Consider the following 275048-nt stretch of genomic DNA (forward strand, 5'->3'; position numbering starts at 1 on the left):
GAAGTGTGTGTCAGAATACTTGTGCTGCACATATTTGCTCACACTTGCAACCTCAGCTTTCAAGGGCATGAGGCAGGAGGATTGCCAAGGGTTTGAGCTAACCTGGGCTACATAATGAGTTTTAGGGTAGTCATGGCTACAATGAGACTGTCTTTTTTTTTTTTAAGGCAGTGTGTTTGTTTCTTGGGACCACCCACTTAAGAAAGCAACTTCAGAACTGTGTTCACAGTTAGGCTGTAGCTACTCTCCCATGCCTAGCTCTCCAGTGTCCAACTCAAGGAGAAACACATATGATCTGTGCCACGGCTTGAGCAAAGCAGACTGCTTGCAATTCAAAAGCCTTTGGAGGCAAAGAACCCAGCAAACTTTGGCTACAAAAGCCATTTGGAAGAATGCACCCTCTACTTGGGGGTTAAAGAAACCTCATTGTTACAGGTCTCCCTGACCTCCATGGATATACATATAGGCAAAATGCCTATAAATATAAAAAGGTTTTAAAAATTGTTATTTTTCTGTCTATGGGTGTTTTGCTTACATGAATGTCTGTGTACCATGTGCATGCCTGGGGGCTAGAAGGGGGTGTCAGATCCCCTGGGAGTGGAGATATGGCTAACTAGCTGCTCTTGCAGAGGATCCAGGTTCAGTTGCCAGCATCTACAGGGTAGTTCACATCGCTGTAGCTCCCTTCCCTTTGAGAGAGTAGAAGGGGAGATGGTTCATTGGTCAAGAGCACTTGTTTCTCTTGAAGGGGACCTGGCTGCCTTCCTTCCCAGCAGTCACATCAGATGGCTCCCAACTGCCTGTAAGTCCAGTTCCAGGGAACCTGGTGACCTCTTCTGACTCTGGGAACCTGCACTCATGCACATGTGCACACACATGCTGTAAATAAATAAGGAATAAAGGTGGATGGCACCTGACACTAAGGTTACCTTTGGCCTCTACATTCAAACCCATGCATACCCCCTCACATGCGCACTCAGATATATACAAACATGCACGCACATACGGATACATATACACACAGAAGAATCTATTGTGATGTAGAGTATTTCATTCTCAGTTTCTTTTTGCAGTTGGGTGTGGTGGCACATGCCTATAATCCCAGTACTCAGGAGGAAGAGGCAACTGGTCAAGACTAGCAATGGCTACATAGTAAGTAAGAGCTTGTCTCAGAACAATGTTTTCTCATTTCCTATTATTGATAATTCTGAACGTTAGATTTTTTTCTCTTAAAGGATCAAAAGGTATCAAAGTATATGATTTTGGCCAGGCATAGTGGTACATGCCTTAAATCCCAGAATTTGGGAAGCAGAGGTAGGTGAATTTCTGTGAGTTCAAAGCCAACCTAATCTATGTAGCAAATTTCAGGACAGCTGGAACTACATAAAGAGACCTTGTCTTAGAAAAAATAAAATAAAGGACTGATTGTAAATGAAAAAAATAGGGGTGAGAAATCAGATTTGGCTATTTCCCCATTGTGTGTGTGAATTTCTTTTCTTTCTTTCTTTTCTTTCTTTCTTTCTTTCTTTCTTTCTTTCTTTCTTTCTTTCTTTCTTTCTTTCTTTCTTTCATTCATTCATTCTTTTTTTGAGACAGGGTCTCCCTGACTATCCTGGAACTTACCAGGTAGACCAGACTGGCCTTGAACTCACAGAGGTCCACCTGCCTCTGTCTCCTGAGTGCACCATGCCTGGCATGTGTATGAATACTAAATATACAAAGATATAAAGCATTGCTGGGCAATGATGGCACACGCCTTTAATCCCAGCACTCAGGAGGCAGAGACAGGCAGATCTCTGTGAGTTCAAGGCCAGCCTGATCTGCAGAGGGAGTTCCAGGACAGGCTCCAAAGCCATAGAGAAAACCTGTCTCAAAACAAACAAACAAACAAACAAACAAACAAAAAGATATAAAAGCATTAATGCAAGTCAGAATATTATGGTCAACACATTTTGGCGGTTCAGCTTTATAACAATTATGGATAAACTTGCTAAATTCTTGGCAATAGTGTTTGGAATTCAAAAATACAAATTTCTGGATGGAAAGTGTTGGCACTCACCTTTAATCCCAGCACTTGGGAGGGTGAAATAGGCAGATCTCTATGAGTTTGAGGCCAGCCTGGTCTACAAAGTGTCTTTCAGGACAGCCAGGGCTGTTACACAGAGAAACCTTTTCTCAAAAAACCAAACCAAACCAAACCAAACCAAACCAAAACCCTACCAAACAAACACAACAACACAACAACAAAAAGCCCCAAATTTCTTTCTGAGGGTAACTAAATGGTTTTCCTATAATTTTTATCATATAGTGGATTACAATCACTGTACTTTTCTGAGTTGTCCTCCATGCAAGTGTGCACACGCATTTCGTGAGTGAGTGTGTGTGTGCATGTGCTTGTATGCATCTGGGAACGAAATATAGGACCTCACATATGCTAGACAAGTCCTTTATCCCTGTGCTACACCTGTAGCCTGCAAGTCTGTGTTTTAATGTCTGTTTTCTTGTTCCTGTGGCAACCTTAATCAGTCCTCTCATTTTGGACATGGACCTTGTAGGATCAGACACCATACTGCAGCCTATGGATAGGAGACAAACCAGAGAGCTATGTGAAGTAATTACATTACCATGCAGAGCACATTTACTTGTAGGATTTGCCTGCAGTACCATCCTATGTAGGGGGCATTCGCACCCCTACTTTTCAGAGGAAAAGCTAATAAGTAAAAGCCAAAAGACAAACCTAGACCTGGTTCTTCCAAAGCCAGGGCTCTCCCATCCTGTGCACTTCTTATCAAAGGCAGGGCAGGTGATCAGGGGACTTGACCTTGGTCTCAAGAAAACTCAGGTCACTCCATTTAGCTTTGAGATGAGACCATCCAGAGATGGCTTCGAGGGGTGCCAGGCCTGGTCTTAGGAGGGCTGAGGGAAAGTGTGGCTTTGAGTGTATGTCCAGCAGTCAGGATGACAGCCAGTTGGTAGAGGAAGTAAGGGTAGAGGACAGGTCACTGAGTCATGTCGCAGCTGTGTGGAAGGGTGAGATGGGACATCTGAAGGCAGAGTGGAGTGGACCACCTGGCCTTGTCATCGTTCAGTTAGAGAAAGGTCCTGACAACCACCATGATTAAGCCAATTAAGAGTGTAAGAACCTTCATTTTGACCAGTGACCAAGAGAGGGTTCATGCTTCAGTCTCTTGGTGCTGAAGATCAGGATTCAGTGATTTCAAAGGCAAAAAACAATGATTTCAATGTCAGATGAGGGTCAGAGTAACCTGGCAACACTTGCAGTTACTTCAGACACACAACAATTAATTTGACTTATACCTTTGGTTATTTTAGTTTAAGTTTGTATAAATATGAATTATTTTGGTGAATACATCTGCACTGAGGTCAGGGTCATGGAAACCCCAAGTATGTTGCCAAGGCAGCTGTAATTGCTGGGGGTAGGGGGCTGAGAACTGTCTAAGCAGCCACAGATGGAGTCAGAACAAGACGGTGTTGCCTCAGTCACTTCAGTCTTGGTTGGCCAGGACTATACATCATTTTCTTACACATATTTGCTTTTATTTCAGATGTTTTCAAGTCATCCAACATTCACTGAGCATCTGCTATATACAAGGTATATCTCCTGATCCTTGGGGGGGGGTGCATGGGGACAGAGGTGAATGAATTACAGCATGTTCACTGTCTTTGAAGGACACTAATGTAGCAAGGTGGTAGACATGAGGATGGCAGAGTACTCTCAATTGCTGTCACAGTCCCAATAAGGACTTAGCACAAGGGCCCTGACTCTGCTCAGGGGATGGAAATCTCCCTGTATCAGGGGATGCCTGAAGTGAGCAGGGATGACCCAGTTACATTTTGTGGTCTTTGGGCCAGTTATTCCAGGTAGAAGTACTGAGTTTCTTTCTTTCTTTCTTTCTTTCTTTTCTTTTTTTTTTTTTTTGGCTTGGTCAGTTTATTATCTATGTTTGCATAACTGCAACGATAGAACTTGAAAGAAACCACCCAAGGAAGCAAGGATTTATTTCTCATTGTTTCAGAGGGTTCGAACTCATCATGGTGGAGTAGCTCTTTTCATGGTGGTGGAAGCTGTTTACATCATAGCAGACCAGGCAGTAGAGAGTAAGGCAGGGGGTAGGCAGGGTTAGCATTCCTAAACCCATCCCCACTGACCCATTTCCCCTCGTTAGGTTCTACCTCCCAGAGTTTCCAGAAGCTCCTTCAAAACAGCAGCCCTAGCTAGGAGTCACTGTAAGGGACATTGCATCTGCAAACCATGTGGGCTCCTGAAAGGAGTGTCCAGCTGCCTGGGTTTTGTTGCTAGCTCCTGGTCTTCCCACCAAGAACTCAGAACTGGCCTGTTTGCTTGGTTTGTGGGCCCAGAAGATACTGGTGGGCAGTGTTCTCCCTCCTGTAAGGACAAGCTGATCCTACTGCCCCTACTGCCTTGGCCAGCAGCTGGCTGTAGCAAGGCAGGCCAGGGTAGGGGATTGCTGCCATCTGGTGGTCTGTCTCTGGCCAACACTTGGTCTTTCTTGGAGCTCTCTCAGTGACCTTTACCCTTCTGGTAAATCTATACAACACCCAGATTGACTGGGAGAAACACGATCATTTATTCTGCTAGAAGGAATCCTCCCCTCTTTTGCGTATGGGCTCATCCTCAGCCAAGAAACCATAGAGAGCCCCTCTGAAGCACAGGGGAGAAGCTCTTGGTCCCTGGTCCTAAAGGGATTATGTCTGTGAGCAGCTGAGGCCAGATCTCCTTTCTGAGCACCCCCACTGCCTGTTTCCCTCAGCAGAAAGGATAAGGGGGGCCCTCTCTGACACTTGATTTGGATCTCTGGACGGAGGTGACTAATCCTAACAGAATCAGCATGTGTTCTCATCGCTCTGGCCCCAGCCTGATATTGTTACCAGATGAGAACATGTCTTATTGAGTTTCACTCTTATGGCTGTGGAGACAGAGCCCTTTGAGTAATGGGCAGCCACACTGTGTCCTGAGTAACTCTGGACCCTCCTCCCTTGTCCTGGCCAGGCTGGGGTCAGAGCCTGTTCTTTATTACCACCCTGCCCCCAACTGCATGTAACTACTAGACTAGACCCCAGGTCCCCTGCCGAGTATACAGCCCTGCTAAACCCTGGCAGCAGCCGGGACCCTGCACTCCCACTGGGCCCTTTGGGCTTAATGCGCTCTACTCTTCTCCCTCTGGAGATGAATATCTGCAGCAAACCCTCCAACAAGACAGCCCCTGAGAAGAGTGTGTGGACAGCGCCTTCCCAGGACAGTGGAGCTTCCCCAGAACTGCAGGGCCAGCGGTCTCGCAGGAATGGATGGAGCTGGCCCCCTCACCCGCTCCAGATTGTGGCCTGGCTGCTCTACCTCTTCTTTGCAGTGATTGGCTTTGGGGTCCTTGTTCCCCTCCTGCCTCACCCCTGGGTGCCTGCTGGCTATGCTGTATCCTTGGATTAAATGGAACTGGAAAAGTTGGGGAAAGGGATAGATAGTCAGAGACCTGAAGCTGGGCGCAGGGTCCTAGGGAGCACATGGTGATGTAGAGCAGGGTTGACTCAGTTGATTTTCTGCTGGGCTTGGACTTCTCACTTGACCCTTCCTCTGATAAAAGTGAGTGGACAGCCCCAAAGTTCCTCCGAGCACTTAAGTACCAGAGAAGATCTGGCAAAGACCCCTGAAGCTTCTTCAGACTCATGCCTGAGCTAAAGAAAGGGCAAATCAGTGGCTGGGTATATAGCTCAGTTGGTAGAGTACTTGCCCAGCATGTGCAAGGTCCTGGGTTCAGTCCTCATTTGAAACAGAAAGTTAGGGACCAATTATTCCACTTGTGAAGGAATTTGTCATGGTACAGTTTTCCCATAGTAAGTTTCTTGGTACATTTAAAATGTGACTTTATTTATAGGCATTATTTTGCTATGTCCATGAATATTTGCATGCTTATTGACTTTAGGATGAGGATACTTATGCCAAAAAGGAGGCACAGAAATGCCTAGAAAGCAGAGACAAATACTAACTTGGTCGAGCCTAGCCTGGTCACAACCCCCAGGGACAGAAGACATGGCTACAAGGCTGGTGTAGGGCACAGTGGGCCTCTGTGTCTCCTGTTCAGAGAGTTCCTGTTCCTGTCCACGGGCCTCAGTCTCCTGAAGAGGATAAGCTGAAGGGAACATGTCAGCAGGGCTGTGCTGATCAGAGCAGCTTCGCAAGCTCTCTGGTCCACAGGAAGGGTTCTGTTTGCTTCCAAGGGCTGGGTTGAGAATGAGGCCTTATTAGGAACTATGTGAACATAAAGGACTTTAACTGTTAGTGTAAGTGTGCTTTCTTGGGAGACTCCAGAGCCCTGGGCTGGTGAATGACAAAGGCAGTCGAGTAGAGGGTTTCTGGAGAAGATTGTCACCCTCAGACATTAGCTGAGTCATTGGGGGCTTCCTGGTTTATAGGAGCCCAAGGCCAGATCCTCAGCTGGGTGAATGAATAGGAAATGATGTTCCTTAAGATGCATGGGCCTTCATGTGATTAGGTGGAATACTTCCTGGGACAGTCTCATGTCTGAAATAGCTCCACCCCTGATTCAGGGTTACCCAGGTACCCAGCATGCACCTGGCTTGTAGCAGTAAACAAAAGTAGCATTTATTGAGCACTCCCATACGCCACACACTTGACAGGGGTGTTCTCCTGTGGTCCTTATGATAATCCTGTAAGGAAGGCATTCTCCCCACTAATAAAGTATATTAGTTATGTTTCTTTTGCTGTGATGAAATACCACGAACAAAAGCAAGTGATAGACGAATTTATTTTAGCTGTGGTTCCAGAGGGTTAGGTGATGTTTTAATGGTGGGAAAGGCGTGGCAGTAGGCAGGCATGAGGCATGAGCAGGAACCTAGCTGATCACATCTCAGCTGCACACAGGAAGCAGAGTGAGCAGAAAGTAGAACAAGGCTATGATTCTTCATATCCTGCCGCCAATGATGCACTTCTCCAACAAGGTTGCACCTCATAAAGGTTCAATAACCTCCCAACAGCACCACTAGTTGGTGACCAAGTTTAAATACACGAACATATGAGGGCATTTCTCATGTAAGACCATATGAAGCAAGAGACTCAGACAGGAAGTGCCTTCCGAGGTCACACAGCTGGTACCCAGTGAGGCCAGACGGGCAGCTCAGGCTGAGGAAATGGAATGATTTGAAGGTTTGATCTACTTTATATTTTCTCTTTATCCTCTTTGAGCCACATGAAAGCTCCCAGAGCCACCTAGTCTGGCAGCCTGACCAAGGTTATATGGTGCCATCAAAGTCCCTTCTATTAAAGCAAGTTCTCAGGGCCTCAGAGGAATGAAGCAGGCACCAAGTCCCCACTGTGGGCCCAGACTTTAGGTGCGTAGTGGCCCGGGGGAGGAGGCTGGTAGGTTGAACATAGTGGTTGCCCTCCATGTAAACGTGGGAAGGGTCAGGGGGCAGACTGGGAGCAGAAAAATGCCATCATCTCCAGCAGCCTGGCATATACCTAGCAGCCCACACCTGCTTGCAGCCCCTTCTCCCAGCCTGATTCACATGCTTGGCTCCCTTTCCTGCACTGCTGATAGCAGTCAGGCATCAGGACTGTTGAGTTTACCTCTTTCCCCAGCTTCCTACGGCTTCTTCCTACTGCTCCCTGCCTCTCTACCTAGGTGTGTGGTTAATTTCCTAGTAAGTCTCCGAGGTGCATTCCTGTTCCTCACTACCGCAGCTCTTGCACATACACACACTGTCTCTGCCCCTCTCCCTCCCTCCCTCCCTCCTTCCCTCCCTCCCTCCCTCCCTCCCTCCCTCCCTCCTGTTCTTTCCCCCACTTCCCTTCCTGAAGCCAGAGTAACACACACACACACACACACACACACACACACACACACACGCTGATAATGTTTCGCCAGCTCAAAATCTAGCAGCTTCTTCTTGCTTTAAGAAATGAAGCTTGGCTGGGCAGTGGTGGCCCACACCTTTTATCCCAGTACTCAGGAGGTAGAGGCAGGTGGGTCTCTGTGAGTTCAAGGCCAGCCTGGTCTACAGAGTGAGTTCTAGGATGGCTTCCAGAGAAGCCCTGTTTTGAAAAAAAAAAAAAAAAAGAAATGAAGCCTGGGGACTGGAGAGATGGCTCAGAGGTTAAGAGCACACGGTGCCTTCTTATGGCATGCATGCATACATGCAGGCAAAAAACTGTATACATAATAAATAAATACAACTTAAAAAAAGATTTAAAAACGAGGCTCAAGATTCTCCTTAGACCTCATGGCTTTCTGCATGTGAAGTCTGCCTGTCTGTCCAGCTTCCCTTTATTTTCCCTGTTTTGACAACAATGATCTCTTCCCAGAAGCTCTTGCCTCACCAACCAGCTGAGTCAGAGGCCAAGAGCTAACAGCCCAGTGGGTCAGTCTGGTTGTCAAATTGTGTAAAATTGTAGGATGATGAACACCAAACATGCACAGGTTTTCTACATGTTTTGAAAATCATTTCTTTTAACATTTAAACATTGAGAGATCTCACATGGAGACCTAGATACTTTTTTCGAGATAGGTTTTCTCTGTGTAGCCCTGGCTGTCCTAGAACTTGCTCTGTAGACCAGGCTGGCCTCAAACTCACAGAGATCCACTGCCTCTGCCTCCCGAGTGCTGGGATTAAAGGTGTGCCACTCTGCCTGACAAGCCTAGATTATTTGAGTCCCCTTTGAAAGCTCAGAATTTGGCAGCATGGGTCCTCGTCCTTTATGGCAGTCATGAGCTGGGACAACACTTCAGCCACCTCTCTGACTGACACCTTGCATGGCTCTTTCTTTCTCTGCCTTGCTTTCCACACATTCTTGTCCACATCTCAACTTGGATGAAACTTCTTCAGAGGAGTCTCCCAGATCCTGTCAGACTAGATCAAGTCAGTTACAAACGGATGGAACTGATGTACCATTTGATTAGTATCTGTGCTTCCCATCATGCAGCAGGCTTCTTAGGGCTCAGGACCAAGTCTCCATATTCCTTCATGTCTGGTGCAAAGGGGAGAACTGTGTAAACAGTTGAGTGAATGAAATGGTAGAGAAGACTGGGAGAAGGCAGGAAACTAAATGTTTGCCCACAGTGAGTGTCTAGAGTTGGGAGAAACCAGAGTGAGGTGTGTTTTGGCTCTGGGCTAAGGCATGAACCTCAGCTAGAGAGACATTAGAGCCAGTGTGAGCCTTGATGCAGGGGAGAGCTTAGGTGTAGGCTCTTTGAAAGCACACTCCTGGAACACAGGAAGGGTACCCTCTGGAGGAGAAGAGAAAGAGGTGAAGAGCTGACCCACAGCATTGGTCATAACAATGGAGAGCTCAGTGTTGAGCACAGATTTGGCTCTTTCGTCTGTGGTACAGCGCATTCTGGAAGCCTAGCTCCTAGTGGTCAGGTCCTGAGGGGTGGAGGGACAGTATCTGCCTGGCTAGTAGGAGGACAAAGAGTGCTCATGGGATAGAGGGAAGAAAAGAAATGTCTGCCTGGATAGAACCTATTGGTGAACTTGTATATAGAGAGTTTGCACCCAGTCCACAGCACACTCGTTTCCTGTATTTGGCTCAGGTAAGTCCTGGGAAAGCTTCATTTTATTTCCAGGAGTTAGCTACACTGTCCTGGCTACTCCTGAACATGAGGCTATCGCAGACACTCAGCTTAGGGTGCCAAATACCTGGACTTGAGGGGAGGCAGCAAGTAGATTAGTCCTGCCTGCAAGTGGCTCTCCATTTGACCCTAGCTAGTGAAAGGGGGCAGCTGCTTCTGTCTCAGAGTTACCTCCTGTGAAAGCAAAGAAAACAAGCTCAGAGTTTCAACTTAGATCTCGGGACCTTAAAGGGATGATGTCTTTTAGTCTTTTTCACCTTCTGAAATCTGAGACCAGAAACTGGCCTGAGATGGTGAGGCCTTGGTCCTGTGGCTAGACCCCCTTGGTGATAGTAGTAAGTTGTCCTGGCCTTTGGGCTCCATTATCATATGACCCTATTCAGTCCAGGGCCTAGCGGTCTGATAAAGAAATCTGGTGATTGACAGGAGAACATAGCACAGGCGGAGTCTCTGTACAAAGGAAATCTGCATGGACGGGGAAGTCCTATGTCTAAGTAAGTGGGTGGGGCTCCTGGTTTGCACAGTACTGACTCTTTAACCTGCTGGGCTAGTGCATGGGTGCCATCTTTGCCGGCCACCTTGTGGTACACCTGACTGCTGTCTCCATCGATCCAGCAGATGCCAATGTGCGGGACAAGAGCTATTCTGGTCCCCTGCCTATCTTCAACCGCAGCAAGCATGCACACGTCATTGAAGACCTGCACTGCAACCTGTGCGATGTAGATGTGTGAGTGCATGAGTGAACGTGTGGGCCATGAATGTGCCTGGAGCATCACAGTTACATTCAGGGTAAAGAGGTCATGCCAGGCTTCATGGTCATACGTACGCCTCTGAACACTTGTCCTTTCCATAGTCCAGTTGTGGTGGAGGGTGGGTGTGATGGCACATACCTTTAATCGTGTAAAGATCTCTCTGCGTTCAGGCCAGCCTGGTCTACATAGTGAGTTCCAGGCCAGCCAGGGCTGTACAGTAAGACCCTGTCTCAAAAACAAAACTAAAGAGTCTTGGTAGAGCTGGGCATGGTGGTGCATCGAGTGATCCCAACAACTGGGAGGCTGAAGAAGGAAGATTTCGGTGAGCTTGACAGTATCCAGAGCTACAAAGTAAGACACAGATTCAAACAAACACACAACAAACAAACAAGACAAAAAGTCTTGGCAGAGTGACCTGAGAGTATTAGAAAAAAGGATGAGGAATAGCATTTCCTATAGCAAAACAGGAGGCTTTTGGTGGCACCAAAGTCATTTCTAAGTGGTTGCTAATGACATCTTTAGTCTCTTAAAAGCACCTGGATAGGCCAGGCGGTGGTGGCACACTCCTTTAATCCCAGCACTCAGGAGGCAGAGGCAAGTGGATCTCTGTGAGTTCGAGACCAGCCTTGTCTACAAGAGCTAGTTCCAGGACAGCCTCCAAAGCCACAGAGAAACCCTGTCTTGAAAACCTGAAGGGGGAAAAAAAGGCACCTGGATAGGGACAGGAGGGGGTTAAGCCTGAAGTGTTCTGGGCTAAGTACTGTGTCCTTTAACAAAAGAGCCAGAATCTACTGCTCAGAAAGCTGGGAGGTGTCCTGAAGCTACAAGGCTACTGAGTAGCAGAGTCAAGGTTACTTTAGCTGTGTACCCCCATCTCTCACCCCCTACCCCAGCACATTTACTCAGTTACCCATGAGGAGTCTGACGCCAAAGAGGCCAAGTGGCTTGCTCCATGTCCTACTTCTATTGACAGACGTGGAACACTCATTCTCCTTTGGCAAATCCCAGTACCTCCTCCCTACATTACTGGAGTTTTGAAATCTCCAGACTCAGGTATGGGCTGAGGGGTGGAGTGTAGCTCAAGGGCAGCTCTGCACTTAGAATCTGCAGGCTGTCTACAGGAACTGGAAGGCCTGTCGTCATTCCCTAAGGAGCAGCTAGCAAATGTTCTGAGTGGCTCTGGCGGTTGCTCTGAGTGATGGAGGAAGATCATGCTGCTCACATCTATCTCATCTGGGTCTTCTGTGATGCCCCCTGGGGAGACTCCACTTGTGTCCTAATGTGGCCTTCTCTCACAAGTCCCTTGCCCATGAGATCCCTTAATGCCCCTAGATGACAGTGAACACCTCTCCTTTTGGCTCCTTTACAGTTAGCCCACACAGGCCTTCTGGAAGAGTGCCAGAAAAATTCCCATAGGATGGCAAGGAAAGTGACCCCAAAATGGAGCCGTTAGAAATGCAGTTAACGCACCCGCTGGGCAGCTATGCACTCTGCCTCGGGTCCACACCTGCATCTGTGTGTGGTCTGGCACAGAGGTCCTTGCTTGGAAAGGACGCCTCCTTTCCTTCTCATGTGAACTTTACGTAGGTATGTAGTTCAAGAGTAGGGCCCCACAAAGCACCCCACTTCCTTCTACTGTGGTTCTCAGAACCTTCTCCAGGGGTCCCACCCTGTGTTTCCGCCAGAGGGCGCGTGTGCTCCTCATTGCAGCGATCCGGGAGGGGCGGAGGTGCTTGTGGGTAATTAGGGAGACTCACCTGCCAAGGTAGGGTGGGCTGGCCGACCTCTAGGTGCTTCCCCGACCCTCCTCAGGAGTGCGCGGTCGAAACACTGCAGCGCCTGTAACAAATGTGTATGCGGCTTCGACCATCATTGCAAGTGGCTCAACAACTGCGTGGGCGAGAGGAACTACCGGTGAGTCAGCTGGGGTCTGGGGCTCTATTGAAGACCGCTGGTAACACAGTGCATAGTGGTGGGTAGGGATGTGCACATGCCAAGAAGGTGATACTCGGGATGGACGAGGGTGGGTTTGGAGACTTCCACCCTATTGGTCCAGATGAAAACGGGGAGCCTGATCAGTGGCTGTCCGTCTTCAGGCTCTGTGACTTTGACTTCTGAGGAGTTGGGGCTTTGGGGTCAGAAGCCTGGCTTCTGAGCTTCTGGCCCTTACTAAGCTGGGTTCCTGAGTGCTGACAGCTGCCCGTGGCTGGGCCAGGCTCTTTTTACACAGTGTGGCATCTGCATTGTTGGGTGTTCTGCTCCTGGTGCTGGTAGCCACTTATGTCTTCGTGGAGTTCTTTGTCAACCCCATGCGGCTTCGTACTAACCAACATTTTGAAGGTCAGTGTGGGTTCTAGACACAGACATGTTTTAGTCAATGCACGAGACCCCTGGCTAAATACAGACTGCGTATGCCTTGCAGTCTTGAAGAATCACACAGATGTGTGGTTTGTGTTCTTGCCTGCTGCCCCTGTGGAGACCCAGGCTCCTGCCATCCTGGCCCTGGCTGCCCTGCTCATCTTCCTGGGCCTGCTTTCTACAGCCCTGCTTGGCCACCTGTTCTGCTTCCACATGTATTTAAGTAAGTGCCTCCTCCAAGCTGCCATTGATGGGATCGTCTCCACCGCAGGGAGGTGTCTTTTTGGGCTGTAGAGCCTTGCAGTGATGGACCTTACTAGTGTTGGTTCCTTGTGGTAGGCCTGGTTAGGGATTTGAACCTAGTGCTGGGTGCCCTCCCTTCTAAGTTCCAGGGTCACCTCTACACTACTGACCCCTCTCTTCCCACACCCACCAGTATGGCACAAACTTACCACCTATGAGTACATCGTACAGCACCGCCCAGCTCAGGAAGCAAAGGAGACCCACAAGGAGCTTGAGTCATGCCCCCGCAAGATGCAGCCCATTAAGGTATAGAGGTGGCCCAGAGACCCGGGCATGAATGTGTGTGTGGGGGTGAGGGGGGGGAGTGGGGCTGTGCATCAAGAACCGTTGAGGATCCCAGCACTCAGGAGGTAGAGGTAGGCGGATTTCTGAGTTCGAGACCAGCCTCGTCTACAAGAGCCTCCAAAACCAGAGAGACCCTACCTCGAAAAACCAAACCTCCCACCCCCCAAAAAAAGAACCATTGGAGGAGACCATGCAAGGGAAGCAAGCCTAGAATAGTAGCTGGAGTGGGCCCTGGGGAAGCAGGACCCGGCCTGTGCTGGGCCAGTGGGCACCAACATCGCCAAAAGCTATGCAGTTTCTGCAGGCCCATGTACCTTTCTGTTCAGGCACCAGGCGTGTAGTAGAGGAACCCAAACACCAGTTATCAACTGGGTAGTTAGGTTGTAATCCTCAGTTATCTGTAATCTTGACTTCTTACATCTTCCAGTTTAGTTTTAGAACAGGGTCAACTGTAACAGTCCATGGGTCCATTGAGGTTCAGAAAGGTTAAACAGAAGCCTGATCTGGGAAGAGTTAAGGTCCTACACACAGAGAACAAAGCAAGAGGCCTGCAACCTAGGCTCTGGCCTGGCCAGCCCAGCTGCTGACCAGCCTATCTCCATTCCCATGCCCCCTGGCTTCCTGAGGTCAGCAGCTGGGGATGGAGGTGGTCCAGTCCTGAAAGCCCCTAGGGACTGTAAAGGCAGGGGGCCCAGGCAGGCTATGCTGGGAAGGCTGAGCCCTGGATCCCAAATCCTCATGGCAACTGGATACAAACACAGGCTGGTGGGCGGGTTGGAAAAGGACCCTGCCTCTCCTTTTCTGATCTCCAGGGCTTTAACCCTGCCTACGGGGCAGGCTGAGGAGTGTTAGCAACTGGTAGAGAATCCTGGGCTCTGAGCTGCATACAGATAGGGATAGCCATCCTAGATTCTCAGGAGAGGAAATAGGCAAGATTTGCTCTGGGATGCCCAGACTCCAGGGTCCTGTACTTTTTGGACCCAGCTGTGATAACAACAAAGATGTTTGATTCTGCTTGTTTACAGCTAACTTGAGGGAAAGCCTACTCTATAGGAGCTGGGTGCTGGTCCTCTTCACAGAAAGAGAAAGCTATGGCAGAGAGGCTCTAAAGTACTGCTCAGGAATGTGCAAATGTTTGAAGGTTTCTGAGGGTCAGTTCTGAGGAGAGGAGGGAGGGTCTGAGTGGGCACCTCCTGGTGATATCTTCAGACTTTGTTTTAGCTGCTTAGGGCTTGACTTCTACGGTAGCTTGGAGACTAGGGGATCCAAGGTAGCCTTTGTCCCCCTCTGCTGGGTGCTGTGGGGTGCTGAGTTCCTACTAAAGGAGGGAAAAAGACCTTCAGGCTCCAGTGCCTGGGACTAGCTTCTGACTCCTGTGCTGTTCTGCTTGGCCAGGTCTCCCCTATTCTCCCCAAAGGGTCATCTTGGGCAGAGTTTGAACATGGGCTTATCTGTGGCCTGAGTCTTTACACCTGTGTGGTTAGCCAGTGGCTGGCTGAGCTTTATCCTAGTCCCTAAAACGCTCAGGGACCTGGCAGGCAGCCTCCCCACCCCCACCCAGCAGGAATTTGGGAGGGGCCCCTCTCTAGAGCCGTTGCCCCCAAAACATAGGCTTGTTTTAGAGACGGCTTTCTGTTAGTGTCGTCCCTGCCTTAGTCAGGACGCCTCTGTCACCATGGAAACGACTGCCTAGTAGGCGACAGCTGTCTGCGTGCTCCCTCCAGCTCATGGGCCCCGCCCTTTGCCCTCTGCCCCACGCCCTTCCTGAGCTGCCTTTTCCCGGGCTTTCATTTCTTCACCTGCAATTCTGTCTGGCAAAGCTGGAGGCATCTGGGACACAGTGGTGCCGGCCCAGCCACTCCCAGCCCTTTTGCTTCAGGGTTGGCTACTTCACTGCCGTCGAGTTCTCTTTGTGTGGAGCAAGATTCAGGGCTTTAGTACTGTTTCATCACCTGCACCCTTTCCTTTTGGGGAATAGAGACAACTATGATTGCACCCACATCCTCCTTCCCAGCAGCCAGAATTCCGGCTGGCGCTCTGAGAGTGAGGGTGCACTTTGTATGCTGCCAGTGTGACTGGTGCTCTCAGTCTGGAGCACACGAGCTGCTGCTCTGTGAACAGCTTTGTGGTCCCCTGGTCGCTGAACAAGTTAGTTCGGTGGCTGGAGCCCTAAGAGGAGCCAGGAGCAGGTGAGGGCCATTGTTGAGTGTCTTGTCCCTAAGAACCTCTTGGCTATGCTTCCCCAGTCTGGGCACACTGTACCTAAGTGCCTGCAGTCTTCCTCAGGTAGAATGGCTGGAGTCTGACTAGATGAAGTGAGTCCCTATGATGAGGTAAGGTCTAGAAATGAGTGTTTGAAGCCTTGCCTTGCAGAAGGGCTTTCCCAGCTCATCTGAGAACTAGGAAGACAGCCTTAGACCCCTTAGGACATGAGACCAGCAAGCTAGAGAGGCCAGTGACAAGGTGTGTCCAGGGCTTAGGAGGCTGTGGATCCAGACATAGTCTCCCAGCCTTCCTGACCCCTTCTCTCCCGAGGAGATGGAGTTTTACATGAGGACATTCAGCCATGTGCGTCCAGAGCCCTCCGGCCAGGCCAGGCCTGCAGCATTAAATGTCAAGTAAGCACCACCTGGCTGTCTCCATGGGCGGTGGGAGAAAGGGAGGTAGGTCAGGGCAAAGCGTGGGTCTAGGTCCAGCTCAGCAAAGTCGTGGATGGATCAGTGTCTCTGTCCTGCTAGGAAGGGAACCTCTAGCAGGGAGGGACTCCGGGGGCAGCATCTAGAGCTTGCTCTCTGGCTTTTACCTCAGTCCTTCCCAGTTTCTTGCCACCCAAGGCCAAGTGGAACCACCACTGCCCTCCTCCTCAGACACACTGGCTCTGCCTCCACGGATCCAACCCCAGGTAGGAGGGACTGGGTTTGGACCTCTGCCCAAGAAGAGGGAGATGGAAAAGAAGCCTCTACTCTTAGTACTACCTCTGCTGCTTTTGACAAAGTGGGGTCTAGGAAAGTGGCCCACATTCCCTGTCTTTGCAGAAAAAGAGGAAGCGGCGTGTGTATAGATTGTCCAGGTCTGGGATCTTGGGCCGGGAGCCCCCGCTGCCCAGGTTGCAGGGTGAGCACCCCTCTCTGCTTGGGTCCTATGGCGTTAGTTTGAGGGAGGGAAAGGTTTTAAGGTCGTATCTGCAGCCCTTGTCTCAACCAAAGATCCTCTTACTGTGCAGGGACTGGGACCCCTTGCCGCCATTCCAGCTCTTCATCGGATTCCATCAGTGCCAGCCCTGTGCATGCGCCTGGCCCTGCAGGCGCCTACTACTCAGCATCAGCCGAGTACATGGAAGAGATTCCAGTAGCCCAGACACGCCTGGGCAGTGCTGCGCTGGGCGCCCCAGGAACCAGGGGCCGAGAGTCTGGGCTGGCGCTACAGGCACGCTCTCCGGCCGTTTTTGTGAGCCCAAGCAGCGGCGAGCCCGGGAAACCTGCTGGTGGTGAAAATGGCCTACCTTAGTGCTTGCGGCCTGACTCTATGCAAGACCCCATCTTCGCCGCACCTAGTGCACTTTAGGGGCCTCAAGGCCGGCGGGATCGGCCTCCCTTGCCCAAGACTCAGCAATATCCGCTCCACCAGCCCTGATGCTCCAATAAACTTTTTTTATGCTTTTGCGGGCTTAGTGCTTATTTTCATAATGGAAAGAGCCGTGGGTCTTCCTGAAGCCGGATCGTGATTGTTACTAGTTGGCCTTGGGCAGAGAGTAGGGTGGGTTAGGAAAGGTCGTGGAAGGCTCCCTAGAGGATTTTTAAGTGTTGGAGATTAAAAATGGGGTCTTGTTCACAGTCAAGCACGACTACTCTCCTCTGTTCCTCCTCCCAGTTCCTTTGTAGCCCAGGCTAGCCTCCGCATTTGAACCCACTGCTTCAGTCTCGTGAATACCCAGATTACTGGCGCGTGCCACTATGCCCAGCAAGGTTATTTAGTTTAGTGTTTACTGTTGAAGACTAAAGGGGGATACAGGCTCGGGAGGGAACAATGGGAGAGGAGAGGTGGCAATGGAAGGAGACAGTCGTTCTCGAGGTCTGGGAATTGCTTCCTGACAGTGGTCACCATCAAAGTATCCAGCGTTCGGGGCTAGGCACTTGTGATCCACTGGTTGTCTCGGTCTTCTCCCAAAGCTCCAGAATCTGGACCCTACTCAGAACCTGGGAGTAGTTTGCAAACGCCACAGTTAGCAGTAACTGTGGTCTTTGAGCTAGCTGTAGCCCCTTGTCAATGAGGGACGGGATCCCGTTCTTTTCTTCAATTCAGCTTCTAAGCAGTCTCAGGTCGACTGTTTCAGGAGTCCCTTAAGGGTTGGGGACCCTGCTTGAACTTTGGGGGGCCTAGGACATTCTAGGACATCCAGGACTGCAGAGGGCAGCTCTGGCTGCTTGAGGACTGCGGCTGAAGGGGAGGGGCAGGATAAGGTTGTCGCCGCAACTCCAAGGGCCCAGTGCCTACTGAGCACTCAGGGCGGGGTCTGGTGGGAGGAGCTAGCGTGACCTTGGTCACTCTCCCGCCGAGACTGCCTAGGGGGTGGGACTTACGGTCTCTATGGTGACCGAGAAACAAGGGATAATACCGCGGAGCCGCCCCGGCTGCAGTCCCGTCCGGGAGCCAGTAGGGAGCGGAGCTGTGGAGCCTCCTGGTCTCCAGCATCTGTCGATTAGTTCCAGCGTCCTGTCTATCCGAAGGCACGCTCAGGAGCAGCCACGAGATAGAAGCCGGTAGGAGAACTGAACGTCGACCGCCCTAGTTAATATCCTCCACAAGGAGGGGTGGGTGGGAGCAGCCTGTACCAACACTTGGATGGTACTGAGCTGAGGACACCAGCTGAGCACCCCGGCCCTGGCCCCAAGCGTTCCATACACACCCCTGCCCCCACCTCCTTGCTAGGCTGATTGATGACTGCAGCTGTCCCAGCAGGAGCTGACGGGCAGACTCAGTTCAGAGGCATGATCACTCCATCCAAGGCCTACAGACCCCAGAGCAGCTGTCTGTGATTTTGTTCCACCTGAACAGCCCCCTTATCCATCTACCCTTAGATAGAAATGAACCATAGGCTCAGGACCCTCCCGTTTCCTTGAGACATGCACCGTGTAGCACTCAAATACCCCTGGACATGTTTACCTTTGGTGAACAAATGCAGAGCTTTGGCTTCCCGATTGGGGTTTGCACCTTGGGAGAGGCAAAGGGAAGTAAGTGCAGTACCACCTGGGTCAGTCCCACGGAGGTCCCTGAAATGTGGGATCTTTGGGTTTTCCAGTCCTAAGAACTGCAACTTATGGACGAGTAGGTGCGGTCACCAGGAAAGGGGCTTTCAGTGGCTACTTATGGAAGAAGAGGAGGCTGTGTGTGTGTGGGGGGGGGCTGTCGTGGTCATTGGTGATTTTTTTCTGAGAGACAGAGGTAAAGATGGTGGCTGAGAATGAGGGTGTGGTCAGGATGCTGCAGTGGGTGTGGTGATGGTGGTATGTCCTAACATGATGCAGGCGTATGGAAATGCCGGTGCTGGTTAGACTCTGAGGGGCTTGGAGGTAGTCTGTGTCAACAGCTCTAGGTATACGGATGGAACAGGAGAGCTGAGGGTGTGGTGTGAGTGGGAGTTGGTGGGTGTTGAACGTTTTGCATGGGGGTATGGAAATGTTATTGCATAGGTTGGACATCGTGGGTAGTGTTCAAAGCAGGGCTGTGGCAGAAGCTGTGGCCCATAGATGAAGGGATGCTCTAGGGCAGGGCGGGGGCCTTTGTAAGGGCTGTGGGTGCAGAGTGAAGTTAGTGCGTGTGCTTGGGGTCTTCAGGATGTGAATGAAGAGGATGCAAAATGGGAGCTGCAGAGGGACTTTCAGAGTGGGGCTGAGGGTGTGGTCAGAGGGCTGCTGCAGAGAGCTGAGTAAGGGTGTGGTCAGGGGCTGTGGTAGGGGGCTATGAATATGCACTTTAGTGCAGGGCTGAGGGGGTGCTGAGGAGGGGTGCAAAGCAGGGCTCTCCGTGTCTGCCCCGGGATGGAAGTGGAAAGAGTCACATTCTGGGCGTTGTGTGTGGATGGAGGAGGCCTCAGTGCAGGGCTGTGGGTATGGTTGGGGTGATGGCGAGCCAGGGCTCGGTGCATATGAGCTGCGGGAATTCAGGGTGTGGTAAGAAGACCTTAGCAGAGGGCTCAACTGTAGATGTGTGCTTCAGGGAAGGACTGAGGCACTAAGATCATGGTCCCACTAGCAGCATGGAGGAGTTTAGGGGCTACTCTACGAGCCTCCACCTAGGTTCCTTCCAATTTCCCACTCCTAAGCTCCACAGACTGGGAGCTACAGCTTCAATCAGTGGCAAGGGGCCAGGAAGCCACGGTTGTGCCCTAGGCTTAGGGAGTGCTGGCATGCCCCACCCGTGGGCCCCTGATCCCCAGCCCAGCCCAGCCCAGCCCAGCAGCACTGGGAGCTTCTCCCTGAAGCCGCCCTGACACCATCCTACCCTTAGCAACACTCTCCAAGCAGCACCACCCTCCCTTAGCAACTGTCTCCAGGCTTCACAAACTGTGGCCAGGCCAGACCCAAGTTCCTGCTCCCCTCATGTTTTTGTTTAACAGCAAATAGTAACAAGGCCAGGGCTGGGCCAGCTGCACCCCTGCCTAGGGCATGCACCCCTGCCTAGGGCATGCACCCCTGCCCTTGCTCCTGCTCTTTGTCAGGCGTAGGCTGGGCCTCTCTAGGTCTTCAAGACCCTTAGAGAGTCACTGTCCTCACTAAATACCTGCCCATACACCAGCCTTGCCTGGCTCTGGCCCAGCTTGACATGGAGCTCACAGGGAGGAAGGGCTTTTCTGCTCCTCCTCCCACCCAAGCAGGCTCTGTGCCAGGGACAGACAAAGCCGTGCCCTGGCTGCTACCTTCTGTCTTCCTGGACAGCGCCACTCTGTTCTCAGTGCTGTGTGGGCATCATGATTTCATCTTCTGAGTCCTGTTGAGAACCAGGACTGGCACTGAGTGTGTCAGAACCTTTCTGCCCATGGCTCTTTCTCAGCTCTGGGGCACAAGAAAACACAAGGTGCCAACCCCACTCCCCAGACAGCCGGGCCTGAGTGAGGGACTGTACCAGAAGTGTGGCCAACTCAGACCTTACAGATGGCAGTAGGGATGTTCTGGGTCTAGAGGAGGGAGGAGCGATTTGGATGGGAGGTGACTACGGTGCGTCCCCACAGGGTGGCATGGCAGCAAGCACTGACATAGCTGGGCTGGAGGAGAGCTTCCGAAAGTTCGCCATCCATGGCGACCCCAAGGCCAGTGGACAGGAGATGAATGGCAAGAACTGGGCCAAGCTGTGTAAGGACTGTAAGGTGGCAGACGGAAAGGCTGTAACGGGTACAGATGTTGACATCGTCTTCTCCAAAGTCAAGTGAGTGCCAGGCAAACCCTGTTTCTCATGTTCCCAGAAAGTGGGAGTTGGGGCTGGAATCAGGGAGGACATCACCAAGGGGTCCCTATGGTGCATGTGGCGTGTGGCAGGGCGAAGTCAGCTAGAGTAATCAACTACGAGGAGTTCAAGAAGGCCCTGGAAGAGCTGGCAACCAAGCGGTTCAAGGGGAAGAGCAAAGAAGAGGCCTTTGATGCCATCTGTCAGCTGGTAGCAGGCAAGGAACCAGCTAACCTGGGTGTCACTGTAAGTGCCTTGCTCACCCTGCTGCTGAGAGGGATGTGGGGAATCTCAGCTGGCGTGGGGGTGGGTAGGATGGGCCAGGTTCCCTCTCAGGTGACCTGTGGGAACTCTGTCCAAACAGAAAGCAAAAACGGGAGGTGCTGTGGAGCGGCTGACTGACACCAGTAAGTACACAGGTTCCCACAAAGAGCGCTTCGATGAGAGTGGCAAGGGCAAGGGCATCGCTGGCCGGCAGGACATCCTGGACGACAGTGGCTACGTGAGTGCCTACAAGAATGCTGGCACCTATGATGCCAAGGTCAAGAAGTGAGACTGGGGAGGCCGGCCCCCAGTGAGGCTGTCCCACTGGAGGCTCGGGCCTGGGTCAAGGGTCACATGGAGCAAGAAAGCCTGGTTCCCCCCTGCTGGATCTGCCACCAAGAGCTTCCTGCCCAGTCCCAGGGGCCATCCCATCAGGCCTCTGACCCAGACCTCTGTGTTCCTTCCTTCTTGTCTCCCTGACTTCTGTCTGGGAGTCAGTGCCTGTACCCTCACTGCCCCAGCCTGGTCCCAGGCATGGCTAACTCTTGCCTGCTTGCCTCATATTTAAGCTGCTGCTCTGGCCAAGTGCCTAATTCTTACCCAGACCTCAATAAAGATACCTTTTGTACCAATGTGGACTGACTGGGTATACGGTGACGGGGCCATGCCATTCATAATGCAGCTCCCCTTCAGGATCATCAGTCTCCTGTAAATACTCCCTGCTGGCCTCTGCCTTCCCACTTGCAGCCCTGCCCAGCAGAGCAGATGAGATTCCCTCCCACTAGTGGAGAGCATGGCCAGACTGTGCAGGATGGCTGTAGGGAGATGCAGAGCATGTTACTGGGCCCTGACCCGAGAGTGACGACATCGGTGAGGACCTCAGTCTGCCAGCAGCATTTGCACAGTGGAGGGGAGGGTGGGACAGCACACATGGTCTGAACAGGCCTCGGCAGACTGAGCGCCCAGGCCTCAGTGCTATGGCTGCCAGCAGGGGGCTATTAGGGTTAGACATTTTGGGCTGTAGCCCAGAATCTCAGAATATTCAGAGCTAGAAGGAACCCCGGAGAATAAACAGTTGATTCCCTAATTTTATGGCTGAGGAAACTGAGGCCCAGGGAAGAAAAAGACTTCCTCAGATGAGTCCTGGACTATAAACATGTCATCTTCATGCAGGCCCCAACACTGGTTCTTAAAACTGGGGCCTCATGGCCAGTGATGAGCCTGGAAATGAGTGAGCGACTGGCTGATTCCCTTCCATTGTTCCCCTTTCTGATGGGGAAGGTGGGACCATCTGTTCCCTTCAGACCATCAGTCCTCTGAGTCCCTGGTGTCTCATTGCCAACTCTCCTTCCTTGCTGTGGTAACAAGGAGACTGGTGGACTTTGGGCCTCTGAGGTGTTGTAGAGAGCTGCAGAGGCTCATGTTCACCAGGGACTTCTTTTCTGACCCGAGCACAAGTGAGGAAATGTAACTGTGTTCCCTCACCCTGCAGGCGGGCCTGGGATATGCTGCTAAGCCTGGGCTTAAGTCACACAGCGATGAGAGTTGCAGACAAACGGTGTGGGATGGACAAGGACAAAGTCGGCTGGAAAGCAGAGGGCACAGGCCGGCACCCACCTCCCAGTTGTCAGCAGCTCGTTTCTCCCTGGGCTGTCCCTGTCCTCTCCAGCTACTTGGGTAGGGTCAGCCTCCCTTTCCCCAGCAGTAAAGGAGTGGTCCCTTCATGTAGCTGGGGTATCTGAATTGCAAGCTTTGCCTCAGTGAGCATTATGTGAGACCTAAATCCTTCCAGCTGCCATTTACTGAAAGGTGAGCTCACCTGTGTCCATACTGGGCCTCACACTCAGCTAGAGCTGCAGGGGAGGGGAGCAGTAGCCTGTTCATTCCTGTCATTGTTGGGATGGGAGAGGAAGAGAGAGAGAGAGAGAGAGAGAGAGAGAGAGAGAGAGAGAGAGAGAGAGAGAGAGAGAGAGAGAGAAACTGCTTGACCCCAAACTCTCCCTGGTAGGAGTAAAATCCCTTGTTTTCCTTGAAAAGCCACAGAGAGAAGCAGCAGCTCAAGGTCCACTTAGTGCCAGGGAGACTCTCTGTAGCAAGGTTAGGCTGGCAAGGACGCCCCATTAAACCCCAGTCTACAGGGGGGAAGTCTAGGCCCCTGTCTCTGGACAGAGACCTCCCTCCCTGAGAACTGGCTGCACGTCAGACTTGCTCTCTCCTCTTCTCCAGTAGTGCAGGTCTGGGGTGACAAGGTGACAGCCTCTCTACTTGTTTTCCTTTGTCTCAGAGGTTTTCTGCCCTCCAAGTTAGCCCTGCATGGTGACAACTATGGCCTTTCCCTTGACATTATAATACCTATTCTTGCTCCCAGGACTACATGACACATTAGGAAAAGTCAGAATCTGAGATAACTTACACAGCACTACCCAGCAGCCCAAAGAATTGCTGGCCTGAGGCAGGACCAATCCCTTTCTGTGACAAAGGGAAATGGCAATGAAGGTGGCTTAGTCTTCGAGACTCTGCTCCTCTTTACAGGTGCTCTGAGCAGAGGCTGGGCTGTCACCATTAGATGCTCACAGTAGAGGCAGGGAGGGGGAGGGGTACAAAGAAGTGTGATATTTGCACATGATGGCCTGCATAGGAGGTTGGTTTTGCACCCTAAGTTGTATTTCTAAAATGTGATAACTCAGACATTCCCCTTTCTATGCATGGCTTAAGCTCTATGGAGAGTTCTTCGTGGGACATGGAGACAGAGAAAGTGACTCTTCTGGGAGCATGCAGAACAAAAAATCTCTTGGCTCCTCTTGAAAAGCCAGATAAACCCAGATGTCTATGGATTTATTTATAATTCAGAAGCAAGGGGGCTTCACAGCCTCAGCGCGGCAGTAGAATTCCTTCTGTGCATGGCATCTGAGTAGGGACATGGATCAGGGTCTTATCCCCTGCCTCCCTTCCTGCCATGGATTTACAGGTGTGAGAACTTTTGCTTTCTGGCAACATTAGCTGCTCTGGAGAAGCCTGACATAGAAACAGACCCGTGGAGGTTTAAGATACCTGATCAATCAGGATCAAAGAATGTACACTCCTCACGTGTGAAATGGACACTGAGACACCAGGCACGCTCACAAGCCGTTGCCCCTGCTGCCCAGCTTCTTTGTGCTTGGGCCTGTTCTATTCCACTGTAACCCTGTCTTTACCGAGGAAGCCTTTTTAGTGCAAGCCCCCACTCTTCACCCCTTAGTGGGATTCTGTAAGGAGCCATGCAGCTAAGCTCTGCCCTCCCCAGCCCTGGAGAGACGCCACTCCCTCTGTGACAGCTACTGCTTTCCTGTTGTACGCCCTTGGTCCTATGCTTTGCCTATTAATCTGCTTATTCTCAGGCCTAGGCTGACTGTCTTCTGGGGAACATTTTCCTAACATCGCATTCTCCAGGCTAGGACGGATATCCTATTACACACTCTTAGGATACCACATCCCACCTCCGTCTCTGCCCCACAAGTCCTGATACCTCAGGGATTATCAGAGGCTGCATTCCTAGTCTAGAAGGCTCTGCATTCTCTCCCTCAAACCATCCTAATATGCAAGACCCTCCCACACCTTCCAAACCCTCATGAGACCAACATCTGAGGTCCATCATATGACTCTTACCGGGCTGTGGGCTCCTCCAGAGTGGACATCTTTGCACTATGGCAGGAGGAGACTCCAAATGTTTCAGAGTCTACAAATTCATCTAACACAAAAGACACTGATAGATGTCCTTTTGTAAGTTTCTGCCACAGCCTCAAATGACACTGAAAAGTGTCCACTATTTTTTCCTTCCTGACATTTTCAATCAAATGTTTCTGTGTGAAATAGTGCCTAGAACCAAGTGCCAACAATTTGTGTGGGCAGAAGGAAAGAATGACCAAAGGGAGGAAAATAAAAGAGGGACAATATAATCATAAAAGTTTTTTTTTCTTAATCTTTGGGGTAAACACCACAACCCAACACTGTGACAATGGCACCAAGAGCCCTCCATGGGTTAAAGGTGAAGGTTTCAGTGCTAGCTCCACAAACTAGCCTCGGGGGCAGCTTCTGAGACAGTCTGTATGAGATACTGACCCGTGTCCTGTGCCATTGGTGAGGAGGAAGACAGCGTGCTTTTCCCAAAGGGTGACGATCTCCCCAGAGGATGACTTTTCTCGGGAGGCAGGAGCGATTTCCCGGAATAAGCCTTTTGCTCTTTATTCAGCTGCTGCAGCAGATACTCATTAGTTACCACCAGGGATCTGAGGCCCAGGGGAAAAGGCAGTCATGAAATCACAAAAGCAAAGTGGTGCCATTCAGGTCTGAAAAGGCTACTAATGACAAATATACAACGAAGTAGCATCTTTCAGTAGAATTGTCCAACTTATGAGTGGGTTGTTTAAAGCAGACCTGCAGTTCCTTTCTTCCAGTTTGTCTGATTGTGTTCCAGACTGATGGGAGCAATAATCTATTTACATTTTATGGAGTGGATCTTTCGTTCTTTCCAAAGCACTTTCGTGGTGAGGTAAGTAGAAGCACTTGGGCACTGGATCCTGGTCAGGTCTTGCAATTCCCACTCTCAAAGCACTGCTCTTTAACTAGCTGATGGTCCAAGCCACCACTGCACTCCTGAACTCTGAACTACCCTGCAACACTAAAGGCCATCTACACTGCAGCACAAAACATGACTTATACAGCCGCGTGTGGTGGCGCACACCTTTAATCCCAGCTCAGAAGGCAGAGGCAGATGGATCTCTGTGAGTTTGAGGCCAGCTTGATATACACAGTAAGTTCCAGGACAGCCAGGGCCGTGTAGAGAGACCCTGTCTCAAAAACAAATAAAGTACACACATAGTATTAGTTTCAGCACTATTTTGTTTGTTTTGAGGGGTTGGAGGTGAGAACTGACCCAAGTACCTCACACTTGCTGGACACCCCCCAGCTCATACTGTACTATCTTAGGCTGTCAAATACTGTTTATGTAAACTGGTATTAATAGAGGACTAATTTAAAAAAGTATAACCACACAGTGAGTACTAGACAGCTATAAAAAGGATTGAGAACTAACTCAGACCATTGTGAATTGATTTTTTAAAGGTGAAAACATTGGGCCAGTGAGATGGCTTGGTGGATAAAGGTGCTTGGAATCCTGCTTGACAACCTGAGTTTGATCCCTGGGACCTTCATGGTAGAAGAAAAGAAACAACTCTACACACTGACCTCCACACATAGTATAGCACATCAATTCTTCCTCTCTTACCCAATAAATAAGTAAATAGAAGTTTAAAGCAGGCCTGGAGAGGCAGCTCACAGAGCACTGGCTGCTTTGCCACAGGATTGCCATTCAGTTCCCAGCACCCACATGGTGCTTCACAGCCCTCCTAACTACAGTTCCAGGGGATCCTGGAACCCTCTTTTGGCTTCCATGGGTATATGGTGCACAGATATGCATGCAAGCAAAGCCCCCATATATACAGAACATGCCATTTTTAAATTAAAAAATGAATAAAAAAGTAACACCTGTATTCCTTTTTACAGAAGATGACAGATAGCAGCACCAGTAGCGCCCACTGTAGAAGGCTAGTGACAGGAAAGGGAATGGCTAGGCTAGATATTTCCAAATTTACTCATCTATGGATTTGACTTTAGGATGATATGTTTTATAAAACATACAAACAAGATAAACCAAAAACTTTTCCTAAGAATCAAAGTAAAAATGAAACAATAAGCTGAGTGGTCTAGGAATTTTGAGTGTTCATCCTTTAAGAGAGATACTCTTATGTGCACAGTGTGGGCACCAGACCAGCAGTCACAGCGCAGCAGGGAAACATCAGAAACACACATTTTGAAGCTCCCAGGCTACAGTGCTAATCAGAATTCTGGGCTGGGGCCCAGGAATATGCATTTCAACAAATCCTTCCTGTAATTCCAATGTAGAACCTTGACTTTATGACTTCTCTTTACTCTGTAAAGCTTGAAATAATTATAGTTTTTGTTGTTGCTTGTTTTTTTTTAATAGAGTCTCAGGTAGTACAGGTTAGCCTTAAACTCATCATGTATTTGATGCTGGCCTTGAAGTGCTAACCTTCCTACTACCACAAGCTCTGCGTTTATAGTCACATACAACCACACCCAGGTAAAAAGTTGTGGGGTGGTTTGCTGTTATTGTTGTTTGTTTTAAGCTCTCCAGAAAGGGCCTGGATCTGACCCTCTGGTTTTAATGCTACTCTATTGAAAATCAGTGGTGGGGTCTGGGTTTGAAGGTGAGGATTTGGTATCTGTATTTAAACTTAGTGAAAGTCCTAGCAGAGGTAGACTGGTAAATCAGCATTTCAAGAGCTTCCCTGGAACTTCCAGCTGCCTTAAGTCCCTCCCCCAGTGTGTCCCCAGTCTGCTTTGGGAGGTGCTCTGTGAAGAGGCCCATGCTATGCTACTGTGGATTCTTTCTCTATTACTCTCTACTGAGTGCTCTTGGTGAGTCTTCTGTGCCCAATAGCAAACAGGTACTTTCCAGAGGAGCCAGATGGCTGATCTGAGGGGTATGTAATGACCAAAACAATTGGCTGACCCTAGAGTCCCATTATAGTCACTGAAAAACTCATTGCTGAGTGGTTGCCACCCACCAATGCCAGCAAAGGGTTGTCCCTGGTGTATAAAAGCAGTACTAAAAGTTGTCCTTTGATCCCTGAGCTAACATGTCCTAGTACGGGAGATTTACATACACTAATTTACACAGGTGTAGAGTCTAGTTTCCAAGAAAAGCAGAGAAGATAAAGAGACATGAACACATGCTTGGAAGCCAGCCAGCCAGACTGCTCCTACCTCTGACTCTCATGGAGAAGAGCAACTGTCTCCTCCAGCCTTCTTAGTTGAGTCAGCTCCTGGTTCAGGCAAGCCACCTGTATGGTCAGCTGTTGGTTTTTGCGCAGAAGATCATCTACAAAGGGTACAACAGACAGAAGTGAGCAGGACTCCAGGTTCACCTACGAGTAGAGATTAAGTGCTTCGGAACATCTCCACTGGCTCCACCCTCCCAAGTACTTAACCTCCACATGCCAGTCACCATTCCCTCCCATAGAGACAGGAGTTATTTGACAAGAATATGGCATTTGGGTGACAGATCTGAATTACAATTCAGCCATGTACAATTGCACATATCAGACCAACTTTCAAGTTTCATTAGCGCTAAAGACCAAGGCTCACAGTACCACCATGAGGGTCCAGTGACACATTTGCCTTCTCTGCTGTCCTCAGTAAACAAATATTCAGTCTCCTGAACTCTGCATTTTGGTTTGGAAACTCGTGCCCTTCTCTCCCTACCTAGTTTGTGAAAACATCTAGAACTGTGTCAATCATAAAATTATCAATTGTAATATCTTACACCTGCCTCTTCAAATAGTCTATCACTGCTTGCAGTCATGAGGTAGGTAAAAAAAACACAGGAACTCTGGTTCTGTAAGAGCCAGTTTTCTAGAATAACACTTTGTAAATGCTAACATGCTTACCAACCACCTGGGATCTTGTTAAAAATAGATTCTGATTCAATAGGTCTGTGGAGAGGTCTAATACTCCCTTGTCTAATAAGTTCCCTGGTGATGCTTCCATGGATCACATTTTGAGTGGTGAGGTCTGGAAGGTGGAGAACAGGACAGCTATAGCTGCACTAACCCCAGTAAGCCATCATACAGAACCAGCCCATATGACCGAATAAAAAGATTATTTGCAAAGTGGGTAGGGGAGGTTGATACCCATTTATTTCATCTGGGTTTGGGATGCAGATTGTGCTGAGTTAGCTCAATGCTTCCATGTCAGGTTTCTCACAGCAATCTCAGCGCCTATATTTATCAAAGTTGAGCTAGAGGTTTGAAGTTGAGGGTTGATTTTGTGTCTTTGAAACAGGGTTTCTCTGTGTAACCCTGGCTGTACTGGAGCTCCCTTTGTAGACCACGTTGACCTTGAACTCAGAGATCCACCTGCCCCTGCCTTAGAGTACTGGCAGATTAAAGGCATGAGCCACCTCAGCCTAACTGCAAACTTAAAAAAAAGGTAGCATTTGCAGCTGTGGGAGGCAGAGGCAGGCAGATCTCTGAGTTCAAGATCAGCCTGCTCTACAGAGCAAGTTCCAGGACAGCCAGGGCTACAGAGAGAAACCAAGTCTCAAACAAACAAACAAACAAACAAACAAACAAACAAACAAATGTAGCATTTGCAAAGATGGAGTAAAAAGGGAGCTTGGACACATGAGCACACGACCGGTATAATTAATCAAACCACATTTCTCAAGAGAGATTTAGCAATGTGTAAGAAAACCCTCAAAAGATGCCTATGCCTTTGACTTCTCCTAGGAAAATAGTCTGAATTATATACAAGTCTTTGTGTGCATTTTTTACAGCAGCTTTTGATAGTGGCATTATTTATAACAACATATGTATAAGGATTCATAGCTCCATCACCAGGGAAGAAAGGTGGTCTCAGAGAAACGATTTCATTCTATGCTTTCTTCCACCGTAAGTCTTTCTTAGTATTCAGAATCTCTTTAGAATTACCAAATTTCTTTCCATATTATATTTACAAGGTCACTATTATAAGCAAACACAGATTTATGGTTATTAAGTATTAAAAACAACAACATAGAGTTTAACAGAAAAATGAGGGTTACTCATGCAACATTGTGGGAGTTGCCTGTGCCATTAAATTAGGATATAGTAATAGGTTTTTGGATGCCTGTGGTACAGAGGGCAAAATGACTACACAAGCATGTCAGGGAACTTTCTGGAGTTACAGAAATGTCTTATATTTTAATAAGAGTCAAACTTAAGATGAATATATTATCTTTTTAAAAAATCACTACAAAGCAAGTTCCAGGACAGCCAAGATTGTTACATAGAGAAACCCTGTCTCAAAAACAAAAATGAGGGTATAGTTTAAAATTTTGAGTTGAATGTCTATCATATGGAGGTAAACTAGAAGAAGCAATTCAGAAATACTGAAGGTAGTCATTCTTGGGTCATGGAGTTGTATTTCCATATATATATATATATATATTTTCTCCTGCTGTAATGACAAAAAGCAGTGTCATTTAAAAGACATCATTCATATATGTTTTACATGGATACAGAGCTTCATGTGGTAATTCAAAGACGCTTACATTGCAATTCTCTGAAGCAAAAGCTACGGACCTAGTCTGGGTTGGATTCCTAGCACCACAAAAATAAATAAAATAAAAAACTCTCTGAGATAAGATCACAATTTCCATTAATTCCCAAGGGAAAATAATGGCCAAGGAAATTCAAAGGCAGCCATAAGAGCATTGGTTGATGAAGCTCATTAAACAGGTCATTTACCAACAGTTACTTTGGGCAATCCTAACTTACCTTGTGTATGATATGGGTGTCCACTCATAACTGCGGTGGCAGCACCTCCCTCCAACTGCTTAATTTTTTCTGACAAGGTAAGGTTTTCCTCCAGCACTTTGACCAGTTTTTGCTTCAAATTTTCCTTTGACCAGAAAACAACACATCAACATGTTAGGAATCAGAATTCCTGAGTAGTGCATTTTCTTCCTTGATAAACTGAATGGAGGGGTGCAGTTAATTCATGGGTAAACAGAGTCCAAGGGCAGCATTCAAACTGGTCATGTGTAATCTCAATATTTCTTGTGGGTAATCCACAACTCTTGCTGAACACTGGCAGATTTGCAAGGGGCTGGCATTCTGAGTCATCAGTTTGAAGTTTCTCAGGCTGAACGTGGTGTCTGAAAATCCACTGAAGCAAAGGAAAGAGAAACTTGGGAATATGAGTTCCTTTCATTCTCTGAGTATCTGGCTGCTGGTCCCAGGCTCTCTGCTCCATCAGGAGGGAGAAAATTGGCATTGCCTTCCATCATTAGGACCACACCATGGTCTTCAGCAGTGTGATTCTATACACTAGAGTTTTGTCTGCTTCCCTCCTTACCCTTTCAAGTATTTCTTTAAGACTTTTAGATTTGGGCTAGGATGAAGGAATTATCCCCGAAGAACCTGCATGCTGTTTCCATCCTAACAAGTTTTGTACTCCTAATTTGTTCTACTTGACTTTTTCATATTTTGGTTCTGGAGTGTCTAAATGTCCACAGTAGTGATGCTCCTTGGGGCCCTAGGCTATTCTAGTCTTGATGTGACGTCTTTTCTAGTAAAGGAAGAGGAGGAGAGAAAGATGAGGGAGCAGCCATACCACGTCATTGGGAACCAGCTGCCCTGCTTCCTTTAGCTCACTCTCCCTCCAGCCGAAGGCTTTCCCTGCCTTGTCGTCAAGCTGAGAGCGATACCACTGCTGAGGAGGTGCAGGCACAACCAAAGACAGAAGCAAATCTCTGGCAGGACCTGCCAAAAATTCAGGTTGGGCACATGGGCCAATCTTAAAAACTAAAGCACAGAATTCTAAGTCACTAGCTGCCAGCTCTGTATCTAACCACTGCCTTTGGCATGAATTTTAAGTGGCTGTAAGAGGTATTATACCCCGAATCCTTTGTAGAGGATAAGTCACAACCCTTCCTGGATGCACTAGTCCAGAATTACTGCTCCAGGGGATGACTTCCTATGAAGTGGCAACAGTGGGTCAACATAGGAAGGAAAACTGATTCTTTATCCTCTATGTCCCTTTAGAATTAAAAAATTACTATATTAATTATATATAATAATGGGTTTATCGTGACAGTTTCACATATGTACATAATTTTATTATATTCAGATATAGTACCCTTTCTTGTCCTCTTCCCATGTAAGTGTTTAAATAAAAATTTTGTGTGGGGGTTGGAGAAATGGCTCAGTAGTTAAGAGTATTTGTTGCTCTTGCAAAGGACCAGAGTTCAGTTTTCAGCACCCATGTCAGCTGGTTTACAACCGCTTGTAACTCCAGATCAGGGAATCTGACACTCTCTTCTGGCCTCTGTGGGCACCTATATATACATGTATACACTAGCATACACATAACAAAACTAAAATCTCTAAGCAAAGCTTTTTTAATGGTGGAATGGGGGCTAGTACAAGCTAGACAGGTGTTCTCCTACTGGGCTACACCCTCAGCCCTTAGAAATTAAACTTTTTTTTTTTAGCCCAAACTACTTTCAAGGTTCTTGTTTCTACTTAAAGCTTTACTAAGAAGTAAAAGTTCCTTGAATTCTTTCTTCATTGAACAACAAATAAGCACCTGGAGCCAACATTTGTAAAACTGTTTGCCCTATGTTTCTAAAAATTAATTCCTAAAAAGAGCCCAAGGCACTTACTCATTTGAATTTTTTAAAACATTTAAACAGTCTTTACAAAATTCTGATGATCAAACCTAATTTATTTTATATTCATTACTGTCACTTCCAAAGGATCATAAAATAATTTTGTAGTTATTAATATAACTGCTCTCTATTACTAACATATATCTGATCATGCAATATATTACCAAAGACCACACATGAACACAAATACCACAGGAAGAAGAAAACAACTGCTACAAAACATTTGGAAGAACAACTGATTTAAAAAAAATAGGAAAGACAAATGTAACAAAAATGTAACTGTGGTGTTTCTGGTAAGTGATACACACGTTTCCTTGCTGGTTAAGGGAACTAGATGGCTAGTAAAAAACCACAGAGCAGAAGCAAAATCCTGCCCTCCTAACTGCACAGAGAGCTATGCACTTACCAAGAAACTTCTTGTTGAGGAGGAGGGAGCCAGAGCCGGTCCAGTGCTTATCCACCAGCTCCAGGAGCTGTCTGAGGACAGTGGCCACGTGGGGGGTTCTGGCAGAGATCGGGGGACTATGGTTTCCTGGTAAACCATGCAAACTGTCCAAGTCACTAGAGAGAGGCTCAAGAAAAAAAACAAAACAAAACAAAAACAAAAAGCCAGTACCATTTGTGTCATTTTTACAAAGTAAGGGAAATAAGGATCCAGACATTTAAAGCAGTAATACTTTTTTAAAGTAAAAAAGCTTCCATCTCTTGGTTTAGATATGATTCTTATATCACTGTGTCCGAGGCAAGCATATGAGATACTCAAGGCAATTTCATGTTTCTTTTTTCTTTGTCTTTGATTGTGCTGAGAATTAAACCCAGGACCCCATACATGCAGGGCAAGTGCACTACCACTGAGCCTCATCTCTAAGCCCTCAAAGAAAATTTCAAAAGTAGTAGATCCTCTGTCATGATTTTTCTATAGAGGTTTTCAGAATTTATTAGCAATAAAAATGTGTTATTTAGGCTGGGCGGTGGTGGTGCACGCTTTTAGTCCCAGCACTCGGGAGGCAGAGGCAGGTGGATCTCTGTGAGTTCAAGGCCAGCCTGGCCCTCAAAGAGAGTTCCAGAACAGGCTCCAAACCTACAGAGAAACCCTGTCTCCAAAAACAAACAAACAAACAAAAAAGTGTTATTTAGTACTTACATGTGCTTCAGTGTATTATGTAATACAATAAGAAGATGAAACTGCAGAACTTTTTTTTGTTTGTTTGTTTTTCGAGACAGGATTTCTCTGTGGCTTTGGAGGCTATCCTGGAACTCACTCTGTAGACCAGGCTGGCCTCGAACTCACAGAGATCCACCTGCCTCTGCCTCCTGAGTGCTGGGATTAAAGGTGTGCGCCACCAACGCCCGGCACTGCAGAATGTTTTTAAGAAGTACCATACTTGATAACATAAAATTGAGAGTAATTTAATAAGAAATTAAAATTCATAATAAGCTTCTATTCTAAATAAACATAAATACCCTCTAATGTTTTAAGAATTATAAGTCAAATGTCATTGTTAGGTCAAGTACTAATGATATTTTTTTATTCAAAGAAATCACAGGTAAAAATAGTAACATTCACAGTTGGTTTTATTCATTCTAACCTGACATGCATATTGCTATGTATTTTATATATGTCTATATCCTAGTCTTTCCTATAGAGTCTTGTGGACTCCAAGAAAACTAATACATGCTAGAGATGCTTGCTTAGCACATGCAAAGCCCTGGGTTCTATCCCCAGCATCACACATACACACACACTCACACACACAGGAGTGCACACACACAGATACTCACATACAGACAGGTGTACACACACAGACACACAGAGTATGGCATAAATTAAAGACAGCCAAATCATTTCTCAATTTTTGCTTGGATCTTTTGATGTAAAAAGCTAAGGATGGTTATTAGATAATGAAACACAATAGTCAAAACTGACATGAGTTGAGTCTCGTGTATGACCTATGATTGGAAGGGAATAGTATCACAACTAGGATAAACATGTTCTCAGAGAATATGTGCCTAGCCCTGATCAGTATAGCACAAGGGCTGTGGATGTATGATGGACACAAGACTGGATCATTTGAGAAGTTAACCTGATTTGGGGTTAAAGCATAGAAAAGTCTAGACATATCAAAAGGCTACACTTTATGGAAATTTATTAAAAATAAAATTTACTGTTACTTGTTTTCTCTAATTTTTTCTTTTCTTTGTTGGTTGAGACAGAGTCTCATGGGGTGTAGGCTGGCCTTGAACTGCTGATCCTCCTACCTCTGCCTCCCAAGTGCTGGTGGTAGACTCCACCCTGCCCACTTTAATTTTAGAATTTTGAGAATTATAGATTTCAGAAACCAAACAGCACACACACATACACACAATTTACAACTAAGGACCTAGCATGTGTGAGGCCCTGGGTTCTATGTAAAGCACCCACTAAAAGCAAAAAAAGGCTATCTGCCTTTATGGTTATATTAAGCCAGCACTTTGAAAGCTTTCCATATTAAGAAAAACAATGTCTAACAGGAAGAAATAGTAACATTCAAGACAGTCCAAAAATGTTGCAATTTTAACAATATGACATTAAATAGAAGTGAAAATTTTTCTATAGACTGTTTAGTAATAAAGCATCCCAATATCCTAAGTGTTCCTGGAACTTCACCCTAAATATATTATCACAGTGTTTTTGTCTGATAAAATGGGCATTTGTGGCTAGGAATGTAAAACAAGCCAGAAACTAAAGAAAAAATTACAAGACTGCCCCTTTAGTGAACAAAACATATGACTGTCTCGAGAGCTCTCCCGTTTCCTCCCTTCACTTGTGTGTATGAGAGTGCCTAGGGCCTCACACATACTAGGCACATGGTACGCCAGCTCTCACCTCCAGAGTTCTGAAAACACAGTAGGAAGGAGTCAAAGGGTCAAGAAACAGACAATTTCTGTGAATCATCCTAATGTGCAAAAAGATCCCAATGACTAAAAACTTAAAATGACTAGGAATAGTTTTTGATCAAATACTCTGTTTCCTTACAAGGCAGTAAATGACTGACATATGATTCACATGACAAGGGATCACAGACTCTCAGAGTTGTAGTTCCTCAAACTAAACTGAATCTTATTGGTGGCAGTAAGATTCGCAGATTCTGTGAGCCACTTTCAGCTAAAGATCCCACAGGAAATCTAATTCATTTTCTTGTGCATACTTGGGGAAAAATTAGACTCATTTGAGTTTCTGTACAGAAAACAAAAATGATGATTTTGCTGGGTGTCAATGATGCACAACTTTAATCCCAGAACTAAGGATGCTGAGGCAGGCATATCTCTGGGTTCAAGGTCAGTCTGTTCTATAAAGTGAGTTCCAGATGAGCCAGGACTACATAGTAGATCCTGTCTCAAAAAGAAAAGAAGATCTTATAAAAACTCTCTATCTCAAGCAAGTTAGTTACTTGTGACAACATCTCTGCTCTGTCCCGTTGGCAAGCTCTTGCAGGATACTATTAAAGTGTTTCCTCCCATGTACCATGTTTATTCTCTCCAAGTAAATCGGAAAAAATAGAAAGGCGGGATAACTTTTCCTAAAGGCAAAAGAACCACAGACGATAGCCTGGTCATATTGACTACAGGTCTTTGAGAATTCCCTAAGACTTCTAGCAATATTGGTGGAACCACCCACAACCCCAAGAGCTGCATTCTGTTCTTGAGCCTTTGTGTTTCTTGTACACACACAAACAAGTCAATACTTGCGCCTCGCTGCCTGTAGCTTCTTGGAAACCACACTTCAGATTCAGGTTGGCAAGAACATTGTCTTTCCGCTTGAATCCTCCGCTTAATGACCGCTTAGTTGGAATCTCTCTGTTTTCTTGAGTCCCAGGAGGCAACAGCAGTGTCCGCAGAGAGTTTCCCAGGACACGGTTGCTTGGGAAGGAACCATGTGCTGGTGCAGAATCACTAAGGCCGCTGGGTAACTGTTGCTCTACATTGGTCCGCAGAGCAGGGTCACTGTTGAAATGGGTTGTGGCATATAAATCTGTGGAGAAAACAGCCTGGAAAATGAACCTGCCTTGCAACTCTCTTACACCTCACATCTGTTGTATCTAGGGCTATAATAACTAATCAGTAACATACATTGTTAACTCCCTTTTTGTCTCCCTCTACCTCCTTCCATTCTGATCAAATGCAACTGTTTACACGCTCCCAGCCTATAGCAGAGCAGGGGTTAGAGAACAACACACATCTGTTCTGGCCTTTCTCATTTGAATTCATGACTAGATTATTTGGACCCTTATTACTGCCCAGCTGTCCTTATATATTACTAGCCAACTCATTTTATTTCCCGAGAGAATTATTTTATATCTCTTTTGTCTTCAAACTTTGAATATCATCTCCTCCCTCCTTTATCTCATCAAGAAAACAGAAAATCAAAGAAAATGTCCATGCCATCTCACCACTGACTTTTTAAAATCATTTTTCAGTTGTCTGTAACTGTCGGTGCTTCATTTCCGGCCAGCGTCTTTACCAGTGGACTAAATCTCACCTCTTGACAAGGAGCTTTTCCTTGTAGCTGCTCTATTTTCTGAAAAATCATTAATTATCCCTCTGCTGATGATTTTTATCAGTCTTATAGGATTCCATCTCCTCTTCCATTTCTTTGCTCCCTCTTATTGCAAAACTGCTTGAGGGGTTGTATATACTTAGTACTCTATTGCTTAATTTTCAGGGTGGTTTTTTTAAAAACTCATCTCAATGGAGCTTTTATTTTAATGTATCCCCTGGAGCTATTCACTAATTCCTTTGTATTTCCAAATAACTGCCAGTCCCAGCTCCTTCCCTACAGCTTCCAACACAGAAAGAACTATTACTTCCTCCTCCTCAACACACATTCTTCACTAGGACCCAGTCTAACAATCCAGGTTTCTCCCTTTCTTTCACGCTTCATGGTAGCTTGTCTTCATCTATCCAACCTTACATTTTCACAAGACTCAGGATCTGTCCCTTAGACCTCTTTCCTATCTATGTTTATTCATCTGTCCCCATGTAATTCTAAAATTTGTATTTCCAACTACATTTCCTCCTGAAATCCACACTATTATGTCAAATTATTAGGATGCCATCTCTGGGAAGTTCTAATAGCACTTCAAATTTAAAACATATTAAAATCAGCCGGGAGGTAGTGGTGCATGCCTTTAATCCCAGCACTCAGGAGGCAGAGGCAGGAAGATCTCTGTGAGTTCGAGACCACCCTGGTCTACAAGAGCTAGTTCCAGGACAGCCTCCAAAGCCACAGAGAAACCCTGTCTTGGAAAGCCAAAAAAATGTATAAAACCAGACTCAAAACTTTATTTATTTATTTTTTATTTTTTGAGACAAGGTTTCTCTGTGTGAAAGTCCAGACTATCTGGGAACTCACTTTGTACATCAGGTTGGCCTTGAACAAAAAGAGATTAAAGTTGTGTGCCACCACCACCCTGCCAGACTCAATATTTATCTTAAAACTCATTTCTCCTATTCTATTCTTTTTTAGCACAGTAAATAATTCCATTCTCCCAGTAGGCTAGTTCTGAAACCTCGGAGTCACCAACTCTCTTTCTCCTATGCCTTATTCCCAGTCCATCAGTAAATCCAAAGGTAATTTTCCTATAATATAGTCAGAATCTGTCATCTGTCTACTGTCTACCTCCACTGCTCTCTCTAGTTGAAGCTTCCAACTTCTATCTGGATTTTTACCTCTTAAATAGCTTTTCCTGTTTCCATCCTTGCCTCATTTCATTCTCAGTGCAGCATCCAGGTAATTCTTGTTCTGTCTTGCTGTCTCTTTCGCTCCTCCCAGATCTCTTACATGTGTAGGTACATGCTCATATGTGAACATATATGTTTAGAGGTCAGTCATCTGCAGTGAGATGGGGTTTCTCACTGAAGGTAGAGCTCACCAAATTGGCAGGCATATCTGGCCAGAAACCCCTCCAGCTCCTGCTGCCTCTGCTTTTCCAGCACTGGAATTAGAGGTGCATATCACCCCACCCAGCTTTTTAACAGAGCATCCAAACTCAGTGTTAGTACTTTATTAACTTAACCAGCTCCCTATCCCTTCAAGAGTAATTCTTAAATGAGAATCCTTTGCTACTGATCTTCCAACCTCACATCTCACCCAGAATAAATGTTTGGACATCACTCTGACCTCATCTAGACACTTCATTTCCCTTACTCTGCTAAAGCCATACTAGGTTCCTTGTTCCTTAAATATGGCCTTAGGAACTCTGCACTTACGATTTCCATTATTTAGAAAGTTCTCCCCCAAGTTATCTAAAAATCTTATACTTTATTCACTTTAGTCTCATGTTTATGATGCTTTATCATAAGAGTTTGTCCTGACCGTTCAATCTGAAACATTACTTCTTCCTTATTACCTTTTATGTACTGATTATTTTCCATCATAGCACTTATAAACTGACATATTTATATGGTAACTTATTATCTATCTTACCTTGTTAGAATAAAAGTAGAGACAAAGGCTGGGCAGTGGTGGTGCACACCTTTAAACCCAGAACTTGGGAAGCAGAGGCAGGTGGATCTCTGTGAGTTTGAGGCCAGTCTGGTCTACAGAATGAGTTCCAGAATAACCAGGACTGTTAAACAGAGAAACCATATCTCAAAAAAAGCAGAGTAATTCTTACTTTATCCAGAACTAGAATAGTATCTGGCACATGGTAGGTATTCAATGAGTTTTATTGAATAAATTAATAGCTGAAGACAGTCTCTATAGCTTATCTTGAAACTATCTTCTTCTGAGAATAAACTTTCCTATTCCCATACTTGCACTTTTCCATTCCCAACTCAGCACCCACGAGTTATTTTTTTTGTCATCCCCCATCATACATGTGCATGCATGCGCGCGTGCGTGTGTGTGTGTGTGTGTGTGTGTGTGTGTGTGTGTGTGTGTGTGTGTGTGTGTGGAGGCCAGAGGCTGATGATGGGCAACAGTGAGAACTAGATGCAGCTGGGAATAGGTCTTGAGATGTCACTTAACTAAAATAACATGTAGTTGTGAAACTCATATTTTCAACATTTTTTTCCTTTAAGTTATCCATCATGATGCACTCATACCCTCCAGATTTCTGGAATTTCCATGAACCACCAATGACACTAATACTCAACTGAAGAAATACAAATGACAATTCCAAAACTGTTAGCTATTACCTGAACTAAGTTTCAAAAGCCTTCCTGTGCTGGAGTCGGGGTTTGACAGAGAAGTTAGCAAGTCTCCACAGGAATGGGATAAGGTGGCCTTTGTGTCATTTGAAGGCTTTATGCTATATTCTCGGTAGTTCTTGATCTTTTGAGGCCTTTTGACAAGACTTCCGTGCAGGGAAAGAGTTTGAGAATAATGATTATCATAATAGTCCAGACCGACATCTGAAGGTAATTGATAGGGAAGGATTTGGTTAGAATCACCCACATCCAGGTGTTTACCCAATGAGACATCATGGGTACATGGATACATGTCAGGTTTCAGTATCAAGTCTTTTTCTGGAGAAGAAGCTGAAGACTTGGAGTCTAAAAAAGACACTCGGTATCCATCTCTACTCATCTTCTCTGGAGATCGGACTGTGGGCTGATGAGGCGAGTAGTGTCTGAATTCTAATCCTCACAAAGAAAACAAAACAAAACATGATGAGAATTCATCTTGGCCCAGCTGTGTGCCTCTGTTCACTAGGAAAGGGTGTTAGAAAGAGGTGGCTTCTAATTCTAACGAATGATAGCAAAATGATGAAAGGACTTCCACAGGGACAGTGACAACAAGAGTCATTGGGAACTGATACTTAAGTTAGTTAAATAGCAGGGAATGCAAAATGTATAAAAATTCCTGGCTTAGGTGCTATCCCAATTCTAAAGAATTTTTTTCAGACAGCTATATCTGCTACTCAATAAGTCTCATAGTTTAGCAAGTAGAACAATCGATAAAGGAGTAGGCTCTGAGCTCCTTGGTACTTTCAGAGTTTCTGATGCTTAAAAGACTACTTTAAGAATAGAATACATTTTTTCTTAATTAGTCACATTAACTCTTCTAACCCTGATGTTCTTAAGGACCTACAGACCAGCAATGCTTTGCCCATTGTCAACATAGTAAAGGTCATACAACAATATAATTATTTAGGTAACAAAAAGAACTTAGTCATATAGAATTGGCTTTTTAAGTAATGACAAATTAGATAATTCTGATTATCTTCCTGGGATGGTATAAATCCAACAAAGAGCTAAGAAGATAGTGAGGAATTTCTAGGGCCAAATTAGGAATCAATCAAACAAACAAACTAAAAACAAAAGTATCAAACAAACAAATTTTAAAGGTATATTAGCACAGAAAATCACTTTTACCCAAAGTCATTTTAGGGTAAAAAGGGACAAAAGCATACATTCTTCCCAAGGTAAGACACATGACAACTGCATCTCCATAGCTCACACACACTATAAGAAGAAAATGTGAACAGGATACAGTGCTAAGGGTAAAATAAGATGAAGATAAGCCATCTCTGATAATGACTTGTGCTGGGATGAAAGCACTCCCAGACTGATAGTATGCTGAAGTACTTGGCAGAAGCAAATGAAAATTTGTTCTGGCAAAGACAGACATATATAAGACTAATAATTATTTGTCCAAATAATCATTCAAATATAAGAATGAGCAAAATACCCCAAATTAAAAAACCCAAAACTAAAATTTAACATGAATGAAAACCAGTAGGAAAAAAAAACCATATAGACCTACAAAGATCTCAGATACTGTAAATGATGTGTACTATATAGCCATTAAGCACCTATGTTTATTCTGTCTAAAAAAATCTAAATAATTCTCCATGTCACTGAGAAAAAAATCTAAACAAGCCTACATTTTTCTTTGAAAAAGTGACCTAGACCAAATTAAACATATAGAAAAGAATGTGGAATTAAGAAATCAGCACATAGAGCTGGGTGATGGTGATGACACACACTTTTAATACCAGCACTCAGAGGCAGAGGCAGGCGGATCTCTGTGAGTTCGAGACCAGACCAGCCTGGTCTACAGAGTGAGTGCCAGGACAGACTCCAAAGCTACAGAGAAACCCTGCCTCAAAAGCCAAACAAAAAAAAGTTGTGAAACTACCCAATGGGGCTGGAGAGGGGGAACACTCTGATATACATTTGTTTAATTAAGAGTTCCAGAAGGGCCGGGTGTTGGTGGCGCACGCCTTTTATCCCAGCACTTGGGAGGCAGAGGCAGGCGGATCTCTGTGAGTTCGAGACCAGCCTGGACTACCAAGCGAGTTCCAGGACAGCCTCCAAAGCCACAGAGAAACCCTGTCTCGAAAAAACAAAAACAAAAAAACAAAAAACAAGAGTTCCAGAAGAATTCAAGATAAAGAATACTGCATAAACCATAGCTATAATTTTTAGAACTAATGAACTACAGTTCATGGATTTGAGAAGCATAATAAACACCAAACAGGGCAAATAACAATAAGTATGGACACCACAATAAAACTGCATAAAACCAAAGACAATTAAGCTGGGCAGTGGTGTCGCATGTCTTTAGTTCCAGCACTCGGAAGGCAGAGGCAGGTGGATCGCTGTGAGTTTGAGGCCAACCTGATCTACAAAGCTACACAGAGAAACCCTGTCTGGAAAAAACAAAAACAAGAACAAAATAAAAACAAAAACCCAAAGACAATTAGAAAGTGTTAGAAAACAGCCCCAGGGAAGAAAAAGTACTAGATCTCCAGCTACAAGAGATGGCAGAGTGGAATCACTGCCATCTTCTGAAGGCAGCATCTGCCAGTTCAGAACCTTACACTCTCAAAAATCCCCTTCAGGAACAATGGTTTAATGGAACCATTAAGCAAGCAAACAAAACAGAGCCCATCACCAATAGGCCCACATTGAGAATGTATTATGTGATGGAGGTATTATGCGCTGGAGGGAATGATGTCCCATGGGATAGTATGCTTGGGCTAAAAAAAGAAATGAAAACAAAGATAAATTGTATAAAAAATATCCTGTGGGGTTATAAAGTACAAAGAATAAAAACCCGTAGGAACTCTACTTGGGAATGTAACTCAGGGGTGGACCACTTAATTAGCATACATGAAGTTTTAAGTTCAATTCATGAGAGCAGAAAGTAAGTTCTGCAGGAATAATACCTTTTGGGGATTAGGGCCTAAAAGGAAAAAGGTCCTTTAAGGTCTTTAAATTACCTAAGAGAAAACTTAAAAGAAGGGAAAAAATTAAGATACTGACAATTTTTAAATTGTGTAAGTAAAAAACACACTGTCATTTGGGGAACAATACTAAAAATACTCAAACAGTATAACTTAAAATCACAGAAAGATCAGTACTCATCCCAAGTATACACATGGACTTTGGACTCCCGTCCAACAATGTGAGATGCACTCTCACCCTGAACTCTTGGGGGAGGGTCTAGGCCCTACCCTGGATGAAATGACCGACTATGGACACCCCCATGGAGGGCCTCACCCTCCCTGGGGAGATGAGGGGATAATGGGGAGGTATTGGGGGAGGGCACGGGAGGAGGGGAGGGAAAGGGAGAAGGACCTGGAACTGACTTGTGAAGCAACCTTGTTTCTAATCTAAATTTAAACTTATAAAAAAAAAAGAATAACAAAGAAGAAAGATGTGTTAATGTAAACTGCAAAAAAAAATCACAGAAAGAGAGAGACAGAGACAGACAGACAGAGAGAGAGAGAGAGAGAGCTCAAATCTAAAGGAAGGCAAGAAAAGTAAGACAAAGAAAGTGTAGAAGGAAACATTTGTGCTTGGAGCCGAAAAGCCTCATGTCAGTGAGCCCCAGTCCCTGGTGAAACAGGTTAGCCAACCAGATACACAGAACTGCAGCATCAGCATCTCCAACATCTCAGCTCATCCAGATTCCTCTAAATACCCAGTGAGCAAAATATTTACCATCTTCCTTGTGGGTGTCACTTGTCTCCCTCCTTGCTGTTTCCTGAATCTAAAAAAAAAGAAATATTTAGGAAGAAAGGCATTTGTGAGTGTCAGACTTGAGCTCACTGGACTGGGAGTTGCTACTTCCTGTTACCAAGGTCACTCATCCCTGGAGGAGGGAACTAGATCTTCCAGCAGGGATCCAAGGTTGAGCCCATTTTAAAGGAGTTATAACTCAAGGAGGTTCCAGAGTTGCTTTAGAGACTGAAGGAGACTCCTTGAAAAAACAAACTATCCCGCCTGGAGGTGGTGGAACATGCCTTTAATTCCAGCACTCCGGAGGCAGAGGCAGGCGGATCTCTTAAACCACCTTGGTCTACAAGAGTGAGTTCCAGGACAGCCTCCAAAGCCACAGAGAAACCCTGTCTCAAAATAAAAACAAAAACAAAAACAAAAAAAACCCCTAACCTTGGTGAAGGCACACTGAACTACTGTATTCTGTCTGCACACAAATGAGATAAGGCCCTTTTGTTTTCTGTGTGGGGCTGAGGGAGTGGGGGGGGGGCATGTTTAAGCTAGTGATCAGAGGTTGATGTCTTCCTCTTACTCTGCACCTTAGATTTTGAGGCAGGCTTCTCATTCAACTTGAGCTCATCTATTAGTCTGGCTAGCCAGGGAGCTTCTGGGATCCACCTGCCCATTGTCTCCCACCAGCACTGGGGTTCCAAACACAACTCTTAGTAGTTTTTACATAGGGATCCAAACCCAGAGCCACATGCTAGTGTAGCAAACACTTCCCAACTGAGGTGGTGCTCATCTCCCCAGCCACATCGGTTTTTTTTCAAATTTTTCTTTTCTATTTAAAGGGCTATTTTTTATTTTTATTAGTATTATTAATTTTTTTTTTGGTGTTTCAAGACAGGGTTTCTCTGTGTAGCCTTGGCTGTCCTGAAACTCACTGTGTAGACCTGCCTCTGCCTCCCAAGTGCTGGGACTAAAGGCTTGTGCCATCACTGCCTGGCTTAAAGGGCTTTTCTATCTATTTCATTTTCTAATAAAGCTGAGTACCAACTACAGGAACTAACAGGAACTTTTATTTGTTTATCTTTTTCTCCTGAGACAGGGTCTTGCCGTATAACTCTGACTGACCTGGAGCTTCCTGTTTAATCAGGATATCCTCAAACTTGCTACAATCCTGTTTCTGCCTCCTAAGTGCTGGAATAACAGGTGTGTGCCCATCATGCCAAGGAACTACTGGTATTTTAAGAAACTATGAATTAATCTGAGGCATACCTAGGCAAGAACTGAAGCAAAAAGAAAACCATCTAACATGTATTAAAATTTTTTTTAAATGTTTGTTGTCTTGGCTAGGGATATATCTCAGTGGCCCAGAGCTAGCCTAGCAACATGCCCAAGGCCTTGGGTTCTATTCCAGCACACACAGGTACCTACACACACAATTTAGGTAGCCAGAAAAGAATTGGCACTTCTTTATGATAAACATAAGGATTATAGTAAGTTATCCAATTTTCTCAGCCTCTCTTTCCTCATTTCAGGAATTAATCTAGAGACGGTTTTTTTATTTTGTTTTTTGCTTAAACTGAGAAGTGTGTTATTTAAGTGTAAATTAGAGTAGACAATGTCTGTTTTTTTAATCAATAGCAAGATTTAAAAAAAAAGTAACAGAGATAGTTTCCTAGCACCCAAGTAGGAACTCCAAAAACAAAGAAACAAATGCTAACCTCAATTTAAAATTAGAAGGCTTTATCACACACACACACACACACACACACACACACACACACACACACTCTGAAGAAAAACCCTCACTGCCTCTTCACTAGAACAGTCCTGATCACCCGCATCTCCCATTAATCCTCCCTCGGATTGTTTTCTACAGTTCTGTTGATTGCAAGATTATCAAAGAAAAAGCACAGGGAGAAGCTGTCAGTTCTGTTTGAGGTCATATTAGCTCACACACGATAACTTTAATAAAATGATTACATGACTTCTATCATTTTTTCTCTGAAAACTTAATTTTATTTTTTCTAAAATTTGTGTATCTCTAATTTGTCTTTGCCTGTCATTCTTGCTCCTTCCACATTACGTCTTTTCTCTGTTACCCAGAAGAGGCAGCTTTTGAGAAAGCCACCTTGATACGTAAAACTAATTAAAAGGTAGAGGTAGAAAATGTGAGCGGTCAGAAAACAAGAGATGGAGGCGCTTGGTAAAGAGAAAGAATTTGTAAGCAGCTCTGAACTGTTGACAGATGCATCCCTGTTTGAAGACCAATACCTATCATACTGTGCTCATGGTGCAATATGAATAAACACAGCACTGCATTATTGGTATTACTCATTGGCTAATTAATAGATCAGCAGGAGAGTGAACATATTACCTGTGTCCCCAGTGGAAAAACATCTAATTTCTGAGCTGATGTGCCATTGCTCTGGGATGCAGAAGAACTGGTTAGAGAGTCCTTTATTTCCCGGTTGGGGAAGGGAATAAAAAGTCCTTTGTTTGAGTCTAAATTAAAAGGAAAGGAGTACAATGAAGTTCTGACAGATTTCAAAGGCAGCGTGTCTTATAGAAAGATACTGGAGGGGAAGTCACAAGATTGGGTATTAATTCATGGCATCACCACTTAGAAACCATGTGAACTTGGGCAAATCGCTTCAGCGCCATGAATTCTCTCACTTTGTTAATTCAACAGTGATAATGAAACTTACTAGCTGTCTTCAGCATTGAAAGGAGGCAAAAACAAGATTATGGATGTGAAATGGTCTCATAAATTTTGAAGTTCTCTATAGACATTTGGAAAGCAACAGTATTTTGAACACTTCCCATGTGAGTAAATAATGTCATCTGACAATTCAGCAATCTCCTTCCACAGCGGATGTCGAGAATAGACTCTTGACTCTAATCGGCACACTGCACTAATTTATCGTTGCAAGCCTGGCTCTTTCTGCCTTGATTTTTTTCATTTGTAAGAAGAGAATACTAAATTCTCAGGTGTCCCAGTATTTCTTACAAACAATTAGAGAAATACCTTTAAAAATGAAAAAAAAACGGGAATATAAAGATCCTAATGGTAGGGTTTTTGGAAGTTCCAGTTTGAACTAGGTGGCACACAACTGTATGTTTATTACAGGACATGAAAGGTTGAAGCAAGAGGGTCCCAAGCATGGTCTTTACAAGTTCTAGGGAAGCCTCCATCTTCTGTAGGTACTTTCTGAAAATACGTATTTTTTTGCATTGGTTTAGGGAAATTCTTTTTAGCAGGATTGTGCAAGAATCAAGATAGTTTCAAAATCTTGGGCCTTCTTCAAGCAATGTGTTCTTCTGCAAGTTTTCTGGCAGCAGAAAACTACCAAGAGCCAGTGCAAATGAAACACAGAATGGCAAAGACAGCCTCCTGAGCAACAGTTCCAAGTTCATTTGGGGCTTTGAGATGCATCCTATTTCTGAGTTGGTTGCTGGGTTTGAAATGCTGTCTGTAAATACACGAAAGCTCTCTGAATTTGGTAAAACTACCTTTCTGAAAATAACATGAAACTCTCAAGCTTTGTGTTCTCTGGTAGCTTTCCCTGTGGCGCTGGGACAAGACAAGGTGAAACAGACTGGCGGTTGCAATCTGATTACTGAAGTAAACATGTTTGGGTTCAGGCTCCTCTTATCCTCACCCTGCACAAGACAACTTTTTCTTTGCTGCATTTAACATTGACTTTCAGACTCACAGGTTCTTTTTCTTTCCATCAACCTAATTTTTGGTTTAAGCAAATCTTGCAATGTCTGAGCTCTTTGCCAAGTGTCAGCATAACTCCTGGGTTTCAGTGATCCAAAGTCAAAATATCTCAGCTCTAGTTGCTGTCACTCTCAACTGGCCTCTCTCTTGAAAGATAGGATATCGTGTAGCCTCCAACTTATTATGTAGCTGAGGATGACCTTGAACTTCTTACCCTCATATTTCCACCTCCCAGGTTTTGAGATTGCAGGTGTACCCCCATGACACCTGATTTAATCAGATATCTTTTTATGTCCAGTCCTAAATTTCCTGAAAAGAGTTCCCTGTAAAAGCACAAACATACATAAGCAGTATTTTCTAAGTCAAACTTACTGTCTTCATTTATAAGATCTGGGTATTGGTATTTCTTTTCAACTAACTCTTCAAAACACAAACTTGTTCTTGGATTCTCACACTGAAATCTCAGTTATCAAATTCTACAGAATCACTCTTTTTGGAGCAAGTAAAAGTTTTATTTTAATTGAGATGTAATTACTGTATCATTGCTTTCATCCTTCTACAGAATACCACTCAGTGATTTTTAGTATATTCACAAAGTTGAGCGATTATCACCATGATTTCATTTCAGAACGTTTCATCACCCTACGAAGAAGTCCTATATTTGGTCAATTCTCCCTTTCCTTTTATCCCCTGAAAACTATCAATTCTCTTTCAGTTTGCATAAGCTTACCTGTTCTAGGTATTTCAAATAAATGGAATCATACAATATAGCCTTCTGCATATGGCCTTTATTTAGCATGAGGGTTTCAAGATACAGTCTGTAGTATGTGTCAGCAATCTATTCCTTCCATGACTGAATACTATTCCTTATATGGATATATCATAGTTTGCTTCATCATTCACCAATCAATAGGTTTTTGGCCATTGTGGATAACACTTCTTTTATTACTGTACAAATGTCTGCATAGACACATGTTTTTATTTTTCTCAGAAAATAGAATAAGAGTGGAGTTTCTGGTAACTCTATGTTTAAGTTCTTGAGGAATTGTTAAACTATTCCCAAAGATGTTGTACAATTTCATTTTCTTTTAGCAATGTATGAAGGGTCATTTTTTTCCACATTCTTGCTTTCACTTATTATCTGTCCTTTTGAGTCTTGTAATCCTAATGTGTATGAAATGGTTATGTTTGCATTTCCCTGATGGTTAGTAAAGGACGATTTAGGGAACTGGCTCTTTTTCCCACAAAGTGGGTCCTAGGGATGAAACTTGGGTCATCATGTGTCTTCCTTATCTGCTGAGCCACCTTGCCTGTCCTGCTATGTAATCCTTGAACAAAAACTTTGGTTATTTGTTTTGACATAATTATGGTTAATTTTACACATGCCACATCAGGGAAAATTAGGAAAAGGTAACATAACAATGTGCACTCTTAGATAATTTTTATCTTATACTTTATTTTTCTTCTTATAGAAAATATGTTGAGTACTTAATCCCCAAAACAAGTACAGTTGTGCCATTATCGTCCATTATTACACCCCCATACCAAGGTAACAGGACCATATTGTCTTTATAATGTTGATATAGGGACAAAGAACTAGTAGTTGACTACTTCAGCTGCTAGCAATCTCAGCTGAGGAGGGATGCTCTAATTCACGTTTGGTCAAAGCCTTTCCATAGGAGGATGAAATAAAAATGTATTGCCTAGATACACAACAGGGAGGGACTTGCTGCCCAGCTATGGAAAGGCACTTCAGCTGGTCTGTATCTGATATATCAGATAGAGAACCACTTACCTACTGATGTCACACCATTCTTTTTTTTTTTTTCAAGACAGGGTTTCTCTGTGGCTTTGGAGGCTATCCTGGAACTCACTCTGTAGACCAGGCTGGTCTGGAACTCACAGAATTCCACCTGCCTCTGCCTCCCGAATGCTGGGATTAAAGGAGTGGGCTACCACTGCCCAGCAATGTCACACCATTCTTATGGCAATCCCCTCTCAGTGACCCAGTTAGGCAAGGGAGAGACATTCTTACCTGCTCTGCGTCTGATTTTGGTTAGTTCACCCCTCTTTATGCAATCTGGTAGTCCCCTGCCCATCAAGAAGGTCATCATATTGAATTTAGTGCATACACCTGATTGTCATAGCACATTACAGTCCAAAATTCCTAGACTTAAGTAATTGGTAGAAACATTTTTTTTTCGAGACAGGGTTTCTCTGTATTGTTTTGGAGGCTGTTGGTCCAGCCCAGCCTCGAACTCACAGAGATCTGCCTGCCTCTGCCTCCCGAGTGCTGGGACTAAAGGTGTGCGCCACCACTGCCCGGCTTGGTAGAAACATTTTTGAAGAGCAAGTCTTACTCTAGAACAGGAGTTCTGTCTCCTTCGACTTCTTTTGTCTCCTTCTTCTCATTGTGAAACTGTAATACACATCTTATCCAATTTCAAATAAAAAATTAAAAGCAGAAATAACTTGAGGGGGGCTAGAGAGATGGTTCAGGGATTAATAGCACTTGCTGCTCTTGTAGAGAACCGGGGTTCAGTTTCTAGCACCTATAACGAAGGTACATAACCATCTGTACTATAGTTTCAGGGGACTGGATGCCCTCTTTTGGCCTATGTGGATACTGCACATGTGATACACATACATGCAGACTAAACTGTCATACACACAAAATTAAAATAAATAGTTGGGCTGTGGTGGTGCACTCCTTTAATTCCAGCACTCAGGAGACAGAGGCAGGTAAATCTCTGTAAGTTTGAGGCCAACCTGGTCTACAGAGCAAGTTCCAGGATGGCCAAGGCTACACAGAGAAACTCTGTCTTGAAAAACCAAAAAGTAAATAAATCTTTTCAAAAAGAAATTACTTGTGTGCCACTAGTCCCTAAAATAAATGAAACTGAGTCATTTTATTTGATTTACTAAGCCCTAATAAAAATTTAATTTCCAACTTAAAAATATGCAATCACATTCACATTAAATGACAATTATTAAAGAAAATTAGTATTTTTCCACCATAATAGACTGTCATGAATTGTAGCTTCAGTATTCTTGTATTTTTACCTCTTTAATATTTCTTGAATATCTTATTCATAAACTGAATTCTTTTTTAATTTAACTTCTGTAACAAAACATCACAGGCAAGAAACCTCAGTGTTTGTCTCCAGGTTTTCCCATTATTATCGCTCTATCCAAATGGGTGCTTATTTGACTGAGCCTAGCTTGAGTTATCTCTCTAGACACACATCTACTCATGCCTCTTCTTTAAAACAAGTTGCTACCCATTTTCACATGAGTATAAGAATGAGTACAGTTATTAGTAAAGAGTCTCTTAGCAACTTGATCTTTGTGCCAGCCACAAGTTGAGTCAGTGTCCTAATCTGTCATACCTATATTTGCTGACCAGTCATACTTGGATTTGCTGGGAACACATTTCCTCATTTTTCAGATGTGGGTTTACAGCTTCTGTTCTCTCTACTTTGACAACTTTTTCTTCTCAACTATGCCCCACTCAGGCATCTCCTTTCTAGAAACCATTTCTCAGTCGTATTTGAGAGCGCCTGCTTCCTTCCCTCTTCTCTGTCACAGTGGTGTTCTTGTCTAAACCTGACTTATGACCTGATTAGCTGTGATACTGGAAGTATATGAAGATTTGACACTATGTGTCATTTCCTGGCTAGCCTAACACAGGTTCTGCCCAGCAAACACACAGAGCTAAGTTGCTCTCCTTTGAACTGTAGCATAGATTGCTAGTTACCCCTGCATTTATTATTCCACTATTTTTTTTGAATCAGGGCTTCTTTGTGTAACCTTGACTCTCTTGGAACTTCTGCTCTGTAGACCAAGGTAACCTTGAGCTCACAGAGATCCGCCTACCTCTGCCTCCCAAGTGCAGGAATCAATGGCATCCACCATCACACCTGGCTATTCCACTCTTAAAATTCTGTGACCTCACAACAGCCTTGAAAGGCTCTTTCTATATGAAAAAGAAATGAACTTTTGTCTTGTTTAAGCCAGTATTTTGGGAAGTCTCTGTTATCCCTGATGACTTTTATCCAGCTAAAACACCATCATGGCTAAATTGAGATGATGATACTCAACAGTTGAAATGGGATAGCTTTTCATGAGTTATAAAGAAGACCTTGGAGCTGATGAGAAGGCACTTGATGCCAAGCCTGGCCACTTGAGTTCATTCCTGGAACCCACATGGTTGCGGGACAGAGGCAACACCTGCAAGTCGTCCTCTGATCCCCAACACTCACATTGTAGCATGAGTGCCCAGAGAGAGAGAACAAATAAATAAGTAAATAAATAAATATGTAATAACAAAGAAGGCTTTTGTTTTGTTTTGTTTTGGTTTTTGAAGGGTTCTCTGTGGCTTTGGAGGCTGTCCTGGAACTCATTCTTGTTGACCAGGCTTGTCTTGAACTCACAGAGATCTGCCTGTCTCTGCCTCCCGAGTGCTGGGATTAAAGGCATGCACCATCACCAGGCAGGAAGACCTTGTTCTTGATGTGTCTGTTAGGTATAGGGATTAACCACTGAGGTAAATTTCTTAAAAATCATCCCTTACCCAGTGTGTGTGTGTGTGTGTGTGTGTGTGTGTGTGTGTGTGTGTGTAGGCCAGTGACACTACACTTGTTTTTTTATATGAGTAACTGGGCCACATGCCTGTCTAGCAAGTATTTTATCTATTTACTAAGCCATCTCTCCTGCCCATGGGGTGAATTTTTGTGACCATTTTTTCTTTGTTCTTTTAAAGCAAGATATACCCTTTAAATCAGTATATTTTAAGTGTGATTTTATTTAAAGGGAAAAAGAATTGGCTAAAAAAATGAGAAGAGTCCCTTTCAAATCCAAATCCATGTGTTCTATATACATATACTCACAGGAAAATTCTGTGTTTTAAGATAGGGTCTCATTATGTAGCTCTGGCTGCTCTAGAAATCATTATGCAGAACAGGTTAGCCTCAAACTTACACAGAGCCTCCATTTCTGCTTTCCGAGTAAAAGGGATTTATGGCATGTGCCACCCATCTGGTGTAAATTCTCTTTAAGAAGGTATTCATTGTTCTCTATAATCTTATCATATTCTACCCAATCACATTTTGGTGAACACTGTTCATGACAGTAGAGTGTGCCATTCCTCTTTCAGACACTTTGACTGTTGTCCATGCAACTCTTGTTGTATAATCTCAATGTTTTACTTGGTAATTTCTGAAGCAACTGAAGACATGTTTATATGAAAATCTGTACAAGGAGGGCTGGGCATGTTTGCACACACCTTTAATCTCAGCACGTAGGAGGCAGAGGCAGGTAGATCTATATGAGTTAGAGGTGAGGGACAGCCTGGTCTACACAAGGAGCTCTAGGACAGCCAGGGGCACATAGACCTATCTCAAACTGGGTGTGGTGGCACATGCCTTTAGTCCCAGCACTATGGAGGTAGAGGCAAATGGATTTCTGAGTTCAAGCCAATCTGGTCTACAGTGTGTGTTTCAGGATGACAAGGAAACCCTGTCTTCAAAAAAAACAACAAAAAGATCCTGTCTCAAAACAAAATCTGTACAAGGGTATTTATGTATTTTTCATTATAATTTCAAATTTTAGAGGCAATAAAGATGTCCTTCAGAAGCTGAGTTTACAAAGTAAACTACAGGAGAATAGACTACTTATTGGCATTAGGAAGAAATGAGCTAACAACCCACAAAATGTCACAGAAGAACTGGGCATGTGGTACCCTCCCCGCAAACAGGGTCTCACTATGTAGCTTTGGCTGGTCTGGAACTCACTCTGTAGACTAGGGTGGCCTGGAATTCACAAAGATGCTCCTGCCTCTCCTGCCCAAGTACTGGGATTAAAGGCATGCACCTCTATACATTGCTTGTGACACACACTTTAATCCCAGGAATCGAGATGCTGAGGCAGGTAGATCTCTATGAATTCAAGGCCAACCTGTTCTACATAGAGAGTTTCAGTTCAGCCAGGAATACATAGTGAGACCAGCCAGTTTAGCTGAACTGATGAGCTCCAGACTCAGCAAGACACCCTGACTACAGGGGGAAAACGATGAAAGGAAGTTCAGTTATTAAAGCACTTGTCATGCAAGCACAAGGAGCAGAGTTTGGATCCCTAGCACTTATTGGGTGGGCACAGCAGCCTGCCTGTGATCCTAATCCGCAAGCTTGGCAGCAGAATTGGCAAGTTATGGGTTCAAGTAAGAGACCCTATTTGATTAATATACAAAATGGAAAGTGATCAAAGAGTACACCTGACTTCAACCTCTGGCCTCTACACACACTTATGTATATGCTTCTGCCCAAATATGTGACCTACACACATGCACCATTCATGTATAGCATTCACACATGCCCAAGCAAAATGGAAAAAAAATTGGTGAGTTGGAAAATTATTGAGAAAGACCCATTAATCTCTGGTCTCCACATACATGTACATGCACTCACATACATGTACACCCAAATATATTAAATAGGCATTTGATTTTAAAAATAAAAATCTTTTTGTTGATTAATTTTAAAGGTTTTGAAAAAGACTTTGAGCTGGGTCATAAAGAAAAAGTAGCATTTGATGAAAGATTTTCGGAGGAATGGCATTTAGTTTGCAGAGGAGAGACACAGGAAGGACTGAATGGGGGAGGAGGAGATGGTCTGGTTTCCTTAGAGCATTGTACTCTGTAGGGGACAAGTAGGAGATAAGCTTCAGGGTAGGCTGAAGAAATAAGTTGAGGCCCAAGTTAGGGGAACTTTGTATACCAGGTTAATGAATTCAAAATTAATGTAATGGTTGTGTGGGAGGCATCAAATCTTTAGTCAGAATTGTATAATTATCTCAGCTGTGTTTTTGTTTGTTTTGGTTTTTCGAGACAGGGTTTCTCTGTCCTGGAACTGGCTTGATAGACCAGGCTGGCCTTGAAGTCACTGAGATCCACCTGCCTCTGCCTCCAAAATGCTGGGATTAAAGGCATGTGCCACCACTACCCAGCTCTCTCAGCTGTGTTTTAAAAGAATTAATCTGCCATCAAAGTATAAAATGAATGGGGGAAAAAGCCACAAGAAGAAGTTCAATGATTTATAGACCACACTTGGAATTCAAATTCTGTCACTTATTATATAACTAGGACAGGTTATTTAATCTGTCTGGGTTTCAGTTTCTTCACCTGTAAAGCCAACTTCAAGGTTGTAAGGATGAGACCAAAGACAGTACCTGGGCCAGAGTTTTCACTCAGTGAGTATTAACAGACCCGTTAACCAGAGACTATTAAGAAATGGAAAAGCCGGGCAGTGTTGGTGCATACTTTTAATCCCAGCATTCGAGGCAGAAGCAAGCAGATCTCCAAATTCAAGGCCAGTATGGTCTAAAAAGTTCCAGGACAGCCATGGCTGCATAGTGAGATCATCTTAAGAAAAGGAAGAAACAGAGAGAGAGAGGGAGAGGGAGAGGGAGAGGGAGAGGGAGAGGGAGAGGGAGAGGGAGAGGGAGAGGGAGAGGGAGAGGGAGAGGGAGAGGGAGGAGGGGCGAGGAAGAAAGGAAGGAAAAGAGAGAAAGAAAGAAAGGGAAAGGAGGACTCAGAATCACAATGAAGGATATGAACGTGGAGGAGCAGCAGCATCAAACCCTAGTGCTGGTTTGTTTTTGTCAACCTGACACAAGCTAGAGTCATCTGGGAAGAGGGAACCTCAACCGAGAAACTGACTCCATTAGACTGGCCTGTGAGCCAGTGTATAGGACATTGTCCCGACTGATGACTGACGTGAGAGGGTCCAGCTGTTGTGGCATTGTTACCCTGGGAAGAAGGTCCTAGGTTGTATAAAAAAGCAAGCTAAACAAACCATAGGAAGCAAGCCAGTAAGCAGTGTTCCTCCACGGTCTCTGGGCAGTACCTGCCTTTAGGTTTCTGCCCTGCTTGACTGCCTGAGTTCCTCCTGCCTTGGCTTCCTTCAATGATGGACTGTGTTTGGGAACTTTAGGCAGTAAATGCTTTCCTTTCCAAGCTGCGTTTGGTAGTGATGTTTATCATAGCAATAGAAAGAAAACTAGGACAATACCCATGTGATTCTGAGCCAGGATAATAGCAGAGTTGGGATGACTCCCATGAAACACAGGAGATCTTTAGGCCTTGTCTGCTCTGGGGAACCTTCAGCTTGAGAGGCTGGGACATTAGCCTGAGACGATCCTAGTTAGTCAACAGAAGTGAGGGGCTGGTGAGGCCCTGGTACAGCTGTCAAAACAGACTAATATTTTTAATAAATGAGAAAGTAGAAAACAAATAATAAATATATTTACTTTATAAATTAAAATGTGGCAGGGATGGTGGTGGTGATGGTGGTGCACACCTTTATTCCTATCACTTGGGAGGCAGAATCAGGCAGATCTCTGAGTTAGAGACAGCCTCATCTACAGAGTAAGTTCTAGGACAGCCAAGGCTACAGAGAAACCCTGTCTTGAAAAACAAACAAACAAACAAAAACCCAAAAAGTGAAAAGTGTCGTTATATCAATAGAGACAGAGGGAAGAGAAAGAACAGGGAGGCTAAAGATACAGTCTGAGTGTGCTTATTTTGAGGGCGTGAGAAGGGTGTCAAGAATCCAAGACAGTGTAAGTTCTCTGCCTACTCAAAAGCATGGTTTTGAATGACTGAGCAGGTGGGAGCGGCTCTGTAGGAAAGTCTGAGGCATGGCCATTAGCATGGCATAACCGCATTAGTCATATTGCATTACCAACAGAGCTTACTGGCCTTCCTCCCCAGGGATCTAGCACAAACACAATTTGCAGTGGAAAGGAAAGCTCTTTAATGTCTCAAAGCAGCAAAATAAATTTTACATTAAAAATTAGGCAGCAGATGGTGGCTCAAAGAACCTTTGGAAACCGGTTGTCTAGTGCAGCAGTTTATTCTCAGTAAAGACGGTAAACTTAGAGATATTTTAATGCTTGGAGTGAATTCTTACACACACTAATGATATAGAATACTAAACAAGTCTAATTCTAATTTAGCCCATAGAATGGGGAAGTCAAATCTTGTTTCAAAGTACTTTTCTCATCTGAAAATGGATACACAAATGTGGGTACCTAGAAGAAAAACCTAGCCAAAGTGGTAATGACTCTCTTTTGTGGTGTGATTCTGAGGAAGCAGAATGTTGTTCTGCATACATTTCAGCATTTGCCAAAATTATCTAAAAATTGTACCTATTTAAATATAAAAAACACTTTTTAAAGCAAAACAAAGCAACCCATAGTCCTATCATTTATATGCACTGAGCTATCAAGGCAAAAAAGAAAAAGGAAACTATTACTTTATTATGATTTATCATGAAAATTCTGAGAAAATGAATCAATAAATATTCAAATAGATAGATTAAAAAGTCTATGAAGTAATATGTGTTAGCAACTGAAAACCTTTACTATCTGAACTATGAAGCTAATCTCCCGTTATTGGAGTTCTTTTCTGGAAAGTGATGCTCATTTGATGTCTCCCGTTATTGGAGTTCTTTTCTGGAAAGTGATGCTCATCTGATGTAGATGGAATGAGAATGGCAGACTAATGCACAAGCACGCATCGGATACAATTTCTCTGATGCAAAGCTTTCACCCAGTCTGAGGCATGGCATTAATGTGGAATAACCACTTTAATTGTACTAGGATACCAATAATGGTGCTTCCAAAACCCTTTGAAAATGGGCTGTCTACTAAGAGACTGTTCTCAGTAGAGATTGTAGACTTTAACTCATTGTATATTTTATCTCATGGAATGGATCCTTGTCTGTGCTAATGAAACAGTATGATATTAATGGAGTCTAATTCAGCTCATGCAAGAAGAGGCAGTCAAATTATACATTGCAAACACAAGAGATTCTGCAGCTGGGAAGTGCTTGGTTGGGAAGCGTAGGAGACTCAGCGAGTTAGCAGCAGTGGATACAGGTGAGTCACAGTCTCTGACTAAGGAAATAAGTCACCTTAACAATCAATGCCCAGGAGCCTGTGGGGATGGGTAATGTAATTTTAGGGTGCACAGATGATGTAAGGTGGTGTAAATGAAACTGTATACAGCTTGTGCTTTGAAAGGTGCTGGGCTCTTAACCACTGAGCCATCTCTCTAGCCTACAGACATGAACTTATAGGTACTGTGAACACAAAAGAGTTGGCTATATTCAGATTTACTGGGCAATAGATAAAGAGCTATTCTGGGACATGAATAAGCTGATCCTATGTAACATCTCTGAAGTTGACTAGAGGAGGAGATTGTATCCTTTTGTTGCTATGCAACTGTTTAACAATGACACTTCAAACCACAACTTTGTATATGGTATGACAATCAGTTGTTTTCCAAGAATATTTATTTTTAGTAAACACAGTCTCAGTGAACCTGAGTTTTCAAGGAGTCCCTTAAAGGGGGATTAGCATTCCATGAGCCAGTAAGATACCTTCTCTGGAAAGTAATTATTATGGTTAAAAAAATAAATTCAACTTAGTTTTTATAAAGAACTATAACATTTATTTTTAAGCCTTTTATAATAACTGAAGCCATTAAGGTGAGCAAACTAAATTTCAAAACCACTTGTTATAATTTTTAAACCAGTGCTGTGGCGCTCAGCACTCAGCCTCTTTGGTATTAAATGGTACCTTTTTTCACAAGCTGAAAAATCTTTCACTTTGTTGACAATGTTTTGTAAGCTAACTTTATTTTCAGGTGTTTTTTTTTTCCTCTGCACAAACTGTTTGTGGTTTGTATCACAGAAGTAACAATAGATCTGCATTTTATATCTGGTCTGTTTCCTTATTTCTTTTGCTTGGTTTTAACTCAATGTAGATTTTCTTCAAATATATAATGGCAATGTTCAGATAGCTCACACTACCACATCTTTCCTTATTCTCACTGCATGCATTTAATCACTGTATCGATATTTGATTTGTTCTTATGGGCATTCCAAATAGAAAAGCATGGACTTGTAATGACCAAAAAGACATGTTATATTGAGGATATATGCATATGTATTTCACCACCAGAGATGATACTAAACACTGATTATTTAAAAAAAGAAAGGTGCTGGGCTACATCTATGTATCACAGGGTCCTTCTGGCAGTGGGAAAGAGAAAAAACCAGCCAGTAAATATTGGAATTGTTTTAAATCTGTGTCTTCACAATTACTTTCTCTTCATTCTATGGCAGATTGGCAATGACAGCAAAGACAACTGATGTTTTGGTTATTTTATGGCCACAGAAACAATGCTGACCTGTTTCGGTCCTGGTGTCAACTTCAGGATTGACTTTTGATGCAGAGCCCTCATCTGTCATACAGTTTTTCATTGTCTTCTCCCTGGAGCTGTCACAGAGAAGGATTTATTTAAAACTCAGAAGAAAGCTTCTGAGATCATCAGTCTATGTTGCTAGAAAACATTAGTTCTTGATTCTCCCCCAAATGCTCTAGGATGTATTAATATAATATGCTTTACAGATCTCATTAAAAGTCATGACTTTTAAAAGTAAGAATATTTATACTGAAAACTATGATTAAAAAAAAAAGAATACTAATGTTTAAGTGGGAAATCCAGAAAATTCAGCATTTTCTGTTTTTCTTTTTTAGCTGAATGTAAGTCTAAGAATTGAGAGACTATGAATTTTAAAATTAAAATAAGTAGAGTTAGGTCACAGAAAGAGCAGTTTCTACTAGCATGAATTATAGTAAGGCTACTGTAGCTGTTAGGTGGAAAACAGATAAAAGAGGAAAGTGTTTGTACTTGAGGTAGTTACTTGGGAAGTACAGGAAATTGCAGCCTGAGTGCAGGCTCTTGATAGTCATCATCTTATTCAACATAAAAGCCCCTCTACAGTGCTGAAGAGGTGGCTCCTCGGCAGTTAAGAGCACTGGCTGCTCTTCCAGAGGACCCAGATTCAGTTCCTGACACCCTCACACAGACATGCATGCAGGTAAAACATCAATGTACACAAAATAAAAATAAGTCATTAAAATAAAATTTAAAGCTAGGTGTTGGAGGAGCATGCCTTTAATCCCAGCACTTGGGAGGCAGAGGCAGGTGGATCTCTGTGAGTTTGAGGCCAGCCTGGTCTACAGAGTGAGTTCCAGGACAGCCTCCAAAACAATACAGAGAAACCCTGCCTCGAAAAACCAAAAAAAAAAAAATTAAAAAGCTCCTCTACTAACTATTATCCCCCTTCTATAGGTAGGTAAACTAGGACTTGGAGAGCCTTTAAGAACTACCTAATACTGGAGCCCTTATAAGACATTGTAATACTGGATATATAAGACCATTTTGGCCTCTGGTTTAGCAATCATTTAAAGGCCAAATTCAACAGATTAAAGAGAAACCCTGTCTCAAACAAACAAACAAACAAACAAACGATAGCTAAAATCATTTGGAAAAGAAGATGTCAGACCAACAGGTATTGGTTTCACTTATTCATTACTACTACTACTACTACTACTATTATTATTATTATTATTATTATGTGCATGCATAGGCTGGCCTGTGTGGAGGTTAAAAGATGACTTTGTGGAGATGCTTCTCTCCTCCCATCTTTATAGAAGTTCCAGAGAACAAACTCGAGTCACCAGACTTTCATAGTGAGCACCTTTAGACCTGGCGAGCCATCTGATCAGCCCTAGTTTTCATCATTAAACAATTATTCTTTTCAGCAACTTCTATGCAGGCCCTAAAGACAGCACAACAAACAAAGTCCTATTCTCATGAGTTTATATCCTAGTGAGGGAAAAGAAAATAATAGGTAAACTATAGTTGCTGTGGAAATAGCTCAGTGGTAGAGGACTTGCCTAAGATGCCAAAGGACCTGGATTCAATCCTCAATACCACAAAAGAAAACTAAAGGTAAATAGATAAATAATAGACTTATTATGATGAAGACTAGAAAAAGAATGTGGAGATATGTTCATGATGTCTTGTTAAACACCATATATATATAGGAAGCAAACTACTATTAAGTTCGATGTGTATACATACACATATTACACACACAAATCACACGTGTACATTTAACATACACATATATCTAATAATAGTAGGGTGGGTTTTTTTTCTGTGTGTGTGCCTGTGTGTTCATGTGGATGTGTACTTGTGCAGGCCAGAAACTGCTATCAGGTATCTTCCTTGATTGCTCTTCATTTAATTATTCAGACTTAGTCTTCCCTGGAACCTGGAGCACATCTATTTGGCTGGGCTGACTGGCCAATGAGCCCCCAGATTCTTTTGTCTTTGCCTCTCCAGCACGGGGGCTATAGACATGTGCCGCTATGTCTGTTTTTTCCTTTTATTGTTTTTGTTGTTGTAAATGTGGATTCTGGGACTCCAAACTAGTACCCTCATGTTTGTGCATCAGACACCTTTTCTGAAGTGAATCACCTCCCCAGTCCCAAAGAAATATCACTAGTATTTATTTCTGGTGGTGAGTAACACATTAGACCCAATGAATAGATTAATAAGTACAAACGTATATTTAGCATATACGGAAAAGTAATACATATTTAACTGTCAACAGCAAAATATAGAGTAATTTTAACTTTTTTGAATTACATTGTGAGGAATTTCTATCTAATTAAAAAAACTAATGAAGCTTAAAAATGTCAAATCACATTTATTCATTTCCGAGTGCGATGTGCGTGTTCATGCGTGTGCCGCAGAATCTATATTGAAGTCAGAAGACAACTCGCAGGAGTCAGTTCTTCCTTTCTACCGTGTGAGTCCCAGGCACTGAACTCAGGTTGTCAGGCTTGGTCGCAAGTGCCTCTACCCACTAAGCTATATCACCAGCCCTAATAAGGCTAACGTTTAAAAGCAAGAGTTTAGTGTAGAAGATATGGCTTCCTTTTGTAGGATTATATAACAAGAAATGGAGAACTCTACTACTCAGATACTTGAGAGTCTCAAAGTCTCTTTACTTTTTGTTTTGTAGAACGTTTGTTTTGTTAGAAATTTGCCAAAGCAACAAAACTACTGTGGTAATGAAATTCTAGTTCAATGAGAAAAGACGGTACACTAATGATAATTCTGTCGAGAGGGTAGGTAAGAATTTATGGAATAAGAAATCTTATAGCGTCCCTGTCGATACGTTGTGATAATACTGGAGAATTTACAATTACAACCAAAGGCAACTCTACAGTTCAAGAACAAAGAGGGCTTGATTCTCTTCCCTGTGGACCTGCTTGTGAATAGACAATTTTAATCCAGATCTGAGAATTCTACAGGGAAATAAGGAAAGTAAATTGGAAATTCCCTTCAATAATACTAAAGAAAATTAGAGATTTTTTCTTACCTCTTTTCCACCTCTAAAAGAAAATTTTCGCTGTTGCCCAACTGACTGAAGTGCAGCTTGGCAGCTTTCCTCTCACTGTCTCGCACAGTTCGGTCATCTGGAGGCAAAAACCGGGGTCTGAGCATTTTTCTTTTTACAGTCAATGGTAGTAGGTCAGAAACCCATATTAACAGAGGAAAAACTGAAGGCCAGACTTATCTTCATGCATTAGAGACAGGTCACAACACAATTCTATTATGTTGTCACTAGAGCAAGCAGTAACTCAGATGTCATAGCAACAATTGCCACTCAGGTCAACTACTCCAGGAAAGCAAAGCTTGGATAGCAAACAATCTCATATTAAGGCTCAACCTTACCTTTTTCTGAAACAATTTTTAACTTAGTTTCCCAACAATAGCTTTTACAAACCGTTTGAAATTACATTTTCTATTATTAGGAAATATACTAAGACATGAAATTATGAGGAATAGCTCATTCTAAGGAATATTTTTGTTACTTGTCAACTAGTTCCTAATAAATTACGTTGAATGTCTATTACTATTATGGTTGATAAAACTGGGCACCTGGAAAAATAAGTCTAGACTTAGAAATTTTATGTTGAGGAGGAAGTAGTGGAGAAACCATCAGCTGAAGAAAACTAAAGCTGGAAGCAGCTGATAAAATCACAGATGGTCATTCAATAAACAATAAAAGTACTTGTCATACATCCTGCCAACACAAAGAGTTACATAAATATTGACTGATAAACAAATGTCTCCTGCCTGTGCACACTTTGGTTCAACATCCAAAAGGTTGAGGCAGCTTACTTTAGTAAAATTCTGGGAGAAATGGAAGAGGAAGAAGGGTCTCACCTAGTTTTTCCAGAGTTTGCAGAGTGTACACAGCAAAAAGCCTATAATCTGTATCTTTCCTTACAACAGGATTGAGTCTCAGATCTAGTTCTTTGAGGAAGGGCAAGGGCTGTAGTCGGGACACCTCCACTAGTGAAGGAATGTTGTTATAATATAAGTTCAGATCTTGGAGTGAACATAAATACTGGATGCCCTGAAAGAAAAAGATACATGAGGCAACTGCACATTGCTGATCCTTATAGATACTGATAAAATCTGTCTCTGGGTCTCACTATATAGACCACGCTGGCCTCAAATTCAAAGAGATCCTCCTGCTTTTACCTCCTAAGTGACAGAATTAAAGGCATGTGCCACTATACTGGACACCATTTTGTTTTTTTACAGAGTCTATCACTGAACCTGGAACTCACTGACTGGCTGGTCAACAATCTCTTCGGATCATCCTCTTTGCTTCCCCAGAGCTTGACCTTTTATGGGGGCTGGGATCTAGACTAAAAACCTCATGCATGCCTGGCATGCACTTTACCAACCTTTCTTCCTATTTCTTGTATTGCCTCTGCTCCGCTGACCTGGACACTTTTTGTTTTTGTTTATATTAATACCACCATTTCCTGATATCCTTAGAGAAAAATACACAGTGACAACACAGGCAAGTGTTTTCCATGTGTACTGTGCACCATCAGCACCTGCATTTCCTGGGTGTGTTCTAAGCCCACCCAGTATTCCTCTCAGAATGGAGACTAAGAATCTGTGTGTTTGTGAGTCAGAATCTTAATTTTTTTTTGAGACAGGGTTTCTCTGTATTGTTTTGGACCCTGTCCTGGAACTCGTTCGGTAGACCAGGCTGGCCTCGAACTCAGAGATCTGCCTGCCTCTGCCTCCTGATAATTTTTTTACATGCATTGAAATATGTACTATTGCCCTTGGCAATGCAAGTTTCATAAAGTTTTCCCTGAGAACAAAATAAATTTTACCTAATATTTCATAAGAACAAATTTAAGCATAAAGGTGAAAGAATTTTATAGAAAGTAATAAAATGGAGGCTGGAGAAATGGCTCAGTGGTTAAGGGCACTGGCTGCTCTTCCAGAGGACCTGTTCAATTCCTACAACTGTAACTCCAGTTCCAAGGGATCCAATATCCTCATACAGGCAAACCAATGTACATGAAATAAAAATAAATCATAAAAAGAAAGTAACAAACTGTAATTGGGTAACATTTAAAAAGAAGATCCTATACTTCCCAGGCTGACATTTTCTATCTCTTATTTCTTTTCATGTGACTATAAATTGACTTGACCTGGCTCAGCTTGGAGTATGGAACACACCTTGAGGCTAGTGATCAAGTTCCTTGATAAATCTAAGGATCGGAGATTTTTGAAATTTCTGAAGGCATCACCAATAGAATGAATTTTTCCAGCATAAGATCCTTGCAATGAAAGAGACTCCACCAGTTCTGAAAAGACATCATCAGAAGACATATTACAATCTATCTGGATAAACAGCAGTCAGTGAAAGCAGGCTCTCTGCTTTCTCCCATATGAATCTGTGAGAGGTCTACCATCCATGGCCCAGAAGAACAGACCGTTTGCCTTGTGTGCCTAGTGGGACACGATACCTTCCCATTTGGAAAAATAACAATTGGCTCTAGGTGAAACTTTAAAAAAAATCAGAGATACGGTCAAAGACCTGTGTAAGAAACCACAGTGTAGCTGGGCGTTGGTGGCTCACGCCTTTAATCCCAGCACTCGGGAGGCAGAGGCAGTCGGATCTCTGTGAGTCGGACCCTGTTTCAAAAAGCCAAAAAAAAAAAAAAAAGAAAAAAAAAAAGAAAAAGAAAAGAAAAAGAAAAAGAAAGAAAGAAAGAAAAAGAAGCCACAGCGTAACAAACAGCCTTTGGGTTCCCTAATTACCTGGAAGATGTACTGCAAGTCCCTAAAAGCTTTAAAACAAAATTTACTAGTTTATTTGGATTTTTGATGGTTTTTGGCCTGCTTAGTAGGTCACAGGATGTCCTCAAACTTTCAGTAGTCTTCCTGTACCAGCTTTCTGAATGCTGGGATTACAGGCACAGGTCAACCACACTTGCAAAACAAAATTTGAAAAGAACTTTGCACCGATAGGATTCAGCTTTTTTTTTTTTTGAGACAAGCTTTGGAGCCTATCCTGGAACTTGCTCTGTAGACCAGGCTGGCCTTGAACTCACAAAGATCTGCCTGCTTCTACCTCAGGGATTAAAGGCATGTACCATCACTGCCTGGCTAGAATTCAACTTTAAAAAAAATAATTCCTAGAATTTTGCCAGGATACATATTATATGGAGCAAGCTGTCAATTTCAGAGAAGTTTTAAGATAAAAGCAAACAAGCAAGATGAAACTGTCACAGGTTCCTCAGAAGAAACTAGAATCAGGCCTCCTATATAACACTCATTGACACAAAGAATGAGGTACAATATCCATGACAATGTACTTGTTACTTAACTTCCTGGTATGCCAATTTCTTACTTGTAAAATGAAGGAAATGCTTAACTCATAAGATGTAGTAATCAAGTTAATGTATACCTAAACTTAAGAAAAGTACCCATGGGAGCTGGGGACACAGTTCAGTGACACCGCATTTGCCAAGCACCCTGTCCCCAAAATGCATGTGGCTAATGAGTGATATCAAAGTATCAATTAATGTTTTATATAACAACCAAGAAGAATTAGGTGTTTTTTCGGAGTCTTACACAGAAAATCTTCAAGACATGGAGGGGGTTATTAGAGAGATTGCTTGCTCAGCAGTTAAGAGCACTGCTGCTCTTCCGGAGGGCCGGGTTCAGTTTCCAGCACCCACTTGGTGGCTCACATTTATCAGTAATGGAGCCAATGCCCTCTTCTGATCAGCAGGCACCAGGCATTACATGGTACATTTACAAACATGCAGGCAAGTTGGGTGTGGTGGTACATGCCTTTAATCTCAGCACTCTGGAGGCAGAGTAGGTGGATCTCTGAGTTCGAGGCCAGCATGGTCTACAGAGCAAGTTCCAGGACTGCCAGGGCTACACAGAGAAACCCTGTCTTGAAAAAATCAAAACAAAGCAAAAACATGCAGGCAAAACAATTATACACATAAAATAAATCCGGAAACAATATGAGGGGTATAATTGTGTGTGCATGTATGTGTGTGATTAAGTAAAGTCAACTTGACTTTTAAGTGCATTGAAATAGGCTGGATGTTGGTGGCACACGCCTTTAGTTCTAGCACTCAGGAGGCAGAGGCAGGTGGATCTCTGTGAGTTTGAGGCCAGCCTGGTCTACAGAGCAAGTGCCAGGATAGGCTCCAAAGCTACACAGAGAAACCCTATCTCAAAAAGAAAGAAAGAAAGAAGAAAGGAAGGAAGGAAGGAAGGAAGAAAAGAAAGAAAGAAAATAGCATTGAAATAGATTAGATGAATCTCAAATTTTCCAAAACAAACTCTAGCAGATTTGGTAGGCCAAACTGAGAGTCGCAACCAAAACTGAAAGGGGGTTCTATATTATCCAACTTGTAGGTAAATGCCAGAGAACTTAATTGAAATAAAATTTTAAGTGCTGGAACAGTTCAGGCCTTGGAAATTTTTTGTTTGTTTGTTTTTGTGTTGAGGTAGGGTCTCACTATATAGCCCTGACTGGCCTGGAAGACACTGTGTAGATCAGGCTGGCTTCAAACTCAGAGATCCATCGGCTTCTGGCTCCTAAGTGCTGGGCTTAAAGGCATGTCCCATCATGCCTGCCTCATAAACTTTTCAAAGCCATAAGCTGAAGATCTCACTCAAGACTAAGTTCCTTGAGTGAGACTGGTATAAGCAGAGTCTAGATAGAGTACAGCTGAGATGACAGTTGCAAATGAATGTGAAGGTGCAGACATGAGTCTGGGAGGGAAGCAGAGACGGCCACTACCGGTATGTTTTCCTGTACTTTCTGAATGCAACAGAAGAGGGAGCTCCAAATCTTCGAGCTTAGAAAACGGTTCTGACCCACACCTTTCCCCCAGAAGCACAGTAACCCTTCCTGCACTTAAACAAAGAGCCATAAAAACAAATGGACAAGCAAATAAATAAACAAACAGTTACAGTGGATTTTTCAATATAGAACATTATGAGAAAAAAGGAAAAACAACACAGTAACATCCATAAACAATGAATGTTCCCTAGAAAGACACCTTCAAAAACAAAACCAAAAACAAACAAACAAACAAAAAGTATGTGTGTATAAGGCAAAAAAGAAATAAGGAAAAGAAAAAGAAAATTGTTTAACATCTTAAGTCATTAGGAAATAGTAAATTGAAAAAAAAACAAAAACAAGATACCACTGTATATTAAAACAGCCAAAATTCAAAACACTGGCACTAAATGTTAATCAGATTATGGGGCAACTGGAACTTCATTGCCTGCTGGCATGCAAATGCTGCAGCTACCTACCACTGAAGATAGTCTGGCACTTTTAAAAAGCTGAACATTCCATATTATCCAGCACTCAAAGTCTTTGGTATTTATTCACACAAGTTGAAACTTTATGTCTATACAAAAACTGCACACAGATGTTTATAGCAGTTTTATTCATGGTTGCCAAAACTTGGAAGCCAGCAAGATGTTCTGAATAAGTAAATGTATAAGTAAACCAGGATATATCTACACAGTGGAACACATTTAGCTATAAGAAGGAGTAACCAGAACATGTGCAGACATGGAAGAACCTTCTTTTCTTTGCAGTGTTCAGCTTGAACCTATGGTCTTATGCACACTAACAAGTGCTCTACCACCACAATTTGTTCCTAGCCCTTTGTTTGTTTGAAACAGGGTCTTATATAGCCTAGATTGACTTTGAACTTCTGAGCCTCCTGCTGCCACCTCCCAAATGCTGGGATTATAATTATGTTCCACTATGCTCAGATGGATAGGGAATAGCCTTATGTATATATTGTTATGTGAAAGACACCAGCCCATCATACAGTGTGTGATTCTGACTTTGAAACATTCTGAAAAGGGCAACAGTGAGAATATCAGTGGCAAAGGAGGGCATAATCTCTGCACTTGGGAGCCAGGGCAGGAAGATCACAGGTCTGATAGACCATTTTGGGCTGTATATTTAGCTCAAGATCAGCTGGGCTATGCATAGTGAGGTCTTTAATCAAGCAAGCAAGCAAGAGTAGAGGCTGTCAGGAGTTTGGAGCAGGTGAGAAATATATGAGAGCCAGCAGTTATTTCTTTTTTAAGCTTTATTTTCATTTTTTATGTATGAGTGTTTTACCTGCATATATGTCATGTGTGTGCAGTACCCACAGAGACCAGAAGATGGTGTTGGATCCCCCTGGGACTAGAATTGCAGATGGTTTTGAGCTGCCATGTGGATTCTGGGAATCCAACCTGAGTCTTCTGTAAGAGCAACCTGTAAGTGCTCTTAATCCCTAAACCATCTCTCCATCTCCTATTTGTTTATTTATTTGTTTTAAAACACTGTTAATTAAACCTAAGGTTTTGCACATACTAGACAAGGTCTGTACTAATGAGCTATATCCCAAAACCAATAGAGGATTTTTAGGGTATTGAAATCATTGTTTGATATTGTAATGTCAGACATAGGACATTATAGATTTGTTAAAACTCACGGAACTACACAACACAGAGTTGAACCCTAATATATAAACTGTAGACTTCAACTAAAATGTATCAATATTAGTTAAATTATAACAGCTGTATCACACTGAAACATTATTACTAGTAAGGGAAGCTGGAGGATAGGGGATAAATATAAGTGGAGAAGGGTATATGGGAACTCTGCATTTTATGCTCAAACTCTCCGTAAACCTAAAACTGCCCTAAAAAGTCTTTTAATAAAGAACAATTAATTATTAATACATGCTAAAATATAGATAAACCTCCAAAATATGCCAGACAGAAAAAGACACATTATTCCATTTATAGGAAATATTCAGAAGAAGCAAATTCACAAAGAGAGAAATCAGATTAGTGTGATTACAAGTGGCTATGGAAAGTAGGAAATACAGAGTCATTGTCTAATAGGTCAACAAAACATTCTAGAACTAGATAGTGGAAATGGTTGTAGTCCTAGTTAGCATTAGCAGTCAATTTAAAGACAAGCTCAGTTAAAAATCTGCCTAGATCCTATCTGCTGGTGGAAAATGTGTGGAGGACTTTCTTGATTATTAATTGATGTAGGAGGACACTGGGAAGGTTGTCCTTGACTAAGTAAGAAAGCCAGTGAAGCAAAAAGTGATCCAGTAAGAGGTGTTCCTCACAGTTCCTGATTTGAGTTCCCTCAACGATTAATTGTGACCTGGAAGTATAAGTCAAATAAACCCTTCCCTAAATTACATTTAGCCAGAGTATCTTATCACAACAAGACGCAAATTAGAACAGTTATATAACTCTCCAAATGTAGCAAAGGACCTTGACTTATATACCTTAAAATGGTGAGTTTTATAGTATGTGAATATCTTTTTAAAATAAAAAATCCTGACTTTGATGACAGTGTATTGGTACATAATAATCTAATACACTAAGATTCTTCTATTGTGAGAAAAGCTAAGGGCAACTAGTGATTCCATCAATGACCTGCAGGATTTCTCAAGGTTTTCACTGCAGTCTCATTTGAAAAACAGACAAAAGGGCACCAGGATTGTCATCAATTAATAAACTGTCACAGAGGCAGGTATTCTTTTATGATTTGCATGGGGAGCAGGCTGTAAGACCATGTGCATTTGGTTACAGTTCTCATAAAGTGTGAACCACAAATAGATCAGAGAACTTATCAAACGCTGCATTGTCATAGACATTAAGAACATTTTTTTTTTTTTGGTTTTTACGAGACAGGGTTTCTCTGTATTGTTTCGGAGGCTATTGGTCCAGCCCGGCCTCGAATTCACAGAGATCTGCCTGCCTCTGCCTCCCGAGTGCTGGGACTAAAGGCGTGCGCCACCACCACCCGGCCGACATTAAGAACATTTTAATAGGGGCTGGAGAGATGGCTCAGTGGTTAAGTGCACTGACTACTCTTCCAGAGAACCCAGGCTCAGTTTCCAGCATCCGCATGACAGTTCTAGTGGATCCAATGTCTGGCTTCCTTTGGCACAGGCAAACATGTGGTTCACAGACACACATGCAGGCAAAGAATTCACACACATCAAAATAAAATATATTTGAGGTACATGCCCCAATGGGCAAACACTTATTTCAATTGTAAAAACAAAGCCTCAAGTAATCTCTCTTTAAAAAGTCTTGAAAACAGACAGGAGAGCGGGTGGGGGGTTGGGGGGCTACTGGAGGAGGAGGGAGACCAGTGTGCTGCAGGCAATGGGCTGGCTGAGAGAAGAGGTCCACAGAAACAATGGATGCAAATGCCTTAACAGAACCCATTAATTTCTCTTCTAAATTTCTAACTAATGAAAATAAAACTGAAGGGAAAAGAGGGCCATTTATAGCTAGCTACACTTGGATATTGAATTAATAAACTATCATAGAGCTTCTTTCTAATGACAATAAAAGCATTTCAAACAAATAAACCTTTAAAAATATCTTCAGGAATCAAAGTGAAAAAATCTCCCATTAGCATCAATTATGATAATAACCACAATGGATTAGAATACAAGTATTCTTGAATCAGTGATTCTGAGAAAATAAAACAGCCATCATTAGTCACCTTTAAAGGGTGTTAAATAAACTCACTTTTAAAATGGATAAGTACTGGGTGAAACCAAAGAAAATTCAAACTTCGATCTCACCTCTCCTACAAAACTGGTACCACAACAACAAATGGTTGGTGTGGAGATTTTCGTCTTTATAGAATTATTGCAGCTAATGTCCAGAGATCCACAAGGATGACCCCAACTAAGAATCTAAGCAATAGTGGAGAGGCTACCTTAAACGCCCTTCCCTTATAATGAGATTGATGACTACCTTAAATGTCATCCTAGAGTCTCCATCCAGTAGCTGATGGAAGCAGAAGCAGATACCCACAGCTAAGCACTGAGCTGAACTCCTGGAATCCAGATGCAGAGAGGAAGGAGGGATGAGCAAAGAGGTCAGCTCAAGACGGTGTTGGAGAAACCCACAGAAACAATTGACCTGACAAAGTGAGAGCACATGGACTCCAGTCTTAAAGCTGGGAAACCAGCCCTATGAATGTGGGTGCCAGTTAGGAGGCCTGGAAAGTCTATACGACCTCTGACAGTGGAACCAGTATTTATCCCTAGTGCACAAATAGACTTTAGGAGCCCATTCCCCTTGGAGGGATACTCTCAGCCTAGATACAGAGAAGAGGGCCTAGACCCTCCCCCAAATGATGTGACAGACTTTGATGATCCCCCTGGGGAGTGGATGAGGGGTGGGATGGGGGAATGGGTGGGGGACATGGGAGGATGGGAGGGAGAGAGAACTGGGATTCATATGTAAGATTGTTTCTAAATAAAAGAAAGGAAGGAGGGAAGGAAGGAAGGAGGAAAGCATAACAACAAAAGAATTATTGCAGCTAATAAAAAACAATGGACTTTTTGTAACGCTTAATGAATTAATAGACCTGGGCAATCATGTTCAATAGTTACCCTAAGCCGGGCAGTGGTGGCACACACCTTTAATCCCAGCACTTGGGAGACAGAGGCAGGTGGATCTCTGTGAGTTTGAGACCAAGCCTGGTCTACCAAGTGAGTTCCAGGACAGGTTCCAAAACAATACAGAGAAACCCTGTCTCCAAAACAAAACAAAACAAAAAAACCAAAAACAAAAAAAAAAAAACAAATCAATAGTTACCCCAAATATAAAGAATAGCAGGCATCATATACTCCCTTACAGAAGTATACAGTGTTATCCATGAAGCAGTTATATGAAAAGGGCACACACAAATCAAACTTGAACCTGATTCATTTTCATGTAACTACTAACTAGGCAAGACAGGAAACAAGAAAAAATGACAAACATCTTAGGGATAACATAGTGAGCAAAATCCAGAAGGTATTGAACTCTTCAAAACAGATGGTGCAAGTTTCTTTAAATATGATGAAAATTCAAGGGTCAAAGTGGGTAATATTTATATCAAATTTAACACATATATAAACTAACTGGCATACACACTTTCTATAGATTTAAAAAAAATTATGGCCCAATGGGAGAAATGATAATGCTGGTTGAATACTTGATCTTAGGGGAGTTATTGCAATTAGGCATGGTGGCACATGCCTTTAATCCCAGCACACTGGAGCTAGAGATAGATGGAGCTCTATGAGTTCAAGACTACCACGGTCTGCATAGTGAGTTCTAGGCAGGCCAAAGCTACATGAATAAGACTTTGACTCAACTTGCCTGCCCCTCCACAAAGAAGCTATTGTCAGGGCTGGAGATGCAACCCAGTTATAGAGTGCCTAGCATGTATAAGGCTCTGGATTCAATTCTAAACAACAACAACACACATACAGGTTACAGCTATAGTTAAAGCACAACGTATTAGAAGTCTGAAGTAGTACTTGAGATACTATATTAGATAAGATCACGGGAGTAGTCCAGAAAAGAAATATATTCCAGAGAAAATGTAACAATACTGTTAAATTTAAAGACATTTTATAGGCAATTAAAAATGAACAGAACAAGCTGGATGATGGTGGTGCATGCCTTTAATCCTAGCACTTGGAAGGCAGAGGCAAGTGGATCTCTGTGAGTTTGAGGTCAGCCTGCAGAGTGAGATCCAGGACAGCTAGGGCAACACAGAGAAATCTCGTCTCAAAAAACAACCAAAGAAGCAAACAAAACGAAACAGAACATTTTAAAACAAAATAAGTGCCAAAGAGATGACTAAAAGGTTAAGAGCATTGACTGCTCTTCTAGAGGTCCTGAATTCAATTCCCAGCAACCACATGGTAGCTCACAACCATCTATAATGAGATGTGATGCCCTCTTCTGGAGTGTAGACAAACGAATGCAGACAGAACATAATAAGTAAATAAATCTTTAAAAATAAATAAATAAATAAAACAAAATAAATTATGGTCTAGGGAGAGAGCTAGTTTATAAAAGCTTGCCACATAAGTATCAGGACTGGTGTTTGGATCCTTGGCACCCACATAAATGTTGGGCGGATCTGGTGGTCTACTTGTAATTCTAGCACTGGGAAGGTAGAAACAGGTCATCCCAGGAGCAAGAGACTTAGATAGACTAGTCCACTTTATTAGCTCTGGGTTCAGTGAAGAGACACTACCTCAATGTGGAGAGCAATTGAGGAATATTTCCAGTTGTCCTTGGGCCTCCACAGACATACTAACACACCACATAGACATGTAACAAAGAAGTTTGTGTTAAATATTTTAGATTGATTATTTGAGGAGTTCTTATTTTGAAAATACATGTCAAGATATGTATGGATGAAATTATATATCTAGGATTTGCCTAGAAATAATTAGTTCAGAGGTTTAGAAGTAAGAGGGTAGGTAAGTTATCTAAGAAATAGGATTGACTATAAATTGATAACTGTTGAAGTAAAGTGATAGGAGTTCATTATTCTGTTATCTATACTCTTGTATACATTGGAAAATAGTCATATAAAAATTATAAAATTGCAGGGCATAGTCACATGTCTTTAATTCTAATGCTCAGAAGGCAGAGGCAGGTATATCCCTGTGAGTTTAAGGCCAGTCTGGTTTACACAGTGAATTAATTCCTGGACAGCAAGAGCTACATAGTGAGACTCTGTCTCAAATAAATAAAAATAAGATAAAATGCTTATATATGTAGAGGATATATTCTGGAAATCTGGTAATAGTAATTGTCCTTAGGAAGGTAGAGGAAGCAGGCCTGTAAGACAGGGAAGCAAGGATAAGACTTACTTTTTGCTTAACAATTATAATATCTAGTGTATGCTAAATTAATTACTTGAGCAGCCTTTTGTTGTTTTGTGTTTGTTTGCTTCTTTTTTGATACAGGGTTTCTCTGTGTAGCCCTGGCTGTCCTGGAATTCACTTTGTAGCCCAAGCTGGCCTCAGACTTGGCCATCTGTCTCCCTCTGCACCCTGAATCCTGAGATTAAGGGGTGTACCACTACCACCCAACTAACAGCCTTTAAAAAAGTACATATATATAGATTTTCTCTGCCAAATAATTATCAACAACATATGCTCTAGTATATTTTGCTTATAATCTGTTCTTGACCCCATATCATACCCTTGAGGTACTATTTTGCTTCTGTATTCTTCTTTATAGGCATAAAAATTCTCACTTTCACTTATTTCCTCTCTCAAACATAACATTTCCTCCTCGTTCTACCTGAATATGGTTTCCTTCCTCCCTCCCTACTTTCCTGAGAACTCTCCTTCTCTAAGTTGTCAATGAGCTACTAATGCATAAAGGGCCAATCTACACACCTTTTATCTGATCTCTTGTATATTTATTTGGATGGATTTCATGGTGTACACCTTTAATCCTAGCACTTGGGAGCCTGAGGCAGATCCCTGTGAATTTGGGGCTAGCCTAGTCTAAGTAGTGAGATCCTACTTCAAATACACCAGTGTGTGTGTGTGTGTGTGTGTGTGTGTGTGTGTGTGTGTGTGTGTTCTAACTAGAGAACGGAATGGGTATTTGCCCCCTCCACATATATCATTAATTTTTCCTTTCTTTCTTTCTTTTTTTTTTTTAAGACTGGATCTCAAATGTGTGAATTCAGTCAGTCCTTGCACCTCAGCCTCCTTAGTAGCTGGGATTCCTGGAATGCTCTATTCTGCCTAGCTTTGTGCCTCTCCATCCTCAATATGAAGGTTAATCAATACTATAAAACATTTCAATAGAAGGGAAGACACAGATGTGTCCCAAGTCAATGAAGTTTATTGTATCTGACTTGTAAAATAGGAGATTTCACAATAGTTTTGCAAAGAAAATATATTCCTGGGAATGTTGCCTAATTGGTGAAATGCTGGCCTCACACGCTCTGAGCCCTAGACTTGACTCCTCGGGACTGCATAAGACTGGGTATAGTGGTAAGTTTGAGGCCAGCCTGGGCCACATGAGCCCTTCTCTCATATAAACATACATACTTAAATATATGAAAGGTCTGTATCAATTTATACATTAGTCAACTACTATCTTTGACGACAGAAAAAATATTAGTACCTTCTTTATTATTCATGTAATATCTGACTTACCAGCTGCACTAATTTTTATAACTTAAAAACAATTCTTAAATTATTAACTAAAAATCTCAATTTTTTTGTTTTATAAATGAAAAAAAAGTAGAGGAAGCAGGAAAGAAGTATTTGCTATTGTTATAACTCAGTCTTTGGGAAAAGTCTTGGATTAATAAACCCTGTCTGTGCCACCAGCTCTGTGACTCCGGGCAAGAGTCTAATCTAATTTTATTGATTTGTAAAACGGGAGCCCATAGCAGCATCTGCCTAGTAGGCTTGTTCTGGAGATTAAATGCAGGTAACGTATTTAACACAATTATATAATAAACTTATTAAGGACGTAAAAGTTTAATAAGGAATATTGAGAACTCTCCAAGACACTCAGAAAGCAAACTATGTGAGTCAAACCCTGTCAGAGGCAGGGTGGGTCTAGCATCTCTCCGTATCACCTTTAGGATGAAGGCAGGCTGGGGCACTGAGCTAAATGATTGAAGGATCGCTCAATATTTCACATAAGGCCTCTCTGAGCTTTTTAAACGGAACATGCAGTTTGATTTAAAAAATTTAAACATGCAGTTTGATTTAAAAAATTTAAAAAGCTGTAGTTCTTGAAGTTCTTGAGGAAGGACGAAGGAATGGAAGGGGGTGTCCTTTACCAATGGACCCCAACCTGGAAAAGTCCTCCTAGGCAGGAAATTTACGTGACTGCCAAAATTAACACCCCTTGTGCCTCCTCAACGGCGCCCACCACGGCAGGCGTCTTCTCAACACCTCCCTTCTCTCACCAATACCCATTTCCTTCCACTAACGGAGACTTCTTTCTGTCCGATTTGCTCGTTAGCACTTCACACTGCTTTTCCTTCCACTCCTCTGCCTCAGACCATCACGTTTCTTCATGTTCTGCACCTCAGTGTGACCCTCGTGCCTCAGTCTCCTCTTTCTCCGCCTCAGGAACTGCTCCTCTGAAGTTCCCTTGCCTCTACCCGCAGCTCCCAAGCCTTCCACCACAGTTTCCTCTCAGTCTCTGACCCACGCTCCCGACTCACAGCCTCCCGGCTGGGCCCTACCCGGCTGCTCCCGGGTCAGCGCCCCCAGGCGGCGGAGGCCCTCCTCGTCCAGATCCCATTGCTCCGCCATTCACTCCCGCGCGACCACCTGCCACCGCTTGCCAGACCGCCCGGCGCTCGCCAGACCACGCCCCCTCGCGCCCGGCCCCGCCCCCGGCTCGGGCCTCGCCCCTCCCACTTGCTGAGACCCTCGGTTCTCTAGGGACCGTTGGAGAACGGGTCACGCGACTGTCGGCCTGCCACAGAAGTTAGGAGTATGGTATGGAGCCCGTCCCTGAGAAGGGCGCCAAAACCACCGAGGTGGCGAGTGGGGGAGCTGGCGCCCAGAGTGAAGGAGAGCAGGGATCTGACTCCGGGGTCTGAGGGTTGGAGGGCGGCCCTAGTTTAGAAACATCTGGGGAGGGACTGCGTGAGTAGTTGCGGCATGAGTGCTGCCTTGAGGGGTGAACTGCGGCTCTGCTGAGGATTTGAGGGGCGCCAGGTTTGAGGGGTGGAGGACGTGCGTCTGTCTGAAGGATGGAGGCCTTTGTACCTTAAAGGCCACGTTCGTTCTGGACATTGAGCAAGGTGGCAAAGGCGTTTAAAGGGGGGAAATCCAGACCTGACAGTTTGGGGGGGGGGGCGGGTATTGGCAGCATGACGGGTAAGAGAAACTTGGCTCTGAGGAGTTGAGCCCGGTCTTCAGGGCACTGAGGTTCTGTCGCGCTGCTAATTTGATTTGGAAGAAGGTTGTACGGAAATGAGATGCTCTTTGGGATGGAGTTGGGATGACTAAAACCTGTCCTACTTCCTGAGTCGGTCTAGCAAGAAACTGTTTTTTCAAGTACTACAGGTTTCCCAAACTTCTGATGACTGGAGGTTCTTCCTCAGGCGGACTAGTTCTTCACTAAGAAGCCCCTGAGCATTCTTTGGGGAAGAATGCTCTGGGAAGCACAGCTACATTCCTAACGTTTACCAGGAAGCATCCCCTGAGAGCCTTCCCTGTGTGACACATGTGGAAGCAAATACTTGAACCTTGTTCTTTAATAAGCAGAACTCAACGCAGGTTTATTTTAGCATCCAAGCATGTCCAAATCGGCATACATACGTATCTCTGCTGAGCTTTCAACCGACTGGGTACCTTAAAGAGAACAGGATGAAAATCAAATCTTTATATATCTGTTCTTTCTGATACAGGTGGGGTCCTTAGTTACTCTCAGTTTGTCATGTCCAGCCTAAGTAACATTTAGAAGGCATGGGACTCAAAATGTCCTTGGATGAGCTTTTCCAGTTCTGCTTCTGAGCCATGACTCCATTTTATAATCTGTATTTTTTTTTTTTTTTTTTTAGTTTTACGAGTCAGGGTTTCTCTGTATTGTTTTGGAGGCTGTCGATCCAGCCCGGCCTCGAACTCACAGAGATCCGCCTGCCTCTGCCTCCCGAGTGCTGGGATTAAAGGTGTGTGCCACCACAGCCCGGCCCTATGATCTCTATTCTTTCTCTTCGTGTCCGCCTAGAACTTTTCTAGTCTTAAAGTGACATGTATAATGGTTCCTCTTTATTTCAGAAATGTAGACAAGTCCTACTGTAAAGAAATGCCCCTTTTTTACTATGAAGATTTATTTTCTTCCTCAGAAGGAGAGATGCAGGTTTTTGATGGAAGAGGAGGCTTTTCCTTTTTTGAACAACCACCTTGTACTGTTAACACTCTTGTTCCCACCACCACCATTCTTAGAGAATTTTAAATTAATTTTTAGTTAGCATAAAACTAGTGGGTTCCACTGTGACATTTTCAGATCTGTATATCATTCTCCTTTGTTGTGCCTTTCTCCCTTAAGTAGTTCTGCCCTCTGCTTTTATGTCCCATCACTCTCTCTTATTTACCCTTTAGACCTCTTCTTCTTCTCTTAAAGGCCCCTCTATACCTTCATAACATAGTGCATATGTATAAATCTATATTCCATGTATGAAAGAAAACATCAATCTAGCTTATCTCCAATTCCATCCATTTTCCTGAAAATGTCAGACTTTCATTCTTTACAGCTGAATAAAATTCCCTTGTGTATATCTACTACATTTTCTTTATTCATCTGTTGACCTCTTAGCTGGTTCCATATCTTGGCTATTGTGAATAGTAATAAACATGGATATGCAAATGTATCTATGGCATTATGATTTAGAATTCTTTAGGTGTTTGTGGTCAACCTGCCCAGAGTTGGAATTGCCTAAGAAGCACTCTCCTAGGAATGTCTGTGAGAATGTATTTCTAGAGAAATTTAACGGAGCAAGGAAGCGCCTCTCTGAGCGCAGCAGCACCTCTCATGGTCTGTGGCACCTGCCTGAATAAAAAGAGGGAGGAGCATCAGCCACTTCTGCTTTCTGGTCTTCCCAGACATGAGGACTCCTCGCTTTGTACTTCTCCCATGAACTCTGTCACACTTTCTCTGACATACTGTACTGAATGCTCTTAAACAATGAGCCCAAACAAATCCTTCTTGAGTGACTTTTATTAGTATTATATGTGTGGGTGATGTGCCATGGCCTGTAGAGGTCAGAGGACAACTTTGTGAAGTGTGTTCTTTTCTTCCAATTTGACATGGGTCCCAAGGATTAAACCCAGGTCAACCAGGCTCCTTTATCCGTATATTTAAGGTGGCCCCTTAAATTGCTTTATGCAAATACAAGTATTTTGTCACAGCACATATTATATTTCCATGGTGGTATAATGGGATCATATGATTATTTCTGTGTTTAGTTTTTTAGATTTCTGTAGTGGCAGCCCCATTTTAGCATTTGTTGTTTTCTTTTTGTTATTGTAAAATTTCATTTTATGACTTTTATTGTTTATGTGTATGTGCATATATACACATGATGTGTGCGGGTGTCCTTGGAGGTCAGAGGAGGGTGCTTCACTCCCTAAGGCTGTAGTTACAGGTGGATGTGAGGTGCCCAACATGGGTATTAGGAACTGAACTACAGTCTTCTGGAAGAGCAAAAAGTGTTTTGTTTTTTAGTTTTTTTAGACAGAATTTCTCTCTGCTAGGATTAACGGTGTGCAATACCATCACCTGGCACAAGTGTTCTTCACCACTGAGCCATCTCTTCAGCACCAACTTGGTGTTGTTTCTTGAAGGATAATCATTCTGACTCAGTGAGATGGGCGCTCAGTACAGCTTTAATTTGTATTTCCCTGATGGCTAGGGTGTTACATTTTTTCAAAAATTACTGGCCATCTTATCTCACCCTTTGAGAACCATCATTTCAGTTCTTCTTATTGACTTGGTTATTTGTTTTTTAGATATTTAAAATCTGGAGGTTTTTAAAAATAAATTATTGCCGAGTGGTGGTGGTACACACCTTTAATCCCAGCACTTGGGAGACAGAGGCAGGTGGATCTCAGTGCATTCCAGGCCAGCCTGGTCTACAGAGTGAGTTCCAGGACAGCCAAGACTGTTACACAGAGAAACCCTGTCTTGAAAAAAACATAGTAATAATAATAATATCGATTATTTTTAAAAGATTATATATAAATACATATGTATGCATATATATACATATATATATATATATATATATATATATATAAAGCCAGGTGTGGTGGTACATGCCTTTGATCTCAGTACTCAGAAGGGAGAGACAGGCAGATCTCTAAGTTTGAGAATAGCCAGGGCTTTGCAGAGGAAACCTGTCTCAACAAAACAAAACCAACAACAAGCCAGGCTTTGGTGGCGTATGCCTTTAATCCCAGCACTCAGGAGGCAGAGGTAGGTGGATCTCTGAGTTCTAGACCAGCCTGGTTTACAAGAGCTAGTTCCAGAACAGCCTCCAAAGCCACAGAGAAACCCTGCCTCGAAGAAAAATAAAACCAACAACAATAACAAAAAAGTTATGAATATGAGTGTTTTGCTTGCACATATATGTGTGCATTGCCTTCATGCCTGGTGCCCACAGAAGCCAAAAGAAGGCATCAAGATCCCCTGAAACTAGAGTTACAGATGGCTGTGAGCTGCCATGTGGGCCCTGGGAACCAAACCTGGGTCTTCTACCAGAACAGCCAGTGCTCTTAACCACTGAGTCATCTCTCCAGCTCCCACCCTTTTTCAAAGTAGATTCTGGACATTAATCCTCTGTTGGATAAATAGCCGGTGAAGACTTTCTACCATTCTGTAGACTTCTTCACTTTGCTGACTGTGTCTTTCACAAGGGAGAAGCCTTTTAAACTCATAATCCTATTTGCCAATTCTTGAAATTATTTCCTTTGCTTCATAAAGTCCTTGGTGACGACTATCTTTAAATGTTTGCCTGTTTTCCTCTAGCAGTTTCAAAGTTTCAGGTCTTACATTAAGATCTTTGATTCATTTCTGGATTGATTTTAAATAATTTTTAAATTACATTTATTTATTTTTATTGTGGGGCTTTGGCGGGCAATAACACAGTGCAAGTCAGAGGATAACTTGAGGGAGTCTGTTCTCTCCACCATGAAGATGCTAGGGATCAAACTCAGATCATCAGGCTTGGCAGCAAGTACCTTTACCCACTGAGCCATCTTACCAGCCCTTGAGTGGATTTTTGTGCAGCTATGCGTTCAGTGTCATTCTTTACATGTAGAAATAAAGTTTTCCCAACACCATTTGTTGAAGAAGCTTTATTCCAATGTATGTTTTTGACAACTTTGTCAACAAGTAGGTGACTGTAGCTGGGAATTTATTCCATTGGTCTATGTGTCTCCTTTTGTGTCTGTATTATGCTGGTTTGTTTTATTTATTATTTACTTATTTGTTTGTTGTTTCTTAAGACAGAGATCTTCCTGCCTCTACATTCTGAGTTGCCAGGATTAAAGGCCACCATTCCCAGCCTCATGTTGTTTTTATTGTTATGACTCTGTAGTATAATTTGCGAGCCCAAAATGTAATTCTTCCAACAGTGCTCTTCCTGCTTAGGATTGTTTTAGTTACTTGGAGTAATTTGTGCTTCCATTTGAATTTTGGGATTGATTTGTCTAGTTTTGTAGAGAATTTAACTAGAATTTTGATGGAGATTGTACTAAATATGTAGATCACTTTTGGTAATATAGCCAGTTTTTCCACAATACTAATTTGCTAATACATGCAAGTCAGAGATCTTTCTGTCTCCTAGCATTCTTGTTCAGTTTGTTTCCTCAGTGCCTTAAAGTCTTTGTTGTAGAGACTTCCACCTCCCTTTCAGTTTTACTTCTAGGTACTTGAAAAGATACTGTGAATGGGAATTTTTCTGATTCCCGTTTTTTGCAAATTTATTTTGGTGTGTAGGAAAATTGTGGTTTTAATTTGTTAATTTTATGTGGTGATGCTTTGCTCAAAGTGTTTTCTCGTATTTGAGAGTTTTCTGATATAATATAGAGTTTTTAAGTAAAGATTCAAGTCTGCAAGTAGGAATATTTTGACATTTACCTCTCCTATTTGTATTCCTTTTGTTTCTTTTGTTTGTTTGTTTGAGATAGAGTTTTAGTCTTGAGCTCAGACTAATGTGGAATTCACCGGATAGTCCAGGCTAACCTGAAACTCACAATGATTCCCCCCCCACTTTTTTTTTTTTTTTTGCTTCCTGAGCGATGGAATTACAGGTGAGAGGTACCATGCCCAACCTTATTATTCTACCTAAGTGTATAAAAAAATTAAGCATCCAGAAATGTTGTCAATTCTATTACTTTGGCAGTTCAGGCAAAGAATCTTGAATTCTAAATATATCAAAAAATCTCTTCTGAGTCCCAAATGGCTCCTAGCCACCATGTGGGCACTGGGAATCAAATCCAGGTCCTCTGCAAGAGCAAGGGCTCTTCACCTCTGAACCAACTCTTCAGGCCCAGTACTCTTGCTTTATTTAGAGACAGAGTCTTATTATATAGTCCTGGCTGGCCTGGAACTTTCTGTGTACATCAGATTGGCCTTGAACACAGATCCACCTGCCTCTGCTTCCTGAATGCTGAGACTAAAGGCATGTACCATGATAGTTGGCTCTTTGTTTACTTTAAAATCTGATAATGGGCCAGTAAGATATCTCATAGGGTAAAAGGACTTGTCAACAAGACTGACATGACTTTGATTCCCAGAACCCACATGCTAAAAAGAGTGAACAGACTCTTGTCCTCTGCCATGGCAACATATGTGAAAGAAATTTTAATCTGGTAATAGTTTAGGTGTTTCATGGCTTTCTATTTTTCCATGGTGTTGATAAACTAAATTACTACTACTACTAGTAACAACAACAACAACAACAACAACAACAACAACAATAATAATAATAATAATAATAATAATAATAATAATAAAGACAGGGTTTCTCTGTGTAGCTCTGACTGTCTTGGAACTCACCCTGTAGACCAGGCTGGCCTCGAACTCACAGAGATCTACCTGATTCTGCTGCTACTGCCCAGCAATAAATTAGATTATCTTAAAGGAAAGTGAATAGCTTAGTTATAGATGGTCTTAAATTTTATCAATGAGCTAAGGAAGGTTTGTTGCTTTTTTACATATGAAAAGGCATCCACAACATTTATCCCCAATAATGGAAGGATCCCAAGAGAGCTCAATGAAATGTAGAGTATTTCATTGCAATGCTCTTTAAACACACACACACACACACACACACACACACGTGCGCGCGTGCGCTGGTCATTGGTGGCTCATGTTTTTAATCCCAGCACTTGGGAGGCAAAGGTAGGTGCATCTCTGTAAGTTTGAGGCTAGCTTTGTCTACAGAGTGAGTTCCAATGCCATCTGGGGCTCTCAAAAGTGAGACCCTGTCTTAAACAAACCTACAAAAATAGTTTCAATGTATGGATATATTCCACTTTTTTTATTCATTCACCAGTTGATGAACAAATTCAACTGAACAGTTACAAAAATTTATTTCTAGGCTCCAGTCTATACTATGTATCTATATGACTGTATTTATACTAATAATACACTGTCTTAATTAATCTTGGTGTGTAGTAAGTTTTCAAAATTGGAATTATGGATCCTAAAATTTAGTTTTTCTTCCCAAAGATTATTATAGCTATTCGGCATCCTTTCTAAGACAGCTGGGATGTTCATCAGAATTGTGCTGAATTTGTAGGTTTTTTTTGAGAATATCGCCATATTTTTAGGCAGGGTCTTGCTGTGTATCTCAGGTTGGCCTAGAGCTAGCAATCTCTCAAATTCCAGTGTTGTAGTTGTTGACAACCATGCTTAACTTGAGTATTGTCATCTCCATATTTAATTTCCCAATTGAACCTATTTTCCATTTATTTGAGTATTTTAAAAGTTTATTTCAAGTGGGGTTCATCAAGAGAGGGGTTATCAGTAAAATGTTTATTGTGCCAGATTGAGGATCTGAGTTCAGGCCTCAACATCCACATAAAAAGCTAACTATCCTGTAATCCTAGCATTGGAGAAGCGGTGACAGGAGAATTGCTGGGGCCCACTGGCTAGCCAGTCTAGCTGAATCCAAGAGCCCAGATTCAGTGAGAGATTACTCTCAAAATACAATGTGGACAGCAATTGAAAAAGATAACCAGTGTCAGTATCTGGCACATACATACACACATCAAACAACGATTTAAACAGTGTCTGTTGTCTTCAGAGTACAGGAATTATACTTCTTAAATTTATTAGTGACTATTTTCTTCTTTCTGATGATATTACAAACAAAATAGTTTATTTTTCTCATTTTCTTTCTCTCTCTCAGTGTATGTGTGTGTGCACATGTATGTACATTCAAGTGAACAAGACCAGAGGACATGAAGTATTCTGCCCTCTCATTCACACTTATTCCTTTGAGACAGGGTCTCTCTCTTGAAGTTGAGCTCCTCATTTTTCAGCTAGGCTGGCAACCAATAAAACCCCCAAGGATCTTCTTGTCTCTGTCCTCACTCAGTGCTAGGGTTACAGGTGAACATTGCGTCACACCTAATTCTTTTACTTGGATATTGGGAACCCAAATTCAGGTCCTCATGTTTCATAGCAAGCACTCTTACCCATCATTCCAGCCTTTCTCCCACCTCCAACTTTTTAATACAGGGTCTCATTATGTAGTCATAGTTGCACTTGAGTTCAGTAAGCACTTACTGTCCTTAGACTTGTAGTGATCCTCCTGCCTTAGTCTTCTGAGTGCTGGGATTATAGATGCATGAAACCATGGCTGGCTTTTTAAATTGTTAATGTGTAAAATAAAATTTGTTTTTAAAGTCTTGCTGAGCTCATAACACTGTGTGTGTGTGAATTCCTTTGGATGTTTTATGTACATTACCATGTTGTCAGCAAATAAAGTTTAATACTTCTTGTCAGGATGCCTTCAATTTCTTCTTGTTACATAACTCTCCTCATTTTCCCTTTAGGAGGAACCTGGAGTACCCCATGAATCAACAGAGGATTTGTTTCATTTCAATGTTGGGGGCTGGCATTTCTCAGTTCCCAGAAGCAAACTTGCTCAGTTCCCAGACTCGCTGCTGTGGAAAGAGGCTTCAGCCTTGACCTCTTCAGAAACCCAGAGGCTATTCATTGACAGAGATGGGTCCACATTTAGGCACGTACACTATTACCTCTACACTTCCAAGCTCTCCTTCTCCAGTTGTGCTGAACTGAACTTGCTCTATGAGCAAGCTCTGGGCTTGCAGCTGATGCCTTTGCTTCAGGTAAGATGTGCTTCTCCTTCAAGAGTGATGCTCAGCAGCATCACTAAATGCAAGGCTCCTTTTAAACTGGTTTTGGAGATAACCCTTTTAATGACAATGTAATAAATGAGTTAAAATAATGAACAGTATACTGGGATTGCATAACAGCTCTTGTTTGTTTTTTGAGTCAAGGTCTCACTGTGTAGGCAGGGACTACCTTGACTTTATGACCTCGCAACCCCTGTTCACCAAGTGCCACACACCCAGCTCTTAACTGCAGTGTTAACAGAGGCTTTCATCTGATTCTGATTTATTTGTATTAGCAGCTACAAGGGACCTGAGATAGGAGTTAATGTTATTGAGAGGGTATCTTAGGCTCTTTCAGATCTTATTTTAAACTGCTACTTATGTTTTTTTTTCCTTTTATGAGGTGCTCTGAACAAAACCAAGGCCTACTGTATGCTCTACTACCAAGACACATCTCCAGTCCTTGGGGGTTTTGTTGTTGTTTGGTTGGTTTCAGTTTTGGTTTTTTGAGACAGAGTTTCTTTGTGTAGCCTTGGCTGTCCTGGAACTAGCTCTGTAGACAACACTGGGCTTGAACTTACAGAGATCTTCCTGCCTCTGCTTCCTGAGTACTGAGACCAAAGGCATGCACCAACACTGCCTAGCTGAGATTCTTTTATATTTTTCAATGTACATTTCTTTAAGATAGTCTTACACTGTAGCCCAGGCTGTCCTGGAAGAACTAATTTTGTAGCTTAGGCCATCCTTGAACTCACAGCATCCTCCTGTCTCAGCCTCCCAAATGCTGGGATTGTAGGTGTGGACTACCATACCTATAATAGGCCTTGGGTTTTATTTTGTTTTGGTGCATTAACTTTTAGTGTCTATGTGATGTATGTATATGGGCATGTATGCCATGGTGTGCTTGTAGAAGACAGAACAACTTTGTGGAGTCACTTCTTTCCTTCCAGTATTATGTGGGTTCCAGAGCTAGAGCTCAGGTTGTCAGGCTTTGTGCAGCAAGGGCCTTAACCACTTGAAATATTTTTCCAATTCGTCCTTGGTACTTTGAGACAGGCTTCCCATTTGTGACTCCAGCTATCCTTGAACTTGAAGTCTGTACAACTTCTAGGATTTACTATGTACACCATGTGTGAGGATTTAAAATCTGTAAGATTCATCAAGACTATTTCTTCTCATAGGCACAGTTGTACACATCTGTAATAGTAACTGCTTAGAAGGCTGAAGTGGGATGATTTCTTGAGTGCATGAGTTTAAGACCACCCTAGGCAACACATGGACAACTCATTTTTTAAAAGCTTCTCATTGTTCCTATAAGGTACTCAATATTCAGTCTGGCAAAGAAAAAACTCCAATTTGCAGAATCCATTCTTTTGCCTTCACTTCTTTATTTTCCAAGAGACTTTTTTGTTTTGTTTTATTTTGAGACAGGGTCTCAAAGCTCTGGCTTTCCTGGTACTCACTATGTACACCAAGCTGCAGGCTGGCATTAAACTCAGAGATCCACCTGCCTTTGCCTCCTAAGACCTGGAATTAAAAGCATGGGACATTACACCCAGCTCTCTCTCTCTCTCTCTCTCTCTCTCTCTCTCTCTCTCTCTCTCTCTCTCTCTCTCTGTGTGTGTGTGTGTGTGTGTGTGTCTGAGTATTTGTATGTATCTCATATGCATGCAGGTACCTGTGGAGACCAGAAGAGGGTGTCAGATCCTCTGGAACTAGAATTAGAATGTAAGAAGTCATTGTGGTTGCTGGAAAGAGCACCAAATGCTCTGAACTCCTGAGCCCGAGACTTCTTTTCATTTCTTCCTTTATTTTTCTTTTATTTTTTTTTATTTTCGAGGCAGGGTTTCTCCGAGGCTTTTGGAGGCTGTCCTGGAACTAGCTCTTGTAGACCAGGCTAGCCTCGAACTCACAGAGATCCGCCTGCCTCTGCCTCCCGAGTGCTGGGATTAAAGGCATGTGCCACCAATGCCTGGCTTCTTCCTTTATTTTTGTTTTTGCTTTTGTCCCTGTTTTTGGGCTAGAGTCTTATTATACAGCTCTGGTTGGCCTGGAACTCACTATGTAGATCAGCCAGATTTTAAACTCATAGACACTTACCTGCCTCTGCCTCACAAGTGCTGGTGATTAAAGGTGTCACCATACCCATTGCTTTTTGGTGATTTGAGGCAGGGTCTTTTGTAGCTCAAGTTGATCTAGAATTTACTATGTAACCAGTGGTAACCTTGAATTCCTAATCTTCCTGCTTCCATTTAGTGCTTGGATTACAGACGTATACTACCATACCTTTTGTATTTTTATTTTTTCATTTTGAGAAAGGGTCTCAAGTAGTCCACACTGCCTTGAATTAACTATACAGCTGCGGAGGACCCTTAATCCTGTCTTCTTGCCTCTTTCTCACATGCTGAGTTTACAGGCTAGTGCCACTGTACAACCTACTTCCTTCCCTTTTTTTTTTTTTTTTTTTTTTTTTTTTTTTTGGTTTTTCGAGACAGGGTTTCTCTGTGGCTTTGGAGGCTGTCCTGGAACTCACTTTGTAGACCAGGCTGGCCTCGAACTCACAGAGATCCGCCTGCCTCTGCCTCCCGAGTGCTGGGATTAAAGGCGTGCGCCACCAACGCCCGGCCCTACTTCCTTCCTTTTAAAAAAATTTTGGTTTTATGATTTTCACTCATGTATATGTGTCTTTGGGTGCACACACATGGGTATGGATTCTCATGAAGTTAGAAGTGGGCATTAGATTCCGTGGAGCTGAGTTATTAGTGGCTATGATATGCCCAATTTGGGCTGGGAATTGAACTCAGATCCTCTGCAAGAGCAGCAAGAGCTTTTACCACTGAGTAGGTCCCTCTAACACAGTCCTTCCTTCCTTCTTTCCTGCTTGCCTGCCTGCTTTCTTTTTCTTTCTTGGGGTGGGGGTGGGGGTGGGGTTGGAGATTCAAGACAGGGTTTCTCTATGTAGCCCTGCCTGTCCTGGGGTTGGTCTTGAATTTAGAGATCTACTGGCCTTTGCTTCCCTGAGTGCTAGGATAAAAGGCTTGAAACACCAGTGCCAATCTGCACCTTCCTTTCTTATTTTAAGAGTTCTAAATATCTTTACTGATAAAGCATCAAAGTATGACAGAAAACGGAAGCATCACTTTTAAGTTTTCTCCAAGCCACAGAGATCATTTCTGTGGTGGCTGTACTTAATTTATTTGGTAGTTTTTGAAGAAGGATTTTTTTAAACCTGGAAAAACTAAATATTATGACTAAGAATGAAATCTGGGCATGTTCCATATCAGTCTCACTGTCTGGACAAGTTGTTGTTTATTCAATTTCCACGAGGACTAGCCCATCAACTACAGTGCATCTCTGTACACCACTAATTATGCCTTCCTAATCCCTCTTGGGAGAAAATTGACTTAGACTGTGTATGTGTCTGGGTCAGGAGGAAAAAGACCACTTACTTTGTAATATATGTGCTTATGGGTGATCCTTGGTAAACATTTAGAAATCCAATAACCCTTAGCACACCTCAGTGCAAGTCATAGTTCTCTTAATTTTTTTTCAAACTTCCCACTTGAATCTGCATTTTTGTCAATTTTAGGAATAAGGTACTAGAGTTGCTTGCAAGTGTTTTCAAAACTGTTTAAATGACATGGCATGTTAGGGTTGCTCATGGCTCTGTGCCAAGGCACCTTTTTGTGTAGAGGAGTAACTTGTCCATTGCAGAACATCCAAGAGATCAAGGCAATGTTTTAGAGGATAATTTAAAAGAACACAACTTCTTATAAAAACAGTTTATTAAGCCCTTTAACCCCTTTGCTGTCACTTCCTAAACCTAAACAAAATATATCTGGGAATCAGCTTCGAAGCAGGAGGCACCAACTCAGAGGCCATCGAGTTGGTCTGATCCCAAAATTCCAAGATGTGTGAGTAGCAGAATCTGAACAATTATGTGGATCTGCCTCCCTAAAACAGACTGTGAAGCAAGTGCTTATGCTTCAGAAATGGTGTTTTCGAAGAAATAAACATTTGGGCTGGCCCAGCCAAAGTGGTATTTATTCACTGAAGCAGAGTGTAAATACAGCTGGGAACCAACAGCCGCCTCAAGCAAGTCAACTGCCTCACACATTTCCACCATTTTTCTCTCTGCTAAGGCCTATCCAACTCAGAGGTTTGCCTAAATGAACAAACACTGCTTGGAGAAAATGAATTTTGTTAATTCTTAGTCCAAATGCTCTTCTTAAGAATTCCAACTTCAAGCATTTAACTATGACTTGAGAGAATTCTGGGTTCCAGTTATTATTCCTACGTGCTTTAGGGAAAACAAAGAATGCTACAGTAAAACATATTGTGAGCCATGTATGTGGGTGACATATGTAAGCAATTACATGTAATTTCTTTTAAGAGAGGGGTGCCACTATGTTGCCTCAGCTAGTCCTGCACTCCTGGATCCCACTGCTCCTCCTGCCTCAGCCTCCCAAGTCACTGGAGGACTATGGGTACATGCAGTAACTTCTTGTTTCATAGGTATTATTCAAATTTTGTAGTAGACAAAATTTAAAAAGTATAGAGAAATGTGTGAAACACCAATTTTATGATATATTTTATCTAACCCAATATTTTCAAATTTTTAAATATAAGATACTTTTTCTTTTTTAAAGGTTTATTCATTTATTATGTATACAATATTCTGCTTGCATGTATATCATCAGATCTCATTACAGATGGTTGTGAGCCACCATGTGGTTGCTGGGAATTGAACTCAGGACCTGTGGAAGAGCAGTCAAGTGCTCTTAAAGGCTGAGCATCTTGCCTGTTTTGTACTAAGTTTTCAATTTCTGATGAGTTTTTTTTATATTTAGCACATCGCAGACTTACACTACTGCAGTTCAAGAGGGTACATAGTCACAGTGACTACCATATTGGATAGCACATATCTGAACTGTCCCAAATCATTAGAGCTCCTTACTACAGAGTTCTTCAGAATTAGCACCTAATAGTAAAAATAGAACTTGGCTCCTGCTAACTGAATGTATTATTCACTCAAAAGGTAGCATATATTGCTCAAAATAGTCTGTAACATGATAGACTTTGTTGAAAGACAGTGTGGAAAGCTGGGCGTTGTGACGCATACCTATACTACCAGTACTTGGGAGACTGAGGCAGAAGGATCATAAGTTCAAGGTTAGTCTTTGCTACACAGCAAGACCCTACCTCAGATAAATAAATGTTTTAAAAGGACAAAGGAAGAAGAAAGGAAAAGTAGTGTTATAGAATGAGCCAACAAGCAGGGTAAGACTGAAAGCTTCTGGAAGACAGGTGCCTGAACTATACTGATGTTCTATTCTCTGTCCACCATTCCCTACATACCTACTCCTATCCTAGTCCCATTCCATTTCCCTGACCTTCTATAGTCCTAATTGTACCTTTCACCTCTAAAAGGTATGCTTGAAGTCTCTGATTCTAATCAGAACACTTAATCTGTTTGGACAGCCAACAAGGTTCCAGAGATAAAAGAAGTGAGTTAGGAAGCCACACAATATGATGGGGGAGGGTAAGAGAGGGGGGAGGGGAGAGAGAGGGAGGGGAGAGAGAGGGAAAAGAGGAAGGAGATGGAGGGGAGGGAGGAGAGGGATGGGAGGGAGGGGAGGGAGGAAAGGAAGAGGGAGAAGGAGAGGGAGAGGGAGGAGTGGGAGGGGGAGGAGAGGGAGAGTGGGGAGGGGAGAGAAAGGGAGGAGAGGAAGGAGAGGGAGAGGGAGGGGAGGGAAGAGAAGAGGAGGAGAGGGAGAGGGAGAGGAAGGGAAAGGGACAGGAAGAGGGAGGAGAGGAAGGTGAGGAGGAGAGGGAGGGGAGAAGGAGAGGGAAGGAAGGGGGAGGGGAGGAGAGGAAGGGGAGGGAGAGAAGAAAGAGAGGGAGAGGGAGTGGAGGGAGGGGGAGGAGAGGGAGAGAGAGAAACTAAATGGAAAACGGCACAGATTATAAGAATATATATGCTTGTCCATTCCCCTCCCCATCTTCAGTACTTGGGATGAAACAGATTTTTGTGGATCTTAGGCAAGCGCTCTACCACTGAGTCACATCCCCAGCCCTGACTCTACCTACATAAAAGGACTGTGTATTTTATGATTGTGTTTATGCAGTTTCTGGATGTGGTATCTTGTGCCTGTAATCCCAGGACTTGGAGACTAAGACAGAAGAATTATTGTGAGTTCAGCTAGACTTGGCCGCAAAAAGAGATGTCAAGAGAATTAGAAAGAAGAATGCACACATTAATCCACTCCTCTTTGCTTCTCAACTATGGGTGCAATGTGCCCAGCTGTTTTGAGCTCTTGGCATTGTTGTTTCCCCACAATGATGTAGTATAACTTGGTACTGTGAACGAAAACAAACACTTTCTCTTCTAGAAATAAAGAAAAAAATGGGAGTGAGAGATAGAATAAGACAAAAAAAATTTGGGGGGGTTTTCGAGACAGGGTTTCTCTGTATTGTTTTGGAGGCTGTCCTGGAACTCGCTCTGTAGATCAGGCTGGCCTCGAATTTATAGTTATCCGCCTGCCTCTGCCTCCCAAGTGCTGGGATTAAAGGTGTGCACCACCAACGCCCGGCTATAGAATAAGACAAATTTACTGAGACAAAAAATAGATTTAGAGACTACCCAGGACTGGATTGTGGGGTAGGAGGGATAGGTTGAATAAAAACAGGCAATGGTAATCCAGAGTGCAAGGTTTCTTTCTGGGGCATTAGAATAGATAGTGGTAATAATTGAATAGCTATGCAAATACACCACAACTCAATGAATTGTGTCCTTTAAATTGGTATTCTTTAGCCGGGCCAAGTGGTACAGGCCTTTAACTTTAACCTCAGCTATCTGGAATGCTGAGTAGATCTCAAGTTCAAGACCAGCTTGAGTAATTTAGCAAGACTATTGTGGGATTGGGGATATGGCTGGGGCTGTAGTTTTGTATAGAATGCTTGCCTAGAACATACAAGGCCCTGGCTTAATCTCCAATTTTCTTAAATGTGAGTTTTATAGTATGTAAAATAAAGTTGTTGGGGACAGAAACGGATCAGTAGTGCTTACTAAGTGCTTTCTAAGTGCTTACAAGTGATTACTAAGTGCTTTCTAAGTGCTTACAAGTGATTACTAAGTGCTTTCTAAGTGCTTACAAGTGATTACTAAGTGCTTTCTAAGTGCTTACAAGTGCTTACTAAGTGCTTTCTAAGTGCTTACAAGTGCTTTCTAAGTGCTTACAAGTGCTTACTAAGTGCTTTCTAAGTGCTTACAAGTGTTTTAAATGCTTACAAGTGCTAAGTGCTAACTAAATGCTTACAAGTGCTTACTAAGTGTTATAAATGCTTACTAAGAAGTGCTTACAAGTGTTTACTGAGTGTTTACTAAATGCTTACAAGTGCTTTCTAAGTGCTTACTAAGTGCTTACAAGTGTTTACTAAATGCTTACAAGTGCTTACTAAGTATTTACAAGTGCTTACTAAGCTCTTGCAGAGGACCTAGGTGCAGTTCCTAGCACCCATATACTTGTTTGCAACCACCTGTTATCCAGTTCTGGGGATCTGACACTTTCTTCTGGCCTCTATTGGTTCCTGCATGTACATGATGCACATAAACCCATGCAGGAACACACATATACACATAAAAATAATAAGAAGATAAATCTTTAAAATAAAGTTGTAAGGAAAAAAATCATTGGCTGCTGGCTTGACAGTATATCAGAGTCTGCAAACTACATAGGTCATGGACCAAATCCCATCCATTCCTCGTGTGTGTGTGTGTGTGTGTGTGTGATAAGCTAAAAATATTTTTTACATTCTCATGGTTGGAAAAAAGTCAAATTTCAGTGTTCATGGGTAAAGTTTCATTGGAATACAGCCATGCTCATCTGTTTGTACATTGTTTATGGATGTTTTTGAACTACAAAAAGAGCTGAGTATTTGAATTGACAGAGACCATATGGCTAGCAAAACCTAAAATATTTAGTATCTGGCCTCTCATGAGGGGGGGAAACTAGCTAGGAAGCTGTGGCAACACCCATATCAGTGGTTCTCAACCTTCCTAATGAAGTGATCCTTTAATACAGTTCCTCATGTTGTGGTGACCCCCAATAATAAGGTTGTTTTTGTTGCTATTTCATAACTGTAATTTCACTACTGTTATGAATCATAATGTAAGTCTCTGTGTTTTCAAATGGTCTTAGGCAACCCCTGTGAAAGGGTCATTCAGCCCTCAAAGGGGTAGCAATCCATAGATTGAGAACCACTGATCCAGATGACAGATAATGATGGCTTGGTCTTGCGTGGTAATAGAAACAATTTAAATCCTGGTATGTCTTGATGGATTTACTAATGAATGAGATGCAGGACATGAAAGAATACACAGCTATGTTTGTATCCTGAGAAACCAGGTAAGTGGTGAATTGTAAGAGACATGAACATTTTAGAGGCAGGGATCACAAGTTAAGTTTGGCAATGTCAAGCTGGAGAAACAGTGAAAAGGTAATAAATCCAAGTGGAGAGAGTGAGGAGTCACTGTATATACAGGTCTCTGGAACTCATGGGAACAGTTGGGACTAGAAATATAACCTGGGAGTCATCAAAGCTGATGTAAATCTTTGAACCTAAAAGTTTTGGAATGTTATATATTATTCACAGGGGAGATACAAAGTAGTCACGGCTGGTCCACACATAAACATCCTTAGGCTTCCTAAAAACTTCATGTAGAATTTGAGAAGCCCTCTTAAACATAACCTACTCTGAGCCTTTCACTTGCCATTAGACTGATTAGGAGTCACAGCCACTACTTAATAATGTGAAGTGTCCCTTCAGGGCCACTTAACAAAACTTTAAGGCTCAATATATACTATTGGTTCACTTTTATATGCTCTTTGAAGGCCACTGAGGGTTGAATATAGGGCTTCACTCATGCTGACACACACTCTACCACTAAACCACACCTTAACCCATGTTTTCCTATTTCATTGCCTTCTGGGAACTTCAGAGTTTGAACCATAAGTTGTTCCATTTGTCAGCAATCTGCTACCAGTAAGGAATCCAAATATCCCTACATTCTTTGTGTTCAAGGGAGTCTTTATTGTTGATCACGAAAATGATGAAATAGGCCAGTGGCAGTCTCAAATTTCCTGTTATTTATGATGTGAGACAGATTACTTTGTGATCTTGGAGAATATATAAACAGCAGATAGTCATTCCAACAATGTAGCTTCTGGACAACAATGGATAAATGGATGACTCAAGTGTAAATCCCTTAAATGGCTTCAAGGGTCCCCACAGACTGGTCCATCTGCTCATACTGGTTCATATCACTCACTCACTCACACACACACACACACACACACACACACACACACACATATACACAACCATGTACTACATATGTGTACATACATACACACTGAAGATCATACCCCTAAGTATCCCCTATGCTTTTTTGGGGGGGGGTTCGAGACAGGGTTTCTCTGTATTGTCTTGGAGCCTGTCCTGGAACTAGCTCTGTAGACCAGGCTGGCCTCGAACTCTCAGAGAACCGCCTGCCTCTGCCTCCCAAGTGCTGGGATTAAAGGCGTGCACCACTCCCCTATGCTTTTTGTGCTATACTTCTGTACTTATTTAGAACATTTCCCTTTTAAATTTTGTTATAAATGTAGCCCATAGGAAGCCTAGCCAGACATTTCCAGACAAATGGAAAGTTATTGCTGATGTTTTTATAACAATGCTAATTCTGTTGGGATCATGTTTTTGTATGTCTTTCTCCTTTTCTGGTTTATATTGTCTTCATGCTTTCATTTCCAATGTTTTTCAAAGTATCTGGCATCTATAGGTGTTTAGTTAACATCTGCTGGGAGATGAAGACTGGGCCCACCTGTATGGAGTAAGGAGACTAGAACCGGCAGTAGAGAGACAATTTTGAAATACTGAGATCTGTGCTTTTTTTTTTTTTTTTTTTTGGTTTTTTTTTTTCGAGACAGGGTTTCTCTGTGGCTTTGGAGGCTGTCCTAGAACTCCCTTGGTAGTCCAGGCTGGTCTCAAACTTACAGAGATCCGCCTGCCTCTGCCTCCCGAGTGCTGGAATTAAAGGCGTGCGCCACCAATGCCCGGTGAGATCTGTACTTTTGATGCACATCCTTTTGACCTAATAGCCTGCTTCCTTTTAGCATCAGGGCAGTGCAGGCGATTGTCTTTACACAGCAGTCAGGGATTTGCTGGGTCCCTAAGCTCTTTCACCATTATGTTCCTCCCAATAGCCCATAAGAACACAAGGCATCTCCAAAAGCCACTACTGCTGTGAAAATCTGGTTAGGTCCAAACCTCTTCCAGAAGGGTGCATTTGTCAGCCATCTTTTAGCAACATATTTGCCTTTGCTCCATCAGTTTTATATTACTGATTTTTTTCACTAATATGTAGGCCCAAAGCAGCATCACTTGTCCTTGTACTAGCAATTAGCCTTCTGAATTCAGGTCTGCATTTCCACAAAGAAATCCTCCATTGGCCAGGCACAGTGGAGCATGTCTATAATTCCAGTACTTGGGAGGCTGAGACTGGAGGACTACAGAAAATTCAAGAAGAGCCTGGTCAATATTGCAAGACTTTGTTGAAATAAGAAACCTTACTCCAATAACTTTCCATGCCATAACATATGAAGAATAAAATTCCAAAAAGTAATATTCAGATTGATGAAAGTATACCTGAAGTCAGCCTACAGAAAGCCAGCCATATTGCTCTGTGACAGCTTGAGTCAGTAAAGCCAAAATCCCCTGGAAGCTAGGCTCCTTGAAGTATTTTTTATTCGTGCATTCTTTCTTTCAAAAGAAAATGCACTGGTGTGCCATTTCTAGCAGAGAACAAAACAAGCAAAGTCCTTGGGGTCTCAGGGAGGTTATACTATCAGAGAAGAGCTGACAGGGCATAAATAAGTAAGTAGGTAAGGGAATTGGGGAATGTTTCTGTGGTTTCTTAAAGCATCCGAATGTCTCCCTGTGATCAGAGGTCTTACATTTCTAGATTTCGGAACAAGGACTCACTCAGAGTTCAGGAAACACCTCTGTTGAAGCTCCTGGGCCTAGTCGCTTAGTTTAACCCCTTCGGTTAATACATAGCGTGTCCTTACTGGCTGGGATTACAATGTAGATTTATTTGCTCGATTTCTCTCTTTTTAAAGATTTGTCAAATATTTCCTTTCTTGGGGAAAATAGGGCTGCTTACAGTTTAATAGAAACACCAGGACATAGAGGTTTCATTTCTTTTTTTTTTTTTTGGTTTTACGAGACAGGGTTTCTCTGTTTTGGAGGCTGTCGGTCCAGCCTGGCCTCGAACTCACAGAGATCCGCCTGCCTCTGCCTCCCGAGTGCTGGGATTAAAGGCGTGAGCCACCAACGCCCAGCCCTAGAGGTTTCATTTCTATAAAACGGCTCACCCTCTGCTCCACTAGTGTACTTCCTCTTAAGTTAGTTGGACTGACCTACTAGAGTATACCCCATACCAAACAATGCTTCCAAACAGAGAATACTAGACCAACCCTAAGCAAGTTGTTTTCCTGGACAGGAATTTCCTTCCTCCCTAGGGACCCTTTTCATGTAGCCAATTTAGATTTGCTCAAAAGCTCATCTGTTTTATCCACTAAGATGGAATCTGGGGTTAGGATCTACAGGTGGCAAGTCCAAGCTCTTGTGAATCCTAAGCAGTACCGTAGAATGGGTTTAGATGCCCCGGTGTCTGTCTCCAGGACTTCCCTGTCTCCCCCTCTTTCCTCTATTGTGTACTTTGTCTTCTGTCCACCACCAATCAAACTCGCACTGAGCCCTTTTCCCTGCCATTCTCTCTGAGTGTCCTTTCTCATTGTGGTCCCTCCCCAGTAAGTCTACTGTCTCTCAGGTGCCAAGTTGCAGCCATCGTCTTCACTGCCTTCTAGCTGTGTGTGCTCGCTTTTCCTGTAGTTTTGGACATCGAGGGTCTTCCTCGTTGTGTGAGTGCAGTCCACTTCTCTGCCTTTCTTTCCAGAAGACCCAGGCCTCCAGCTCCAGTTTCCTGCAGTCTTTCTTTCACATAATTCCAAGCACTTCCTCTCTATTAGATGGGCTCATGAACCCAGTCCTCTAGCAGGCACCTGAGGACAGAGAAAAGAGCTGGCCCGGATCCAACCCAGAAGCTTATGGAGAGAAGTGTGTATGTGTTAGTGGTAACGAAGGACGGGGTGATGACTGACACTGGCTGGAAGAGGCACCAGGTTCTGCAGCTAAAGAAATGGGAAGAGGAGTTTTCTGGGGCAGAGGGGATAGCGTACATAAAGTTGAGGCAGGATGGGGGGAGAACGGAGATGCATTGGTCAGTAGAGTGCTTGTCTCTGAATTTGATCCCCAGAACCCACATGGAAATGTCCGACATGGGCCAGGTGGTAGTGGCCTTTAATCTCCAGCATTTGGGAGGCAGAGGCAGGTGGATCACTGAGTTCAAGGCCAGCCTGGTCTACAGAGTGAGTTCCAGGACAGACAGGACTGTTACCCAGAGAAAACCTGTCTTGAAAAACCAAAAAAAAAAAAAAGGAAAAAAAAAGTCAGGCATGGTGGCTAGGCTGATAATCCTAACAATGTGTACATGGAGGTAGGAGACTCACTGGGGCTCACCAGTCAACCAAACTACCTAATTGATGAGCCCCAGACTAATGAGAGACCCTGTCTCAAAGGAAGTAGATGATGTTCCTGAGGATGATGTGTGCATGCGGGGACACACACACACACACACACACACACACACACACACACACGCAGGTGGAAGCATTAAAAAGTGCTGAGGCAGGCCAGGCAGTGGTGGCACACGCCTTTAATCCCAGCACTCGGGAGGCAGAGGCAGGCGGATCTCTGTGAGTTTGAGGCCGGGCTGGACCGACAGCCTCCAAAACAGTACAGAGAAACCCTGTCTCATAAAACAAAACAAAAAAAAAAAAAAAGTGCTGAGGCAGCATCAAAGAACATGGTGTACTTTGTGCGTTTTGTGGAATTCAGTGTCATTGATGTTGGTTTGAAAACCGAACATTGGAAGATGAAGCCATAAAAATAGTTTGGGGTGTAACCACCAAGAAGAAGGTAGTTAATATAATTTTGGCTATAATCCTCACAATACTTTACAGATTTTATTGTCCTTACTTTATATGTGAGAAACTTGAAATATGGAGATGTTGTGTGCTAGTGAAGAGAACAGACGTGAATTCAACTTGGAAGCTTATAGAGAGAAATGTGCAGAAAACAGTGGTTAAGACATTGGACTCTGGGCTGGAGAGATGGCTCAGAGGACTGGTTGTTCTAAAGACATGGGTTTGACAGCTGTCCTGAACAAGTGGAAACTCACGGACCCCAGTCTGACAGCTGGGGAACCAGCATAGGACTGAATCAGGCCCCCTGAACGTGGGTGTCAGTTGGGGAACCTGGGTAGTCTGTGGGGCCTCTGGCAGTGGAACCAATATTTATCCCTAATGCATGAATGGGCTTTGGGAGCCCATTCCCTATGGAGGGATACTCTCAGCCTAGATACACGAGGAAGATTCTGCCCCAAATCAAGTGACAGACTTTGATGATTCCCCATGGGAGGCTTCACCCTCCCTGGGTAGTGCATGGGGGGTGGGATGGGGGAATAGTGGGGGATATGGGAGGATGGGAGGGAGAGGGAACTGGGATTGATATGTAAAATAAGATTGTTTGTAATTTAAATAAAAATTTATTTAAAAAAGAAAAGACATGGGTTTGAGTCCCAGTATCCAATACTGCCTTCTAGCCTCTTGTAACACAGACATACACATAAAAAGATCTTTTTTGTTTGTTTGTTAGGAGAAAGGGTTTCTCTGTGTAGCCCTGGCTCTTTTGGAATTCACTATCTCACTATGTAGACCAGGCTGACCTTGAATTTGGAGATCTGCTTGTCTCTGCCTCCCAGGTACTGGGATTAAAGGCATTTGCCACTACTGCCCAGCAAGAATTTTTAATTAAAAAAAAAAGTCCAGACTCTCAAATCCTAGTCTCCACTCCCAGCATCTTAACTTACTTGGAGGACTAAATCCCTTATGTTTTCCTTGGCCCTGTTTCCCATGTGAGGAAAAAAAAGTAATAATAACCAGACCTGGAACAGCCAGTAATCCCAGTCCCTTGTGAGGCTGAGGGAAGAGGATCACAAGTTGAAGGCCCACCTGGACTATGGAGCTCATAGCCTAGGAAACTTAGTGAGACCTTGTCTCAGAATTTTTTAAGGTGGGAACAGGGCTGAGAGATGCTGGGCAATTAAGGGCAAGTACTGCTCCTGCAAAGGGCCTAAGTTTGCTTTGCAGTACCCATATCAGGCAGTTCACAACGACCTATAAATCCAGCCTCGGGTGGATCCCAGGACATTGACCTCCATAGACACCTTCACTTGTGAGCACATACATACATACATACATACATACATACATACATACACACACCAAATGAAATAAGCCTCTTTTTTCCTTAAAATTTTTGAGAGTGTCTCTCAATATAGCTCTGGCTTTTTGGAACTCACTATGTAGACTAGACTGCCTAGAACTCACAGAGATCCACCTGCTTCTGCCTTCTGAGTGCTGAATTCAAAGGCACCTGCCACCACACCTAGATAAATCTTTTTTTCCCCCTTAAAGAGGAGACCAGTGTGAGATGCCTCAGCAGGCAAAGGTGCTTGCTGCCTGCCAAGCCTGATGACCTGAGCTCCGTCTCAAAACCCATGTGGGGGAGAGGTAGAACGGACTCCTGAAAGTTGTCCTCTGACTTCCATTTGCAGGCATGGCATGCATGTGTACACACAGAGATAGATACTAAATAAATAGGTGAATGGATATAGCTCAGTGGTAGGGGGCTTGCCTATCATGCATGAGGCCCTAGATTTAATCCTCAGTGTACACAACACACACACACACACACAGAGTAATAAGGCCTGCTTTGTTGTCAGAGGATAGCAGAATAAATATGCTTAGAATTAAAATGATAGATTTTAGAACAGGGTCAGAATTTTTTGTTTTGTTTTGAGGCAGGGTTTCTCTGTATTGCTTTGGAGGTTTTCCTGGAACTTACTCTGTAGACCAGCTGGCCTCAAACTCAAGGAACTCACAGAGATCCACCTGCCTATGCCTCCTGAGTGCTGGGATTAAAGGCATGAGCACCAACCCCCGGCCAGAGACAGAATTTAAACCTGTTTGTTCTGGTTCAAGGGCCTCATGCTGCTCCCATTGATTGTGTGGGACCTTATGTGCAATGCTAAGGCAAGTTTGGACTGGATCCCACAGGCAATAACTAGCACTGACTTTTTCAGATAGGATTTAGATTATTTGGTATGTCTTAAAGGTTACTGTATGGAGAGTAAGCAGAGAAAGTGGAGAGGCAGAAGATGGAATCTAGCTATCTATTTGGATGAAGATACAATAAATATTCAAGTAACAGTTACTAATTTAAATCTTTTGTCTCAGGGTTTTTATTTCTGTGATAAAACATCATAACCATAAACATCTTGTTGAGGAGAGGGTTTATTTCATCTTAAAACTCTCAGGTGCATGTCACCACTTAGGGAAGTGAGGTTGGTAATTGGAGGCAGGAATAGGAGCGGAAGCTGTGAAGGAGTGCTACTTACTGACTTGCTCCTCCTGGTTTTCTGTTTGTTATGGTTGGTTGTTTTTTTCAAGATAGGGCTTCTCTAAATGGTTCTGACTGTCCTGGAACTGCTCTGTAGCCCAGGATGATCTCAAACTCAGAGATCCACCTGCCTCCCAAGTGCTGGGATTAAAGGTGTTGCTTTCTTCTGCAACTCAGTACCACTTAGCCAGGATTGGTACCTCTCATGGTGAGCTGGGCCTCCCACATCAATCGCCAACCAAGAAAATGCCCCAGAGAGGCTGGTCCAGGGAGCCTGCATAGGGCTGACCTAGGAACCTCTGCATATATGCTACAGTTGTGTAGCTTGGTCTTTATGTGGGGCTCCTAGCAGTTGGACCGGGGTATCTCTGACTCTTTCGCCTGCTTCTGGGAATCTCTTCTTCATACTGGGTTGGGGTTGTCTCACTCAGCCTTAATATATGGGAGGGGCCTGGTCTTACAGCAACTTGATATGCCATGTTTGGTTGATACCCATGGGATGCCTGCCCTTTTCTGGAAAGAAGTGGAGTGGATGGAGGAAGGGCAGAGAGAAGGGAGGAGATGGGGGAGGGACTGGGAGGAGTGGAGGGAGGGGAAGCTGTAGTTGGGATGTAAAAGCAAACAAAACAAACAGCCAACACATCTTTTTATTAACCAAGAGAGCCATCAAAACTCCTCAGGCAGCTTGCGTGATCCCCTGCTCTTTGGCTCTTGTTTTCTACTCTCGATCCATCACCTTTCCTCCTTCAGCCTCAGACAACGGCATGTTCAAGGCAGGGGTGTGGGCTGAACGTACACCTCTACCCACCTTGCCCTATCCTGTCCTTCCTGGACACAGTCACCGTTTTCCTTCTTCTGTCCCACTTCTCAGCAAAAACACTGAAGCTGTCAACCTCCACCTTGATTCCGTGTTTCCCCACTTACAACGCACACTCTGTTGTGACTACTCAGTCACCATTCTGGCATCTCATCGTAAATTTTGTTTGCCCAAGGAAAACTATTTGCCCTTACAGAAACCTTTCTCTGATCGATTCCCTCCCCCAGAGAGCTGACACTTTGACACGGAAGCTAAAGCTGGGTGCATACCTAAGCCAGGAGAGAACAGAAAGCTGGTTCCTTAATGATGGAAAACAGTTCCAGAGTTCCTGAGGAGCCATACAATTTGTAACTGATGCTGAAACTTGCCTCATAATATACAAACTGTTGGCTCCTATATCCATGTGTGTTTGTACCAGTGAACATGTGTGTGTGTGTGGGGGTGCCAGTGGAGGTTGTACCAGTGAACATGTGTGCGTGGGGGGGGGGATGCCAGTGGAGGTTGTCCAAGTTGTCATCCTCAGTTGTTCACCACCTTTTTATTTTTTGAGTCAGAGTCTCTCGCTGAACCTGGAGTTCAACAACTCAGTTTGATTGGATGGCTAGCAAGTTCGAGGGATCTATCTACCTGTCTCTGCCTTCCCAGTCCTAGAACTACAGATGTGCGCGCTGTCGCACCTTTAACATGGCCTCTGGAGGGTTCTGATACTTGTGCAGCAAGCATGTCAATGAACCATCTCCCCAGTCTTTTCATGCCTTCCTTTTCTCCAAGCCAAGAACTCTTTGACTTTAAGCAGGAAGGAACCGAGCAAAGCAGTATTTCTCAACACTCCCTTCCCAATATTGCACATATGCAGTCTCCTTCATTACTTGATGTTCCAGGAAAATACTCTCTATAACCCTGCTATTGCTCAGTCTTCCCTCAGGCCCTATAGATATCCCCACTCTGGCTGGCCTGCCTCCTTTTGAGACCTTAAGCACTTATGAGAGGGCCAGTTCCTATATATGGCCACCAGATGGCTCTTCTCAATACTTAGGATTCCAAGAGCAAACTCAACAGGGGCTTCCCACCTGGGGAGCTAGCAATTATTAGCAGTTTCTTTTGTTGTTACTGAATCGGAGGCTTTCTGTCTGTCACAAGGTTCTTAGAGGAGAAAGCTAATCATATGGATGGTGCCTATACAGGATCACTTATCATGTTGTGTTCAACAGTTTATTAGGAAAACACTAGTGTGAGGTCAGAAAACTTTGGTTTAATCTGTTCCCTGCAGGACTGAGACGGAGAATGGGCACTCAGGTAAGGGTGGAATGAAGATCCCTAACCCACCTTTCTTAGGTGGTATGCTCCACTGCTGGCCACTGGTTCACTCAAACCAAGATGCTCTGAACTTGGGAGACCATTTGTGCAAGTTCCATAATGGCTTTTGAGCTCAACTGTCTCATCAGCAAAGCACTCACCACATCTGTCTCTCAAGTTAAACAAATATATGTGAAAGTGATTTGAAAAATACATAACCCTGCGCAAAAATTTTATTGTATCTTAACCTCACTGTTAGACTACTTTCCAGAGTGAGAATGAATACACGTAATGAGCAAATCACAACAATCATGAAAGATCAGAGCTTTTGAACTGTTAAGGACAATACTAGAAGATACCAAGTTCCCAATGACTAAAGAGAAATTACTGTGTTTCTGAGCACGATGGGAAACACCTGTAATCTCAATGCTTAGGAGATCAAGGAGTGCAAGGAGTGCATCCTTGGCTATACAGTGGGTTTGAGGTGGGCTGTGCTGCCTGAGGCCCTGTCTTAAAAAAAAAAAAAAAAAAGGAAAAGCTAGGCAGTAGTTGTGCATACTTTTAATTCCAGCACTCCTGAGGCAGAGGCAGAGGCAGAGGCAGGTGTATCTCTGTGAGTTTGAGGTGAGGCCCGCCTGATCTACAAAGTAAGTTCCAGGACAGCCTGGACTGTTACATGGAGAAACCCTGTCTTGAAAAAGACAAAACAAAACAAAAAAATCTCCATATATCTTTCAAGAAAAAAAAAACCCTGTTACTCAACATAAAATTGGAAGACAAAAACTGCTTCAAACTCAGATGAAAAATAATCATTGGGATTTTGAATTATTACCATGCCATCTTACAACTTTAAATTTTTACATTTTGTGACTGATTCAGTGTATTTTAAAATACTGTTCCAAGCAAATGAGACTATTTTTTTTTTATTTTACGAGACAGGGTTTCTCTGTATTGTTTTGGAGGCTGTTGGTCCAGCCCGGCCTCAAACTCACAGAGATCCGCCTGCCTCTGCCTCCCGAGTGCTGGGATTAAAGGCGTGCGCCACCACCGCCCGGCTGCGAGACAATATTTTTTTGAGTACTGAATGTAAAGAAAAGTAGGTTATGAGGTTAGGATCTTTCAAGGTAGCACCCTTCTTTATGTGACAGACCCTGGAGAATCTGAAGGAAGGGAAGCACCACCTCCGTGTGCGGCCTGCGGACATTCCTGTTGCTGAGAGAGCGTCTCTGAACTACTGGCGGACATGGAAGTGCATCAGCAAGCCCTCCGAATTTCCAATAAAAAGCCCAGCCTTCACAGGTATGGCCATTGGTAGGCCCACATGTGAAGTCACTAGTTCCTCTCTCTTCACCCGACAGACGTTAACGTCCATTCAAGCTAGTTCTGGACGGTGTCTCTCTTTTCAGTCATCTCTTTTGACCTAGTACTGGCAGCCTGTCCTCGGCATGCTGCATGTCTACTGGAACTCAGCACCTTGGGCCTTCCCATGCCACTGCATCTCGCTTTATTTAGGCTATATGATGTTTTCCAATCCCCCCTAAAAAACTAAGGCTCTGTCATCATTTCAAATTAACTCCAGCCACCACACAAAGGTGCCCAAGTGATCTCAGGCTTCTAAGTCCCTTGCAGTATATAAGCTAACCTATGGTGGGACATCAGGAATCCATGATTATTAATGGAGTGTAGGCTTCCAGAGGAGTCAAAAGCATTTGTTTAATCTAGAAAGATCGTGGAGGGGTGGGATAACTTGCTCAGTCTTGATACAGTGGGGAGGGGCTTTGTCCTGCCTCAACCTGGTATACCAGACTTTGTTGACTTCCCAAGGAAGACCTTACCCCTCTGAGGAGTGGGTGGGGGTGGGAAGGAGGCTGAAGGACTGGAGAAGGGGAGGAAGGGGAACTGGAGTTGGTATGTAAATTGAAAATTAATTTTTTAACAATATAAAGAGAAAGCCCATGGATGGGCTAAAGAAATGACTCAGCATTAAGAGTACTTGCTGCTGTTGATGAGGATCCAGCACCAATGTGGCAGCTCACACCTGTCTTAACTCCAGTTCCAGAGAATCGGATGCCCTTGTCTGGCCTTTATATGGTGCACATATATACATACAGGCAAAATACTCATACATATAGATAAAAATAAATCTTAAAGAAGAGACATGGATAACCGAATTTAGTGACTTTGAGTACATATGCCAAAATGTCTTACCATTCAATATCTGTTCACTGTCTGTAGAACAAACAAAAAATATACAAAAACAGTTCTCCTTCTTAACCTTAAGTACACATCTGAAAGAGAAAAAGGGAGAAAGAAGCATATGACAGAGACTGTCCCATGGGTGGCCCCCAACTCCTCTGGGACCCTAGGTCAGGGAGGTGGTGACACTCTGTCCCTTCTCTTCCAGGTCTTCATGATAAGGCGCCTTTGGGCCTCATGGACACACCCCTGTTAGACACAGAGGAAGAAGTGCACTACTGCTTCTTGCCCCTCGACCTGGTAGCCAAGTACCCAAGCCTAGTGACAGAAGACAACCTGCTGTGGCTGGCTGAAACTGTGGCCCTGATCGAGTGCGAGTGCAGCGAGTTCCGCTTCATTGGTAGCCACTTACCCTTTCCACCAAGCCCAGTGTAGCTCAGTGCTGTTTTAGTTCCTATTCTTTTGTGATGGCCTAGCTATAACGGGGCACCGAAACTTCCTAAAGGTAGTGTTAAGGACCACAGGAGTTGATGGTGAGGACACTGGTTGCATCTCATACTTTGTTTCTAGCTAGCTCTAGGCCTCAGCTGCTCTCAGTATAAGGCAAGGAAATAGGGTTGTTTCAAAGATCCTACCTACTCTGCCTTCCATTATACTTGGAGTGCAAAGAAAGGGAGTGAATGATTACAGTTTCTCCAGAATCTCATAGAATGTGCAGCTTGAGCTAAGGAGGCATGAGATCTCTCATCCTACCAGAAGGAGCCCTCTTCCCACACTGCCCCAGGACTGGCTTTGCTGGCCTGTGAACTGAATAGCCTCTCTGCTATCTAGATAACCAGAGCAGTAGACAAGCACCTAAAGGGACAGGACAATAAACACTAAGTTAGGTCAGGGGCTTGGCCAAATGCTTGAGGTCCAGCTATCCAGATTCAAAGTCACCTAGGAAGTTGTTTGTGCTGTGCTTCTGAATCTCTGAGTTGATTCACACAGAGACTTAGTGTTGGTTCTCTGCCTCCCACACTGCAACCCAGCAGGGACAGACTGCAAGCACCACCTGGCAGCTCAGGCTCAGCCAGGCCTCTCTAACAAGACAACTCCCTCTTTTGGAATGACCTGCTCTTGGGTCAAGACTCTCAGGGTAACTCTCAAGGCCTTTTGTTCACAAAGAGGGCCTGGGAGTGCCAGGCCAGGCTAGGCTAGGGGCGGCAACACCCATGGACTCAGACATAGGAAAACAAAGCAATCTGGGGTCTTTGAAAACCACTGCCTCAAAGCAAACCTAATCAGGTATGTTTAGCAATTGTTTCCAAACAAGGAGAGCCTAACATAAGATGAAGCACTAAGAATCTGCCAGGGCATGGACAGATTAGTCATGACTATGCTTCGTTAACTCACGGTATTTCTCTTTGCTTTTCAAGTGAATTTTCTCCGATCCCACAAGATTTTACTACCAGATAACTTCTCCAATATAGATGTGTTAGAAGCAGAAGTAGAAATTCTGGAAATCCCTGAGCTTACAGAAGCTGTACGGCTGTACCGGATGAATATAGGTATGTTGCCCAGGAACTTTGGCTTTCCCTTGATAGTCTAAAAGTCTGGGCTTGAACTACTAAAGGCAAGAGCAAACATCCCCCCTTACAGTCACTTTGGACTTGGGTGGTAGTGAGAAACAGGCATTGTGACTGACAGAATCTGAGAAAAGGAATTTGGCTTACCACCCCGTATGCCCTCTCTACTCAGTATTGCACCCAAAGCCAGGGCCAAAGGGAGGACTGCTTAGCCTGGAGCAGGAGGCACCCACCCTGGGTGGGAAACCAGGCTACAGTGGCCTGAGAAGTAGGTTGGGCCTGATGACAAGCTTCCTAGGCAGGTGCTATCTGTCTGTGGAAATCCTAGGATTCCACTTGCAACTGGCATCTTTCCTCTTCCAGGAACAGGTAAAGAAGAAATGACTGGGCATATTTCCTGCCAGTTCTTCAGTTACCCCTTGCCCAATTTCTCCTCCCCTCACCCACCTCATTTCACATTCTTTGACTTCTCTGCCTGCTTCTGCTTCTTCCTAGCATTTCCTGACCCTTGGCCAGGTCAGACCTTTGTGCTCCTGGTTTCGCCTCATTCCGGCTGTTCCTCTTCACAGTTTTGATTGGCCTTTCATCCGCTCATACTGCACATCTATGGAAACTATCGTGTGTGCCTCAGGAAGCTAGCTTCGTGGATGGGGGCAGACACAGACACGGGGGAGAGTAAGGGGGGCAGCTGGCCTTTTAAGTGTGTAGAACCTTTTCAAATTACAGAGCTACCAAAACAACAACAAAAGTAAGGAACTGTCTTACATATGTGAAGTTTGGCCTGGTTGTATGGTTGTCCCATGGAATGAGGCTCAGCCTTTTCCCAGGCTAATGGAATGTCCTTCCTGTATTGGAGGAGTGGCATCTTGCAGCAAATCTCAGGAACCTGTGCCAAGACCTACTTTACTAAGAGGAATGTTAGTTCAGCTCCTTTTCCAACAGCTTCTGGTTCTCAGAAACCATGGTTTTGTGATATGGGGAGAGTGTTACAGGTTATCATAACCAAGGATCTTTTATAGCCCTTGGAAGGGGACACAGCTCAAATGCTGAAATTACTGGTAATTGTCCCTAAAACACAATGTCAGGCAGAGCCGAGAATACAGTTTGTTCATCTGCAGACTGCTAAAGGGCTGCTCTGAAAACTGGAGATAAGACAATCCTCCAGCAGGAGACTGAGGGACATGGTAGTGCACACCTATAATCCCAGCACTTGGGAGACAGGCAAGAGGATCACAAGTTTGAGGACAGCCTGGTGTATATAGTGATCCTATAAAAAAAAAAAAAAAGAAAACTCCTGAAAGCTTGTCAGCTGGCTCAGTGTTCCTAGTATGTCAGCTCTCAAGAGTTTTAGCCTGTAAACTTAACTAGTACACAAAGTTCCACTGATGTTAAAGTGATCCAAATTTGGACTGTGTAAGCAAACAACTGCCATCTCACCACTTAAGCTGTAACTGGGGTAGCAGGAGAACCCACAGTGTTCAATTCGGGTATGATCAAAGGCCTAGGAGTCATCCGTTTCTCCCTAACACAGGTGGTTGTTCCCGGACCTCCTGTCCTCCTCCAAGCCCTGGGAAGGGGGTGCGTACAGCTAGTCTGGAGTCTGTGAAACCATTGTACATGATGGCACTGGGCCTTCTGGTCAAGTACCCAGACTCTGCACTGGGACAGCTTCGCATTGAGAGCACGCTGGATGGAAGCAGACTGTACATCACAGGGAATGGGGTCCTCTTCCAGCATGTCAAGTAAGTCCCAGTTTGTCTCAGGAAACCACTTTGTCCCATCAGCCTGGGCTCTGTCCATCTTGGGACATCTTGGGATGTCCTTACTTTGGGACACAACCTCAAGCCTTTCCCATGAGCTGCAGGAGAAAGGCGTCTTCGCGACACCTCACTATTTCACCTCTTTCACCGCCATCACTACCAGGTTTGGGCCTCTGAGGATCAGGCTAAGACCAATTTTCAAAGCTCTGGGTGTTCCATTTTTCTGTTTTCTGTCACTCATTTCCCTGTGCTAGGTCTGAGGTTACCAGGCTACAGTCATTCTTTGGAGTCCTGGATACCCTGAGGAAACCTCTTTGCAAGCAAAGGTTCTCTCCAATCTTAGGAGGTTTTCTAGAGCCCAGGGTGGTCACCTGAGAAACAAGGCAGGACAGGTTTCCCAGAGGGTGCAGTTGCTTGAGAAATGAGTCAGAATGCCCTGTTAGTGCCAGGGCATGGATTACTTTACATTTCTATAGAAGGGTTCTAAAAAGGAACAACTCTGTTAGTGCTACAAAATTCGTTAGTACTGAAGATAAGGAGTGGGTATTCCCAGTTCTCTGGGGAAAGGGTTACCTGACCTAATTGTGTCATTTTAGAACCTTTAGGCCTATACTTTTAGGCTCATCTCTCCCAGACATGTCCACTTATAATGTCCACTTACAATGTACAAGTGCTTTTGAAGGAGGGTTGGACTAGAGGATTGGTGTTCATACCTTAGTCTCTTTCTAGGTACAAAGGATGTTAGTAATCTCTCAAAGCCATAGTTGACAGCCACACCATGGATCATGGTGTCCAGCAGATACTTATATAAGAAGACAGGAAGGAAGTGGCTGGGTTTTGGCCTAGCTCATGTTCTAAGGCTTGAATTGAATGGTTTTAGTTGGCCCTACTGAAATAGGTCTGAAGAGGTGAGCTTATGTCTAGGCTTATTCTCTTTTAAAAGAATCACCAAGTTAAAGCAAGGAAATGATTCTTCTGGTGCCACATTAGGAAGTGCCATGACCAGACACCCTGGTCACAGGAAGTTTATAGGCAAGACTCCTTTAAGGGATAGTACTACAGTGCTTCATAACAGGCTTTCCTCTGGGCAGGAATTGGCTGGGCACTTGCCGGCTGCCCCTGACTGAGACCATCTCTGAGGTGTATGAGCTTTGTGCTTTCCTGGACAAGAGGGACATCACCTATGAGCCAATGAAAGTGGCTCTGAAGACTCATCTGGAGCCGAGGACTTTACCACCCACAGATATGCTCAGTAAATTTTTACTTTATTGTGCTCAAACACAGTAAAGTTTCTGTGTTTGAGATTAGCATCAGGGGGGGGGTCTAGAGACTAGAGAGGAAAGGAGAGGAGGGCCAGAGTCAAGAAGTGTAAGTGGAAGAGAAAGGAGAGATAGGTGGAACTTTCATGTTATATGTCTCCTCCTCACCTTCGGTTCCACAGTATACCTCACAACTACAGACAGGGATGCTGTATCTGGGGCTGCACCGATCCCCAAGAGCATGCCTGCCTAGTCCCAGGAGCTAATATGAGCTGCCATTTGTTCTTCTCAGTCAGTCAGGAAGAAATGGTTCACGGATCCATTTAGAATGGAGCAGAGGCACAAGGACGAATTTGTTCAAATTAAAATTACACAGTGGTCAAACTAGGATCCAAGTTAGTCCAAATGCAATATTTTAGTTAATAAACTATTCTTTTTTTTTGAAGACAGGGTCTCTCTATGTAGCTCTGGTTATCCTGAAACCCACCGTGTAGATCAGACTAGCTTCAAACTCACAAAGACCCACCTGCCTCTACCTCCCAAGTGCTGGAATTGACATGTGCTACTATGCCCAGCTTGCTAATAAACTCTCATTAACAAGTTTTTATGTAAAATTTAAGCTATATTTCTATCACTCCGCAACACTCAACATTTATTGAGCACCACCATATACCAGGGTAGGAATAGACATTGAAAGACAAGAATAGACAACAAAAGTAAGTAACTTGGGTTCAGTTTCTGGAGTTTACAGCCTAATTCTGTACAAAAAGAGGGACTCCTAGCTCCATCCTGAGTGGGCACATGAAAGCGGCATACCTAGGACATTACCAGCCACAGACCAGAGGGATCTGGCAGTGTAGATGGACAGGAGCAGCGTCCTAGCTTGCTTGAGGAACATGAGTCAAGGGAAGAAGAAATAGGGCCTTTGGAATTAGAATGCCAGAGGGATTCCCTCCTCACCCAAGACAGCAGCTGACTCTCAGAGCTGCCATTCCAAGTCAATCACACTGTCCTGGAAGCATGTGAGCAGCAGAGGTTTGTGTCCAGGGTTTTTGTTTTTCAGATAGGCAAGACAATATGAGTTTTCAGAGTATGGAGTCTTACCATGCAAACACTATTGACCAAAGTGCCTCACTAGTTTTCCTTCTGGGCATATGATGTATTCCATCTCATTGATTTCCATAGATGAAGAGTGGACAGCAGGGATCACTATATATTCACCCCAACAGATCATCAAGCTTTATGTTGGAAGCCACTGGTATGCAACCACCCTGCAGACCCTGATGAAGGTATTGCTAGACCCAGCTGCTCTCCCAATTTGGCTTCCCACCTGAATATCTTTTGGACTTGTCACATGATCTTCACACAGCCTCCAGTACTGCTTAGCATAAGAAACTTTCCCCAGCTTCCTTGCTAGGAATGCTCTGTGGGTAGAAATGTGATGAGTAGCATGTTTGGGAGGCTTCAGGAATGTGGGTAGAGAAGAGGCTTGTTCTCAGGGACCTGTACCAAGAAGGAGGTAGGGTTGAGTTCCAAAGGCCAGAAGTGGGTAGGGGAACTACCAGAAGTTGAAGCAGAGGCAATGTGCTTCTCTCTAGATTCTCTCCACTTTGTATCCCTATGGCCAATATAGGGTATGGAAATCCCAAAATCTGCTCCTTTCTAAAATCCAAGACCTTGGGACTGATTCTGATGTCTAACCCTATCCTCTAGTATCCAGAACTGCTATCCAACACCCAGAGAGTATACTGGATCACCTACGGACAGACCTTGCTCATCCATGGTGATGGCCAAATGTTCCGACACATTCTCAACTTCCTGAGACTTGGAAAACTGTTTTTACCATCAGAATTTAAGTAAGCAAACCCATGGAATAAGATTGTGAGACCACTAAGGCTGACACTCTCTGCAGCAAAGAGAACCCTCGGTTGTAGCCTTTTGGAGGAGGTTCTATTATTTTCAACATAGGCATTATTGCTCAAGGCAGCTTCTTTAGGGGCTCATGTCTCCCTGCCTCCAAGCCTACCATCTCCTTGTCATTTGCAGGGAGTGGCCTCTCTTCTGCCAGGAGGTGGAGGAATATCACATTCCAGCCCTCTCGGAAGCCCTTGCACAGTGTGAGGCATACAAGTAAGCAAGGTGCACTCTGGGTCCTATGTTTAGCCTAGACCTCTACAAATTCCTTAGGAATGTTCTCACTGTCAGTGCGACTTCCTCTCCTCAAAGCTGGGGAGGAGGTTGGTGAAATGGGCACAGTATCAGTCAGTGCCCTATGTAAAACCCTTTAAAGGTCCCCTTTTCCCCCACTGTCTATAATTACTAATTCCCAGACAATGGACAGGCCTGGCCAATTAGCTGATGGGCTGATCGAAGCTTCCTCTTACTAACCAATCCTTCTTGATCTCTATAGGTCATGGACTCAGGAAAAAGAATCTGAAAATGAGGAAGCTTTTCCTATTAGGAAGCTGCACGTGGTGACAGAAGGGGCAGGGTCAATGGTTGAGTTCAGTAGAGATGCCAAGGAAGTAAGTCCCAGTTCTCTTTGGTTGGTGCTGTTCTCAAACATCACCACCACAGGGCTCAAGAACTGATTTGTGAACCTTTAGGAGGCATAGAAGTGTGATAGCCACTTGTTACCTGGGATGATAATCTCTCCTTTGGGAATATAAAAGTTTCCTGGGCTGGTACCACTCTCTCACAGACCGAGTAAATGTAAATAGTGATCCATCTCAGGGGATAAGATTGTTCTGGGTGAACAGGTTATCTTAAAGCCCAGCTCATTAGGCTTTTGAGAGACTTTGATAATGTACAACAGGCCCATAGCTACTGTGCCTCTCCCTCCCCAGACCACAACCTGCATGCCTGTGGACTTCCAAGATTGCAGTGACAGGACTCCATGGAACAAGGCCAAAGGGAACCTGACCAGATCCAGCCAGATGGAAGAGGCTGAACAGTATACTCGCACTATTCAGGTCTCCCTATGCAGAAATGCCAAGAGGGGAGGCAATCCCAGCACATACTCACACTGTTCTGGCTTATGTGCCAACCCCAGGCACTGGGGAGGTCACTCTGAGAGTCCTCCCAAGAAGAAGTGCACCACTATAAACCTTACACAGAAATCTGATGCCAAAGACCCTCCTGTCACCCCCATGCAAAAACTGATATCTTTGGTAAGGGAATGGGACATGGTCAACTGTAAACAATGGGAATTCCAGCCAATGACCGCCTCCCGGAGCAGCTCTTTGGAGGACGCTACCCTGCATGTCCCCTCAGGTAGTGAGGCTGCTTGCCAACCTGGTACCTCAGCTTCCTGGAAAGCTCATTCCATAACCTCGGAGAAGGACACTGGTCCCCAGACTGGGCCTGGAGTTGGAGCGAAAGACAAGGGTCCAGAGCCAACCTTTAAGCCATACTTTCCCACAAAAAGAGCTGTCACCCTAAAGGACTGGGGCAAGCAGAGGCCCAAGGAGAGAGGTGAGTCCTGCCCCACCTTTGACCCAAGTCTCATTTTCAATAGATAGCGAATTTCCAGGTTCAGACCACAGAAAGAGTTAGTGCCTCCTAGTCATTGATGCCCGGCAGCACATGCAGAAATGAGTGGCCAGAGAAGGTGAGGTGATGAGCATTCTGTGAAAGGAGAACCCAGGAAATAGGAACACAAGAGGCCAGTCACTGGGGAGCCAGCAGGGAGAGAACATTTAGGGTGTTCATGGAAGCCCAGGGCACTGCTTTAGCTGGAAGCCTGGATTCCAGTGCACAAGCTGTAGAAATGGCACCAAAGACAGGAGACATCAGGCTAGGTCTTGTGGGCTAAGCTCAGAATGTGGTGCTCTGTTCTGACCTTAGTTGGGATGGACAGTCCTAAGGATTTTTTAAAGGGGGCACGCATGATCTGAAGCTTGCTCAGGGACAGAGGAAGTGTGGTCACAGGAGACAAAGTGTCAGCAGCATGGGTGCATTCCAGACTAAGGAAAGGAGGAGGCTTAGCAGTAGAGGAAAGCAGGAAGACAGAGGTGCCAAGAGGCCAGGTATCTCGGTTGGCTATGGCAGCTGGAAGGGTCCTTATTGAAGTGGGTGAACAAAAGAAAATAGACCTCTGGGAAGAGCACACGTGATAGTGAGATGCTAAGGCCCCTCCAGGAAGGCCTGTGGGGACTGAGCTTAAGACAGTTTGTAACCAGCGGTGAGGAGAAAACCCAGGGGAGTTTGCTGAAAGGTCCATGTTAGATTATTCCTTCCATCTCCAGAACTCCCTCCTATGGTACTCTGGTACTCTTACCACCTTCCCTTCTAGTAACCTGGGCCCTTTGTGGATTCTGTGACTCTGAAGTTTGCTTGTAAACCTTTGAGGTAACACATCCTATTCTTCCAGAATAGAGAAACATGAAAGGTCTGCCCAGAAAGGTCTCAACACTTTTTAGTTTTCATAGCTTCAAAGTCTTCCTCTGGGCTTTTACTGGGCATATTTGATACTGGCCTTTTATTTATTTACTTATTTTTATTTTACATCCTGGCTGCAGTTTCCCCCTCCCTCCTCTCCTCCTACTTCCTCCCCCTCCACTCACCAATTCACTCCTACTCTATGCTATTTACTCCATCCTGTTTAGGAAAGGGCAGGTCTCCCATGAGGATACTAGTCTTAACTTGAGGTTTCTTAGAGTTCTGAAATTTAGGATTGGGTTTACCACAAAACCAGGGCAATGAAGCAGTCAAGTCAGGGTACCACTTCCAAAAGGTAAGAGACTTCTGAAGTTCTGAGTGAATGAATGCATTGATTGTCACCAGAAGACTCCTCTCTGCTTGGATTTCAAGCCTAGGTTCTTAAGCCTAAGAAAAACCCCTTCTATTGTTTTCACAGAAAACCCTGCCCCTGAGCAGCCTCTGCCTAATGTTAATGGGATAGACAACCCAGGGGCTATCCTCAAAGTGACTCACCCCCCTGTGGTGGGCAGTGATGGCTATTGCATGTTCTTTGAAGACAGCATCATCTACACCACACAGATGGATAATATCAAGCATACACCACTCACAGCCAGCCCCCAACCTCGAGGTGAGGCTTCGGAGCCATGCCTGGCCCTGTACTCTGCTTGTGAAAGTGCAGAGGCCACACCCCAAACTTAAGTGCTCTACACTTCTCCCTGGCCTGTGGCTGTCTCTAAGGCCTCCACTATGGGCAGCTTTAGCCATATCTACTCTTTCTCCTTCACAGAAGTGATTTTCTTGAGTTTCTCTTTGTCCTGGGAGGAGATGTTTTATGCCCAGAAATGTCACCGCTTCCTGACTGACATCATCCTGGATTCCATCAGGCAAAAGGACCCCAAAGCTATCACAGCCAAGGTGGTGTCCCTGGCCTACCGGCTATGGGTATGTATGACAGGCCTTGGGGCACTCTGTTTCTTCACCACGTATCCCCTTGCCCTTGCAATAAGTAGTATAAGACAAGAGGATGAGCCAGGAGGTGGGGGCACACGCCTTTAATCCCAGGCGGATCTCCATGATTTCGAGGCCAGTCTAGTCTACAGAGCAAGTTCCAGGATAGCTAGGGCTGTTACACAGAGAAACCCTGTCTTGAAAACTAAACAAAAAGGCACGAGGATGAGGGGAAGAAGCCAGGGACAAAAGAGTAGCTGGAAAGACAGAGATAAGAATGCAGAAGCTGGGAGCTAGCCATGGCCCTACCTGACTGTAGACTCTCTTGGTAGACGCTGAACATCAGCCCCAAACAGTTTGTGGTGGATTTGCTGGCCATCACTGGCTTCAAGGATGACCGACACACTCAGGAACATCTGTACAGCTGGGTAGAGGTGAGGTCTATCTGTCCCACATAGGGAATGGCAACTCTGGGAATATGGATATTGTTGCTGCCAGGCCAGTACTGTCATCTAGAAAGCTAACCAGCTAAGTAAGTGTTCTCTGGTTCCATGGAGGTAGATGGCTAAAATTAACCAATCAAGACTAGTCAAAAAAGCAACATTTAGGAAGCCTGTTTTTATAGTTTTCCTCTAATGACACCAACTATGCCTTCACCACCAACAACCCTGGCCAACTTTGAAAGTACATATTAACTCAAGCACATGGACATGGAATTAGGCTTTTACAGTCAGTAATAGCTAGTTCCTCTACTTCGCTATGATATCACCATTTTTTATACTTAAGCTCCTCTACAGATTTTTTTAGGATTTATTTTTATTTTATGTTATGAGTGTTTTGCCTGTATGAATGTTTGTGCAAATGTGCATGCAGTACCCTCAGAGGCCAGAAGAGGGCGTTGGACCCTTGGAAGCTAGAGTTACAATTGGATGTAGATGTTGTGAACCAAACCTCAGTTCTCTGCTAGTGTAACAAGTGCTCTTAACTGCAGAGCAATCCTCCCAAACCCTAAAGCATTTTCTAAAAGCATTTATGGGGTTTTGCAAGAGGGCTGAGACAGATTTTCCTATGCATATCCCTGGTTGTCCTAAAGCTCACTATGTAGGTCAGGCTGACCTTAAACTCACAGAAACAGCCTGCCTCTTCCTCCCAGTGCTGGGACCAAAGGCCTACATTACCATGCTTGACAAAAAAACATTTAAAGAAAGAAAACAAAAGGGCAAAAGAATGGCCAAGGTTTGAGGAACCTTCTGCCCCCATTTATTTTGTTTTTGCTACAGGTCACTAAACCCAGACAAGTACTCATATTCCAGCTGCCTCCTTTTCATAGCTTGAGACACAGTTTAGCTACACTGTCAACTAGGGCTTGAACTCATTTTGTAGACCAATCAAGATTTTAGTTTTTATTTCTTTTCTGATTCTGTAGAATAATTTCAGCATTATAAGAATGAAAGATTTAGCAAATTCTCAGTAACCTGGCTTTTTGTAACCAAGTACATAATGATAATGACATTCACCTTAAACACATGACTGCCCAATTACCAGTAGCTCTCTAGCTTGTATGTTATTTATAAAGGTTAAAGTCGGCATCTACGGCTAGAAAGAGGACACAAGCATCAGGAAGCACATTTTTTACTGTCATTGTGGTCAGTTCTCTTGGTCAGTTCTCTGGTAGCCAGAGCCCTGTGAGACGCTTTAGGGTGGAACTGAGCCCCAGAGTACCAAAGGTCCCCTATAATGAGGTTTTCTCTACCCAGATGAGGGAGCCCCCCCATCATGCCCCCACAGAGCTAGAAGAGGTAGCTGGCCTAGAAATCGGGGATAAAATAGGTCTTTCCTTGCAGCTCACACTACCTTTCGCCAGAAAATATGGCCGCTGCGTGGACCTGCTCATCCAGAGGGGACTGTCTAGGTCTGTCTCTTACTCAGTACTGGGCAAGTATTTACAAGAGGGCTAGAGTACCCAGAGATGTTGATCCTACAAACCACCACTTACCCAAGGATCGTTTTAACTGTGGAAATCCAGAATGTACATACTCAGTCAATGGTACAAATCACTCTACTTTTTTATTATAAACAAATAAAAGAGTAAATCACAAGACAGATGTCTAGACTCCTTCTCTGAGAAGACTTGAGTGTCAGTGACCAGTGAAACCAGTAGATGAGTCTAACTGAAAGTGGCACAAAAAGCATCAAGTCAAAATGACCAACCTGGCGCAAAAAACCAGACGTTGGAGATGAGGAGCCAAGGAATTCAAGAATAAGGTAGCTACATTGGGCTAGAAATCAGCATTAAGTTCAAGGGTTGAGGAGCACCTGCTGGGAACCCACTTGTGTCCCTCATGACTTCTGAGAGCTCCATAATACTCCACTAGCCTAGAGTTTGGGAATACTCAACTTCTACCCCATCCCATCCTTAACTTACAATTTGCTGATAGCTGGAGGGGATAGGAGAAGGATCCCAGGAGCTTGGGATCAAGGTGCTTATCTAGGCTTTGTAGCCAGATACCCTTGGAAAAGGCCCTAGGTCAGTCAGTTGGTGGTTACAGACATCAGAGAGGATAATCAACAAGGCCATTCATATTGGGTATGAGGGGTGGGAAGGGGGATGGCCCAGGAGCCAGCTATGCACTGTCATAGTAGATTCAGAGGTATGGTATTCCTTGGAGTTCTGGCTGTTGTATCTACTGTTCATCTTCAAGCCGGACTCAAACCTATGGTGTCAAGTCAAGCATGAATGCTTAGATTATCTGGTTCTAGAGAACTAGTAGAGCCATTCCTTTGGGGAGTGGCTCTGACCCACCCATTTCCAGCTCCCCTAAAGAAAAGGCAGCTATAGCCCAGGGTAGGTTAGAGAGGGACTGGTGATCATAAGGCAAAAAATGGCACTCACACATGACAAGTCCTCAAGGCCTCTGCCCAGGGTCTGCCCTGACACACAGCTGCTGTCAGAACCACTAGAGCTGGCTGATGGGCACTGGGATGAGACCTCCGAGTCCTCAGGAGCTAGAGAAGAGGATTGGGTTGTCAGCAGGGGAGGCCAGACCCAAGCTATGCCTCCTACCTCTAAGCCCACACATACTTAAAGAGGGCTGGCTGCCCATCTCCGCCTCAGCTTCCAGTGCTGCTTCCTCTGGGAAGTTGGGTGGATACAGGGACCAGTGAACACCCAGAAGAGCTGGATCTCTGTACAGGTGCAGATTGAGAGACCCCAGAACAGAACAAGAATCACGGTCTCCAGGAAGGGAGCCCAAGGCACCCAGATAGGGGTTGTCATAGTCAAATGGTGCCACAGCAATGGAGGCCCTAGAGCGAACATCTGTGTAAGAAAGAGGGGCAGATCAGAGCCCAGTCTGGCCCGAGGTAGCCAGGGAAGCACAGGCCAGGAGTGACAATAGGCCACATTGCCTCCTCACTCCCAGCCCCCGTGGGATGCCCACTACCTCGTCTCTTTAGGACATAGTTGATGTTGCGGTCACTGATAGCTTCTTTGCTGGGGGCGATGTCCCAGAAGGCCTTGTTCCCCACGCCCATAGATGCCATCTCAGCCATACGCACCTCTGAGTAGAGAATAAGGCATAAGTGAGGCACCCTGAGCTGTATCTAATGAGTTTTTCTTATATATCCTTGTCCCAGAAATTAACCATCCAATGCCATGATCCTTCCTGGTGCCAGACTCTCTGTTCTCAACCACCCCTGGGAAAGCTACCATAATGTCCTTTTAGGGCATAAGACCTCTGATACTCAGAGGTTCTTTCCCTGCACTGTCTGCTGCTGCTGCACCTCTTGCTCTCCCTTGCCAACCTTTTCCAAGTCCCTAGATATCCCTTACTCTCTCCCCAAAGAGTAAGGACCCTAAACTCTTCTCAGGCTCATAGGCAGACATATAATCTTTAGGCTTGAACAAGGACTTACCCTTGTTGTGGACAGCCTGCCTCCAGAGCAGGCGGGAGATATCAGCTGTCCAGGCTTGTTTGGTGGCCACACTGGAGGCCTGCAGCACAAACAAGTCCCTGGCCTTTCGACGACGGAACCAGATCTCAAAGCGCAGTTTGCTCTCCCCACAGCATTCAGTGAGGCCAAGGTCCGCCATCTACATGGTCAGGGGAAAGGAGCTTGGTGAGGCATAGATGGGGGACTAGAGGCAGAGGTCGGGGTCATGTGGACTTACTTTGAAGGAACGCTTGTAGGTAAATATGTCAACACCTGCAGGTCCACGACGAGGCTTGCTGAAGAGCAACAGTTCCTCAAAGAGAAAAACACGACGACAGGACTTGTGGCGTCCAGCCCGCACTGTGAACTCATCCTGTCGCACCAACTGCCCCTGCTCCTTGAGGTTAACCTGCAAAGTTGAAGCCCAGTAGATGTCTAAACACTCCCACCCCTTCTTCTATATCCCAGGTGCTTCCCCACATGACCTGGGATGACTCACATCACAGCCGTGGATGGCATCCATGGCTAGCAGGTCATTGCCATGTCTGAGCTGGAAGTGCACAAGGCTCTGGGCTGCCTGAAGGGCACCTAGCTCTTGTGCGGGGCCCCCACAGGCCCTTGCCAGTTCCTGCAGTAGTAAGGCATATTTGCTCATGCGCTGGATGGGCTTTAGTAGGTAGGAAGCCAAATCCAGGTGGTCTCCCAGTGCTTGCTGCTTCTCCTGCCACATAAATGGGAAATCACAAAGTGCTTTTGGACTATGCCACCCATCTCCTGCTCTTCCTATAGTCCCAGACTCCTACCTTGAAGAAGGTGTGACCATAGCTGCTCATCAGGGCATCAGAACGAGGTTTATTCTTGCTGTAGAGTGCATACATCCCAAACTGCACCCTCTACAAGGACACATGGCTCAGCCCAGGTACCAGGGAATTGGTTCCCAAAAGATAGCCCCCACCTCGGCCACACCACTCTCCTAGCTTAATAGGACGAAGATGCCAGTAAGTGGCTTCAGGGCAAGGAGCTTCTTCCTACCCCTGCAGATCCCACGTGGAATGATTATAATCTAGCAAGAATCTCAATGCTATGCAGGAGCAGTCCAGGCTCTGCCTCCATATTCAGCTCTGCCCTCCCAAGGTTCTGAAATGTTTGTTCACTATACTCAGCCAAGCTCACGATATCCTCTTTTCTGGGGGTGGAACTCACTCTCTGCTCCCCCTCTGACCTCTACTCAAACATCCTCTCTTTTACACTGGGAACCCTGCCCAAATGTAATTCATAGGCAATTTTCCTGTTTATTGCCATCCTAAGTGTAATCTAGAATGATTTTTATTTGTACATCTCTCCTACTTAACTGAAAACACCCTAAGAAGCAGGTATTTCTGTGGGTGTCACTCAGAGCTGTACCCTGGTAACAGTTTGCTTTCCCACAGCACTCAGTGAGGCACAGAGCCTGGCACTAGGTATGTGTCCAGAAGCACTCTAGGGCTCATGGGGCTTATGGAACTTACATGGCGCAGGAAGGCATAAGCCACTCGAGGTGGGTGCCGGGTGCAAGCCTCTAGCTCACGCAGGAAGAAATGATAGTGGAAATCCCGAAGCTTTTCAAGGTTGCCAAACAGGTGGGCACGCTGGCCACGGAGGCCCTGGGGCACATCAGGTCGATCTAGCTCAGGGAAGTAGTGCTGCATGGTATAGTCAAGGGCCCGGACATACTCACGCTCTGTGGCCACCATCTCCGCCAATACTAGCTGCAGCCTGTGAGGTAGGTAGAGTCAGAACCCAAGACCCTCTACTAACCTCCCTACCCTACCCTCTGCCCATACCTGTTGGGGTTCCTGAATTCAGAGTTGCCTGATAGGGGCACAGATGGGGATGACCTGGACCAGACACCTCCAGTCTCAGGTCTGTGAGAGTCAGTAGCAATTGTTGCATAGTGGCCATGATGGGCAGCATTACCAAGACGCTGCCCCAGATTCCGATCAAAGCTATAGGCCTTTCTCAGTGGAGGAACAGTGGGTGTGGCAGGGGCCCGCCTGACACACAAGGTAGCTGTGCTGTTGGTTGATGGTGGTTTCAGTGCAGCCTCAAGCTTCTGATCCAGAGCCAGCCAGGTGTCCTGGCACTGTGCCCAGGCCCAGCGACATTCCTGACGGATGTCTTCTGAACCTAGGCCTGTGGCAAGAGCCCACATTTTCCTGAAGTGGGCAGGGGGTAGGTCAGGATGTCTGGTCCAATGCAGCTGCAGCCGCTGCAGTACGACCCCTGGGCGCTCCTGCTCCAGCTCGGTCAGTACCCGCTGCCCCTCCTCAGTCCAAGTTGTGGCCTGCAACACCAAGGACACAGAGCCATGAAAGCAGGACCCCAGCAAGCCTGCAGTGACTTCTGCTGTGCTCCCTGCCCCACCCACTGGCTGGCCTGGGAAGGCTGGACCCAGGCTATAATCTAGAAGTTGAATTTTGGGATAAGGCTGAAAGCAAGATAAGAGAACAAGCAAGCCAAACACACAGGGTGCACCCAGACTCTGGTGAAGCTTGGGCAACCTCCACACAGCCAGGAATAAGACCCCCTCAGCCACCTGCTTAAAGAACTGAAACAGCTTCTCGGCATCTGCCAACCGTTGACGTCGCTGGGCCAAAGCTCTAGAAAATTCTGTCAGCTGGGATCTCAGAGTCAGAAAGCGCTTTCCAGGGGGCCCCAGTTCAGCAGTTTCCCAGCCAACCAGTGGCTGCAGTAACTTCTCCCCTTGCTTGACCTGTTCCTAGAGAGACAGATGTGCTCAGCTGGGGGTGCAGCCCAGACTTAGATCATTCCTTGGGCATCTATACATCGTCTCCCTCATAAAGACTTCTCCAGGCCCCCTCCCCAACCTGAGTCTGCACCGCAGCCGTACTCAGCGCTCTCTCTAAGGTTCTTCCTGCTCTCCCTCACCTGGCTCCTGAGGACAGTGCATTCTCTCCTTCCAATCTCATATGATCAAACCCCAAATAACATCCACACCCATGACCAACAGATGACCCTCTCTATGAGGCTCCAGGCCAAAACTCAGAGTCCTTTCTCATTCCCTCACAGTTATTTCAAAATCACAGCTAAAATTGGACATATAAAGGCCTTCCACCAAAATGCTCTGATTCCCTGGGTCCTCTCACTCTCTCATACGGTTGATTATCAAATCCTACAGACTTCCAAATTCATCTTTACTCCCATCTTAGTCAGATAAAATATTACAGTTGGCTTTCCATATTTTCCAGGATCCATAATGTGGGTTCCACATTCATAGATTTAAGTAACTGCATTAAAAGTATCTGAGAGAAAATTATACCTATATGAATATAATAAGATTCTTTATAATTATTCTCCAAACATATAACCTAACAACTATTTATATAGTATCTACACTATGATATGCTAGTCAAGAAATTATTAAGAAGTATGAAAGGCTATCTATTGGCTATCTGCAAAGACTACAGGATTTTATGTCAGAAACATGAGCATCCACACGTTCAGGTGTCCAAGGAATGTCCTAGAACTACTCTAATCCCCCAGACGCCCAGAGACAGAGGTGCCCCACGGCTACTGCAGTTGCCTCAAGCTGGATTTCCTACATCTTTAGAGGCACCTCATGTCACCTCCCCCCACTTTCCTGCCACAGACTGTCTTCTTCTGTTTTGAGATAGGGTCTCTCTAAGTAGTCCTGGGACAGCCATCCTCCTGCCTCTGCTTCCCATGTGCTAAAGGCAGGCACCATCACGCCTGGCTTTCTATCACGGGGATTTTTGAACTATTTTCCAGCCTTGATTGTCTCTTCACCCCTCTTTTTTCCCCAATTAACCCCAAGTGACTCCCCCATGCTGCTTCTGCGCAGAGTTCTTTGTTCGCACATATATGACTACGGACCTTTGATTACAACTGATCCCCCTGAAGTAACCTCCAAGAGAGAAAGGTAACCCAGTCCCTGCAGAACCAAACTTACCTGGGCAACCTGGTCTAGCTCTTGAAAAGGACCTTGAGCCTGGAGCAGTGTGTCCAGAGAGGGTTCCCCTGGTTCCTCCAGTCCCGGCCAGCCCACCTCCTGTAGCCACACTTCAATCTGGAAGGACACAAGTAGGGGAGAGCAACGGCAGCTGCTATGGGGGAGTTACAGCTAAGACCAAGGGCAGGACGCACTCTGGATAAGTAGTTCCCACCTGGCGCAGCCCATCCTCCTGGGCTTCCAGCGTTTGAAGGAGCTCTAGGGCCTGTACTCGCTGGTTGCTCTGCAGAGTTAGCTGATGCAACAGTCCATCCACTTGACCATACAGCTCATCAGCCTTGTCTACTGCAAACCTGTGAAAAGCATACAATCCTCTTTCCCCACTCTAAAATGCTGGGACTCAGATCTATCATGTGCTGAGCCAGCCAGCTGAGTACTTGACACAAATGTAGGAAACTGAGCTGGGGTGAGGTCTGGTAGTTGGGCTAATTCCTACCTGTAATCAGGGCTCAGGGTCACGTCTGGCATCCCTTGCTTCAGCCATGCCAGCTCCAGGCTTCCCTGGCTTTGTAACCATGACAACTGTGGTGAATCTAACACCTGCTGCATGAGGGACTGTGCCTGCTGTAGCAGCTGACCAACTTCCTGTAATTGAGAGCAACAGACATCAGTTACTAAGGAAGAGGAAGTCAGGGGCGCATTCAAGGAGATTAGGAGGGTGACACTCACCCCAGACTCCATTGGCTGCTGCATAGCCTTCATATTGTTAATGACTCCCTGGACCAGGGCACAAGTCTCCTGACAATTCTGCTGTAGGGTTTCCAGACGCTGTGAGTGGACAAAAACATGAACAATGTGCAGGGATGATGCTCCCAGCCTCCGGGGTTCCAGACCACTGCAGCCAGTTTCTCCACAGGTCCAGGTTACCTGTATAACCATAACCTTCCAACCCTGCCTGGTGCACTGACCATCCGGAAATCCAGCCAGGCTTGGTGGCTGTAAGGCAGGCATCCTCCAAGTGAAGTAGGCAGCCCCACATTAGGAATGTGGGCCAGTAGGCTCTGATGAGAGGGCAGCTGCTTGAACTGCAGAAGGAGAAGGTATGCTACAGGAGTATGTGGACAAAGACCCCCCACCTCCATCCCAGCCAAGCTGGCTCGGTACCTGAAGTCCTGGAGGCATTTCCTCTGGCATCTTCCCAACCAGCAGCACTTGTTGCACAGATCCTGGGGCTGCTTCCTGCAAGGATCCCAACTTCAGCTCTACCACAGTGACCCTAACCCTGAACTATACAGAAAATGAATGAAGGGAGTCACAGTCCTCTACTTACTTGTAGCTGGCTGAGGCCCCAGATGAGAGAAGAGCGCGGGGAACAAGTTTGAGCATCAACTAGTATGGTCAGACCCAGAGCCTGTACTTCACACCTAAATGGTGAGATTTGTTTGAATACCTGATTCATGGATCACAGCACCTCATGGTTCAGGCTAAGCCCTGTGACCGTCTCCCGCAAACCTGGGAATGCCTCGCAGGTAGAGCAAAAGATTCAGGAGTTCACGGCTATCGCACTTGGGATGGAGCCAAGCTGGGCTGTGGGCACACAGAAGCAGCACTGCTCGGCCTTCCGCATCACGGGTCCCTGTGGAGAGGAGAGAGTGAATGCTGGCAGTCAGGCCACCCTTCCTCCACCTCGCCTACATCCTTCTAGCTACCTGGTAGGGTAGCCATGCCACTGGCCAGGAGCTCCCAGGTGAGGTCTTGAGCTAGGAGGCAGTCAGCAGGCTGGAAGCTGGATCCACTAGGAGCTTAAGAAGAGAAATGGCTTGGTTCTGAATGGGGCCAATTTCCCAGGAACCTCCCTGGACAAGGGCTTCAGTCTGAGTAGGGTCAAAGCCCTCCCAAATGTCAATATCCATCTCCAGATAGCCCCATTCCCTTCCCAGATTTCCCAGTCTCCCTTACCTGCCTCCAGGAGCTTTGATGACATCTCTGATAAAGGGCTAACACCTGCTGGCTGTGCTGTGCCTGGCTCTGAGTCTCCTATCAAGCCTCCCTCTTGGCTGTCATTCTCGCCCTGTGTCAGGTTGAGGTGAGAGGACATGGGACACAAGAGGTTTTCCACTCCAGAGAAGGGTGGCTCCTCTGACTGGACTGGGGGGCCTCCTAATATGCTCCCCTGGCAGTCCCCTGACCCATCTGCAGCCCTTTGCTCTGGAAGGGATTCAGGCTTCTTGGACAAGGAACCTCGCTGTAGCCCTCTGCCTTGGGTCGCCCCTACTGCTGGTGTTGAAGGTCTGGGGTCCATGGCCTGTATCTGGTGAGCAGACTTCTCCTTCCGGGTGTTCCTGAAACTACACACAACAAACCTGTCTGCATCAGGGCCCTGGGAGTCTGGGGACACACCCGCACCCTCAAGAGGCCCTTCCATCACTCTCTGGTAAGAGTGGGCCGCTCTGGGCACGTGGGTAAGGGGTTAGGCCTTGATGTGAAAGGTGACTTCAGCTCATCCAGGCACTGGTTTAAAAATGGTGGAGCAAGAATCTGAGGGCAGGGCAGGCAAGCCGGAAGCACTAGGCGTAGGAAGTCCTAGGCTGGGTACCAGGTCCCAGGAAGCGGTGCCGCTAAAGTCGTCCAGCCTGGGGAGGGAAGACACAGAGTCTGTTTGGTGCCTAGGGCCAGGTCATGCTCCCATGAGCCTCTACCCGGTGGCCCTACCTTCGGACACACCTTCACAAGGGGCTTAGCAGGCCGCGCTTTGCGTCAGCCCGCCCAGCTAAGCCGTGGCCTAGTCGCCTGTACCAGCGCTCCTGGTCCCTGGAGGGTCACCTGCACACTCACAATCCCCGGGACACGCGGTGGGGAACTGTGAAGCCTGGGAGACCACGCCACCCTCGAACGAACGAAGAACAAACGCACCACAGCCTCGACGACGGTACTGCGAGGTCGCCTGGCATCCGAGGGCGCCACCTTCTGGCGGCTGGAAGGGACCGTAAGGCCGCTGGGGACGCGGCGCCCTCTAGGGACGGGAGGACCGAATCACAGCTCAGAGCGTCCGTTCTGAAGGCAGGAGCTCAGACAGCCGGAGGATAGAGGAGAGTAGACCGTGCTGCCTCCTGACCCCCGGCGCGGGTGGGGTGGACTCTTGTTCTCAGCGCCTGGGACTTGAGGCGACCTCCCTCGAGGTTGCAGTGAGTGGATCGTGGCAGCGCCTATGGGCCACTCCACTGTGCCCACTGCCTGACCTCCCCAGAGCTGAAACTGTCTTTAAGGATGGGTGAACCTCAGCACTGCTAGAAGGAAAGACGGGCTCGCAGCAGAGGACGCTCTTGTGGGAGGAGGACGAGGCTCCTCGCCAGTCCTCTGCTGGGGCATGGGAATACTTGCCCAGTTTCCCTTTCCAAGATGAGGACAGCTCAGCGCTCGCAGCCCCCAAATCTGACTCAAGGAAGACGTGTGGGGCCAGGTTTAGGGGAGGCCCTAGAGAGACTCCCTAAGCCCAGGCAGCTAGTGGAATATCTTCATGGAGAGTGGGAGGGAGCTCTCCACTGTAGCTGGCCCCTTCAGGTACTCAGGTCTACCCACCACAAAACAGGTTGGATGGGTTGTGGGGTATAACTCTGTGGTAGAGCCCTTGCCTGGCTTGTATGAGCCCCCGGGTTCAATTAATAAAAAACAAAGAAAATTTCAAGAAACAAACTGTGCTCTCGTGACTGGATGGTGCTGCTGGCCGAAGGGATGTAGAGGGGGTAATGAACTGGGTGGGGACCCAAGCCTGCCAAAATCCGTGAGGCCCAACCCTCCACCTCCTTGAATCCCCTGAATTCTCTTTCCCTATTCACAGAAAAGTGGTGCTGAGGAAGACAGGGCCCTGGAGCCAGAGGCCAGATGGGACCTGGTTCCGTCACTCACCTCTTGTGGGGTCCTCTTGACTCCTCATCTTCCTCTCCTGTAAAACCAGAGCGCCATTCTTTTCTCCTGGATTGTCAGATAGACCAGGGAAGACCTGAGGAGCCAGATGTCTGTGCTCCCGCCCAGCTTTCTTGCTTCACCCTTAGCTAGGGGTTCTCGAACCCATGAAAGACACCCGGGAAGCTGGGAGATCCCCCCTTGCTCTCAGCTCTGGGGTCTGAAGTCCTTTTGGAGTAAGTGGGCCTGGCCTAGCACTCTTGAATTTGTGGGACGATTGTAAGAAGGTTGGCTCTGTGACCCGAAAATGGCACCTAGCCTCACACCATGGCCTTGGTCCCTGGGAGGAGAGGACACTGGATATGCCGTCCCTGGCTCTAAGACAGGCGCATCCTTCATGCATCTAGGCATCAGCTGCAACCATGGTAGAAACACCGGCAGGTCCCCTGTCCATCTCAGATTGTCAGGCAGACTCTGAAGAGCAAAGAGGCAGGGCTGGCTTTGGAGTTGTCCTACTCTGGTCCCCACCCCCCAGCCATGCCTTTTGTCCCTCCTTCCTCTAGTTTCTGGGAGCATTGGGTCCAGTCTTGGCTTCTGTCCTTGATTCGTATCCCAGGCCACCCCCTCTGAGTCATTGCCTCCCCCTCCTCTCCTCCCTCTGCACTCTGAGCTCACCCCCACCCACCAGCCAGGCCCCCAGGAGCTGTAAGAGGTGGATGGGCCTCCTGGCAGGTACATACCCCCTCCCAGTGACAGAAACAAATAAGAGGCATCAGCCACAGGCCCTAGCTAACCTGGGCCCACAGAGCGCAAGCAGGCCGTTGGGGGAAGGCACTCCTGCTGAGACAGAGGCAGGACTAGGCTGTGGCTTTTCCATTCCACATAGAATGTGCCCTGTAAGCAGACTGTATGCTGTCCACTTTCATACTCCAGCTCTGCACTTCAAGCCTGGCACAGAACAAACATTCAGGGGTATCCAAGACTAGTTACAATGCTCCTACCCTCCTGAGCTCTCCATCTGTGGGTCATATGGAAACCAGAGTTAGGGAAAGTCACTGATAGAGACAGACCCAGGCAGAAGGGGCAGAGGGCTGCACGGCACACCAACAGAAACAGGGACAGACACTGACCTAGTGGGGGACACTGGGGGACTAGGCCTAGAGCCAACCTGGAGTGGCTGACCACAGCAGGCATTGTGGGCTGAGCTTGCAAGTCTGAACCGTGACTCATGGAAGCCATCTCTGGTTCTGCTGGCTGCTGAGGCCTTTTCCACTGACGACTGTCAAATGTGGACAGGCCCCTCCCCTGCTCCTTCACTAGTCCTCTCCTGCCTCTCTTTTCTTGACACATGATCAATTTTTTAAAAAAGTAAAAGAAAAGAAAAAAGTGACCTCTGGGCTTTGTTAGGCTTGGGGATACAGGAGCAGTACCATAATACCTTAAATTCTGTGTACCCTTCTTCAGTGACTGTAAACAGCAAAGACAACTTCAAACTCTCCAGACGCCTCTCATCTTTGACCTAAATAACCCCAGGCTCCTTGGTATGGCATTCAAGGCCACCAGAGGCATCATTTTTACCTAGGTCCCAGACCACTCGTGGAAACACAGCTGACTAAGCCTTTTGTTTCATGCTACCTTCTCTGAATTAGAAGGCCCTCATCATCCTCAAAATCCTTCCTTTTAGCTTGGTGCTACAGTACATGCCTCTTCACCTACTTGAGATAAAAATACTGGAAGATCACAAATTCAAGGCTAGTCTGTCTACATAGAGTAAAAAAGTCCCAGGCAAGACAGAGCTTCATAACAAGGTCCTGTCTTTTTTTTTAGATGGAGGGAAGCTGGGGAGGTAGCTCTGTGGGTAATGTGTTTGCCTTACAAGCATAAGGCTCTGAGTTTGATCCTCAGAATATTTTTTAGAGCTAAGCATGGTAGCACACGGCCTGGATTCATCAGTCCTCTCCACACTTCCCATGTCATTTTGTCCAGTCAAGTGGCCAAATGTGGACAAACTCTTGACTTGCTTGCTCCTACAGAGCAAATGCTTGGCAGCTTTTCCCACTTCCCAAGCTGTGCTCACTAGCTTTTTGGGCCTCCAGAGATCTGCTAAATCGAGACTCTTGGAGTAAGTGGGCATAGTGACACATGCCTTTAATCCCAGCACTGGGGTGGGGAGGGCAAGGCAGGCAGATCTGTGAGTTTGAGGCCAGCATGGTCTACATATCAAGTTCCAGGCTAGCTAGGGCTACATTGCGAGACCCTGGCTCTAAAAATCAGACACCTTGGAGTAGCCTCAGGGATCTCCATGTTTTGACCAGTTCCCCCAGTTATCCTGACACTAAAAAGCAGTGGAAGCAACTGCCTGTTTTTTCATCCTCTTCACCTACTCTGAGCTGCTTAAGTAGCCTCCCCAGTGCCCTCCATCCCTAGCGTTCCTTTCTTGGAAACCACTACTTAACCTTCCATAATCTGCTATTCTTCCTGTCTGCCTTCTTCCAAGAATCAAAGAACCACAGCATTTTCCATACATCTCTGCCTTGCAGAACGAGCATGATAACGCAAACACATACCATTTGTTCCCACAGAGCCAGGGCTGGGACAATTCTTCCCATTTCAATCCTAGCTGTAATCTTATGAAGTATTAAGTATGAGTGTTAGCCCTTGTTACTGTTGTTTTGTTTATGGGACAGGGTTTCACTGGTAACTCTGGCTAGCCTGGGATTTTCTATGTTGACCAGGCTGGCCTCAACTCCACAGGAATCCACCTTCTTCCACACCCCCAGTGTTGGGATTAAAGGCATTGTGCCTCTACACATTACTTCAACTATCCCATTTTAGAATGAGAAAACTAAGTCACAAAAGGCAACAGGACCCACATGATACAGATAGTAAGTAACAGCTAGGATTGACTCTGGATTGTTAATTATTTTAATTAACTATCAAGTCCTATCAACCAGCTGTTAGCAAATTTGAAGATAAAGCTGTCACTCTTCCTTCTCTTTAGCTTTTTCCCATGCACAGAAAAAACAAAGTTGACCAAACCTGTGGGTTTTGATGCGTTCCAAGGTCCTCAGACTCGGACATGAAAGTGGGCTAGCAAATGTTATGACTGTGTGGTGGGCGGGAGGAGGAGAGACTTCAGTACAGAGCTTCATGCGGGAATGATGAAAGTGTCTTATTCTTGTATCATGAGAAGGTCTGTACAACTATGTGACCACACTAAAACCTGGGGCTGGAGAAGACAGTGGTTGAGGCACTGGCTGCTCTTCCAGGGGACCAGAGCCTGGTTCCCAGCACCCACCCCAGGAGGGGCACAAACACATGCAACTCTAGCTCCAGGTAAGCCAGTGCCTCTGACTTCTGCAGGCACCCACACTCATGTACACACCTACATGCAGACATGCACACCTACACACAATTGTAACACAAATAAACCTTGTTTTTAGACAGTCTCTCTATGTAGCCCTGGTTGTCAATTTGCCACATAGACAAAGATGGCTTTGGACACATAGAGATTGGCCTGCCTTTGTCTCTTGATTTTTGTTTGTTTGTTTGTTTTACGAGACAGGGTTTCTTTGTATTGTTTTGGAGGCTGTCGGTCCAGCCTGGCCTTGAACTCACAGAGATCTGCCTGCCTCTGCCTCCCAAGTGCTGGGATTAAAGGCGTGAGCCACCACCACCCGGCTGCCTGTGGCTCTTGAATGCTGGGAGTAAAGATAGCACCACCACACCCAACGAAAATAAATACTAAAAACAAAACAAGCAAATTTAACCATACATTTTAAACAAGTGAATTTTTTGGTGTTTATTCTCAAAGATGCTTTAAAAAAATTCTTCAGGCACAGCAGGAATTAGATTGGGGGAATGCTGTTATCCACGGATTTCAGGACCCATACTGCTTTGTCTTCTAAATTCTCAGGTACTCAACTCCCTGGAGCTTGGCTTCCTACCTGTCATATGCGGAGAATCACTTGTTCATTTGACTCACATCTGTCCTTCCATTTCCCTGGAAATGTCTCTGTGCAGTACTTACAGAAGCTCACCCTTGGATGGTTTAGACTCTGACCTCCGGGGTGTTCTTCCTGATGTCCTTTCCCATTTTGTGGACTCCCAGTGCTGAGACACCTTCTTCCCCAACCCATACAGTGGTCCTCTAGATTGCCACCCCATGCCTCCTGCGAGGAGGGTAATGTTGGAAAAGTACTTACGAGGACCAGAGGGACTAAGAATTCTGTCTAAGATCTCTCCTACTATTCTCTACTCATGAAAATCTTGAACAGGCAGATCCTTCTTGTCCCCCCCCCGAAAGCCTGAGACAAATGGACAGAGGACACTCATCCATCTAAGAGATGTTTAATGTATCTTGGGTTTAAGGTACAAAACACAAGGCAGGGGCTAACCCTAGGAAAGCCACCTGCTACTCAGTCAACTGTCCCCAAACATCGCAGGCAGGCATCCTAGCCCCTTGAGTAATGGTGCAGTGGCCCTGGAATACCTTGTTCCTTTTCCCTTTGGGAAAAGTTGGAGACGTAGGAGCCCAGAGGCCTCTTTGTTTCCTCCTCAGAAATCTCAGATCCAAGTCTCAGAACATTCCTGACTCAAGCTTAGAGCAGCTGACTGGCTTAGAAGCAGTTCTGACCTAAAGCCTGGCCCAGGGCCTAGTCCTAGAAGAGGAGGCACCATTACCTCAACGTCTGGCAGCAAAGGGAAAGGCCTAAGCAAAATGTGGAGGCAGACTCCCACTACTCCTGAAGCGGACCCAACTTGTTAGCCGAGCCAAAGGCTGAGGCCTGAGCTACATCCTACCCCGGTTATTTGGAGGACCAGCCCCTCATAAAGCCTCATTGTCAGAGCACTGGTCCTGACCTGGTGTGGGGGAAGGGGGGTAAGGGGAGGTGGGGGAGTGGGGTGGGGGGAGGACAGGGGAGACCAGTGTCCAAAGAATAATGATGCCCTTGCTTTGGGGACAAGAACAGCTGCCAACAGTAAGTCCAGGAAGACGCCCTAGGGAAGTGACATGAGCTTGTGGGTCTATCCCCTAGAACTCTGGACTGGATCCTGAGCCATTTTTGAAATGAAAAACAGAAAGGGTTAGGAGCAGGGAGAGTGGTAAGAAGGGTCCCTGTGAGGACCAGCCCAGGAAACCCTTCTGACCAGTCCCAAGGAGGCCCAGTTGCCACTTCAGTCCAGGCCCCTCTGGCCCCGTACTAGGCTGAGTATGCTCCTCTGCCCATTGCCTGAGGAACACTCCTCACGGGGCCCACAACCCTGCTCCTCCCCGAGGCCCTGGGCTACAGCCGGCCTCCTCTGTTGAACTGGATGCACCAGTGGGAGTTGGCAGTGCCTGGACTAAGATGAGTGTGGTCCTTGTGGCCCATGAGGGGCTGCAGCTCCTGCTGCTGGGGAAGGTCAGCACTGCTCTCACTTCGAGAACGGCCGGCTTTGGCCAGGCTTGGGGGGAAGGCAAAGCTAGAACGAGGGTCAGAAGACATGTCAAGCGGAAGCTGGGTCTCTTCCATACCCAGTGGGTGGGGAGGCAAGCGGGTTAAAGTGGGAGGCTGGGTACAGGGAGGGGATGCCAGGCTCTCCAGGGATGAGATGCTCTGGTTCCAGCCTGTCTGCATGTCCACGGGCACAATCTTGGTTGTTTCTGAAGACACATACACAGCCAGGTCTCCCTGCCCACTCTTCCAGGGTAACTCCTTCTCCGCACAGGTTGGGGAGGGAGGGATGATGCGTGGGCTTGGGCACACCTCAAGGCTTCCTGGGAACACAGAGAGAGAGAGAGTACACATGAGCTCATTATCAGTGAAGCGGAACCCTCAAGTGCACTCAAGGTCACCGTATTACACTCATCTGTGCTGTACTCAATAAATCTTCCTGGAAGAAAGCACCAGACTGCTTTGCTTTCTCTTGGGTCCAGCAGCAGCACAGGGCTGCACACAGAACAGTTGTTCACAAGGTACATACTGAGCAGATGGCAATAACTACAGCTCAAGAAAATCAAAGAGGAAGGACGTCTTGTCTCTGACCACTCTCATCAGCACCAGCAGCAGCACCTGCTCAGAAACTGCATCCTGCTACTCACTCTTTAGAGCAGGCTGGCCTTGAACTTACAGAGATCCATCTGCCTCTGCCTCCTAAGTGCTAGTATTACAGATATGCACCACCACTGCCCAGCTCCAACTAGATGTTTTATGAATGAGATTTTATATACGGTTATGATATTGTGCTTGTGTTTAGAAGAAGAACACTTATCTTGCATGTTGACGTACTTGTTGGTAAAATGAGATATTTGAGATTTTCTTCATAAAAATCCCGAGGAACAAATGTCATAGGCGAAGGCATAAATGAAGATGAGCGGGCTGGAGAGATGGCTCAGAGGTTAAGAGCACTGACTGCTCTTCCAGAAGTCCTGAGTTCAATTCCCAGCAACCACATGGTGCCTCACAACCATCTGTAATGAGATCTGGTGCCCTCTTGTGGTATGTGCAGACATACATGGAGGCAGGATGTTGTATTCATAATAAATAAATAAATCTTTAAAAAAAATGAAGATGAGCTATGAGCAGGTGATTATTGAAGTTGGGAAACAGACAGGTAAGGGTTTATTTCACTATCCTGTCATTTCATATTTTGAAATTTTTCTGTAATAAACTTCTCTAACATCCCCTGAGTGTTTGTGCCAACTATCACTGAAACCCTAGCCTTAGGAGAGAGATCAACACATGCAGAAACATGTATACTGTTTTTTATCCACAAGGATTCCATTTTGATAGGCCTGGTTCCTCCCAAGGTCAGATGCCGACCTCCTCATCAGAGCTCTATGTGCCAGCGGGTGTTCTAAGCCCGGGTCACAAGAGAGCCTACTTTTAGGTCTGCTTCTCACTTCGTGTTCCTCAGACTATGGTCTTTGCAGTCAGGTGGGTGAAGTTCAAATCCTGCTTTTAATTATGTGATTCTGAATAATTCACCAGTCACCAAGGCTTTGTGAGCTCAGTTTCCCCATCTTGGATATTGAGGCAGATCACTGTATAAGGTTTCTGGTAGAGTTGAAATGCCTAGTAAATGAGTAAACTAATAAACAGGAAGAGTGTTTCCTGAGGCAGAGGCCAGGAGAAAAGACAGCGGACAAGCCAGCTGCACAGGAGAGGGACTGCAAGGAAGTCATTACCTGAGACCTTGCCTTCTTGGAGGACCTCGCTGGTGGCTCGAGCCACAAAGATGATCCCTTCATCATCCTCTTTCTCTGTCTCAGAACTGTCACTTTCTTCCTCCTCCTCAGACTCCACGGTTAATATCACAGCACCTATAAAGGGCAAAACAGCTATTGGGTTAGCTGTTTCTTGGTACCAAACACCTGAAGCTAACTCCTGCCCCTGTTCCCCAGGCAAAGCCAATGTTGGCAGAAGCACCTACATCTTTCTTCAGTCTTCTTGGGCACTAGCCTAAGAATGTTGAGCTTGAAGGGAAAGGAGAGAAGATTTCACAGGCCAAGGAGACAATCAAAAGGTGTTATGTCCTCAGAGGAAGCCATGAGGGCCATACCTCCCAGCTCTTTCAATTGTCAGCCCCAGATCAACTGATGACATTAGCACCCACAAGACCAGGAGGTCCATTAACATTCAGCTCACAGGGAACTAGGTTTTGATGATGGACACTAGGCCTTTGGTTCCACCTATCCCGTAGAGCCTAGACCATCTCCATGACCTTTTCCAAGTCCTTAATAGTCATAATCAGCAATCTTGTCATACATGGCACACTGATTGGAACTATTCCAACACTCGCATGTGCCTATCTAGTCCCTGAGGGGAGGGGCCCAGCTCATGGTGCTGTGTTCCCAGAGGAGACCCTCCAGGATTTGGATGACAGGCCTTCTCCTTCCCCTCCTCCCTTCCATCCCCGAAGCTCTCTGCTTGCCTGTGTCCTGAAAGCCCAGGTCTCGAGGAGGTTTCCCATTTGTAGCTTCAGGGTTAGCCACACCATCCTTCTGGGGACCAGAAAGCAAACCTAAGACTCTGACCTTGGTTCTGTCACCCATCACAAGCCCTATAATATGACAAAGTCAACAGAAAAAGCCTTCCTAACCTTGTGGGGGGAGGTTATCACAACAGGTTTACCACCCCACTATTCCTTGGTCAGCCAGGCAGGAACTGTGGAGTCGTTACTCACTTCCTATCCAGGGCTCTGGATACATGGGCCTGGATTGGCTGAAGGGCTCCTAGAAGTGCCTCACCAAGAACTCTGCCCTTTTCCTGCTGTTTCACCTCTGGTAGCAAGCCATGCCACGGCTGAGAGGCTCCTCCCTCTGAAGCCACCTCCACCCCCCCTCTTCAAAGGCCTCAGACAGGCCGAAAAGGAAACCCAAACTGCTATAGCCATCAAACCCCTGAAAATGATTAAACAAAACGTTTCCTTGGGCTGAGTTCCAGTACGTGAGGACTCAGAATTATTTGCTATCAGCCTATGGCCCCATAGGAGGTATCCCGAAGAAAAGACGCGCCTTCTTGTGGCCGGTCTTACGGGGTCGAGGTTTGCTCTTGGTGAAACAGATGTTATGCTTGGTGGACTTAAAGGACTCGAGCCGTCGCTTCATGTTCTGCTGGAAGACCTCCTTGTCCTGTCGTTCCTGTGCATCCTCGGAGATGAAGTGGCGGCCGCAGCTAGCTTTGTACTGACAACGACAGCCCCACCCTGCCATGAGGCTGGGTGCCTTGGCCTCCCACAGGAACCCCACGTCACAACCCAACACGTTCATCACAGGTCCTGCCAGCCCAGCTTTTCCGGAATTAGCCATGGATTAAAAAATAAAATTAAAACATACAAAAGGATTATAGCCAGAGACTCTGTATTCAGTTCACTAAGGAAAAACTTCCCCTTTCCCTGGAAGTTATTCCTCCAAACCTGGCTTTCCTTGTCCTCTGCTGCCCTTTCCTCTGCGCTCACTGATCTGAAGTGATAAGAGACAGGGGTCCTGAACTTTGTTCCCTGGGGCTACTATAAAACCGCAGAGTCATGTCTTTGGCATGTGCATTTATCTCTGTGTGGCTCATACATCCAGTCCACGTAGTCCCATGTAGTGACACACAGAATCCTCTTGCCACCTGTTTTCCTTTTAGACGTTTCTACAACTATCACAACCCCAGGCCTATGCTTTGAACTTTCCTAACTACCTGCCCTAGGTCCTGTTGGTGCCAACCCTTTATCTGCTTCTTTTATCTCTTTCTCATAAAGACCAAGCCCTTCACACTCACCCAGCCTGCCTGTTTCTGCTCTGAGGCGCTTAGCAACCTTTTCCTATCTAGAAGTTAGTCACCAAAGTGCTGTCTAGAACCCTCCTGGTCACTTTATCTTGCCTCACATTCTATATGGTTCCTCTCTTTTCTTTTCCAGTTTTTCCAGACAGGGTTCTGGAACTCACTCCATAGATCAGGCTGACCTGAAACTCACAGAGACCACCTGCTTCTGCCTCCTGAGTGCTGGGATTAAAAAGGTGTGCACCGCCACCACCAGGGTTGGTTCCTTTCTTATTCTTCATATTCTGTTTCTTTGAACCACTTCTGAGAACTCCTTGAAGCCTCCCATCTGCCCTTCTTCTTCACCCCAGTGCCTGGAAATGGCACCCCACCTCTGGGGCGGAGCGGCCCTGCCTCGGGTTTGCTGAGCTCACCCCTTCCTGCCCGCTCAGTTCTCCACTCCATCCTATTTCTCCCGCACCTTTACTTTTCTTACCAGTAGCCACTTGACCTCTGCTTTCAGACAAGCTCTGCCCTTGTTTTTGTTTATTTGTTTTTAAAGTCCTTTCACTGCCGCTGTTACCTCCCTTTTGAGGCCAAGCACTTGTAAACTGATCGGGATACTTTCCTTCCTGCCTAGTATTTCCTTAAATACCAAAAATGCTATTCAAGTTCCACAAGCCCACAATGCTACCTTCTCCCTGGTCACCAGTCCTGAAGCCCCTGCGTAGGTGCCAAGCTGGCCTCTGTATGGCAGCTAGCCCTTCTCCCACCCCAGGCACAGACACTGTCTGCTGTTCCCTCTCCAAGGGTTCTTTTCTCTCCTTTGCTGCCTCCCTAGTCCTTTTTTCCATGTATATTCCTCTGTGTTATTCTTGGCTCTCCTCTCTTTCCCTAAACACTCTCTCCCCAGAGAACTTACACATTCTCTCCATTTCAACTAACCCAGTGACATGAGCTGCAGCTTCAAAACAGCAGGCATCAGACCAGCCACATCTGAATCATCAGGGGGGCTTACTAAAAACACAGACTCTCAGTCCCTCTCCACATTACAGGATCAAAATCTCTAGGAGGTGAAGCCAAGAATATTCCATCAGCTTCTCAGGGAGTTCCAGGATTGTCAAATGAGGAGACCTCTGCTGTGCGTGCTTCCAAATCTCTCTCCCAGCCCCTAACCTCTCTCTTAAGCTATCACCTTAATTAACTACATACTATCTCTAATGCTATGTCTGCAGAGGACATAAGGAATTAGGACTGTGTCATGGTGCAACTAAGTGGATTCAGAACTAGTTGAATAACCATACCCAAAAATGCTCCATCCATGTCAGTCTGGAGGAAAGTCTTTAGTAGCATGCCACAGGGCTCTGTCCTCAGCTCTATCCTGTTCAACATTTATGATGATTTGGATGAACATAAAATTAACAGGCTTAGCAAGTTTTCAGATGATATGAATCTGAGAAAGAGACATTTGGTGGTACACATGGGATCCAAATGATGGAATGATGGCCAAATTAAATAAGACAACAAACATTTAGCAAATAAGCACAAACTTACTCCAGTTCTTTTTAAATTGACTATACAAAAACTGAACCAAACCCACTGGTCAGAGGCTCACGTGCACACACACACACACACACACACACACACACACACAACCATGTGCTCCCTCTAACGTAACATAATAAGAAGTATATAGCATCCCTGAAAGCCCCTGAATCTGACCAGGCTCCAGATTTCATAACCAGAAAATATAAGAAATGGAGTAATGTGCTAAATAACACTGGAATACAACCAGATCTAGAAAAATGGTAACTTCTCCAATACAAAATATCAAGTTTCTTCAATAAATAGCATGGGGGAAAGAAGAAAATATTACAGTTCTTCTTAATGGAGGTCATATTTCAAAGATATAAATTGTGAACTTATTTTGGATCTTGAGTCATGCAAAATAGCTAGGAAAAAACATGTATCTATTGAATACTGACTGTGCATTTGATATAAGGAATTATATTAAAATAACTATAATAACAGTACAGTTCTGGGGAATCAAATCCCGGGGCCTCACAGATGCTCAGTAAAGGTTCTACCACTGTCCTGTCTCCTTAGCCTAACCTTATTTTTTACAGCTCTTGTCAGCTGGGTGGTGGTTCACATTTGTAATCACAGTACTCGGAAGGCTGAGGCAAGAGGATGCCCAATTTGATGCCAGTCCTAGGGCAACTTGCAAGACTGTCTCGAAGCCAAAATTTAAAAATAAAATAAAATAAACAAAGAGTTCTTGCCATAAACTGAGCTATTTATAAATGATGTGATAGGATGTCTGGAGTCTGATGTAAGATAAAGTATGGGCAGGGTGTGATGGGTTATAGACCATAAAAACTTAATCATGCACAGATAATTATTAGAGTTGGGTAATAGATAAATGAGAGTTATTGCATTTTCTCCACTAAAATTTTGCAAAAGGAAAACATTAAAAGGAAAAGAAAAGTTAGATGAGGTGGGTTTGACAGCCCTTAACTGAGGAAGACATGAGGGGTCGGCAGTGTGAAGACAGTATGAAGCCCTAGGTTGGTAAGCCAGACCAGAGATTCTGGGCAGCATTAATAGCAAGTCTAGAACTAGGAAAGTTAGCGAGCCCCTATAACTTGCCCTAGACAGCCACCTAGTAGTTCCTCATGGGCTGGAGGAGGAGGGGCTTCTGGTGGCCAAAGACACACCAGAGCAGAAGAGGGTACTGGAGTAAGAGGGCCTGTGTGAGTAAAGCGGCCTGGAAACTTGCAGAAGCTTACTCTGCAGACCTGGAAATTGAAGAGAGGTGCATGTAAATTATTCAGCGTTCCAAAAGCCTTGCTGCAGTATAATGGCCTGCTGCCCCCTGGTGGGGTTACAGAAGATCTTCTCCTGGGTGGCTTTCCATCCTCAAAGGTCAAAGCTCCCTAGTTTGCACAGGGCTAATCCACATCTCCCCAGTTTAACTGGTTCCAAAGGCCTTCTCAGGTCCCTGCTTCCATCTCTGACCTGTTTCCCAAAGCTCCTTCTCCTCCACCTCTTCCTCTCCCTTCGGGGACATTGTCTATAACCTGTGTGCTCCTCTCCTTAACACCCAGCTTCTAACCCAAAGTGTTTCCTGCTAGAGTCCCACCTGGTTCAGCTCTCAGTTCATGTCTTCGAATACGATGTGCAGCCTGCAGTACCTCCTCCAAATCATTAACAAGAGCAAAGGACAAAACCCACAGCCTTCAGCTGGGCGTTCAAAGCTGGTACCAAGTGCCTCTTTCTCTTAAGTCTGTGGTGAAGGGCTCCACAGTCCGCTCACCACCACCCTCGTAAGTCTCACGTCCGGCAAGCTCTCACCCTGCGTCGTGGCTTGTAGAGGCCTCCGCAGAGCAGATGGTGCATCACGGCATCTTCCCGGTCTCGGCCACTGCGCACTGTGTCAATCACCTGCAGATCCAGACACGCTCCACTGCCGCTCTCCCTCCTGCAGGAGGCAGGGACATGCGTGCTAGGCAGCGGGCGGCAAGGGTGAGGGGTAGGGCAGAGGCAAAGGTGCCGACAAATCCTCCCCAGAAGGGACTGGGGAGGAGAGCTTGAGGAAGGGGAAGGGCCCTCATGGACTCACAACAGGTTGGTGACAGAGGTCTCTGCCACAGAATTTCTGCTAGGCATAGAGGGTAGAGAAAGTCCTGTGGAGGACAAGACGTGGCCTCCCTGTAGGAGTCAAGACCGAGGTCAGACAAGGATCAGATGAAGGGGGCCAGAGAATAACATGCATTAGCAATTACTCTAATCATTCTATTTTGTTCTGAGAGAGTACTAGAGATTATTCAGGCTCTTAAACTATGCAAGTACTGAACCACTGAGATACAGCCCCCGGCATTATTTGTTTTACCAGATACTGAAACACTTCACATACTGAATTCTTAAAATCTGGCCTAGGTAGTCCTATTCTTATTGCCACTTTCTTCTCACAGAGGAAACGGAAGCTCAAAGAATATAAGTAATTTACATAAGCATCAGTCTATGCATGATAACAGTTGAACTGTGTCTGTGGACTCCAGAGTCCAGCTGTCTCCCACCTTTCTGTACTGCCTGCTAGACTCTGTCAACACCAGGCTGGCTCCAGCAGCTGTGACTTCACAACACCCCGGCGTCAGCTGGGAATTCCAACTCCCTGGCCCCTGCTAACAAGCCTGCCTGCCTGTCATCCCTTACTGGCTGGCTCTGCTGACCACCTGCCTATCCATTGCTGGCCTACCTGGTAACTGCTGGCCCACCTGGTCCACAAAACTGATGGCATCTCTGATGTTGAGTCTGTAGTACACATCCCAGATCTGGTCTCTGATACGATAGGCGGACCGCCGCATCAACAGCTGGCTCAGGTACTTCTTGTCGAATTGTTCCCACCTATAGAGGATGCCAGGCCCAGCCCTGAGTACCATTCTCAAGGTGTGGCTGGCCGGCCCTTCCTCTGACAGGGCAGGGACACTGCCAGCGCTGGCCTGGCTTTCTTGGTATGAGTCTCATCCAAGGAGAACCCTAAGGCTAATCCCTATTCTTACAACCTGCACAGTTTTAGGAGAGAGTCTGATACTAGCTAAAAGCTATTCCAAATAACTGTAAAAATTGTAACCATGACAAAAACGACCAAGGATAATTAAAATGGGGATTTGTCCTTGTCAGAGAGGCCAGAGGCCTCTAAGGAATCAATGCCTGTGGTTAGAGCTGAAGGGTGATCCAAGTCTAAGGAAGAGGGAAGTGAGGCAGGCAGTGTTCTAGGAGACAGAACATGTACAATGGTCTCAGAGGCTTGGACCACATGGTGGGCTCAGAGGCTCTAAGCATGGCCTGTGTAACTATCGGGCAGACCATCAAAAACAGAACAGTGCATAATGGGGCTGGAGTCTGGCAAGTGCCGGACCATGCAGGGTCTGGCAGGCCACCCCGGGGAGCTTTGTCTTATCCTGAGAACACTGGGGTGCCACTGGAGGGCTTCAGGCAGGGTCACCCAGCCTGGACCTGGCTGTGTCCCTTCTCAGAAGGGTGGCATATTCCCCATGCTGCCCTGGCTGGTGGGGCTGCTGCTGCTGAAGGAGCCTCGGGGCAGCTCCCTCACCTGTCCCTCCAGTAGTGGTAACCATGGTGCCCCACAACGTCCTCCACTGCAGCCAGAATGTGGTCAAAAGTCTAGAATGGGGGTGGGTAGGGGGACTGGATCAGGACTCTGCCAACACAGGAGAAGGGAGAAAGGGCAGGTACAGGGCTGGGGTTCGGGTACCCACGTGCTCATGCAGCTCCTGGTTCAAGGTGGGTTTGTGATGATCACTCCTCTTCACCCTCAGCCACTTGACCAGTGGCTTGATGGTCAAACCCTACGGACAGGTAGGAGGTGAGCCCTGCCCTATTCTGTTCCCTGCAGCCTTTCTCCCAACAATTAGGTCTCAGCTCTACCTCTACCCATTCCACTCAAGGTCTGAGAAGTCAGGTCCCTGCCTCCCCCAGTGGAAAGGGAAGCCCCAGTCCCAAAATGTTCCAAGACTCTCCCAGGGCCTGCTGACCCTCTCCCCACCTAGCCTCCTGGGCACTCCCACCTGCACGATGACTGTGAAGAAAACCACCACAATAGTGGTAGCCACAAAGTAGTCCTTGGCAGGGACCTTGGTCCTGTCCAGTAGGATGACGAGAGCGAAGGCCACAGCCCCCCGAAGGCCCCCATAGGACATCACCACTTGGTCAATCTTGTCCAGAGGGACCAGCCGGAATTGATTCAGCACCCACGTCTGCAGGACTACGCCTACAGCAGGAGGGAGGCCAGCAGGAGCAAGGAGTTGGGAGTGGAGGACACTGGGAACGGATGGCACCAAGCATCTGGGCTAAGGTCTGGCAGGGTTCGGGACAGGTGAGCATTGAGGGGAGCTTAGGGATGGACAAGGATGTGGACTGGCATTGAGGGATGAGTAGTGCAAGGAGAGGGTTAGAAAGGGGACAGGGAAAAGAGCAGGGAATCACAGGCTGTCAGCAATACCGAGGGCTCGGAAGAACAGGATGAAGAAGAGGGTGCCCAGCACCAGCCCAGAGTCCCAGGCCCATTTGGAAGAGTCCACGGCTGAGATGCCAAGTAGCATGAAGATGACTGTCTCAGCACAGCTAGCAAGGGTTTTCATTGTGTACTTGACAGCTGTGCGTGACTTGTGGGAGATGTTGGCTTCCACGTATTTCTTACATCCCAGGCCACACATGGTCACCCTGGCAGAGAAACAAACGGCAAGTGAAGAAGGGACAGAAGGCTCGGTCTCTCTCAGGCTTGAGCATGCTGAGGTGAGGGTGCTGCCCATCACAGTGTATCAGATTCTCCAGGCAAGAGCTCCGGGGGGGCATGAAGACGGCCAATTAGTGGCAGTCCTGGGATGAAACAGATCTCCAGGCTCCCCACTTAGTGCCTCCCGCTCTGAGTAGCAAACCCTCTGAGGCATCCTTTAGGATGCTATCCACACAGAAACCAGTGGTTTCAGGCCTTGAAGTATACTGGCAGTTTAGCCTGCACTTCAGGTAGAGGAAGTGAGCCTTTAGGTGCCCAGACAGTTCTCCAAAAGAACAAGCTTAGGTTTTCGCTCCTCTGAGGAGAATCTGAGGTGTCCACTACTACAAGGACTCACTGACACCTACAGAGTCCTTAAGCTCCTGCTTCTGGCCATATAAAGTGTGACTATTTCCAGTGCCCCTTCCCGGGTGCCTGCCTGTAGTTCCCCCAGAACTCACGCAAGAATGGCAGACAACGAGGCCATTTCAGCAGTGAGGTAGGCTGCATAGGCGAGGAGGAAGACCAGCAACGGCTCGATGATGCGGACCCGCTTGGTGAAGCGTGTGGTCAGGGCCAGGAGGAAGGCAAAGACTAAGCCCACGGCTGCCCCGCCCAGACTGACCACAAACAGGGAGGCTGGGGGAGGAGCGGGTTGTCAGCATGACCCCTGGCCCAGACCCTCCCCAAACTGGGCTGACAGGACTGCTGCCTAGCAAGAAGTAGAGAGAGGAAGGTACCCACCACACTCCCTGGGGCTCAGGATTCCAGGCTAGGATCCCAGGGCAAGCTCCTCCCAGACCCCATTCCTCCATGGAGGAGAGTAAGAAATGAGGCAATGAATAGCCTCCTATGTCCCGATGCTGGGTAGGTGGGTCTCAACAACCCAGGGAAGGCAGACATTGAATGCTCGTCAAGTCTGGGGAAATACTGACCGACTCCCTTTAGGTAGTCAGTGGCCTGCACATTGGCAGAGCCCATCTCTACAAAGGAGTTGCAGACCTTGTACAGCACCTGAGTGACAAGAGGAGAGTCAGGATGAAGGAGGAGACCACGGAGGGGAAGTGGGCTGGAAAAGAGGAAAGCTCAGATCCTATCTCCTCCCCAGTGGAACTAAGGGGAAGGGTCTGAGGCTGGTCAGATACCCAATGGGCAGAGCATGACAGCCTAGGGTCAGGGATTGGCAGTCCCATATACATCCTCACCACAGTGACTGCATCATTGAGCAGGGACTCGCCAAAGACGATGATAAAGAGAGTCTCGTTGACGTGCACCTCCTCAAAGACAGCCAGCACAGCCACAGGGTCCACTGCCGAGATGAGGCTTCCAAACAGCAAGAAGTCCAGCAGGCCAGCCTGTACCCTAGGGCCTATCAGGGAGAGATGGAAGACAGGACTGATTGGTGAAGATGACTCTGCCTCCAACAGTGCTCCTTGTGACTGTGAAGAAATAATCACGAAGGGAATTTGGAAAGGCGAGGAGAATGCTGGCTTGTATCCTGGAGGCTGAGCTGCCTGTGCCTAAGACCTGGCTTTGCAATCACCAGCTGTTGTGATATGGGCTCTTGTCAAGGTGACATGACTTCTCTTAGCCAGACCTCCTCATCTGCCTAACTCACAAGGTGGCCGCAAAACCATTCAGGTGGTGCTGGTAATAAAAACTGCAGCAACAGGAAAAGTAGTTGCCAGCAGGTAGAATTGGCTGCTGACTGACATTACTACCCAGTATAACAGGAAACGGTTTCTCCCGCACCTGTGGCTCTCAGCCAAAGGGATGCAGCATACATACAATTCTCAACAGGAAAGGAAGGTCTGAACACAGTATGAAATATATCAAACATATGAAATATGACTAGAATATGTCAAACAACCCTGTGATCCTCAGCTTCCCAACACACAAAATGGAAATAAGAATATCAACCTCAAAAAGTTTTTTTATTTAGCTAGTGCCTAATAAGTGGTAAGGAGCCAGTACCACCTATTATTAGAATTACTACTTGATAAGAATCTGAGGTCCTCCTTTTCCTTCCTGCCCCAAATAGTTCGCTTTTCATTAAGAAAACAAGACTGGAGGCCCCAGCTGGGAATTGCAAGTTTCTCCTTTTCACCTTAGAAGTCTGAATTTCTAATATCGGGACTGAATGGATTTCAGAGCCTCAATAAAATGTTACCAAATGAATATAAGGGACTCTACTTTCCCTCCCATTAGCTAAAATTAGGTGCTGGAGACATGGCTCAGTGTTTAAGAGCACTGACTGCTTTTCCAGAAGACTCTGCTTCAGTTCCCAGCACCCACATGGAGTTCCCAACTGTCTGTAACTCCAGTTCCAGGGGAACTGACACCTTCACACACATATATGCAGGCAAAAACCAATGCAAATAAAATAAATCTTTTTTTAAAAAAAAATGAAGTAGATTTTACCTCACCAGAGTTTTCAGGAGGAGACAATGCCTAGTACAGAAAGAACAGGAAAGAATGCCTAGTATAGAAGTTAGCATTTTGTGGATTAAAATATGTATTAATAAGAAATAAGAACTAGAAACAACCTGGCATAGTTTGGACATATCCAGAATTGTAAATCCTCGCAGGGAGGATGAGCTGTACCTCAAGGAAGCAGGGCTGGCAAGTGGCAGTGTGGTGACAGGGGGCAGGTGAGAGAGGGCTCCTGTAGGCTCCTGCACTTCAGCAGCCCACACACAGCTGGGAACCAGGCCCCTGCTCAGCTGCCATGCTGCAGAGGCACAGATCCAACTGGCAGAGACCAAAATTAGGACTGATGCCTATCTGGAGCACTGCCATGCACTCCAGGTGGATGGACCTGCAACCAAGCTCCCAGGGAGCTCACCAGCATCTGACCTTCAGGGCTGGAGAAGGGAGCTAGGAGGTGGAGCTAGCAAGGGCTTGTCTCTTTGTTCTTGTTTTTTAAAGCCCAGGTCCAAGAGTTACTCACCCACAAATCCAGCCTGCTGCAGGCCCCACAGGGCAACACCTGTTGTGAAGGCATTCCAGAGTGTGCCCACCACAGCATAGGTGAGGATGGCACCCAAGTTGTCAAAAAATAGCCGGCTCGGCATGAAATAGCCTGAGTCTAGCACGATGGGAGGGAGCAGAAAAAGGAAGAAGGTCCCTGGCTCCAGCTGGTACTCAGCCTTCTTGGCCACAGCTAAGACAATGCCTCCCAGCACCAGGCCCAGCAAAATCAGCAAGCAGCTCTCAGGGACCAGAGACGTTACCTTCCGAGACAGGTGGAACACTGTAATGCAAGAAGAAGACACCAGGTATGAAGCCATGCATACCCTCCCGAGGACCAATGGAAGAAGAGAGTAAGTATATAGGCTCTCTAGAATCCCCAACCACCACACTCTCTGTGGCTCCAAGGCTTTCGCTTGCCTTTCACCTCCTGCTTTCTGAAAATGGCCCCTCCTCGCTGGGAAAAAGAAATCAGGGGCTCAAAAGTCAAGTTGCTTGGGTTTGAAGACTAGCACCTCCATTTACTCATTCTTTGGTTCTCAATTTTCTCATCAGCAAAATGGGAATAAAAACAATAATGATCGAAAAGGTTGGTTGTGAAGATTAAATACAATGACCTACTTATTAAGCACTTAGAGCTGGGCCTGGTAGGGAAGACAATGATCAATTTGGCAAGCTTGTCTCAAAATAAAGTCAGGACATAGCTCAGCTACAGAGCACTGGATGGCAGAGCATTCAATCTCCAGTAACTGATGGTGGTGCAGAGGCACACACCTGCCATCCCAGCACTCAGAAGGCTGAGTCAAGGCAAACCTGGGCTATGGTGTTCTCTAAAGATTCATTTATTTTTATTTTATGTGAATGAGTATCTGCTTGCATGTATGTAGGAGCATCATGTATGTGCCTGGTGTCTGAGGAGGCAAATAGAAGTTGTCAGATCCCTTAGAACGGCGGTTACAGGCAGTTGTGAACTACCACGTGTATACTGGGAACCAAACTGGAGTCCTCTGCAAAAGCAGCCAATTTTTTTTTTTAACTTCTGAGTCATCTCTCCAGCCCCTCAGCCTGATTTATATAGCGATATCAAGGCTAGCCTGGACTTTTTCTCACTTCCCTAAAAACAAAAAAACAAAAGCACTTAGCACATTGACTTCATTTATAGTAAGCACTTCATAAATGTTTGCTATTAATATAGCATGATCTATGTTAATATAGTGTTATAATATATACACATATATGCACATGTACACTTAGCTCATTTTAGAAGCACTGTAGGCTTGCCAACCTAATATACATATTTCATTTTATTGACTCAGTTTAAAAAGCTTTGTGTAGTCAGTCGGTGGTACATGCCTTTAATATCAGAACTTGGGAGGCCAGCCTGGTCTTCAAATCGAGTTCCAGGACAACCAGGACAGTCCCAAAGAGAAACCCTGACTCAAGAAACCAAAATAAATAAATAAATAGACGAATAAATAAATAAATAAATAAAGTGTAAAAAAGGATTTACAACATTATGGCTTCTCCTCCTTTGTCCCTAAAATATGGTTCTCCCTTGGGGTCTCAGACCATGCCCCATACAATCTTTCAGGCACTGGTAGAGGAAGGGTTCTTTTTTTTTTTTTTTTTTTTTTCAAGACAGGGTTTCTCTGTGGCTTTGGAGGCTGTCCTGGAACTCAATTGGTAGTCCAGGCTGGTCTCGAACTCACAGAGATCCGCCTGCCTCTGCCTCCCAAGTGCTGGGATTAAAGGCGTGCGCCACCAACGCCCAGCAGAAGGGTTCTTATTAACCTGAGCTCCTGTGCCAAAGCAATGCCCTTTGGAAACTGCACCCACAAGGCCTAAGACTACCTAGCACACAGAGGACTCTACATTCATATGATTTGAATGAAAGGAGGGAGGACATTCTAGATGTGAAACTGGAAAGTGTTCCAGAACACTCTGCTTATCTTCCCCTCCTCTCTGAGGATCTTTTTTAACTGGAGAGGATAACCTCTCCTTCATCTCTAGAAGGTGTTGTCCAATCTAGAAAAGACTATGATGTTGGTGCTCTAAATCTTAAGACAGGAACTCTTCTACAATCTGTGGGCTTCTCAGCAAACCCAACCTGAAGCTTCCCCACCATGCTGCCCCTGCTGCTGAACCTCTAGGGTGAGTTCAGGCATACATCTTCCTACCTTCAGCACCATCCTTGGTTCCCTTCTCCTCCCCTCAGCCCCAGCCCTTGCAAATCCAAGACCTATATATATATATATATATATATATAAAGTCAGTTCTCTGGCAGAAGCAGGTTCCCTGAAGATACTTAGAGTTCCATTTTCCATTATTAATCCTGGGCTGCCAAGGTGGAGTGGAGAGTTCTATTTCAGCCACATCATACTCTATACCCCAACAACACCCCAGGAGGAGAAGGGGGGAAACTCTAGGTTGTGAGACTCCTCCATGAAGGCTTCATTAGTGAGAACTGGAGTACAAGCTGTGCCAGCATAGATGGAGAGTGAGTAGCAACGCTCAGCTATAATTAGTCACCCCCACAGCAGAGCTTTAACAACAGAGAGAAAGGAGGAGGGTCTCGGTTCGGAGGGGGCTACTGTCAGAAAGGAGGAAGAGGCAAGGCAGATCATCTCTAATGGGGGATGTGTGAATCTGAGGCACAACCTTCAATGCGAGGACTGAAAGAGACTGAATACAGGAAGCACCCAGGGTAGTCAGAACACAGTATAGGCCCATTAACATAAGTTTCTTAAACCTCGAAGAGAAGAATATGAGTTGGAGGGTGGGGTCGCACCAAGGCACAAGAAGGTGGCAACATCTTTAAGTGGGGTAGAGAGATAAGCTACAGGAGAAGTGACAGGTTAGCGTCTCAGGAGATATTAAATCTCGGACTCTCGGTCAGGGAAGGATAATTTCTCGGAACCAGAATGCCTGGGTTCCCAGGAAACTATCATCTCTTCAATGTCCCCGTGAGTCCTCATTGCTGACAGGTTTCAGAGAGGCTGGGCGTCTGGAGGAGAGGCCTCACTGGCGTGTACTGAGGAAGGCTAACTGCAAGGAGAAGGGAAAACTGGGGAAACAGTCCAAAGATGGAGCTGAAGAGAGCAGGAGACAGGCAGCCCTTTAGAAAGGCAAAAACCTCTGAACTACCAACCCAGAAGGGGAGGAGGAAGACCCACAAGAGGCGCAGGAACTGGGTGAGAACCGAGATTTGTGGAATTCGAGCCTAAGTCCCTGCACAGGGATAGATGCAGGACTGGATCTGGAGACCCAGGGGTTTGGAGGCGGGTCCGTCCGCTGCGAACACTCGAACACACACACACACACACACACGCATGCACGCACGCACACGCAAGCACACACACACTCTCACTCACCGATTTTAGCCAGGCTGGCCACCAGGATCCACAGGGCCACCAGGTAGGGCGCCTCCACCTCGTGCCACTGCCAGCGGAAGAGCGCCAAACCTGGAGGAGGCTCACCCAACGACACCGGCTCCTGGGTGGGTTTGTCTGTGGCCCCCGCCCCCGCCAGGGGCAGCCAGAGCAGAAGCAGTGCGGCGCGCAGCATCCTGCAGCCTGCTTCGCCACCCTCCCGGCACTGCACGGTCGCCGGCCCCGCGTCGCTGCCGCCTACCCGGCGCCCCCGCGTCACAGGCACGTGGGACTCACTCCCCCCAATCCGGGCTCTGATACCCCCAGGCCCGGTTTGGACCCCGAGACCCTGTCCAGGACTCTTGTTGGGATCCCCTCCTCCATCTCTTCTAGGTTAGTCTCACCTACGGAAATTCCCCAGCGTAGCCTCCTTTCCCCTAGTCCTGAAACCCACTCCTTCGAGTGTGCTCCCCTAAACCGCCCCTCACCGGGGTTCAGAGAGGTGACCAGCCACCGAGTCCCGGGGGCAGCGGAAAGGACAGGGGTCTCGGGGAGTAGAGACAAGCGCGGTTATTCCGCAGAACGCCACCCAGCTGCGCGCCATCGGACCCCGGAGCTCAGGCCGCGGGTCGCCGGCACCAGGCTGTGAAAACCGCAGGGGGCGGCGCGCTGCTGCCTTCTAGCACCATCTCCGAAACCTGGGACCCCCTGCCGGCCCACTCCCAGAACAGAGCTGCGCACGCGCACTGAGCACGCCCAGAAAGCCTTGCTGGACAACGCTGCCCTCAACGTACTCAGAAACCTCAAGGCCAGGGCCGATCCCAGCTCATCCCAGGATGAAAAGAAGGCTATTCCTCTTCTCTCCGGAACAGAGAGGCACCGCCTCCCTGCCCTTCAAACTACAGGCAACTATTCACCTATTCCATGTATCTGAGAGGATCTCATGGAATTCCCTTTAAACTAGGAACAACTTGGGGCTTTTGACTCATCTCGCCCCAAACCGAAGACTGTCTCCACTTTTCATTCATCACCCAAGCTGAAGGAACATGTGTTACCTGCCTCCTCACACTGACTCATTCCATTCTTTTTCGAGAAGAGCACTCGTCCTCTTTTTCCCCCACAGCTAAAGGGGACTGAATCCACCTCTTCCTTCAAATATGAAATCTATTTTCATTTCTTGTTTTAAACTGAAGAGATCCTTCTCGTTGCTTTCTCCAACGAGAGAAATGCTTTCACTGATCGCTCAAGCTGATAATTAGTCCCGTCTCGTTCCTTAACTGAGAGTGGCCCAGCTAAATGAGAGGGTCCGAAGAGATTCACGCCCAAACTGCCCTGAGATCCCCGCAAAGACCCGCTGCAGCCTCGCCCAAACCAAGCCTAGGGCAAGTCTCCCCGCCCTCTGCTCTGAGGCGGAGCGGGAGCTCGGGTTTTCCCGCCCTCCTAGCCGTGGAACTAACGGGATCACCAGCTCTCTGAGTGGCTGACCCAAGCGCCGCCTCTAGCCGTGGTTAACCCCAAGCGCGCGCTCTCGGTCTAGTCTTGGCTCCACCCCCTTCCTCAGCCCCACCTCCTCCTGGCTCCGCCCCTCCAGCAACCAGCGTCCGGGCCCGGCCCAAACAGCCAAGTTAGTCGGGTTGAAGTTGCAGCAGTGCCGGGACACAGAGGCGTCCGGTAGTAGCCGGTGGCAGAGCCATGGCGGGCGAGGAAGAGCGCGGGGAGGGGGACCCAGTATCAGTGGTAACCGTGAGAGTGCAGTACCTGGAAGACACCGACCCTTTCGCATGTGCCAACTTCCCGGAACCACGCCGGGCCCCCACCTGCAGCCTGGACGGGGCTCTGCCCCTGAGTGCGCAGATCCCTGCGCTGCACCGCCTCCTGGGGGCGCCTCTCAAGGTGAGGGGGGCTGCGGAGAAATTTGCGTCCAGAGGTTGAGGTGGGCGGTAGGCAGTGCTTCTAGGATAGAGACTGTAGCGGATGCTCGCCTCCGGAAAAGTCTCCGGCCGGGGTCCCACGGTCTAAGCTACTCTGCCTACAGGGGGAGACTCTCAAATTGAGACATTGTAGAAGGAAAATGAATTTGTGATCTGCTCCACCCAGGCTTCCCTTGAAAGTAAGGCCCTCCTGGAGAGGTGCTTGAGGTCCCCTCGCTGCCTGTTTGTCAGGGTTGCTGCAGAGGGCAGAGGTTCAGTAGCTTTTTGGGTTGTAGCGGATCGGGAAGTGGAGTTGGGGAGGGACCGGTTTTCACCTGCTTCAGGTAAATCGGGGGCGGGGCCACGAGAGGGGCGGACCTAGGGAGGACCTGGAGAGGAGGCCAGGGTTTAGAACCTAGAGGCTGGGGTGGGTCCTTGGAATACAGTCTCTCCCGGGCTAGTGGAGGTTGGGAGTGCCCGCCAGGATAAGAGGAGTCCCTTGGAAGCAGCCAAGCCCTAGCTTTGCGGAGCACGCACGGGTGGAAAAGCCCTTTGAGTCACCGCCCCCACGGCACGGTCTCTTAGGGCCGCCGCTGGTAGCCTACGCCTGGAAGGGAGAAGGCGGGCCAGGCTAATTTTAAACTGCTGGCCTGCCCTAGTTTGCCGGCGTTCCTAGGCTGACTTTGCACAGTTAGAGAGGCTCATTTCCAGATGGCCAGCGGGACCACCCCTCCCTCCAGCTCGCCTCCTCCAACCCCCCGCAGGCATCCCTTTCCGGCTTGCTTTTTCCGGGCCTGGACTCCTGGAGGCATACAGACTACCACCCCCAGGGTTCCCGACCTGTGGGTTAGCTGGGAGCTGTGAGGAATAAGGGAGGGAGTCGGGGTGTCTCAACTGGGCGCGGAGTTGCGCAAACATGGCCCCTAGGCCCGGGGTCTCCCCTGGAATGTGCCCTGAGCTCCAGGCCCCCAGACTGCATTCCTTGCGTTGCAGCCAGTCCCGCCTCCAAGTGCAGGCAGGAGGGGTCGGGTAAACTTGGGGAGTGGCGGTTATCCAGGCAGGGCACCAGCTTTAAGACCACTGCTGGAAGGATGCAACATGCGCCCACCTCCAGAGTCTTTTCACAGGGGGCTGGAGAAAGCATGTCCAGTCTGATGTCCCCTGACATTCAGTCTGACTACAGAGAAAAGGGTGCTGAACTGGAAATGTTCAGACAGGTTGAGGAGAAAGACATGTTGAACTGAGACCACTTAGCCTCTAAACTAATAAAGTCCTTGGCCAGAAATAAGGCAGACGCTAGAGCCAAAGCATTTATATGCAAGGCCCTGGGTGTGATCCCACATACCACAAATACATATATGCATAAGGCTAGAAAGATGGCAATAATTCTCTCATTCCCTCACTCTAGGAATCCCCTTCACACTTGGGAGCAGGCCTGGGTTATTTAAAAATGAGGTTCGGAGTCTCCTGCTTCATTTAGAAAACTTATTACATGTTTTTAGCATGTAAACAAGGCTCCTGGGTCCAGTGTGTACATTTGGGTATATAGAAGTATGAGTGGATATAAGCTGTCTTGTTCTCTGCTCCTTAGCTGAGGGCACAGCTGACTTTCATGAAAGATGTGTTTCCTACCCCAGCTCCGGACCTCTTGGTGTGACCACCTTCAGGATCTCCTACCTGCTGCACGGAGATCTGCCCCTTCCCCCACCTCGAGGCTTTGGGAAAGGCATAAGGTTACACTGTTTAGAGCCAGAACTCCCTGGAGTTGACAGCTTTGCCAGGAATGGTCAGATGCACTGTGATGTGCTTGTCCCAAATATAAACTGTGACCACAGACTCAAAATAGAAGGCTGGAGGAAGAGGGACTGAGAATCGGGCAGGGGCAGGGACCTCAGAGAACTGAGGGAGGAGGAGAACAGGGCTCCCAGCAGGAAATGTCAACAGCTGGTTCCTCTCCAGAGCCTATAAGTGGGCGTCCCAGAAGCACAGTATACCTTGCTTATCTTCTAGAAGGAAGAGATGGGCTGGAAAGCCAGGTATCCCTGTTGTAGGCTATAGGGCAAAAATAGGGTGACAAGTTCTCTCTGTCCACTGCTCCATTCTGTGTGTAGTTGTCTGGAAGAAGGTAGATTACAATCAAGAGACCTCTCCCTTCTCATTCTGGGTACTGGTGTCTGTCACCCTAGCAGACCCTGCAGCCTCCCTGGGGTCCTACCCCTCACCCTACTGGACTCCAGTTCCTCCAAGGCACACTATTTAAGCTACTCAGAGCTTGCCAGTCTGAGAAACTTTGCTCATTTCCTCCATGTCTAGGAGGAAGCTCCTGGCCACAGCCTCTGACTCATCTTCTGTCCTGGTTGGGGGTGGGGGAGCCTGGCAATACCATAGGCCAGGCCTAGTGTCCCTAGGGGAACTCCCAGAGTCTTCCTCCCATTTAAGCTTGAACTCTTTCAGCCTAAGGACTTGCCCTGCCCGGAGGAGAATTGACCCTTTGATGTCTTAAACCCTAATTCTAATCTACAAGTCCTATCTTTCCTTCTGGAAAGAGCCTTAAAAGCTTTTCCTGAGAGCTAAGCCCTGCTTCGTCTGGTATGTCACTGACATTGCCTTAGGCTCTGGTGGGGGGGGGTGTCTAGAATGCTTCTTGGACCTTGCGGCAAAGGCTGCGGAGCCTTCCTGACAGCAAGGATTGCCCTTCAGTGTTCGGTCGTTACCACTGGTTTCCTCAGCTGGCTGTGACTAAAAGAGAGCAAAGGTGGACAGAGGCTCTGCACCAGCCTCAGTTTGACCCCCATAGCTATTGTGGCAAGAGAGCCCCAAGTGTGAATTTGACCTGCAGGGATAGATGCCAACTGAAGGGGTCCCCAAAGATTGTTTTGTTCAGGATCAAACCCAGGGCCTTCTGCAGGTGAGGTAGGCACTATACAACTGAACTTCACCCCCACCCACCCTATTCCTCCACCTAGGAATTTTTTCTTCCAGGAAGTGTGGTTTCACACAGTGTCTTCAAATTCTCACTCTTCTTGCCTTAGGTTCTTGAATGCAAGTGTTATAGGCTTGTGCTGGCCATGCCCAACCCCCGAAGGATTAAGAAGCCTATGTGACTGTGGTAGGGGAGGGAGCACTTATCTGGTGATAAACTGAGCTCTTTAGTCCTCTGCTACGGGAGTAGGGCGTGAGTTGCAGTTTCCTAGTCTTCCTGTAGTCTGCATGTTCTGCTGGTCCTTCTAAACTAAAGAAGTTGAGGGTTGCAAGGTCTGGTAAGAGACGACCCTACAGCCTAGATCCTGAAAGTGGTAACAGGCAAAAATAGACAGTTTGCCTAATGTCTGTGTGTGCTTATTTCTGTTCTTTCACTAGAGCTGAGAAGACCAGTTTTGGATATTTGCAAAATCCAAGAAGTTTAGGAGCAATATTGTGGGCCTCCGCCCTCCATCCACTTCTCTGTCAAGGTTTTTCTGGAACATTTCCAGGACCCATCCACTTAAGATATGGGTCCGTTAACCCTGGTTCCATTATGGGCTGTGTTTGCCTGTGACAGTTCACAATATTTCTTTTTGTTTTGTTTTGTTTTTGAGACAGGATCTCTCTGTAGTGGCCTGGACCTGGCAGAGATCCACCTGCTCCACTCTCTCAGCCCCTGGTGCTGGGATTAAAGGCTCTATTATTTTGTTCTTTTGAGATTGGGTTTCATTATATAGCACTGGCTGCCTTAGAACTCAATATGAATGTCATACATCATGCTGGCTACAATGTGTGAAGATCCTCCTGCCTCTGCCTCCTGGGTGCTAAGATTATAGGTGTACAGCACTGTGCCTGACTATCTCTGAGCATTGGTTTCCTAGCTTGCTAAAATGGAGAATCAAACTAAACAGGCAGCCTAAAGTGAGGCATGGTTAAGTCAGGAAGGCTGCCATGGGTTTGAAGCTAGTCTGGACTCTAGTAGAGGCCCTGTCCAGAATGGAAGAGGAGAGGGAAAGAAGTAAGAGAGATAAGAGGAGGGAAAAAAAGAAAACCAGGTATTGTAAGCCAGGCTATAATACCAAACCAATACTGGGAAGTGGAGGCCGAAAGATCAGGAGTCAGTCTCAGCTATATTACAAGTTCTAGGCCAACCTGGGCTACAGGATACCTTATCTTTTTGTCTTTTTTGCCTTTAAAAGGTAATCTGTTTATCTAGCACTGAGGAGGTGCATAACAAAGGCATGTTTCTTTGCCTAAGGTACATCCTTGTCAGCTCATCCAGGAAGTCAAAGTGTCACCAGAGCCTCAGATAACAGAAAGCTTGCTATTCAGAGCAAAGGGTCCTGTATTCAGTGGTCCAGTTATTTCCTAAAACAAGAGTCCTTCGGCATGAATTCCACCCTACCCTCCATCTTCATTGTTCCCTGTCCTGTCTGTTATTTCTTACATGAATACATTGTCATCAAAAACAGTAGGGGGCTAGTGATTTGGCTCAGGGAAAAGGTACCAAGCCTGTACTGATATGGTAAATGAGGTCCAGTCCTCTGCCTCCATGAACATCTTGGCACACACATAACCATACTCATATACACAGAAGTAAGTAAATAATTTTTCAAATAGGGAGTAGACACCATGGTCTGCTCAGCTTGATCTGCATATGAAGTCATATATTAAGTGGAGGATTTGGTCAAATGCATTACATATATACATGTTTAAAATTCTCAAGAATATTATATTAACCCCACCCCCAAAAAAACCTATGTCAGTCCAGAGTGGTAGCTTATACCTGTAATCCTAGAGAACAGAAAGGCAGGAGAATGGATTCATCCTCAACTATAGTGAGTTTGAGGCTACCCTGAACTACATGAAATCTTGTCTCTAAATAAATAAGTAAATAAATAAATGTACAGCAAAATAACTAATAATATACAACAAATAATAATAATAGAGAATAAGTAAAAAGTAAGGATATGGCTCAGTGGTTTAGTACTTACCTAGCATGAAAAGGTCTGTGGGTTTGATTTCCAGCTCTATAAAAAACAAATTCATTCATTTATTAAAAACAAACATAAGAAGCTTACCTTTAATCCCAACACAGAGGCAGGAGGATCTCTGTGAGTTCAAGACCAGCCTAGTCTACAAAGTGAGTTCCAGGATAGCCAGGGCTACATAGCCTATCTCCAGAATTCAAATCAAACAAACAATAAAAACAAAGACCGAGGCTTGAGAAATTACCCTGTGGTTAAAAGCCTTTAGTATTCTTGCAAAGGTCCAAGGTACTCGTGGGTTTGGGCTGCCAGAAAATCCTGAGCTGGGAGACTAAGGAGATAACATGGCTGGAGGCCAATGTGAGGGAAGCTTGGGAAGAATGAGGGAGGGACTATCCAGAAGATGGAGGTCAGAAGTGAGGAAGACAGAAGCCAGGGTGGAGGATGGAGGCCCATACATTGTGCTGGCCTAAAGCAGTGTCATCAAAGATCAGGGTTTACTAGTTACTCAAACCTGGCCCAGTCCCAGGGTGTGAGAAAAGAGTCCCAGAGGTTTGCCTCTCAGAACGGCGATCCCAGGGGTGTGAAGGATAAGCACCATCTTGCTGACAGGAAGTCTGCCCTTCTTGCTGTTGGCCTCTGATCCTCCCACTTCTACTCAAGACAACTGAGAGCAGAGACAGACCTGGAGACACCAGGCTGAATGATTGTTAGATCTCTTCCTAAAACTGGCAGGATTGGATGGGTGAAATAGTTGGGGAGGTCACATCTACATCCATGACAAAAGCTTAATCCTATTTAGCCGAGGAGGCTGGAGTGCTGGTCATGTGTCCTTTGGGACTGTACCCCTTGTCCCAAATCCCATCCTGGAGGGAGAGGACCATTGTCTGCTTACTTAGGGTGGAACAGGGTATATGAGGATAGTAAGGTGGGCCTAGCATCTCTGGATGTGCTACTTTGGCCTTTGCTCAGCCATTTCTGGCCACAGATCTTGGTGTGCAAGTGGTTGTTGGGTACTTAACAGCAGTTTGGTACATCCTTAGAATTCACAGACGTCGTGAATCCATACTTACTAGTGAGTTTTTTCTGAGTCAGAGCTGATTTGTCGGTGTTTCCTGCAGACCTAAAACCAGTCTCTGGTTCATGAGTGTTCCAATAAATGAGCTAGTCTGTGTGTGGTTTGGAGGCAATGCCTGGGGAAGGTATGTTTAAGGTCCCCAGACCCTCCAGTCCAAGCAATACTGGGGCCATGTAGCTGGGCTTGCATAGGGTGGGTCTGGGGAAGACGGCCCTCGGTTGAGCTCTGGCCCTGATGAGATACCCAGCCCTGGGAACTTGCAGTCTCCTCTCAGACCTGTTCCCAGGAGATGACTCTGCTCCCTGGAAGGAGAGAGAGGCCAGGCGCGCCCAAGGCGCCCAAGGGAGGGCAGGCAGCCAGGCAGGAAGTTGGACAGAGAACAGGCTGGAGTGTTTGTCCTGTGTCCCATGTCCCAGGCAAGGGGCAGGGTGGGGGTGGGGATCATCCAAGAGCCCCAAAGGCTAAACTGCCAGGAAGGAGCCAGGTCAGGCAAAGAGCAACGGGTGCTAGCCAGCCGGAGGCAGGGGTAGGGAGCTTGGTCCCTCCAGGGACCAAGAATAGCTGAAAGCCCTTGGGTGGGGTTCAGAGCAGGGCAGAGCTGACCAAATCTCAGGAAAAATGTTGGTGACTTGCCCAGTGAGATAGCCACCAGAAGACCCCCTTCTCCAGAGGTAGCGGGATTGTCATTAGCTCTGCCTATCAGCACTGTGCTAATGGGGAGCGTGAGGGAGAGGCGCAGGGTTGCCCCCAGAGTATTGGGAGTTAGACTTCTCTATAAACAGTTTCTCTTTTTTTAGATTTTAATTTTTATTTTGAATGGTTATGGATGTTTTTGCCTTCATGTATGTCTGTGAACTACCAGTGTGCCTGTGGAAGCCAGAAGGAGGTATCAGATCCCCAGGAACTGGAGTTACAGATGGTTATAAGCTGTCATGGGAGTGCTGGGAACTGAACCCAGGTCCTTTGCTGGAGCAGCAAGTGCTCTTAATCCCTGAATCATCTCTCTAGCACCTATAATCATTTTTTAAAGGGCCAACTGGTAAGCCATGATTGAAGGAGGGACCATGAAAAATGAGCATATGATGGAGCAGGTGCCTTCCTATCTGAGTCTGACAGCTTCAGCCTTAATCTGAAGTTCACCTGGAATAGTTGTAACTGTAGCTCACTTGGGGAAAGGACAGAAAGCCTTTGAGCAGTAGAGGGACTGGGGAGTCTGTGGACTAGTGTCATAAACTCCCAGCTGGTTTGCACCTCCTTGAACACTTAACACTTTCTCTCTGAACTTGAATGCTTTTGTGGCTGAAGCTTATCACCCCACAAGGTTGTGAACTTCCTTGAAGGCAGCAACTTCCTGCTATCCTCCTTCATGTCCCTTCCTCATTTATGTTTGTTAACGTAAAATAAAAAGCAAAAGCCAAACAAACAAAAAAGCCAAAAATCCAGGGCTGTAGTTCAATTTTAGCATGTGGGAAGTCCTAGGCTTGATTCCCAGCAGCACAAAAACAAAACAAACAGCAACAGTCTGACTGCAGCTAATCTGTCTTCCTTTGTTTCTAGCTGGAGGACTGTGCTCTGCAGGTGTCTCCGTCAGGATACTACCTGGACCCAGAGCTGTCCCTAGAAGAACAGCGGGAGATGCTGGAAGGTTTCTATGAAGAGATCAGGTCAGAGCTGAAAGGGTGAGGGAGGTTAGGGAGCCCTTCCTGCTTCAGAGGCCCTCAACCTTGTCCCCCCCAGGGTCCAGCTCAGGTATCAGCAGTGATAGTCTGTAGCCTGGGTTGTAGGTAAATACAGGAGATGATGCTGGGAGATCCCCACTATTACCTGGAAATAGGGGCACTCTCACATACTGTTACTTGTGTTTATACATACTCTCCTGTTTGGCTAACACTTGGACCCTGGAATAACAGTTGGGAGGGAAGGAGTGGGCCAGGGTTCACATGTGAACGTCTTTGCTTTGAGGGTGGGATCCTGAGGAATCATCTGGGAACCACTAACATGGCTGCTTGATTTTAGCAAGGGGCGGAAGCCCACATTGATCCTGCGGACCCAGCTCTCTGTGAGGGTCAATGCTATCTTGGGTAAGTGTGTGGCATCTTTGGTGTCCAGCAACCCTAGCTGTCTTGTTCCCTGCTTTTCCTATGTAGCCTAGTTGGCCTAGCTTCTTTCAGGCCTGTGCTGGACTATGGATTGAGTGGACTGGAGATCTGATGTGTCCTCCTCTCTCCCTTTCCTGACATTTCCTTCTGGGGTCAAGACGGATGCCACAGTTGGACTGACGAATCGGTGATAGAGGAGGGGACCAGAGTCAGAAAGTAGAAGGGAGGTTTGAGAATACTAGAGTCGTCTTTGGCAGGAGGTTGTGGTTGTGTATTAGTGGAAGAAGACACTGCCTGTGTTCCCTTGAGTTGTTCACGACCACTTACCCCTTACAGAAAAGTTGTATGGCTCCAGTGGCCCTGAGCTCCGCCGATCTCTCTTCTCATTAAAGCAGATATTCCAGGTAAGATCTAGAGCTGGGCCGAGGGTTGGTGTCCAGCCCAAGCCAAGCCCCCTTAAACTTCCCCGTTGTGCCTCCAGGAAGACAAGGACCTGGTGCCCGAATTCGTACACTCCGAGGGGCTGAGTTGCCTGATCCGTGTGGGCGCTGCTGCTGACCACAACTACCAGAGTTACATCCTTCGAGGTCAGCTCCACACTGGACCTTGGTTCCCATACCCACCCCCAACTCCACTAACCTCTTCCCATTCCTGTCTCTAGCCCTGGGCCAGCTGATGCTCTTTGTGGATGGGATGCTGGGGGTGGTGGCCCATAGTGAGACTGTGCAGTGGCTGTACACACTGTGTGCTAGCCTGGTAAGTGACTCTACACAAACATATGTACTCTTTCCCTAGTGTTTCCTTCTGAGCCTCAGTTTCCCCTTCTACAAAGTGGGAAGGGTTGGAGGAAGCCTGAGGCCCCTTGAAAACTAAATGGCACTTTCAAGCCTAAGCCCAGAACCTGGGCCTTTCTACCTAGACCCTTCTCTTTGGGTTTAGTCCCTGGAACCCTTCCCCTTCCTCCAGGAACTAACAGTGTGGTCCAAGCCCCTCTCATGTGAATTGCCTTTTCCCCCAGTCCCGCTTGGTGATAAAGACAGCCCTGAAGCTGCTGCTGGTGTTTGTGGAGTATTCTGAGAACAATGCACCGCTATTCATCCAGGCAGTCAACTCTGTAGCCAGCACCACCGGTCAGAGCCTATCCTTTCCTTTCTCCGCCACTCAGCTCTCTCCTGCTGCTCCCACCCCCATGATTACCTCCCTTCCCATGTGGCAGGTACTCTTCCCTGGGCCAACTTGGTGTCCATCCTGGAAGAGAAGAATGGAGCTGATCCAGAGCTACTGGTGTACACTGTCACTCTTATTAACAAGGTATGAAACTGGGGCCAGGTGCTACCTGTGGACCCTTGGACCATGGTCCCCACACGTCATCCTCAGCCTTGACTTCCTGTGCCCACCTTCCAGACCCTGGCAGCACTCCCAGACCAGGACTCCTTCTATGATGTGACGGATGCACTGGAGCAGCAGGGCATGGAAGCCCTGGTTCAGCGCCTCTTGGGCACTGCTGGCACTGATGTTGACCTGCGGACACAGCTAATGCTCTATGAGGTAGGTCGGGAGGGGGTGCAGTTCCCCGTACCTATGGCATTATCAGGCCTCAGCGGCTTGCCCACATCTTGGCCACCTCCACTAGAGTGCCCTTCGGTTCGAGGATGGAGATATGGAAGAGGCTGCAACTGCTGCAGCTGCTGGTGGCCGACGAGAGCGACGGAAGCCATCCTCGGAGGAGGGCAAGAGGAGCCGAAGGTCACTGGAAGGTGGAGGCTGTCCTGTGCGTACCCCGGAACCAGGGTAAGCACATGCCTGGGAATATATGAAGGGTGAACCTGCCAGGCACGGCCTGCCCTGGCTGTTAACAGGCCTTGCCTCCAGCTCCACAGGCCCTGCCTCACCATCGGGCTCCGCCTCCTTCACTGGCCCCACCTCGCTGGCAAGTCCAGGCGTCAGCCCCACTGACCCAGCCTCTGGCCTCCGCACCTCGGTGAACCTCTTTCCTACCATTTCCGTGGGACCATCAGTGGACAGTTCCTGTGAGAGAAGCGTTTACAAGTAAGTAGGGAAATAGAGCCCCACCCCCAGGTCCTGTCTCCAGCTGTCCCTCCACTTTGCGCCCCTCCATGGGCTCAGCCTCCTCTGCCCAAACGCGTGCTTTCTTTCTCTTTCTTTTCAGACTTCACCAAACTGCTCCCGTTTGGTAAGTGACTGCTGGAGGGTGAGGATTGCCTCTGCCTGGACTCCTCCTTCTGTGACTCCCTTTATTTACCTCCACCTCACCTGGCCTGGCCTCCTGTCGAGTCTCCCTCTTCACTTTCTGTCTCCTTTCCTGCTTTGTCTTTGTTATCACTGCCCCCTGCCCAGCTTCCTGTCTGGTTCCCCCACTGCCGGTCCCCCATGTCCTGCCTCCCAGCTCTCTTCCTACCACTGTGGATGGGAAGGAACTGTGACACCACTGCCAGCTCTGTACGGGGGCGACTAGTGGGCCTTGGAATGGAGCTGGCACCATAGTTACCATGTCTTCCTCTCATCCCCCTACTCAGCGCCCCTGAGAGCCCACCTGTCCCCCAGTCCCTTACTGGGCAGGCCAGGCTAGAGTAAGTACAGAGGCCAGTCTGCCAGGTCTGCCTGTGCTCAGGGCTTCAGCATTGCTTGCCCAGCAGGAGTTCATATAACCCTACTAGAAGAATTCTCAGAGAGCCCTTCTTCCAGGTTTATGCCTCCTTATTAACCCAAAGACTGAAGCACTGGGGGCAGTTCACTGGGACCATAGTGGTTCCTGTGCTGCAACAGTGATGCCTGCGTAGCTTAGACCAGAGACGTGGGTGTGGACGAATAGCTTGCAGTGAGTTTTGAGAGGTGTGGGAAGTGGGGGAGCCTAAGACTGGAGGAAGGGCAGGGACTGAACCAACGGGCCGGAGGGACTAGCAACCCAGGAGACACACACCTTGGAAGCCCAGCACTTGGTGGTAGAGTTAGGAGGATCAGAAGTTCAAGGTCATCTTCAGCTACATAGTGACTTTTGGGCTACTCTGGCCTACATGAGACTCCACCTCAAAACAGGGGAAATGAGAGGAATGAAGAAAAGGAACAGGAGAAAAGAAAGAGAAGGCAGCAATAGATTGCATTCATTATTTCAGCACAAACTGAGTGCACTGTTTAACAGGCCCCTTTCTCAACCATAACTCTCAAAAGCAGACAGACATGCAAGAGAAAGGCTGTTGTGCCTATTGGGACAACTGTCCCCTTCCCTTACTCCCCGGGTCTTATCTAGAATCAACAAGGCTGCAAGGTAGATGTCAAGTGGAACTTCTATCCTTTGGCCAAGAATGCTAAATTGGTTGCAACTCCCCAGATGTGGAGGACTGAATAGGGCTGGGCCTTGGTGGGGTGGGCAGAGATATGTCTAATGCATGGACTATTCCCTGTGCCTGTGTGTGCTTGCAACTGAGGGCAGTGCCCAGTAGCTCAGCAAGCATGTTTACCACCCTGGGCTGGACTTGGGTCAGATACTGTCACTGACAAGTCCCTCTCCTCAGAGCCCGGTTCCTGGAGAATGTGGCAGCAGCAGAAACAGAGAAGCAGGCTGCTCTGGCCCAGGGCCGGGCAGAGACCCTGGCTGGAGTCACGGTGGATGAGACCGATGGAGCGTCATCATCAGGTGGGTAGTTGCTCAGGCGGAGTCCAATCATACCCTAGGGGCTGGAGAGATGGCTCGATCAGCACTTAAGAGAGCTTGTTCTTGCAGAAGACCTGTATTTCATTGATTCCCAGCATTCACATGGTAGTTCACAACAATCTATATATAAAACTCTACTTTTGCCAGGCGGTGGTGGCGCACGCCTTTAATCCCAGCACTCGGGAGGCAGAGGCAGGAGGATCTCTGTGAGTTTGAGACTTGGTCTACAGAGCTAGTTCCAGGACAGCCTCCAAAGCCAGAGAAACCCTGTCTGGGGAAAAAAAAAAAAAACCTCTACTTCTGGGGAATTCTGTGCTGCCTTCTTAATAGTTTTTTGAAAGATTTGCTTATTTTATGTGTATTACTGTTTTGCCTGCATGTATGTCTGTGTGAGGGTGTTACAGCTGTGAGCTGCCATGTGGGTGCTGGGAATTGAACATAGGTCCTCTGAAAAATTGGCCATTGCTCTTAACCACTGAGCCATCACTCCAGCCCTTAATAATTTTTAAAATTACCTATAATTTTATCATTTTCTCCTTCCTTTTCTTCTCCTGTACCCCTTACCTTGCTTTTTCAAATTCATAGCCTCTTTTTTAAAATTGATGTTATCATTACCTCCACCTCCACAGGTACCAAGCATGCACTTGTTGCACATACAGGCAAAGTACTCATACACATAATTTTTTTGTTCTTGTTTGTTTGTTTGTTTTCAAGACAGGGTTTCTCTGTGAAACAGTCCTGGCTGTCCTGGCACTCACTTGAACTCACAGAGATCCACCTGCCTCTACCCTCCTGAGTATTGGGATTAAAGGAATGTGCCACCACTGCCTGACTTGTTTTGTTGTTTTTTTTAAAGGATTTATTTTTATGTCTATTGACACTTTTGTCTGCATATGTGTCTGGGCAAGGGTGCCAGGCAGTTGTGAGCTACCATGTGGGTGCTGGAAATTGAAATTGAACCCTTGTCCTCTGGAAGAGCCGCCAGCACTCTTTTTGTTTGTTTGTTTGTTTTGGTGTTTTAAGACAGGGTTTCTCTGTATTGCTTTGGAGGTTATCCTGGAACTCGCTCTGTAGACCAGGCTGGCCTCGAACTCACAGAGATCTGCCTGCCTCTGCCTCCTGAGTGCTGGGATTAAAGGTGTGTCCCACCACTGCCCGGCCAGCCAGCACTCTTAACCACTGAGCCATCTCTCCAATCCCAGCTTTTGTTTTAAAGACAGGCTGTTATGGAAGTTGCTCTGTAGACCAGGCTGGCCTCTGCCTCTCAAGTATGGGGATTAAAAGGCATGTGCCACCACCACTGCAAAAATGTTTTTAGGGGAAAAAAAATGTATATATATCCAAACCTTTTTTATTTGTATGTGACTGTGTGTGCCTTACGTTTATGAGTATCCATGGAGGTCAAAAGAGGACATCAGAGCCTGAAACTGGAGTTAAGAGTGATTGGTTGTAAGCCACCCAGCTCTTAAGTGCTGGGAACTGAACTCAGGGTCTTAACTGCTGAGCCATCCAACTCTCCAGCATTCCCCACACCCCCACCACCATGTTGCTTTTTTGCCCTTAGAGGGCACTTAACTGACAGTTACTTACCTTTTGCTAGGCACCAGGGAACTGTGGGACTCCCCAGAGCCAGCCTCTACACCTAGAACACCTCAGAGCCCGGTTTCCCGAATCCTGCTCCGGACCCAGCTGAGTCTTGAGCCAGAGCCCAAGGAGTCATTGTCACCACCAAGTCCCAAGGCTGAGCCTGTCCATGAGCTTCCTGCCCGTGTACACAAGCTCTGCATTGGGGACTTGGACTTCTCAGATCTGGGGGAGGATGAAGACCAGGACACATTAAATGTGGCATCTGTGGAGTCTGAGAAAACCTTCCCACTCATATCACATCCACCATCCTCAATCTCTGGGGGTCCCCCACCTCCACCGCCACCTCCTCCACCCATCTTAGGATCCTGTCCCCCACCTCCACCGCCACCTCCCCCACCCATCTTAGGATCCTGTCCCCCACCTCCACCCCTGGCTGCCCCGTTTCCCCACTCAGCACTTGATGGCCCAAGCCTCCCCACCAAAAGGAAGACGGTCAAACTTTTCTGGCGGGAACTAAAGCTGGCTGGGGGCCCTGGGTACTCTAGAAGCCACTTTGGACCTTGCCCTACCTTATGGGCCTCTCTAGAACCTGTCTCAGTAGACACAGCCCGACTGGAACACCTATTTGAGTCCCGGGCCAAGGATGTACTACCCACCAAGGTAAATCAACTTGACAGGCAGAATTGGGAGTTCAGGGGAGCTGAGTTTTTGGAGCTAGTTCCTTATTTCTCACATGAGGAAATACAGAGAAAGGAGATTTGTCTGAGGCTCTCTAGGAATCAGAGCCCTCGTTAGAAATACCAATTTATTCCCAGGCCTTAAATCTCTCTTATCTCCACAGTTGAAGTCCTCGAGGACTTCAAAGTGCCTTTTTCCTTTTTTGCCCTCCAAGACAGGGTTTCTCTGCGTAACAGCCCTGGCTGTCCTGGAAGTGGCTTCTTTGTAGACCAAGCTGGCCTTGAACTCACAGATTCGCCTGCCTCTGCTTCCCAAGTGCTGGATTAAAGGCTTAGAGTGTCCTATGAAGGAACTGCCCCACTAATTCCTTCCCCTTCTCAAATTGTCATTGTCCCAACCTCGCAGAAAGCTGGTGAGGGCCGCCGGACAATGACCATAGTGCTGGACCCCAAGCGCAGCAATGCCATCAACATTGGCCTAACTACTCTGCCACCTGTGCATGTCATCAAGGCTGCCCTGCTCAACTTTGATGAGTTTGCTGTCAGCAAGGATGGCATTGAGGTAAGACTACTCTGAGGGGAAGGGAAAGTGAAATGCTAGGTCTTTGCTTTATTCAGCAGGAATTTCCAGTCTTTCTGGTGGTGGCCATTGGTGGGCCATTTCTGTGGAGCATTCTCCCAAATCTGGGGCTCCCCTAGAAGGCCTAGGGAGGTAGGAGATAATGTCTTAGGCCTCAGGACAATACTGAAGGCCTCTATGGTGCATCTTCAGAAACTGCTGACTATGATGCCCACTGAGGAAGAGCGGCAGAAGATCGAGGAAGCCCAGCTGGCAAGCCCTGACGTACCCCTGGGCCCAGCTGAGAATTTCCTGATGACTCTTGCTTCTATTGGAGGCCTGGCTGCACGCCTGCAACTCTGGGCTTTCAAGCTGGACTATGACAGCATGGAGCGGGTACCTGGGTCATGGAGTGGGACAGGTGGTAGGAACAGGGGAGTAATGACTATGTAGTCTGAAGGCTCCTTGTCCCTCACATCAGGAAATTGCAGAGCCACTATTTGATCTGAAAGTGGGCATGGAACAGCTGGTTCACAATGCCACCTTCCGTTGCATCCTGGCTACCCTTTTGGCTGTTGGCAACTTCCTCAATGGCTCTAAGGTAATTGAAAGCACTTGGGGACGGGGGTCCAGGCTCTGGAACTACCTAGGACCTGACTGAGACAGGGTCCTTTCAGAGCAGTGGCTTTGAGCTGAGCTACCTGGAGAAAGTGTCAGAAGTGAAGGACACGGTGCGCCGGCAGTCGCTGCTGTATCATCTCTGTTCCCTGGTGCTCCAGACCCGGCCTGACTCCTCTGACCTTTACTCAGAAATCCCTGCCCTCACCCGCTGTGCCAAGGTTAGTACCAGGCAGAGGCTCCACTAAGCCTGAGTGAGGTACAGTGGGGCACTGCTTCTTAGGGTGAATCCTTCTCCTACTTGGGCTGCTGTGCCAGAACTTGCTGAGGCTGTAGAAATGGGTGCTGTATCCTCTGCAAATGGACTCTAATAGCTTGACCACACCCATTCAATTCTTTTGGTCTGTTTAGTTGCCACTTACTCCAAGAAGCCTTTTCTGTTCTTGTTTGGACTGGTCTGTCTCTTGTATTAAACTGTACATTTTTTTGTTTTGTTTTTATTTTTTGGTGATGCAGGGGCCTAAATTCAGGGTCTTGCAATGAAAGAAAACATTGTACCACTGAGCTATATCCCTTGCCTGCTTTTTACTTTCTGAGACAGGATCTACGTTGCCCAGGTGAAACTTGAGCAAACACTGCAGCCCAAACTGCCCAGTCTGGACCCAGGGGCACAGCTGAGACCTGGCCTCTTCAAAAGCTCACAGGCCGGGCTTGTGCTCACCTGAACGCAGACCTCAAGCAGTGACATACATATAGGACAGCTGTGTATCCTCTTGCTTTTGAGGTGGACTTTGAGCAGCTGACTGAGAACCTGGGGCAACTGGAGTGCCGGAGCCAGGCAGCTGAGGACAGCCTTCGGAGCTTAGCAAAGCATGAGCTAGCCTCAGCTCTGCGTGCCCGCCTTACCCACTTCCTGGCCCAGTGTACCCGCCGGGTAGCCATGCTAAGGGTAGTGCACCGCCGAGTCTGCAACAGGTAGGGCCATGACTGGAGAGAGAGAGGACTGCCACCACCATCCTTTTAAACAGCAGGTAGGGCTCACTATCCAAATCTCCCACTACAACCTACCTAGGTTCCACGCCTTCCTGCTCTACCTGGGCTACACTGCACAGGCAGCCCGGGAAGTTCGCATCATGCAGTTCTGTCACACGCTGAGAGAGTTTGCACTCGAGTATCGGACTTGTCGGGAACGAGTACTGCAGCAGCAGCAGAAGAGGGCTACGTATCGTGAGCGCAATAAGACCCGGGGTCGCATGATCACTGAGGTAAATGCCCTTCCTTCCAGGTCTTGCCTGTCACCCCATGGTTCCTTCTCCTTGCTCCTAACCACTCTTCTCTACCTGTTTAGACAGAAAAGTTCTCAGGTGTGGCTGGGGAGGCCCCCAGTAGCCTGTCTGTCCCAGTGGCTGTGGGCAGTGGGCCAGGACGGGGTGATGCTGACAGTCATGCCACTATGAAGAGTTTGCTTACCAGCAGGCCAGAAGATACCGTGCACAGCCGACGTAGCAGAGGTAGGACTTGTAGCTGCTGCTAAGGGAATGTGTTCTAATCTACCTTAGCCTGATTTCCCTCTCTGGTCTTAGGCATGGTGCAGAGCAGTTCCCCTGCCACACACACAGCAGTGGGGCCCTCCACTGTATCCCCTGAGGAGACTTCAGGTTCCAGTTTACCCAGTGATACATCAGATGAGATAATGGATCTGCTGGTGCAGTCAGTTACCAAAAGCAGTCCTAGAGCCTTAGCTGCTCGGGAAAGGAAGCGCTCTCGTGGCAACCGCAAGTCCTGTGAGTATACCCTTACAAGCCCACTGATTTCCTCTCTATCGCCCTGACATCCCAACCTGTAACCCTGCTCTGTCACTGCAGTGAGACGGACATTGAAGAGTGGGCTTGGAGATGACCTGGTGCAGGCACTGGGACTAAGCAAAGCTCCTGGCCTGGAGGTGTGAGGGTGCTGCCACCAGGAAATCTATCTGGATACAGCTATAGCACAAGAGACTGAGCACAAAGAGGGCCTGGAGCAGAAATCTAGTTTAGAAGTCTGCACCCGGGAACCAGCATTGTGAGCAGTATTAGTGTGTGTGTGTGTGTGTGTGTATGTGTGTGTGTGTGTGTGTAGTGTGTAGTGTGTAGTGTGTACATACACATGTATTTTGCATGTGTGAGTTCCCTATTCGGAACAAAATAAAGTTTACCTAGCTAATCCAAGAGCCTTTTTCCTCTTTCAAGGTCTCTGCCTAGCTGAGCCAAGAAAGAAGTATCATAGGACTAATTCTTTCTACTTTGTACATTATCATCCACACAGCCATTAGTCACATTTTAAACAATTTATTTAGTTATCCTATCTTTCAGGCTGCTTTTGGCCCTTAAACTAGGCCCTCACTGCTCCAGGCATGGGGCCATGCAGCCTAACAGAACCAAACAGCGCCCAGCAGTCTGTGGCCACAATAGTGATGGCTATAACCGCTTCATCTGCCGCCGCTCCTGTCGGCGTTGTCGTTTTTCATTGTGCTCTGGTGCTGGGGATCCACTGTCTGCTGTGAACCAGGGGCCCAGCACATTTACCCACAAGAGGTAAAGGGCCCGGCCTGGAGCCTAGGACAGAAAAGGCAACTTGAAGCCAGATGCAAAGACTAGCAAAGAATGGGTGGGGTGGGGTTAAGTACTCTTTTCAGATGCCCAACCGTCAGCCCACTTACCAGAAGCCAGAAGGACCAGATGTAGAGGGAGAAGCAGCTGAGCACCTGAACAATGGCTGTCAGCAGGATCACATCTTTAAGGTGCCTGTGGACAGAAGGAAGGCTGCCAAGGATAGCAGACTGGCCCTGGTTCTGCCCCCCTCCACACTGTTCCAGTTGAGAGCAGTTTTGAGTCTTGGGCTGTGTGGGCCCCAGCGCCCCAGCCCTGGGGCCGCTCACCTGGGCTGGCGATGGGGGACACTCACTCTGCCATGCCCTGCTCCATGTTAAGGTCCATGCCACCATCCATTAAGGACCCATCCTCAGAGAAGGCTGCTCGAGCCATCGAACTCATAGAATGGTAACTGGCCCCATATACTGCCAAACTAAAGCCCAGGGCCATCTGCAAAACAAGAAAAAGAGTATCAAAGGCTAGGCACTGACTCCGTGCATTTACTTACTTTCCAGGATGGGGTATGTTGTTTTAATTCTGGCACAGTGGCTGCGCCTTAATCTACTGGTATTTTAGCCAGCAACTGCAACTCTGCAGTTATTGGCCTGCTTCCCTGGGGGGAGTTCTTCTTCCAACAGGCACCAGCTCTGCCACTGCCACTAAAGGTAGTTTTAACTAACTAAATCTCTATCATTCTCAGTAAGACTCAAGATTCAAAGGCCAGAGTAACAACTAGCTAACCTCTCCCAAAGACAGCCTCCTTCAGCTCTGCCAGACAGAAGCCACATCACTCCAAATCCCTCCCTACTCTTTTTGGTGCATCTGTCTCTTCCAGATGACCTCTGATGCTCTATGATTACTTTCTGTCAACTAATTCAGCCTCCTGACCCAGGTTAGTTTTACTTCATTAATACAAATGCAAACTCAGGGTTCACAATGTGATTGAATACCCAACAGGGACTTACCCAGGCCCAAAATGAGGCAGATGAATAGAAGAAGACCAAGGTCACAAGGCAGTATATGGCCTGCAAGCAAACACAGAATCAGGCTGGGGTTGAAAGCTACTCCCAAATTATGGGCTTTCTTCAACTCTGACCAAGAATTGGGCCAGACTAAGAGGAAGAAACCAAGTGGTTAAGGGCTCTGCTTCCTGAGTCACACAACTCTTTTTATGTTTTGTTTTGTTTTTTCGAGACAGGGTTTTCTCTATATTGTTTTGGAGGCTGTCCTAAAACTCACTCTCTAGACCAGGTTGTCCTCGAACTCACAGAGATCCACCTGCCTATGTCTCCCGAGTGCTGGGATCAAAGGCGTGTGACACCAACGCCCAGCTCATGCAACTTTTATACCCATGTCAGTCCAGGAAAAGAAGCCTTAGTATACTGTGAGAACAGTCAAACTCAATGGGATCCGTTACTTTATTTGTTTTTGGTTTTTTCCCCTTTGTCTCTTTATGTTTTGCTTCTAATTCTATTTCATACTTACTCTGTGCTTGGCACCTTTGTTTGTTTGTTTGCTTGTTTTGTTTTTGTGTAGCTTTGGCTGACCTAGAACTTGCTCTGTAAATCAGGCTGGCCTCAAACTCACAGAGATCTGCCTCCCAAAGAGTGCTGGGATTAAAGGTATGTGCTACCACTGACCAGTACTGGACTACTCTTTTAAAAATATTTTAAAATATATTTTATGCACATGAGTGTTTTGCCTGCATTTACATATGCACACCATGTGTCCACATGTGTGCCTGGTATCACAGAGGTCAGAAGAGGGCACTGGATCCCCTGGAGCAGATGGCTATGAGCTACCATGTGGGTGCTAGGAATGGAACCCAGGATCCCTGCAAGAGAAAAAGTGCTCCTAACCACTCAGCCCCTGGGTACTTGGGGAGACGGAGTGTGCTGGTGGTCAAACCTACTCAAGGGCTCTACCACTGACACACTTTGTGTTCACTTCTCTTCCCTTGAGACTCGAATCTTGCTTTGTTGCTCATGTTATCCTTGGACACTCTGGCCTCAGTCAGTCTTCCAAGCGGACCACTATAGCTGGCTTCCCTCATTCCCCCTACCTATCCCCTCCCCCCCCCTTTTTTTTTTCCTGAGATGGCTTTCTACGTAGACCAAAGCAAACTTCAAATTTGCCATCCTCCTGCCTCAGCCTCCCTAGTGCAGGAATTACAGGCTTGTGATCCCATGCCTGGCTTCTCGTGTCTTTACAACATTCTCTTTTGGAGCTTTGGCTGTCACTTACCGGCACTCCTAATCAGCTAGGTCTGAGGGCAGGGGAGCTATTGAAGAGCAGAGGAAACACGGGCAGGCAACTTACGTTGGCTCCCAGTATGATCCTCAGGTAAAACTTGAGAGTTTCTTTGTTCTCTTCGAATATCTGCTTCTTCCCTCTGGTCCCCACCTTGCCTTTGGGCTGCAGAGGAACGATGAGACGCTGTCAGAGCTGTTCGCCTCGGTCCTCACTCCTCGGACCAGCCTACCTATCTGCACCTCAGCGAGGTCCTCCTCACTCCTCGGACCAGTCTACGAGGTCCTCACCGTGCTTAGTCGAAGCCAGTAATCCCTGAGATGCCTACACTCTACTCCATCCTCCCCCTATGGCCAGGACCCATCTTTACACTCCCCCCATCTATGATCTCCTAATGCTCTCCCTGAAACAGTACAAAGTACGTTAATACATTCTTTGGCTCTCCTGCTAAGGTTCAGCTTTGCGCTGAGGACCTCTCCGGGAGAACTCCAGTAGAACTTAATGGCGTCCCTCTCCAGCCTCTCTCTGGGGGAGTAGTTCAGATCTGGAACTGACAACTGCGCCTCCCACCACCCACACGTAGTTCTGGTATATTCCTGCGCGGCTGCTCTCCCCGCGCCCCACTCGCTCTAGCACACTCCATTGGCTAGGGCCCATCGCAGGCCCGGTGCTTTCTGCCTTCATAGCCTTCCTGTTTTCACTTTCCTAGCACCGGGAAAGCATTGCCGGTGCGGATCCCGCCCTATCCACCCTCCTTACCGCCATGGTGCGATGCAAATACCCAGCCACGGAAACAAGGGCGAGTAGCTGGAACTGCAGTCAGTAGACACCACATCGGCAGCCCATGAACTTCCGGTACAGACCGAAGTCGTCAGGATTCTGAACGGAAGTGGATTCCATTTCCTTCCCAGGCCCCGCCCTAGAGGTGGTGGGACTACGCTTCCCAGAAAGCCTTGCGTGGGGGCGGAGACGGCAGAGATGCGATGGCGGACTCACTGCCCCTGGAGGTGAGAGGAAGCGGTCCTCAGGCCTGGGTCGGGGACAGGCCCCGCCTTCGGGGTCTCGAGCTTTGGGGAAGGGCTGTCTGACAGCTCGCCCGGCACCTCCCGCCAGGCGGAAACGAGCCGCCCGGCGGATCTCAGGACCTGCAAACTCTGGGTAACAGCCTGCTTTGGGGCCACTTCGACACCTTCGGTTGGGATACCATCCTCTCCTTCCCCATTGGCCCCAGAAGATGGCTGCTCTGTCACCTCAGGAGGACAGACTCTCTACCCATCTCCTTTCCTGGAGATGGTCGTTTTCTCCCTCTCTCCCCCTTCCCCCCCAGTTCTAGAAGATGTCCGCTCCACCATCCCTGAAGGGTAATCAATTTTATCCCGGTTGGTCCCTTGGAATGGTCGCTCCATTTCCTCCGCCCCTCCCCCACCGTCCTCGCAGTTGGAAATAGACTGGAGACAGTAGCTGAGGTCTTTAATCTATGACGTGCCTACATCTCATCTAGGCCCCTAGTGATGACTGCCCCTGTATTTTTCACCCAATGGGATGCTTGTTCCATTGGCCCGGGGCAAAACTACTCAGCTCTCGTGGACAAGGAGATACCTTTTTTGGAAAGGCCTCTCTATCCCTTTTGCCCTGGGGGTTGGCAGCCCCCTCTCATTACCCAAGAAAGTCAGGCCACTTTCTCATTCGTCCTGGAATGTACCCTCTCCTTAGCATAAACAGAGTCTGCAATGGCCCCAGGAGTTATCCATTCATCCCTGTAAATCCTATGGGTGACCAGTAGTAGTCCCTTGGGGTGGGTTCATGGGATGACTACTCCACCCTTATCGCTACCTCTTGTAATACTAGAGAGGCTACTCCTTTCCCAGCTTAATGAATTAGGGCCCTCCCCGTGAAGACATGCTTCCCTGTCTCTTTGCTCCCAAGGTTTATCATCCCATTAGCCCAGTCTTCCCTCCTAACCCCTAGGGATGAGGACTTGGTCAGTCCAGTCCCCTCAACACTTCCCTGGTCCTCATCAGTCATTCGCCTCTCAATAATAATCTGTCTCGTCTCCCACCCCTTCCTGAGCAAACCTTGGTGGAAGCAGAGGTAAAGGACTGCTTTAACCCCGTAAATATTGACTGCGTACTGCCTCTGTACTTAGCATCTGAGGAGAGAAGGAGAGATCACAGTGGGCTAGAGAAGTCACTACAGAAGGACTTCCCAGAAAGAGCCCCACATGAGGATTGGTAGGGAGGATGGACTGGAGATGTCCTGGGACCAGCAGGCCCAGCCAGGCATGGAGGCCTGGCAGTGTTGACCCAGGAGTGGGGATTTTGTTCTGAGATTATTGGGGAACCTGGAAGGCTTTCATCAAGGGTAGTGAAACTGGAAACAACGTTTTGGAAAATTAACTCTGTGACTATACAGAATGGATTAACAAGGATGAATGTAGAAACAAGGAGGCAGTAAAGGGAATCTAGGTGTAGGAGTTATTAAGCTGGTGAAGTTGCAATGGTAGAAATATTAATAACAGCATCTGGCAACCACTTATCGGCCATCTAGTCCCTATCAAACTGATCTAGATTTTTTTGTTGTTGTTTTGTTTTTGTTTTTCGAGACAGGGTTTCTCTGTGGCTTTGTGCCACCACCACCCGACTCTAGATTATTTTTAAATGTCTTCATTTTCTATATATAGAAACTGAAGCGTAGAAAAGTCATGTACTTTGGAGTTACTCAACTGGAAAGCAGAAAAGCTAGGGTTTGATGAGTCTGGGTTAGCCTTGCCTAAAACTTCAGCTTTGTGAATAAAGAATGGAAGACAAGGCCAGGCGATGGTATCGAACGCCTTTGATCCCAGCACTCGAGAGGCAGAGGCAGGCAGATCTCTGTGAGTTCACGGCCATCTTGGTTTACAAAGCTACACAAAGAAACCCTGTCTCAAAAAGCAAACAAACAAAAAACCAAAACAACAAGAAAGAATGGAAGACCATGAGTTCAGGTATCACTAGGAACATCAGATTGGGAGTACAGTTGGCAGTAAAGGGTAAAGTTGGACCAAGGGCAAAAAATAGCAGTTTGGGTTGAGATAAAGGTTGAAAACTCTGAGTGTAGGGCCCTGTAGACAAGTGGCATTATGACTAACACTTGGTTAACACAACAATATAAAGTTATTATATTGTTGACTATTCTTGTATAAGTGAAAAGGAAATAAAAAAATTTAACCTGGGGAGTCATGGAGAATCCAGAAATAGGGTGATTACCATGGTAAGGACCTAGAAAACATTGTTGTAGGGCTTGAAGAGGGAAGATTCTAAAAGAAAAGGACAGTTAGTAGGAAATTGTTCCTGTTCTCCTAACTGACCCCCTTCTCTGTCCCAGATAGAGCCACAACCTGTCCACCTTTAGCCTCCTAGAGCATAGTTGGAGGGAAGAGTAGAGTCTCCCAAACTTGCTGTGTTGTCCTACCTTCACAGCTAACTGAGAAGACAAGCTGACACTAGAAAAGATGGGGAAAGACCAAGGTATCATGGCTCACACTCACAATTCTATCACATGAGATATAATTCTACTAAGGCAAGAGAATGGCTGTGCCCCAGGTGTAAGCCAGTCTGAATACATTGTGAGTTTCAGGATAGCCTAGGATACATAGTGAAACCTGTTTAAATGAAAAGAAAAGAAAAAGAGTAGCATTTGACTTATGTTCCAGATCTATGGAAAATGCTGTTTTGTAACCTCTTATAAGAACCTGTTTAGTCACTGCAGTTGCCATTTCACAGACAAAAACAAGGTTCAAGGACGTCAGCTGGTCAAGTGGAAATGTGGACTAAGTTTGTCTGGCCCCGGTGTCCAGGCTGTTTCTACCAACCTGGTGGTGAATTTTGGTTCTTCTTACTTGGTACAAGCCTGAACTCAGAAGTGGCTCATATTAGGTTCATTCTCAGGAGATATGCCTGGAGGCTGATGAAGGGAAGTCAATATTACATGAAGCTTTGGATCCAAGATGGACTAGAAGCCAGTGCTCAGATACCCTCAGACCCAGAGGGGTAGGTTCTAAAGGCCTTCTGGTTCTAATAGCCCTCAAATACCTTATCTTTTTCCCTCAGATGCTCACATATATCCTGAGTTTCCTACCTCTGTCAGATCAGAAAGAGGCCTCCCTCGTAAATCGGGCTTGGCACTGTGCAGCCCAGAATGCCCTTCGGGAGGTAAGGTACCCACCTCACTTGGTTCACTCTGAGTTGTCCTTCCCTTGTACTTGCTCGTGACCCTCTTGTACATTATCCATCCACCCACCCACCCACCCATCCATCCATCCACCTATCCACCCATCCATCCATCTATCCATCCACCCATCCACCCATCCATCTATACTCATGCATTAATACATACTAGTCTTGGGGTGCAGAGCATGGGGTGTTTAGGTGAATAAAACCTAGTCCCTCTAAGGAACACATTGTCCAAAGAAGGAAAAAGACAGCATGAATGAGTGTGACACTGTGTGTTCAGTAACGTAGCACTCCAATGAAAAGGTGAAACACAGATAAGGGCACCCAAATGAGATTATCCAGTAGCACCAGGGAAGGTCTGAGAGTAGGATGAGAATACATGTTTCTCTTCTAGAGCTGGCATCAAGGTGTCTGGGTTCTGAAAACAGTTGCACAAACTGGAAATAACTGGTTTGACTTTTATGTGGGGGATATGGTAGGAGAGGAGACTAGAACATGGCCAAGATTGCAAGGTGACAGATGTGCTGGATAGCAGAGCTTGATTGTTCTTCTAGTTACTATTGTGGGGGCCTTTAAGACATGTGAAGGCAGGCCTGGTGAGATAGCTTAGAGGTTAAGAGCACTGACTGCTTTTCCAGAGGTCCTGAGTTCAATTCCCACCAACCACATGGTGGCTCACAACCATCTATAATGAAATCTGGTGTCCTCTTCTGGCATGTAGGTATATGTGCAGGTAAAATATTGTATACATTTTTTTTAAAAAGAAAAAAATGTGAATGCAGACAAGGGACAGTGTAATGTGTGTCTTCGAACTCCACACTGGACTAGAGGGTGAGACTGAGTAGGGGAAGGCTGGAAGAGCCAGGAAGGGAATGCAGAACGTCTGTACTATTTGAAAGGCAAGCAATGACCTTGTGTTAATACTGATTTAATTATCAGTGAGATTCAATTTTTTCCCCATTAGCTATCTTGTTCTCTAGCCACTTAACTGGCAGGGTCTTAGTAATTTGCTTGCCCATTTTTATGAACTTATATTTGTTAAAATATATATGATATGTTTGCTCTTTCATTTTATTTGTAGATAGTTGTTGTTTTGTTTATGAGATATAGAAATTAAACTTCTGTGTTGTTGATTATTGTCTTTTTCTTTCTTCCATGGTTTTTTAAAGATCCCTTGCCCTCCAGAGATTTCATCAATGCATACTAATTTTTATTCTTTTAAAAAATATAACTGATTTCTAGAGTAGTAATTGACTCAACAAAAATAAATTATTTCTGTTTTGTGGCTTTAATTTTGATTTGTTTTCTTTCTTTTAGTTTAATTTGTCTTTCTTTTTTTTGGGGGGACAGGGTCTTACAATGTAGCCCAGGTTAGCCATGAGCCACCAACCTCAGCCTTCTAAGTGCTTAGATTACAGGCATGAGCCACCATACCCAGATTGGCTTTAACTTTTATTGGTGGGAATTGTGTTTTTTTTTTTTTTTTTTTTTTTTTTTTTTTGGTTTTTCGAGACAGGGTTTCTCTGTGGCTTTGGAGGCTGTCCTGGAACTCACTTTGTAGACCAGGCTGGTCTCGAACTCACAGAGATCGGGAATTGTGTTTTCTTCATGAAACTTAATTTGGTTTTCAAATTGCTCCTACATCATTTTCTATCTGATCTTCCCTGTTAGGTTGGAAACCTCTTCTGTTACTTATCACATGTATATGTGTAAGTAGAGCCTGTTGTTGGATTATCTATCTGGTGTCAAGAGGAATTTTATTTTGGGCTTGTTGAAAAATTTAGAGTGTGAGATATCCAAATGACAAGACTCAGTTGATAATTGAATATCTATGTGAGAAATTCAAGTGGAAGGTATGAGTAATAAATATAGACTCAGGTATAATTAAAGAATGAGTAGGGGAGTTACTGAATGAGTAACTCAGTGGTAGGGTATTTCACTGGAAGGTACAATGCCCTAGGTTTGATTCCCAGAACTGGAAAAAAAGTGGATGGAAATAAAGCCCCAAATCTGAGTACCTCCACCCCAGGGAAAAGTGTAACAAACAGAGGAACAGCAGACCAAGACTGAAGAGCATTTAAAACAGCAAGTGGGTGACTAAATGATGTAAAATCCCATAGAGACTGACAATAAAGAGCAGTGTTCGTAATATATGCTATCCTGTTGAATGTGATGATGGCACATGCCTGTAATTCCATGCCTGACTGGGATATATCAAGGAAATGGAGTCGAAGAGTCATTGTGGGTGTTAAGAGTGAGGAGGCTAAGCGGATTCGGGTATGTGGATTCCGAATTGGACATTTTGTATCAGGGTTTCTATTCTAGAGCGGTCCATGAAGCAATTGACCTCTAATGTCTGGTTGAGGTAAACAATATGGGTCAGAAAGTAGTTAGAGTTCAACCTAGGCAAGATTCTGTTTCATAAACAACACAAAGAAGAGAAGATAGGACTATAGAGAGAATTCAGTAGAGTAGGTAAAAGTGCTTGCTGTGAGAAAATCCCTAGCACCTACACAACCCTGTCCTGTAACCCCAGTGCTGTGACAGGCAGAGACAAGAGAGCCAGCTGATGGGGTTTGTTGGCTGCCAGCCTAACTCCAGGTTCAGTAAGAAACTCTGCCTCAGGGGAATACGACAGAGAATGATAGAGCAGGACATTAATGTCCTCTTCTGGCTTCCACATGCATGCATCCTTACTCCACACTCAATACACCACATATTTATTCATATACCAAAGAAAGAGAAAGGAAGATCTGCTGTCCCATAGGATGAAGGGCAGTGTGACAGAGAGCACATGAAGAGGAAAACGAGGGCACGTGTGTATGTGGTGTAGGTAGAGCAAGGCGGGGAGAACCTGGTAACTCCAGAGAGGCCAGTGAGAAACAGCCTGAAAGGCAAGAGAGCCGGGGCATAATGGAAGGAATAACAAGGTTAATGGCTACAGCTTTTCCCTGGCAGACGGCATGGTAAAGAGGAAGCTCCTACATGGTAGTGACTTGCTGGAGGGGAGCTATGACCAGGAATGAGTGATTGTGGCAGGAAGGAGTAAACAGATGAGGTAGAGAGGAACTAAATGGCCTGACATCATCTCCTCATACTTCTCAGGGAAAAACTAGGAAGAGAGAATTGATAGAGATGATAAGAGGTGCTATAGCACTTAGGAGACCGAGGCAGGAGGAATGCTGTCTGTGATCACAAGACTACCTTGGGCTACATAGTGAATTCAAGACCAGCTTTAACTGCATAGTCAGACCCTTTCCCCCAGAAAAACAAAACCGAAAACTGTTGTTTATGGCCTCTGAGGAAGGACCAATAGAAAGACAAAAACTTGCCGGGCAGTGGTGGTATACTTCTTTAATCCCAGCCCTCGGGAGGCAGAGGCAGGTGGATCTCTGTGAGTTCAAGGCCAGCCTGGTCTACAGAGTAAGTTCCAGGACAGGCTCCAAAGCACAGAGAAACCCTTGAAAATAACGAAGAAAGAGAGAAAGAGAGGGAGGGCGGGAGAGAGGGAGGGAGGGAGAGAGAGGGGGAGGGAGGGAGGGAGGGAGGGAGGGAAGGAAGGAAGGAGGGAGAAAAGACAGACAAAAACAGGATTCCCATGAGATGCATAAATCAGAAGAAAGGACTTTCAGAACCAAAAGACCAGGTGTCAGAGGTAGGGCATTACCAGGAGCCAGCTACCAAACAGGTACTTCCCAGCTGAGGTACTTCCCAGCTGATGGCTTTGGCTGCTTTTTGAAGCAGGACAGGTTTGTGCTCCTCTCTCTCTCTCTCTCTCTCTCTCTCTCTCTCTCTCTCTCTCTCTCTCTCTCTCTCTCTCTCTCTCTCACACACACACAATTTATTTATTTGTTTGTTTATTGTATATGCAGTGTTCTTTTGCCAGATCTGATTATACATGGTTGTGAGCCACCATGTGGTTACTGCTCAGGACCTCTGTTAGAGCAGCCAGTGCTCTTAACCTCTGAGTCATTTCTCCAGCCCAAAGAGAAGGCTGTTTCTAAGAAGGCTAGGTGCAGAGAAGCTTTTGCAGCCGGCTCAGAGAACAGGAGAAAGTGGTGAGCTAGGCAAAGCTATAGGAACACAGGCATCTAGGGTCCTACCCCTGCTTCACCATTATTATACCCCAGAGAACAATCTACAGAGTCTGTCCTCCAGGGCTCAGGTTAGGCAGATGGAGCAGCAGGCAGTGGCACCAGCCACTGATACTGTAAAAGGCGGTAGTCAGCTACAGCAAAGCTGGAACTCGATCTTCCCAAGCCAGGCTAGGAGACCTGGACTATGTGACTTCTGATTCCTCCTGCCCTTCCCATTTTGTTCACATATCCTAGCGTATCCCAAATAATGAAGCAGGGAAAGAAGGCAGAGCCCCCACATGCTCCCAAGTTCTGCCCAGTGCCCTGGAAGTCCTGGGTGGCCACCAGTGAATTCTGGAGATTCTTTCCACTGCTGCCCTCCTGTCCAAAGCATTTAACTCTCGCTAGAGGCCAGAACCTCTGAGCGCCAGAGTTGTATTTCACTGCAGTTTCCTGAAAGGAAAACAAATGTCTTAGCTTTTGGATCCCTGTGCTAAGCAGAGGAAAGCATGTCTGTGCACATGCCTGTTGTCTCACTATGAGGCTTCACTAGGTACTGAAAAGCCCTGACCTCCCACAGCCAAGGAGGCAATTGTCGTTTTTAGAAATGGGTACTTAAAGTGACTGCAGTTGCTCATAAGATGCCAACATGGGGAAAGGAGGCCAAGGACTTCCTTGGTAAGCTAGAGCAGGCATCCTTCTAGTCCTCCCTCGAACCTCCAAAAGCAGTGTCTTAGGGCCTGGAAAAGGCCGAAGTCCAGGACCCAGGAGCCCTACATGCACCTGCCCCTCAAAGAAGTAAATACTCATTTTTTTACATTAAAAAATAAATGTAAAAGACTGTTCTGGCCCCTGCAATTCCATCCAGCTGACTTCGGAGCCGGTTGACCATTGTGTAAAGGGTTCAAGGCTGCCTGGCATGGCTAACAATAACAATGGGTCAGGGGTCACTTGGGATATGCCTCAGTTGACTACTTACCTAGCCTGTCCTCAGCCTTGGCCTTGATTCCCAGTATTACATAAAATCAATAGTAGTAATGCATGCCTGTAATCCCAGCACTTGGGAGGTGGAAGCTAATCATAAATTCAAGGTCATCTCCTGCTACATAGCAACTTCAGGGACAGCCTGAGCTATGTGAGACCTTGTCTCAAACAAACAGTGGGGGCCAGGTATGGTCTCCAGTCGCTCTGCCCTGGCTGCTGGAAATCCTCTGGTTTAGACCCTGCCTATTTGTCTTGTGGCTGCCAACTGTGGGCTGCACTCTAGGGTAATTGCCAGCGCCGTCTCTTAGCTGTTTGTCTACGTTGCTCACAGAGAGGTAGTGGGAAATGGGAGAACATTCCTGGCTGCTCAAGCTCCCAGGAAGAGAAGGAAGCTAAGCTCCTTTGTGCTTGTAGCTGTTAGCACAGAGACTCTGTGGCTCTTAGGCTCCTAAGCTACTTGTGTGGTGGGGGCGGGCATTGCCTGGGCAACTGAGCTGCTCATAGCTCCTCCAGCTCTAGTTTATTCAGTTTTAGACTCATCCACATGCTGGGCAGGGCTTCTCCGTGGCTGGAGACTGCTTTCACTTTTCTTTCTACAGCCTTCCCTCCCAGATCTTTTGATTTCTTTCCCCATCCCCCAGCTCTCCTTAAATCTGAGAGAGGAATCTAGGCCCTTGGGAGTCTCCACTACCCTATAACAAGGGGATCTGAAGGGGACCTGAGGTGTGTGCTCAGGAAACAACCACAGTCTAGAAGTGGGATCAGGAAAAGGGATTGCAGGGATTCCTGGGAGACACACAAGATGGTCCCCCCCCCTTTTTTTTCATTATTTATTTATTTATTTTATTGAGACAGGGTTTTATGTAGCCCAGCCTGGTCTCAAACTTGCTATGTAACCAAAAATGACCTAGAACTCCTGGTCCTCCTGCTTCTACCCCTCAAATACTGGTTCTGTGATAATGGGTGTTGAACTAGGACTTTGTGCTCTACCGATTGGCTACATTCTCAGCTCACCAGTTCTTGCCTCTTACCTATCCTCCTTCCCACCACGACAGTCATGGTGGCTGTTTCTGCTGAGGAAGAAGCCAGCTGTTTCCCCCATGCGTGGGATGGGTTATATGTTGGCTGGGAGGAGAGTGCTGCTAAGATTTTGCAGGATTGCCTGCCTTGTGCTGCCTTTTTCCTGTCCCGTGGGTGCTGTTCTGAGGGAAACAAACAGAACAGTGGTGTTTTTGTTGTTGCTGACAAAGGTAAATGTTTTCCAGAACTCAGCTTTCCTGCATCAGAACCATGTTGATTGTAAAACTCCAGTCTTCTTAAAGAACCACTTTCCAGGGCTGGAGAGATGGCTCAGAGGTTAGGAGCACTGGCTGCTCTTCCAGAGGTCCTGAGTTCAACTCCCACCAACCACAAGGTGGCTCACAACCATCAATAGTGACATCTGGTGCCTTCTTCTGGCGTGCAGGCAGAACGCTATGCATAATAAATAAATCTTAAAAAAAAAAAGAACCACTTTCCTGCTACCTAGGCAACAGGTAGGGAAATTGGACTAGTTTTTTTTTTCCTGAAGATTTAACTTGGCTTCACACGTGCTAGATAAGCACTCTGCTACTGAACTGCATCCTAATCTAGAGGATAGGATTTTGGAAGTCCAGCTGCCCTCTTTCCCGGTACAGATCTATTCCATACAGATTGTACTGACTTGCCCTTAACTCCTTTTGGCATGAGATCAAGAAAGGTTCTATGAAAATATTTCCCTTAGTTGGGTTCTCCCAAACTGCTGTCTACACCATTGCCACATCTTAAACCTGACCTTGGCTCCTGGGTTGCACCCCTACTCCAACCTTGAACTGCTTATTTTCTCCCAAGCAAGTTCAGCTTAACTACCTTGGCTTCTCTGGGATTTATATTAGGTTTTGCCACCTACAGAGATGTGATACAGGTGTTCTAGGCAGCCCTACATGGAACACACACACACACACACACACACACACACGCGCGCGTGCGCGCGCATATATGCACCTCTGCGTACACACGCATATATGCACCTCTGCGCACACAACCATTTTTGCAAATATTCATGGGCTTGAGGTACTCAGGCTACCAGGTGACTAGGCCTAGGTGTTTATTTCAGACCTCTGGTACCCGGATCACAAGAAGCTGAGTACACCTGTTTCACTTGTACCTTCCAGTCCTTGCAGTGCTGGTTATATTCTCCTAGGAAGTTAGAGCCACTGGCTGCTTAGCTGATGCCAAGATCCTGGCTTGATCCATAGATCTCAAGATCTGAGACTGCAAAAGATGGTGATCCAGCATTCTTTGTCCTCCCGTTCCACGAGGGCATCAATGGGTGTCCTATATGTAGGTCACAGCCCTCCTATGTTCAGTTTGCTAACTCCCCACTGTATCCGTGCCCCTCTGTGGGCATCTAGTATGCCCTTCACTGACCTTCCTGCTGGCCCAATGGTCATTTCCTTCCAGATTCCAGCGTGATTTGTCTTCCTGCTTCCCACTGTGTTTCTCTTCCCAGCTCCCACTTCCGGCCTACATCCTTCTTAGCTACACATGACACACACGCCAGGGATGGGTGCTCATTGTAGAATGGCCTTTCTTGACTGTCTTCAGACTCAGAAATCTAACCTCAGCCCTGCTGCTACCCTATAGACAAATGTGCGGTACAACATTCCTGTGTCCTCTGCCTCACTCTCGGCTATCAAGAACTTGGGCCTCAGGGGCATTTCATGCATCAGCTTGACCAATCTGGATGGCTCACCAGCTTCGCACCAGGTACTGCAGTCTGTTGCCTACCACTTAGGCCCACACCTGGAAAGTTTATGCCTGGGTGGGGGCAGCCCCACAGAGGCATCCTTCTTGGCCCTGATCCTGGAATGCCCAGTCCTGCGCACCCTTGATCTCAGCGGCTGCAACAGTCTCTTTACGTCAGGCACTCTGCTGGCTCAGCCTGAGACAGCACAGTGTGTCCGCAAGGCATTGAGTGGCCTTCGTGATCTTAACCTGGCTGGCCTGCGTGATCTGACTGACCTCAGCTTCAACCACCTCAGCGGTTGTTTTCCCAGTCTGGAGCGCCTCTCCTTGGCCTACTGCCATCTTACCTTTGAGTTAGGCCCAACCTGGGGCTCCATTAGCCCCCAGGTTTCCTCTCCCTCCCAGCTTTCCTTTCACAACTTGCTACAGTTCGTCAAAGAGCGAGCTGGTAGGCTGCGTGCCCTGGACCTCAGTGGTACTGGCTTGCCACCTGAGGCCCTACAAGCCCTGGGCCAAGTGACTGGACTGCAGCTGGAGGAGCTGAGCTTGCACAGCTGTAGAGACCTCTCCTCAGAGGCTGTGGCCTCCCTGTGCCACCAGCAGCCTGGCCTTACTTCCCTGGACCTCAGTGGCTGCTCAGAACTAACTGACAGGGCACTCTTGGCTGTGAGCCGAGGCCTACGACACCTGCGGCACTTGAGTCTGAGGAAACTGCAGCGACTTACTGATGCAGGTTGTGCAGCCCTGGGGTCCCTGCGTGAATTGCAGAGCCTGGACATGGCTGAGTGCTGTTTGGTGAGCGGTCGGGAGCTGGCCCAGATCCTAGGCTCAGTTCGCAGAGCTCCACCTGCACTGACTTCCCTCAGGCTGGCTTACTGCTCTTCACTGAAGGTGAGTTACTTTCCCTCCCTTCCTGTCCAGGACACCTGGCGGAGCTGGGCCTATGGCTTCAGGGAGGGCCCAATCATGTTTGTGTCCCAGGATTTGTAGTTAGAAATGAATTTGTAGTAACAGCAGCTTAGATAATACGGTGGCACATGCCTCTGCTGTCCTCACTGGCCTGATTCATGAAGTGTGCTACAGTGTAAGTGAGTTCTGGAAGGAGGAAGCCTAGAGAAAAGGAGTGATAGGAAATGTGACAGAGGGAGTGGTGTGCACACCTTTAATCCCAGCACTTGGGAGGCAGAGACGGGCGGATCTCTGTGGGTTCCAGACCACCTGGTCTACAGAGAGAGATCCAGGACAGCCAGTGCAAAACCAAAAGAAAAACAAAAATGCAAGAAAGAAAACTTGGCAGGCATAGTAGTGCACACCTCTTATCTCAGAGGCAGGCAGATTTCTGAGATCAAGGGAGGGCTACACAGAGAAACCCTGTCTAGAAAAAAGCAAAACAAAACTACTGTATTGCACTGAAGAAGATAGTCAGTAGGCAGAGCCTTGGGGTGGGTCACTTGGGAGCCTGAAGATCACCTCTTGGCTGAAGTCAAGTCTTTCATAGGACTCGGCATTGCCCATATGGGTAGCATTCCTGTCTGAAAATGACAGTTGGTCCCTCTTTGGTGGGGCTATCCCTTTAATCTATTACTATGACAAGAGCATTGCAAACCTAAGACCTATCCCAACTTCACTTCATGGCAAACACTCCTCCCCTAACAACTCCTTGACCACCAGTGTCTCTTAGCTGCTCAAGACAGTCTTCATGTTCTCATGCCTCCACAGCTCCCTCTGAATCTACACCCAAATTGTCTGCTCTGTTTTTAGCTCTACTGCTCCCCAACTTCTCATGGTGGTGGCAGCCCTAACGCCTCAGGTTCAAATCTAGAGGAAGCACATCTAATTGGTTCACCTGGGAGCTCCTGGCCCTGTGGGCTGTGATCAGTGTTGCCTCAGCCATCCTTCCAACAAGGCTGAGAGCACAGGCATAGCAGTTGCCTTGGAAATATCTACCAACATCCTTGCTTGTACCACATGTAGTAGTCTTGGCCTTTGTATCTTTTGGCAACCTCCTCTAGGTCTCCCACCCTCATAGCCTCCCCTGTTGTCTCCAAACCTTCACAACCAACACAGCAACCATGTTGCTCTCATTCAGACCCTTGCTGATGACCCCTGCCAAGCCTGGAGACACACGCTGCTACTCCTTTTCTTTTGTCCTCCTAGGATGCCTCAGTGCTCACCATGATCCCAGCACTGGGCCCAAGCCTCAAAGTGTTAGACTTGTCTTCCTGTGTGGCCCTCACTAACCAGACCATGCAGGCCATCTGTACCTACCTTATTCACCTGTCAGTCCTGCGCCTGGCTTGGTGCAAAGAGCTCCAGGACTGGGGGCTTTTGGGGCTGAAGGATCCAAGTGAGGAGCCTGTGCTAAGTCCCCAGGTATGAGATCCTTGAAATTAGGGAGGGTGAGATGACCTTGACCTCTGGTGCCCTCTGCACTTCCTGAATCTTTAGCAAAACATATGAAGAACCTGAGAAGCAGGGGTTTCTTCCCGCAGCTACACCAAGAGGTGGAAAATCAGGCCCCAGACCCTCAAGAGCCTAACTCTGAGCCACAGGGACCCTCCCTGCTCATGCTTCAGGCCCTGCAGGAGTTGGACCTCACAGCCTGCAACAAGCTGACTGATGCCAGTTTGGCCAAGGTGTGAATAAGCTGAGGACATTGGTGCGGGGGGGGGGCAGGGGCTAGGGGGTTGGGCCAACCCACTTTGTCCTTGGCGTCCCCTTCTCTTTGCTTTCTGATAGAAGCAAGGAAGCTGGAAGGGGCACGGGCTCTGAGTTCCAGTGCCATTTTTATGTCCTGTTCTTGCAGGTGCTCCAGTTCCCTCGACTGAGGCAGTTGTCATTGAGCCTATTGCCAGCACTCACAGATGTGGGCTTGGCAGCTGTGGCTAGGGGCTGTCCCAGCCTGGAGCGCTTGGCATTAAGTCACTGCAGCCACCTCAGTGATGAGGGCTGGGCCCAGGCAGCCAGGTTCTGGCCAAGGCTACAACACCTCAACCTGTCCAGCTGCAGTCAGCTCACAGAGCAGTGAGTGTTTGATGGCATTGCATTGAGCCACAATGCATGGGCTGGGGCTGGGGCTCACACCAGCTCAGGCAGTCATCCCATGGCCTCCTTGCAGAACTCTGGATACCATTGGGCAGACATGCAAGCAGCTTCGAGTGTTGGATGTGGCCATGTGTCCTGGTATCAACATGGCAGCCGTCAGGCACTTCCAAGCACAGCTGCCTCAGGTGACCTGCATCCAGTCTCGCTTCGTGGGAGGGGCTGACCTGACCCTAACACTTTGAGGCCAGGTCAGTAACTATCTCTGAAGCTTCTCTTCCTTGACCAGTGTAGCCCTAGCCCAGGCCTCTGGACCTGAGTTTGCCCCAGTACCTCTGACCTTCCCTACTCTAGAACCTTGTCTAAAACTCAGGATGGATACTTACAGCTCCAGTGTACCCCGAAGATGGCAGCAATATCTTTCCAGCTACACGTTGCTGCCATGGGCCCTGCTCTAAAGGTCAGGCCCAAAGGGGAGCTGGGCCTGGTGCTGAAGGCCATACTCTGCCAGCCTACTGCTCAGACCTAAAGCCTTTGTTCTGCCTGCTCCCGGGGCTTCTTCTAACTCTCCCCAGCTTTAGCTGTCAATCCATCGACTTCATTGTAAACCCAAACAAGATTAAAATTCCAGATTTTGTTTTCTCTAATGTTTTCAGACTAAAGAGGCTCTCCCTCCTCCATCTCAGTTAATGCAAAGAACCTCCCCCACTGACTCAGTTAGGCCCTGGTTTTCTCCACATGGGAGATTTTGGAGGCCTTTCCCAGCACAACCCTTGTGGACATGCCCTGCTGCAAAGGCACTGGCCCTAACCAGACCTGGGAACAACTGTCGACCAGATTCATGTGCTGTCTTGGGGTAGGGTAAGAAAAAAGACAGCATCTCTAGTAGGAGGGTCATAAGTGGTCATGTAGTCCAAACCCCCTGAACAATGCCAGTGACTTCTCACGAGCAGCTCTGACGTAGTCTCTCCAGTCCGTCCTCTGTGTGTCCCCATACTTTATCTGTCCATCAGTTCTGGAAGCAGCTAGCCTGTGCTGAGTACCTGAAGCCACTGTGATTCATGTTGGAACTTAGAAGTGCTCCCAGTCATCAGACTTGATAGGGAGGCAAATAAGCCAGTACGAAGGGACAGCCTGGTATGCAGGAGATGCATGAACAGAGAATTTGCACCTGGGTCAAGGAACCTAGGGCAGCAATGAACTCAGGGGCTGGTTAAGAAAGGCATCAAGGTAGTGAACATGGCAGAAGGGGGCATAGAGGTCAGATGGGCAGACTGGGGCCGGTTCTGGTATGGAGGGCTATTGTAGGCCCCAGTGGGATACAGGGAGGATGCTAGCGTGGCAATAGGAACCCTGAAGACCAAAGGGAAGGACTAAAACATGTCGATGCAGCTTACCAGCTCAATTCAGTACTCAATCATGGTAACCATGGTAATAGAACAGTAGTGAGATATTGAACAATATATGATGTCTTTGTTACTGTTCTTTTTTTTTAAAGATTTATTTATTTATTACATATACACCAGATTGATTTGTAGATGGTTGTCAGCCACCATGTGGTTGCTGGGAATTGAACTCAAGACCTCTGGAAGAGCAGTCAGTGCTCTTAACCTCTGAGCCATCTCTCCAGCCCCCTTTGTTACTGTTCTATTGCTGTGATGTAATGCTATGACCAAGGCACATGTAAAAGAAGGTATTTAATTGGGGGCTTGCTTATAGATACAGATAAGTCTATGACTGTCATGGTGGGAAGAACTTACATCCTGATCCATAGGCAGTAGGCAGAGAGGGGCTTTTGAAACTTGAAAGCCCATTCATTCCCAGTGCACACCTCCTTCAAAAAGGCTATACCTCCTAAGCCTTCCCAATCAGTTCTACTGACTGGAACCAAGCATTCAAATCTATGAGCCTATGGGGGCCATTCTCAATCAGACCACCACAGGGTGTATGCATGAGTATATAACCACAATGTTGGAGTGGCAGCTATTGAAATGACCAGAAGGCGGAAGCTGGGGGGGGGGTTTATTGCCAAGATGGTGGTGGCATGGGCAAGTAACTGACAGTATTGAGAATTGACTGTATTGGGACACTAAGTGCAACTGGGACCCCTACCCTGTTTCCAACTTAAACTCAAAAGTTTGTTCTGAGTGTAGTAGCAAGGCTCTATGTCTAGGTGTGAACACTGAAGATTGGAATTGTAGTTAGGTTGTTTTTTGTTGCTATTGTTTTGTTTTTTGTTTTTGTAGGGTCAAGTATTTTTGTTTTTTTATTTTTTTGTTTTTGTTTTTTGGAGACAGGGTTTCTCTGTATTGTTTTCAAGGCTATACTGGAACTCGATCTGTAGACCAGGCTGGCCTTGAACTCACAGAGATTCACCTGCCTCTGCCTCCCCAGTACTGGGACTAAAGGTGTGTACCACCAACGCCCAACTAGGGTCAAGTGTTTTGTTAGCACTTTCTCCAAAGGAAATAACATTTAATCAATTTTAAGGCACAGCATTGATGAAGAGCATGTTAAACACAGTATTTGAGTAGTAATGAATAGAAATTACTCAAGGTGGTGGTAGCTTTCAGCCTACTCTGTGGGGCCCTGGATTGCCGAATTATCTGTCTTAGGGATTTTTGGAGTTTGTGACTGTTGCCTCCAACTATGTCTCAGCACTTCTGCCCCCAGACTCTGACTTGTCTGTGATCCCCCCTCACATAATTCTCCTGTGCCCATCTACCCCTTGGAGCTAACAGCCTTCTCTTCAGCTTTGCATCTCTCCCTCGTGCCCTTCATCAGAGGTTTCTTTATCCCATGGAGGACAAGGGCAAGGTTGGGAAATGAGGGCAGACTGTTAGGAACCTTCTGAAAGCATGGCTTCTAGACAGACCCCTGTTGCTGATGCCCAGGAAGGTATTCATTTGGGGCAGTACATCCTGCCCTGCTACTTCTCCTGTCAGTTGGCCGATACTACAGTCATTTCTTTGGCTGCTACCTCAGATGACAGGTCATCCCTCTCTTCATGTCCAGAACTGAGGATGCTAAGGACTTATTTCAAGAAGGGCAATAGTCACTACCTGTCTCCACCCAACACCAGCCTTCCAGAGGTAGCTGGCTGTCCAAGTGTGTGGTCTTGCCTGGTGCCCTTACATCATTTACTGTGTTTTTTGTCCATGTTTATCAACAGGCGTAGCCCACAGGTTCAGAGCTCATTTGACACATACCTACAAGCCAAACTAACTTTATTTCTGCTCGAGGCTCTGTTGGTCAGGTTGTCTGTGCTTTTTACCCCTCTTTATGGCTGCTCCAGAAACTCCAGCTGTCACCCATAGCCAACTTCAGTCAAGGCTCAGTGATGCTGAAGTCATAGCAGAAGTTAAAGTTGGTAGGGGGTGGGGGCACTGGGGGCGGCTGCTCAGGAATGGGCACATTCTCCAGTTCCAACAGCCGCAACTTGGTCTCCATAGTAAGCAGCTGCTCCAAGTCTAGCCGAGTCTGCTCACTGCCCATGGTGCTGCCCAGCAGGGCACTCAGCCCATCTGTCCACAGGTAGAACTAGGGATGGACAGGGCCAACACTGTGAGTGTCTACGTATCTGCTCCCCCTGCCCATCTGCCCAACAGCCAAGCCCAGACACTTACATCCCGTTTGGAAGGAGCAATGAAGTTGAGGTATGCTTCTTCTTCCCCATGGTCATAGCTGATGGAGAAAGCCAACTCATAGAGGTCCTAGGAAAGTGAGAGCAAGGACACTGAGTAGGGAACAGGCAGAGATGGGTAGGAGGGGCAGAACCTCTGACCCTACCACAGTCACCTTGTTCTGCTTCCCAGAGCCCTTCTCCCGGACATGCGGGCAGTCCTTGCCCATTAGGAGTGCCCTGATGTCTGCCACAGGGACTGTAGAAAGAAGATTTAGCTGACTACTGTGCCCTAAGGCTGACCCAAGATTGGGACATCTGGAAGGGGGAAAACAGGTGGAGGAGCCCAAGCCCTGCCCTCCTCACGCTGTTCAGGTAGACTCTCTAGGGTGGGTGGGTTGGCACCCTCCTCCACATCCCCATACTGCAGCACTTTGTGGTTGGGGGATAAACAGCAGAACCACAGCTTGTCTACAGAAAGGGAAGAGAGGAGTGATGAGAGGGGCTCTGAACCCCAACGCCCCCCCAACACCTTTGCCCATTCAGAGACCCTGGCGTCTGCGGCTGCTGATCTTGCGGAAGAGCATTCCCTCACAGAGTCGGAGCAAACGCTGCTGTCGAATTAGGCCCATGAGCTGCGGCTTCAGCTTCTCCCGCAACTCACTGGATGGAGAGTAGGGGTAGTTAACCGGGACTTACCTGGAGCATGGTCCACAGGGCACTGGGGAAGGTGGGCATTGAGACTGCAGAACCCTACCAACTCACAGTATGGGAGGGGCCAAAGTGCCCTCCTGGTGCAGCCGTTCTGTCTGCCTCAGCCTCAACACTTCCCCATAGCTGAGAACGTTCACTTTGGTTCGGAAGAGCTCCAGGGAGGTGGGCTTCAGAGCCAGCGTCCGGGCTAGCTGCTCCCGAACCACCTGCATTACCTAGGACCACACAAGTGTAGGACCTGTGTTCAGGACCCCTCTCAGAAGCACCCCATGGCTTTGCTGCTTGAACTCCACCCACCTTGTCAAAATCCTCCTGTGTTGCCCGCATTTCCTTCCAGGTTTTATTCAGCAACTGGATAGCCACGCAGAAGAGCTCATGGAAACTATGGTCTTGACTGAAGAACATGGGTGAGAAGTCCTGGGCTGTCTCGGAGCCTGGAGCGGGGGGGCAGGAGGGGCTCAGGGAGAAAGTGTCTACAGCCCCTGGCCCTCTCTGCCCTTCCGTTCCCTGACCCCAGATACGCTGGATCTAGCTCAACTCACAAGGTTCCCCAACATGGAGCAGCTCACACAGCACCACTGTCAGCTGGATGCTGCTCTTGGCGAAGGGGCACTCATGCTTGTCCTCTCGGCTACTATTCTCCAACACAAACTAAGGCAGTGGGATAGAGGATGGCAACAGGATCTCCATGGAGTCCCTGATGAAGTTGAGCTGCTGCCATCCCGCTTGCCCCACTCTTACTAACCCGACTGTATGCACTAGGTGCATGCTTGGAGAAGTAGAGCATGTTGTCCAGGGCCAGCAGACCAGGGGGCACACGCTCCAGGTCCTGGGCTGGGTTGCTGTTCTAGAGAGGGGAGTGCAGGCAGCTCAGGAAGGGCCACAGTCCTAGAATAACTGTAGCCTGGGGTGAGGTTTGGGTGGGACTAAGGTAGGGGTCACTCACAGAAAAGCCTAGCTTTCGGAACTCTCGAACACAGAGAGAACGGCGGCGGTCAGCACTCAGCCCTGTGCCCGAGGACTCCCCCTCTGGTTCAAAGGCTGCCTGGCGCAGGGCCTGCAGTCGCTCCCGCTCTTCCTGAAGTCAATGAGGAGGAGCATGTCAAGAGCATAGATTCAAAACATAATTGTAGGTAACCCTCCAGCATTTGCATGCCTGTGCACCTGGTTGTAGGGGTCAAGTGGTGTCCGCATGCGTGGCTCCAGCAACCCCAGTGTAAGAGCCTGCAGCACATACAAGTGGTGAGCCATCTCGTCGCCCATGGGTGCTGCACTGTGGATGATATTCTGGAAGACAGCCAGGCTTGAGTAAGAGTCACTGGGAAAGAAGGACCTGGAAGAGGGTCCCCTTGACCTGGCCCATCCTACCTTGTAGATGAACTGGCGAAGATTCCTCTTCCATAGGTAGTCAAGCATGTGCTGCAGTGGGTGAGAAGGGGCTTTAGATGACTTTGCTTAGCTGGAGCCCAGCACACACACACACACACACACACACACACACACACACGCCTGTTCTTCATTCGGTTATCCTGGACAGAACACTCACCTTACGTTCAGCAGTGCTAGCCCCCTGCAGCAGAGCTGTCAGCAATGCCATAGCCTTGGTTTGCAGCTGTTGGTTCACTCTATGGAAGAAGGGGCAGAATCAACCGTACATCTGGAGTCCAGTTCTGCTTCCCCTAGTCACACTGTACCCTAGAGGCTTACACCTGCAGGTGCACCAGCAGCCTATCCAGTGGCACCTCACTCTTCACCAGTTGGCCCAGGGCAGGGCTGCTCAAAGTCACGCTCTCCAGCAGCCTGAGGGCCAAGGGCTGCACAGAGGCATCCATCAGGTTCATGTTCACATAAGATACCACCTGTAAGGGATAGAAGACGTCATTACCATTCATGAAGACTAGATGCGGGCACTGTTCCACTGTTCCTGGAAGAGAACACACACCTTCCTGACAAAGGGGATGCTGAGTGTCTCCCAGGATACAACACCATGTTCCATGAGCTCCAAGAAAGCCGTTAGACCAAGGGCCAGCATCTCCCCTAGACTACAGAGAACATCTGGGGATGAGTAGGATCAGACGAAGATTCCCAAGCCCTGCTACGCCCCCTAGTCCACCACAGATGCCCCTGTGCTCACTCATCCCCATTTTCAATGATGGTGCTTAGTCTCTGAAGCCCATCACGGCTGATGACCTCCTGGGCAAAGGTCATGTCTGAGGCCAGTGGAACCAGGTTTTTCAGGGCTTGATAGCACCCTTCACGACTTGCACTCTGCAGCCCGCCCAGCACTTGCTGGGCCTCCAGGTCCTAGCAGCAGCAGAGGAAAGATGAAGCGGTTAGACGAGATGTTACTGGAACTGGAGTGTGATGGTCTGGGTGTCCACTAGGTGGGGCACTAAGAAGCTGGGGCTCCAGACCCACAGCAGAGGCCACACTAGGCAGCAAAGGGACCCAGCAGAGGGGAGGAGAGAGGCATTACTGGGGCAGTGCTGAGGCACAGGATGCTTCCATTCTTGATCTCCATGCGGTTCTGGAGGAAACAGCAGAAAGGAGTGAAGTTAAAGAGGGCTCTAGGAAATGGTCAACTGCATCATCTATTGGGAGTCAGTAAAAGAACTCCCATTCAGAGCAGGGTAAATATATTGGATCACAGCCAGGTTGGGTTAAAGGGACCCTGTGCAGTGTGGGGCTGGGAGGGGGCTCACATTCTCTGTGATGTATCTCTTGTGCCCATCAGCAAACTTTAGGGCATAGCTCTCGGAGTGAGGCAAGTTCCACCTGTGGGGCAGGAAGCTCAGCGAAGAAAGTCCAGGATCGCGTGCCCCTCCCCCTCCCCCGCTTTTGCCCAGCACTTACGCGTCGCACACCTCCTTCAGCACAGTGGCCAGGGGCTTTGCCTGCAAGTGGAGTTGTCACTCTAGGCGCTAGGGTAGGAGTTAGGGTGAGGGACTTTTAAGGGGCGGGCTGGGCTGACCCGAGGGAAGAGGAACAACCCAGAAGTGGGAGGCGGAGTTCCGACAGTCCCATTGACCTGGTCTAGCTGGATAAGCTGTGGGATGGCGTCAGACTTCTGAACGGCGATCTTCACCACGTTCCTCGGGGGCGCCATAGTTCTGCCGCTGTGGCTGCCGGCACTTTGCACAAACGTGCCACCTCCCGCCGAGGGTACACCTCGTCTGGGGACTAGGAGGATCTCCCTGTCTAAAACCTGGCTCCGGTGGCCTGCACAGTTCAGGTGCCCACTCGATCTGGCTCCGAGGCTTTCCCAAAGGAGCCTGTTAGTTCCGGGTTAATTTCAGGGGTAGGAGGGTAGGACCCAGCCTGCCCTGACCCGTTCCGCCCCACTGAGAGAGCTTGGCCCCGCCCCACGCCAAGGTGCAGCCAGCCGGTGGAGAATGGGAGGGCAGGCATCTTACATAGCAGCCACACCTCCCATTCCAGTAAGGTGACCCACCCAGTCCCAGGGAGGGGCCCCAAAGAACCAGACCAGAGATAGCCTTAGGCATGTCTTTATTCACTTGGATGCTGTACAAATATTACAATTTCCTTTTGCTGAAAAAAGTATAAAAATAATCTTTATATAGGAATCCATTCGTTACTGTAAATCTTTCTAAATCTCTGCAAATGGCTCTAAATGAGGGTAAGTGAATAAACGGAAGTGAGGGGAGTGGGTATGGGGTATCAGGAAGTTGGGCCACTCTTCAGGGACCAGCCCACCCAGATTCCTATCTAGACATAACAATTCCTTCTTATCAACCCCCTCTACCCTGGCCATCTCCGAGTTTCAGGACACAAAGCTGCAGGGTGAGCAGGTGGCAACTACCCAGCCCCACCCCCTCTCCCTCCTTAGGAGAAGAGTGGCTGGTAGTGCAGGGCAGATGTGCCACTAGGTGGCAGCTGAGCCTGGCTGGGGAAGGCTTCAGAAAAGGAAAGGCAAACACTTTGGGTTCTATTGGAGAGGGTTAAGCTCTCTCCCCTGCTCTGCTAGCACAGTACAAGTGCTAGTGCAAGACAGGGTAGCATGGCCAGAACTGAGCATCTGGGGAAGGCTGAGTAAGTCAAGAGTCAGGGCTCTCAAGCTGGGGGTGGGAGTGGGGGTTGGGGGCAGTCCCTAGTTGGCTCCTAATCCAGACAGTCTGGGTTGCAGCTGCACAGGACACGTCCCTGTGGTCAGAGGTTGAGAACAGGAACATCAAAGAGATCACAGACACCTTCACTCTCATCCAGGTTGTAGATGTAATCGTGGTCTCCCGGGGGTGGAGACAGTCGGAGAAGGGGGGGCAAACACTGCAGAGAGCATTAGGCTGAGGAGTCAAGCCAAACCCCCCCGCAGCCACCCTCCCTGCTGCTCAAAGTTCTCCCCACCTTCCTGGGCTACCCACCTTCTGAAGACATCAATTCCTCCAGCAGCTCGGAGCTCATGCACTCTGGGAATGAACAAAATTCACTCAGATTCTTCACCCACCAAAGCCCATAAACGAGAACCACATGTACACCCAGCCTCACCCTTTTTCTGAGATACCCAGCACAATACGATCCTGAGAAGGGAACTCAAAATTATGTTCCTTACTCCCTACATCCATTCCAAAGGAGAAACTCAGCCTACCTCGTGTGGGATCGAAGATTTCTGACAGCTCTTTGGGGAGATCCAGAACTGAAAGAGAAGAAAGCTAAGCTCAAAGGAGGCTCAGCTGGGTCCCACTATAGTCCAACTTTCTTCAGGCCGTATATCATTAAGCCCCAGGGAAGAAATGTTGGTCCTACCCGAGGTATAGGTGTCTTGTCTGCTAACCTAAATTCCTCATTCTGAGCCAAGGCTACCGAAAGGCCTAGTGCAGGTGACAAGTACAGCCATTCTAATTCAGACACTGCAAAACTCCAATTCCTTTCTGAGCTGGGGGTGCACACCCTCTGGGCTGGGACAAGAAAACACTTTGACAGAGGATAGTGCTAGTGTGATGAACCTACTACAAACCTCTGATTGGCAGGACACACATGGGAAGCAAAAGCAAAAGAAACCTGAACAGATCATGATGGATGTTACATGCAGAGCTCAGAAGTTCAGGTTTAGGGCTAGAGAGGTGGTTTAGTGGTTAAGAGTGTTTCCTCTCTTCCAGTCCAGGACCTGTGTTTGGCTCCCAGCACCTACACCAGCATCTCACAACCACCTGTAATTCCAGTTCCAGGGGATCCAATGCCCTCTTTTGGTCTCTAAGGGCACTCACAGGCACACACATTATTTTTGTTTTTGTTTTTTTCTTTTTTGGTTTTTCGAGACAGGGTTTCTCTGTATTGTTTTGGAGGCTGTCCTGAAACTCGCTCTGTAAACCAGGCTGGCCTCGAACTCACAGAGATCAGCCTGCCTCTGCCTCCCGAGTGCTGGGATTAAAGGCGTGCGCCACCACTGCCCGGCTATTTTTGTTTTTCAAGACAAGGCTTCTCTCTGTAGGCCCGGCTGTCCTCAAACTCAGAAAGATCCACTTGCCTCTGTCTCCCAAGTGCTGAAATTAAAGATGTACTCTACCACTGCCCAGCACATCAATGTTAAAGTTCAGATTTTGGGAGGCCAGTGAGATAGCTCAGAGGTGGCAAGTGTTTGTCTTGAAGCCTGACATTCTAAAGATGGATGGAAAGAACCAACTCCATGGGAGAGCACATATGCACAGTCTCTCCACCCCTCAGTACTGGTTTTGTTGCCGGTGATTGAACACATGTCTTCATACATGCCTAATAAGCACTCTACCACTGAGCAATATCACCAACCATATTTACAAACTGAGAAATACCAGTCAGGATTGCATTGCAGAAAGGCCGTTTCATTAGTAAGAGTAAAGAAAAGGATGCTTTTAATGGGTTTACCAGGCAAAAGAAACTGCATGGTATCACAACAACCTACCAGGCAATAGTTATGGGGGTTACCAAGCCCCTTTTGCTTAGATTTGAGGCCAGTTCCATGGGAAGTAATTCATGCCTGATACTGTAAACCTTGTCAAAGGCCCATGACTGAGGAGATCATAGACCCTAGAGGGAAAACTTAATCCTACTGCTTTGCTAAATAGGTATATTATCTAACCATCTCCTACATTTTTATGCTTCTATGTTGATCAGAGAAAATGGGCAACAGGAGTCAATACAGAAACTCATAGCTGATCTAAGTGCCAATAGGTTGAATGCTTAGCCCAGGGCTCAGGAAACATTGCTGAAGAAGGTATAGAAAGAATGTACAAGTCATAGGATGGGGAAGAGTGTTGTGAAATGCTGTCTTTTGGATGTAATTGCCAGTGTACTCAATTTCACAAGCAACTATGGTTACCTAACTAGCTGAGAAAGGGGAGTCTTTTTCTTTGGATCTGTGCTTACAGGTAGCACTAATTAGAATGAATGGGTTACAAAAAAAAAAAGATGAAAATGGAAGAGGAAGTGATGGGAGGGTGAAGGGGGAGATCTGGGTTATAAATGATCAAAACACACTATATAGAGCTAGGTGTGGCGGCACACACCTTTAATCCCAGCACCCAGGAGGCAGAGGACAGCCTGGTCTACATAGCAAGTTCCAGGACAGCCAGGGCTACATAGAGACCCTGTCTCAAAAGGACAAAAAGACCAAAAAAAAAAAAAAATCATATTGTAAACGTATGAAATCACACACACAAAAAAAGTTTTAAAGGAAAGGATGAGCTTTAATCTAGAATCAGGATGGCTCACAGTTATCTGGTGCTGAGGATGCAAGAGGGATAAGAAGAAATGTTTCACAGACTTTAGTTAGCTCCCTAGAGCTGAGGCCCTCCCCATGTGCAACATGGGAAGTACCAGTGTTTAAGCCAGTGAGGTAGAAAAGTCAGGAGCTGAGTAGGAAGACAAAGCAGGACCAAGAGAGCTCCAGACCCATGCCCTTTAGAAGCCTGCTGGGCTAACTGCACCAAGAGCTTCGTGCATCCAGACATGGTAAGGGGAGTACAGAGAGTAGCAGATCTCAATTAGTGAGGCCCGGTGACGTTCCAAATGGTGGCAGGCGGGGACTGAAGTTTTAGGAAGGGGGCAAAAGGCACCAGCACTGACCCCGAGACTAGACACCCTTGTCTGGCTGGCAGAGAACAGGATTTAGCAGGAAAGGCCCTTTCTAGCTATGTGTTTGGTAAAGCACTGGGCTGACTCCCTGCTTGCCCCTGCCCCTCAGTAAGTACTCACCACCAGTGGGGTCTGCCTTGATGGGCTCAAAGGAGGTAGAAGGGTTGGGTCCAGATGAAATGCTGCTGCTACTGCTGCTACTGCTGCTGCTGCTGCTGCTGCTGTCCAGGAGGGCAGAAGACTGCAGAGGCCGAGTGTCCAGTGCTGTCAGGCCCAGTGGCAGTGAGCTGAGCTCACCACCATCCTTGTTTTCAGTTCCAGGGCCACCACTCACTGCAACCACATCCCCAAACCCAATCACGTAAGTCAGGAAATGGATCCTAGAACTTGGCTAGGCTAGATCCTACGGCCAGGATAACCATAATGCGGGTACCCAAACCCAAGGAGAATTAGCCACTACTAGCTACCAAGGAGCAATCTAGAAAAGATCACTGAAGACAGAGCACAAGTCCTGAAGGAGGGAGATCCATGGGGCTGCCAGGATCCATTACACACTATCCAATTTGGGATAAACCTTCCCTAGTGATGCTCTTTACACAGTCAAAGCTTCCTTGTTAGAAAGGGCATATTCAAGCTGGGTGTTGGTGGTGGATCTCTGTGAGTTCAGTGGCAGCCTGGTCTACAGAGTGAGTTCCAGGGCAACCTCCAAAACAATACAGAGAAACCCTGTCTGGAAAAACCAAAAAAAAAAAAAAAAGAAAAAGAAAAGAAAGAAAGAAAAAAGAAAGGGCATATTCAGGGCAAGTGAGAGAGCCCAGTAAGTAAAGACACTTGTGGCCAAACCTGATAACCTGAGTTCAATCCCCAGAACCCATATTAAAGGAGAGACCCAATCTCTTAATTTGTCATCTGACCTCTTCTGACCTCCATATGTATGTTGTGGCATTCCTCCCCCTTACAAACAAATAAAGGAAAAAAGTAATTTAAAAGAATACATTCACTGTGACGCCAAGGAAAGCTAGGTGGGGACCCAGCAGCCTTTCCCAATTCTTAGTATAATATTCCACAGCACAGACACCTTCTTGTGGGCTCCAGAATAAGCCAACACATCCTACCAGAGAGTCTCACCTGCAATCTCAGCTGTCTGGCCTGCCACCTCTGAGACTTCAGGGCTGCCAAGGACAGGAGCAGGGGTAGTTAGCTGGGGACTGCATGGACGAGAGGCTTCTTGGGGTTGAGATAAGGCAGGCTTGGGCAGAGGTGGAGGGGTGGAAACAGCAGGTGGGCTCTGGAGCAGATCCTCAGGAGGAGGGACAGGCACAGCCACAGGTGGTGAACTCCACGCCTCCTTGTTCACTAGCAGCACCTCGATGGGACCACTCATGCTCTTTAAGTGGATCTGGTACTTCTTTTGACCATTGAGACCCTGAGGTGGGTGGCAGAAGATGCGGGACAAGCAGAAATGCAAGCATGCTCGGCTCCTGCCTGACTCTGGGTGAGAGCCAGGCTGCCATCCCACTCCTCATCTGCCAGTCCACCAAGATAACCCAAACTCCAGGCCTCCCTACCCGCCCCACCCAGAACTTATCAAGCTCCACAGCCAGTATCCACCCTCAGTTGACACCGCCTTCCAGGGTTGAGCACCTACCTCTGGGATGGGCACCTCTAGACTGGTGCCCGATGGGGCCCGGATGGCAAGCAGGGTGTCTCCTAGAATGACAAGGAGAATAAATACATCAGGGCCCATGAGCTCAATCTGAGCTAGGAAAGGAAGTGTCTGTTCACTGGGGCAAGACAAGAGATCATAGTCTCTAAGAGACTGAATATTAAGCCTCTACCATCCCAGAGCACTGGGTAGATCTAAAACTCTCCTTCCCCAAAAACTTATGCTCAGTAACAAGAAAATGCAGTTCAATCACACTTTTTTCTTCCTTTTGTTCAAGACAGGGTTTATTCATGTAATCGCTCTGGCTGTCCTAGAACTTGCAGTGTAGACCAAGCTGGCCTCAAACTCAGAGATCTGCCCTCCTCTGCTTTCCAAGTGCAGGGATTAAAGTATAGTCTTATTCTGGAGTGAGTTCACTGATCACGGGCAGCACCTCCCTCCTCAAATGGTGTTGATCCCTAGAAACAGACCTAACCAAGTTTTCCCAAAACCAAGATACAAGATGAAATATAAGAAGGAACAGCTCCTATATACACAGACCAGAAATGGACACCACTGACCCCGAATACAAGTATGTAAGATTGTACACAAACATACACATGCACATTCTCCTTTTTCCTCTAGGAGCAAACCCAGAGAACACAGCTGACGACAAGCCTAGGGACACACTGTACCCTCAGTATTGTTGGTCTCAGTGACTTTCAAACTGAGACGCTGCCTGGTTTCTCTCTTAGCAGAGACGGAACCTCTCCTTAAGCACTGAACCTGATGGACACTCAGGGCTCCATGGCTTAGTTCAGCTCCCACCCTCTCCCCCTCCCCAGGCTCTGCTCACCAGCAAAGCACCTGCAGATGTCCTCATGAGTCACGTAGGCCAAAGTGTGGGGGTTAAGGAGAACAGCTGATGTCTTTCTTACTGTGCCAGATGGCAGACCACAGAACACCCCATGTTTTAGCAGATGTCTGACACACAAGCCCTCAGAAGAAGCTCTGGAACTTGGGGTCCAAGTGGGTAAGGATCATGAGCTAAGATTGGAAGAGAAGGGAGCCTCAAATCTGAATCTGACCAAGGGATCATTCTCCCAAAAGGGACAGGGCCCTGAGCTCCACAGAGCAAAACCAGCCGAGGACCCTTTGCCCACTCCCCAGGACAGGGACTGCCAGAGGATATCAGCTGTTCTGGACGTCCTCCGTGACATTCCGGATGCTCTGCTGCACCCACACCTTGTGCTGGTCAAGTTCTTGCTCCCGCTGCTGCAGCTCCTCGATCTCTGCCTTGAGCTCAATCAGCTTGTCGGCAATCTCCCGGGTATTGCAACCTGGCCCCACACCCCTGAACCAGAGGAGTAAGAAACTGAGAGGGACTGCTAGAACTTTGGGTCCCACACCTCTGCTCCCTCCTGCAACCCGACACTTCTGCTCTCCCTAAATCCCTACTCACTTCCACTGGATGCTGTTCTTGGATTTTTTCTCGATCAGACCAATACCTTCCAACACGTTGGTGATGTCGTAAATCCGCCGTTTCTGCCGCACAGCTAGAGTGTCGGCTGCCTGGCAAGTAGAAGAGAATGGAGAATGCTACCCCACTCTTAAGGGTGCACCCCGATACCTTTAGTCTGGAATGGGGGGGTCGTCTTGTGTCCCACCCCCGGAGTTCCTTCCAGTCACTCCAGCCGTGCGTTGGGAAGAGTCTTGTGTTCTCATATTCTAATGCTCGTTTCCCTGTGCTAGCCACGAGGGCCAGCACCTGCAGCCCCGACTCAGACACAGATCTCACGCTCTGTGGCTTGAGTGGAAGCAGCCTCCCGCCTCTCTCGTGAGAGAAAGCACACAGATGTGGGCCGGCTGTTGGAGGACCTAGCGGGGTAGCCCCAGTGGTTCCCGCTACTGGTTCAGGCCTCGTCCACCATCTCCCCCGTCGCCCCTCAGACCGAGCCGCACCAGCTTGAGGTCAAGCACACCGTCCTTGGCTTCCTGCAGAAGCGACACGAACTTGGTGGTGAGAAGTCCCAGACTCTTCTCGTGCCTGCTTGGAGTGCCCGGGGGCGGCGGCGCCTGTGGCCCGGCCTCCGCCATCGCGCCCGCCCGCCCGCCCGCCTCCCCTTAGCCAGGCCAGGCCAGGCCGGCCGCGGCGCCACTTCCGCTTCCGTTCTTAGTCGCCCGGCCACCGGCGCTATCACCGCTGCTTCCGCTTCCGTCTCATGCCTCCCAGGGTATCTGGTGCAATTCCTGCCTGCAGATCTGGACGTAAAATTTGGGGGACCATCAGCAAATGTACCTTTAGCAAAGAAGACTAAAGCAACTCCTAGGACAGCGAGTGGACCCAACAAACTGTGTAGAAGGAAGATGGGAAGGGTTGTCAGTCACCAGTCCTGGCAGTAGAGAGGAGGGAACCACCAGAATCTTCCTTGTTAACTTGTCTCCAAACTACTAACTGCCCGAACCCCCCATCTAGGGAATGGAAGCCATACTACCTGATAAGCATAGCCTATTAAATTAAAACTGCTCCTAAAGGCTTCCTTACTGTTTTGAGATCACCCCTGCCTTTACTTTTTGTCAAAACCAGCAAGCACTAACTATATCTAGCCTGCCCACTTCTACCATCTCTACTCCTCCTTTAGTTCCAGCATCATTTTCCTTTGGCCTCTATGCTACATACAGTTTCCAGCCATTTCTCAATGCACGCAAAGGTATTTGCCTATGTGTGACTATAAGCAAAGCCTTTTTTGTTTTGTTTTGTTTTTTTGTTTTTTTTTGTTTTTCGAGACAGGGTTTCTCTGTATTGTCTTGGAAGCTGTCCTGGAACTCGCTTTGTAGACCAAGGCAAAGCCTTTAAGACAGCTCCTGACATAGGAAGAACCGCGTGTTTGCAAGTGTCACTTACTTTTTAAAGGTTGCTATTTTATTTTTGTTATCTGTACGTGTGTGTCTGCCTGTGTGTGGTGTGTGCACATGTGTGCAGGTGCTCTGGGTGTTTTGGAAGAGGGTGTCTGATCTCCAGGAGCTGGAGTTAACAGGCAGTTGTGAGCTGCCATGTAGGTGCTGGGAATTGAACCCTGGTCCTCTGCAAGAGCAGCCAGTGCTCTGCCCTTAACTTCTAAGCCATCTCGCCAGCTGCAAGTCTTTTTATTTTTAACATTGCTATCACTTATTGTTACTTGTTTCTTTTGGTCAGTTCCTCTAGAAAACAAACTGCCTTCAGCAAGTTTATTGAGGGTTCATACGTGTAAAACAAGCAGAATTCGCAAGATCTAGTTATGAGAGTCCATGGTGCTAGCTCTGAAACTGGGATAGTCTTTCTGAGGTGTTCGTGCTCAACCAGGGTACTTACTTAGGCCTTTGTACATCAAAACTGCCTTAGAACTTCAGCTGCAAGCCCTCAACAACCTGCATTTCTAGCAGCTAGGAAAGGAGTCTCTGTCCTGATGGATGGATCTATGTGGTACACCAAGTAGTTACTATGTTATCGGATGGATCTGTGTGGTACACCAAGTAGTTACTATGTTATCATCTAAAGTTGCTCATCGCTCCCCATCAGTTTCGGGAACAATAGAACTTTTATGACCCCACTACACTCTCTCCTCACAGCAGGTGCTCTTTCCTCCACAGGGGCTCATACCCTTTTGGGGGGGAGGGGCAATCAGCAGTTCTCATACTGACATGTTGTTTGCAGCGATATCAATGCATCAACACGTGGGAGGGTCATTCTTCAAACCAGCTTGAGGCCAAATCGGCTTGATATGTGCATATGTCTTTCCTGAGCACATAGAAGTCCTAGGTGAGCTGGTCAAGACTTGATGATCGCCGGGCGTTGGTGGTGCAAGCCTGTAATCCCAGCACTTGGGAGGCAGAGGCAGGTGGGTCTCTGTGAGTTCAAGGCCAGCCTGGTCTACAAGAGCTAGTTCCAGGACAGCCTCCAAAGCCACAGAGAAACCATGTCTCGAAAAACTGAAGAAAAAAAAAAGACTTGATGATCACAGGGAGTTCATGCCTGCCCCCACCCCACAGGAAGTGGCGCCCAGCTCTCCCCACCTCAATGCAGATGCTTTTCCTGTTGGGAATAAAGTGCCAGAGACTCGACTTCCTTCCTTTCTGCCTTGGAAAAGGAGGGGCCTTAGAGAGAAGAAGGGGCTTCTGGGCTGGGAAGAGAAGCTTCCTTGGGGAGAGGAGCTGGAGTCACTCAGGTCCTGTGAGCAGTGAGGGTGTGCCCAGCTCTGCAGGAGAGAGAAGGCCATTTTCAAGGCCAAGGCTGTTTGTGGAGGAGGGAGAACTGGACACCGGTCAGATCTGGTAAGTTCTATACCAAATTTCCTGGGCGTTACAGAGCAGAAAAGGGACTTGCAGCTAGCATGTTAGGGCTATTTGGATACTCTCACACTTGGCGTCTGCAGAGGCACAACGCAGGACCCCAGAGAGCCAAGAACTCCCAGGTATCCCCCTTCTACCATACCTTCCTCTCTTATTCCCTGAAGGGGCGAGACAAGAACCTTGCTCCTCTTTCTCAGAGGGGCCAAAGGAACATCCTCTCTACCTGATCTACTCCAGACTCTCACTCACCTCACTCCTACCACGTCGCCAGCTGCCAAGGCAGACCATGGACTCAGCAGCCAAGGACAAAATACAGCCCGCACTTCTTCCTGGTACGAGCCTTGCTAGCCGGGCTGGGGGAAGGAGGATGGCAAGAAAGATGGAAGTAGTGGGCTGGGTTTTCCTGTAAGGTGTGGCTACACCTCTATGCGACGGTGAAGAGGGGGCTAACCTGCTGACTGGCTGAGGAAACAGGAGAGCAGCAGGCTTGTTAGCCACAGGCCCTCCCTGACTGACACAGCTGCCCAGGCTCTTCCTGTCCAGGGTCTGAGTGGCCAGAGCAGGAGAGGGCAGAGCAGCTGGCTCGGGGTGCAGCACTCAAGTGGGCCTCGGGCATTTTCTACCGGCCAGAGCAGCTGGCCAGGCTGGGCCAGTACCGAAGCCGGGAGGTGCAGCGTAACTATTTCCTGGAGGCACGCATTAAGGTGGGTTTAGGACAGGGGGCAGCAGTGTAGGAGTGGGCTGTAGGGATGGCCAGACTTACAAGCTAAGTCTCTCCACAGTCCGTGGTGCAGTCGTACCTGGAAGGTGTGCAGACCGGTGTGTGGCAATTGGCCCAAGCCCTTGAGACTGTGCAGGGAACACGTGACATCCTGGGACAGGCCCGTCACTTACTTCAGGGCTTGTCTCAGACCTCACAAACCCTAGCGCCCCTAAGGGAATGTGTTGTCCAGCACAAGCAACTTCAGGTCCTGACTCAGTTGCTGCCAAGACTACAGGCAGGTGAGTAGGGTGTGAGGGGAAGGGGGGGCAGTGTCCCTAGGCTCAGCTTCTAATAATCCACAAATACCCTTGCTGATCAGCAGCTGGGACACTAGGAAAGTGATTACATGGAGAGGTGCACCAGGGACATCCCAGAGAGTAACTCAGCTTCACAGAGTATATGAAATAGGGCACACAATCAACTCCTTCTGGGTGTTAGAGTCAACATGGACATTCCATTATGTGGCTGTAACCACAGTGGTTAACACATTGAAAGAAAGGGCTTTGGCTGTAGCTCAGTGGTAAATTCAATCCCAGGCATCCCCCCCAAATTACACACCCACACCCACACACACACACACACAAAGTTCAAGAATACTTCCATCCATATATACATCAACATATGTATACACATAAATTTACATATGTAGCTATGTTTGTAAATATTTCCCAGACAAGGTGGCTGAATAGCAACCCGCATGGTTTCCCATTTATTTTGTCTGTCCTCTAACACTTTTAAAGATTTTTATTTTAAGTGTATGTTTGAGTGCCTGAATGTATGTATGAGTACCTGGTACTGGCAGGGGTCAGAAGAGGACTTAGATCCCCCTGGGACTGGAGTTATAGGCAGTTGTGAGTTGCCACATGGGTGCTTGGAATCAAATCCATGTCCTATGCAAGAAGGCAGCCAGTGCTCCTAACCACTGAGCCATCTCTCTAGCCTCGCACACACCTCCCCGGCATTCTTGATTTCATGTTCTATTGGCTCAGGGGTTGGCATATGGCCCGGCTCTAGAGCTCAGATTGACCAACACTCCTGTGCTTATTACTAAATAATTAGTACACCATCATACCAGTCTCGGTACCCCTTGCTGAAGCAACAGCACAGATGGGAAGACTGAGGCCTCCAGCCACCTTCTTCCTTCACTAGTGCCAGCAGCAGTGGCCCACACACAGACCCTGATTGATGCTCAGCGATTCTTGGAGGCCTATGTGAGCCTACGGGAGCTGGAGCAGCTGCAAGAGGAGACGTGGATACCCCTGGGAGGGCTGGAGTTGCCAATATTCCAGGGTCTGGGCCTTCTGGCTGAGGCACTGGGCCAAGCAGTGGAGGCAGCTGCAGGGGCTGCTGGGCAACTAGCACGTGAGAATCCGGCCCTGCTGGTAGCTGCTGTTCGTGTGGCAGAGGTGGAGACTGAGCGTACAATCCTGGGGCACGCACCGCGAGACTGGCGGCAGCGGTGTCTCCGGGCACTACAGGAGGGCCTGGAGAGGGCCCATTTCGCATCACCCGTGCTTCCTGAGCCAGGAGCCCTAGCAGGGTGGCTTGAGGCTCTGCAGGTATCGCTGCCTGCTGAGATGGCAGCGGCCGAGGCACTAGTGGCACCCTGCTGCCCACCAAACTACAACGTGGTTCAGCTGTGGGCCCACACCCTGCACAGCGGCCTGCGCCGCAGTGTGCAGCGACTCCTCTCAGGGCCTGAGCTGGGAGCCGCTGACACCTTCGCCTTGCTGCACTGGGCACTGCACGTGTACATGGGGTGAGTGTTCTTGGGGAAGTGGGAAGTGGGGAGATTAGAGGCTCGGTATGACACCCTGCTATCCGTCTCTAGGAAGGAAATGATGGGGAACTTGGAACTGGGGCCCGAGGCTGATGTGTCCCAGCTAGAGCCCCTCCTGACCTCAGAGAACATTGAGCAGCTGGAGGCAGCATTTGTGGCCCAAGTCCAGGTGACTAGTTAGGGCAGAGGACAGAGGTGCTCTGCTCACCGTTTCTAGATGAACGACTTGTCAACGCCCTGTATGTCTTGCTGCTCCTTAACCCTTTCTTCCCAGGGAAGTGTGGCTCAGTGGCTGCAGAAGGCACTAGATGGGGAGGTAGCTGAGTGGAGCAGGGAGCAGGAGCCTAACACAGACCCGTCTGGTTTCTACCACTCACCAATGCCAGCCATTGTTCTGCAGGTGGGTAGGAAGTACCCAAGGCGAGTGGGCAGCTCCCACAAGGAAAGGGAGGTGGGCGGGTCCAGGGGATCTCTAAAGGCTGCCCCTCCCTGCCCGTAGATCCTGGCTGAGAACATTCAAGTGACCAGCCTGATCAGTGACTCGCTGCATCGGCGGGTGCGTGACATGGCGCTGTCAAAACTGGACACATTCCTGAGGAGGTTTGCCAAGCAGGGACCCACTCACAACCCCCAGCAGCCAAAGGGCTCTGAAGGAGTAGGGGAAGCCCGCACCGGTGGGGAGGGGCTCCTTTAAACAAGGCCTTGAGAGTGGGGCTGCAGTCATGGGGGGTGCCAGAGCAGCAGCAAACCCCAGCCCCCTCTGCCCACTACAGCTTCAGTGATGCCCTGATCCAGTTCTCTCGAGACCATCTCAGGAGAGAAGCCCCTCACTACGTACCCTACCTACTGGCTGCCTTCAACCACCACTCAGCACTGAGGTACTGTACACTCTTCTGAGTTCCCAAACTGCATGGGTGCCACCCACATTACAACCACTTTGGGCTCCCAAAGATGGGGTTCCAATAGTAGCTCTGCTAAGTGCTAGTTGTATCACAAAGTACATTTGTTTTGAGACAAGGTTTCTCTGTAGCTTTGGAGGCTGTCCTGGAACTGACTTTGTAGACCAGGTTGGCCTTGAACTCACAGAGATCGGCTTACCTCTGCCTCCCGAGTGCTGAGATTAAAGGCATGCACCACCACCCGGAAACTTTTATTAGTATTACCTGGGTAACAGTGGAATAGTCTGAAAATCATATAAGATAAAGATCTGAATATCTACCCCATTCTTTCAGCAAATATTTATCAAGGCTTTATATCAGATAACATCTGAAGTAACAGCTATGAACAAGAAAAATGTCCTCCCATTCCTCCTGCTTTGGGTCAAAAGTTCCACTCTGTGGTCCAGGCTGGCCTGAAACTGGTAGCAATCTTCCTTCTTCAGCCTCCACCAGGCCTGGCTATCTTCTTGAGTATTATGCTCTTGTGGTAGGCCAGGGACAGACAGACATACAAGTTGACGTTTTTTTTTTTTGTTGTTGTTGTTGGTTTTTTTTTTTTTTTCGAGACAGGGTTTCTCTGTGGCTTTGGAGGCTGTCCTGGAACTCGCTTGGCAGTCCAGGCTGGTCTCGAACTCACAGAGATCCGCCTGCCTCTGCCTCCCGAGTGCTGGGACAAGTTGACGCTTTTTACTCCCTCTTGTTTCCTCCCTTACCGATGAGGAAAGAAAACAACAGGAAGAATGACTTAACTCAGATTACATTAGAGGCAAGTCCTCTGAGCATGCCCTTTCTAGCCTTTCAGAATACCTGAGACCTTCCTAAGCTCAGAGCCGCTCCCGCCCCCGCTCCACACTGTGCACCACAAGGTGGCGCTAGAATGGATGACTCCTTAAGGACCGTGCGAGCCTTGGCCTTGGTCCTGAAGTAGTACTTTTGGTTGGTTCAGCTCTTCGTTATCCGTCCTGCTGCCCGCCGGGGAAGCTTCAGGGGTCTTGGCTCCAGTAGAGGCCACGCTGGACGACGTACAGAGGAGGATCTGCCGTCTGGTATTGGAAGCACTGCAGGTTGAACTCCAGGTGAGGCTTCCATTCCAGTCAGGGTAGAGACATGGTATATTTATGGTTGTCTCTGCGGGATCTGGATCTTTTCTCTAACCTGCCTCTGCCATGCTTTTCCTAGCCCCTGTTCGCATCTCTGCCCTCGCGCCAGTGGCTCTTGAGTTCTGAGTTGCTGGACGATGTGTGTGAGCAGACGTCGCACTTTTGCCAGGATTTCTGGCGTGTGCGGAAGCCTGCAGTTCAGGTGGAGCCGGGAGAGGAAGACTGGGGAAGGGCCACTGCTAATGGGGCACTGCTAACGCAGTTACCTGTCCCGCAGCTGCTGCTGGCGGAGGCGGAACGAACCGTGGTGTTGCAATACCTGCGCGCGCTGATGCAGGGCCGCCTGGTGTGCCGCAGTGCAGACGAGCGGACCCAAGCGGCTGAGCGCCTTCGGCACGATGCTACCCAACTTAAGGAGCTTTTTCTGGGTTTGGTGAGAGCTGGTTGGGAGAGCAGGGAATCTCAGTAGTCGGGTGGGAGCCGAGGGCCGGCTGGAAACCCTGCCCCAATGTGTTTAGGGCCTGGAGGAGAGCGCTCACTGCGCGCCGGTGCTGCTCGCGCTGCGGGAACTGCTCAACCTCCACGACCCCACGCTGCTTGGCCTCGAGGTGGCGGGCCTGAGGCAAAAATTTCCGGACGTGAGGTGCGAGGAAGGGGACAGGGGAGGAGGAGCCCGGGAGGGCAAGGGCGGGTCTGACAGGCGTGGTGATATTCCTGCAGCGAGGATCATGTCTCGGTCCTCTTGGACCTGCGCGGGGACGTGTCCCGGGAGCATCGCCAGGCAGCACTCAGTTCCCTGCAGGCCGGCCCACCGCCCTCACCTTCCACTGGTCGCCGTGCACTCTTCAGCCTCGTGCCGACGCCTACGCCCTCCCTGTCCTCCTGCCTCCCCTCGGGTCCCTGCTCCTGACCCACCTGTCTGCGTAATAAAGCCACGTCCACCGCGTGTCTGAATTTGTGTGTTGGGGCACGCGGGTGTTGGAATTAGCGGTGAAATGAAATTAAGGGCCCATGCACAGTGGCACTCTTAATCCTGGTTGCAAAGTATTCTGACAGCATCTCGCCTATGCAGGCATCTGCTCTCTTTGTGAATTGCGTCCCCCGAACCCTGGGCTCCCGCCGAGTACTCGGTGTCCATGTATCCACCCGCCGGCAATAAGTGTCTCCACCGCCCTCGCGAGTTGCTTTAGAAGCCAGAAACTGGTGGAGGGGGAGGTTTAGGACGGCACCCCGCCCAGGGGCGTAGCGTGGCCGTGATCCCGCCCTCTTTGCACGCCTGGCTCCGCCTGCAGTGGGCTTAAGCTCGCGCTACCGCGGAAACTGACGTGAGCCTGCGCGTCTTCGTGTGAGCGTGCGCGCGCCCGAGTGCGTGAGTGTCTGGCGCCAGCTCCCACAATCTCCGAGACCTGCGACCCGCTTTGAAGAGCAGGAATTGCGGACAGCAAAAGAGGCACGAACAGGTGGGGGCGCGGCACGCGGACCGAACCCCCGTCCCAACTCCAAAGACCGAGACTAAGCTTGCGACCTGGCCCGTCTTGATTAACCAGAGAATTCCCCCCACTCCATTGTCTTCTAGCCCCGCCCTCCATTGGGCACGCCCTTCACCCTGCCCCACGCCCCTTATTGGCCCCAGAGCACGCCCTCCCGATCTCTGGGTTCCCATTGGCTCTTCTCCCACAGTCACCTCTTTCCAAGAGTTCTTATTGGTGTGGGCCACACGCTCTCATTTGTCACCAGACCCCGCCTTCAGCAGTCAGGGTCTCCACCCCTCACCTTGCATTCATTCATTCTGCGACTGGGATGAGAGGGTAAATCACACCCTCCCTGACCTCGGGGAGTTCAGGGCACGGTGGGGGAACATGGACCTAGCCTCCAGCCGTGACAGCCTAGGGCTGTCAAGAAGCCATCAAGACCCTGGGAGCCTGTACACATCGGGAAGGCTTCCTAGAGAAAGTGAGGCCTAAACTGAGCCCTGAAAAATGGTTAAGAGGTTACTCCAGGGACACATTGGCCAAAGAATTCTTGGCAGAAGAACCTGAGGCATGAAAGAAACAGGTACATTCTGGTAATTACGAGGAGAGAGGTTGGGATGAATGAAGGGAAATGGACAAACTGGCCCAGGGAGTGACTGGTAGGTGTCCAGGAAAGTATGCAGTTCGAGGATGAATAAAGTCTAAGACTTGAAGCCTTTTTTTCACGCAGCTGATCACTAGGTAAGGTCGGAGGAGGGCTCCGAGGAGGTAGAGCAGGTCTAGATGGGGAAAGGATTGATTCTAGTTTCGTTTTAAGATTTGTTTTTAATTTTTATGTTATGGGTATGTGCAAGTGCCTGTGGAGACCGGAAGAGGGCGTTGGCCACCCCCACCCCCACCTCTGGAGTTATAGGTAGTTGTGATGGGTGCTAGGAACTGGGTTCGGGTCCTCTGGAGGAGCAGCAAGTGCCTTAACTGCTGAGCCATCACTCCAGCCCTGTGGCTCCAGCTTTTACAAAGACTTGGGTTCATTGATTACAGTGCTGGAGTAGGGACTGTTCTGGGCTTGGAAACACATCTGAAAGTCCTGGGAAGGAGAAAACAGATAAAGTTCACGGCAGTACACTTTAGATGACATCAACTGCTGCAGAAAAAGCCTAGTTACAGAAGAGAGCTTTGCTCTTTTGTAGAGATTTGCTAGTGCTTTTTACCTTGATCCTTTATTTTCTCTCTCTCCAACGCTTTTGAGACAGGTATTGCTATGTAGCCCAGGCTTGCCTGGAATTCGCAATTATCCTGTTTTGGCCTCAAGAGTTCTGGGATTACAGATGTGTATCACTACATCTGATGGAGAGCAGCTTTTCTTCTGTTTTTAATTATTTTATTTTATTTTTACTTATTTTTTTTAATGTATGAGTGTGCTGCATGTATACCTGCACACCAGAAGAGGGCACCAGGTCTCATTACAGATGGTTGTGAGTCACCATGTGGTTGCTGGGACTTGAACTCTGAAAAAGCAGTCAGTGCTCTTCACTGCTGAGCTATCTCTCCAGTTCCTAAATTTTTTATTAAAACATTTTCATGTGGGCAGTGGTGGTGAACATCTTGCCTTTAATCCCAGCACTTGGTAAAGGTATATGTTTTTTAGAGACAAGGTTTCTCTGTAGCTTTGGAAGCTGGCTTAGAACTCGCTCTGTAGACCAGGCTGGCCTCAAACTTACAGATATCTGCCCGCCTCTGCCTCTCCAGTACTGGGATTAAAGGTGTGTGCCACCAACACCACTACCACCTGACATTTTCATGAATTTTGATCGTGTTATGATACTCCCCCAATTATTCTCAGATCTTCTCCACTTCCCTACTCAACACTGAACAACTTCTTCTTCTTCCTCCTCCTCCTTCCTCCTTCTCTCTCTCTCTCTCTCTCTCTCTCTCTCTCTCTCTCTCTCTCTGGATGTGTGTAGGATATTTTTTTCTAATGTGATATTTATGCAGATTTTTAGGAAAGTGAGCAAGTGACCCATACTATTTATTATATGTGGAGTGGTACCTTTTTTCGTAATGGGCATATTCAGTTTAAGGTACCTGCAAATGTTTAAGGTATCCTGAAGGTCAGGTATGCTGGTTGGCTTAATCCTGACCCAGGACTAGAGGAGTTGAGAAAGGAAGACTGTGAGTTGAAGGTTAGCATGATCTACATAGGGAGACTGTCTCTTAAACAAAATTAGATAGTTTGTGGCAGGAGTCTGGACTGTTGTATTTAAAACCATGGTCATGAGGACTGGAGATATAGACCAGTGGGAGAAGGTACACTTAATGTGTACAAGGCTCTGGGTTTCATCCCTGTCATCAAAACAAACAAACCAACCACAAAATTGGATGGGATCTTAGGATTCTAGGGTGTCAGTATATAACTGGAAAAGAGTCGTTACCATAGACAAGTCTTGGGATGTTACAGTATGAAAAGGTTGGGAAGATAGGGATAACTGATAAGAAGACCAAGAAGAAACAGCCGGGGATGTGGGAAGAAAACTAAGTTCTAGTGTATTTGGAAAGGGAAATGGACATTATGTTCCCAGGATGAAACGATTACCGTACCAGGTGCTATAGATCAGCATGGTGATCATTAGTGACCTTGGTCAGCTCAGTATGATGGAGAGCAGGGCATATGCATACTCAGTGCGAGTGAACTTGGGAGAGAACAGGAAGGTGAAACGGGAGATGGGGTACATGACTTAGGGGACTGTGCTGCCACAAAGAGCGGCGGAGGGAGTTGTTCTGATTCATGTAAAGGTTTTGCTTTGTTTTTAAGATGGAGGAATAGCAGCATGTATTTGTGCTGACGGAGAGGATCCAGGGGCGAGGAAGACTGGTGGTGTAGGATCAAGGAGAAATCCTGGAGCAGAGTCCCTGAGCAGGCGAGGGAGCTCAGAGGCTGAAGTCTTCAGTCAGTCTCTGGGGAGAGGGCGAATTGCACTGAGCCCTGGCACACGGTCAGGGGTGAGTACTCTGATGGTGGCCTCGGATGACCACTGGGAGATACCTCAGACAGGAGACAGTCCAGGGGCTAGTTTGAAGGGAACTGTTTTCCTCTAATTCCCAAAAGCGGATTCTAATTCAGTTCTGAGATGATCCACAGGAGACAGCATTCCGTGTGGGGACTGGCAGGAGCAGGGCACACTCATTCAAACTGACTGATTACAGATGGCAGGAGGGTACAGACGGAGCGAGATGAAGGGGTCAGAGGGATGCTGCCGTCGGTACAAGGCAGAATACGGGCTTCCCTTACCGATGGTCCATATGGGGATCTGCATTCTGCCAGCCCCAGACTGGGCAAGTGCTGAGCACTGAGATCAGAGCCATGTGTAGGGTTTTCGTTTTAGCTCTAAGTCTAACCATCTGAGAGGATTCTAGCAGGTAGGAGAATGTATAAAATTCTTCCTCTTGCTTTGCCCCTCCTCAGACTACTTGGGTAAACCTGGTGGAAGGGATGGACACTGGGGAGGGTGGACAGTTTCTCAGCAGCAGACCCTGGATCCAGCAAGGATAGCACGGAACACAGGGCTTTCTCCTCTGACTACGTCTACTCATACTGGTCTCTGCATGCCCTTGTGTGTCCCTAGAAGTCAACAGTGTGGGAAGTTGGAAAGACCCAGCTGGATGTAACCCTCAGGACAGAATGGTGCTGGACTCAGGGGCTCAAGTGTATGAGCGGGCACCCCCCAGCCCACCTGTCAGTCCTCCGTGTCAGCGCCACAGGTTGAAGTCCTCAAACCGAAATGCACCGCCACCCCTGTACCCCTGGCCTCAGTCCCTGGCTATGCCTTTGGCTCTGGCAGTTCCCTCGGCACTACAATCCCAGCCCATGTGGCAGACCTTCTCAAAGCTGCAACTGGGACAGCGTAGCCACATGCGTCGCAGTGAGAGCTCCTACAGTGTAAACAGCACTGGCCAGCGGAGGCCAGGCAAAACTCCACTTGGACGGGGATGTGATCCAGGTGGAGGGGCCCTGCGGCCCGCAGCCTCCTTACCGCACATTGCTAAGACACGAAAGGACATAGGCAACGGTAGCAGCAAGAGCCCCTGCATGTTAGTGGCCCTGCGACCGACCAACATGGACCAGGAACGGGAGAAGTTCTTCCAGTCCCACTACACCTACAACCCCCAGTTCGAGTACCAGGAGCCAATGCCAATGAGTGTGCTGGAGAAGTACCAGGAGGCCTCTGGACAGTTCATCCATCAGGTCAGTCCAGCCTGCCCATTTCACCCTGGCCCTGGCTACCCAAGGCACCTAGCCTGACTAGTGACTGTGGCCCTGTGTACAGGCAGTTGGCATCATCGAGGCTGTCCTGGAGAAGTTTGGCACTTATGAACACTTTGAGGCTGCCACAGGGGGCCAGCTGCTGACCAAGTGCCAGATTTGGTCCACTGTGCGCAAATACATGCAGAAGGAGGGCTGTGTTGGGGAGGTAAGTTTGCCCTGTCTACAGGACCCGCCTCCTCTGTGCCCCAAATCAGGCTACCTAGCTGATAGGCCCAGCTATACACCTGGCCTGCTGTAATCCCCAGACATATCCCTGCCCCAGCCCCAGTTAAGGAAGAGCTGGATTTGAAGGGTGGGTGTCATGGCCAGCGTCTAGCCTGGTGTCCCCTGCCACCCTGCAGGTTGTGGTGCAGCTGAGTGAGAACTTGCTGTCCCAGGCAGTGATGATGGTGGAGAACAGCCGACCCACACTGGCCATCAACTTGACTGGAGCCCGCCAGTATTGGTTGGAGGGCATGCTGCGGCATGAGATAGGTCAGTCTGGGGGGCATTCGTGTGGGTGGGGAGGGTTGAAAGGTATTAAGAGATGGGGGCAGGGCAGTGTGGGCCTGCAGTAGTCCCCTCCTTTCTCCCCTTTCCTTCCCTCTGGGAGAAAACAGGCCTGTTGATCCCTAAGCAGATACCTCTTCCTTCTCATTCATAGAATTAGGTCGGATATGCCTGCCCACCCTCTGGGCTGACCTTCATTCTTCCTTTGGTCATCTCCCCAATTCCTCTCTGGTTTCCTTTGACAGTGAGGGGAAGACTTTTGAGGTCCTAACAGGCCAGAAAGAATTCTGAGGGTTCCACCAGACTAGCTAACATACAGGCCCACCAGGGTGGGTAGCAGGCCAGATCCTAGGAATGAAATTACTTGAAGAAGACACATGGATAAAAATTGAGACCAGACTAGGAAGAGGAGCACAGGACACTAGTCACTGTCCTCACCAGGCGTGAATCTTGTTGCTCTGGGCAAGAAGTGATTTTGATTGGGGCATTTGCATGACTGTCAAAATAGTTGGTGTGGGCATGGGGCATTCGCATGACTGTCAGGGTGGTTGGCATGGGTACTGGGATGTTGGGGCAGGGTGGCATGTGCTTGGTCTCTCCGACGGATAGGGCACCGTATAAGTTGGTATGCAGGAGATGGGAAAATAGGCAGAGTAATCTCTCCTGGACCAAAAATCTTCTTGCTGCAGGAGTTGAGTGAGGATGAATTTAGGTAGGGCTTGGGGTGACTTGTGTGAGGTGAATTTGGGGGCACCAAGACTAAGAGTGTCTACTAGGGGTCCTGGGAGTGAGTTCAGCCCCCTCTTCGTCCCCCCTTCAGGCACCCACTACCTGCGTGGCGTGAACAACGCCCGACAGCCATGGCACAGCACCGAAGGCAGACTGCAGTATGGGCTTCAGCCGGCCAACCCCACTGAGGAGGGCCTGGCCAGCCTGCACAGTGTGCTGTTCCGAAAGCAGCCATTCCTGTGGCGCGCAGCCCTGCTCTATTACACCATTCATCAGGCTGCGCACATGTCCTTCCGTCAGCTCTTCCAGGATCTGGCGCAATATGTGCAGGATGAGACTGTGCGCTGGGAATACTGCGTCCGTGCGAAGAGAGGACAGACGGACACCTCCCAGCCAGGTGGGAGCTGCGGAGCTGGGGGAACGCCCAAGCTGGTGCAACGTGAAGGGTGGATTCTGGGTAAGGATTTACTGACTCTCACTCTCACAGGTTGCTTCAGCAAAGACCAGGTTTACCTGGATGGCATTGTGCGCATCCTGCGGCACCGTCAGACCATTGATTTCCCGCTGCTGACCTCTCTGGGCAAGGTAAGGGGCAGCAGGCCTACCGAGACCCCAGCCAGCTTCTCCTGACTCCCTGGAAACCAGGCCTCTCTGGTGTAGGAACTTGGGTAGGGTGGAGGTAAGCAGACAAGAAGAAAAAGAATTTTGGTATCCCAGATGAGGTGTGTGACCCAGCCTGCCGATGTGTGCATACATTTCAAAGGAGGTGAGTGTTCCAGGACAAGGAAGCAGTCAGAAAGTTCTGGGGAAGGAAGCTGGAGAAACGGCCACGGACCAAAACCCAAGTCCTGAGTATCTGTACTAGGTGGAGGAAAGCAAACCTTACCAGAAGCAAAGGGGAGTTAGAGGAGCTCCGATAAGGGTGGGACACAGCTTTGCTTTAGGAGGCTCCTACTGGGTGTCATGTGGGAGGCGCACTGAAAAGGCCTGGTTGGCAAGGGGATGAGGCTTCCCATCGCTCTGACAGAATTAATAATCAGGCAGGAGCATGGATGCGAAGGGATGAACTACAGAGAGCAGAACTCTTTGTCTGTTTGAGTCCCTGAATGGGAAGATGAGAACCCAGCTTCCCTTTCTTGGCCCTGCCTGTGGTGACGGTGAAGAGGTGGCCATGGCAGCTAGCATTCAGCAGTCTCACGCTGGATGCAGGAGATATCTGAGAGATACCCAGGTGTCCGTTGAATACTGCTTAGAGGTGAGGCGATACGGTAGCTGGGCTGGAGGAGAATGGGTTGTAGAACACAGATGGAAGATTTACAGAGAAAGAGAGAAGACCCAGGGCTGAGCCCGAAAGTACCTATTGTGGGAGTAGATCAGGAGCAGAGGAGTCATCCCAGGAGCAAATGGCCCTGAGCCATCAGTAGATCTGGGACTAGCTACTTGAAAGCTAAGGGCTTTGTTTTCTCCCAATAGGTCTCCTATGAAGATGTGGACAAACTGAGGCCCTATGGGGTACTAGAGAATACCCGAGTGCCCCACTTTATGAAGGACTTGGGGCGCTACCAGCAGCAGCTGGAACACATCATGGCTACCAACCGGCTGGATGAAGCAGAGCTGGGCCGCCTGCTGCCCAACTGATGTTGGTTATAGACAGAAGCTCTCGACAGAGGTCTCAGATCAGAATATGAAGTTCTTTATGGTTCCATAGCCTAGGTGTTTCTTGGGGCGCACTGGGAGGCCAGGAGCATTTTGGGAAGATGAGAGGCAATGCCAAAAGGTTTTTGTCCTTGCTAGTCTTCCTAGGGCCTGTGAACTTGCAGCAGCATGTCATGTAAACTCCTCAACAAGGGAGACCTGGGGACAGGAAGGGACTGATGTGAATAGGAATGTGGGTTGGTTTGGGAATAGAAACTTGTTCCTGCATGAGATGGCTTTGGGTGTCTGGTACCAGTGTTTCCCTCCCCCCCTGGACTATTGGTGCTCTTCAGCATTCGGACTGTCTACCTCTCCCTGGGTCTAGTGTAAGTTGGGATCCCCTCTGAGGTGACGTACCTGAGCATAGGGTCCTGGCTTTCACTCAGGCTCAGAGACCCAGCTGGGCTGGAGTTTGCTTTTCTGCATTTTGTCTCTCCCATCGGTTTTATATTATTCCATATTTGCCTCCATGCATTCATTATTCATGCCTCCAGCTGGGACTGGGAGGCAACAGCTCCTAAAAGTCCAGTGGAGGGACAGGATACTTTTGGAAAGGTACCATTTGTTCCTAGTCCCCCTCTTTTTTTTTTTTTTTTTTTTTTGAGACAGGGTTTCTCTGTAGCTTTGGAGCCTGTCCTGGAACTCACTCTGTAGACCAGGCTGGTCTGGAGCTTACAGAGATCCGCCTGCCTCTGCCCCCCCCCCCAGTGCTGGGATTAAAGGTGTGAGCCGCCACCACCCATCCCTAGTCCCCCTCTTATCACATGCTGGGCTTCAGGCCTTGTGAGTCCAACATCTGGCCCACCCTCAGTGCCCACACTAGTGTTGTGCCTGGCTTTGACCACACCCTCCAGCTGGTCTCTGGCAGTGGTTGGTACAGGCGGGGTGGGGGGGTGGGGAGTGGGGGTTAGGGGGGACCACAATCAAACCTGCAGGTCAGGCCTATAGGATTTGTCATCTTAAGTTCTGAGTCTGTCTGGGGCCAGAAGTACAGAACTGGCTAATGCTTACATTTTCACTTCAGATTCAACCGTGAGAGATTGAGCCAGCAAGCCAGCGCTGTCCCTACCCTGGCCTCTTATTTCTCATCTGTGAATCACAGCTGGGAAGTTCTTATTCATTAACTTAATAGATGTGTACAGAGCTCCTTGTGTATGCGTGTGACTAGTTAGACCCTCACTGAGCTCCCAGTTCAGAGGAAAGCCAGATAATTAAACAGCAGTTACACTGATGTGTGTGGCCTCTGTCTACTCAAACTCCCTCTCGGGTCTCCCCTTCAAGACTGAGTTCCAAGACTTCCCTCATGCCGGGGGTTGGGGTGGGAGGGGGGGTGGGGGGCGCGGTGTGGGGGTGTGTGGGGTGTTCAGGTCCCCTTTCCCTTGCTTAGTATATGGAGCCTAGTGATCTCTGTGGAGTAGAACTTACTTACACAGGCTCCCAGCTGGTTCCTGAAGGAAAAAACGGCAGTGGGGCAGGGGTCACATCCCATTAGGGGCCTGAGACCTCCAGAAATATAGTTTGGGCTATTTTGGGGGTGGAATGTGGTTGCCAGGGTGTGGGTGTTTCACATAAGACTGCTCAGGTCAGCGGGATCCAAACCCATGCCCACCCTCAGTTCTTGAGCAAAGAATCAGCGTTGTGGAGAGTCAGGTCCAGGCTAACCCTCCCAAGTTTATTCATTTTGCAGTAAATGGAGTTTTGGTGCACTGAGTCAAGCTCTGGCAGGTTCCCAGGTCTTATCCAGCTCGGGTAGGGCTTGTACAGGTCTGGATGCTGGCCTTCAGGAATCTAAAGACAAGGAGGAGGATGGTCAGTGGATTGGGTGTCAGCCCTCACTACAACCTCTAACAAGCCTGGAAGCAAGGGTTTAGGCAGTCTCACAACCTTCAGACTCAGCCTCCTCTTCTTGGAAGTCCGGCTCCGGCTCCGGCTCCGGCTCTGGCTCTGGCTCCGGCTCCAGCTCCGGCTCTGGTTCTGCCTCTGGTTCCGGTTCCATTTGTTCCGGCTCCTCCGCTTCGAAGACTTCAGCTTCTAGTTCTGGCTCCTCTGGAGTTCCAGATTGCACTGCCTCAGAGCCCTCAGGACCTCCGAACTCCTCTTGCTCTGAAGCTCTGGGCAGCCCAGGACATGTGGTCCCTGAACTGGGTGACTCAGGCGTCCAGTGGCCTGGGCATGGAGGGTCATAGCTGCGGTCCCGGTACCCTGGGGGAGACAGTGAAATACTTGAGGCTCAATTCATCCCTCCGTGATTAGTGGCCTCCACATTCTCTGCCCTCCACTTACCCTTAGTTTTGCCTCAACCCAAGCCACGCCCCCATCTCAACACGGCTCCACCCTCCTGGTGCTCACCAGGCCCCACGTGCTGCCAATCCCAGGAAGGGTCTGGCACACGCACGGTATGCTGGGCACAGCGCAGTAGCTCCTGGCAGGCTGCCTCGCCCTTGCTCTGCACCAACAACAGCAGACGGCGCACCCTGCGCTCTGCATCAGGCAGTGCATCCAAGGCTTCATACTCAGGCCCAGTGAGCACGCCCCGGGCAACCAGCGCATCCAGCAACAGCCCAGAGTCAGCCTGCAACGTGTCTACCAGCCGTTTCCGTTCTCGGTCAATGATCTCCGATGGCCGCTCCTGCACGTTGCCCATGTTTGGGCTATATCAAGGAGAAGGAGAGATATGGGGGGAAGGAGGTGCGGGGGCGGGGTGGTTGGCGTCCCACACACTGACCTCTCCCAGGAGGGATCTAAGTTCACCTGGACATCAGAATCTGGATGTTTCTTCAGCGGAAGACCTGGAAGCCAGGCGCACAGAACTCACCCTCTGGCCTGTTGGTTGCTTCTGTTCTGACTCCTTAGGTTCCTCTTCCGGTCTCTGCCTGTGAGCTGAGTGCTCACCCTAGTTAGGCTACGCCGGGTGTTGGTGGCGCACGCCTTTAATCCCAGCAGAGGCAGGTGGATCTCTGTGAGTTCGAGGCCAGCCTGGTCTACAAGGTGAGTTCCAGGACAGCCTCCAAAGCCACAGAGAAACCCTGTCTCGAAAAACCAAAAAAAAAAAAAAAAAAAAAAAAAAGCCTGCTGCTACCAAACTAAGAACTGGGTGCAAATTAATCTACTCTGCTCATCTATTGTCGCTAAGGACTACTGCTCACGGGGGTTGTGTGGCCAGTCAGCATTAAGGAAAAAAGAAATCTGGTCATTCCTTTTGCCTTAGCTTTGTCCATACAGCGTCCTTCTAGGTCTCTTCTGTCCTGAATGTCCCTGTCCTACCTTCTTCTTTCCTAGGCCATCGGATCACACCCCCCAACACACACACACACACTCACACACACGCATGCACACACACTCACACACACACACACCCAACACACACACACCCAACACACACACTCCCAACACACACCACACACACTCACACACACATGCACACACACTCACACACACGCATGCACACACTCACACTCACACACACGCATGCACACACACACTCACACACACGCATGCATACACACGCACGCACACGCACGCACACACATGCACACACACTCACACACGCATGCACACACACTCACACACACGCATGCACACACACTCACACACACATGCACACACTCACACACACATGCACACACACACCCAAACACACACTCACACACACACGCATGCACACACACTCACTCACACTCACCACACACACCCAACACACACACTCACACACTCACACTCACTCCCAACACACACCACACACACTCACACACATACACACACACCCACACACACGCACACACACACACACCAACACACACCACACACACACGCATGCACACACACACTCACTCACACTCACACACACCACACACACTCACACACACCCAACACACACACTCACACACTCACTCCCAACACACACACACACATACACACACTCACTCACACACACACTCACACACATAAACACACACTCACACACACGCACACACACTCTCTCACACACACTCACACACCCCAACACACACCACACACACGCATGCGCACACACACTCACACACACTCACACACACTCACGCACACTCACACCACACACACCACACACACATACACACACTCACACTCACCCACACACACCCACACACACCACACACATACACACACCACACACACATACACACTCACACACACTCACACACACATTCACACACATACACTCACACCCACACTCATACACACACTCACACACATACACATTCACACATACACCACACACACTCACACACATACACATTCACACACACACTCACACACACTCACTATGCCTCCCAGGTTTCAGGGCTCCCAAACTATACTGTCCCTGGTCACTTCACACCTTGGGTCCCCCTCCACCCCTCATAGCTAAGTGACAGCCCTTCATCAAGGCCACTAAGCGCAGACCAGGGAGACATTTCCTCCTATCCTATCCTGTTGCTGGAGCTTCTTGTGTCCCGTCAGGTCCCACTGCCACTTCAGCCCCAAATAAACTTACGGACGATATATTAATTATAAAACTGCTGCCTGATGGCTAGGACTTCTTATTGGCTAGCTCTGTCTTAATTATTAACCCATTTCTATTAATCTAAGTATTGCCACGTGGTCTTATCTTACCAGAGAAGGCTCTGGACCTGTTACTCCTTCTGGGGCTACATGGCGTCTCTCTTTGCCTACGTTTGCCAGAATTCTCCTCCTCTCCTAGTCCCCCCCCATCTTTCTGCCTCTATTGGCCAAACTGCTTTATTCATCAACCAATAAGAGAAACATATATACAGAAGGACATCCCCCATCACTATCCCCCTCCATGTCCTTTCTGTGTCAAATGCCCTATAGTCACTCTGCATCAGCTCCTGCCCCTTAAGCCCCCCATCAGCAGTTTGTCTCCTGGAACAATGAGGGCCTCTGAGTATCTCACTCATGCCCACTCCTCCCTTCCCTCACTCCAACATAGTGACTTTGACAACTTTGGGCTAGCATTTATTGTCCCAGCTTTATGGGTGAAGAGACAGGCTCAGAGAAAGCCAGCAAACTGGAATCTGACTTGCCCTAGCTTAAACTATAATGTCTCTTGCCTAGTTGAGTGCCAGGCCTATGCCCCTGTCCTCCGTTCTCATTACCCATCAAAGAATCTAAGCTGCCTGATCTGGCAATTTTAATTCCCTCCCCACCAGGTCAGCCAGGTTCTTTGCCATTTCCATCCACCATTTAGTCCTGCAAGAATAATTATGGTCCTGGCACCTCTGCCTCTGCAGATGCTGCTCCCTAGGCCTGGGAGTCTCTTCTCTCCCCTCTGTTCTACGTATCTAGCCCTCAAGACTGAAAAGCTCCCAGGTCTACCTCAGCTCTTGATAGTTCAAAGGCAGCTGTGGTCCTCATTACTATGTTTACTGGGATCCCTAAGCTGTGTGCCCAGGACCTCTCCTCGCCTCAGAGTGGCTTCCCAGCTTACAGGGAAGGGGGTGATGCCGTCATCGATTCTGGCCAGACTTTGAGGCTGGATCTTCTCTTTTCCCTCCCCGTGCCCTAAGTTGTTTTTATGTTAACTGCCTCCCCGGTAACTTAAGTCTTGTCTGAGAAGCGGAGACCTTAGCTGTTTTAGACCTTAACTGATTGATTTTTTCGAGACAGGGTTTCGCAGTCGTAGCCGTGGCTATCCCGAATCTCAGACATTCGCCTGCCTCTGCCTCCTGCGTGCTAGGATTAAGGACTGCCGCCACTACCACCCGGCTGGACCCTAGCTGATTTGGGGCCTTCCTTTGAGGTTATCATGGCTCTAGGGTGAACTCTGGTTATGCCCTGGCCAGGGCATCAAAGGACAAGACTAAATGTTACTCTGAGCCCCAGTCTAAACGTTATTTTGAGCCCCAGGTGACTTGTCTAGTCTGGGACCCCCAGCTTGCTGGCTGGCTGGGATCTGTTGGGGAACCAGGGTGGAACCTGCAAGAGCTGATCGCGCATGCGCAACCGCAAGGGTCCCCCTCACCAGCCCTCCACTCAATCTTAAAATCTTAAAGCTTCAGCCCTGCGGAAGGGCGGGGCCCACAGACCTTGCAGCTCCGCTGCTGGTGGTGAGGCTCGGTATTCTGCCCAATCTGTTTCCTTTCCCTCCCTGCTGGGTGGAGTCCGGCTTGTGGTCCGGAGCGTTTCGGACGGCCCCACAACGGAGTTGAGCCTCACCGGGGCAGATGACAGTGCAGAAAGGGCCGAGCGAGCGGGGTGGGGACGCGAACAGCAGCTGCAAAGGGGGCGGGGCGGCCAGGGCTGCCGGGAATGGGGAGGGGGAGGGGTGTGCTCCTCTGCTTCGGCGAACTCGGACGCCAGATGCGGAGGCCAAGCTGGGGGGGGACGACGACGACACACGCATAGTCCGTTCTCCTCCCCCGCCCTAGAGCACCCGGATTTGAGTCGGGGTCAGTTCAGCTCACATTACCACGTGTCCAGCCCGCTTTGGGCCTTGTAATTGTTAGGTGCTTTTAGTTTGCCCTCCTACGACCCCTCCCTCCGCCTGTCACAAATAAGTTTATAGAAGGGAACTGACATGCCCAGAGTCTGAGACACACACGTATATAGAGGAGCTGGATGTGGCGAGGAAACGCCTGCCTGCCTCCTGGAGGTTACAATGGTTGGCATCGCAGTGCACGTGGGAGAGTTAGGCACTGGCCAAGTACCACCATTCTCCAGGTAGGGGTTCCATGAAAGTCTGAGCGTCTGGACGTTTCCAGGTCCAAACATCTGGACACTTGCATGAACTCAAAGTCGTCGCCCACCCGTGACTCTAATGATCTTTGGTTGACAGAAAAAAAGGGAGACCAGAAACAGAGTGGGGAAATGCAGTTTATGTTGTACAACTCACTGGGGTAGTGGAGAGACGCTGCCACATAATGGGGCTTCGCTTACCGCCCCGCCTCACCCCCCGGGGGACGCCGAGAAGCCTGAAGGGGTGTGCTGCTGCAGGCCGGTTCCTTAGCCAGGCTTTTAAGAGGTGGAAGTCTCAAGGGGAAGAGGGATTGACTCCAGGATCCAAGTAGGAGGCGCTGCTTGCAGGAGCATTGTAAAGGGGTACAGCCCCAGGCACTGACAGGGCTGCACCCTCCAAATCTGCAGGAACACCCAGGAGCAGTGGAGTTCCCAGCGTGTGGTCTTTCCCTAGGAGGAGTAGGCCGAGCTTCAGTTAGGAATATCACAGCATCGGCATACACACACACTCTTTAAAGGCGGTCTTGCTGCAAAGCCCAGGCTAGCTTTGAGCTCATGATCCCAAATCCTGGGATTACAAGCATGCTCTACCATATCTAGTTTAAATCATCATCCTTGACCTCACTCCTCTCACACAATGAGGGTAGTATGGGTGACTCCAGGGGGCTCTGCTAGGCAGTCTGAATTCAGGCTCACCCCCCCCCCACCTAAGCTGCCCAGCCCACCCAATCATGGTAATTCAGATCACGGTGGCTTCTGCCCAGGAGTCCCCACCACCATTACCTACACCTGAGGAATTCAAGTCCTTGACTGTCAGGTCAGCCTCACCCCTCTCCTGAGCCAAGGGCTGCATCTGCATGAGAGAACCCCAGGAAGCAGCTGAGAAGGGGGCCCAGAAATGGACAATAGAGCGGAGGAATCGCCGGGGCAATTCCTCAGCCACTCCTTTCTTACCAGAGACAACTCCATGTCCAAATCCATCAGGGTCCATTCTCGTCCTTGCAGGCTGGGGCCCAGCACCTGGGAAGAGGTCGGGTAAGCGGTGCCTTTAAAGGCCGCACAGACTGCTCAACTTTGTGTGTCTCATGTCCTGCCCCAGGCAAAGATACTCACATCCATGGGTGCTATGGGCTCCACAGTTTCAGGGGGAGGCCGAAGCAGCATCGGGGGCAGCAGACTCTCCGGGCTCCGGTTACCCCGATCCAGGCCCAGAGTTCCCCTGTGCACAAAGAACTGTTATTGGTCTATAACACCCACCTCCTATTAGTTCCTAAGGAACTTGAATCGTCAGGTTTAAATTGTTCCAACAACTAGAACATGCTAAGAGACAATACTTTCCTTCAATCCCCTCTGTAATAGGATTTTTTTTCCTTTTAAAAAAATTTTTGGGCTGGAGAGATGGCTCAGAGGTTAAGAGCACTGACTGCTCTTCCAGAGGTCCTGAGTTCAATTCCCAGCAACCACATGGTGGTTCACAGCCATCTATAATTCAATCTGGTACCCTCTTCTGGCGTACAGACAGACATGGAGGCAGGATGTTGTGTTCGTAATAAATAAATAAATAAATATCTTAAAAAATTTTTGTGGGAATGAGACAATGACTTGTCATGTAGTCCTGATTGGCCTCAAATTTACAGCAATCTCTTGTCTCAAACTCCTGGGTGCTAAAGGGTATCTGTGCTGTTGTGCTGTTTTTATATGACACAGGATGTTGTGTAGTTTAGACCATCCACGAAGTTTACTAGCTAAGGATGACCTTGAACTATTGACCTTCCTGCCATCACCTCTTCCATAGTGTTGGCATTACAACAAGGGGATGTCACCGTGCTCCTAAGAGGTTACCTTGATTTGCCTTTGCTTCCTACCTAAGACCAGAGATCTTGCAAGATGTTCCCTTCCTATATAAGGGTAAACATTAGTAAAGGGTTTTTGTTTGTTTTGGATTTGGTTTTTTTGAGACAGGGTTTCTCTGTGTAACAGTCCTGGCTGTCCTGGAACTGGATTTGTAGACCAGGCTGGCTTTGAACTGAGATCCCCCTGCCTCTGCCTCCCAGTGCTGGGATTAAAGGCGTGTGTCACCCTCACCTGGCCAGTGAAGGTTTTCTATTTGGTTTTGTTGTGCTTGCATATGTGCTCCATATGAGTTTGCACTTAGGTCTTGAGCATGTTAGGCACTGACTCTACCACTAAGTTATATCTCCAGTCTAGCTACCCTTTTCCTTTATTTATATTATTTATTTATTAGGTTTTTTTTTTTTTGGTTTTTTGAGACAGGGTTTCTCTGTAGCTTTGGAGGCTGTCCTGGAACTCACTTTGTAGACCAGGCTGGCCTCGAACTCACAGAGATCCGCCTGCCTCTGCCTCCCGAGTGCTGGGATTAAAGGCGTGCGGCCACCAACGCCCGGCCCTCTCTTTCCTCTTGACAATGGTTTTAGGCGTTGAGCTCAGATCAAGAGGCTTCACCTGCTGAACCATCCTGCCAGGTCTCCCTTTTATATTTAGACAATTTTACTAAGTTACCAACACTAGTCTTGAGTTCACACTGTAGCCCAGGCAGGCCTTGAACTTGTGATACTCCTGCCTCAGTTTCCCAAGTAGTTAGGTTGACATCCCTGTGCCACTAAGACCAACTACTTTTGATTGTAAGCTACTGTATATTATAATCATTCCAGTGAGCTAATTTCAGCTGTAAATCCCAGAGTCCTACTACAGGGTACTTAGTGATTTGATTGGGCGTTTCCATCTTCCAAATAATTTTGATACTCTTCGGAGCATACTCTGAGAAATCAGGTCAGGGTCATGGAGTCTGATACCCAAATGTCCTCCCTTAGCTACCACAGGACAGATAAAGCAGTGACTTCTCTTTGGCCAGAACGTATGGATCTATCTATAAACCACCAACATTGGCTCTGCTCACCTGTCAGGTACCTCCCTGGGGCCCCTTGGTTCAGGCTGTTGTACACTCCTGGACCCCTCAGGGCTGTAGCTCCCTTTCCCTTCCAGGATGGCCTGCACCACAGCCACAGGCAGCGGTGGGGGTGCTGTCACGCAGAAGTCACACTCGTTTGCGGCCAGGGCCAGCCCGGCCTCTCCATCCCCCCCTGGACTGGCCGGCTCTTCTTTGAGCAGTGCCAGGCCCTTCTCCCTGCGCCAGAGAAAAGCTTCAACCAGACCCTGACACTGACCTCTCCCCACCCCCACAGGCCTCTGGGCTGTACTCGTTCCCAAAAGGTCCCCAGAAGACAGCCCCTGTCCTCCTTACCTCCCGCTATCACTGGAGGGAGAAAGCCTGTGCCCTTCGGGAGATGGAACATCTTCTGGGATGTCGGAGATGATGGGCCCTCTGGCCCTGTGAGGGCTGAGGCCCAAGGTAGCCTCTGGGAGGGGCTGTAAGTAGAAGGCTTGGGCAGCCCTTGGCCTTTAGTTTTAGGAAGAGCCCAACCAGCACCCACCTGCACCAGGACTAAGGGTCAGGGTTCGAAAATGTCAAAATCTATGCAGGGGAGCCTAGGTCTGGTTGGTGGAATGTTGGTGTCCTTCTTTTGGAGGGGAGATAGGGAGAAGAAACAGGTTCCTCACAATCCTGTCTGCGCCCTAGGAAAAGGAGGGGAAGGGAGCAGCACCTACCGACTGGATAAAGTAGGGGTCCTGGAGGAGAGCGCCAGACAGGGGGCAGGCATTGAATCTGGCAGGTGCCGAGCATGAGCTCCCCTCATCTAGTATCAGGGACCTGTGCAGGGTGGGCAGGTTAGGCCTCCATACCCCTCAGCCTACACTCCCTCCCTCTCGCTCCCTCCCTCAGGCCCCAGCAGCCAAGTCAGCAGAGCTGAGGCCTGTTTCCAGGGCATCAGTCACATGCTGGAGTGGAAGGGGCTCCCTGAGAGATGGGGGCCCTTTGGGGTTGAGAGGGGAGGGAGAGGGCTTAGTTTGAGCCCCAAGCCAGGGGTGCCTACTTTGGGCATAGGAATTTGAGGGTAAGGTCCTGGAATGGAAGAGGGGGGGTGTGAGCGGAGGTAAGGGATGGTGGACTTGAGGGTAAGAGGGGGGGTCCTGGATGGAGGGAGGAATGAAGATTCCTGGCGGAGTCTCTGGAGGGGTCCCTGACGAGGAAGGGTGTCCTGTAGTGGGAATGTGGCTTCTGTACTCACAGCTTTCTCTTGGTTCCCGCACTGCTGGGCCCTGTCTGAAGTGGCCCAAACAGGCACTGGATTAGCTGAAAAGAAAGGATTAAATCATACTTCAGGCCGGGCCCCTCACTTTAGAGGGGGAGGGGTGGAGGTATGGGGCGTCCAGGAGAGGGCAGGAGGAGGAGTAGGAGCAGAGGAACACCTTGCCAATGACCCGGTGCTGCTGACTGTGGCTCTGCCGCAAGGTCACCACCTCTCGCCACAAGATCTCATTCTGCCTGGGGGAAGGGGTGGGAAGATGCTGAGGCATCTGCGTTTGCTCAGGCACCATGCCCCACAGAATGGAGAGGTCCCTGGCAGAAGGGACGTGCATCTTACAGGACTAAAGTCCCAGAGCTGAACCCGCTGTGTGGAGGGAGGCTCCAGCCCAGAACCCCTAGGTGGCCAGCGTCCTGTCACCCGTAACTCAACCCTTCCTTCCCTGTCCCGCACTGCCTGAGTTCCTGCAGCCGTGCCTCGGCGCTCTCCTGCACGCCCCTCAAGGCTTGCACCTCTCCCAGCAGCCGGCTCAGGTCTTCAGGACGCCATCGACTGTCATCCCCTCGCAGCGCAGGTACCTGTAGGTACGAGGCAGCATCCCAGACAGCGGTACATAAGACAGAGCCAGAAGTACCAACATCGGCGTTTTCCCATTTTTGCAGTTTGTCCCACCTTGCGGCGCACGCGCTCCAGTAGCTGCTCACGGCCTCGCACGAAGCTTGGGTGCTGGAATTCAACGTGGTCACGCTCTGGCCTGAGGAGGCCACCTTGCTCAATGCTCACCACCTTCCGAAAACCGTCTGGGGAATGGTGCCCAGGGAGGGGGAGGAGGCGGGGGCGTGGGCGTGAGTATGAGCCACTCCATCCTTTGTACCAAGTAACCCCAACCCGCTCCCCGCCTGTCAGAGGGACTCACACATGTTGAGTTGGCGAACAAAGCTCGCCATGTTGCTGTGCTTGAAATACTGGGGCAGTACTTCCTTGGCGAAGCGGCTCTGATCACTTACGAGGAAGCTGGTCCCACTCTACCAAGAACGAAGGACGCCCACCGGGTGGAGACCAGACTAGGTGAGTGGCAGCCACTCACAGCTGGGCCACACTCCCTCACTCTGGGGTCCATGTTTGCACCTCACTGTGGGGTGGGACTTGACCAGGTCAGAACCATATGAGGTCTACCCTGCTATAGCCACAAGTAATCCCTACCCCTAGCCACATCCAGACTCGATCCTCAGAAAGAAACAGCACGTACCAACCCGGGGTCCACCTCTGACTGGTCTCAAACTCACCATGTAACCCTGAGCCAGAGGTAGAGCCAGCCCTTCCCTCTTCTTGGCCTGTTTCTCATCAGTCGATGAAATAAAGTGAGAATTACCTAGGTCCCTTGGGCTCTAGGACCCTTACTCCGCCTCATCCTTATCTCACCTACCCCTTCCACCGTCATCCACTCTGGACAGCTGCATCGAGGTACTCACAGCCCAGCCCCAGGCGGGGGCTGGGTAGACATGGGTTTTCACACACATTGGAGGGACCCCGGGGCACCACTGAGGGAATTGAGGGGCCCCAGCCCTCACCGGGCTCCAGCGGATGAGGTGGTCTGTGCCTGGGTCGCCCACCAGGGCCCATAGCTTGCCGAGGAAGGCAGGTACCGGGCTGGGGCCTGGCTCCGTGGGCAGCGCAGCTGGCGCTTCCTGCATGGCGCAGTCTCGGCCGGGCTCAGCGTTCCAGCCCGGCCGCTGCGGGCTTGTCAAAGCCGCGAAAGTGCTGCGTTTGCCGCCCGCCCCGCCCTACTCCGCCCCTGGGCGCCGGGTCAGGCGGGGGCCGCGTGCGAACCCAAGAGGCGGGGCTCGGACAGCGGCCCAGCCACCAGCAGAGAGAAAGGGCTGGCAGAAACGTAGGTGTCTAGGGGTAAGGAGGGGAACCCAGGTTCGAGTCTCATCCTTCTCAAGTCCCTCTCTTTCTGGGTTGATTGGGAGAAATCATCTGTGGGCTCGGAAAGTCCTAGAAGTTCATCTGGACATAGTGAAGCCTAGGTAAGGAAGGGCAGGTAGAAACGGTGGTGGGCGAAGCTGGCCCTCCCCTGTCTGTCGGAATGCTAGGGAATTGGTCGTTCCTGGGGTATATAGAGTGTACCAATCCCGATCCCCCCCCGTCACAATACAAAAGCCCCTGAGGCCTCCGTTCTTGCATATCTGGCCGGACTGATCTTACAGCCTTTGTGCGTTTCCTGCCCTCCCTTTCAGAGCTGACTCGAAATCACAGGACGCAGGAATGCTAAAGGATTTATTTACTTCACACTCACCCTTGACTTTTAGCTTGTATTTATGCCTGCCCTCCCCCCAGCTCTGGGCCTCGGAGCTAGCGCAGAGTGAACAGAGAGGAGGGAGAGCCGGGAATGGGCAGACACATAGAGGTGGAGAAGGCTCCGTGAATCTATGGAGCCTAGGGCTGGTGGATGCCCTCTAGGCCCCAATCCCCGAGAAGCACTGTGGTCTACGAACTCCCTAAGGACCGGGCTAGCCGCTGGGGAGTCCCTGTGCAACTTGCTCAGGCCTTGCAGGGGCTTCGGGTCCGCGCGGTCCTGGAGTGGTGAGATCGCTCAATCACCGCACCAGCGTGGGCCGCCAGGGATGCGGCTCACGCTTTAGTTTGAGTGTGTAGCTGCGCAGGCGCGGACAGTGCGCACGGAAGGCGTCCAGTACCGAGGGTCTCACCACGCAGAAGCAGTGTATTTCTCTCAAGCCCGCGCAGCGCGCCGCCAGCTCCTCTAGAGCTGTGTGCAGCTCGGTGGAAGCGGACGCGCGCACCTCGAGGGCGCGCAAAGTTTCGGCGTAGTGGCGCGCAGCGAAGCGCACTGGCCCTACGGTATCACCGGAGAGGTTGAGACGCAGCACAGCCACGGGTACCGCTGGTTGCAGGATGCGCGTTACGGCCTCGTTTGGAAGCGCAGGTTCCAGCTCCAGCTCCACCTCCAGCCCAGGGTGGCGGGAACTCAAGGTCGCCCAGGCTTCATCCGGCAGAAGGGGCGCACGAGCATCTTCGGGGCACGCGCACCGCAGTGCCAGGAGTGCAAAAGGGGCGCGGTGTGGCGCAGCCAGCAATTCCAGCGCAGCAGGCGACAGACTGGCCAGGTGCAGTCCAAGGGCGCGCAGGTGTGGGCAGGCCTCCAAAAGCTTGAGCACAGAGCTGGGCTGCACGCTGTCCACCAGTGCATGGTTGTCCAGGAAAAGACTTCGGAGCTCGGGACAGTCCCGTGCAGCTTGAAGCACCAGTGTGTCGTCCAGTGTGTAGGGCAAGCGGCGCAGGTCGAGATGGTGCAGTTGGTGAGCGGCTCCGCAGACAGCTTGCACAGCGTTCAGAATGTCGTGGCCAGCATCGAAAAGCGGCTTCTCTCCGTGGCATTCCAAGCACAGGCCTCGAAGTCGAGATGTTCGGCTGGCCAGAGCAGTCAGTAGTTCAGTGGCCGCTCGGCGGCTGTACGTCTTTGATGGTTCATATTCCAGCCTTAGGTTGTGAATGTGGTCCAGGCAGGTGGACAGATAGGGTGGCAACAGGTCTTCCAGTTCACAGTCACAACTTGTGTTAGAGCAACATAGAAAGGAATTAGTGGTGTCACCATGAACTAGGGGATAAACTTTTTTTTAAAAAATTAATACATTGATTTTTTGTGGGTATAGGTGTTTTGCCTGCATGTTTGTCTGTGCACCACAGGTGTGCCTAGTGTCTGAGGAGGCCAGAAGAGGGCGTCAGATCCTCTAAGACTGGAGCTGGGAATCCAGGCCTTCTGGAAGAGCAGTTAGTGCTCTTAACTGAGGAGCAGTCTTTGGTATGTGCCCCTCACTTTGGGTTCCACCGGCTCTCCCTATTTTCTGTGCAGGGAACTTCCATCCTATTCTTTTGTTTGTTTTTTTTTTTTCAAGACACGTTTCTCCGTAGCTTTGGAGCCTGTCCTGGACCGCACTGTAGACCAGAGGCTGGTCTAGAAGAGATGCACCTGTCTCTGCCTCCCAAACACTGGGATTAAAGGTGGGTGCCACCACTGCCTGTGCCATCCTGTTCTTTTACAAGTCTTCAGAGGCTTCTCTCTCAGGTTGAAACTTCCCAACCCTCCTCCCTCCCGTCCTGGGGAAAACCAATGATATTTAAGGAAAGGGGCTTGCTCTGCAGTCTGTGGAGGTGGAGCAGGGCCCCCAGAATGCCATCTGCCTCTGTCACTGGATGAAACCTCCAGGCCCAAGTGATTAAGTCTCCAAGCCTCAGTTTCCTGTCTGTGCAAAGGAAATAATACTGTCTACCTGTTGTACGAGCTTCTTGTGAGGATGAAATGAGCTAATATGTGTACGGCACTTAGATTGGGGGTCAGAGCTTAGTGGTAGAACACTTGCCTAGCAAGTGTGAGACCCTAGGTTCAATCCCCTGCTCTGAAAACAAAACAAAAATGCCCAGTATTAATCTGTGTATAGTAGGCAGCCAATGAGTTTGTTTGCTTTCAAATACGGAGCTGAGTGGGCAGCAGGAGGCAGCTCACCTGATGCCCGTGTCATGCCACACAGCGCTGCTGGTGATGGCAGCAGCCCAGGCCTTGCAGACTCTGGCAGCTGCAGCACGGTCCCTGAGAGGCAGGTCACGGAAGATGAGTGCCAGCATTTCCTCTGGCAGTTTTTCTGCAGACTCCACCATGATGTGGCTGGGGGGGGTGTCTGTTGCTCCCTGCAGCTGTGCCTAGAGTGAAAGAGGGAGCCCTGGGCTCAGAAAGGACAAAGAATTTCAGAAATGCCAATGCTGGGGAGATGCCAGTAGCCTGGAAGACGCTATGGAATTTGCAGAAAAGGTAGGGGTCCTAGCCTGTGGGATGGCTCAGCAGATAGAGGCACTTGCCCCCAACACTGATGACCTGAGTTCTATCCCTGGGACCCAGTGGGAGAAAGAAAGAAGTGACTCCTGAAAGTTGTTCCCTGACCTCCACTGGCATGCATGCCCACCCTGGGTGGAGCGCTTCCATACTCATACACACGATGAAATAAATAATTGATACATTTAAAACAATAACAAAAGGATGGGGCTGGAGAGATGCTTTAGCAGCTAAGAAAGCTGGCCACTCTTGTAGGTATGGCTCCAGCACCCACATGGTGGTTCACAACTGTCCTTAACTCCAGGTCCAGGGATCTGACACCTCTTCCAGCCTCAGTGGGCACAAGGCACACACATAATGCATATACATACATACATACCTACAGGCAAACACTAATACATGCAAAATATGTAAACTTGAAAATGATTTTTAAAGACTTATGCATAGTGGTCTGCCTGCACCAGAAGAGGGTACCAGATCTCCTTATAAATAGTTGTGAGGTGCCCTGTGGATGCTGGGAATTGAACTCAGGTCCTCTGGATGAGCAGCCAGTGCTCTTAACCTCTGAGCCATCTCTCCAGCCTCTAAAAATGATTTTTTTAAAGATAGGGGACTGAAGAGATGATTCATCAATTAAGAACATTCATTGCTGTCAAAGAAGGTGGGGATTTGGTTCCCAGCACCTACATGGCCAGTTATAGCTGCCTTTAAATACCTACCGTTCTAGGAGATGTGACACCTTTCCTAGCTTCCATGGCACTGCACGCTCATGTTGCACAGACATACATGCAAATACATACACATTAAATTAGTTAAAAAAGAAAATGCTAGCTGTGCATAGTGTCGCACGCCTTTAATCTTAGCACTCCTGAGGCAGAGGCTGGTGGACCTCTGAGTTCCAGGCCAGCCTGGACCAGGACAGCCAGGCCTTTTACACAGAGAAATCCTGTCTTAAAAAAACAAGTTAAACAAACAAACAAAACAAGAAAGAAAAGAAAATGTAGAGGCTTTTGTTCGGAACGTTATTAATTTTCTAGAAAGGGTTAAGGGTGAGGCTCAGTGGTTGTGCTCTTACACACACATATATACACACACTCACACACACATACACACACACTCACGCACACATTCACACACACACACTTCTTTCCCCTCTCTCTCCTCTTTTTTTTCTTTCTCATCTCTGATGTGAAGCCCTGACTGGTGCTGAAGACACTCCTGCCTCAGTGGTTTGGCTTTTCTTCCTTATTTTTTTTTAAAGATTTATTTATTTATTATGCATACAGTCTTCTGCCTGCATGTATTCTTGCACGCCAGAAGAGGGCACCAGATCTCATTATGGATGGTTGTGAGCCACCATGTGGTTGCTGGGAATTGAACTCAGGACCTCTGGGAGAGCAGCCAGTGCTCTTAACATCTGAACCATCTTTCCAATCCCACGTCCTCCCCCTCCCCCCTAGTTTTTGTATTTTTAGACAGGGTCTCACTACGTAGCCTTGGCTGGCCAGAAACTCACTATGTAGACCAGGCTGTCCTTGAATTCACAGAGATCCACTGCCTCTGCTTTGGAGTACTGTGACTAAAGGCCCTGTGCCGCCAAGCCCGGCTCTCAATGGTTCTTTACTTTCTCACGTGTTGAACAAGCTTTACTGGACTCCATAGGTTTCAAGTTGAGGACTCCCGAGCCAGCCCTTCCACTAGAAAGCAACTGCCCCGTTAGTCAGGGGAGAATCTTGGTGAAGTGGGCTGTTTTTTGTTTTCTTTTCTTTTGTCTGAAATCACAAGCCCATCGGGAAATGATGGTGCACTCACAGCCTAGAAGGGCAGGAGGCTCCTTCGACTGCCTCCACCCCCAGGAAGTGACTTTCTACATGCTTTCTGTGACTGACCTGTGGAGGAAAGTTTGCACATCTGGAGCCGGACTGCTCTGGTACCTCGAGGTTAGGACCCTGACCCTTGCGCAGCCCTGGTTCTCGCTAGCTAATTAAGGTTCGGTTGGAACTCAGCAGATGCACTCCAGAGCTCGGGTTTTGGGAGAGTGGGGTTGCTGGAAGCTGAGAGCTCTTTGAAGCGACCAGTTTTGTTTCAAGGTGCTGGAAGGTATCTGTAAAGGTTCACACCACTTGCCATTTAACTTTCCTATGTCTCTCAAGGGTCTGGTTTCTCGTGGAATTCGCCCCAAGTATACTCCAGAGTTTCGAATACCCCGAGTCAGGCTTGTTCTAGAATCACAGCACCGCATTTTAAGTGCTAAAGAGTAGCAGGGATTAGGTCACCAAACCAGATTCCTAGGGGGCGCCAGAAAATTCTCATCTCCAGGAGACGCCCTTTGATTGAACTGACTTAAATTTGGCAGCTCTCACTCTGGAGCCCTTCGTTCTCAAAAACCCTTAAGCCGCTACAGTCGTGACCAGTGGGCAGTTCGTCCTGCCATCCAACCTTGGGTGTCGTTACCTTACCTGCTCAGCGGACTAGGTGGGCTTTGCCCGGAGGCCGGGGACTGGCCACGGAGGACAGCGGGGCAGGAAGGAGAGGCCCTGAGCGGAGGAGAAGGCGGGACACGCGGGGCTGACCCGGCGGCTCGGGCTGGGGCGCCGCCCCTGCGTCTCCGCGCACACCCGGAAGCCGCGCGCAGCGGAGCCCGGCGAGTGCGTGGCGGCCAGGTTAGTGCGGAGAGTGGGTGGTCTCCTTGGTGCAGCCGGAGCAGAGACAGAGAGAGATCTGGCTCCCGAGGGTGGGCACCCGAGGGGGTGACACGCAGTTGCTGGCCAGCTAGTGGCCGCTGCCTGTTGGGCTGCTTCGGTGGGAGGCACGAGGGACTTCGGAACTCCACCTTCTTTGGTTTTTTGTCCCAACTGAGTGCAGGGTGTCGCGGCCCTGCAAGCGAGAGGATCTCGATGCAGGGCTGGCCCGGAACGGTTCTCGGAGCCCCCTTTCTGCCTGAGCCCTGACCTGTGTGAACCCCCAGCTTGAAGGCGGGGTAGCGGGGAGTCTGGGACCCTCCCTCGGCCAGGTCGCGTACTGCACAGCCAGGCAGGGGGCGTGTCCTGATGGTCCGGGAATCTCAAACTTTTAGTTCTTGAGTTGGGAGTCATGCCTGAACACCTAGCCAGAGGTGGGATTGCCTGGGACTGTTACGCGTTAATGGGGGCATTTGTTCTTAAGTTAGTATTGGTGCCCCAGAACCCAGTCTAGAAGCATCCCAGTGGGGGTGCACATTTGTGGAAGGACACGTGGGAAAGATTGGTTTTCACCCCCCCCCACGAAATAGAGTTTCTCTGTGTAGCCCTAGCTGTCCGGGAACTAGCTCTGTAGACCAGACTGGCCTGGAACTCATAGATTTGCTTGTCTCCGAAGTGCTGGGACTTAATTATTATTAAAAACAATAATTTCCTGCTGTTATAGTAAATATACATGTATTAGTGTGTTTTCTATTTAGACAGTGATGGAGGAGGGTTTTCAAAAACTGTGTTACCTATGCTAAGACTCAGATAGGGCCATCACCAATTTATCATTTCTCTTGGCTAGGTCTGTACGATGCCCTGCCCAGCGGCTTTCTTAACCTTGACCCTCATTAGAGGTTTTGGAGCAGGATTTTGACAGTCGACGGATGGGAGAGATTATAGCATGGAGGGGTTCTGTCTCTCTGTGGGCAATTAGGGAATCTGTTTAGTAACAGCTGAACAAGGGCCTTATAACAAAGCAGAATGATATAGCTTATGCACGACTTTAATCCCAGCACTCAGGAGGTGAGTTTGAGAACAGCCTGGTCTATACAGTGAGTACCAGGACAGGCTCCAAAGCAATACAGAGAAACCCTGTCTCAAAAAACCAAACAAACAAACAAAAAACAAAAAAGAAAATTATTTTTTAGCTTACATAACTGAGCAGTATAGAATGGTTTCAGAGATAGCTGGATCCATGGTTATGTCCTGCCAGATGGTGGCAGCACATGCCTTTAATCCAGCACTCAGGAGGCAGAGGCAGGCGGATCTTTGAGTTCAAGGCCAGCTTGGTCTAAAGTGAGTTCCAGGAAAGCCAGGACTGTTACACAGAGAAACCCTATCTAGAAAAAAAAAGAGCGCCGGGCGGTGGTGGTGCACACCTCTAATCCCAGCACTCAGGAGGCAGATGCAGGCGGATCTCTGTGAGTTCGAGACCAGCCTGGTCTACAAGAGCTAGTTCCAGGACAGCCTCCAAAGCCACAGAGAAACCCTGTCTCGAAAAACAAAAACAAACAAACAAACAAACAAAAAAGCTTATGTCTTGGGGGCTGGAGAGATGACTCAGCATTTAAGAGCATTAAATCTTCTTCCAGATGACTTGGGCTCAATTCCCAGAACCCACATGGCAGCTCACAACTGATTATAATTCCAGTTCTATGGGACCTGACATCTTCACACAGACATACATGCTGGCAAAACGTCAATGCACATAAAAAATAAATCTTTTAAAAGGTGGTGGCACACACCTTTAATCCCAGTACTGGGGAGGCAGAGGCAGGAGGATCTTTGTGAGTTCGAGACCAGCCTGGTCTACAAGAGCTAGTTCCAGGACAGCCTCCAAATCCACAGAAAAATCCTGTCTCAAAAAAACAAACAAACAAAAAAGTCTATGTTGGACTGAAGACATGATTCAGTGGTTAAGAGCACTGACTGATCTTCCAAAGGTCCTGAGTTCAATTCCCAGCAACCACATGGTAGCTCAGAACCATCTGCAATGAGATCTGGTGCCCTCTTCTGGCCTGTAGGCATACAAGCAGGCAAAACAAAACAAAACAAAAAAAATAAGAGTGCATGTCCTCCAGACATAGTAGCTCATGCCTTTAATTCCAGCATTTGGGAGGCAGAGGCAGAGGCAGGCAAATCTCTGTGAATTGGAGGTCAACCCTTTTCTACATGGTGAGTTCCAGGCCAGGCAGAGGTATGTAGAGATACCCTGGCTCAAAAATAAAAAAGTGTATGCTGTCATCTGTTTGTCTTATTTCCTTCCATGTAGGCTCCCTCTTTCCTTTGCATAGGTCCTTCCTTCCTTCTTCTTTTGGGGGTGGGTTCTTGACACGGTTTCTCTGTGTTACAGCCCTAGCTGTCCTGGAACTCGCTCTGTAGACCAGACTGGCCTCGAACTCACCTGCCTCTGCCTCCTGAGTACTAGAATGTAGATGTGAACCACCACTGCCCAGCCCAGACAGGTTCTTTCTAAACAGTAGTCAAAGAGACCTATTTCTTCCCTCCAATTCAACCCCAAGGCTAGGGAAATTAGTGCCACTTCCTTAGTAGTCCTCCCAGGGACACAGAGTTGAGTTTCTTTAGTTTGAGTCCCATGGGGACAGGGTTTCTCTGTGGCTTTGAAAGCTGTCCTGTAACTAGCTCTTGTAGACCAGGCTGGTCTCGAACTCACAGAGATCTGCCTGCCTGTGCCTCCCGAGTGCTGGGATTAAAGGTGTGTGCCACCAACGCCCGGCTCCTATATCAAATCTTGACTGGTTTCTGATGAATGGTGAGTGGGATGTGAACATCGGTCAGTCTTACTTTTCACATCCAAACTTGGGGCTATGCAGTGAGAATTAAGGGAAGCCAGGTATAGTGGGAACTTTCCACCAGAAAGGGTTCTGGGAACTTAAGGTTAAGCTGAAGGCAAAACTCAGCTGGTCTGGCTGGTCTTGAAGCATGAACACCATCCAGAAGGAAGATGTCTTTTGTCAGCTTTGGTAAGAGGGTCATACTGGCCTGGGGCCCACTGAAGGGCTCACCTCTGTTATTCTGTTACTGTGACCCTAGACTTTTTGTCACAGGTGGTGGAGGGACAATCCTGGGTTCAAATCTGGGTTGGACTGGGCAGGACTGTGAGCAAAGCTAAAAACTGGGACCTCTGTGCAAGGACAGCTAGGCCATGTGAGACTGGGTAGTTGTTTTCAAGACTGGAGATGATCTGTTTGCATCTCCAGGAGGCGAGATGGCAGCTGGACAAAATGGGCACGAAGAGTGGGTAGGCAGTGCCTACCTGTTTCTGGAGTCTTCCATGGACAAGGTGGTCTTGTCTGAAGCCTACACAGATCCCCAGAAGAAGGTGGCAATATACAAGGCTCTGCAGACTGCTCTGTCAGGTGTGGGGCTGGCCTGGGGTGGAGGTGACTCTGGGACTTGAGTGTAGACATTTGTGCACTTCTCTGTGTCTACCTAGATATACCTGTTTCTTTTCTTTCTTTTAAAGCATCTTACTCCCCCCCTTAAAGATTTATTTATTATGTACACAGTCTTCTGCCTTTATGTCAGCCTGCACGCCAGAAGAGGGCACCAGATCTCATTACAGATGGCTGTGAGCCACCATGTGGATGCTGGGAATTGAACTCACGACCTCTGGAAGAGCAGCCAGTGCTCTTAACTTCTGAGCCATCTCTCCAGCCCCCCCCCCGTTCTTTTCCTATGTCACCTTGATGTACATTCATTCCCACTTCTGAACAACCAATTCACTCTTTGCTTCTAACTGAACTTTCCTGTCTTCTTTTCCTCTCTCACTGGAAGCACTCCTTGCCCAAACCCTTCCCCAGTACCTACCCTTTCTGTTCTGCTTCCCTTCCTCAGGGCAGGAACCACAGGGGGCTGTAGCTGGTTGGGGGTCGGGAGAATGGGCTGACTATGGGCTTATTCTCCTGTTCTGGCTGCTTGGAAAAAAGTCCTGTTTGGGGACAGCGGGTGGCCTGACGGCTCTCCTCTACAGAGAGTGCGGACAGCCCTGACGTACTGCAGATACTCAAGATCCACTGCAGCGATCCGCAGCTCATCGTGCAATTGCGGTTCTGCGGGCGCCTGCTGTGCGGCAGGTTCCTCCAAGCCTACCGCGAGGGGGCGCTGCGCTCCGCGCTGCAGAGGTGCATGGCCTCGGCACTTGCCCAGGAAGCGGTGCGGCTGCAACTGGAGTTGCGTGCTGGCGCAGAGCAGCTGGACACTTGGCTGACCGACGAGGAGCGCTGTTTGAATTGCATCTTAGCCCAGAAGGTGCTGCCATCTGGAGTCAGGATGGGATGGGTGGGGATTTGCAGCCCAAAGCCGCACTTACTGTGCACCCCTTTGCGCAGCCCGACCGGCTCCGGGACGAGGAACTCGCAGAGCTGGAGAATGAGCTCCGCAAGCTGACATGCGACTGCACTGGCCAGGGTGGAGACACACAGGTTGATTCAGCCGCTTCGAAGCCCCTTGTTCCCTCCCCAGCCGAGGAGAAGCTACTGCCGGCGGCCTGCCAGACTTTTCTGTTTCGTGGGCAGCCCGTAGGTGAGGTTCACACCAGGAGGTTGATCTGGGCTGGAGCATGACTGGGCCCAGGAATCCACAGGCAGGCGCGGGAGGGTGCTGGCATCAGAGAACCGGTGCTCACCCACCTCTCCTCACTTTCTCTGCAGTGAACCGGCCATTGAATCTGCAAGACCAGCAGACATTCGCGCGCTCAGTGGGCCTCAAGTGGCGCAGGGTGGGGCGCTCGCTGCAGCGTAGCTGCCGAGCGCTGAGGGATCCTGCCCTCGATTCGCTAGCCTATGAGTATGAGCGAGATGGGCTATACGAGCAGGCTTTCCAGCTGCTGCGCCGCTTCATGCAAGCCGAGGGCCGCCGTGCCACACTGCAGCGCCTGGTGGAGGCGTTGGAGGAGAACGAGCTCACCAGTCTTGCGGAAGATCTGCTAGGCCCGGCGGAGCCCGATGGTAACCTGGCCTAGGTCTGGTACTGTGGGAAGGGCGGTCAACCAGCTGGCCAGCCAGGGTTTGGACCCCACTGTTGGCTATTGGGGTCTTTTTACTTCTGCTGTTGCTGCTGCTGACCACTTTCCATTCACTGAACTCAGAGATACGTACTCCCCCTACTTTGCTGAGCTGCTGGAGTGGAACTGATTTCCCCGGAAGCCAAGCAGGCATCACGGAGCTTCAGGGGGTACATCACTGAGGATTCTACCCAGATTCTTGGAAGGAGACAGTGTAGATGTCCTTGTCTTCTCATCCTAAGAGAGGACTTCCTGCAAAAACCCACCAAGTCCCTGGACCTTCTGAGGTCCAGATGCCACTCAAGGTGCTGTAAATACTGTGGTGATCAGGACGCACGAGTATACCCTTGGCTCATACTCAACGTGGAACCTAAGCACTTTGCAACGAAAATAAAATGTAACCCTTTTACAGACTTGTGGAGACACCAAGGTCAAGTCCAGGTTGGGGTTAGGCTCCTCCGAGCGGTGGGTGAGCCAGGTAGAATTGGGAGAGGGAGGACAGGATTCTGGGTACAGCAGGCTCAGGTGGGGCCTCGAGAAAGCTGAGGAGGAATGTTAGGAGAAGTTTAGAGGGGCCTAGATGGGAGGAGGGATTGCTTCCTGCCCTGTGAGTGGGGGCTTGATGAACCATTATATAGTTTGATATTTTTTTCCAGTTGGGCACTGGTGTCATACACTTTTGATCCCAGCACTCGGGAGGCAGAGACAGGTGGTTCTCTTGAATTTTAGGTGAGTTCCTGGATAGCCAAGGCTACAGAGAGAAACTGACTCAAACAAATAAGCAAAGAAAACAAATTGACATTTCAAATACATTATTAGAGATGGAAAAATTTACAGACTAGTAAATCCTAATTGAAATGATCAGGCAAATATAGTAAAACTGCATCTTCTGTATAAAAAGTATACATTCTTGCTGGGCAGTGGTGGTGGCGGCACACGCCTTTAATTCCAGCACTTGGGAGGCAGTCTCAGTAAGTTCAAGGTCAATGTGGGTTACAAAGTGAGTTCCAGAACAGCAGGAATGTTACACAGAGGAATCCTGTCTCCAAAAAAAAAAAAAAAAAAAAAAAAAAAAAAAAAGAAAGAAAGAAAGAAAAGCAGGGACTCTCTCATATGCCAGGGACCTGATCCTAGGATGATGTCATCATCACTGTGAATTACCCCTTCCTGAGGAGCACCTTTCTCCCTCATTTCTTCTTCAATAATTATTTCTTCATCTTGAGCTCCTCCCTCCTCACTCTCTTGAAGTTTTCCCTCTGTAGAACAGGTGTAGCCTCCATCCTCAAACCCCTAAGGCTGAGATTACTTATGCCACATGCCTGGCCTGAATCTCCTCTAAGTACTAAATGCCTGCTTCTCTTCCCCTCCCCAACCCTGAGCCTGCTTCCTCTTCACCTCCATGCTTTTCCTCCTCTGTGGGTGGGCTGGCTGCCTCGTGCTCCTCTCCTCTGCATGCCCATCTTCCTTGTCCCAAGTCTGGGATTCGCTCTCTGGACCACATTCTTCTCAGCTTATGATGGATGCCGCAGCAGCTCAGAAACACGTTCTCCCCAGGCTTGTGATCTCAGTTTAAGAAGCGGAGACTTTCCAAAACTTTAGGATTTTTCAGTTTCTACTTTGACCTTGTTTCCACTAAGACTGAAGCATATAAGATTCAGACCTACAGAGCATGTGGCATTCAGGATGTTGAGGCAGGAGGATTGCTTCAACTTGGAAGCCAGCATGAGCTACATATTGAGATCTAGCCCCCGCAACTAAACAAAAAAACTTGCCAGTACTTCCAACACAACTTAAATAATTCTGCATTACACACATTCATTTGTGGTGGTATGGATAGAACCCGGGCTCCCAGGAAAGTGTTCTACCACTGAGCCACATTCTGCCTCTTGGGTTTTTTTGAGACTATCTCAAAGTGCAGGCTGGCCTTGAACTCACGGTTCTCCTGCTTCCAATTTCTGAGTGCTGTGATTATAGATGTACAACACCAGATTGAGCTAGGAAGTCTGTTTTTTGTTTTCAATATCATCTGGGGCATGGTAGCACATCAGTAATCCCAGCACTTGGCAGGCAAATTCAGGGGGATCCCTGTGAGTTAGAGGCCAGCCTGGTCTACACAGTGGGTTCGAGGTCAGTCATGGTTAGGGTTCTGGCTCAGGCACGGGCACTCACATGTACATACCCACACAATGCATATCCATGATTTAAAGCTCTTCAGGGGCTGGAGAGAGGTGTGATTCCCAGGAACCACATGGCAGCTCACAACCATCTTTAATTCCACTTCCAGAGAATCCAGTGCTTCACAAGCAAGCAAATCACCCATGCACATAAAGCATTTCTCATGGGCTCAACAATTATTAAGAGCCAACTGTTAATGATGGGGCTGTTTCTTTTTGAGATAGGGCTTTACTATATAGCCTTGGCTGTCCCGGAACTCACTATGTAGACCAGGCTGGTCACGAACTTGGGAGATCAGCTTGCCTCTGAGTGCTGGGATTAAAAGTGTGTGCCACCATGCCCGGCCTGTTTCTAAATAACCTCAACTTAAAACTCTGAATTTCCACATCCCTCCTGCTCTCCTGAGACTTCTTTATCTTTTACTGTCTTTCCTGCTACATCCATGAATACACACATAAATGCCCACTACTGCCAAACAGCTGCTGGGGAGGAAGAGCAAAGTTTGGATTCTCACCCGCCGCTCCATCTCCATGCACCGCGCTTGCACAGCTGTGTGCAGGTGTGCACAGCTGTCCTCGATGCTCCTCCTGCAGGGGCTGTTCCGAGAAGGCAGAGTTTGGATTTTGCCCCTGCCCCTTTTTTGACACAATGTCTCACTCAGGTAGCCCAGGTTGACATCAAATCCCCCATGAAACCAAGAATGATGTTGTTGACCTTCTCATCTTCCTGAGTGTTCGGGATGAATGCTAACAGCTGTTTGGGAGGAAGAATGCGACAGGCCTGCGACCCTGGATAAGGAGTGGGTTAAGTGATGACCAGGAGTTTGTATTCGCCAGTGGGATGAAGACCTTGGAGAGGCCCTGATTGCCCTCTTCATAGGGAATGAGTATCCTGCCGGGCTCTCGGATGAAGCAGGAACTCAGCTGAGTCTATAGTTCCAAATTCAGGAAAAGTCAGGACCAAAGACTTAAGAATGGAGCTGTGAATACCAGTGTGGGCCTGTAATCCTAACACTTGGGTGCTGAAGCAGGCAGTCATTAGCTCAAGACTATGAGGAGGTACATAGCGTGGCCTGTCCTAAAAAACCCAAAAGACCAGTGAACAGGTCAGAGTGGGGCTGTGGCATAGGAAGGCATGAGCCAGGGGATCTAGAAAACGGGACAGCCTATACTGGTTCACTGGCCTCTTCTGGAAGCCTCCCCAGATAATACCAGTCTCCGAGAGCCCAATCTAGATTGCAGAGGCAACACCATGGTCGTTTCTACCTGCAAAGATGCTATATGCTGGGGATCAGGAAACCCAAAACTGGATCTGGGCAAGGGGACAGGAATGAAGTGCTTGCCGGGAAGTGGTTCCATCGTCTGTACCCAGTGGACAGAGGGCAAGGACGCACCGGGAGAGTCCTGAATTCCAGAAAACCAGGGGCAGAAGCTTTGCCTGTCACCTCGGGGCAAGTCACTTAACTCACAAAACACCGGTACTCTCAAAGAGCTGCCAGCAAGTGTGTCTTGTTGTTGGGGTGCGTGCTTGTGTTTACTGGTGGCAAGTGCCGCAGAACTAGGAATAAGCAGGCAGTGACATTATTGGGGCGACATTATTCAGGCAATTTTTGGCCTCTGCTTGGCGAGCCAGGGCTGTTGAGGAGAGGTGTTCTGAAAAATGACCCGAGATGGTGGCTGAAAGTTAAGGCACCCAGGCCTAGGGATTTGGGACCCACCAGCCAAAATGGAGACTTCTAACAGCCTTCTGCAGAGGTGGGGAAGAGGGTACCCAGAGACGTGTATGCTTCCGAAGCCTCAGAAACGCGGAGTTCGGGCATCTGAGACGGCAAAAAAGCCAGCGAGAGTTGCCGGTAAGAAATCCTTTTAGGAATCAGTCCCCCCTCAAGAGATGGCTCTCCCCACACCGGGCGGAGCTGAGCACCAGATGTCGGGGCGTACACAGCTGGAGGATCACGTGGTACGGCCTCAGCCCCCTTCCTGCCAACGCTGCATTTGGCTCAAGCCCGGATCATGGCCGCCCTTGGGACCCTGAGCTGACAGTTAGAGGGCCCTACGTTCAGGGTCCGCGACTCCCCCTTTACCCTCCCACGGTCAAGAGTGAGTGCTGGGGTCCTGAGGACCAAGATCGGTGGCGGGAAGGGGGAGAGGAAGAAGGGATTCAACCTTGGTGCACCGGGTCGGGGGTCAGTAGGGGCGAGGCCTGCGTCTCGGTGCCCAACCTCGGCGCTCCTTCCTGGGCGAAGGCTGAGGATGGAAGCTGAGTTTCTTATCCCGTAGGCTGCAGCTGTGCGTCAGGACACGGGGCGGAGGTCGACAGAGTGGGTGAAGGAAGGATAGAGGTCCCCGGGAGGGGCGGGGCTGGACATGAGGAGGAGGCTGCGCCTTTGCCGGGAAGCGTGGCTCACGCTGCTGCTCAGCGCCGCCCTCGGCCTCCTGCTCTACGCGCAGCGCGACGGGGCAGCCCCCACGGCCAGAGCACCACCAGCGCGAGGCCAGCCCCCGCGGTCCACTTCTGGTCTCCGAGGACGCGGGCTCCCCCAAACCGCGGCCCCGCCGGCCTATGAGGCCGACACCCCAGTGCCGCCCACACCTACGGGCCCCTTTGACTTCGGCAGGTATCTGCGCGCCAAGGATCAACGGCGCTTCCCCCTGCTCATTAACCAACCGCGCAAATGCCGCAGAGACCGCGCATCGGGCGGCCCGCCGGATCTGCTCATCGCCGTCAAGTCTGTGGCCGCCGACTTCGAGCGGCGGGAGGCCGTACGTCAGACTTGGGGCGCCGAGGGGCGCGTGCAGGGGGCACTCGTGCGCCGAGTGTTCTTGCTGGGCGTGCCCAGGGGCATCGACTCCGGCAGGGCGGGCACGCGGACGCACTGGCGCGCCCTGCTGGAGGCTGAGAGCCGTGCTTATGCAGACATCCTGCTCTGGGCTTTCGAAGACACCTTCTTCAACCTAACGCTCAAAGAGATTCACTTTTTGGCTTGGGCCTCAGCTTTCTGTCCAGACGTACGCTTTGTTTTTAAGGGCGATGCCGACGTGTTCGTCCACGTGAGGAACCTGCTGCAGTTCTTGGAGCCGCGGGATCCGGCACAGGACCTTCTTGCAGGTGATGTGATTGTGCAGGCAAGGCCAATTCGCTCAAGAGCCAGCAAGTATTTCATTCCCGAGGCTGTGTACGGACTGCCGGCTTACCCGGCCTATGCGGGGGGTGGGGGCTTCGTTCTTTCCGGAGTCACGCTCCGCCGCCTAGCAGAGGCCTGCTCACAGGTTGAGCTCTTTCCCATAGACGACGTTTTTCTGGGCATGTGTTTGCAGCGCCTGCGGCTTACACCTGAGCCTCATTCGGCGTTTCGCACCTTTGGCATCCCCCAGCCTTCAGCTGCACCGCATCTTCGCACCTTTGACCCCTGTTTCTACCGAGAACTGGTGGTGGTGCATGGGCTGTCTGCAGCTGACATCTGGCTTATGTGGCGCTTGCTGCATGGGCCTCAGGGGCCCGTCTGTGCACATCCACAGCCTGTAGCAACAGGTCCGTTTCAATGGAACGCTTAACTACCTATCACAGCATCAAGCCTCTCATTCAGCTCCATAAGAGGTCATTAGAGAGCACCAAAGGGTTTCCCAGGTGGGTTAATGGTGTGCATGGCTTTCCTTCAGATCACGGCGTAGATCACTTATGCAGTACGCACTCGCTGAGATAGCCGGGCCATGGTGGTGGACCTGTCTTGACCCGCAGACCTAACATAAGCTGCTGGCACACTTTGCAATACTAGTATGCACTCGCTGAGATAGCCAGGGCCATGGTGGTGGACCTGTCTTGACCCGCAGACCTAACAGAAGCTGCTGGCACACTTAGTAATACTAGTAGCCAACAGCATTACCGTATGTGCCAGTGGGTGCTTGGCTGGATGGCTGAGGATGAGATAAACACATAGTGGTATCCCTAAGGCCTGGCCTCACAGCCCTCATGGACATGGCAGACACTTTAGTTATTTGCTTCCTTCATTCTCCACATTAGATTCCCAGTGGCAGTATCTTATCTGTCCCCTTTGAGGTCTGTTGTGTTGGAGCTAACCCTTTAGGTCCAGATTTGCCGGTAACATGAGGGATGGGACCATGATGGTCTTGCCCACTATAGGCACACACACACTACGTCAATGTACTTATGAAGCTGACCCATCCCTTCCCAGGAGCCCCAAGATTCCTCTACTATAATATTTCCCATATTCCTCAACTTCAGCTTCAAGAAAACCAACAGTTCACATTTTCGTACAAACCCCCCAGCAGCAGCACATGGCAAGCTGTCACCGAGGGCAGAGGTGCTTTATTGGAACGGGGATGAGGAAGTTTCCTCTGTTCATGAGGGTGGGAACAGTCCTGGCCTCCCTGACAGTGGGATGTGCAGGGCTCTGGCCAGACCAAGGGCCAAACGGGAAGACACCTATCAATCAGAGTCATGGAAGAGCCCCACAGGCCAGGCTGTAGGCCCAGGAACCATACAGACAGCTGGGGCAGGATCCCCTGCACATTCATCATGAACTATACAAGATGAGGCTGTACATGAGTTAATTACAAAAGTCATTATTTACAAAAATCTGTACACACATTTGAAAAACTCACAAAATTGTCATCTATGTATCACAAGTTGCTAGACCAAAATATTAAAAATGGGATAAAATTATACGTTTCTCTTCTCAATTCTTTTCAAAAGGTTAATATTTTAAAGCACATATATACTACTTTCCATTAGCAAGACCCATGTAAGAAACACAGCAGCCCAATCTTCTTTGAGGCCCTAGGCCTTTAACCAAGTGGCCAGGCCAGCTCGGAGAAGTGGGGCAGGGAGCTGGCCCACAGTGCACAACTGAATGCTGGGATGTAACAGAAGGAGGAAGGTGTCTTTGGCTAACACTTTGGCATTAAATAAAAGAGGCAAACAAGATGGAAACATGCAGCCCTGCCAACCAGGTTGGGCCAACAGATACAGGTGACCTTGAAGGCTGATTCCCAGAACAGCAGTGGGAACCAGGCCTGGGTACATACCTCGTACAAACCTATATTTCAACCACTTGGGTGAGCCACCTGGGCATGGCAGGGAGCACTCACACAAAAGAAACAGAAAAGGGCACGTGGGCCACACCAGCCGCAGCCAGCTCATCAAGTAACTAAAGTGGATGTAGTGCAAATTTTGCAACCAAGTACTATGGACATGCTACCTGCTCTGCTCATCTTAGGGCCACATGGCAATGTTCTCATCCTAGACAGCCATTCTTTCGCCAGAGAAAGTCCCATCTACCCTATGTGTGCAGGACAGGGGTTGGCATGTCTTTCACTACATGTTAGTTGAGAGGCCCTGGGTCCAGGAATCAAGGCCCCAAGTTTGTGCTTCTCTTTGCAGACTGTGTTTTCTGCTGGCAACAGCAGGCTTAGGACAGAGGAATATCTGGGTTCTCTGTCCCAAGATAGGGGACTCAGCCCGAATCCCATTTCTGAATCCCAGAGCCCTCCAACACTGCCACGTGCCCAAGAAAACACACAGGGTGGCACAGACCCGCCGAGCTGGATGTGGTGCACAGTTCCATGGGCAGATAGGGGAATGGGTAGTGATGTCCTTAGGGTAGCTCTGCCGTTCTCAGGTGGGGACCAGGCCTGGGGGGGCCATACAGGGTCACTGAGGCAATGTGGTTGTTCTGCATGACCTGGTATGAGAAGAGATCAGCAGATTAGAGGGAAGGATGTGGGTAGACAGGCCCCCAGGATCGGGTGGCTGGAGGACATGTGCATTGTCATATAGGCCTGGGCTCTGCATTTCCTGAGCCACCAACTTCATGTCAATGGGGCTTACTTCTGCTCAGGGTCTGCCCGTTATTCACAGGGCACGTGGCCTTTAAAAACTCACTTATCTAGTTTTCCTGCAACTGCAAAGGCTTGCTGATGTACGGCATCCAGATCCAGCCCCAAAATACAGGCTTCCCAGTCTCTCTCAAACCAGTGGGGTCTCCAGGGCCACTATTCACATGGCACTCAAGGATCAGCACACCCAAGTTTGGCCATACTTGCTTCGAGGTTCCTCTGAAGCCTTCTGAATCCCAGAGCCCTCCGGCACTGCCAAGGTGCCCAAGAAAACACAGGGTGGCACAGACCCACTGAGCTGGATGTGGCGCTCAGTTCCATGGACAGACGGAAATGGGTAGTGATGTCCTTAAGGAACCTCTGACAGGCTCATCCTGTTCAGGCTCTATAACCCCAGATTTCCCCAACCTATTCTTTTCTTTTTTACATCATTACTAATTTTGTTGGTGACAAGGGGCATGCTTTTGCCACAGTATACACGTGGAGGTCAGAGGCCAACTTTCAGGAGACTGTTCTCTCTTACTGGATACCAGGAATTGATCTCAGGTCCTCAGGCCTGCCAGTGCGTGCCTTTACCTGCTGAGCTTTCTTTTCTTTTCTTTTTTTTTTTTTTTTTTTTTGATTTTTGAGGCAGGGTTTCTCCGAGGCTTTTGGAGGCTGTCCTGGAACTAGCTCTTGTAGACCAGGCTGGCCTTGAACTCACAGAGATCCGCCTGCCTCTGCCTTCCGAGTGCTGGGATTAAAGGCGTGCGCCACCAACGCCCGGCTACCTGCTGAGCTTTAATCTCACTGGCTCTCTTATCAGACAGCAGAGATGAGGAAAGGCTCATCTGTCCAGCATGGCCGATAACCCTCTTCAACTATCCTCAGTTACCTTCCTGTCCTTGCTACAACCACAAAGCCCTTAGCCGCTTATCTGGCCTCCAGGACTTACCTCAAAGATCATCCGCTGAAGACCAAAGCAGAATGTGGAGCCAAATGGGTTGGTGTTGTTTGGGGATGAGGACCTGAAACCAGAGAACCCACAATTAGCAAAACAAAGGCCAAGCAGCAGAAGTCCTGTCCTGTGGGTTACTGACCAATGCTCTCTCATGACAGTGTCTCCTACATAAGCCCTCGAGGTCACGAAGTAGCTTCATTAAACTCCGATTCCTCTATGACTCAAAGATCAAAACAAAGTTACTGCTTTTGTCAACAGAACTACAGTCACCCAGGAAGAGAACACCCTGGTTGAGGAGCTGCCTCAGACTGGCACAAGGGCATGTCTGTAGGGCATTCTTAATGGCTGATGTGGGAGGACCAGCCCACTACGTGATGCCACTCCTGGTGCTGAGTCGTGCAAGAAAAACAAGCTGAAGCTGGGCATGGTGGTGCAGGCCTTTAATCACAGCATCGAGGAGGCAGGAGCAGATGGATCTGAGAGTTCAACTACATAGAAAGATCCTTTCTACCCATCCACCCGCTCCCCAAAAGGAAGCATACCGAGCAAGCCGTGGAAAGCAGGCCAGTAACTGGCTCCCCTCAATGATGGATTTTAATCTGATTGTACAAGCCAAAAAAAAAAAAAAAAAAAAACCCTTTTTTCTCCACAGCAACAGAGACCAATCAAACTAGGGCAGTTATTACAGAAGTCAGGAAGGTCCCTTCAAGTGAGTAGGCACCTTAGCATGACAACCATGAGGTAACAGACTACAGCAGGAGGCAGATTTTATGGGAAAGGAAAGCTAAAGACAGAGTAAGATAACTGCTTGTTCCAAATAAGGGCCGAGGAAGGGAGGCTATACCAGGGGCAATTTCTTAAAGCAAACATGAGGAACTGCTCATCTAAGCTGAACGTACATGATGGGGCAGGAAGTATGTCTTAGCAACACCAACATCTTACCCATCAGAGTTAGAATTTAGCCTAGGGCTGGCACATGCTAGGTATATACTATACTGAGCTGTATCCCTAGTCCAGAAACTTGTATAATTTGCACACCAACCACTGCTAGACTTCCTTGAGCCTTTTGAGCTTCAAGGAGTAGGATGGGGTGGTCAGACACAGCAAACTCCCACTCACCTGTGCAAAACAACAGGCTTCTCCACAGGATGGCCCAGAAGTTCCTGGATATTGTCCCACTGCAAAGGGATAAGGGCATCAAGGGTCAACAAGGACCAGTACACACTGTGACTAATGGATTGGCCAGAGTTTATGGCCCTAGACATAAACTTATTCTTAGACTATCAGACAGGAAAATAAGAGGTTACCTTGCTGTAGGTCGTGCATGTTTCAGTTTGACCACCTGCATTTTCTAGAAAGAGAAGATGGCATAAGCTGGGTTTGACTGGCCTTGGCTACCTGCAGCCCCAGTCACAGGCAGCAAAGACAGCTTGTTTGGAAGAATGCGGAGAGACAAAGGGAGGCCAGTCTTGGGGTGAGCTACACTAATTGCAGTGGGCACACTGTAAGGAGCACTGATTGATAATTTGCAGACAGGAAAACCCTCCATCTATTAGTAATAGTCCCAGTCACAGAAGAAGGCCTTCATAGTCTCCAAAACAAAGGACCCATCCCAGAGGAGTCTGGGAGGAGACAGTGAGAGAGCACTTAACCAGGCTGACCACTGCACTCTGCTGGCTTTTCCCCCTTCTTAACACAGGAAAGTAATTCCACACCCTTTACCTTGTGGACACTGCTGCACTCACCTTTCTTTACGGCTAGTGGGATCTTGAACTCACAGCGGTGGTAACTAGAAAGAAGACAGATAAGTAAAAGCTGTTTCTTGGGAGCTCCAACTGCTCTCACATCGCTACCTTGCATCCCAGAAAAGCCAGAACCCAATATATGGGCCCAAAGCCCTGGTCTAGGGTCTTTGACAACATTCACCAGGGAAGGCCCAACTCAGGAAATGAAGCGAAACAGAAAAAGGACATGGCTCTTAGGTCTAAAAAGACTAACTCAAGGCCCTGGGTTCAATCACCAGCACAACTGAAGGGAAGAAATCTGGGAGAGATAAATTCAACACTCAGCCAAAGTTCAGTTCTTCTTGCTCACCAAAGGTTACTCACATGTTAAAATTATAATGCCCGGGGTAATTGGTGTGCAGGACAAACTTCTTCACTCTGTGTGTATTTGCATCAAAGAGGATGTCCTGACAAAGAAAACAAGATGTTCAAGGAGGAAAAATTACCAAAGCAGGTCAGAGGCCTTACCAAAAGCATTCCAACTTGGAATCTTGAACCACGAGAATGCTAGCAGCTTCCTCCCACATATTCCTAGCAGCCTTAACTAGGAATCTTTGGTGGAGGGGTCCTGGCAGGCAGAGGGACTACAGATCTATCCACTGCTTGGCAATTTAAACAGCCAAGGGAAATTTTTCTTTTTCAAATGGCACCTAGAATTATTTTTACTAACTGCAGACTCTGGCTCAAAAGTCATCAAGAAGATTCAGGGTACTTCATTCTTGAAAGGCTCATGACAACTATACTATAGTATAACTATACAATAACTAACCAGACTCCCCTGCTTCTATAGAAATTGACAACCTCTTACTAGGACTCAAACCTGAATCTGTTGTCACCCATTGATATTCCCTCCTGTAACCACCAACTCTCCTAGCTCTTGTGCGTTCCTTGCTAAGGTCAGGGATCTCAGGGCTATTTCTCACACTGCTCCCTTACCAACAGCCAACAAAATCCAACCACAGTTACCCATTGCCATCTTTTGCAGACCACATGGCGACCCTTTGCTGTGGACAGAGTTCCAGCATTCCAACTTTGTGGATGGCTCACACTTCTGCAGCAGCCTTTTACCTTTACTTTTAATGAGCCTCACTATCATGCCTGTTCTTTTGGGAAATTTTGTGTGGACTTCGGTGGAGAATGAGGATTTATAAGATGGCAACATCTTTAAATAAACTAATTCTTTGGAAAAAAATCCCTGCCACCATAGACTCATATAGTGTGATAACTCTGCCTACTCCCATACAAGTTAACACCAAGCTGCTAGAAAATTCTGTTAAGTAACATATGCTTGATAAGTAAAGTCTATTTGATAATCAAAATTCAGAAATTCCTAAGTTCTACTCAGGTTCACAGTCTTTGCTTGCTTTAAGCTTTAGCTATTTAAGTAAACTAAGCTACACAAAAACTGCAATATTCTATAATGGACATCCCATTATAGTCCTTTTCCCAAGGGCAGGCAGGTATTTAGACAAAAGCCCTCAGGGACTTGAAGAAATTCCAGCATGCTAAAGAGGAATCATTCTCCTTATCTCTGGCAAGAGGAACTTGTCAAGTTCAATGCTAGCTTCCTCAATCCATACTCATAAGCCCCACCCCAGCATACAAGCCCCCTTACTCCCATTTAATCTTTTATGCAATTATAGAGTATAAAAGTTGTAGTCATTTTTCAGTAAAAGAGCAGCCATCCCAATTCACCCTCAGATCCCAGCCTCCTTCCCTTTGTTGACTCCACACCACCTGTTTGGGACCTGAACCCCATGACTCGCTGGACTCTGGCAGTCTTTCTCACAAATATCACTGGTCCTTGAACTCAAAGGTTCAACTACAACAGAGCCATTCCCTCCTACCACTATCCCTCCTTCAGAAGTCTATCCCGAAAGTTCCTCAGGGATTCCTGACTTGTTTTTGGCCTTTCCCATGTAGGTATACCTAGTCTCTTTTTCTCCATCTCTATAATCTATCTACTCTTTTCTGCCTTTGAACTTTTAGAACATGGAAGGCTCAAAGCTAATCTAAGACTTATTCTGGCTAGATATAGTAAGTAGCACATGCTTTAAACAAAGGCATGAGATGATTCAGAGTCTGAGACCAGCCTTGGCTACAAACTTTAAGACCCTGTTTCAAAGCAAAATCAAAAAACAACAATGACCTATGGCACAGATCAACTTTGCCCCGAGATGGTTCCTTCTGATATATTTAAATAATCATTTCTCAAACATGCATCCTATCCACCAGCCAGACTGCCAAACCTGATGGCAGCTACCAACTCTACCCAGAGTCTTAGGTCCAAAATATACAGCTGCTTTAGTGTCTTGGGTGCTCCCTCTAGGAATACAAAAGCTTGCTGGGCGGTGGTGCTGCACGCCTTTAATCCCAACACTCGGGAGGCAGAGGCAGGTGGATCTCTGTGAGTTCAAGGCCGGGCTGGTCCGACAGCCTCCAAAACAATAGAGAAATGCTGTCTCGTAACTCTCCCCCCCCAAAAAAAGAAAAACCCACAAAAGCTCACTCTTACTGCCCAGTCCTTTCCAGTTGCTCTGACTCCAGAAGTGTCTTAATATTACAGGATAATTCCCCCATTTTAATGCAAGTGATTTCTACAGTCTCCATCTAGCAAAGCATGAACATGTTTTCCAAAAAGAATGCAAAATGTACCAGCAAACCCAGTATCCTGATTTTTCTCAGTACTTTCGGCGGTAGGAATGCCTACATTGGATACCAGAACCTATGAAAAACAATACCTGGCACAACTATGAGGAGCACAAGTTCATTGATTCTCTGGAAGGAAAAGGGTGCACATGTTTACACAGGTACCCAAGGGATGCTCTGCCTACGCCAACAGAAGTAAAACTACCTTTCAAGTCATCACACTTACCACTCCAAGAGTGAAATAGTTAAAAAAGTAGTCATTGCACTTGGATGGAACTTGTTTATGAGGGGAAGGAGAGTGAATTTTCATCTGTTGGGGGAAAATAACAAGAAATTAAAATCCCTCTAAGTAGTTTCTACTTAAAGTATGTCTATACATTGTGCTCCCAGTATAACACTAAGGGTTAGATATGTAAGACTGCAGAGAGCCAGATCTGCTAATATGGGCAGATCTCTAAGTGGCCAAGAACTGACAAGTGACAGTTCAGAGTCATTAGACCAAGAGGGCTCAGAGAAAGACTTTTACTTCCAGTAGAATATATTCTGTGGGAAAACAGCAGAGTTCATTTATGGTACTAAAGTACTGGTGAATAAAGGTGGAGACAGCCATTTATACTGTAAATATCTTTCCCCTACCTTGTCTTCGGATTTATAGAACACCTTGTGTGGAGAGCCAAGCATGCTAAGAACATCTTGGCAAGAATCGCCAAAATACACTGAGCGCTCAAATACTCGCATTTTGGCATCTGCTAATACTCCGGGTCCACAACCTGCAGACAAGGGAAAAGTTGTCAGGTTCTGGTCAGGACTGGAGACACCATTACCCAAGGTCATGGGGGCTCCAAGAAGTCAACAGCTCCCTCTTGACTTATCAGTTCTAGCCAAAGTACAAGACTTCATGAAAGTGTAAATACCAGGTCAACAGGGCTCAATTAAGCAAGACTTTGAGAAACTACTATCTACTTGAAAATAGTGCCAGAGATTCTGGAGAATTAATCTACTCACCAAACACTTTAGTACTTATATTTCTTTTTATCTTTAAATGTATTTCTTGCTGGGAGTGGCAGCACATGCCTTTAATTCCAGCACTCAGGAGGCAGACGCAGGTCGATCTCTCTGAGTTCCTGGCCAGCCTGGTCTAAGAGTTTTAGAACAGCCAGGGTATTGTACAGGGAAATTCTGTCTCAAAAAACAAAAATAAATAAACCAACAAACTCATGTATTTCTTTTGCTCTTCCAGATAAGATCTCGAATAACCCAAGGTGGCCTCAAACTTGCAAAGGAGGCAAGGACCACCTTAAAATCCTGATCCTCCTGCCTCTACTTCCAGCACAAGATTATACAGGCAGTGAATATAGTAACACACTCAAGAAACTCGAGTTACCCAAGTATTTATTACCTGCCAGGGGCTAGAATACATACTGCGCCAGTTGTTGATGAAATATTGGTGAGTAAAACCACCTAGTTTCTCCCCAAAAGCTCTACTGTTCAGTTTGTGTGTGGTCTGGTCATCACAGCTATTAAATCCAGCAGCAGTAGTGGCTATTATCAACATAATAGTAAAAAGCTTCAAATTCATGATCCTTCTGCCTTAGCCTCCCAAGTGCTAGAATTAAAGACATGTCCTACCATGCCTGGCAAAAGGTACACTTTTCTTTGTGTTTTGGTTTTGAGACAGGGTCTCTCTGTATCCTTGGCTGACCTAGAAGTTGCTTTGTAGACCAGGCTGGCTTTGAACTCTCAGAGATCTTCCTGCCTCTGGGTGCTGAGATTAAAGGCATGCCCCACCACCAGGTCAAGAGATACTTTTTAATAACACTAACCCACAGTAAAGTGTGTTACCTGTTCTATGTCAATTTTCTCAAACAACAGCTCAAGTATAAATATTAAATATTCCTTTAAGTAGTTGTTCTGCCTTAGTTATAAAACACTTTTGGAGATAGCACTCAGTGTACAGTGCTCACTCTCCAAGCCTGATAACCTGAGTTTGACCCCTGGGACCCATATAAAGGAGAAAAGAGGTAATCAACTCCAATCAATACTAGTAATACCAGTCTTTCTCAATCTAGTCGCCGTCTTCATCATCACCATCAATAACTATATACATTTTAGGAAAGTTCCAACCTGAAGGTTGTAGGTTAATTATTCAGGAGTTAATTCAGTAAGCACTTTTTTTTTTGGAGACAGAGTCTTAACAAGTAGCCAAAACTAGTCTCAAAGTCATGGTGACCCTTTTTGCCCAGTCTCTTAAAGTGTTGGAATTAGTCTTAAGTTACCACACCCAGGAAATAATACAAGATCCTAATGGGTGAAGATATATGCAGGTTGGACCATGAGCTCAAAGACATATCCAAGAGCAATCTGGAAATCACCACAAAGGTACATGTCTCTGCAGTGGACTATGTATTGACGTGCATATTACTGCTGTTTATTCAGATATTCCTAAAGACAGACAAGCAGTGGCAGTTTCCATAATCTGATTACTCAGGAGGCCAAAACAGGAGGATGATTTCAAGTTCCTGGCGAATCTGGACTACATTATAATACCCTGTCTCTGAAAACAAAACTCCTAAAACACACTTACTGACTAAAAAGCTGTGGGGCTGGAGAGACTGCTTTGTAGTTAAGTTTGAACTCCCAGCACCCATGATTAAGAAAAACAAAAACAAAACAAATAAAAACAAAAACAAAACTGCCAGGCAAAAGTGGTGCCCCCCTTTAATCTTAGCAAGGATAACCCAAGGCCTAAGAGACAGAACTGTTAGGAAGGGAGGCCTATGAGCCTGGGCAGGGAGAAGGGAGAGGAAATTGGTACTGTTAACAAGAATCAGGATTAATGTCCCCTGCAGAGCCCTTTTGTCCTTGCAATAGTTTTAGCAACTAGATAAGTTGGGCCAGGAACTAGTGTAGAGGTGGTAAATATAGTGATATTTTGCTTATGATATAACAAATAAAGCTTTCCTGAAGATCAGAGTACAAAGCTAGCCACACTAGTCAGTCATACAGGCCAGGCAGTGGTGGTACATATCTCTATTTAATCCCAGCACTCAGGAGACAGAGGCAGATTGATCTCTGAGAGTTCAAGGCCACCCTGGGCTACATTTGAGCAAATCAGTTTAAAAGAGAAACAGAGCTCACACCCTTAATTCCAGAACTAGGGCAGGAGGAGACAGGAACTCTTTATAGTCTCCTGAGTCTGAGGAGCCATTCAGTTGAGTTTGAGGTTCAGCCTGAGGTTTAGTGGCTCGCCCCTTTAGGTTTGAGCATTGGTAGAGGTGAGAACTCTCAAGTGGCTGGTCTCTTTGCTTCTCTGATGTTCAGCTTTAACTCCGATATTTGTCTCTGGGATTTTATTTGTGCTACAGGTAAGTAACAGGTTAAAATCCCAAGGTGGGTGAGTAGGGGGGGGTTACAGACAGATTAGGGAAAGAGCTTAGACAAAGGTGGCCCCCAAGAAGGGCAGGGGCTTCCACAGAATAACCAATCATTCAGCATTTAGAGCCATTCAGAGCATCATTCCATGGTTCTTCTGGGCTTCTATAATTCCAGGTTATTTTTAGGTAGAAGATGCCCATGCTACTCATGCTAAAATTGTGACACTTCTAGCAGCCCCAGTTCACCAGTCTTTAAGTGGTGATTACAGGTGCTTGGAATGTGTGCCCATACCTAGACCAGGGGACATTTGCTAAGCGAGTTCCAGGACAGCCTCCAAAGCCACACAGAAACCCTGTCTCGAAAAACCAAAACACAAACAAACAAACAAACAAAACAACAATAAAAACCAGCCAGGTTAGTGGTGGTGCTTGCCTTTAAATCACAGTGCTCAGGAGGCAGAGGCAGGTGGATCTCTGATTTTGAGGCCAGCCCTGGTCTACAGAGTTCTAGGACAGCCAGGCTACAGAGAAAGAAACCCTGTCTTGAAAAACCAAAACCCAGGCAATGGATACTCATGCTTTTAAGTCCAGCATTTGGGGGCCAATCCTGAGAGCTTGTTGTTCACAGTCTAGCTGAATTTGCCATGGACTTCTGGTTCAGTGAGAGATTCTGAAGCAATAAGGTAGAGAGAGGACACCCAATGTTCTGCTCTAACCTCTGCACACACACCCCTGGGTACACACATCAGCACACTGAAATGCATGCATCATACACAAGGCTAAAACCAAACTTTGTCCCTTGATTAATTAAAAAAAAAAGCTGCATTAAACTGTTGTTCTCTATTAACTATCTAGTAATGGATTAAATGTTTATAGTCTCCTAAAACTTGTGTGTTGAATCTGAACTTTTTTTTCTGAGACAGGGTTTCTCTGTGTAGCTTTGGCTGCCCTGGAGTTCTCTCCAGGCTGGTCTCAAACCCATCACATGGCTGAATCTGAACCTGTTAAGGTGATAATCATATTAGGAAGCTCTGCTTCTGGGAGATCAAGGCCTCACAACTGTGATTAGTGCTCATACCAGGAAACTAGGCCCTTTCCAACACAGGAACGCAATGACAAACATGTCTATAAACCATGAACACCACCTCACCAGATGCTTCAGATGGTAGAGTCTTTACATGGGTACCTGGGAAACTTACCTGCAGCGAGCAAGCGAAGTCGCAGCCCTGAGGGTCCAGTTCCATCTCGAAGAACATCTACACTTTCAGCATACACATTCCCCAGGAAACAGCTCAGGGGCATCACAGGAGCCCTGGGGGAGGCACGGAATAAACAAGACATGGACCTCACACCCAGAAAGGCCACAGGCCCAGCACAAAGCTCACATCCCTCACACTTACTTGGTATCCTGGAGACTGTTTCCACTGTAGATGTACATTCGTTTTACAGTTGCTCCATGGGGTATCTGAAGAGAAGCTAGACCATGAGCAAAATTGGGCTGCAAACAAGGCAAAAATTTTACTAAGAACATTGTGCAGATCACATGACTCTGCATCTAGTCCTCCTTGGCACTTATGGCCTTTAAGAACTGGTCTGATCAAAAAGCACATGATCAAACTTGCCTCTGAGTCAACTAATTTAGATAAGCAAGCACTTCTTTCATCTTTGAGTTTTATCAATTTTTTTTTTGAGACAGGGTTTACCTAACCTGGGCTGGCCTTGAACCAGAGATCCTTCTGCCTCAGCCTCCTAAGTACCGGCATCACAAGTATGCATAATCATTTCCCACGTATTCATCTTTAAAACAACAAGTAACTGAAAATCCAGAGAATGAATGCCCCCAGGTTCTGTCCAGGATGTTTCAATTAGAAAATGGCCGATACTTCTGAAAATGTGAAGCTCTAGCGTCCTCTGCAGTGCGAAGCATCCTCTTCCTAGGAATGCTGGCCTCAGCCTCGCTCTTCCTGCCATTCTGTCTACCCATTCTGTCTCTCTTGGCCCTTAAAGAACTCAAAGATAAGGTGTCCTATTCAGTTCCTTCTTCCACACGGACACTAGGAAATAAAACATACTAAGGGACAGGAAGTGCCAACCTCGTACTTGGGAGCCTCCGTCCACGAGTCTAGCTGAAAAGAGAAAGACAGTCCTCTGAAGTTGAGGTGGAAGAGCTGCTCAGCAGAGTTGTACACTGTGGAGTGAGGGAGAGAGAAAGACACAGTTGACTGGCATCCGCTTTCTGATGTGAACCAGCCTGGCAGGAAAGAATGGCTCCAGCAGGGGAAGTCCTTATGTCTAGTTTCTGAACTGACCCACTAGGATGAAAACAAAGTGAGGAGGGGTCCTTCACACTCGTCCAAGTACCCGAGGTGAGGAGAGATGGTACCACCCACCAGGTTTATTACTACGGGCCACCTCTAATGACCAGAGGAGTCAGATGAACTTTGCTTACCTCCAGGATGGGTTGCGCCAAAAGACTGGTCAATTTGCTCAATGGTAGGAGCGATGGCCTGAGAGTTAAAGTGCACTCCACTGGAAAATACAAGTAGTCTTTAATGCCAGGGTTAGCAGAAGGGACTTAGGTCATGAAAAATGGTGGCTGAAGTTATTATTTATTTAGTAAGAGATACAATCTTTCCACCTACCCTGGCTGGCTATGAAAATACTGCAATCCTTGGCCTCCCAGGTGTTGGGATTACCAGTGTGCCACTGAAGTCAGCCTAAAGGTTACTGTGCTTTGGGTTTTTTTCAGGGTGTGTGTGTGTGTGTGTGTGTGTGTGTGTGTGTGTGTGTGTGTGTGTGTGTGTGTGTGTGTATGTGTGTTTTGGATTTTCTAGACATGTTCTCTGTGTAACCCTGGCTGTCCTGGAACTCACATTCACCTGCCTCTGCCTGAGTGCTGGGATTAAAAGTGCTTGCCACCACCACCCATCCGGCCTTTAAGAGTTTAAAATTATTATTTTTGTTTTTTTGAAACAGGGTTTCTCTGTTTAACTTTCTCTGTATTATCAGGCTGGCTTGAACTCATAGAGATCCACCTGCCTGTCTCTGCCTCCTGAGTGCTAGGATTAAAAGCAGCACTAACACCTGGCTAAAGAGTTATTCTTCTTAAACACACTGGCAGGGTGGTGGTGCCGCCTTTAATCCTAATACTCAGGAGGCAGAGGCAGGTGGATCTCTGAGCTCGAGGCCAGCCTGGTCTATAGGTCAAGTTCCAGGACTGCCAGGACTGTTAATGGCTAGGCATAGTGGTTCACACGTTTAAATAGCACTTGGGAGGCAGATCTCAGTGAGTTCAAGGCCATCGTGGTCCACATAAAGAGTGTCAGGATAGCCAAAGCCACACAGTGAGACTCTGCCTCAAAAAAAAAAAAATTAATTAGGTGAGAAGAAATAGGTCAATTCTTGGAAAATCATATAGAGTTGACTCTCTGGAGCTTCCCAATATATTACTGACTCCAAACAAAAAGGACAGAGAAAACAAGACAGAGCTTGAGGTAAGAAGGTTCTAGAAAGTAACACTAAAAGAATATTTGTCCATTCCTCTGTCAGCAAATGCTATCTGAACTGCCTCAGGAATTGGGTTCCTCTCATGTTCTCAAGAAGGAGAAGCCTAAAAGGCTTATTGGAAGGTAGTCTTCTTTGTTGTTGCAGTATTGCATAATGAACCCAAGGCTCCACGTATGCCAGGCAAGCTCACCACCACTGGGGCTGAATTTATTCCTAGCCTCTGAGAGCTGTGTTCTAAATGTGAGCATAGCACTATGCCAACTGAGGCTCAGGTATCTAAAGCTTGTACAGGCCATCCTGTCCTCCTCCTCCTTTTTTTTTTTTTTTAGGTTGTTCTGGATATACTTTGGGCTCTGCAGACTCCTCTTCTCCACGGAGCCTGTGATGCCAGTGGCCCCTGCCATCTTTGTTTCTCTCTCTGTTCTCATTCTAAAATGCAGTTTCTGCTCTAAAATGGTTGTCTTTTTAGCACTGGTTTTGGAGTCAGAGCCACCTGATTTGTTCCATCCATTTCTGCTACTCAGAAAACCCTGAAAAGAGGTGACACAGAAAGGCTATCTATACAGGGAAGGGCCGTTATGACTCAGGAGACTGTCATAGCATTCCTAAGCTGCAGTGGTACTCTGTTAAGAGATACATGTAACATATTAAACACCCAGCATGTTCTTAATGAGGCTTACTTCCTCATGAAGCTGAGTAGGCTGGGAAGCTGCCTCAGGGAAAATATGGTATTAGGCTGCAATACCTGGACTGCTGCAAATGAAATCCTTTAGTACTTAATGAAGACAGTAGATAGAGTTGGTCTGTACCAAATATAACAAACACACCAGTAAGAGAGAAAACTTACCAATATTTTAACTTTACTTTTGTCAAGTCATAAACTTCAATCACCTAAAAAATAAAACAGATTGTTTAGGAGCTGTAAATGTTCAAGCTGATACAAAGACAGATATACTACAGAGGCCAGCTGGAGCTCCTTGAGACTCCCCAAAACCAAACTTGAGGACATAGCTTAGCAATGTAACATGTTTAATATGGTCTCAGCTTCATCACCAGTACCCCAGAGATTCTCCTGAAGCACTGCATGTAATCATTTGCTCTCGTTTTAAATTTAGGGAGGGGGAAGAGCCATGTGTGGTGTCACACAACTCAGGAGGCCAAGGATGGAGGATCACTAGCTCGAGCAAATAGTAAGACTCTATCTCCAAATAAAGAACAAAACTAGGAAGAAAACCACAAATCATAACCTTCCTCCATAAACTTTTCTTTTCTTTTGAGACACGATCTCACTATATAGTCCGGTTGTCCTCCAATTATAAGGTGTATGACACCATACCCAGCCATGACTTCCCCTCTTCTAGCAATGTTCAAGCTCTGATTGTAGATGCTTTTGATCAAGGTCTACTGTTGAGTCATACTGGAACATATATCATTCTACAAGACAATGCCATGTTTGAGAAACATAGCCACCCAGCTTGCTGATGCTATGTGTTCAATACTAAGACCTTTTCCTTTTTCAGAACATACTTTTTGGGGGGGGCAGGGTCTCGCTATGTAGCCCTGGATAGCCTGGGACTTACAATATAGACCAAGCTAGCTGTAAACTCGGGAGATCTTCTTGCCTCTGCCTCTTAAATGCTGGGATTAAAGGTGGTCACCAATATATCAAGCCCATGCCATAACTGACAGATTACAAAATGTTGATTGCTATCTTTTTTATTTTTTTATTTTTCTAGACAGGGTTTCTCTGTATTGCTTTGGAGGTTATTCTGGAACTCGCTCTGTAGACCAGCCCAGTGCTATCTTTTTTATTAACCAGCAAACAAACATGGAAAACTCTTCATAGAAAAATACTTTAAGAGCCGGGCGTTGGTGACACATGCCTTTAATCCCAGCACTTGGGAGGCAGAGGCAGGCAGATCTTCGTGAGTTCGAGGCCAGCCTGGTCTACAGAACGAGTTCCAGGACAGCCTCCAAAACAATACTGAGAAACCCTGTCTTGAAAAACCAACCAACCAACCAAACAAACAAACAAAAAAACCAACCGGGTATTGGCATATGCCTTTAATCCCAGCACCAACCAGGAAGGCAGAGGCCAGCTGGCAAACTGGGCTCCATGGCAGCCAGGGTTACAGAGAAACCCCATCTTGGAAAAACAAAACAAAACAAGACAAACCAAATCCACAGATTAGCTTACTTTATTTATAATGTAAAACAATGGAGGAAGAGGTCCATTAGTACAGAACAAGCGTGGGAATATTGGATTATATCCCTAATGAAGGGGATCTGGTTGAGCCTGAAGATCCTGAGGGCCCTTGTGAAGTTGTCTCTTTAATAGGTTCAGCCTCAGATGAAATGCCAGGAGTCAGAGCAGAGACAAATGAAAAGGCACTGAACACTCAGGCATTACTGGTACCAAGTAACAAACACAACGAAGTCCTTGATACTGTGATGTCATGGCTGGGTTGGGGGTTGGAGGTACCATTTATTCCTCCAGTGGGGGATGGCACAAGCGGGGCTGGCTCAACGCCCGCTTTGTCTGGCCACTCGGAGCTCACATGCGGGGAGCATCACATTGACACTCAGAAGTGCCTAACCTCTGACAAGAGACTACACCCAACTTTTCCTTCCTTCCTCCCTCCCTCCCTCCCTTCCTTCCCTCCCTCCCTCTCTCCTTCCTTCCTTCCCTCTTTCCTTTTAAAGACAGAGTTTTTCTCTGTAGTTTTGGAGCCTGTCCTGGAACTTGCTCTGCTCTGTAGACTAAGTTGGCCTCAAATCCTCCTGCCTTTCCCTCCCAAGTGCTGGGATTAAAGGTGAGCACCACCACACTGACTCCTTTTCTTTTTTTGAGACAGAGTCTCATGTAGCCCAGGCTGGCCTTCAAGTCCCTACCTAATTAGTCAGGGATGATCTTGAACCCTTGACCCTCATCCTCTCTCTCCCAGTGCTGGAATTACAGGTATTTGCTACTACTCCTGGTTCATATGGTGCTGGGGACTGAACTAGGACAGGCATCCTACTATATATATTCCCAGCCCTGTTCCCTAACCTTTTTACGTCAGTACTGGGGCTGGTGACATGGTTCAGAGGGTAAAGGCACTTCCACCAAGATGGAGGGCCTGAATTCAACCCACAACACTGAGTCAAGTTAGAAACCTCTCCACTATTATGTCACTATTTTTTTAATCTTCCTGCTGGAAAGAACTAGTCTGTCTGCTAGGCCTTTATGGCACCTGAAGGAATCCTTTTCTCTAAACTTGTGTGAGCTGTTCACTGGTCCCATTAAGCCATTTTATGGGAAATGACTTATTTTGTACAGGGAATGTATTAATGCATATTGGGTAAGTCTACTTCATATGTAGCTACTTAAGGGCAGTCTGGAGCTTGTAAGTGTGGAAGCTGTTGCTAAGAGAGACAGGCCCTGCAAAGGAAGACAGGAACAGCGACAGCTCAGAAGTTAGCCAGGTCCCCTTCAGAATGCCCAGGCATGGCAGTACACCATGCCAAATTGGCTGTCATTTCACTAAGGTCAGGACCTTATGCTGACAGAAACTGTCTACTTTCTGCCAAAAGCCCGGTTTATAGAAGATGCAGGCATTCTCTGACAGCTACAACCTCCCAGAAGGATCTTCAAGGAAATCCTTTCCATGCCCTATTTTCTCTTCTGAGGAGCTCTCTTGTGCTTGGATGATAGGAGCTGGGAAGCATGTCACCTTTTGGAAGGGCTACTTTATAGCCTAAGTAGGAAAACAGCACTGGTGTGCCATTTAACCTCATGACTCTGAGGCATCAGTTTGGTGTCACATGACTAACCTGTGCCGTCCAGGCATTTGAAAACAGAGTGTATTAAAAACATCCTGAACTGAACATGTATTGGCAAACTGCACACCAATTAAGATACCCCACACACCAGAAAGTTGTTTATATTTCCATAATTGTGTTACAGAATCAGCTCACTACTGATAATACCAAACCATAAATCCCAGAAGAAATTTTCATTTTCAATCTTCTAGGTCACACTGTCTGGCATAAAAGTGAAGAAAAGCAAGACACATAAACCTGACTAAAATCTATTGTTAGGCTCCATTCCCAGCACCTTTTAAACAGATTTGGGTTAACTTCTTTCTAGCATTTTTGTCAACACTCTTCCTCCTCCTCCTCCCAGCATGCTCCCCCAAATCTACAACACTCTCTTATTAGTCCTTGAGCAAAGGACAACAAAAACTCTTTCCACCATCCCAGCTCAGTTCCGTTTTTCCTACCTTTAGAGGAATAGGCATAGCTTTAGTTTTCTACACTGTGTTCTTTGAACCAAAGAAGTTACACCCATTTATAAGTTTCCAAAACACCTCACATGTTGATCAACTCCAGACAGACTGGACTAGCCAGATATGAAACTATAGTTGTCATTTATGGTTACCTTAAGTCTCTGATTGAAAGCATCAAACAGTAGTTTGATCCCGTCCTGAGTCAGGTTAAGGATGAGGTCATGGCTTAGAGGAGACTACAAAACAAAAATAAAACACACTTTGAACAACTGTTTTATTCACTAGCACCTACTGAAAAGCCTTACAATAAAAATACAACATAGGGAATATGTAAGACAGTCCCTTTCCCCCAACTAATGAAGTTTGGAAAAAAAAAATGGTGCCAGTGCCAGAATGCACTGTCTCTCTTACTTCTGACTTGCAACTCCTGCTTTAAAATGTTGGCTGAAAAGAAGCCTTTCCCTTCAGTAGGAATACATGGGAGAAATAAATTGATAAAATTGAGTAAACAGGCCATTTTCTTGGGGCCCCAGGATGATATCCACCTGAATAGTTTTCTGCCAACACACTAACAGGGAGCAGTACATACATGTCTTGTGAAAAGCCTCAGGTTAGTTGTGCATGTCAGCTGAACCCATGCTGGCACTCAGGCTCTCAGCACTATCCATAGCCGTCACATGTTTATTTTGAATATTTTGAACCAAATTCTTGGAATAAGAAACACCTGTGATCTAGTAATACAAAAAGCTAGGCGGGCAGTGGTGGCTCACGCCTTTAGTCCCAGTGCTCAGGAGGCAGAGGCAGGTGGATCTCTGTGAGTTTGAGGACAGCCTGGTCTACAGAGTGAGTTCCAGGACTCCCAGGGATACACAGAGAAACCCTGTCTTGGAAAAAAACAAAACCAAACGGAAAGACAGAACTCTCCTTTCCTCTTTCCCCACCCTGTCCTGTTAAGTGCTTCTTTCAGAAAAGCCCAAGGTTTAAGAACTAGGGAGTCACATTTCTACATCTGTAACCAGTCCTGTGGGGAGTGGCAGGACACATCTCTGAACAGGAGAGCCCTGATCTGATGACCTTAGATGTCTCTTAAAACTTTCATGCCTCTGATTCCTACCTTGGAGTAAGTACTGTCACCTCTTTCCTCCAAAGCTTGTTCTGAGGACAAGAAAGCAGGTCAGAACAATGCCTGCCTTACCTTCCTGCTTCTATCTCAATGTAACCATTAAAGACTGAATGTCTTAAAACTCTCCTCCCAGAACTGACCACTACAGACTGAAGGAAAGAACACCACTATCACAAACTCAACTGGCACAAAGCTGTTCAAAAGTTTTTTTTAAACCAAAGTAAACAAAATGAGTAACACAGGTGTGGTTTTAAAATACAAAGACATAAGATAGAAAAAGTCAGATAGATGCTACCCCAGTAGGCCTTCAGGAAATTCCCTCCAAAGAGTCTTCTGGAATTAGCTCAAACTGTCTGCTCTCCTCCCTCACCTACCCTCACAAGGCAGCAGGCCTAGGTGGCACCATCAACACTTGCTTTGCCCTCTAAAAAAGATGGCATCTACTTGACATTCACGTGTTGAAGTTCCAAGATGTGATCTGTACAGATGTGGAATTGTTGTGGTGGGGATGTACCTTAATAGTAGAGTACTTGCTTAGCATACTTTAAGGCCCAAGTCCCATCCCCAGCACTACCTAAGAGGAAAAGAGAGGAGAGGAGAGACGAGGACAGGATGAAAAAAAAATTCTGGAACCTTTACTAGGAGCACAATGTTTCCTGCATCTGGAAGCAAAAAGAAAATTGTGCAGAGAAAGAAGGTAAGAGATGACAGAACTACATTTAAGAAACACCACATCAAAGGCAGCATGTGACACATACCTGTGACCCCAGCACTTATCCTCGAGCTCACTCTGAGACCAGGCTGGGATCCACGTGCCTCTGCCTCCCGAGTGCTGGGTCACAGGTGTGTGCCACCCCCACTCAACTTTCAATAGTATCTTTAGATTCTTGCTAAACAATGTTTCAAAGCCCAACATGGTCCCACACAACCTTAGGCCTAGCAGAGGCAGGAAGACAGCTGCTTGAGTTTGAGGACAAGCTGATCCATAGAGTGAGTTGTAAGCTAGCCAGGGCTATCTATATACTGAGACCCTGTCTCATGAAAGATTGTTCTAATAATATATGAATGACAGACTACTTATTAAGTTTTCACAAACCACACAACTGAAAAATAGGAGAAATGTACATCTAGACTAAAAAACCCATGGTTTTGGTTGGGCATAGTGTTACTTGTCTGTGATTCCAGAACTTGGGAGGTAGAGACAGGAGGCTCAGACATTCAAGTCCAGGCCTGGCTACATGAAACCTAGTCTTAAAATTCCAAAAAACAACCGTGTCTACTAAGTTACATATGTCAGAAGATATTAAAGAGGAGCTGGAGAGATGGCTGAGTGGTTAAGAGCACTTGCTGCTCTTGGAAAGGACTCAAGCTCAGTTCCCAACACCCACATTGTGGCTTACAACCATCTGTTAACTCCAGTTTCAGGGGATCCATACCCTCTTCTGGCCTCTGCAGGCACTGGGCATTGCACACACGCGGTACATATAGTCACAAAGGCAAAACACTAATTCAATTAAAAGAAAATACTGGGGAAAATGAACTTAATGTTAGCATTCCTGAAAACACTGGAAAGATAAACGAGAACCAAGTATTTGTACAAAATGGTTAGAAAGCATAAAGCCTATTTTCAAAGCCACCCCATTTCCAGAGTGACCATCTTATTCAGCTCAAGTTTTACATGCAAGCCCAATGTTTTAGAGACCATTGTCAGATTATGTTAGGCATGATCTGAGAGCAAAGAGTTTAAAAAGCCATCATCCATCCTTTAAATGAGAGCCCACTCTGTCACCCTGACTCCAGGAACCCTACATGTTCTGCAAAGTTCCATATGTTATGGCATATACCACACGGATACCTAGGCACTTACTTGCCTGGAGACTAAGCATTCCCCTTCTCAGACCCTTCAGAGTAGCCAAGGGACACAGGACTGCAGAACGTATGTATTAGTGGTAACACGCCTAATATAGCTGCTGCTCTTAGCCAAATTGGGAAGCATCACAGAAATCTTACCTACTTACACAGGGACAGCCTTTGACCTCTGTAGGCTCAAACCAGTTCCCAAAGCTTTGCAACACAAAGGCTAATTCACAAAGCTGCCCATGTTCTAATGTCAGTGTGTTCTAAAGTCACAGAACTGCAGGTTTCAGATGGTCTTGGAGAAGAATGGAGGGAAGGGGTGAGTTAGCCCTACTTCTTTCAATTCATATACTCTACTACCTAGAGATCTTTTCTTTCAATATTCTGAACATAAGACAACCAACAAAGCAGAAAAGATACCTTTTATCACAAAAGTAGGTGACAAGCTCTTTAGAAAGTCAGAGACAGCTTAAGGTGACTTCTCATGAAAATGTCCCCATTTTAAGGGTCAGTAGGTAAGCACAAATTTAATCAAACAAAGCAAAAACGAAGGTTTAGTTTTTTACTGTTCTTTCTAAACCCAGCAGCACTGGATTATCAAGACCGAAGTTTCCAAACCAAGAAGACATACATGAAAACCGACCTAAGACTCTCCTGTTGGAACACAGCAGCAGCTCCTCCCTGCTAGCCTTCCCAGAGCGTCTCCTCTGAGGTAAACTCACTCACAGACCAGGCTTCTATCTCAGTAAACAAGTCAGCCACCACTCACCTGCTCACTGTAGAGAACCTGGACATTTTTGATGATTCGACAGAACTTCTGAAGGATGGCTACTGTTTGAGCCAGAGGCATTCCTGCAATAAAGGAAGGACACCCGTGGGGTTACTTGGTCTATCCATTTACTGCCCCTACACAGTGCTAAGCACTGATCTCTGAAGCCTGAACACAGGGTGGAGTCCCTGAAGTAAGTTAAAAAGCAAACACCAAGGAACCACTCAAGACTGTCCAAGGGGAGAAATGGAACACAGAAAAAGGTCCCAGCGATAGGACAGCCAATCTGATGCCAGGCAGTCAAGAGCTCAAACACGAAGTCAGCATGAACCAAGAGCAGGCTGGAAACAGCACAAACTTCATGACTCTGGAGGCAAAGCGTCTAGTCCTGACTCAGCACTGGTTTCCCATAACCCCACAGGTCCTTTTAGTCTGCCTCTCCGGCATCTATCTCCACATCCCACGTGAGAGTGTATTAAGACTTATGACTTGCAAGAATTCATTAAAGAAGTTTTAAATTCCGGTTCTTATAAGGCAGAGGCAGGAGAACTGTAATTTAAGGCAAGTCTCAAAAACAAAACAAACGAAAGTTTCAGGTCATACACACTGATCAAAATCAACATACTTCACACAGAATTTCACTTGATTACTACTTAAAAACCCAAAAATTTGAAGGCAAGGCCCATTACAAGCAGATTTACATTTACCTCTAGTTTAAGTGATCCAAATGGACACCCCTAACATTCTAGGGACTCACAGCCAAAAGTTTGTTTTCAACATTAAACAGGAAGAGACAAGTTCTCGAAAATCTAAGAACTCAGTTTCATGAATGCAATGACAGGATGGGCTATATACTACTGCCTGATTTCCCAGCTCCGGGCTCAGAGCTAACCACCTATTTACTTATGGCTTTAGAATACTTATTCCATGGGGCTAAAGGACTGTGGAGTAAGTGACAAAAGAAAGGGAAGAAGAGGGACTAAAATATTACCCAGGGCCACAAGGAAGACCATACTCAGATGAGGTACTCTAGACGAGGAAAATGAGCTTTCAGATGAAGAATTAAAAAGTTGTGGTCCGGAGGCAGAGGCAGGCGGATCTCTGTGAGTTCAAGGCCAGCCTGCTCTACAGAGCGAGTTCCAGGACAGCCTCCAAAGCCACAGAGAAACCCTGTCTCAAAAAACAAAACAAAACAAACAAACAAAAAAAAGTTGTGGTCCATCCCAGTTAAACAATTCTATTTCATTCTCATTTGACCAGTTGTTGTTTAAAAGTAACCAATCAGAAGGCCAGATGCAATTTTCTTTTTTTTTATATGTGCATGTGTGTTCAAGTGGAAGCCAAAGGGCAATCTTAGGCTCATTCTGTAGGAGCTGTTCACTTTGTTTTTTTGAGACAGCATCTCTCACTGGCATAGAGCTCACCAAGTAAGCTAGGCTGGCCAGCTGGCCATGAGGCCCCAGGGATGTACCCATCTCCACCTCTCCAGGGCTGAGAGTTCAAGGCCATGCTACCACACCCAGTCTCTTATCTATTTTTTATTTATTTTTTACTGTGAGCTCTCAGGATTGAACTCAGATGATCCTGTTTACTAGACAAGCACTTTACTAAGCTAAACCCCAGTCCTGAATTATAATCAATTAGAACACTTTCAGCCTTCTATAGCATAGGGCCTACTGCACAGTAGACAAAGCTGCTGAGAATACAGACAATCTCAGTTTGCCATTCCTGCAATGGGAGAACATCTGTGCTACAGACAGCCGAGAGACAAAACAAGCAGAGCACACAGGTCTCACACCACAGTCCTCCCATTTCTCCACGAATAACATTCTTCCTGCTGTTCCCATCTTTCTCAGTCTCTACCGGTATGTGACAGGGTACGTCTGACACAATGACACAGTATTACTTCTTCTACTTACACATCATTCAGCCAACTTTCTAGACTCCAACTAGAATGCCAATCTGTGTTCTGTATATAACTAAAGGCAAATATGAGCTAAAGGATTAAAAGTCCCCTCCCCCCATCTTCTCTGTGTTCCGGGTCTCTCTTACTACTTCCAATATTCAGTGAGTGATCTTAAGTCAAAAACCTCTAAATTCTTCCTTTTTCCTGCCTCTCTGAAAGCAGCTTGTCAACTGTACTTCTAATGGGAGCCCACAAATGTTCTTTCTCATGAACCCAGAGCCTTTACAATGTCCCAGGCAGCTAACATCAAACAAAATCAGGATTCCAGGAAAAAAAATTGAGACAGGTTCTCACTGTGTAGTCCTGGCTGATCTGGAACTCACTATGTAGCCCAGGCTGGCTTCAAAATCACAGAGATCTAAGGCTGGAGAGATGGCTCAGTGGTTAAGAGCACTGGCTGCTCTTCCAGAGGACCCGGGGTTCAAATCCCAGCACCCACATGGCGATTCCTAACAGTCTATAATGAGATCTGATGCCCTCATCTGGCCTGCAATGCATGCATGCAGACAGAACACTGTATACATCATGAATAAATACATATTTTAAAAAAATCTCAGCCACCTTCGTCCTGGGATTGGGGGCAGATGTGTGTGTGTGGGGGGGGGCACACCATGCCTGGCTATTAACTCTTTTGCCAGTATACCACACTCTAATTATAAATCCAAATAAATTTATTATGTTTTCCTCTATACATCATTTATTTTTCTCCTGTGGATTAATACCAACCCTTCTCTGGGCCCTTGGTTAGGCCAAGTCCCTTCACTCTCAACAATATCCTCCAAATCTTCTATTAAAATAAAACAAACTATTATAATAAAATGCATTACAATAAATGAACTATTTGAGTAGGATAATTTCTACTCAATTTTCAATGTTTATGAGCAGAACCTAAAGACAGACACGTTAGCTCGGATACAGCAAGCCATTTGTCTCTGCACAGGGCAACGCTGGGACATTTTCTCACATGACCCTTTAAATCTGCCTTCAGATAGTCTAAAGATGAGAATCAAAATCAAGCCAAGCACAGTGACTCAGTAATCCCAGTACTCTGGGGTACTAAGACAGGAGGATTGATTGCTCAGAGTTCCAAGACTAGTATGGGCAAGATTCTGTCTCAGAACACTAAAAACAAATCCAGACACATGCTGCCACATCAATATAGTCTTCAAGTCTATTGAAACCATTATTTCAATTCACAGTGTCTTTATTCCAGAAGGGTTCATCTGTGGTATTCGCAGAGATTCTGCTTAAGTTTTCTTGTCTCTATTGCTGGCATTTCCCTAACCTTCCAACATTATACAAAGGCCAGGAAGGCAGCCAAGAAGCTGGCTGCAACTCTCCATTATAATGCTAGCAATGATTACGGGGTCAGCTATATCTGCATTTGCACAGACTACAACAAGAACCAGGAAATCTCTCTTCGGCTAGCTATGTGTTTATCATCTTCACCTAACTGGATAAAGTAGTTAGCTGGCAAATGAAGAGAACCTTCAGTATTGTGGTAACAAGGTAAGCACTGCCTGGTTCTCTAACATACTAGCATACCCCCTTCCCCCCGGCCCAGCAGGATTTCTCTGTATTGTTTTGGAGGCTGTCCTGGAACTCACTCTATAAACCATGCTGGCCTTGAACTCACAGAGATCCGCCTGCCTCTGCCTCCTGAGTGCTGGGACTAAAGGGGAGTGCTAGGACTAAAGGCATGTGCCACCAGCGCCGGGCCCTACTTTTAAGCATGCTTTTAAAGCAGATTCATTTTCTGTACCTATCCCCACCTAACAGCTCCAACTGTAGTTTGGATGGTTGGGATTAGGGAGATTGAAAGGGGAAAACTGATTCCCACCCTCCCACCCCAACTCACTGTGAAGAGAGCAGTGGAATTAAAGATGGAGTCCAGAAAACCAGCCATGGTGGAGCACACACTTTAATTCCAGGCAGATCTCTGTGAGTTCAAGATCAGCCTGGTCTACACAGTGAGATAGATCCAGGCCAGCCAGGGTTACATGGGGAGACCCGATCTCAAAAGCTAATAAACAAAACAAAATCTTAAGCTAAATTCATGAGTTATTTATTGGTTTATAAAAGTCTGTTAGGAAGCCACTCCTTGAAAGTCAGAGCCCTGAGAAATAGGTAGACTCTTCAAGTTATGTCTCTCTACCAAAGGCAAAATATAGGCTACATCTGCCTGTTAACTAAGCAAGTTACTGCAAAAGACACCTGAAATAACATGTAGACTGGGTGACAGCTAGTAGTGTTCTGTGCCATCCCTCCTCATGACAGGCTGTCACAAATATATCAAGAGTCTACAGAGCTTTCCTGGGCACAGAAGCCATGTGACCATTCCCAGCAGAATGCAGTCCTTTCATTACTCAAGATGGAAAAGAATACAAGGGATGAGCCCGAGGTTGCTGGTCCAGGGCCATCTAAAAGAGGCTAGCTAGTGTGGAAATCCAAAGGCTGGATTAAGAGCACTTGCTGCTCTTCAACGGAACCAGAGTTTTGTTCCAAGCACCTATACTAGGCTGTTCACACAGCCTGTAACACCAGCTCCAGGGGATCCTACCTATACCTCCTCACCTCTGTAGGTGTTTGAACACACATACACACATAGAGACACACATACTACAACACACACAATATATACATACACACAAAATCTTGAAAAATTCCCCACAATGATTTAAAAACAATCCAAACCCAACCTAGAGTTAAACACCTTTAACCCACATGATCTAGAGCCATGGTACCTCCTAAATAAACTTAAAATAAAAAACACAGACTTGGGAGCTGGAGAGATGAATCAGTAGTTAAGAGCATTAGCTGCTCTTCCAGGGGACCCTGGTTCAACTCCCAGCACCCACAGGGCAGCTCACAACTACTTGTAACTCCAATTCCAGGATTCTATATCCTCATGTGCATTGGCAAAACATGATTTCAATGCACTGAAATCAAACAAAAACAAATAACCCCCGCAACCCAGACTTTAGATGGATATGGTGACACACTCTTGTTTGATCTCCAGTACTATATAAACCCATTTGGCAGAAATATTATAGGTTAAAATCAACTTCAGTTACATAGGGAGTTTGAAGCAAGTCTAGGCTAGTCCCTGTCTAAAACACAAACAAGCAAATGAAACCTAACTTAAAAACAAAAACAACAAGCCGGGCGGTGGTGGCGCAGGCCTTTAATCCCAGCACTCGGGAGGCAGAGGCAGGTGGATCTCTGTGAGTTCAAGGCCAGTCTGGACCGACAGCCTCCAAAACAATACAGAGAAACCCTGTCTCGAAAAACCCAAAAAAACCAAAAAAAAAAAAAAAAAAAAAAAAAAACCAAAAAAAAAAAACCCAAAAAAACCAAAAAACAAAAACAACAATGAAAATGTTTACAAGTAATCACAAAGGCTCAGATCCTCTCTCTGAGTCCCCCACCCCCAAAGTTCAACTTTGAATCCAGTGTGCTGTTATTTTTGGCTACTGCAGACTGTTTGAAAGAACTACTCAAATCCTTTGATTGTCAAACATTTACCAGAGGAAGCCCTTGGTAGTTAGTTAATATAGCTCAGTGTTCTGGAAATGTCTTTACCCCAACCAATCTCCTATATCCACTAAATCAAAGAAAGAGATCCACAGTCTAATTATACCATCTGAAGTCTGAAGCTAACGCTGTGGTTCTTAGCCAGTCCAGGAAGGTCCAGGTTAGGAAGGAGTTGTCAGGGACGAAAAGGGTATTAATTAGAAGTCAAACACCATTCAATCAATCTCTTGGTGCCTCAGTTGAATGGGACACTTTCATAGCATATTAAATTTTGCTAACTCTATAGAAACAGGAAATCTGAATTCTGAGAAAGGAGAGTCAAGACCCCTTGATAAAACTGGCTTCTTTCTACACAGGGCAGGAGGTAGGCAGGCACCGAGCCCCAGCAGCTTCTTTGCAGCAATCTACAGCAAGTTTTCTCCAAATATGCTGTTTCTGTAGATCTGAATCTTCTACCTCCACGGATAGGCCATAATCAATCGGAGCAGCTGACTCAGTCTAGGAGCCCACACCAGAGTGACAGAGGTCCAGGTCCACACAGACAAGCTGCCAGCGGCAGCACCTGTTTCCCACCCCCCTTTCTTACTGCTGGCATAAACACATTGGAGCTACTAAACGCAAATATTCTTGCTCACATAAAAGGTCCAACTAACCCAAAAGTGACCAGGTGTCTTCAAAGCTATGTGCAATTTCCACTTCACTCAACATTTCACTCTAGCATCTACTATTACATCACACGTTAGGACTACATTTCAAAAGAGAACAGGTCAGAAGTTCCTTTAACAAAAAGCAAGCTCAATTTCCCGCACTACCTGGTTATGAGATATGAACTTAGGTTTTCTTTCCGAAAGAGGTAACCCATGTCCCCTGGACCCCTCTGCCCCTTTCTAAAACCAAAGGAAGACAGATAAGAGACCAGGGGGTTGGTCAGGGGTGCTACCCATTTCTTAACTATTACATAGCCTGCAAAATGGGCATAACAATAGTATCGATCCTCAGACCTCAGGGACGGTTACTAGAGCTCAATTCAAAAGCGCAGGGCCTTCTCACAAGTATTTGGAGCATACCGGCTCCTAAGGAGGAACCTGCGGAAGCCCTATCTTACGAGAAGAGAGGATATCTAAAGCCTGGAACCGAAAGACCAGGGTATACGAGCCGCGGACGCAGCGGCATCTGGCGCAGAGACCAGCAGCGGAAGGGGCCAGAGAGAAGCAGGGGCCAGTGAACAGTCTTGAAAGGATCCCACTCACCCAGCGTGAATTCCCATTGCTCGTTCCCCAGAGAGCGTTCAGGTACCACCTCCAGGTCCAGCATTGGTTCGGTTCGCAGGGCCGGGCGGCCTCCCTGCGGCAGCGCAGACAGGACCCGGCCTGAGGAGACCACGCAGCCGCTGGCTCGCCGCTCTCGCCAGCCCGCGGACGTCCGGCTCTCCACTCTGTTCCGGGCGGCGGCGGCGGCAGCACCGACACAACAACACACTTCACCTCCCGGGCAGCAACCGCGGCGGGAGCAGCAACAGCAGCAGGCGAGACCCGGGCAACTGCAGCAAAAGTGGCGTGCCGGGCCGTAAAGCGTGGCAGAGGCGGAGCTCAATCTAGGGGGCGGAGCCTGAGGTGGAGTCACGCACGCGCGAACTCTGTAGTGGCGGTCAGACGGGCGAGGTGGCGGCCGTGTGAAGCAGGAGCTACGGCGGCTTTAATAGCTAGGGGCCACATTCCCGAGGCCCTAAAAAATGCACAGCACCCCATACGTGCCTACACACATCACACAGGAATAAAACTGCCGTCTACACACCCGTCCCACTAATGTGCACCAGGACCAAAAGAGACAGGACAGGAAGGCTCAGAGACTCACCGCCAGCGGGCGCCCCCACAATCATCTCGCTTGTCATTGTACTGACGCTGGCTGCGACTATCTTTAGCTGTGCAGACCCTCCCTCGAACCTAGTTGTTTCTGAGCAGGATCTACCTCATGGTTGAGGATGTGCGAGTGTGTGGGCGAGGGCTAGGGCCAGAGGACTGAGTAAAAAGGTCAAGAGGTCCAGGCCAGGTCTCATTCACAAGCGCCAGGCCTGGGGCACACATTCTAAGGATGGAGGCTGCCTGCTAGTGCTTTACGGTCTTGCCCAAACCCTTTAGCATTCTGTGCCTGTTTCCCGTGAGCGGAAGAGGGGCTCTTCTGGCTGTATTGAGCCTTAACTCTCGGCCTGCCTGTTCTAGGGCATCCCCAAATTAAAAGGTAGCTGACGAGACTTTGCACCCCCCAGTCTCATTTTATAGACGAATAGATGGGGCTCAGGGAATTTATCCAAGGTTTCTTGATCCTAGGAAGCTGAGCTCAATTACCATTATTGTGCCCCAAGGATAGTATTTAGCAGGGAAGTGACAGACTAAATACTCAAATTGGCTACACAGGCGCATACAGGGGATGTTTCATCAAAATATG

At 47.4% G+C, this 275048-nt stretch overlaps 19 protein-coding genes and 1 long non-coding RNA gene across 57 annotated transcripts; 10 read left to right on the forward strand and 10 right to left on the reverse strand.

Moving 5' to 3' along the window:
• Positions 1-1093: 1093 nt before the first annotated feature.
• Zdhhc1 (zinc finger DHHC-type containing 1) lies at positions 1094-16984 on the forward strand. 6 transcript variants are annotated; one of them, XM_013117915.3, is made up of 12 exons: positions 1094-1152; positions 3567-3613; positions 5210-5452; positions 10178-10353; positions 12191-12292; positions 12594-12718; positions 12801-12959; positions 13173-13285; positions 15860-15942; positions 16133-16226; positions 16360-16438; positions 16548-16984. In XM_013117915.3, exons 3-12 carry the CDS (start codon positions 5210-5212, stop codon positions 16829-16831), a joined length of 1458 nt encoding a protein of 485 aa, XP_012973369.1. In that variant the 5' UTR covers positions 1094-1152; positions 3567-3613; the 3' UTR covers positions 16832-16984. The 6 variants fall into 6 exon arrangements, with proteins under 6 accessions (XP_012973369.1, XP_012973370.1, XP_012973372.1 ...); XM_013117916.3 differs by having other exon boundaries at positions 15863-15942; XM_013117918.3 differs by lacking the exon at positions 16133-16226 and having other exon boundaries at positions 16548-16822.
• Positions 16985-17927: 943 nt separating this feature from the next.
• On the forward strand, positions 17928-21660 carry Tppp3 (tubulin polymerization promoting protein family member 3). Its single transcript, XM_005076285.4, has 4 exons — positions 17928-18084; positions 20553-20746; positions 20857-21010; positions 21129-21660. The coding sequence occupies exons 2-4, from the start codon at positions 20559-20561 to the stop codon at positions 21315-21317; spliced, it is 531 nt and encodes a 176-aa protein (XP_005076342.1). The 5' UTR covers positions 17928-18084; positions 20553-20558; the 3' UTR covers positions 21318-21660.
• A 3300-nt stretch (positions 21661-24960) lies between these two features.
• On the reverse strand, positions 24961-75429 carry Lrrc36 (leucine rich repeat containing 36). 3 transcript variants are annotated; one of them, XM_040736612.1, is made up of 14 exons: positions 75321-75429; positions 63443-63570; positions 62117-62309; positions 61266-61362; positions 58214-58302; positions 45616-45743; positions 43236-43284; positions 39480-39926; positions 36026-36312; positions 32707-32872; positions 31244-31392; positions 30406-30529; positions 27854-27968; positions 24961-25293 (listed from the first exon to the last, which is right to left on the reverse strand). In XM_040736612.1, the coding sequence occupies exons 1-14, from the start codon at positions 75388-75390 to the stop codon at positions 25068-25070; spliced, it is 2268 nt and encodes a 755-aa protein (XP_040592546.1). In that variant the 5' UTR covers positions 75391-75429; the 3' UTR covers positions 24961-25067. The 3 variants fall into 3 exon arrangements, with proteins under 3 accessions (XP_040592546.1, XP_040592548.1, XP_021086427.1); XM_040736614.1 differs by having other exon boundaries at positions 39480-39920; positions 75321-75428; XM_021230768.2 differs by lacking the exons at positions 62117-62309; positions 63443-63570; positions 75321-75429 and having other exon boundaries at positions 61266-61479.
• A 64-nt stretch (positions 75430-75493) lies between these two features.
• Positions 75494-115968, forward strand: Kctd19 (potassium channel tetramerization domain containing 19). Its single transcript, XM_040736611.1, has 16 exons — positions 75494-75579; positions 83656-83952; positions 102865-103015; positions 104121-104312; positions 105331-105462; positions 107012-107222; positions 108332-108492; positions 109685-109788; positions 110213-110355; positions 110546-110629; positions 110910-111024; positions 111346-111973; positions 113358-113549; positions 113709-113863; positions 114202-114303; positions 115714-115968. The coding sequence occupies exons 1-16, from the start codon at positions 75577-75579 to the stop codon at positions 115825-115827; spliced, it is 2784 nt and encodes a 927-aa protein (XP_040592545.1). The 5' UTR covers positions 75494-75576; the 3' UTR covers positions 115828-115968.
• Plekhg4 (pleckstrin homology and RhoGEF domain containing G4) lies at positions 115918-126192 on the reverse strand. Of its 3 annotated transcripts, XM_040736609.1 has the most exons (23): positions 126002-126192; positions 124686-125715; positions 123732-124405; positions 123482-123574; positions 123285-123408; positions 123103-123196; positions 122937-123011; positions 122741-122857; positions 122502-122600; positions 122269-122417; positions 121987-122125; positions 121773-121889; positions 120378-120560; positions 119626-120125; positions 119311-119557; positions 118606-118695; positions 118302-118523; positions 118041-118211; positions 117785-117962; positions 117313-117429; positions 116952-117188; positions 116763-116875; positions 115918-116583 (listed from the first exon to the last, which is right to left on the reverse strand). In XM_040736609.1, exons 3-23 carry the CDS (start codon positions 124195-124197, stop codon positions 116578-116580), a joined length of 3537 nt encoding a protein of 1178 aa, XP_040592543.1. In that variant the 5' UTR covers positions 124198-124405; positions 124686-125715; positions 126002-126192; the 3' UTR covers positions 115918-116577. The 3 variants fall into 3 exon arrangements, with proteins under 3 accessions (XP_040592543.1, XP_021086425.1, XP_040592544.1); XM_021230766.2 differs by lacking the exons at positions 124686-125715; positions 126002-126192 and adding an exon at positions 124497-124615; XM_040736610.1 differs by lacking the exon at positions 118606-118695 and having other exon boundaries at positions 124686-126192.
• Positions 126193-130009: 3817 nt separating this feature from the next.
• On the reverse strand, positions 130010-148937 carry Slc9a5 (solute carrier family 9 member A5). 3 transcript variants are annotated; one of them, XM_021230761.2, is made up of 16 exons: positions 147548-148937; positions 144157-144459; positions 142412-142575; positions 142142-142220; positions 141668-141845; positions 140934-141154; positions 140500-140702; positions 140191-140280; positions 140025-140095; positions 139186-139315; positions 138531-138619; positions 138263-138389; positions 134176-134346; positions 133593-133659; positions 132847-132981; positions 130010-131436 (listed from the first exon to the last, which is right to left on the reverse strand). In XM_021230761.2, the coding sequence occupies exons 1-16, from the start codon at positions 147738-147740 to the stop codon at positions 130964-130966; spliced, it is 2694 nt and encodes an 897-aa protein (XP_021086420.1). In that variant the 5' UTR covers positions 147741-148937; the 3' UTR covers positions 130010-130963. The 3 variants fall into 3 exon arrangements, with proteins under 3 accessions (XP_021086420.1, XP_005076336.1, XP_040592444.1); XM_005076279.4 differs by having other exon boundaries at positions 133593-133662; positions 147548-148936; XM_040736510.1 differs by lacking the exons at positions 142412-142575; positions 144157-144459; positions 147548-148937 and having other exon boundaries at positions 133593-133662; positions 141668-141759; positions 142142-142400.
• Positions 148938-149126: 189 nt separating this feature from the next.
• On the forward strand, positions 149127-166899 carry Fhod1 (formin homology 2 domain containing 1). 2 transcript variants are annotated; one of them, XM_021230760.2, is made up of 24 exons: positions 149127-149437; positions 157042-157148; positions 157501-157565; positions 157920-157987; positions 158065-158170; positions 158245-158339; positions 158602-158713; positions 158800-158894; positions 158988-159131; positions 159217-159374; positions 159456-159632; positions 159754-159777; positions 160121-160174; positions 161117-161238; positions 162857-163503; positions 163927-164082; positions 164293-164475; positions 164561-164680; positions 164757-164918; positions 165482-165672; positions 165770-165962; positions 166046-166208; positions 166281-166481; positions 166563-166899. In XM_021230760.2, exons 1-24 carry the CDS (start codon positions 149237-149239, stop codon positions 166643-166645), a joined length of 3627 nt encoding a protein of 1208 aa, XP_021086419.1. In that variant the 5' UTR covers positions 149127-149236; the 3' UTR covers positions 166646-166899. The 2 variants fall into 2 exon arrangements, with proteins under 2 accessions (XP_021086419.1, XP_005076335.1); XM_005076278.4 differs by lacking the exons at positions 159754-159777; positions 160121-160174 and having other exon boundaries at positions 149129-149437.
• A 109-nt stretch (positions 166900-167008) lies between these two features.
• On the reverse strand, positions 167009-170483 carry Tmem208 (transmembrane protein 208). 2 transcript variants are annotated; one of them, XM_005076277.4, is made up of 6 exons: positions 170337-170480; positions 169647-169742; positions 168293-168352; positions 167641-167777; positions 167396-167480; positions 167009-167291 (listed from the first exon to the last, which is right to left on the reverse strand). In XM_005076277.4, the coding sequence occupies exons 1-6, from the start codon at positions 170340-170342 to the stop codon at positions 167154-167156; spliced, it is 522 nt and encodes a 173-aa protein (XP_005076334.1). In that variant the 5' UTR covers positions 170343-170480; the 3' UTR covers positions 167009-167153. The 2 variants fall into 2 exon arrangements, 1 of the variants encoding a protein (XP_005076334.1); XR_005873440.1 differs by having other exon boundaries at positions 167202-167291; positions 167615-167777; positions 170337-170483.
• On the forward strand, positions 170483-185303 carry Lrrc29 (leucine rich repeat containing 29). Of its 8 annotated transcripts, none has more exons than XR_005873439.1 (8): positions 170483-170584; positions 173666-173767; positions 181513-182505; positions 183772-183987; positions 184107-184250; positions 184421-184638; positions 184707-184907; positions 185011-185303. XR_005873439.1 is itself a non-coding variant. In XM_040736514.1 (8 exons), exons 1-7 carry the CDS (start codon positions 170561-170563, stop codon positions 184899-184901), a joined length of 1866 nt encoding a protein of 621 aa, XP_040592448.1. In that variant the 5' UTR covers positions 170483-170560; the 3' UTR covers positions 184902-184907; positions 185011-185303. The 8 variants fall into 8 exon arrangements, 6 of the variants coding, with proteins under 6 accessions (XP_040592448.1, XP_012973389.1, XP_012973391.1 ...); XR_001196846.3 differs by having other exon boundaries at positions 185045-185303; XM_040736514.1 differs by having other exon boundaries at positions 184733-184907.
• Positions 185304-187866: 2563 nt separating this feature from the next.
• Elmo3 (engulfment and cell motility 3) lies at positions 187867-192457 on the reverse strand. Of its 5 annotated transcripts, XM_005076275.3 has the most exons (20): positions 192021-192339; positions 191846-191886; positions 191695-191767; positions 191469-191519; positions 191127-191296; positions 190935-191034; positions 190700-190851; positions 190539-190617; positions 190361-190411; positions 190157-190279; positions 189939-190070; positions 189738-189839; positions 189535-189643; positions 189290-189426; positions 189044-189207; positions 188829-188941; positions 188645-188749; positions 188455-188537; positions 188283-188369; positions 187867-188196 (listed from the first exon to the last, which is right to left on the reverse strand). In XM_005076275.3, the coding sequence occupies exons 1-20, from the start codon at positions 192096-192098 to the stop codon at positions 187984-187986; spliced, it is 2163 nt and encodes a 720-aa protein (XP_005076332.1). In that variant the 5' UTR covers positions 192099-192339; the 3' UTR covers positions 187867-187983. The 5 variants fall into 5 exon arrangements, with proteins under 5 accessions (XP_005076332.1, XP_012973387.1, XP_040592445.1 ...); XM_013117933.2 differs by having other exon boundaries at positions 190157-190411; XM_040736511.1 differs by lacking the exon at positions 191695-191767 and having other exon boundaries at positions 190157-190411; positions 191846-192339.
• Positions 192458-192482: 25 nt separating this feature from the next.
• Positions 192483-199841, reverse strand: E2f4 (E2F transcription factor 4). Its single transcript, XM_040736518.1, has 10 exons — positions 199665-199841; positions 199165-199274; positions 198895-199056; positions 198559-198602; positions 197706-197767; positions 197186-197483; positions 196178-196390; positions 193596-193643; positions 193372-193416; positions 192483-193276 (listed from the first exon to the last, which is right to left on the reverse strand). Exons 1-10 carry the CDS (start codon positions 199797-199799, stop codon positions 193209-193211), a joined length of 1185 nt encoding a protein of 394 aa, XP_040592452.1. The 5' UTR covers positions 199800-199841; the 3' UTR covers positions 192483-193208.
• Positions 199842-201791: 1950 nt separating this feature from the next.
• Exoc3l1 (exocyst complex component 3 like 1) lies at positions 201792-207558 on the forward strand. Of its 3 annotated transcripts, XM_013117807.3 has the most exons (14): positions 201792-202013; positions 202196-202363; positions 202560-202735; positions 202814-203033; positions 203944-204553; positions 204626-204743; positions 204849-204974; positions 205074-205174; positions 205348-205452; positions 206459-206588; positions 206692-206814; positions 206890-207045; positions 207131-207255; positions 207333-207558. In XM_013117807.3, the coding sequence occupies exons 2-14, from the start codon at positions 202318-202320 to the stop codon at positions 207520-207522; spliced, it is 2226 nt and encodes a 741-aa protein (XP_012973261.1). In that variant the 5' UTR covers positions 201792-202013; positions 202196-202317; the 3' UTR covers positions 207523-207558. The 3 variants fall into 3 exon arrangements, with proteins under 3 accessions (XP_012973261.1, XP_012973259.1, XP_040592453.1); XM_013117805.3 differs by having other exon boundaries at positions 201810-202013; positions 206692-207045; XM_040736519.1 differs by lacking the exon at positions 201792-202013 and adding an exon at positions 202066-202153 and having other exon boundaries at positions 202229-202363; positions 206692-207045.
• A 561-nt stretch (positions 207559-208119) lies between these two features.
• On the forward strand, positions 208120-216552 carry Kiaa0895l (KIAA0895 like). Of its 2 annotated transcripts, XM_013117801.3 has the most exons (9): positions 208120-208667; positions 210897-211084; positions 211708-212327; positions 212410-212553; positions 212750-212882; positions 213718-214023; positions 214114-214211; positions 215100-215295; positions 216346-216552. In XM_013117801.3, the coding sequence occupies exons 3-8, from the start codon at positions 211764-211766 to the stop codon at positions 215262-215264; spliced, it is 1410 nt and encodes a 469-aa protein (XP_012973255.1). In that variant the 5' UTR covers positions 208120-208667; positions 210897-211084; positions 211708-211763; the 3' UTR covers positions 215265-215295; positions 216346-216552. The 2 variants fall into 2 exon arrangements, with proteins under 2 accessions (XP_012973255.1, XP_040592454.1); XM_040736520.1 differs by lacking the exon at positions 216346-216552 and having other exon boundaries at positions 208121-208667; positions 215100-215328.
• A 420-nt stretch (positions 216553-216972) lies between these two features.
• On the reverse strand, positions 216973-221591 carry Nol3 (nucleolar protein 3). Of its 5 annotated transcripts, none has more exons than XM_040736521.1 (5): positions 221387-221591; positions 218073-218110; positions 217671-217972; positions 217206-217523; positions 216973-217109 (listed from the first exon to the last, which is right to left on the reverse strand). In XM_040736521.1, exons 2-5 carry the CDS (start codon positions 218078-218080, stop codon positions 217102-217104), a joined length of 636 nt encoding a protein of 211 aa, XP_040592455.1. In that variant the 5' UTR covers positions 218081-218110; positions 221387-221591; the 3' UTR covers positions 216973-217101. The 5 variants fall into 5 exon arrangements, with proteins under 5 accessions (XP_040592455.1, XP_012973268.1, XP_040592458.1 ...); XM_013117814.3 differs by lacking the exon at positions 218073-218110 and adding an exon at positions 218137-218201 and having other exon boundaries at positions 221387-221590; XM_040736524.1 differs by lacking the exon at positions 218073-218110 and adding an exon at positions 218137-218249 and having other exon boundaries at positions 221387-221590.
• Positions 221592-222160: 569 nt separating this feature from the next.
• Positions 222161-227971, reverse strand: Hsf4 (heat shock transcription factor 4). 5 transcript variants are annotated; one of them, XM_005076197.4, is made up of 13 exons: positions 227773-227971; positions 227118-227226; positions 226874-227001; positions 226655-226779; positions 226365-226440; positions 226184-226248; positions 225663-225765; positions 225298-225436; positions 224953-225076; positions 223149-223254; positions 222990-223055; positions 222819-222888; positions 222161-222485 (listed from the first exon to the last, which is right to left on the reverse strand). In XM_005076197.4, the coding sequence occupies exons 1-13, from the start codon at positions 227893-227895 to the stop codon at positions 222331-222333; spliced, it is 1389 nt and encodes a 462-aa protein (XP_005076254.1). In that variant the 5' UTR covers positions 227896-227971; the 3' UTR covers positions 222161-222330. The 5 variants fall into 5 exon arrangements, with proteins under 5 accessions (XP_005076254.1, XP_005076253.1, XP_040592513.1 ...); XM_005076196.4 differs by having other exon boundaries at positions 224953-225180; positions 225298-225422; positions 227773-227970; XM_040736579.1 differs by lacking the exon at positions 224953-225076 and having other exon boundaries at positions 225298-225422; positions 227773-227970.
• A 493-nt stretch (positions 227972-228464) lies between these two features.
• Fbxl8 (F-box and leucine rich repeat protein 8) lies at positions 228465-233643 on the reverse strand. 3 transcript variants are annotated; one of them, XM_013117799.3, is made up of 3 exons: positions 233510-233643; positions 230727-230940; positions 228465-229774 (listed from the first exon to the last, which is right to left on the reverse strand). In XM_013117799.3, exons 2-3 carry the CDS (start codon positions 230876-230878, stop codon positions 228802-228804), a joined length of 1125 nt encoding a protein of 374 aa, XP_012973253.1. In that variant the 5' UTR covers positions 230879-230940; positions 233510-233643; the 3' UTR covers positions 228465-228801. The 3 variants fall into 3 exon arrangements, with proteins under 3 accessions (XP_012973253.1, XP_021086345.1, XP_040592516.1); XM_021230686.2 differs by having other exon boundaries at positions 230727-230920; positions 233510-233614; XM_040736582.1 differs by lacking the exon at positions 233510-233643 and having other exon boundaries at positions 230727-231940.
• On the forward strand, positions 229774-230239 carry LOC121136307. The gene is made up of 2 exons (XR_005873449.1): positions 229774-230024; positions 230119-230239. It is a non-coding gene; the product is annotated as an uncharacterized LOC121136307 (long non-coding RNA).
• Positions 233588-239211, forward strand: Tradd (TNFRSF1A associated via death domain). Its single transcript, XM_005076194.4, has 5 exons — positions 233588-233713; positions 236998-237156; positions 237771-238048; positions 238129-238321; positions 238450-239211. Exons 2-5 carry the CDS (start codon positions 237006-237008, stop codon positions 238758-238760), a joined length of 933 nt encoding a protein of 310 aa, XP_005076251.1. The 5' UTR covers positions 233588-233713; positions 236998-237005; the 3' UTR covers positions 238761-239211.
• A 678-nt stretch (positions 239212-239889) lies between these two features.
• Positions 239890-245660, forward strand: B3gnt9 (UDP-GlcNAc:betaGal beta-1,3-N-acetylglucosaminyltransferase 9). The gene is made up of 2 exons (XM_013117808.3): positions 239890-243076; positions 243257-245660. Exon 2 carries the CDS (start codon positions 243344-243346, stop codon positions 244529-244531), a length of 1188 nt encoding a protein of 395 aa, XP_012973262.1. The 5' UTR covers positions 239890-243076; positions 243257-243343; the 3' UTR covers positions 244532-245660.
• Phaf1 (phagosome assembly factor 1) lies at positions 245244-274064 on the reverse strand. The gene is made up of 16 exons (XM_005076192.4): positions 273854-274064; positions 267104-267186; positions 263507-263590; positions 259934-259977; positions 258029-258108; positions 257673-257767; positions 256980-257077; positions 256779-256891; positions 252842-252975; positions 252432-252515; positions 249881-249963; positions 249518-249561; positions 249080-249123; positions 248892-248950; positions 247767-247839; positions 245244-246678 (listed from the first exon to the last, which is right to left on the reverse strand). Exons 1-16 carry the CDS (start codon positions 273915-273917, stop codon positions 246592-246594), a joined length of 1269 nt encoding a protein of 422 aa, XP_005076249.1. The 5' UTR covers positions 273918-274064; the 3' UTR covers positions 245244-246591.
• Between the last annotated feature and the right edge of the window lie 984 nt (positions 274065-275048).

Source organism: Mesocricetus auratus, unplaced genomic scaffold (assembly GCF_017639785.1).
Source record: "Mesocricetus auratus isolate SY011 unplaced genomic scaffold, BCM_Maur_2.0 Super-Scaffold_100062, whole genome shotgun sequence".
Classification (NCBI taxonomy): domain Eukaryota; kingdom Metazoa; phylum Chordata; class Mammalia; order Rodentia; family Cricetidae; genus Mesocricetus; species Mesocricetus auratus.

Excerpts from the sequence above, each read along its gene's own strand:
- Kiaa0895l (XM_013117801.3), top strand. The coding sequence starts at position 211,764 with ATGGTGCTGGACTCAGGGGCTCAAGTGTATGAGCGGGCACCCCCCAGC. Across the intron at positions 212,883-213,717 it reads CATGCTGCGGCATGAGATAG|GCACCCACTACCTGCGTGGC; the intron begins GTCAGTCTGGGG and ends TCCCCCCTTCAG. Across the intron at positions 214,024-214,113 it reads GACGGACACCTCCCAGCCAG|GTTGCTTCAGCAAAGACCAG; the intron begins GTGGGAGCTGCG and ends TCACTCTCACAG.
- E2f4 (XM_040736518.1), bottom strand. The coding sequence starts at position 199,799 with ATGGCGGAGGCCGGGCCACAGGCGCCGCCGCCCCCGGGCACTCCAAGC. Across the intron at positions 197,484-197,705 it reads TAGAGGTGCCCATCCCAGAG|GGTCTCAATGGTCAAAAGAA; the intron begins GTAGGTGCTCAA and ends CACCCACCTCAG. Across the intron at positions 193,417-193,595 it reads AATCTTCGATCCCACACGAG|AGTGCATGAGCTCCGAGCTG; the intron begins GTAGGCTGAGTT and ends GTTCATTCCCAG.
- Fbxl8 (XM_013117799.3), bottom strand. The coding sequence starts at position 230,878 with ATGGTGGAGTCTGCAGAAAAACTGCCAGAGGAAATGCTGGCACTCATC. Across the intron at positions 229,775-230,726 it reads TGGCATGACACGGGCATCAG|TTGTGACTGTGAACTGGAAG; the intron begins GTGAGCTGCCTC and ends CTCTAACACAAG.
- B3gnt9 (XM_013117808.3), top strand. The coding sequence starts at position 243,344 with ATGAGGAGGAGGCTGCGCCTTTGCCGGGAAGCGTGGCTCACGCTGCTG.
- Tradd (XM_005076194.4), top strand. The coding sequence starts at position 237,006 with ATGGCAGCTGGACAAAATGGGCACGAAGAGTGGGTAGGCAGTGCCTAC. Across the intron at positions 237,157-237,770 it reads TCTGCAGACTGCTCTGTCAG|AGAGTGCGGACAGCCCTGAC; the intron begins GTGTGGGGCTGG and ends TCTCCTCTACAG. Across the intron at positions 238,322-238,449 it reads GTTTCGTGGGCAGCCCGTAG|TGAACCGGCCATTGAATCTG; the intron begins GTGAGGTTCACA and ends CTTTCTCTGCAG.
- Elmo3 (XM_013117933.2), bottom strand. The coding sequence starts at position 192,098 with ATGGCGCCCCCGAGGAACGTGGTGAAGATCGCCGTTCAGAAGTCTGAC. Across the intron at positions 191,887-192,020 it reads AGCTTATCCAGCTAGACCAG|GCAAAGCCCCTGGCCACTGT; the intron begins GTCAATGGGACT and ends CTCCACTTGCAG. Across the intron at positions 189,427-189,534 it reads GCTCCATGTTGGGGAACCTT|GCTCCGAGACAGCCCAGGAC; the intron begins GTGAGTTGAGCT and ends CCCCCGCTCCAG.
- Exoc3l1 (XM_013117805.3), top strand. The coding sequence starts at position 202,318 with ATGGACTCAGCAGCCAAGGACAAAATACAGCCCGCACTTCTTCCTG. Across the intron at positions 203,034-203,943 it reads GCTGCCAAGACTACAGGCAG|TGCCAGCAGCAGTGGCCCAC; the intron begins GTGAGTAGGGTG and ends TTCCTTCACTAG. Across the intron at positions 207,256-207,332 it reads CAAAAATTTCCGGACGTGAG|CGAGGATCATGTCTCGGTCC; the intron begins GTGCGAGGAAGG and ends ATATTCCTGCAG.
- Tppp3 (XM_005076285.4), top strand. The coding sequence starts at position 20,559 with ATGGCAGCAAGCACTGACATAGCTGGGCTGGAGGAGAGCTTCCGAAAG. Across the intron at positions 20,747-20,856 it reads ATCGTCTTCTCCAAAGTCAA|GGCGAAGTCAGCTAGAGTAA; the intron begins GTGAGTGCCAGG and ends GGCGTGTGGCAG. Across the intron at positions 21,011-21,128 it reads CAGCTAACCTGGGTGTCACT|AAAGCAAAAACGGGAGGTGC; the intron begins GTAAGTGCCTTG and ends CTGTCCAAACAG.
- Plekhg4 (XM_040736609.1), bottom strand. The coding sequence starts at position 124,197 with ATGGAAGGGCCTCTTGAGGGTGCGGGTGTGTCCCCAGACTCCCAGGGC. Across the intron at positions 121,890-121,986 it reads AGGAGGATGGGCTGCGCCAG|ATTGAAGTGTGGCTACAGGA; the intron begins GTGGGAACTACT and ends GTGTCCTTCCAG. Across the intron at positions 117,430-117,784 it reads GCAGGCTGTCCACAACAAGG|AGGTGCGTATGGCTGAGATG; the intron begins GTAAGTCCTTGT and ends TTCTCTACTCAG.
- Fhod1 (XM_021230760.2), top strand. The coding sequence starts at position 149,237 with ATGGCGGGCGAGGAAGAGCGCGGGGAGGGGGACCCAGTATCAGTGGTA. Across the intron at positions 158,340-158,601 it reads ACACACTGTGTGCTAGCCTG|TCCCGCTTGGTGATAAAGAC; the intron begins GTAAGTGACTCT and ends CTTTTCCCCCAG. Across the intron at positions 160,175-161,116 it reads ACTGGGCAGGCCAGGCTAGA|AGCCCGGTTCCTGGAGAATG; the intron begins GTAAGTACAGAG and ends CCCTCTCCTCAG.
- Tmem208 (XM_005076277.4), bottom strand. Across the intron at positions 167,481-167,640 it reads ATGGAGCAGGGCATGGCAGA|GCACCTTAAAGATGTGATCC; the intron begins GTGAGTGTCCCC and ends TTCTGTCCACAG. Across the intron at positions 167,292-167,395 it reads TCTGGTCCTTCTGGCTTCTG|GCTCCAGGCCGGGCCCTTTA; the intron begins GTAAGTGGGCTG and ends TTTCTGTCCTAG.
- Kctd19 (XM_040736611.1), top strand. Across the intron at positions 83,953-102,864 it reads AGCTGATGCCTTTGCTTCAG|ACCCTGGAGAATCTGAAGGA; the intron begins GTAAGATGTGCT and ends TTTATGTGACAG. Across the intron at positions 107,223-108,331 it reads GTCCTCTTCCAGCATGTCAA|GAATTGGCTGGGCACTTGCC; the intron begins GTAAGTCCCAGT and ends TCCTCTGGGCAG.
- Slc9a5 (XM_005076279.4), bottom strand. The coding sequence starts at position 147,740 with ATGCTGCGCGCCGCACTGCTTCTGCTCTGGCTGCCCCTGGCGGGGGCG. Across the intron at positions 140,703-140,933 it reads CCTGTTCTTCCGAGCCCTCG|GCGTAGTCCTGCAGACGTGG; the intron begins GTATTGCTGACA and ends CTCCTGCTGTAG. Across the intron at positions 138,620-139,185 it reads CCATCAGTTTTGTGGACCAG|GGAGGCCACGTCTTGTCCTC; the intron begins GTGGGCCAGCAG and ends TGACTCCTACAG.
- Lrrc36 (XM_040736612.1), bottom strand. The coding sequence starts at position 75,390 with ATGGCGGAGCAATGGGATCTGGACGAGGAGGGCCTCCGCCGCCTGGGG. Across the intron at positions 36,313-39,479 it reads GCTTTTGAAACTTAGTTCAG|ATTTATATGCCACAACCCAT; the intron begins GTAATAGCTAAC and ends TTTTCTCCACAG. Across the intron at positions 31,393-32,706 it reads CCTCAACAAGAAGTTTCTTG|GTCCTGCCAGAGATTTGCTT; the intron begins GTAAGTGCATAG and ends AATTTTTGGCAG.
- Zdhhc1 (XM_013117915.3), top strand. The coding sequence starts at position 5,210 with ATGAATATCTGCAGCAAACCCTCCAACAAGACAGCCCCTGAGAAGAGT. Across the intron at positions 12,960-13,172 it reads CTGCTTCCACATGTATTTAA|TATGGCACAAACTTACCACC; the intron begins GTAAGTGCCTCC and ends CACACCCACCAG. Across the intron at positions 13,286-15,859 it reads GCAAGATGCAGCCCATTAAG|GAGATGGAGTTTTACATGAG; the intron begins GTATAGAGGTGG and ends TTCTCTCCCGAG.
- Hsf4 (XM_005076196.4), bottom strand. The coding sequence starts at position 227,895 with ATGCAGGAAGCGCCAGCTGCGCTGCCCACGGAGCCAGGCCCCAGCCCG. Across the intron at positions 226,441-226,654 it reads CGGCTGCAGGAACTCAGGCA|GCAGAATGAGATCTTGTGGC; the intron begins GTGCGGGACAGG and ends CCCTTCCCCCAG. Across the intron at positions 225,766-226,183 it reads GCGGGAACCAAGAGAAAGCT|GTCCCTGATACTAGATGAGG; the intron begins GTGAGTACAGAA and ends CACCCTGCACAG.
- Lrrc29 (XM_005076347.4), top strand. The coding sequence starts at position 170,561 with ATGGCGGACTCACTGCCCCTGGAG. Across the intron at positions 173,768-181,512 it reads CCCAGAATGCCCTTCGGGAG|ACAAATGTGCGGTACAACAT; the intron begins GTAAGGTACCCA and ends GCTACCCTATAG. Across the intron at positions 184,251-184,420 it reads CTGATGCCAGTTTGGCCAAG|GTGCTCCAGTTCCCTCGACT; the intron begins GTGTGAATAAGC and ends CTGTTCTTGCAG.
- Nol3 (XM_040736521.1), bottom strand. Across the intron at positions 217,524-217,670 it reads TTGGCAGCACGTGGGGCCTG|GGTACCGGGACCGCAGCTAT; the intron begins GTGAGCACCAGG and ends TGTCTCCCCCAG.
- Phaf1 (XM_005076192.4), bottom strand. The coding sequence starts at position 273,917 with ATGCTGGACCTGGAGGTGGTACCTGAACGCTCTCTGGGGAACGAGCAA. Across the intron at positions 258,109-259,933 it reads AAAGTAAAGTTAAAATATTG|TGGAGTGCACTTTAACTCTC; the intron begins GTAAGTTTTCTC and ends TGTATTTTCCAG. Across the intron at positions 249,562-249,880 it reads GGGCATTATAATTTTAACAT|TTACCACCGCTGTGAGTTCA; the intron begins GTGAGTAACCTT and ends TCTTCTTTCTAG.